General features: G+C 45.3%; 5 protein-coding genes across 9 annotated transcripts in view; 4 read left to right on the top strand and 1 right to left on the bottom strand.

Annotated features, from left to right (window-relative positions):
• Nucleotides 1-38,270: 38,270 nt before the first annotated feature.
• On the bottom strand, nt 38,271-213,069 carry LOC135912296 (venom serine carboxypeptidase-like). Of its 5 annotated transcripts, none has more exons than XM_070540686.1 (6): nt 212,868-213,069; nt 135,524-135,585; nt 51,594-51,745; nt 46,968-47,151; nt 41,980-42,310; nt 38,271-39,161 (listed from the first exon to the last, which is right to left on the bottom strand). In XM_070540686.1, exons 3-6 carry the CDS (start codon nt 51,650-51,652, stop codon nt 38,338-38,340), a joined length of 1,398 nt encoding a protein of 465 aa, XP_070396787.1. In that variant the 5' UTR covers nt 51,653-51,745; nt 135,524-135,585; nt 212,868-213,069; the 3' UTR covers nt 38,271-38,337. The 5 variants fall into 5 exon arrangements, with proteins under 5 accessions (XP_070396787.1, XP_070396786.1, XP_070396788.1 ...); XM_070540685.1 differs by lacking the exon at nt 135,524-135,585 and adding an exon at nt 62,598-62,806; XM_070540687.1 differs by lacking the exons at nt 135,524-135,585; nt 212,868-213,069 and adding exons at nt 62,598-62,806; nt 64,858-64,998.
• LOC139061119 (probable serine carboxypeptidase CPVL) lies at nt 137,597-154,905 on the top strand. The gene is made up of 4 exons (XM_070540696.1): nt 137,597-137,735; nt 141,055-141,238; nt 145,737-146,067; nt 153,478-154,905. Exons 1-4 carry the CDS (start codon nt 137,674-137,676, stop codon nt 154,278-154,280), a joined length of 1,380 nt encoding a protein of 459 aa, XP_070396797.1. The 5' UTR covers nt 137,597-137,673; the 3' UTR covers nt 154,281-154,905.
• LOC135912338 (probable serine carboxypeptidase CPVL) lies at nt 165,134-175,654 on the top strand. Its single transcript, XM_065444762.2, has 4 exons — nt 165,134-165,287; nt 167,737-167,920; nt 171,002-171,332; nt 174,450-175,654. The coding sequence occupies exons 1-4, from the start codon at nt 165,226-165,228 to the stop codon at nt 175,295-175,297; spliced, it is 1,425 nt and encodes a 474-aa protein (XP_065300834.2). The 5' UTR covers nt 165,134-165,225; the 3' UTR covers nt 175,298-175,654.
• Nucleotides 185,328-201,019, top strand: LOC135912303 (venom serine carboxypeptidase-like). Its single transcript, XM_070520969.1, has 3 exons — nt 185,328-185,528; nt 188,013-188,229; nt 200,544-201,019. Exons 1-3 carry the CDS (start codon nt 185,328-185,330, stop codon nt 201,017-201,019), a joined length of 894 nt encoding a protein of 297 aa, XP_070377070.1.
• An 11,664-nt stretch (nt 213,070-224,733) lies between the features above and the next one.
• Nucleotides 224,734-236,702, top strand: part of LOC135912341 (probable serine carboxypeptidase CPVL) — a 15,206-nt gene continuing 3,237 nt past the window's right edge. Inside the window, exons 1-4 of the mRNA XM_070540683.1 lie at nt 224,734-224,865; nt 225,941-226,128; nt 231,713-231,890; nt 235,190-235,520. Of these exons, the coding sequence (XP_070396784.1) occupies nt 226,046-226,128; nt 231,713-231,890; nt 235,190-235,520 (592 nt within the window). The 5' untranslated portion in view covers nt 224,734-224,865; nt 225,941-226,045. The remainder of the gene's footprint in view (nt 224,866-225,940; nt 226,129-231,712; nt 231,891-235,189; nt 235,521-236,702) is intronic.

Here is a 236,702-nt window from a genome sequence, read left to right as displayed (position 1 = left end):
ATTCAGTGTTTATTTTAAATATTCACGTAAAACAAGCGGAAATACATCGAAAGAATTTCTGGAGGGCTTCGACCTAGAATTTGGTTTAGGTCGCACAAGTCATAAAACCAGTACCAGTAGCCGTGCTCAAGAATGTTTCCCTAACATCACTAAGCAGTGTGTGTAACTAAAGTGTCATCAACATATGCCTTGCCGCCTTCTGTTTTTGTTGCTTTCTCTGAGTGTTGCTCTCAGTAAAAACGCTCAGTCAGGAAATGTTTCAGACTATACACATGTCCGTGGGCGTCAAATGAATCTGTATATAAAAGATTATATAAAAGATAAAAGATTGACCGTATCAATGGCTTCTGTCCTGCATACAGAAGCCATTGATACGGCCTACCATTCCTTATGATAAATATATCACGCTGCGTCTCAGCCACATTCCTTTTCTCATTCATTCTGTGATTTTCCATTCGAGTACACCACCTAAAAACGCTATTATTTATTCCGCACCTGAATCACGTATTCTCATCAATAAAAATTTGACATTGAAGAACTGGTTATTGTCCTTTTCCTGCCGATGGTGGTCATTCTTTTTGTCGTGTTGCACTGTACTGATCCTTCTGCCCCCGCATTTATTACGCATCGCTATAGTACATGATTTCTCTGTCGTCGCTAAGTGGTTTCGTAGGTACTTTGTATGCAAGACATTCATCTTGCTGCGTGCTTTCAGGAAAAAAATTTTCTATATTGAATGCGTCGAATTTTGGTTGTACAACTATAACATTGTACATTATTAGCACGGACGTTGTTTATTTTATGCCAAGTAACTATGCAAAGAAGTGCGAAGTGACAAAGCTAAGTTAACGCCAAGTTTTTATGCATTTTTTGAAAATTTTATAGGAATGTACTTGCGTGTCTGTTCATGTGCGCACGTTCAGTGAAGAAATCGGATGTTGATATTCTTGATATAGTCACAGAAATGAAAGTGGAAGAAGCGTTTGCTGACTGGTGGTGTTTGTAATTGCTTGAGCCACTAACAAATTCGCGATGTGCTTCCTAATAATACGAATTCACATTACCCGGATATCAGGTTCGATCCAATCTTCCCAAATGACGCGAAACTACTACCTTACGGCATCTTAAACGTCATGTTACAGCCACCTCAGCACTCTGGGAACAAATATTATCATTGCAACAGATGCATCACAGTGCGAGGAAGAGACTGGCATTGGAATATTTTGTCCTGCACTCGACTGGTGTTTTTCTTTAAGATTGCCTGATTGTGTGCATGTTTTTCTGGCCGGGTTTTTAGCAGTAATTCTAGCTTTACGTAAATTGGACCAAATTACTACAACCGCTGCTATTCTTACTGACTTCCTTTCCGTATGCTCTTCCCTTACCGCTACTAATGATTCACCCATGCTAAAGATCTTCGATTTGCTAGTTCCTGCCCATATGCAATGTGCTAAATCCATAGATAGTCACAAATTTATGCTCCATAATAATTTGCAATAATCCACCCATTTCTTGGCCAATCCCCCATCGTGAGTTGGAGCCACACACGTGCAGACAACAACAACAACAACAACAACAACGACGACGACGATGACGACGACGACGACAACGACAACAACAAATTAATTGGTGACGAGGTAATGACCGCAACGTCGTGACGACGGACTGACGACAATGTGGGGCAACGCTAGATTGACCACCATGGTATGACGATGGTGGAGTAACGTGGACGGCAAGACGACGAGAGTATGGTTATTCTGGAATAATGACGGTACGGCGACAGCATGAAGACGTCGGAATGACGAAGACTTGATGACGACTGCACGAACAAACTTAGGTAATCACAACATAGCGACGACGGCAGATCGAGTATGGCTAACATGATGACGATACAGTCGCTACGTTCCTGTGATGACGATGTTTGCATTCAGACGACGTGAAGCTTGATATATATATATATATATATATATATATATATATATATATATATGTCTACAGGGAGTTCCAGCGAACATTTTCAAAATTCTTCTAAAGCTGTCTGTGGCCGATATCAGAATTATAGTTCGTGAGCTGGTCTACTCGAAGCGTTGCACAATACTTGCACACATAATTGAGAAGCAAAATAGACTAATTATTAACAATTCACTAATTATGTTTTACCTAATTATATTATGGCCCATATTGCAGTTTACAAATTGAAGCCGGGGAGTGCACAAGGCGGATCCACTCGGAAGGAATTTTCAAGATGACCCCAGTTACGAGATATACATTCCAGGACTTTGCGGGTAAATGCATTGGCGTTCCAGGTAATTCGTTAACAAAACTTCGTTTCATGGACAGAAGCACACAAGGAACTGGAACGGCAATGCATTTCTCCGCAAAGTTCGGGAATTTTTATCTCGAAATTAGTGTCGTCCCGAGAATTCGTTCCAAGTGGAGCCGCCTTGCAAAGTCCATTGCTAGAATTTGTAAATTGCAATATGGGTCATAAGATAATTAGCGAAAAGTTAATAAGTGAATTGTTGTTAATTAATCGATTTTGCATTTATATTTCATGTGCAAGTAGAGTCGGTCACTTCGAGAGACCGGCTCACAAACTAGAATTGAGCTATCTGCCACAGGCAAGCTTTAAAAAGTTTTTAAAGTGTGCACTGAAACACCTTGTGTGTGTGTGTGTGTGTGTGTATATATATATATATTGTTACGGGGGTTAAAAACGGTCAGCCAAGAGGGGAGATTTCGTACGTGACGTCAGTTACTTGGCACAAGACACGGTAAGGGCCGGAGTAGCGTGAAAGTAACTTCTCCGAGAGGCCAACGCGTGGCGACGGCGACCAAAAGAGAACCAGGGCACCCGGTGTGTAATGGACCTCACGATGGCGGGCGTCATATAAGCGCCGCTGATTGTCCTACGACTCCACAAGTTGACGTCGGGCAATGTGACGTGCTTCTTGTGCTTTGAGGATGGCTTCACGGGCGTACTCGGATGTCGAATTCAGACTAGCAGGCAGAGCGGTGTCGAAAGGTAACGTAGGGTGGCGGCCAAACAAGAGGAAACAAGAGGCGAGACGAATTAAAGGCGAAAGTAACGAACGACAACGCAACGTCCCAGTTGCGATGGTCATCGAAGACATACATGGACAGCATGTCAGTGAGGGTGCGGTGAAGGCGCTAGGTTAGACCGTTCGTTTGTGGATGGTAAGCAGTAGCAAGTTTGTGTTTAGTCGCGCACGAGTGTAGAATGTCATTGACAACTTTAGAAAGTAGCGGCCTCGGTCGGTGAGGAGCTGTCGAGGGGAGCCGTGGTGAAGGATGACGTTTTCTAGGAGGAAGCTTGCGACATTGGTTGCACAGCTTGTCGGGAAGAGCCCGTGTGATTGCATATCAGGTGGCGTAGTCTGTTGCTACAGCAATACACTTGTTTCCCGAAGCAGACGTAGGAAAAGGGCCTAAAAGATGAACACCTACATGGAAGAATGGTTCTGATGGTACGTCAAGTGGTTGAAGGCGACCAGCAGGGAGTCTCGTCGGCTTTTTGCGTTGTTGACAAAGATCACAAGCAGCGACATAACGGCTGACTTCACGGTATAGACCAGGCCAAAAGATGTGCCGATGAACGCGGTCATAAGTCCGGGACACGCCAAGGTGACGTGCAGTCGGTACATCATGAAGCTGGGCGAGAGCAGTCTGACGCAGATGCTCAGGCACAACGAAGAGTGGGGCAGGGCCGTCCAGGCGCATGCTAGAGCGGTACAGTATACCATCTTGAAGTTCAAACATGTGAAGGGAAGGATCGGGCGTCGTTGAAGTGAGCCGTTGAACGAGGTGTTGCAAGGAGGCGTCCCGACGTTGTTCGGCTCCAATGTCGCGAAAAGCAGCCAGAGAGAGAACGGTGACAGGTATGCCAGCCGAAGAAATGGCAGGGGGGTCTACAGGATGGCGCGACAAGCAGTCCGCATCTTGATGTAACCAGCCGGTCTTGTGTACAACTGAATATTTGTATTCTTGGAGGCGCAGAGCCTAGCGGCCAAGGCGCCCTGAAGGATCTTTGACAGACGGAAGCGAACACAGAGCGTGGTGATCAGTGATGACTGTGAATTGGTGGCCGTAAAAATAGGGGCGGAATTTACCCGCTGCCCAAACGAGAGCCAGACACTCGCGTTCGGTGATAGAATAATTGCTATCCGCAGAGGAAAGAAGGCGGCTGGCGCAGGCAATAACACGTTCTCGCTCTTTTTGTTTCTGTGCCCAGATAGCTCCAATACAGTGGCCACTGGCATCGGTACTGACTTCTGTTGGAGCTGACACATCAAAGTGAGGGAGAATAGGCGGGACGTTAGCAGCCCAATCAGCTCGGTGAAAGCACCAGCTTGCTCAGGGCCCCAAATGAATGCAACGTCTTTCTTGAGGAGCTAATTGAGAGGGCGCGCAACGTTCGCAAAATTTCGGACAAACCAGCGGAAGTAGGAGCAAAGGCCCAAGAAGCGGCGAACCTCCTTGGCACATGTTGGCACGGGGATGTCTTTGACTGCCCGTACTTTATCGTGATTACGGCGTGCACCAGAAGAATCGACGAGATGCCCGAGTAGAGAAATTTCACGATGACCGGAGTGGCACTTGGACGAATTTAGTTGTAGCCGGAGTCGGAGTTGAGTCGGAGAAAAAACGATCACGTCGTCCAGGTAACAGAGGCAGATGGACCGCTTGGAACCGTGTAGGAGGGCGTCCATCATTCGTTCAAATGTGGCCGGGGTATTACATAAACTGAAAGGCATCACTTTGAACTGATACAGGCCATCGGGAGAAAAACCTGCCTTCTCGCGGTCCATGTCATCGACGGCAATTTGCCAGTAGCCGGAGTGAAGGTCGATAGACGAAAAATATTGTGCTCCATGCAGGCAATCTAGGGCATCGTCAATGCGTGGTAGCGGATAGACGTCTTTCTTTGTTACCTTCTTGAGGTGTCGATAATCGACGCAAAATCGCCAACTGTTGTCCTTCTGTTTGACTAGTACAACAGGGGATGCCCATGGGCTGCAAGAAGGTTCGATGATGTCTCGAGAAAGCATCTTGTCAACTTCGTGTTGGATGATATGTCTTTCAGTTGGGGAGACGCAGTAGGGTCACCGATGGATCGGGCTCTCATCACCGGTATTTATTCGGTGTCTTACGACAGATGTTTATCCTAGAGGGCGTTCTCCAAGGTCGAATATGTCCCAGTATGAGGCAAGGAGGCAACGTAGTTCTTGAGCAAGCTGGGGAGGAAGGTCGGGAACAATAATTTTTGTTAGGGCATTCAAGTCTGAAGGGACAGGGGGCGAAGCAAGAGTTGAACACAAGGAGCTGTCACAAGTTAAAGCCGAAACGTGGTAGTCTCTGGCTGGCGTTATTTGAGCCAGGGATATTCCGCGCGGGAGTACTTGTGTACAGACTCCAAAGTTCACATGCGGAAGGCAGGGCGTGTTGTAAGAAATGGTGACGACGGTGTGAGGTAAAGCGACGTTATGCGAGAACAGGACATCCGGATTAGGAGATACGATGTAGTCACCGTCAGGTACAGGTGGAACGTGGGAGACACCTACGTAGCTAACGGCACGGTGAGGGAGGCGAATATGCTCTGTGGAACATAGCCGTATCGGAGCACTATCGGGAGGGTCAATAGCAGCAGGTAGAGCGAGTTGAAAAGACCAGCAGAACAGTCTATCAAAGCAGAATGTGTAGAAAGAAAGTCAAAGCCCAGGATGAGGTTGCGAGGGCCAGTGCTCTAGTACATAACATAAAACAGAAGTATGATGTCCGGCGACACTCACGCGAGCCGGACACATGCCAGTTACGGCTAGTGGTGCACCGCCGGTGGCATGGTCCACAGGCGAAGAGGCAGGAGTGAGGACATTCTTGAGACGATTCCGAAGCTGAGCATTCATCACAGATACGTGCGCGCCAGTGTCAATCATAGCCGTAACAGGTACGCCATCCACGTTCACATTAATGAGCTTCCGATGCGCGGGCAAGATCAAAAGAGGATTCTTGCGTCGGGTCGGTTTTACAGCATCGCCTCCAGGTGCTGCACCCGTTAGTTTTCCGGAAGGGTGCGCCGGAAGGAGCTAGGGGGTGGTGATCAGCGAGATGGGGGCGATCTGGAGAAGCGGCGACGTGGCGAAGGAGAGCGGCTAGAACGGGTAGGAAGAGAAGTGTCGCCAGCATTTGCTGGCTGCATTTGCGGGGCGAACCGAGGAGCAGCATGAGGGCCGTGGGATGGGTGGTAGGACCAGGGGGTCGAATTCCACGAAGACCGGCAGTGGCGTGAAATATGGCCGATACAACCACAAGTGAAGCATATAGGCCTGCCAACTGGAGTACGCCATTCGGCCGGGTTGCGGTACCGCGTTGGGGCATTCAGGTTGCGGGTGCGTATGACAGTACTGGACGGAGTGTAGTCAGGCCGATTAAGTGAGCAGACGTTGGTCAAGCCAACGTCGGCCAATTCTTGGCGCCCGACGGACTGTATCAATGAGATGGTCGCCTGGCAATTGTCGGGGCCATGGGTTGGGGTCGTGACAGGAGATTCGGCTTCTATTTCACGTCGTTTGACATGGAGGATGTCTTCAGAAGCGGTTGGGTGTGGGCGGACTTCGGAGGTCTTTGCAGGTGGACGTAGCAGCCGTGCTGGGAAGGCGGGGAAATGGCTGGGCAATGCGGCGACTCTTGACTTCTTCAAACCGCCGGCATTCGGTAATGATGGCTTGCACAGTGGAAGAATTCTCGAAGACAAGGAGATGGAAGGCATCATCTATTATGCCCTTAATGACATGTGCAACCTTATCAGGTTCAGACATTTTCGGATCCACATTGCGGCACAGAGCGAGCACGTCCTGGGTGCACGTGAGATAGGATTCAGTGCACGTCTGGACACGGGAAGCGAGGTCTTTTTGGGCGACGCGCTCACGTCCAACAGGCTTGCCAAAGAAAACTTTGAGTTTCCGTTTACAAATGTCCCAGCTGGTAAGTTCCTCCTCGTGGGTCTGAAACCAGACGCGTGCCATGCCCACGATGTAAAATATCAGATTATCGAGCATGATGGTCCCATTGGTTGCTGGTGCTCACCCGCTCATATAGTTGAAGCCAGTCTTCAACATCAGTGTCGTCGGTGCCATAAAAGGTTCCTGGGTCGCGGGGTTGTGCTAGAATGACCATGGGCGTGGGTGCCGACGGGCCCGAAAATTCTTCGCCTTGAGCTGGCATTGTAGACGCAGCCAAGGAGCGCCCGCTGCGTAAATCCGTCTTGATAATGATCCCGCAACCTCCACCAAAAATGTTACGGGGTTAAAAACAGTCAGATGTGGATTTACAGAATATTTATAATAATTAGCGCAGGTGACAAGATGGTAGACAGCGTGCGAATACCAGAGAATCGTCTGGTCTCCAATATACAATATACAATATATATATATATATATATATATATATATATATATATATATATATATATATATATATATATATATATATATATATTGTATAATAATCTAGTTTACATGACACTGATCGGTAAAGATCGGCACAAGCCCGATACAATTTTTCAAGCCGCTGTTGCCCTATAGATCGCAAAGTACCTTTACGGCATGAATTACACATCTCATTGCGCATACCACATGAAACAGCTCATTTTGCCCGGTCCATTCTGGCACTTACTGCGGATATGTGATGGGCCACTGCGCAGGTGGCTGTCCGTAGGCAAATGTCAGCCTTGGTTTGTGTGCGACTGACGCTATCAGCGACGACAGCCCGATGTACTTAGAAAAATAGAGAAGCGTCACTCTACTGGAGCGTACCAGCGCGGACACGGATAATCTGAAATGCCGCACGAGGTGTGAATTCGCATCCAGAAAATACCAAAGTCGAATGGTCCTTGCTGTGCAAAGGGCACCATCATCGTGCACACGGCACGTATGGATGTAAATTGCACAACTGCCGGTTTACATACTGATGACACAGACCCACGATGCGTGCGACATGTGGCCGCTTGTCGTAGCTGGATTTACAATGGCAGAACGGTCGCTATACACAGCTGAACGTTGTCCCACACCATCCGATGCTGCTAAACACTAAGCTACGCATGTCGCATCATGTTGTTATTGTCTCAATTAAGGAATTCGTGCTAACTGCTGTGAAAGGTCACGACGTGGTCAATATGTAGCGAGTGGCGTCTAGGCGAAGTGAGAATGTGGTCGGTTGAAGTGCCGCGTCGATATCACGACGAACACCTCAGTCTCATTGCAAGCACCCTTTGCTGCACGCTTGTGATGTACAGGTTGACTAATCGTACGTTCTTCTTCCGTGAGCAGTGCTGCGTCAGCATTTGATACACAGGAGCTATCTTCGTTTTTGTAGAAAGTCGCGTTCTGCTATGATTCGGCCTATCTTGGTAGATAACAAATAAAATGTTTAGAAGTAGCAAAACAGCCTAAACATAAGTGTCATCCTGTTGAAATATTTGCCAGTGCCTTCCTTTCCTAGCCTGTGCCCTTTAGACTATTCTTGCGCATTATCCATTAGGAAGGTTTTGCAATCCCATGTTTCCTGCACAATAATGCACCGCCACCTTGTACTGAAATTTCAACAGTCTATACGAACAGTTGCATTTCCAGAAATAAGCATACCTATTGTTGGCATTTTGACACGTCTGAGTTCTTCGGATAAGTGACTATCTTTCCAACAAACGAAATACGCACTGTATCCCATATGTGGCAGAAAAAAATATTTGGAAAGTTTTCATTACATTTCGCCCTTGAAATACGCCAAAGATGCTACACGAGCGTCCCTTCGGAAAATAATTATTTCATAAAATTTAACACGAGAGATGTGGGTTGAATGAACGGGATATGATGCGAATACCAGTGTACGCTTGCTTCTGATGCTTACTTCTGATAAAAACTAAAGTAACATGGTTCGCTCGTTTCTTAGAACGTGTCAGGCATCAAGACTAACGTATGAAACCGTGAACACACTAAAGCAAGATTATGGGTGACGTCCACCTCAAGAACTTCAAAACAATTAAACGACAAACAGAAACCAATAGGAATGCTAAATATGAGTAATGCTTTAAGTTAGTTCGGCTTCGCTGCGGTAGCTTTTTTCACAGTGGGTTGAAGGAAAGTTCACGGAATTTATGTATTCTTTTGAACGTGACTTAAGCAGCGCATGTACGACGGGAGTAAGGTTCCCTCGCTTCGACTGAGCGTGTTTTTTTTCAAGAATTATCAGCCAAGAAAGAAGCTTTAGAACATGGCTGTATCTGGAATTGTTGGAGATACATAAAACACGTCACACGCTCAATGCAAGAGAGGAAACCCTCCCACCATTGTACGCGCGCTGCTTACGTCACGGGCTGAAGAATACATAAGCTTCCATGAACTTTCTTTCAACCCATTGTAAACAAGGCTCCCATAACGGTGTTGAAACGTCTTGAAGATTTATTCATTTTTAGCGTTTCTTTTGGTTGGCGTCGGTCGTTTTATTGTTTATGTTTCATCTCGACCAGACGGGATTCCGTCGAAGCCCCGACTTCTATGAATTTTGACAGACAAGAAAGTGCAGCCACAGCACCCTTTGATTCCTCACTTGACATTTTCATGTTCAGGACCAAACCGATATAAAGAACAAACTAACCATTTATATTCACACACACTTCATGCTATTCCGAAGGGCTGCGGATCCCTTCACGAGCGTCTTGGTGTTAACAGGTAGGCAAATATATAACGCCATTATGTGACTGTATAAAATTAAGTATACAATGCGTGGTATCATTAACCGTCTTAAACGCGGTGCTCGAGGCATATCCTGACTATCTTCAGCGTTTAAGCTGAAAATTTTGCTCACCGGAAATATTCTAATAATGGCAAATGTGCTTTATCAATTGGCTGTAACTTTTTGTGAAACAATCAGGATATTTCTTTATCTCTAAAAAGCGTACGTCTCTTTAATGACCTACCACGGAAGTGCCATTAGAATTTCGTGTTTGATAATGAGGCATGCTTAGCGTGGCAAAAACATTTTTGTTACTAGACAAGAAAAAAATATTTTTGGATGGAGGCGATGCTGCTTGCTATATTGACTTACCTTGCAAAATATTTACCTCTTCAAGATGTTCCGGATTAGCATGCACGTTATTAAGTTATAAGCATAATGCAATTTGTTTGGATAGTTGTGTTGCTGCTATAAAACCAACGGTATACGTTTTGTGGAGTAAAACTTGTCAATGGAAATGGTACAAATAATAGAAAAGAAACATATAAACAATAATAATGAAAAAGAAACTGAACTGATCTATACATGGCCTAAGTTTTAATTACGGAAAATTGATTTGTAATCCCGTACCTCAAATACAACTACAAATGCAAGGGCGAACATGACAACGAACACACATAGCGCATGCTTCCAACTATTTATTTCGAACAACGTAATTTTTTTATTTGGACCTCTTGTGCATGTCAACCAGGGTGTGACATCTTGTCAAGCATTGCGTACGCATTTTGGGGTGCACAGATAAAGGTAACACTTAAATCTGCGGCTGTCACTTTTATGGCACCTTAGCTGAAAGTGGCTGTGGAAGCATTGCCAGTTCACTGCATAGGCGTGTCAAATCGAGTCATAGCTACGAACCGCATGTCATCTGCGGCAAATATAGGTGGCTCAACTGTTGCAAGAGAGGGAAATTCGAATGTGGTTCTACAGTCAAGTGTTCCTGTTAACAGTGGGCGCCTCTCTGCACCCTCTTAAACCAACCGAGTGACCAGAGTTATTCACAATGTTGGGCCACTAGACATGTGCTCATGGTTGCGATGCCATTGTAGTCGTGCCATGGTCCTCCTTCCAGCTTGGTCATTTGGCTCTCGTCATGTAGCCATCGACCCACCTTCCATGCCGACCCAGTCGTCCAACTTCTCTAATAGCTTGTCTCTTTAGATATGAACTCGTGATGCCGACGTGGTCGTTGCATCGTCATCATTTCAGCTTTGTCATCCAATACGCGTCATGTGTTTTCGTCATGCCATCGTCTTCATTCAGTCGTCATGTATTCGCTGTCATACCTTCGTTGTGAGGCCGTCATGATCGTTCCATCGCTATCCTTTCAGCTTCGTCACTCGCCTCTCCCGATGCCGTCGGTGACGACGAAGTGACGTCGCGACGAAGATAGTTGCATGTAGTCGAAGCAAAGGAAGTCCCAAATGACTATTACTGATTTTAAATTACCTTGACTCCAGACCTACTATGTGCCACGCGGCCATTTGCATGTATTCGCGGGCTTCTTCCGCGCTCCAAAAGATACCTTTATGTAGCATGTATTGAGCAACAGAAATTTGTATCGGGAGTTTTTATGTTGCATTACAATTTTCTCGTTGACACTCATCTAATTACAATATTTGAAAAGTTGAAATATTAATGAACAATAATTATGTAATCAAACGGAATGCAAGAAATATTCGGAGTATCTCCAAGCGATGGCAAACCACATTACCTTGGTTCTGTCGAGCTACGAGACATTTGCATATGTTAAAATATTGGTGCATGATAGTTGGGACACTCTCTATATGTACTCTGAGCACATGCGCGCTTTAATATTGACCCATATTTCTGAAATGAGATTTTAAATCACAAGAATACAAAACTTTGTGAAGTTCTAAGTGGGCGCAGGACTTCCCGAGCATTACAAGAAAGATAACTCCCTATATGAGAACACTATAAACGGCTTACTTCCAGTACTCCTATTTTCTATCACCGCGGCTTTTATAAGGAATCTGGTCTGGTTACTTGAGTGTCTTGCATTTACTGTGGTGTATTCAAGAAGGGCGTATAACCAAAATTCAGAACACTGTAGCGACAAAAAAAGCTTCGTTGTCCTTCTAAATTTTCTATGGTGTTATTGAAGCTGCCCATTGAGACAGCGACAAATCTGCCCCAATTAAATATGGCCTCATTATAGGGGGACGTCATACGGTAAATTCTTACAACAGTCGACGAAAGGGTTCATGTTTCTGAATATGAAAGCTTGCTTCTCTTTATTATGTTTTACTGGACAGGTGAGCCCGCACAACTAAAAGAACTTATTCGGAGCAGTAATGTTATCAAGTGGCCAGCATATGATTCAACACAACCTTTAATAGAATTCCGATGTGATTCCTACATGATAATAGTTTGAGACAAAGAAATACTTGCATACTCGATTGTAAAAAAATTGTGATCGTATGGCTCGCGAAATAGCTTATATACAGGAGTTTCATTCCCGCAGAAGTAAAGAAACGGCACATGGGATATGTCAAAATTAGGATTTCCAAAATGCCCTGACAACCGTGGTCTACACGAATGAAAACTAAAAATGCGGTAGTGCTGCTTAGAAGTCGTTATAGTCATTACTTACCCAGAGAAATTGAATGAAGTTATAATGACAGCATTTCGCATCTTTCGTTTGATTGTATGGAAATTACAAGAGCAGCAGGAAGAAAAGTACTCTTTTACCGTTTATGTAGACTATCTCAAATGAACTTCAGCTGGGCTGCGTATCAGCCAGCTTATAATGCTTACGTACGGGTACTTAAATCACTTAAGTCAAACTTCATGTGCGCAGTACTCCCATGTCCGCTCAAAAAAAATGTTAAAAAAGGGTTAAGGACACAGGTATTGTCTTTGTGACAATTTTAACAGAAGAAGATTGTGCCATCAATAGTGGTTCTTGACCCAACTCTTGACTGAACAAGAAATAGAACTTGCTATTGACTATCTACCAATATTGAAGATCATGCGCCCTACATAAATGTCAGGCGAACATTGCATAGCCCCAAATCCCTACTTTGCCCGTATCACTCGACATTTTAAGAGCTGGATTTTGGCTGGATACCCTTTCTCCGATGCTGACTACAAGTCACACAATGTTAATTGTGGGAGATTAACGAAGGAGGATACCAAATCTCGTGGTTCGCAGCCCATCTAGATAGTTCAATTAACCTGCTATGATGTAATCCTAACTAGCAGGTCCACCGGAGAGCGCGCGATTTGCCGCACCGCGATGTCGCTGGTAGCCAGGCTTGGAACGAGGTCAGCATCCACAAATATCCATTATGTACTTTCCAGTAAATTGTTTCCAATTATCGACTAGGCAGGAGGACATTTCTACCCCCTCACCCCAAGTTGAACATACCTCAGGCTACCACACTCAGACTCCTACAAACCCATTCGTACCCCACTCCTCGGTCCCTTAACGAGTTAGATCCTGAACACTCACAGTCATGCCCCAAATGTGGTCATGACTAATGCTCTTTTGACCACATGCTCTGGCTGCGCCCAGCCCTTAACGCCTCTCTACCCATCACGAAAGAACAATGGCAGGAATCTCTCAAGAGCAGCAATCTCCACATTCAACTCCAGGCTGTCGAGAGGGCCCACGACATTGCGGCGGGACTTGATCTCCCGGTCCCATCGTGGGCGGAGCCACCGACTCGATCTTCGGGAGCCTTCGGTTTTGGCTCCCCAAGATTTCAGTCCCTCAGGACTCAAATAAATTTCTTGTCATGTCATGTCTATTACACAGACCTAATACACAGTCTAATGCTTAATATAAATGTGTAACGAAGGTATTCTGGCAGCGGTTGTGGCAACAGGAACACAGACTGACCAGCGTTCTTTGTATCCGCAGGCTTCTATCGTCGTCTTCGATTCCCCGTGACCAACGTACCGCTATCTGCTACCACGTGTGTCCACCCGGCCTACAGCAGCTGCGCCATTCAAGAATCTCCGGTGCTATCGGAACCAGCGTTGCGCTTGCGCCACCAGCCCACCGTGAGAAAAGGATATAAGGAGGCGCAGCGGTACCGGCACCTTATTCTGGCAGCGGTTGTGGCAACAGGAACACAGACTGACCAGCGTTCTTTGTATCCGCAGGCTTCTATCGTCGTCTTCGATTCCCCGTGACCAACGTACCGCTATCTGCTACCACGTGTGTCCACCCGGCCTACAGCAGCTGCGCCATTCAAGAATCTCCGGTGCTATCGGAACCAGCGTTGCGCTTGCGCCACCAGCCCACCGTGAGAAAAGGATATAAGGAGGCGCAGCGGTACCGGCACCTTATTCTGGCAGCGGTTGTGGCAACAGGAACACAGACTGACCAGCGTTCTTTGTATCCGCAGGTTAGTCATATGCGTATGTATCGTTGTCATTTGTGATTCCAATATTGCTGCAGCCGCTGCCAAACATTGCTGCTGAACTTGTGTTAACTTGTACTGCCAAGCTTGCGTCGTCTCGTGCGGCCTTCCGGGTGTGGTCGGTGAACAATGCCTACAAATGCGGAGCTTGCCAAAAGAATTGATGACATTGAATCTAAGCTTGGAAACGTAAGCGAAAAACTCTTGATGACATTTTTGGGAAATTTCTGCTGAGGGCGAGCAATTCGGGCATAGACGTCGTAGAACTTAAGCAAAGAACTGATAGTTTGGAAACTAGCGTGGAATTTCTAAGCAAACTCGTCGAAAAGCTGAGCACCGAAAACAAAGAGCTGAAATCCGAAAACAAAGCTTTACAAGCAAACAACAACACTCTCACAAAGAAGGTTGGCGAACTGGAGCAATATTCCCGATTAAACAACGTCGAGATTAAGGGCATCCCTTGTACGCAAGGAGAGGACTGTGTGACAGTCATACAAACTATTGGCAACAAAATTGGCTGCCCAGTAACCGCCAGTGACCTCGACGTTGTTCATCGTGTTCCTACTAAAACAGAACATAAGAACATCATCGCTCGCTTCTGCTCGAGAACGAAGAAAGCCGAGTTCGTCGCGAAAGCACGAAAAGCTAGACTCTGCCTGAGTGATATTGGCCTCACAACAGCAAAAGAGAACCCTGTCTTCGTTAATGAACATTTAACACTTGAAAACAAAGCTCTCTTTTCCAAAGCCTTGGGTCTGAAAAAAACGAAGAACTGGAGATTTCTGTGGACAGAAAACTGTCAAATCAAGGCCCGGAAAACAACTGAAAGCCGTGTCTTTCGCATCGCAACCGAATCCGACCTTTCAGTAATAACCTAACTCTAATCCACCTTTGCGCCACGCCTGTCCCGTAGGCAAATCTCACAATTTCGACCTATCTCACAGTTAACCAGTTAAACAATCTTCTTTCAAATCATCAGCGATCTGTCTTGCACTTGAATGCGCGCAGTCTGCGCAAGCACTTCGATGAATTCTCCGATCTCGTTTCTTCATTCACCTTCCCATTTTCAATCATCGGAGTATCTGAAACTTGGTTGAGCGACCATGATAAACACCTTTTCTGTTTTTCTAGTTTTGTTCCTGAATACTCCAATCGTCCGTTCAGCAACCATGGCGGCGCAGCGCTGTACATCTATTCAGATATTACTTACAACCGAAGAAACGATCTTAAACTTAATGTAACTAATTGCGAAGACGTTTGGATTGAACTTAAAAATGACTTCCTCAACGTAGACAACAAAGACCTAATAATTGGTTGCATATATCGTTCACCCTCGTCATCAGCAATAGACTTCTGTACTGCTCTCCATAAAGTCATGGGACTACTAGCAGATGAAAACAAAAATGTAATAATTATAGGTGACATCAACATTAACCTCGCTGATAGTACGTCTACTAATGCTTTACATTATTCTGATTGTTTTAACAGCTTTGGTTATGAATGTTTAATTAAGATACCGACACGATGTGCTAACCACCCCATAGGTACATTAATTGACCATGCATTATCAAATTTAGCATATCCACCAGACGCAGGTGTTATGATGACCGACATAACTGATCACTATCCTATATTTCTAAATTTTCACTACACTCATGGTTCCGAAAAAATCACGTACACGAAGTTTATATTAGACAAACAATCATTCCTTGACGCCGTGTCAAACCTTGACTGGTCCCCCATCTTTTCTACAAATGATCCACAAAAAGCATTTGCACTGTTTATCTCTATGCTTAAGTCATGTGTTGATCGTCATTCCGTTCAAGTTAAATGCAAGAAGAAGTACGCATCCCCTCAAAATCCATGGATAACAGATAAGCTCTTAGCTTTAATGCGCAAAAAGGATAATCTTTATAAGAAAACCAAACGACAACCATTTAACAAGAATTTAGCAATCCGGTACAAAAAGTTGTCTAACCAACTTTCTGCCACATTGAAAAAAGCTAGAAAAACATGGTACGAAAGGAAAATTTTGGAATGCGATAAAAACGTAAAAAAGAAATGGGAAATTGTTAACTCCTTCTTAAACAGGGCAAATAATCGCGAAGCTATAACAGAAATTGCATATCAGGGTATGGTATACAAGACCGCCAAAGAAATAGCTGATGCGTTTGCTGATTTCTTCTTTAGCAGCGAGCTACGGCCACCTGCGCATGACAATCCCGTGCCCCAGCGCCTGCCACATTCTTTCTTTTTATTTCCAACTACATCTCAGGAAGTTCTAAACATTATAAACAACATGAAAATAACCGGCGCCGGCATCGATAAATTACATCCTTCCCATATAAAATTAATTGCACCCCTAATAAGTGATGTCCTTGCAGACATAATCAACGTCATGTTTAAATCAGGCAGTTTCCCACAAGAGCTAAAACAAGGGAAGATCACCCCAATTTTTAAGAAAGGTGACCGCTCTTTAATTTCCAATTATCGCCCCATCTGTGTATTACCATTCTTTAGTAAGGTAATCGAAAAGCTAATAGAAAAACGTTTAACTAATTACCTTACAAAATTTAACATTCTCTCACCATTCCAATACGGCTTTCGCTCTGGTTACTCGACCGAACTGGCTCTCATTGCTCTAACCGATCAACTAAAACTAGCTATCGATGAAGGGAATTATGCAGCGTCAGTGTTTGTAGATTTAAGCAAAGCGTTTGAGAAAATAAATCACCGCATCTTATTTCGTAAGCTTGAATCATTGGGAATCACCGGCCCAGCGCTCTTGTTACTACAAGATTACCTAACAGACAGAATGCAAGTAGTAACCATTTCAGCCGTTCATTCTAAAACCATGTTCACTAATATTGGTGTGCCCCAGGGTTCCATATTGGGTCCGCTTTTGTTTTTATTATACGTGAATGATCTGCCTAACTGCCTGTCCTTTTCGAAATGTATACTTTATGCAGATGATACTACTATTATTAATTCCAATAAATGTATTACAACCTTAGTATCTAACCTTAATAGCGACTTACACAGCCTGATGGAGTGGTGCCAAACTAACCAGCTACAGATAAACCCGTCTAAAACAAAATTTGTTGTATTCACTTCCCACCAACGTACACTTCACTCCATTCCTCCTATCTTATTAGGCGGAAGTCCTATCACTGCAAGTTTTTCATGCAATTATCTTGGTATAGAAGTAGACAAACATCTTAAATTTACTGAACACATAACCAAACTAAAACAGAAGATTGCCTACGGGATTAGGGTACTTTTAAAAGCACGAAACATATTTGACCATCAAATATTACTATCATTATACTTTTCATTTATTCATTCCCACATCATTTACTGCGTTACTTGCTGGGGAAACACTTACGTAACCCATTTAAACTCATTGCAAATTCTACAGAATCAGGCTATTAGGATAATTACGTTTAGCCCATATAATAACAACGCCTCATATCTTTTACGAACTAATCACATTCTTACAGTCACACAACTCGTTAAATATAATCTAGGTACCTTTTTGTTCCGCCAAATCAATTACACACGACGCGATAGCTTGTTACCACAGTCTTCTCTATTAAATACTAATATTACCAGGTTTGCAATAAATAGGAACTTCATTTTACCTAAAATCCATACTAATTATGGCAAACAGAGCGTCCATTTTTCATCTATCGCATTTTGGAACACACTACCAATTTACATAAAAACACTTAAAATTCACGAATTCAAGAAACAACTAAAAGATTACATTATGTCGAATACTGATGCCTAGTCCATACTCATAACATTTCTTTCAGGGTCCCTTCATTTCATTTTCATTGCCATACCGTTAGGTTTCTGTTCTTGTATCACATATACATTAGAGTTAACAAATTCTACTATGTTCGTCACGTCATCTACGCAGTTACTTCATCAGTTGTCAACGAGATTGTGTTACAGAGCTTTTTTTCATGACATTTATGCATATGTAATTCTTCAATCATGGTATTCATACTAAAACCTGTAATTTTTTAACAATGTGTTGAAAACTGCTGTACTTTTGTTTTATTACGTTTACTTTGTAAAGGAGGTCCCATTGCAGTCTTTGACTCCGGGACCTCCTTCTGAATATTAACAACTTGTAATCATTCTAATGATCTCAATAAAAACCGATTCTGATTCTGATTCTGATTATGAAGCAGATTACAATTTGGAGTTTTGAAGTGAAGGTTTATTCAAAGCGTACCAGTTGTACAATAGACGTGTAAAATAGTACTGGCGTACGCACTGTCAATCCTTATTGGTTGTAAAAATACTCGTGGCCTCAAAGGCCGCTCACTACAAAGAGACATACATATCGTCCGCTCTGTAGTGGAATATTGTGCCAGTTTTTATGTCCAACTGGCAATGCTCTAAGTGGACTTAGCTAAGGCGTTTGATTAGATCTGTTCTTTTCTGTTTTCTCTTCTCGAATATGCTAACGTCGGCTTCATTATAATGAAAGGTCTTCAACTCTGCTATGATCACTGTTCAGCTCGTTTGTTGTCATTGGTCATGTTTCAATGCCTGCGTTCATTCCTCCTTCTGTGAAGCAAGGTGGCCATTGCCGCCATTACTATTTGCCCTTTACCGAAAGCTACTGTGCTATAGCGTAATTCGCTCTATCAATATTCATTAGTATTTCTGGAAGTGACATTACTGGCGTACTCGGATTACGTCATTTTTTTCGTACGGACAAGACCAGTGGGAAAACAGCGGTGTCCATAATAGAGCAATTGGTAACTCTCTTTGATGAACAAATGAATTGCAGTAAATATTTCAGACTGGTTCGCTTCAGGAATCTTTGAGCCGATACAGTTTGCTGTAATTGAATGGCCTCGTGAGCCACCAAAATACCTAGGCATTCCGTTCTATGCATACAAGTCGAGTGCGAATTACTGCAGAGAACGTGCACGAACTTTAAAGTCTTGTGCTCAAAGATTCGTTCCCTGTAAGGTCACAATCTTAGGCAGAGCTACAGCGTGCAATTTATGTCTGCCAACAAAACTCGTCTAGGTGCTGCAAGTACTTCACTGTTTCATAGTTTACACACCATGGTTTTACCAAATCTTCGAAACCTTTATTTGGTCATCAGCTTATAGACAATGAGGCGTGACAAACTTTTCAGACCAGCTAGTGCAGGGAGGATTGGACTGGTTCACCTTTATTTTAGACAATTACTGTCTTATTTATTGTTTTTTCATGACTGTTCTCAGTTACCCCAAGTTACTCCAGCTAATTTAGTAACTTCGAGAAATTCTGCTTCATGTCCCTATTCTCAGGGATTCATGCGTGAAGTGCAGCCCTCAGTGCACTTTCTGGTAGTTAGACTTTCCTATGACTACTTACCCTCTATCACATAGAAAAATGAGTAAAATATCTTATATAAAGCTTTCCTCACCTCAGTTACACCACCCAGTGTACATCGGCTTATCTGGACTTGTCGTGCTTAAACGAGTCCGTACAATACCTATTCTTGCACACCAATACATTCTTCTATAACCTGCATAATGAAGCGCTAGCTGTTAAAGCCCAGTTAACTAGGAGAGTCACCTTTGTATCTACGCGTATTTGCTGCCTCTGTGTTGTAGCAGAAGCTATAGGACCCTGATGTATTAGCTACAAGGACGCCATATTTTTTGGGACGCTCTCCAAAGTATTTTCGAAAAGGATCTTCATGTAAATCCTCATACCATGCAATAACCTTTGCCATCTAAAACAGATGAGCGTTTTGACAAGCTGCTACTTATGGTTCGGCACAGCTCATGCGGAACTTGCATGTTAGATCGGGATGCAGAACAAGTTATAGCTTCGTAATCACATTTACTTCAAGTAATTTTACGGCTGAAATACTTTTTTTTAAAGAATGCGATTTTCAACCAGACTTGCTTGCCTTTTGGATGTTATGCCTCCCGTTTACCTCCCTTTTAAATAAATGTTTACTGCAATAACTGCATTGTGAAGTGGCTGTTTAGTCCTTGTAGTAATGTAAGTATTGTTTGGACTGCTATATACGTATAGAACGCATGCACGTACATTTTATATTTGAAATAAATACCATGAAAGAGAAAAAAACCGTAACGATTGCGGCATAATGGATAGAGAATCGAGCTGTTGTTGGATGTGTCGCGGTTCTCATCAGGCCGTTGGACGCGCTTATTTTTCTGCACAAGTGAGGATAAATAGAATCGGCGATAACCCGGCCTGCGACCAACCGACCTCGGTGGAATCATAGTTGCATCACTAGGTAGCGGAAGCTTCACTAAAGAAGCACAGTATTGGCCGCAAAAGTGATCCCCCCCTTTCAGCTATGAGCCCAATGTGAAAACTCAGTTCATTGCGCCCAAGATTCTGTCAATGAGCGTGTGAGTCTTACTCAGACCACAATATTGTAACAATTGTCCTCCATGGCTAGCTTCCGGGAAGGTATTAAAGGTGCGGCAAAGCTTTACTCAAGCACACCTGAGCAACCGTCAGAATGATTTTTAGGGTCTCGATCTCAAGAAAGAGCTTCTATGAGTGCCTAACAGGCAGTCAGTGTTCTACACCATAACAATATAATAAAAGGGAATATTTCCACCCACCCGACAGCACCATTGTTTGTGCTACGTTCAGGTGGATGACAATACATTCATTCGTAAAACTTCCTCCGCATTGCTGATTTTCACCGAAAGGATTTTATATAGCAGTGACCACACCTATAAGCGACAAGAAGTGCGGACATATTTTCTTGAGGTAGCGTGGACGGTCTGGATATGTAATATTGACTCCGCCAGCGTTAGCAGCTCGATGCAAGAGCTTCCTTCCTTCTGATCAATCTTAAAACTGAACTCATGTTTACTTAACAACTGCACCATAGTATGTCTACATGTTTTAGACAAAGCCAATACTTGTTTTCGCTAAGCTCATTTTTCAGAATTCAAATTGCAAGCGGGAATCTCGTATTCACACTGGAGGAAACTGTTCGGTAATCGTTTGTGTTTGAACAAAATATGGCCGCAATATGCGATATGCAATCTGTTTTAGATTGCTTTTTAATTTCAGCGTATGTTTCAGGACTCGGCTACATGTCACTTCCGCGGATTTTGATCGACGTCAGTAACATTGACTTTGCGAACTGAGTTTCAAGAAAAACACAAGTGCTGAGCAACAAGCTATACACAAGTGCACATAATTATACTGATGCTTTCCAAAAAGTTTTTCAATATCTGACATAGAGCGATGTCCTCTATGAAGCGGCTATCCTTTAAAATCTTACTTATGAAGTTTAATAACGTCTTGAACAAAAAATGGACCTTACTAAGCACGACGTTTGGGGGCCAACCCGCTCCTAGAAGAAAACTGGGAGCTCTTGAGATAGAGAATGTGAAAGCATGCGACTTTTCAATAGCCTCATATGCACTCATCATTTGATTTTTGGCGCGACCACTCTTTCAGTTATCTTCAAAAAAGCTTCGCAAAACAGACAAGCGCAATATTAAACACGGGATAGGAGGTCACTCACAACTTTGCAATCCTATACTAGTGATAGTTGAAAAACTGACCATAGGTTGCTACCACTCCCCCCTCACTTATTACCCCGCGACAATGTCGTGGCACATTTAGTTGACTGCGGAACATAGGTTGTAACCGTCAATGAAAACGGAAATGAAACAGAGGCACAGTCCCATACGTATATTCGGTCTTATGTTTTGCTTTTATCTCCGTGGGGGTAAATGACTCCCGCGTTGGGAGTGAAGTGGGAATCCCTCGGGCTGCTAAACCAAGTGCAAGGTTCTGCGCAAGCTCCTTACTGTCGTTGACGACTGCCGGCTCACCGAGTGACTGTGGCTCCATTCTACCAAGCGCCTCTATCATGCTACTTCTGCAGAATCAAAGCATCCCCCAGTGCAGTGCGGCTTAGGGGATCTCTCTGACAGATTAGTTCACTGCACATACCGCCCTTTCCTTTCAACCAAATTTAAATATCTATAAGCCTAATGCCTAGCCTTGTGATTAGGGAAGAGCTTCTAGGCGTTACTTAGTCCTTTGACGTCGGACTGAAATTCATAAATGCCTGGAGTTACCTTTTAGAGTAACTTTGTCATTAAGGAAAGGTGACGCACTACTTGCAATATCACGTATAATGCATAGCTGTTGCAGAAACGTGTTGCACTGGTATTGTTTCGCATATCCTCTGTTACACGTATTATTGTGGCGAATCATCAGTCAATTAACGACGTCCAATAAAGCGCCCATCGAATCGACCGATCTTGACGGAACAGCCTGGCGGTTTCCGTCATGCGATCTCGTCTTTTGATTTAATATAGATTATCTATTGGAACAGGCGCTCGCTGCTTGCGATCTTCTATTGGTGAAGGATCTTTAAAATTGGAAAACATTCTGCTTCAAAGATGCTACGAATCTAGCACTCGAATTGAGCCTCATATTCAAGATACAGGCAACCGTAAATTCTGATTGTTGCAACCCATAAAACTTTATTCGATATCTGTGTGAGCGCAGCAAATATCGATGAAGCCAATTATTCGACGAGGAAACGTGTCTTCATGAAGACGACAAGTCTCCAAGAAAAATCCCCTTGTCGAAATTGCTGGCTTCAGTGATATTCCTTGTTTGTCACCTTTATTCTGTTCAATCCTTACAGCTTCTGTGAAATTCTTTCTAAAAAAGTTCCGTTAACTTACAGGCCATCATAGTACACTACATTACCGAGGTTGAAACCAGCGAATCTGCAGTACCTGTGCGTACTGCGACGAACGAACGAACTCTCTCAAATAAAAAAAAGCATCATGATATCGGCTTCTGCATTAACACGCATGGTTGTTGTAGCTGTCCTCCTATTCGTACCTGGGTAAGTAGGAGTTTCCTGTCGCGCATGAGCAACAGGGCTTCCAAATTATTGTATGCGCCATCTAACAGTGCTACTAAAGAAAATGCAAGAATTCTTATTTTAATATTTATCGATTAGATTTCTTTGTGGAAACTCGTATACACTTCAAAGCTTCTCATACGATTGTATTGAGGATATCTTTACTATGGCACCTGATCTATGTTTAGTACATTTGTGGACTAAACCTATGTTCATCTCTGAAGATGAAGTGTGAAGAAGGCACCAGTATGAAGATGAAGTGTGAAGAAGGCACCAGTAAAGGAAACACAGTCAATCAAAACGGCAACCAGTTCTCAACCTTTAATCAGAACAGTACCTGTAAGCTAGAAAACGCGTCGATCAGGTTGGTTACTTCGTGCGGATTTTCTTAAAAGAGGTCCCAGAGCAGCGTTAAATTAGTTCCGTGAAAGCCTGCAAGGTGGAGGAAAGTACATGAAAGGGAAAAATTCACATCCACCCTAATCATAGCACGAAGCTACAAAGGAAACCCACACGGGTTTCTCAGACACAAAGCCTCGCAGTTGAAGAGAAGTTCGTCCTTCTCCGGGACTCCAACCCGATACCAACGTCTTTACGGGGCGTTTCCTCTACCATCTGTGCTAACCTCTACCTTGCGGGCTTCCGCGAAAGTGATTTGCCATATTCAGTGCCCCAGTGCCTCGAATTATCAATTAATGGGGCTTCGCTCTGTGATCAGCTAGCCTTCTAGCTAGCAGAGATGGTAGAGCAACCGCCCCGGAAAGGCATTGGTCCGCGTTCGAGGCCTGGACCAGGACAAATTTTTCTTCAACTGCGAATGTTTCTTTCTGAGAAACCCATATGGGTTTCTTTTGTAGCTTCGGGCTACAATTCGGGTGGATTCCAATTGTGCTCTTTCATAGCAGCGTCAAACGAGAAAGTTACTTGTCCAGGTACAAGTAGGGTTGAACCTTTGATCAAAAAGATATCGACATGACCGCTACACTCACAATGCTAAAGCCATTCTGTGAAAGAGAAGAAATTTGGCGTTGAGAAACAACTATGAAAACGCCAACGATTCCCGAACTAGTAGAGCTCGTAGGGCGACACACTCATGTAGGGTCACACACTCAACATGTAGGGCGACACACTCTTAATTACCATAAGCGACTTCCGCATTGCGCTAGCCGTGGCTTCTGCATGTTGTCGTGTTTGCAAAAGAAATGTATAAAAGGATACTCTAAGGACCTCCCCCAGCATATGAGCACTGGTATTTGTTACTAATGGTGCCATGCAGCCAGTAATTCGATGATTGGCCAGTGATATTCATTTAGAAACCTCTTCCTGCCGTTGTAAATTTGTATTGACAAAAATACTTTTTATCTATGGAAAGATAAATATTCGGACTGGGCAGTTGCGTTGGCTGGAGAAGTTTGGGTTTACAAAAATGAACTGGTGTTTCAAAGCCACGACATTATTAAGGAGCGCGAAAAGGTTTGTTCGCATCCAAATTGAGGCTGACTGACACCTAGTGAAGCGAAAGTAACACTTAGAGTAACGATCAAAATGAAACGCAAAAAAATGAAAATGTTCCGACGTAGCGTAAAATAAGGACGTTGTTTGAACTCACCAGTATGGCGTTATAAATATATTTTACATTTCCGTTAGAGAGCAATTGTGCCCCCAACACATGAATGTCTATGGTAAGCGCTCACCACCTTTTTCTAAACATGTCGACTTCAATATTGAAATTGCGCCACCTGATCACGCATGCCTTCTTTGCAATTTTAGCCACAGAACTCACCTTCTTAGTGGACACCGTGTAAAGCAAGAGGTTCTAATTTGTTGTAGTACCGCCACAACCACACGAACATAGAAGGCATGTGAGACAAGGTGCTGACTTCCAACAGCATGTTTTCCAGTTTTCGCATACGTACTTATGCCGTAGAATATGTCACAGGGCACACTTATCATGACAGTTAAGCACAAACAAAAGCATAAACATCTCAAGCAGGGATATTTCAGGACATGCTCGTAAATAGAAAAAAGACCAGAACTAGAGTATTCAGCGGCGCAGGGCAGATTACTGACAGGCATGACACGATATTCAACCTCTTTATGTGATAATGGTATCAAGGATTTTATGACACATGCAATACCAAAAGTTACTATGTCTTTAGCTTCTCTATAACTAAGAGCGTTGTTCCACGCTAGCTATTTTCCATAATAATAGTTTTATGACAAAGAAGTCCGACGTGGCTGTGGTCGACACGAATGACGCCGAATGGAAGGCGCAACAGCATAATCTTAGCCAGTCACAAAAGGAACAACCTCTAGCCCGAGTCCCACTTGCGTAGCACTGGCGATCCGGCGGCACAGCTGTGCACGGTGTATTTCTTAATTACTGTTTGTGTTAATCTGTGCTGGCAGTATTATCTCTGGCAGCGGAAGGCAAGAATATCTTCACACGCATGTTCCTTACTGACGGGCTCTGAAAAAAAAAGTCATTTAAATTTTGAAACATTCTACCACACCTAACAGAAGGCGATGAGTGCTTGAGCACCCCGTGATGCTTTGACCGTCAACAGTTCTACTACTTCACTCAGCTACTGCTTGCAGCGCCCTTCCGAAGAGCGGTGGCGCGCATGTGAACAGGACCTCATCTCTTTTCCCGCAGCCTTCTCTCTCTTCCCACGAAACAAGTGACTGTCATATTTTGCGTAGTAATATTATCTGCTTCCTGTCATGGTATTCTTTTTAGTAAACTTTCTTTTTTTATGAGGTCACTGATTATGTCAAGAATTTGTAGTGTACAATTTGCTGCAGCTACCAGTTTAAAATTTCACGCACCACTACAAGTATCCTACGAGGACACATCTTATGCACAGGTATCAAGACCTGCAAACCCACGCCGTTACACGTCTGCTGGATGTGCCTGCCCTTAACGCATTGCGCCTTGAATTCAGTACCGGTCAAATGATCGGCACAATGCTAAAACATTTAAAAATTACGTTAGAGATAATGACCATCTCAGTAAATTTAGGCCGCACTGCGCAATGCTTGCTAACCAGGTGCGTCTGTATTGTCCTGTTCGGTCATGAATGACACTGAGCATAGCATGCACGTTATGCTGCATGCATAATGTATGACCCGTCAGTTTCTGAGGACGTTCTCTCTATTATCGAGAAGTTTTCGATTCCGCATAAGAATGCACTGAATTCATGTGAATATTTTCAAGGAGCGTTGGATGTAACATTGCGTTGCTCAGTGTGTCAAAGAGCATACGCACTGATAACCACTCTTCGGTACAGTGGAGAAAAGAGCTTCATATATTTCCTAGGTATACGCTGCTCTAGTCACTGCTGTAATGCGCATATGTATTGCAATTTTCTTGGCAGTGTGTCATGATTGATGGCGTCATTTATTGGGCTCCTCTAGGGTATTTGTAAACAAGGCATGGCCCTAAACAAAGGCACACTGTTTCCTGATGACAGCCCAGTTCAAGCATTCTAGGGCCTTTACAAAAAGATGAGGTATTGGCATTCTCTTTTGAAAACAAACTGAAGTTGAATTGTATATCCAGAGGAAAAGTTCTGGAACTACTTGTGGTGAATAGTAGGAAAAGACTGTTCTAGAATAAGTTGTTGAGATGCGAGCAAATGACATGTTTGAATATTTGACATTTAACGCGATTGAGAGAAGTAGGGCCGTAATTCGATAAAATATACGGTTTATTTCATATATAAAACGAAAGAGAAAAGACGCTACCTAATTTTCACTCTTTTAAAACGAAGCTGCCTACACGCGATTTTGAAACGCTGTAGTACATATTCTCTAGTGCTTTGTAGAAATTTATATGTGACGCTATCAATATCACTTGAGGAGGAAAGCTTGAGACTGCTAATAAGTTTTCGAGCACAAGGTAGGTCAAGAATATGGGATCCATATTAACAAGTTTAGCTTCAGAGTATGGTGCTTGAGTGCAGATCCAGTTGTGTGGGAAATCATTGCGCAAACACGTCATTCAATAATCAGGCGCAAGAAATGTTCGTTCACCTAACTTGGTGTTCAGGGTATGGTGCCTCTGCTGCACCTGGGCTTCAGAATATTCCAGTGATATTTAGGATTGTTTTTTCTTTCATATTGTAATGAAGAAGAGCACAAGAACAAGGCCAGCCAGATCGTCTCTTCCATGCCTGCTGTGCAACCAGTGGGCCAGCCGGATCGCCAGTGCTTGGCACGAGTGTGAGCCGTTCGGGCAACCAGCTGTTCCTGCTCTGCTTCACCTGGCTCCTCAGTTACGAAGAGACGTTACCCTCGGAACTGTTCAGTGGACCCATTACAATTGGTGGAAGGTGCGGGGTTCTCAAGAACCTCTACACCCTGGAACTCCGGTCTCGGACTCTGCCTCCCGTCATGCCTGACTCTCCCCAGCCGACGTCACCGCCACCCCCCGTTGCCTGCTCTGGCGCTGTTCCGCAACGCCATCCAGCGGTTTTCAGCGGTACGGATGAAAAGGACGTCAATGACTCGTTGGCTACGTACGAACGGGTGAGCTTGCACAATCGATGGGATGATACTGCCAAGTTAAATGCCGTCATATTCTACCTTGCGGGAGTGGCTCACCTGTGGTTTAAAAATCACGAAGCCAACTTTCAGTCCTGGTCAGCGTTCAAGACCAGTTTCGCTGTAGTTTTCAGTCGCCCTGCCGTCCACAAGTTGCGCGCCGAGCAGCGGTTACGAGAGCGAGCGCAACAACCCGGTGAAACATTCACCTGTTATATTGAAGAGGTTCTCGACCTATGCAAACGTGTGAATGCGTCTATGCCGGAAAATGACAAATTGAAGCATATTTTGAAGAGCATCACCGATGACATTTTCCAAATGTTGATCGCCAAGGGCCCGCGCACCGTAGCAGAGCTCATAAACTTGTGCCAAAGCTACGACGAGTTGAGGAGGCAGCGCGAATTGACTAGGCGCCCCTCAGTGGCTGACGAGGCCCTCTCTTCCATGACGGCCTTCTCCGATCGCTCCTCCTTGCTCACACAAATCCAAGCTTTCGTGCGGGAGGAAGTTGCACGTCAGCTTTCTCTGCTACCCTTCGCTAAACTACAGCAGCCGCTGCCGCAACAGCCTCCTACACAGCTCGCTCCTGCTCTCCGGCGGGTTATTGAAGACCAAGTTGCTGAGGCTCTACCAATGCAGCATCAGCAGTACCCTGCCGCCGCGCCACTTACATACGCATCCGTCGCCGCGCAGCCCCCTCGTCAACCACTCGTTGCGCTACATCCTCGGCCGCCACCACCCGTTCATAGTCCCGTTCATCGACCTGCTCCTGCCTTTACTAATCCTTGGCGCACGCAAGACAACAGGCCCATATCTTATGCCTGCGGTATTCCCGGTCATGTTGCACGACTCTGCCGCCGCCGCATGCTGCACTCTGATGAGTTTGTGCAGTCGCCTCCCTACGCCAACGTCCAGCCTTGCCACGACACTTATTTTAGTCGGTAGTCGAACAGGCCACCAGCCGAGTGCTCGGTCCTTACATGTCATTCACCTTCACCGCGTCGCCGCTCGTTATCCCACATGCGTCGGCGCCCTTCACCCACGCAAGAAGAAAACTAAGCGCCGCAGTTCAGGAGGCAAGAACTGCGTCGCCATCGATCTGTACAAGTCCCCCATTGTCGCCTTCGAATGTTGTCCATCTTACTGTTGACGGCGTCCCTACCGCTGCGCTAATTGATACTGGAGCAGCCGTGTCTGCCCTAAGCGAACGCCTCTCTTGCGCTTTACGAAAGGTTACGACGCCACTCTCTGGGTTTTCTCTTTGCACAGCAAGCGCCCAGCCAGTTCAGCCTTCAGCGGCATGCACAGCTAGAGTTGTTATTCAGGGCGTTCTCTATACTGTGGAGTTTGTGGTCCTAGCGCGTGTGGCATGATGAAATTAATAATAAGCTCCACGTACTTAAACCACAGTTCGAATTTTGGACCCCCGTAACGTAAGGACAGCGAGCTGATGCCCCATTCGGTTGGCACAGAATGGGGTACCTGTTAGGCAAATGCAATTTTCTACAGACTCGAAGTGAACCACCAATCTGTGGTAGATGAGGTGAGAGGCTGGCCCTTCTCCACGCCCTTGTGGAGTGCCGAGCGGGAATTGAGCGGAATGCGCACTTTCCTTTGGTATATCGGCAGCCTAGCCCTCTACACCTAGGGATCTTCCTCTGCATAGATTTATTGTTCGACCCAGAATTAGTGTTAACTTTTTTTATATGACATTCGCACACTGCACATTATAAGCCCAGGAGTTACGAGTACAGCTTCTTACCACGGGCTGTTGCTGCGTCAGTTAGGCGTAGTTTAGCAAGTGCCACCAGGCCCTTGCGTTCAAGAGTCCTGGTACCGCGGAAATGCTACTGTCATTTATTCCGTTAGTGTACCATTTCTTCAAAATACATGTATTATGTTCACTGTGCACTTCAAAAGTCATTGTCATATTTTGGTACCTGTAAATTTTACGCAGTTTACGGCGACTGTTCTGTGACCTTATAGAACCATGTTACATTTGCCCTTCGTCACTGACCGCATAATCGACTACTTCATGTTCGGCGCTCTTTGGCCATCATTAGCCCTTGCAATAGAATACCACTCATATCATCAGCAACCGTCGTCATTACAGCAACTCAATCCCATTGTCATGCCGTTTTTGTCGCACCCACTTCATCATTCCAAGATTGCCGTACTTTGTTACCATGCCGTTGTCGTGCTTGCGTAGTTGTCATGAGACAGGGCTCTTTCCATCACCATAATTCCAGTGCCGTCGTCCTGTTTTCGTAATGCCGTCATCGTCACCCCTTCGTTGCCATTCCAGTGTAATCATACAGTCATCGTCCCATCGTCGTCACCATTTCATTTTTGTCATTATATTGTCAGCATGCTTTCATCGTAAATTACGTATTTGCCATACATTCTTCGGCATGATCAAAAGAATGCATGAGATTAGAGTTGCTGCCTTTGTGGTGGATTACCATAAACATTGCATGACATTACATGTTGCATAGGATGAGAGTAAGCACAATTGTACTAATCGCTGTAATTTGTATAACATTTAATTAATAGCTTCTCTAAAGATTCGTTTCACATTGACTCCAGCACGTGCGTTGGATGTCCACATTTATTCTTGTCATATTTTTTCCATTAAAGTTCTTTCCCGAGGAGAAGTCACTGGTGCTGTTGACCACCAGCTTCCAATTGTGAAGTAGCAGGGTTGAAAGTCCACCGCTCTATCAAATGCAACGCAGTTTAGTAACTACAGAACTACGATACACGGTAATTTGTAGTGAATGACGGTTCACTGAAGTTGGGCTGTACAGTGAACGTACCAATGTTTTTCAGAATATGCAACGCATTCGGTGCGGTCGCAGTGAAACTTGCTGCTTAAAACACTGTAGAGGCGAGTTTATAGAAATATACGCGTAATTCTCGCCCTACTCCTGCACACACGCGCGCACGCAAGCTTACACTTACTCCGGCAGGCGCGCGCGCGCGCGCTCTCTCTCTCTCTCTCTCTCTCTCTCACACACACACACACACACACACACACACACACACACACACACACACACACACACACACACACACACACACACACACACACACACACACACACACACACACACACACACACACACACACACACACACACACACACACACACACACACACACACACACACACACACACACACACACACACACACACACACACACACACACACACACACACACACACACACACACACACACACACACACACACACACACACACACACACACACACACACACACACACACACACACACACACACACACACACACACACACACACACACACACACACACACACACACACACACACACACACACACACACACACACACACACACACACACACACACACACACACACACACACACACACACACACACACACACACACACACACACACACACACACACACACACACACACACACACACACACACACACACACACACACACACACACACACACACACACACACACACACACACACACACACACACACACACACACACACACACACACACACACACACACACACACACACACACACACACACACACACACACACACACACACACACACACACACACACACACACACACACACACACACACACACACACACACACACACACACACACACACACACACACACACACACACACACACACAAGAAATTAGTTAACCCGGCCATCTGAGGTAAATTGGTGGAGAAGCTTGTACGCGTGTCCTGTGAAGACTCAGCTAGGAATATCAGGAGCCGCAAACAATCCTTGCACTTTCATTTCGCTGTCTTTATCATTACAAGGTATACGGACGCGGCAACGTTCGTCAAAGACGGAAGACACAACAGCAGAGCAGTGGCGTCGGTGGTTAATTCGGACCTCAAGGAGATCACCAGCGCATCACTGTGGCTCTGGCAGCACTGGAGGGCTGTCGATCTGGCAGGTCCCTAACAATAATAACAGACTCTCAGGCAGCATGCCGTAATTATACAAACGGCAGAATTGGGCGCAGAGCATGCCACATACTCTGCTCATGTGACCCGGGAAACAAAGTTCAGCATACCATAATCTGGGTACCAGGGCACACTGGCTTAACAGGGAACCAAGAGGCGGATAGGATAGCTCGAGGGCATACCAACCGGGCGTCCGACACATCCAGCCTTGAGGAACCCGAGTGGAGCCTTGGACTAGGGCACCAACCCTGTGATTGCAGACAGAAGAATCCATCAGAAGATGGAAGAGGCCGTCTGAAGCCGCGAGATCTCTTTTCTAGAGCCCAATAAATGTTTTCCGATCCGATCCGATACTGTCAAGATCTCGGATTTCATCTTCACGCGAACCTTATGCATATAAGTAGACACAAGTGCGCATTCTTATAATGTTATCAGCTAATAAAGTATTATTTAGAATTATCTTAATTTTGTCACTACGCACTTATTAGCACATATATTTGGCATAAAAATACGATGTCCGCGGCCACGCTAATAAAGTACAATGTGGTGGCTGTAAAACGAAGCCGAGAGACCCTGAATATAGAAAAAATCACTCATGATAATACATAGTATGAATAACCGCATTGCTTACAAAATACGTGTAATAAATACGTGTAAAAATGTAAAATGTGTAAAATACGTGTAATAAATGTAATTGCTGAAGGGTCAGTACAGTACAATACGACGAAGACAACGATTATTCACAGCAGGAAAACGAGATTGAAAAATTTTTCAACGCGAGATCTTATTGATGAAAATAAATTATTCAGGTGCGGAACAATTGAATGTATTTTTGGATGATGTATTCAAATGAGAATTCGCACAAGTAAACGACGAGTGCTACTATATATTGGTGCGACTCAGACGCGGTGTCACAGTCTTATTGCCATGAATTGTTGCAGGCCGTTTCAATGACTTCTGTATGCAAGACTCACGTATGTTAAATACGCAATAATTTGACATCCATGGACATATATATCTTCTGCAATTATTGATGACTTAACATTTTACTGGGAGTGACGCTTCAAGACAGCAACCAAAATAGAATGCGGTAAAATATACGCTGATGACAACGTATATACACGCGTTCTTTAGCTAATTTACGGACACTCACTCTTTAGCACGAGTAATAGAACTTGTTTTCTGGCGTCTGTGACCTAAACATATTGCCGACTGATGCATTCCATAAATTATTGTTAAGCGTTTCAACGTAGTTTACGGCACTTATTCAAACGAAAATCTGAATGCTCTAGATGTTGGCAGTGGCATTTTGTTGTTCATGGCTTAATCCGTGAAAAACGGAGACATTCTGAAGAAGCGAGGACACGAGTGCCTGTCTCCGTCTTTTCGCACTGTAAGCCATTATCCTCATCCAACTCACCAAGTTTTCTAGTGTTATTCAGCATATCATTTTCTTTCCGTCTTATTTACACTTTGCCGCCACTGCTGCTTTTTTGCTTGATAGATCATGCACCGGACAACACTGCAGTCCTTGCCATGTCGTCGTTGTCATTCTAGAGCGTCATACTTTTGCTGTATGCCGTCGTCATCGCGCCATCGTCATTGTACCAATGTCATCAGTCCTCAGTCATGGCTACAATATTGCATGATTGGCCGGTACTGGGCATGCAAATAAGTGCTAGAATTAGTGCGGGGCTATAGGTGATGCACGTAAGCGCGGACGCGAGCGCCCATGCCAACACGTAGTCGCTGTGATGCCTTCGTCGTCATTTCATCGCATTAATGTCATCGCGATCATTCCTTCATTCTCATGCCACCGTCATCGTTCTCCCATATTCACTATGTCGCCGACGCTGCGTTGCCGTATTGAAGTGACACCGTCTTTGCCCTTCCGTCGTTGTTATGCCATTATCCTCATTGCATCGTCAGCATAGAGTCGAAATCATGCGGTTGTGGTCTTTCATTGTCGTAGTTCTCTGGTAGTATTACCTGTTCATCGTTCCATTGTCGTCATGCCATCTTCATACCATTGTAACCATTTTAGCGTCGTCATCCAATTGTCATGCGGTCACAGTCATTTCAGCTGTGCTACTCCATCGTTCCGTCGTCGTCCATATGACATCCTAGCCATAACATCTGCATCATTGCAGGACCGTCATCACTTTGCCTCAGGCCACCGTCGTCACACTGTCGTGGTGATGGCATCATCACCCCTCCGCCGTTTTAACGCAATGGTCCTCATGACGTCGTCGTCATGTCGTCCATGTCGTCGTTGCCAAAGGATGAATTTACACGATGGCGAACTCAACATATATGTCCAAACATTGCACACGCCATCCATGAGGAGGCACTCAACCTCGTGTCGTATGGTAGTGACAGGCTCACACGAGAGGACGCCTAGCGTACTTAGACTTTAACTGACAGAAATGCTGGGCAGTGTGAGAAAGTTCCTCGCGTGATGAACTTCGCTGGTGAGAGCGCGAACATGAAAACTTCAGGCGTTATCTAAGCATAAAAATCTTAGGTTTCCGGCGTTGCAACATGCCTCCAAGTAGGCTACGTCCATAGCCGACCTGTTCTTTACTTCATGCTTGCCGGCATCTTCAGTTCTTGCCTCTGATTTCCCCGATGTGCAAATGACACGGGCAGTGGGTATGGTGGTTGTGTGGAACTTTGTACTCGGTAGTATTGCGGTGGATAGTGTGTTTGTGCCTGCTCGGTAAGACTGAACAATTGACCATGCGTAAGGTAAGAGGCAAATGCTTTAAAATATTTTAAGACGCATTTGGTGGGTCCTAAATGACCAGAAACATCTCAAGATAGCAACAGGCAGCACCCGTCATGTTATACATTACAGAACGTGGGATTCTTAGCATATTTTTGTTTAGTGAATAAAGAAAAAGTCGCAGTTTTGCCCGAAAAGCGAAGTAATAATACCGACAGCAAATTAGTGGACAGCTACACGAAGTGAGGATCACAATATTATCGGCTGTAGGAACCTGTAAACATAGGCATACTAAATAAATTAACAAGCATGGTGTCAGACGCGCACAAGCCAACACGGACACATCTCACTAGATGACCGCAGAAACTCGCTGTCAAAACGCTGGAGTGAGGAAGCGCGGCAGCAGCAGCGAGCGAGCTGACCTTCGCGCTGCCTCTCGCATCAACGCGAAGCCGCGAAATGACAGCGCACGGTGGTCCCGTCGCAGCTTGCTTTCAAGATACAGCTGCCGGGCGGGTGGGCGCGGCCGCCCATGCCGCCTGAAGTAGAACCCCTGTTCATAATGTTAGTCAACGATATTTCTTCCGTTATCCAGATGTCATCCTTTCTTCGATTTGCCGATGACATCGTGATTTTCAAAGATATTCACACCATTGATGACTATGGGATTCTTCAGTCTGATCTTTTGCAGTTTGAAGAGTGCTGCAAATTTAACTGTTTCAGCCTCAACGCTTCTAAGACCAAAATTATGAGTCTTACTCGCGAAACCGAAAGTATTCTGTCTTATTATTATTTTTTCTTTTCGCTTAGTAGGGTTGCTGAGGTCAATGATCTCGGTGCACATCTTAATTCCTCGTTAAGCTTTTCATTTCATACTGAACGCATTGCTATGAGTCGTCGGCGCTCTCTGGGTTCTGTTTGCCGCCTCTCACGTGAATTAATATCTCCTACTCCTTTCCTAATCCTGTATCAGGCTATATGTCTTCCAAAACTCAAATACACATCGGTGGTGTGGAACGCAACTTCGAAATCTCAAAGCGAAATCCCACATTGGCCAATCTCATAGCGCTTGCACTTTAACCACACTGCCATCCTTGGGCTGCTAAGGGCGAGGTCGCGGGATTGAATCCCGGCCATCGCGGCCGTACTTCGATGGGGACGGAATGCAAAAACACCCGTGTACTCAGATTTAGGTGCACGTTAAAGAACCCCAGGTTGTCCAAATTTCCGGAGTCCCCCACTACGGCGTGCCGCGTAATCAGATCGTGGTTTTCGCACGTGAAACCCCCGCAATTCGCGTGGACCTTCTGTTTTTGTGTAGGCTCCTTCACGGAAACCTGAACTGCGGTGAGCTAGTTAGTTATGTCGTGCCTCGGGTGCCGTAGAAAGTCACAAGCGAGCAGGGATGATTATTTGTTCCTGCTTGTCACAGCGAACATCCCACTGTGTGTATAATTCAAAATTTCCCTGATACCTATTTCGCTGATAATGACATTTTTCATCAGTCGCTTTCGTTCTCTTCAGAGCTTCGTATGGTCGCGTGCAATGTTTTCTCGGTATATGTACATGCTCGCTTTGGCCATGTAATTTAGTACATTTTCCGCTTGCCTAATGAAATGTATATTGTATCGATGGCTTTTCTCTTATTTTTCTCGTACATTTATTATTCTTAGCGCGTTGCATTTAGATGTATTTTACTTGAATCAGTTCCCCATTCTTTATTCAGTTCCCCTTACGTTTGTACCTATACCTGTACAGTTCTTTTTATTGTTGCACTTAATCACTAATCTGTTCATCTTCAGTTTACCTTACATTTGTCGATAGATAAGAGCTTGTTTTATCAACTTTCCATGCTCTTTGTTGTGCGCCAATGTTATCCTCAAATGGGTTTTCTGTAGACGCATCTCTTTCTTTTGCTTTGTATATTTTTAAAGCTGTACGTTATATCTCAGTTAGATTACCTATGCGCCAATTTGGCAACGGTATGGTTTTTTTTTGCGGCCTCATAATCTTAAAGCTGGATTGATTCCTTTATATTTATTGACTCTCACGCATTGTTCGTGTTTTTTGCTTTCTGCCGTCAATTCGCCTTGTCTTTTGTTAACTGTAAACTATTCATTTTTACAATTGTCGCTTTCTACTTTATGTTTTTTTCTGTATAAGTATACAAGATAGGCTCATTTTTATTTTTATTTTCTTTATTCCTTTATTTTTTTAGCGTGCACCAGCACTCATACCTTCAAGGGCCCCTCACCAGGCCCCATAGCAAACTTCGGTTATACGCTGGAACTTGTTACGTGCCCTCTAGGGAGCGTTCCACTGCAAAAAAAAAATTCAAATCACCTCATTAATAGTCGAGATAGAAATATTTCAGTGCCGCGAACCCATCATTTCAGGACGCGAGCTTCACTGCCAAGCGAGACACTTTCTCCACATGTCCTGTCTAGCCTCCGCAAGCGAAATACCTTCCCTGCGTTCTCCCATACCGGGCCTCGAGGATCGCGTGACGCTTACGTCACGAGACCCGCCTTCATTTTAAAGAAAACCTTTCTTTCGCTGTTCGACTTTCCCGCTTCTACTGCTGTGGTCTTGCATGCCGCTTACGCAGGCCACGTCGAGAAGTGGTTGAGAAGAACGCCACAATCGTCGACCGCATCGGGACGTGGTTGAGACGTGACCATGTCACAAAAAAAACATAAAAGGCATGTGCTGTCGGCCTTTTCTCTCATGACGTCGTTCGTTTATGGGCTATCGTTCTCAGCACAAGTAATTTCCCCTATGTTGTCCTTGGTGTCAGTGTTTGTTGGCTTCTCATGATATGACTAATAAAAATCTGGGCCCCTCGGTTAACTCCCTTTCTTCTCGTTTATATGTTACCTTGAATAATTCTTGAATTCACGTGTGACCACGAGTGACGTCAAAGAACAAACACATGCACGTAGGCACCCTAGCACGTATGCGTAATCCTCCATCTTGGAGTGCGGCGGGCGCGAGGAGAAGAGAAAACAGCGTTCGGTTTGAAATTTCAGCTTTCAGTGGTGCGTATAGTGATCGAATACCTTACAGACACGATCGTTATTTCGCATTGTATGCTGTGCGCTAGTTAGCTCAAAATGGCCAGACCTGGTGAGGGGTCCTTTAAGGTTGTTTCAGAGCACGGTAAATACACATGGTTTATTTTTTTATTTATTTATTTGCTTACTTACTTACTTACGCGCCGTGGTTGCTTTATGGCTATGATGTTGGGCTGCTAAGCAGTTGGTCACGGGATCGAATCCCGGCCACGGCGGCCGCATTTCGATGGCGGCGAAATGCAAAACAGCTACGTACTTAGATTTAGCTGCACGTTAACGAGCGAAATCGGTGGTCCAAATTATTCCGCAGTCACTGACTACGGCGTGTCTCATAATCAGATGGTGGTTTTGGCACGCGAAACCCTATGTTTCTTTATTTATTTGTTTGTTTCTTTGTTCATTGATTGATTGACTGAGTGAGTGAGTGAGTGAGTGAGTGAGTGAGTGAGTGAGTGAGTGAGTGAGTGAGTGAGTGAGTGAGTGAGTGAGTGAGTGAGTGAGTGAGTGAGTGAGTGAGTGAGTGAGTGAGTGAGTGAGTGAGTGAGTGAGTGAGTGAGTGAGTGAGTGAGTGAGTGAGTGAGTGAGTGAGTGAGTGAGTGAGTGAGTGAGTGAGTGAGTGAGTGAGTGAGTGAGTGAGTGAGTGAGTGAGTGAGTGAGTATCCTTATGTGCGTCTTCGTGGTAGTTTAAAACAAGCGTTGTTTCATATTTATGTCATCGAAAGAACGAACGAACAAATGTGAAGCAGCGGCAATAAGAGAGCACTACAAATGATATTTGACTGAATCACAAATGTGACGCTCCTTTATTGAAGTTATTTTTTTCTCTATTGCTTTGTTGCATCCTCTGAAGCATCTTTAAATTGAGTCTGCAGCTCAAGCAACTTGCGCTCCAGCGAAGCCTAGTGCTGAGAAACACTTGCTTCAAGTTTGTCTGCTACAAATTGTGTAATCAAGTGGTAAGCTTCATCCGGTTTTTCTGCGGCACCGTAGTGACTCATTCCAAGCACAACAATGTCCGTAAAGTTGGCCGCTCGCTTCATGAAGCCAGCGTAACCCATGTACGGGTTCCAAGTCGGTGGTCTCCAAGGAACGCGGGACGAGCTCTGATATTTTTCTGCGTGAGCCCATTTCAGTGAAGAAAAATAAGTTCGCTGGTTGACGGCCGGGAAAAGTGCATCCAGTTGACCAGTGTAGAACAAAACCCTTGTTTCGTTCAACACACGTTGCGTGAGATTAGTAATATCTCTCAACCAGTCAGACGCAAACGCACCGATAAGGGTTCGGTTAGCGTATTGAAAACGAGCGTTCTCTCCGACGTGAATTTCCCTCCTTAGCGCCGAAGATGTGTTTAAGAAGACAAAGCACGCAAGCATATGAAATGGTCTCTCCGTATACAGAGGGCTCGCATGATCATTGTATAAGGTGACATTTTGAAAAAAAGTGGGTTGTTGTTTCGTAGGGTCAGTGAAAATTGTGCTTAGCAGTACAAGTGGAACTATAGTAATGTTTGTGATTGTCAAGTTCTTCATATACTGGAACCTCAGTTCAAACTGCATACGCCCGATGTCGTCTAGCATCGAGGTGTGGTAGAGAAATTCAGCCGAATTTGCCGTGTCCAGGACCGGGCCAAGGAATCCATTTCCCCCACTTATTCCCTTAAGTTTAAGGGGTAGCTTTTTGTTATCGGTTAGCAGCTGGTGGGCGATGGCAACAGAATACCTTGCTGTAAGAGAAAAGACAAATCAGCATTAGAGTGATCTTGTCGCTGAAAGTTGACCTTTACGCAATTCATCCCATGTCCGCTCATCTATTTGATCGTGAATATGTATAAAGTGTAAATTCCCACTAACTTTCACGTCTATTACGTGTCACCCCGAACAGAACCAAAAGCTTGCTATGGATATAATAAAATCGAGTAATAATGCTTTTATCATACGGGGAGCATACGTATAGAGTGTCTCAGTTATGAAAAAAGCGCGGAACCTGGGTAAAAAAAAAATACTTTTAGTTTTATCCAGCAGGCGTGCAAGAAGGTTTAGAAAGGGAAGGATCATTCTACGCGAAAGACAGTGTTATGTAAGGAGACCAGTTCAGAAATTGCCGACATATTTAGTCAATGACCATCAATCGGTTAATTTAAAGATCATACGCTACCCTGTAGTTGTTGCATTTGTCGAGATCTCAATTAGGTAGATGAACAACTTGCTTTCTCACTGAGACTGTTTTATGACGCTGCTGCTATCCCGTGCACGCGGGTGCTAGTCACATGGTAATTGTCAGTTGTTTCGGACTTTCTCTCTTCGCTTCAGAAAACGTAAACGCACAATGAAGACTTTGGTGGAAACTTATTTTGATATATTCTACGATTCAGCTCTCCTTCGTAACTGCAAAACCATGTATATGCTATGAGCAAGTAAATCGAACTGTTTAAGGTATAGGTTGGAGCGTCAATGCTCGCAGCTCTGAGTAATTATTGACTGTGGTGTTAGGCTTAGCTTGCTCTGTAGCGATAACATTTTGGTATTTAGAAGCACTAACATGTGGCAAGAACCAAAAGAAAGCGTTAAGGCACCGCTCTGTGAAACGTATCTTTCGAAACGTTTCTATCGTACTTTTATGTTGCCTTTTTTGTTCGAGAAGCCTGTAAACATATCTCCGAATATAAACTTTCATTTATCGGTCATGATCAGCTCTACGCCGCAACAGTATCCATTTGCTGTAAAAGAAGAATGCTGAAATAAAATGAAATGAGAATGAAATGTATTGTCACTAATGGCACAAAGGTACCGCCTCAAGATTAACAACACAAAAATTGTAATTTGGCCTGACAATTTTGCTTACAATTATGTGTGCCAACAAGCTCAGTAGCTCTGTTACCCGCACTCATTACTTGCATGATTTTTTGTCTGAAAAAACAGCGGGCTGTGAGAAATTTCATGGTAGGAAACCAAGTGCGGTACGACTATCTGCAGCTTTCTCAACGATATGAAAACCTATTTAGATTGGCGTTTTGCCGAATTATGTAATGCACGAACATCCATCAAAATATTTGTGTGCATCATCTTAACGGGGCGTATAATCATGCTCCCTCTGGCCTTAATTGGCTTTATCTCGTTAACCTGCCTCACATCCGTTTGTTCTCAAGATTATCATTCGTCAAAAGAATTACTAAAGGAAAGCTTTCTTCAATGACCTCAGTGGCGAAGCAGGATGCTCACGAGCAAAGGCAGCTTTTAATTACTTTGGAGTTTTGAAGAGCTGCAAATAATAGAATGTTTCGTTTATTTTTTTTAATGATATGATGGTGGACGTTTCGCGAACATTGAATGGGCGTCTCACAGTTAACTATTATTATGATGTCCATCACGTGCTAATATAAAGATTGCCGCGTCCCAATTTTGTTTGTATATTAAAAAAAAAGCGCGTCTTATGTATTCTCGCTCATAACCCATGCTATAGGTGCACGGTTGCCTGCTGTTTTCCGACATATTTAAGTGCATGGCGTCGCCATGTCGTTTTTAGGCTGTGAATGTCACTTTCTAGTTCAGGCGACATACATAATATTATCAGTGATATATGCTTTCCAGTTCAGCCATCCTCTGAATTTTTTTGCTAATTCCATGCTCAAGTTGCCGCTCAAGGCAGAAGCTTGGATGAATATTGAGCTAGGCTGGTCAGGAAGCGTACGGGCATATGCTTGGAATTGCGGCGCATATATATGGCTGTGGCAGTCAGCAGGTTACCAAACCATTAGGGTTTCTTGCTTATTTTCCTCGATCAATTAGTAGCAGTGTTTGCTCGCCTAGCGACAATGCTTGACTGGCACCAAGTGCCCAGCGTGTTAAATAAATTTATTAAAGTGTTGGACGTTCAACTACATGTTGGTATATCCTAAAATACATGTGCTGCGAAGTCAAGCTGCTTCTATATAGTGACAATCACCTCATATAAATCAATGTACAAATATACATATTTTTATCATGGGTAAGAAAAAATTGAATCACATCCTATTTTAAACATGTGATTGCTCTGCAGCAGTTTGTGCTATTTGGAGTTACCACGTCAAGATTGGCAATAACTGAAGCAACAAGATAATACGCAGCAATCAGAGCTTTATCAAGACATCGATCTAGTAGTACCATTCACACGCTAGCTGGATCGCGCAAGCGGTGACTTTTAGCGTAACATTTGCCTTCAGTAGTTACAGCCTGAAATTACGCGAGAAATAAACGTCATTTAAAGAAGATACGTTGGCATCGAGCGTGCGTACACGATCCCCATTTTAAAATCACGTGTTTGTGGCGGTAATGAATTGCGCAGTGTAAGCAGAATTCTGTACGCGCCTTGGGCTGCGCGTGCAAGACAAACGGGCAAACTTTTGCCTAATCAACTACAATGCCCACATGTAACAAGAGCCACAGCCAAAAAAACAGAAGGCACTGAGTTTTACGCGATATGCTGGTTAGTGGTTGCTACTATCCACACGCACTTTCTTCTCTTGGTATTTATATGCGCGGCGGAACGAAGAAAGCCGTACAAACCTCCATAGGATTCTCCGGCGAGGTAGAAGTCCCGATTTTCGAATTCACTGAAGAGCTTAAAAAACTGCCTCAGAAATTCTATCACGTGCTCAGTGATGTCTTCCAGCTTTGTCGAGAAACCGCGAAGGTCTTCCGTGATGCTGAAGCCAGTCCCAACTGGCACATCAAGGTAAATAACGCTCATGTTCTTTTGGAGCGTGTTAGACCTTAGTGAGAAGTTCGATATTGGATCATAGGCAATAGGGCCATTTTCCAGGAATTCACCAAACAGCGACGACAGCCCTGGGCCACCTTGTGTCCACAGCAGGATCGGTGCATCATTCCTGTTCCCCTAGAGCAGCATATAATAGTCATTCAGTACTATTCGACTTTTTATGCGAAGCATACTAGCCGCACAACAACGCTCTTCCTTGCTGCGCCGCGCGCGGCTGCGTAGCTACCATATGACGTCATAACAGCTGCAAAAGCGGGGGCTCAACTCGTGCGCTCGCTTGCGGCCGCGTAGCTACATAGCGGGGTCTCAGCTCGTGCGCTCGCGGGAAGGTGACCATCTGTCGCAGTCACGCGCTCGCCGGCGCGTGACCGTGACGTCACGCGCCGGCGCAGTGCCCCTAGCGGGTGGAGCGGGAGTCAGGTGGTGGCTGCGGCCGCGCGCGACCGCGCGAGTTGGGGCCCAGCTTTTCCTCAGGCTGTCGTGACGTCACGTCACGTGGTTAAATGGTGGCTACCCGGCCGCGCCCAAGGGCTGAACTGAGTGATTGCAATAGGCAACGCATAACAACTAAAATAAAGGCTAGTATGCTTCGCATCCTGGGCTTAACCTTAGCTAAGCCACAGTCATTTTTTTTTTCATTTTACGGTCATGTCAACGGTTTTCTTTCCTTGTTGAACAGATAAACAATATCTGACACATTAAAATGTTTATTACGTGAGTAACCTAACCCCTATTTATTTTAATAGCTGTGTTCGATGAAAAAAATTTTGAAAATGAGCTGGATAATAATATTCGCGAAAAATGGTTTTCGAATGTTCAGTGTAATATCAGACAGTTTCTAATTTCTGAAAAAAATAGGAGATACCAAGTTTGTATGAAGTTAGCGTTTGAAACAAATTACACTTTTTTACATTGTTTTAGAAAAGCATGTAATGCCGTTCGCTGTGATGCGTCCGCTCAACTGAGGTGTTCACGAAATAAAGAAGTAAAGGAAAACAGAAAGCTTTCCATTTCAGTTGACACATTACAGGGGTGTGCGAATAAGGATATATGAAACCGAATCGAATACGAATCGAATATTAGCAGAAGCTAATCAAATCGAATATCGAATTCTTTTCGAATAGATTGCGAATAATAAGTAGCCATTATCACAAACATTATAAAACGATGTTCACTTTCCAGTACTGTTAAATTTGGCAAGTTTCTATCATTACATAGTTCGTTAAGAAACGAAGTCTATTAAAAGCACCAATGGAGCCTTACGAGCAAACAAACAGTTGATTCATCTGCACAGGGCAGTATGACCACCATGCAGGCTGTTAAGTACGGCTATTTCTTTCATATTATATAGTTTTGGTATGCGGGCGTAAATTTAAATCGGAAAACATAAAACAAATACTCACATTTTTTCGTCGCGTTAGGGTTTACGCGATTATTTTTTTCATGTGTTTCTCATAGGACGGAAAACTACGATACGCCTGGACATCTGTCACCTTCGCTGTTCGCGAGGAGCGTCTTCGGTGCGGCTTTCGCAGTTTACGCAGTAATAACGGGCTTGCCGTTAAAGGCAATGAGCGAAGATAGTGCTCTCAAGCACTCTACGGACCAGTGGTGTCGAGGCATGCTATGACAAAGCACCTTTAGTTTGTCAGGCACTATGAGAAAAGTGCGGGAAAAGTAACTATACTGGACATAGTCGAAGGAGAATGACTGAATGGGTTGTTTTAAGACGTTTCTACTTTTTAATTTTTGTTGTTGCAAATCACGCCCTAAATGAAAAAATCAATAACTTGTTTACTTATTTTTTAATATGCGGTGAATAAGCATGAATGTTATTCTGGAATGCCACAAGGTTCACAGTGCCCACAGGGGCAATGACAGGAAAAGACGAAAGCAAGCGCTGGCTACGAACTTTGGTGTAAATGCTAGAATCCGTCGGACTAATTTAGGAACAGACGAATCACCGTCACTGTCCATCGCTCCGACGTTGCCATTTCTTGTGGTGGACGTGTTCTCCTGGAGCTGTCGAAAGGTCGGTTGCCACAAGTCTTCCACCGTGTCGTGCATAATACTGAGTTGTCGCCATCTTTTTTTTTCTGGCTGCTGACGCATGACGGTTATACGTGCACACGGACGTATAAGAAATCAGGTATCGCAGACTTTATCTCAACCTTACGGAACGCAGGACTTCGCAGACCATCAAGCCGTGCCCCCTGGACGGGTACAGCCGTCATAAAAGAGAGGACTTCCATGTGAAGCAACTGCACCCGGAAGTCTAAAGTCCATCTGGCGGCTTCAACCCGCCCACTTCAGCACGTACACAGCTGGGCGTCTTCAGCCCTCACTTGGACGTACAAGGACTCACGCTCAAGAGTCAGCAGGAAATAGAAAATATGGCGTCTGTTCACCGCACATACCGACCACACCGGTGAACACTTGTGGCAACCGGCGTTTCTACAGCACAGGCGTAACATATTCACCACAAGAAATGGCAACGTCGGGGTGGCCTACAGTGACGGTGATGCGTCTGTACGGAATTCTTTAGAACTTCAGCATTGAGACCGAAGTTCATAGTGAGCGCTTGTCTTCCTTTTTTCTATTGTTGTCCTTGTACCGGTGTAAGTTGGAATTCAGAGTTATTGCGGAGGTGGAAAGGGATCGAGGTCGATGACTGGACACACTAGGCGTCATAATGAGAAGGTAGGATTCCTGAGTTACCCGGTATAGGTTCTGAACAGGTGAGTCATTTCTGCTAAATGACTGGAAATTATTCAGCATAAGTTTCTGTCTCGTGCGCTCGCTCAGAAAGTGGTGACGCTGCACAACATCAGCGGCTCCGTACAGGACGCACACTTTACCGAACTTCCATTACTGCTGAGTTAAAATTTAGAGGGCGCTTAAGCTTCACCTTCAAGAGTGGAGCGCGATAGCATTCAAAGATCCCTGACTGCTTCTCACGAAATGCGAAAACACCCGTGTGCTTAGATTTAGGTGCACGTTAAAGAACCCCATGTGGTCAAAATTTCCGGAGCCCTCCACTACGGCGTGCCTCATAATCAGAAAGTGGTTTTGGCACGTAAAACCCCAAATATTATTATTATTATTATTATTATTATTGACTGCTTCTCACGCTTCTCGGAAACTGCAGCTGATTTAACCGTAACGTTTACCGGGAAACGCTGGAGGAGAATGCTATTCACGAAGGTCAGCTTTCAGGTAGAAACGGCACACGATGAGGCGGAGGCATTTACCATCTTGAGCTGTTGCAAGGAAACGGAAGAGCCGCTCCACAGCCCCGGAGATTGGCGTGTACAAATCTTGGAGGCCATGGCCGCCCTATGTATGGTAGCAATGCTGGAAAAGGGGCTTGTGTTTGAGTTTCCGAGTAAGAGAATTGCGTTTTCTCGTATACTCAAATTGCAATCCGACGCTATCTTGTCTGTATATCGTGTTTAGATTGTACTTGACGATATTTGTGACACATGTTACTTTGAGTAATTGTAATATTTCAGTAACGCCTGCGCGCCCCTCGGATGGCCGACGTGGTTGTTGTTCAGAATTATTTTTCGCCAGCGACATCCCATGCCGAATTCGGATTTTTTGTGACAGGGCGCCCTTAACGCAATCACGTTAACATTTTTGCGCTGTACCTACGCTATTTGGATGAAAACTTCCTACAGCTGCAACATTATCCGACACCGCGCATTAGTAAAGTACAGCGTATGCCTTACTTCCGGGATAAACCGCTCCATGACGCCGCATTTCAGATGGTTGCACCTGCTGCTAGCTTGGCGAGCCGTGAAGCGGCATCCACCAAAACATTGTAGTGATCAATGGGACAAGCAAACCCCCTAGGTAGACATCCGACTCTTCAGTGATGCGGCACTCAGGAAAGATTTTGTCGCAAAGCCCTATGTTCGTTTTACAAAAAACCAAAATAGCACAACTCTTAAAAACCTTCCTATATTTACGGTCGTCAAAATTAATCCGCTCAGAAATCAATTCCACAGAGGCGTGCCTCTACATCACATTCTGGGTTCGGGCGCGTAAGACGCCCGAAATTATTTCATTTCTATATGGAGTCTGGGAAAGCGTCTATCTATGGATCTTGCTTCTAAGCTCTTGAGCTGGGGACATCCTCTGAGGGTAATGGTAAGAACGCTTACGTTCTATAGCAGGCGCTATCTGCGTGCTGTCCGCACCCTTATTTCTGCCGAATTTCCACGGAGTAAGGATCGGAGAGGGGCTTCACGTAGCAGCCTAAAAGCGAGGTCATTCAAAACGTGATATAGGCTTGGTCATGGGCAAAATGTCATTTTCTGCAGTGATAAGCTATCCACAGTAACGGTGAGCTGATTATGGCATGGGCATGTGCAAAATACCGGGAAATCCAAGTTGCGTCGATAAATCCAGCAAACGCGCGCATGGCATATTTGCCATGAGTCACACTCTAAAAAATGTTTTACCCCCTTTAGGGATACATCTTATCCCCAAATAATAACCATAATCTAACTCGTGTGCCTTTCCTTTCTTCAGCGCACCCGGTACATTGAGGTCACGAACGTACTGTGACGTATCTGCATGACGCCGCGTTCTCGACCGGAAAATAACTAGCGCAGCGTTTTAAAGAAAGGAAACGCCACATGACAGATAACCATTATTGTTTGCGGACGGGCAAGATGTGCTCCAAAGGCGACAAAAAAATTCTTTTTTTTTGAAGCGAGCCCATTGGCATAAAGGAAACGAACAGTGGTAATAATGTGAAGATATTTACCTCTGCCACTACGAAGAGGAAGAAGAGACTGCTGTTGTACACGCTGTTCACTGTGATTAGTCCAGAGTATGCTGATACGTTCGCCAGCTTTTGGAAAATCTTTACTTGGCTCAAATTTTTTGCAGTTTCATAGTCGCTGGCATTAATGTACGGCGTCAGAAATAGAGGTGAGTTCTCGTCCGACCTACACGAGATCAAGTGTTTTTTTTCTCAGCTGGTGTTTCATTCAGAGCAAATGCACAATCACTTTTACATTCTGCGATGCAAAATAAATCAAAAGACAGGAATGTTATGTAGCGGTCACTGCAAGGCCACTGGACGCAGTAGCATCTGTGCACCGCAGCCACGTCCCTGTTGTTGCGAATTTTTGAAAGCAAACCTTCTTTTGTGAACCCTGTCGGACTTTCCGGACCCATGCTACTACCTGGGCGCTGCTGCCGCCTCGCCGAATAGCTCATACATTAAAATTTATGCAAATTCCAAGCAGATTAAAGAATCTACGTGAAGCGGGGTAATTTTATATAATCTTCGTATATAAATCCCGAAATATCTCCATCGAGATATCGACCGTACATTAGCCAGGCGGCCACGCCCCAACTACGGAAAAGCAAAAAGAAGCTTCGCTTTTAAAAGACGCGGTTTCGCTCAAAAGCCGAAGCATCGGTTGCGATATTTAGTGGACAGCTATACACAGTAAGTGTAAAATATCAAAGCAAATAACCTATTCGCCATCTTATTAACTTATTCTCGAACAACCTTGTTCCCACCATTGAGGACATCAAATTCACGAACTTTTCTTCTTAAAATACAAGGGAAAAAAGCTTTTAAAAGGAGCCCCAGGAGCTTTAAGGAGCTTTAAAAATTTTAAAAGGGAGCCCCAAGTCCTAATATTACTGTAAAGGTTCTAGAATGCTAAATCTGGGCTGTCAGGAAGAACCAGTGTACCTTTGTTTAGGATCGTATCTTGTTTAGAAATATGCTAGAGGAACCCTAAAAATCACAGCATCAATCCAAACACTTTGCCATGAAAACTGTAACGTGTGCATTACAGTAGTTAATAAGGCAGCGTAGACCAAGTAAATCAATCAGGCTCATTTGGGCGCTGTAACGCAGAGCGGTTATCAGTGCGTATGCTCCTTGATGCAATAAAGAATGCAATGTAACATCCCACGCTCCTAGAAAACGTTCAGTGGAATTCAGTACATCTTTAAGCTTTTAAGCAGAATCGAAAACAGATCCCGGCCAAAGCGATCAAGAGTCACACAAAACCCGCACGAATTGCACGCCGCACTGTTGGCAATGTCTATTGGGAATGAATAGTAAATGCGGCGCCCAAACACATGCGACACAGTTGTTTCGCGACAGGAGAGTCCTGGTAGCAGGCGAAGTCGCAAGCGAGGGTCGAGAGGGTGCAAGCGTAAGTTGGTGAAACCAGGTAAATTCCATCGTAGAAGTGTCATTTGGCGAGCACGTGCTTGAAGTTGCCGCGCAGCATTTGTTCTTCAGAGTGGCATAGGAAGCCGCTGATGTTTTTGATGATAATTGGTTATACGAGCAGGTAGCGTACCAAACAAGACACGCTTATCATCTCGCGATCGTGAAAGGACACGACTTCGTATTTCCTAGGTATTTCAACGACAGCGCGGAAGAACCAGCGCGTTCGGTTTTTAGTGAGTTTGTCATTACTCCTAGCACATATTTTACAATGCTTTAGCATTGTGCAGATCATTTGAGGGTACAGAATTCAAGGAGTAACGAGTTATGGACGGGCACTTTCAGGAGACAAGTAACGGGTTTGCAATATTGATGCCTGTGCGGAAGATGCGTCCTTGTAGAATATTTGTAGCCGCTCGTAAAATTGAAATCCGATAGCTGCAGCTATTTCGACGCTAGAAATTCATAACATTTCCGTCGACTGCACACGCACAAAAAACAAGAACTTAAAAATTAACATAACAGGAAATAACTAATTTTACTGAGCAAAATAATAAAGCCACAGGTTGTGCGGGAACAGAGAGAAGGTTCTGTTCAATTAATATGTGCGCCACCTGTCTTCACAAGTGCGCAGCACTCAGCAGCTGACTGTGGTAGTCCAACTGTTCCTGGTCAAATCATTACGCACTCATCGCCTTCTATTTGGTGCAGTAGATTAGTTCAAAATTTAAAGGCATTTTTTCCCCTAGAGGTGGTCAAGTAAAGAACATGGGTGCGAGGTTTCTTCGTCCTCCACTGTCAGAGGTCAATGCGCCAACCAAGATTAAAAGAAACTATTATAGAAAAGAGCACATCTAAAATGACGTGCTTGGTTGTATGCTATGCTGGAAGCATAGCAACTTTGGGTAATGCGTGCATTATAAATTGCTCGATAACGTTATCAAATGAAGAGCTTGAGTATGTTATCATGCGTTACATTAAATACCTTTTAGCAATTGGCCTTAAAATATACGTTATTTCTCGTTTTGCTGCTAGTTAAAGGTGTGGCCTGAAAGGTGTCCGCTCGAGGATTTTGTGCCTTTGCTTGTGCTGAACTTGCACCCCACCCCTCCTGCGACTTTCTGAACAGTATAAGTACGGCTGCGAGAACTGGAAAATGAATATGCTGTTAAAAATTCTCCTATGATATGCCTCCTATGTCCGTGTCGTTCTGGCTGCGCTACAACAAATTTGAACATGTAGTCTGACACGGTGCCTACTAAGAAGGTTTGTGCCCACCGGGAAAAGATTTAGCTTGGCAAGTCCTATGTGAGTGAATACATCTAAACGGAGAAACTGTTTCTTTCGGCAACCAATGCGCTAGTTTTGATCAGGTTTGTCGCTAAGAGAAAATTTTAAAATAAGGTAAGTATTGGAAGTCGCTTTCCTATTCGCACTCTGAATGCTTCATGAAACTTCAACATTACTAAATAAAAAAAATATATACTAGGGGCAAAATGTACAAATATACATGAGCGATAAAAAATATATCGCCATTCCGTAAGCAGCAGCTCAAACCACAACTACGATGAAAAAATTGATGTATTTTGAACGGCTTGGAAAATGTAACTATTTTCTGGTAGGGAGTTTTCAATACACTTGTAAAGACTAAAAAATCATGTGAGCTGTGGATTCATGACTAACACTTGTTCGTTTGAGATGCTTTCAAATCTGCAGTTTACAGAACTGCGATATGTATATGAAATGGAGAGTTATTTGTAAACGTCATAGCGCAATTTCCTAAACTTATCGATTTTCAGTAATTTATATAATAAATGAAGTCCTGAAATAATGTTTTGCTGTCTACAGTTGCTTGAACTCAACTTTGAACAAACTTCACTCAAAGTGGTCCAACCGTTGTCTCATCAGAGCATTTCGGCGTTTTACAAGTATTTTAATGCGAAAATTGGATTTGGTCATGAACAGTCTTGTAGTTATAGTGAGCTTGATCTTGATGCGTCCAAACCATCAATGATGAACGAAATAATAATACAGTCACATTAGTGCGAGTGTATCAATAACATTTCAATTATTTTTTAATTTTTCATCCAGGCCTAAATTATGCTGTTTTGTAGCTTTCAAACTCGCTGTTTCAGTGACCTGAAAGAAGTTTAATCGACACCTTAGATTTTTAACAAAGTTGTTTTCCCTGCGAAAGGAGGCCTCTAAATTTCGCACTCTGTAACTGAAACGTTAGATGCCCAATTCGGATCGAATTCTTCGCAACAAAAATGAGTGCCACACTCGTGCAATTTGGCGCCAGGAGTGTAGAACTTATATCCTCCAGACATTCTTAAAATAATGGCTGCTATGATAGATATAGTTTGCGCTCATCACCACTGTGACAAACTCTTGCATTCTGCGCTGCAAATTTCTGCTATTGGTGACAAGCTTTTCCTTCTAGTTTCCGACGAGAAAAATTAGAGCGGCACAAAAGAATAACTGACATGGGAAGAAAAGACAAAGCCAAGCGCTTTATTCCGATTTCTTACCATGTAAGTTGTCCTCTTGCTTTCGTCTAACTTTCCTCGTCAGCAATGCAAGACCAACTATACCAACAATTATATATTCTTTGCCTCTAAAATGGACACAGTTCGCGTTACATTTTCTGGCTGCTCTACCTGGTGCATGAAATCATCGATCGGCAGTATTGTTTTGTTTCGATTCTTATAAATTATACCCAATCAGCGTATGTCACATTAGATTTGAAAACTAATTATTGAAAAGGGACTATGCTTTTTCAAATGTGTTCGAGTAACATGAATTGAAAATTTGATTTGACGTTATCAAATGCGTTACTGGAAAACCGATATAATTTGGCAGTCCATAATATTTTTATTCTGCGGTGTACGCACGCTCTAATTTGCTGCTGAATGTAAGATAAACTTTGTTCAGTGATGATGAAATTTTATGCCTTGGTGTATACGCAATAATTTTTATTCAATAATATTTGGCGCTTAGCATTTGTATTAATATTTTGTTACAAAAAAATGTCAAATGTAAGGACACTTTGGCAGAGGCACACGTGCGTGAAGCGAAGTTTGGTGACAGTCATTATAAGAGCGGTTCCATGTCTGTGTTTAGACAGACATCCTAAACTAGTTCAGAACACGAACGCAAAACTTGCAATTATTAAGTACATTTCATACTTACCCATGGACATGTTGAAGACCAGCCGCGAGAACCACAAATATCCATACGGATGAATGCATAGCGCTTTCGTTTGACCGTTTATTGCCTAGTTAGGGCACTTATTCGTTATGGTAGCGGCCTGCAGTGTGCCACCTTCTTAATTGGGCTGGTTCCTGCATGAAACGCAAGTTATTATGAGTGTACGACTTTCAGTTTGGTGCCACTTCACTACTCTTAATGCATGCGGCGTCAAGACACTTTGATGGTACGGGAAGTAACGATAGGCGTAAGAAAGTATAGCATCACATCAGCCTTGCTTCATTTCTTCTATCTATTGCGGACACGGCATGCACTGCTACATCTAGCACCGACATCATCCTCGTGAGGTGGCTGAACAGCTGCAATGGATCTTTGGTTCTTTTTTTTTTCAGCACGCCAGAACCATGTCGACCGCTTTTTCTAAAAAAAAGACAGCTTCATACCTGGACAGAAAGAAGTTTCGCGAAAATGAAATTGAGTTCAATTTAACTTCGATTCTTTTCCTTTATCTTAAATGAAAGGAAAGAAGCACACACTAGGAGCTGCCATATTTAGTAGATTGATGAGTTGGATGTTCCCTCGACCCGACATCACAATTCATACGACACGACAATCTAACAAGCAGCCTAATAACTCGATGCTCTCCTACTACAGCACCTGCTTTTTTTTCTATGCACTTCGCGTTTACCTGTATTTACCTGTATGGGGCATGTAAATAAATTCAAAACAATTACCTCAAATAAAAAAGCAAGGCCTATCTCATGACGTTTGGCATGAAGATGGACAAATAGGAAGAGGACGGGTTGGGGTGTTCTTGCTGCAGGTAGACCTAGCCTTGCGAATGTTTCTGGCAATTGCTCCGCCTGAACGCCACTTATAAACCGTCATATGGTATGAAACACTTCGCAGTATAAATAAATCAACAACACCAAGTTCCAAAAACAAGTTGACTCGGAGCCCATTACGTTGCGCGTTTCCAGAAACATGACGACCAATACGGTTCACCGTTAATTTCAGAACTCTGTGCCATGGAGGAACGTTAGGAGGAGCCGAAGCATTTTCCTCCTATTTATTCAATTTCCCCGCGGGAACAAAATGTCGCTTGCGATTTCAGTGCGGCACCGTCTTGCGCTTGAGTCGATGTAATAGGTTATTGCGTTCTGCTTCAAATTCAGGACATTTTAGCATATACTGTTCAATGACACGAAGAGTTTGGCATTGCACACATGACGATGATGGGCCAAGTCCTGTCTCGCACCGCTAAGGTGAAGTATACGCTGACCCTGTGCGGAGGTGATAAACGAGAGCAGCATCAGTTCTGTTAAGTCTTCTAATCACACAAGGTTGATGCGGCGGAGACCACAACGAGAGGAAACGGTTTCAGACGGCCATCTTCCATGTCTGTACTTGCGTTTCGGGGAGCCTTTTTTGCGAGCTTGAATTGTAGCGCTCTGCGCGCCAGACTGTCAGCGGCCTCGTTGCCTTCTACGCTGATATGGGAAGATACCTACTGGAACACGATGGTAAATATGACTTTGTATTCCTTTAACAGCCCATAAAGCATGCTGAATGCACTTGTCGAGGGAAAGCCCTGGCAGCAATTGTTCCAACGCAGCCTTGCTGTCTGGAAAAACACCTGCAGGCTACACAAACATTCTTGAGACTATATCAAGGACGCGTGGGACGAGTTGGTTAAGTTTGGTTCTCCTTCAGTGCGAAATGGACCTAACAGAATATGTTAATGCGCGGGAGAGCCGCAAACTAGCAAGGAAGAGGAAGAAACTCACGCATACAGCACACGGCGCGTGGTGACGATGTTATCGGCCTCGGACATTCTACACAACACGGCGACGCCGATTGCGATGGCAGAAATGCGCCTGGAGTGTCCATACAATTTCTATCGCAAAAAAATATAAGAGCAGGTTAGGGAGACAAAACTGCAGCATGCGATATGAGAGAGTTACATTGCAACTAGTTCGGCCTAATTAGGATGTTTGGTTGAATACGCTTCCTCAGCAGGTTGGATATCTTTTCGCCTTTCACCAAAAAGCGAAGTGTCATGAGAGCGTAAAACACAACAATACATCCGTTAACGTTTTTTTGGCGACATGCAAGGAGGAAGCATGATGGATTACATGCAAAATATCCATGATGCTTTCACTGTAATGTTTGTGTTAATGGAAGCAGTAGTACATCCTCCAGGGGTGTGATGAACCTAAACAATTCGGGTGAGGGGTAAAGCAAGCCGCCCAGGTCATTGTGCTCGATTAATTCTGCTTCAGGCAGGCAACGCCGATCTTGTGCTGGAACCAGAAGGTGGCAAGCAGGGCCACTGCCTCGTAAGACAAACTTTGTTACACAACCAGCAATATGACATCACAGCCTTGAGTCGCTCCTTCTCAAACGATGCGGATGTTCTGAAGCAATTTCTGTAGTAGACTTGGTGGAGGGTCCCAGTTCGTTCATGTGGAACTTCATTGCCAACACTCAGTTTCTGCGCCACTGTTACTTCTTGATTTTCAAAGCTGAGGATGGAACTGGTTGTACATTCCGCTGCACTGCCATCTGTTACACTACGTGCAAAGTGATGAAATTAGGGGATGTTTACCGTAAGCAGAAACTACTGTAGCTTAGGGTGCGATTGCAGCCTGATGGCATCCTTACGTCTTGGCTTAGTGGATGTGCTAGCAAGTAGGTGTATCCCATTTTCTTTTGTAGGTAGTCAAGGAGCTCAAGTGCGCTGGTGAGGATGACTGTTATCACTTCTGCTGTGGATTGCCTTAGGAGCTGCTTTTTGTCTGCATGGTCCTCCCATTGGTCTCCTACACAAGGAGAGTTCAGATGGACAGTGTCTGTGGTATGTGTACCACTCATACCAGCAATCAGATATTTCATTATTTTAAAGAACTTCTATGTGGAATCGATGTTGCCATACCGTCTAAGCAGCTGTGTACGATAAAAAAGCACGCGATGGACCATGTCCAAATGCCTGAAAAGCACAATTCACCAGATTTTTTATTATTCGGGATCAAGTGAACAACGATGATATCTGGCATCGTTTTCTGGGTGACTTAATCGCTGTCGAGTTTGAATGCTTCTTTGACAAACTGCAGTGAAACTTGTCCCTCAGGTGTGTTGGATGTGGTGTCCAAAGGTCGGGTGGGTACATTCTAACAAATGTGAAAAATCTGAGAAAATGTAAAGTAAGCAGTTGCTGCGAACAGAGTGGACTGTCTTGCAGAAAACGTTTTTTATGAAGTCTGCGTATGCAACTTCCTGCACGTAGTCGTGTTCCATGATGCCGCATGACAGGTCAAAAAGGGGTCAAGAATTTCACAAGTAAACCTGCCTTCTCCGTCGCAACTGTGGCCTAAGGTACAATCTTGGCTAATAGGCCGCTCTTGATGTCCTCATGGCTTGAAAATCTTCCAAGTAGCTGTCAGTTCAAGTTACCATCCAATCAGTCTCAGTTACTGGAGCCTTACAAATATACAGTGCGTAGGCCCAGTTGAACATGGTTGCTGCGTCGCTCATCGTAAGAACAGTCACCTCTGTTACGAGTTTTTCTTGAAGAAATGTTTGAAATAAATTCTGGCTTATTACGTGTCAAAACTACGATCTGATTATTAGGCATTCTGTGGTGCTGAACTTCGGATTAATTTCGACCACCTGGGGTACTTTACCATGCACCCAATGCACCTATAGACAGCATACATGCGTTGTTGCATTTCACCGCCATAGAAATGGAGCCGTCGCACCCAGGACTTGATCGCACGACCTCGTGCTTGGCAGCGTAACTCAAAAAAAGTTCTCCTGGTCGTCACCTGGCGTTTGGTCGATTACAGACACCTGAACAAGATCAGTAAGAAGCATGTATACCCTTTACAACGCATCGATGATGCACTCAGCTGCCTCCATGGAGCGAGATATATTTTTAATCCATTTACCGGTGATGTGGCTATTGGCAGGTTACCGTGTATATTATGTACTTCTAGAAGGCCGCATTTGTAACGCCTGACAGGCTTTATTACCCTATTATATAACAATACCTTATTATAACTACTGGCCTATTATGCCATTCGGTCGTTGAAATGCTCCAGCCATAATTGAGCACATGATGCTTTATCTCCTTCGAGGCTTCAGGTGGTCTACTTGTTTCTGCTGCATAGATGACGTGGTTCCTTTTCAACGAAAGTGCCTGTCGGTTATTCTTCATGTGTTCCACAGCGCCGGTCTTCAATGCAACTCATCCAAGTGCCACTTTGGACACCACGATATCACAGTGGTCGGTCACCTTCTTAACAGTATAGAAATACGACCTCACTCAGAAAGAAATGGCGCCGTGAAGCATATCCCTGTGACTTCCTCTACCAAAGACGTTCGTTCCTTCGTTAAAGTAGGTTTTAATTTCGTCGCTTTGTCAAAAAACTACGCTGACGTCGTCCGTCTACTCACTGAACTTTTCAAGAAAGATGCGCTTTTTTTATAGGGTCGTAGAAAAGCCCATGCATTTTTTTAGTTTATCAGCCTTCCCACGACGTCGCCTATGTTGTCTCACTTTGACCCACTTGCCCTTACAGAAGTTTGAATGGATGCCAGCGGATAGGACATCGGAGGCGTCCTTGCACAACGCAAGCATGGTCGTGATGGCGTCATGGCGTACGCCAGCTGCCTGCTTTCGACCCCAGAGACGGCGGGCTTTGGGCTGGGTTTTATCGTTCCGTGCACAAGTATGTTGGCAGCTGCGAACTGTGCCAACGACACAACAGGCAACCGACGCTTCCCACCAGCCTTCTAAAGCATGCCGATGTCTCAGAAGAGCCGTTCTTCTGCGTCAGCCTTGATCTGCTCGGTTCTTTCAATATAGCAGCGTCAGGGAAGAAATGTGTTACTATCGCGACAGACTATACCACGCGCTGCGCTATTACACGCGCACTTCCGACCAGCTGAGCTGCTGATATTCCCGACTTTCTTCTCCAAGATGTGATTCTGCATCACGGGGCTCCTCGTCAGCTGCTCACCGATCACAATCCTTATTTTTTGTCCCGTCACACCGATGACTATTTCCGCTTATGTTCCACAAAACATAAAGTCACCACCCCTATCATCCTCAGACAAATGGCCTCAAAGAACGACTGAATCGCACCAGAATGGGATTCTATATTACTCTTTTCTTTACATTCGCCTACAACACGCCATGCCACGATACGGCAGGTTGTTCCCCATTTCATCTTGTTTTTGGCCGTGAACCGACACTACCCATGGATACATTATCACCAACCACTCCACAACCATGGGAGTACGCGCAGGATGCTATCACAAGGGAAAATGCTGCACGTCATATTGCCCGTAACCGCCTTACGATGTTGCAGGCAACGCAGAAGTTCAGTTACGATTGTCGCGATAAGTGTGCCTACTACACTCCCCGATCCTTAGTGCACCTTTGTATACCAACTCGAAGATTTGCCGTGAAGCTTTTTCCACGCAACACTGGTGCTTATCGCGTTCTGCGCCATGTCACCGATGTGACGTATCACATTGCACTGGCCAAAGCAATGCCGTCATCTACGCCCACCCAGGCTTATGCAGTTCACGTTCCTCTGCTCGTTTACTCGTTTAAGCAATTATTATAGTGTCTGTTTTGATTACTCGATCGCACATTACTTGTAGTTTCTTGAAATATGTAAAATTTCAGGTGCCCAATTGACCAATCCCTCAGGGTGGGTATGAGACATCATATGTGGTCATCATGGTCATCCCCACCATCTCAGCAGCTGTTACGCCTGTGCGTAACATTTCTTGAGCGACGTAACTTCAGACGTCTGTGCTGAACGAATAAGGCAGACATTTGTGGTCAGTTGAGATGGGGAACTTGGATCATTCCAATAAGTGGCGAAAGTCTTGAATAGTGGCGTTGGTGGCCAGCAGATGGTGACCGAAAACGCTGGGGCGTGTCAGCGAATTGCAGCTTACGAGGAAAATAACCCAAATAGTAGCATTCAGAATCAATCTATCGTTGAACTGACAACACCAATGAAAACAATGGAGGGATCTAGCATCACTATGTAGGCGCGTCAAAACGGAGGCGCACAAGAAAAGCTGCATCAGCAATGGCTTTTCTAGTAGCCTGGGAGGCAGACAGAGCCTCAGGCGACCAAGGGGTTCTGAATAGGCAGAATACGGGCTCTGTGATGCCTTCGATAGGTCCTTGATCGGGTGAAGTAAGGTAATGTAGTGACGAATATTATGGTGTGATACATTTACGAGGCCCAAGAACACGCGAAGCTTGTAGAGGTTCATCGATTCCGGGAAAGTTCTTGAAGTCCTCGATGTGGGATGGTAACGGGAGCAGGCTGAGCGCAGCAATGTGATCGGCGAAGAAGTATAACTGAGAAGCCTAACAAATCCATTTTCACGTGTTCGTGACGAGCCCATATGAAAAGCTGACGTGAGATGTGCAAGTGGCACTCAGGAGCGACGCTGGCGATTAAAACGTCGTCGATGTATACGAAGACCGTAGGGAAATCACATTTCAACCTGTGCGTAAGCTAAAACTCGTGCGTACAATCGCTAACAAACGGAAGGCGTCGTTGTGGCAGTATACGGCATGTCTTAAAAGTTAAGCCCCTGCCCCATGGGAAGCCTTATTGGCCAGATACACGTGACTAAATAGGTTGCACTAAATCAAAATTAATATGAATTTCAATATGGGCGAAAGTGGGTAGCTGTCGCGGATGGTTTAAGCATTGGTAGCAGCGGGATCTCCGCACGAGCGCCATACACCTGAATCCTTTGACACAAGGTGCAGTGTTGATACCCACGAGCTGGATGAGAAACGAATAATTCAGAGGCGCAGCAAGTGCTCGATTGTGGTATTAGTGACGGCTAGACCTTTAATGCACAAGCGGCGAGGACGGCAACATAGTGGAGGACCACATTTGAAAGTGTGGTGGGAAATCACGTGCTTAGCAAGTTGGCTCAAGAAACGTTTTGTGACCTCAGTAAACACCGACTAGGATCATCTCCTGGCTTTGTAGGCCACTTTCTTTGTGCTCTCTGTGTGGCATAAAAGCACTTTTTTCTTCCTTGTCAAGGCAGCAAAGCCGTCGCATGCCTATTGGCAATTTGCAATAGTGTTTGAACGCCCTCTGATCAAGTAAAGCAATCGCACACTAGTATTGGCATCATCATCATGATGATCATCATCATCATCATCAGCCTGGTTACGTCCACTGCAGGGCAAAGGCCTCTTCCATACTTCTCCAACTACCCCGGTCATGTACTAAATGTGGCCATGTTGTCCCTGCAAACTTCTTAATCTCATCCGCCCACGTAACTTTCTGCCGCCCTCTGTTACGCTTCCCTTCCCTTGGAATCCATTCTGTAACTCTTAAAGACCATCGGTTATCTTCCCTCCTCATTACCTGTCCTGCGCATGCCCATTTCTTTTTCTTGATTTCAACTAAGATATCATTAACTCGCGTTTGTTCCCTCACCCAATCTGCTCTTTTCTTATCCCTTAACGTTACACCTATCATTCTTCTTTCTATGGCTCGTTGCGTCGTCCTCAATTTAAGTAGAACCTTTTTCGTAAGCCACCAGGTTTCTGCCCCGTACGTGAGTACTGGCAAGACACAGCTGTTATAAACTTTTCTCTTGAGGGATAATGGCAGCCTGCTGTTCATGATCTGAGAATGCCTGCCAAACGCACCCCAGCCCAGTCTTATTCTTCTGATTATTTCAGTCTCATGATCCGGATCCGCCGTCACTACCTGCCTTATGTAGATGTATTCCCTTACCACTTCCAGTGCCTCACTCCCTATCGTAAACTGCTGTTCTCTTGCGAGACTGTTAAACATTACTTTAGTTTTCTGCAGATTAATGTTTACACCCACCCTTCGGCTTTGCCTCTCCAAGTCAGTGAGCATGCATTACAGTTGGTCCCCTGAGTTACTAAGCAAGGCAATATCATCAGCGAATCGCAAGTTACTAAGGTATTCTCCATTACCTCTTATCCCAAATTCTCCCCAATCCAGGTCTCTGAATACCTCCTGTAAACACGCTGTGAATAGCATTGGAGAGATCGTATCATCCTGCCTGACGCCTTTCTTTATTGGGATTCTGTTGCTTTCTTTATGGAGGACTACGGTGGCTGTGGAGCCGCTATAGATATCTTTCAGTATATTTACATACGGCTCGTCTACACCCTGATTCCGCAATGCCTCCATGACTGCTGAGGTTTCGACCGAATCAAACGCTTTCTCGTAATCAATGAAAGCTATACATAAAGGTTGGTTATATTCCGCACATTTTTCTATCACCTGATTGATAGTGTGAATATGGTCTATTGTAGACTAGCTTTTCCGCAATCCTGCCTGGTCCTTTGGCTGACGGAAGTCTAAGGTGTTCCTGATTCTATTTGCATTTACCTTAGTAAATACCTTGTAGGCAACGGAGAGTAAGCTGATCGGTCTATAATTTTTCAAGTCTTTGGTGTCCCCTTTCTTATGGATTGGGATTATGTTAGCGTTTTTCCAAGATTCCGGTACGCTCGAAGGCATGAGGCATTGCGTATACAGGGTGGCCAGTTTCTCTAGAACAATCTGCCCACCATCCTTCAACAAATCTGCTGTTACCTGATCCTCCCCAGCTGCCTTCCCCCTTTGCATAGCTCCCAAGGCTTTCTTTACTTCTTCCGGCGTTACCTGTGGGATTTCGAATTCATCTAGACTATTCTCTCTTTCATTATCATCGTGAGTGCCACTGCTACTATATGAATCTCTATAGAACTCCTCAGCCACTTGAACTCTCTCTTATTCTTGCCAATTCCTAGTTTCTTCTTCACTCCTTTTAGGCTTCCTCCGTTCTTGAGAGCATGTTGAATTCTATCCATATTATACTTCCTTATGTCAGCTGTCTTACGTTTGTTGATTAACTTCGAAAGTTCTGCCAGTTTTATTCTAGCTGTAGGGTTAGAGGCTTTTATACATTGGCGTTTCTTGATCAGATATTTCGTCTCCTGCGATAGCTTACTGGTGTCCTAACGGAGTTACCACCGACTTCTATTGCACACTCCCTAATGATGCCCACAAGATTGTCGTTCATTGCTTCAACACTAAGGTCCTCTTCCTGAGTTAAAGCCGAATACCTGTTCTGTAGCTTGATCTGGAATTCCTCTATTTTTTTTCTTACCGCTAACTCATTGATCGGCTTCTTATGTACGAGTTTCTTCCGTTCCCTCCTCAGGTCTAGGCTAATTCGAGTTCTTGCCATCCTATGGTCACTGCAGCGCACCTTGCAGAGCACGTCGACGTCCTGTATGATGCCAGGGTTAGCGCAGAGTATGAAGTCTATTTCATTTCTAGTCTCGCCGTTCGGGCTCCTCCACGTCCACTTTCAGCTATGCCGCTTGCGGAAGCAGGTATTGATTATCCGCATATTATTCTGTTCCTCAAACTCTACTAAATACTCTCCCCTGCTATTCCTAGTGCCTATGCCATATTCCCCCACTGCCTTGTCTACAGCCTGCTTCTTGCCTACCTTGGCATTGAAGTCGCCCATCAGTATAGTGTATTTTGTTTTGACTTTACCCATCGCCGATTCCACGTCTTCATAGAAGCTTTCGACTTCCTGGTCATCATGACTGGATGTAGGGGCGTATACCTGTACAACCTTCATGTTGTACCTCTTATTAAGTTTCACAACAAGACCTGCCACCCTCTCGTTAATGCTATAGAATTCCTGTATGTTACCAGCTATATTCTTATTAATCAGGAATCCGACTCCTAGTTCTGGCCTCTCCGCTACGCCCGGTAGCACAGGACGTGCCCGCTTTTCAGCACTGTATACGCTTCTTTTGGCCTCCTGATTTCACTGAGCCCTATTATATCCCATTTACTGCCCTCTAATTCCTCCAATGGCACTGCTAGACTCGCCTCACTAGATAACGTTCTAGCGTTAAACGTTGCCAGGTTCATATTCCAATGGCGGCCTGTCCGGAGCCAGGGATTCTTAGCACCCTCTGCTGCGTCGCAGGTCTGACCGCCGCCGTGGTCTGTTGCTTCGCAGCTGCTGGGGACTGAGGGCCGGGGTTTGATTGTTGTGTTCATATATACGTTCGATTCATTCGACCCACATCTCTCGTGTGAATGTTTATGAAAGAATTATTTTACGCAGGGACGCTCTTGTTGCATCTTCGTCGTATTTTCCAGGGCGAAATAGAAAGAAAATTTCGCAACCTTTTTTTCTGCCGCCAATGGGACTTAGTGCTTGTATTGTGGGTTGGAAAGGCAGTCATCTATCCACAGCACTCACACGTGTCAAAATGCTAACAATAGATATGCGTATTTCTGCAAATGCCACTGTTCTTATAGACTGTTGAAATTTCAGTACAAGGTGACGGTTTAATATTTTGCAGAAAACGTAGAGTTCCAATAACAATAGCATTGCGACTAGATAATGCGCAAGAATAGTCTAAAAGGCACAGAGTAGGAGAGAAAGGCACTGGCAAATAATTCAAGAGAATGACACTTATTTTTAAGCTGTTTTGCTACCTTTGCGCATTTTATTATCTACCAAGATAGACCATAATCATCATAGACCACGACTTTCTAAAGAAAAACGAAGATAGCTCCCGTGCATCAAATGCTTACACAGCACTGCTCACGGAAAAAGACCCTACGATTGATAAATTTTTATATCCCAAGCATGCAACAAAGGGTGCTTGCGAGGAGACTAAGGTGTTCGCCATTTTAGAGAATTACAGGGGCAGCAGGAAGTGGTACCTCACGCCGCACAAATCCTTTAACAGGGAACAAGCTGTTACATGGAAACAACTACAAACATGGTCGTACATTACCTTAACGTGCGAAATAAAATGCAACCCACACTATATGAGGACATATGTGCTTGGTGCAATGAAAACCTACATTAAACCACATAACATGGGCATGTCAACAAATTGTAATAGTCCCAATCATATCACACCCAAGTGCGGAGCAATGGGAGGAACTGCTGTGCAACGACCGCTGCGAAGACCAGCTAGGTCTAGTGCGATGTGCACGACGGACAACAGAAGCCAGTTTAGCGCTGGACTGACGGGAGCCGACCATTGAGTCAGAGGACGGATGAAGCAGCGGGTGAAGACCTCTGGGGAAGACACAAGGAGGAAGACTCCCCTGAAGAATCCGCCCGAGCTGCAGAAAAACACAATTACTTGAGCTCAATAATGTTTTCACTCACTCACTCACTCACTCTAGTTGCGCGTTCTACTGCAGACGTCAAAATTCTTTTGATTGATCTTTTAATGGGGTCTTAGAAGAGTGACGTCAAAAAACAAGCATATAAAATTGCGTTGGTGGAGCCTATGCAGGCTCTGATAGCGAGACTGTAAAACCCAAAAAACATCGTCCTACTTATAGTAGACGTTCTGGCATCACTGCGAAAAGCGAAGTTAACCGTCAACTAGGCTTACAAGTAGAAAAATTATACATTTGAATGAAGGGTACATAATTTAGGTGTGTTCTTGTATATCTCTTGTATAATTTATTAGTTTTTGCACATTTGGAAGCAAAATTCAATTTCTATATTCTTTAGCTTTATCCGCACAATTTATAATACTACGTAGTAGCAACAAGTTCAGAGGACAAGATCAACAATAGTAAGACGAGAAGAGGATCGATCAAATAGTTTCCTGCGTCGGCACTCGACATCGTAAAGCCAAACACGATAACAGTCGCTCCAACTCATGGCGCAACTTCACTTGCGCCATAATACACTCAATAATCTATTAATCACATCAATGCAGCAGCGCTGCGTTTGTGTCCACTTAGTGTGTTCTGTGTGACTACGCTGCCCCGTTTTCGTTAGAAACATCAACAAAAAATAAAACCAGCACACACAAGGCGTGTTCGCAAAGGGATCGATGTTCTCAAGGGGGCTTCGAAAGTTGAGGATCCATGGCTACGTCTCCTACTTAAGTCTTCGTGAGCAGCTATGGTCACACTGGTGTCTACGGTCACACTACAACGTAAACAAGTCTTGTGGTGATTGGATTGCGTTTTATTTTAAGGAGGGTGGGCGCACAGGTATGTTTTATCAGCGCAGTGTCGTGGACAAAGCCAAAGCATAGCAGATGTGTGAATATATCGACGCCGTTCATATAGAAAATAAATCAGACAGGTGCATGAGCACTGATTCAGTATCGATATCCCACAGGCAACCGGCTTGTTGAAGGAGACACGTAGAGAGGTGCCCCCTGTTAAAGGAAACACTTGAGTGTAGAACCATATTCGAATTTTCCTGTCTTGTAACAGGTCAACCGCAGTAGATTTGCAACAGAAGGCATGAGGGGGGTGAGGGGCGGTTGGCAGACGACTCGTTTCGACACGCTTATGCAGTGCATTGGCAATGCTTCCGCATCCACTTTCAGCTAGGTCACCAGGAAAGTTACAGCTGCAGATATGAGTGTTCCCATTAATAGTGAACCGCACAGCACTTGCGCCATGCTTGACCAGATGTCACACCCTGGTTGACCTGAGCAAGAGGCTTTAATAAAAAAAATTGTGCGTTGGTAAAAATAAAAAGTTGGAAGCAAGCGTTGTCGTTGTTACGTCCGTCCTTGCCATTGTAGTGTTATTTAAGGTACGAGTATCACAGACCAACTATCCGGATTATACCCTTTGGCCATGCATACATCAGTTCCGTTTATGTTTGATTGTTATTGATTATATGTTTGTTTTATATTATTTGTGCATTTTTATTGACAGATTTTACTCCACGAAACGTATGCCATTGTTTTCATGGTAAGCTACACAACTTTCCTAAAGAAATTGCAATACGCTGATAACTTATTAACGTGCATGCTAAGGCGCAACATCTCGAAGAGGTAAAATATTTTACAAGGCAAGCGAATACAGCAAAAAGCATCGCTTCCGTCCAAAGCGATTTGTTCTCGTCTAATAATATCTTTTTGCAACGCTAAACATATCTCATTATCAACCACGAATTTCCAAGAGCACTTATGGGGTAAACTCTTTTAGATACATTGCGTGCTTTTTAGAGATAAAGTGTGCTTTTTGATGAAGCACATTTGCCATCATTCGAATATCAGTGAGTCAAATTTTCAGCTTAAACACTGAAGATACGGGGATATGCCTTGGGCACCGCGTTAAAAACGGGTAATAATAACACGCACTGGTATACACAACTTTAGACGGTCACATAACGGCGTTCTATATTTGCCTACCTGTCAACACCAAGGCGCCCCTGAAGGGATCCGCAGCGTTTGAGGATAGCTTGAAGGGTGCGCGAATATAACAGACTACTTTGTTCTTTATATCGGTTTGCTCCGGAGCATAAAAAATGTCAAGTAAGGAATCAAAGGGCACGACGGTATAACTTTCGTGGGCGTTAAAGTTCTTGATGACGCAGAGGGTTCCAAGGAAGCCCGTCTTCTCTGGAAGAAACACGAAGCAACAAAACGACAGACGCCGACCAAAAGAAATGACAAAAATTAATAAATGTTTAAGACATTCCGGCTTCGCTACGGAAGCCTTTTTCACAATGGGTTGAAGGAAAGTTCGCGGAATTCATGTATTCTTTAGCACGTGACGTACGCAGCGCGTGTACGACTGGGGGAGGGTTCCCTCACTTCCATTGAGCGTGTAACGTGTTTTCTGTATCTTCAACGATTCCAGATACAGGTGCGATTTCAAGTTTCTTTCTTGGAAGATAATTCTTGAGAAAGCACCTCACGCGCTCATTCGAAGTCGTACATGCGCTGTTTACGTCACGTGCATAAGAATACATTAGCTTCTATGGATTTCCCTTCAACCAATTGTGAACAAGGCTTCCGTAGCGAAGCCGAAACGCCTGAAACATTGATTCATTTTTAGTGTTTCCTTTGGTTGGTGTCCATCGTTTTATTGCTTTAGAGTTCTTGAATTGAATGGCACAAATTATCTAGTTGTATTATGCTCAAGGCTTCAAACGTTAGTCTTAGGCCTCACACGTTCAAAGAAACTAGGCAACTATGTCATTTGTTTAATTTTTAACGCAAGTCGATGCCGAAAAGAAGAAATGTTGAAAGTTTGGTGTTCAGTTTTCATAATATTGATGTGGGGTTTCGAACCATGGACGAAACACATCAAGCAGCAGAAAGCTCGTGGCCATGATGCTTCGTAGACACGTTGTTCTGCTATTGCGTCCCCAATAACGATGTTTCGCTGTGTGGTAAAAAACAAATAAATATGCTTCCGCTCGAGTAATTCTTCATATTAACCAGGCCTCAGGTCTTATCTGGGGAATAAGACAGCCGCGACCTCGGCTTCTTGCTACGCTTGCTGCGCAAGAACCACACTGTGCGATTTCTAATCGGCACATCAATGCAAATATCCGACGTACGGGGCACTTTGTTAAAAGATAATTTTTGTATTTCTTTGGATTCTTTGTCTCGAACTTAAAGCTACCCTCCTGCAACACCTTTATACAAATTCCACAGAGACACTTAAGACTGCTTATGTTTCAGAATGGCAAAGCTTTGTACCGTTTGTAGACCTTGGAACGTCATAAACATGTTCATTTCATACACTCATAGTGCGGCACCACGTCCTCCCCATTGTCTGCGCCGTCACGTGCCCAATGACGCACGCAATAGGCACAACTTTAGCCTTCCAGAACCGTGTATCCGCAGCGACGTCGGAGAAACGAACTCCTCTCGCACCCCGGAGGCCCGGAATCGGTTACCACCCGTAGCGAAATGTACCACATTTCCTTTCATTTAATTTGTTTGCAGGAACATCCCTCAAAAATTTATCGTCAATACGTGCTTTCTTTTTCACGTGTTTTTACACTTTGCGCCATCGGCCATTTTTGGTACCATCTTTTGGTCACGCAGACTACGACGAATCTTCGCTCAATCGGCCATATAACGCTTTCGAAAAAACGAAATCACAGCATCTTGGTAGTGGCATCAAATGTGCAGGCGTAGTTTTCTTATTGTTTGCAAACGGCGCGTTAACGTGTTTTTAAAAGTCAAGATTCCCTTGTTCCTCCTGACCTTCGGCTTCTAAAAAGCAGTACAAATGTAAGTATCGTTCATTCACTTCAGCAGCATGAAGTATCGTGAACGGTGGAGCTGTAGTAGGCTCTGCTGAGATTTAGCAGACGTACGCGTCCTGCGACCTAAGAATAATTTCAATTATAGTAGTATACTGTTTAAAGAAAACAGTGATAGGATTTTGCCTCTCCTTTTTTTGTAAAATTATGTTCTCGGCATTCGACAGGTCTTTGACCCGTCAAGATACTTGCAGTGGCGAGACATTTTTTAAATACGGGTAATTTTCATGGAAAACATGGCGAATGCGGGAGATGGAAATTCAAAACGATAAACAAAGTGAGAACAAGATGAAAGCAGGAGCCAACGTTTTGACAAATGTACTTGTCTTTTGCAAGGCGACATATGCTTTCGTCGGCACAGAATACATAGGTAAAGTTCTTCTAAAGGCCAGAGAGAGAAAGGCGGATGGGTGAGGAAACAACCGACGGTGCCTCAGCGGCGGGGGCGCATAATTGGAAAGAAGGATGTGCTACTCAATGTCCTGTCATGTCATTTTCATGTGATACGGAGTAAAATATAGTATTTTTCATTTTTTCTATATTTGGCACATACATTTCTGCCATGAGCTGCAGAACAACTTGCAGCAGTTGACATCTCTTTCATGCCAACTCATATGGAAAATCGATTCACCAACGAAATCCACCAAAATTGTTTGAATAATTTCTGTAAAAACAACGTTTTTGAGAAGAAACAATTTCTATCATTTTATTATTTTATTTAATATATTGTAAGCAGTGCGCGGGCTGTTACAGGGTGCTAAAGAAAAAAAAAACATGCCAAATAAAAACACGCTACTACAGGAAGCACAATGCCATCTTTCTCATAAAAGTCTCAGCTGAACTGATGTCGTAAAACCTGTGCTGATGAAGTTTTTTGAATTCAAGAATTGTTTTTTGAAGGAACGAGTATTTAAAGTGGTCAACTCAAGGTGTGCAAGGCACAATATCGAATGAGTGGTTTGTGCGGGGAAATGTTTCTCCCGGGGCTCGATTATACAGAGTAAAGTCTAAATTAAATTTCTCTTCATGGGGCATATAAAGAAACTTGAGACGAGCTATTTTCGAGAAGGTGTCAAATATCTGTTGAGGCGAAGTCTTGACACTGATATCCGAAAACATAGGATAAACTGCAGAAGCTGACACATTGCGTTAAAGTGGTTGATCAATTTTTCACATAAGCTTCACCTTTTATGATTGTGCAGAGACCTATACTTATGATTGACGCAGTATACGTGAGAAGTAGATTCACAACAAGGTCGTTCTGCTTTCTTGAGTGTGTTCAGCCATATAACGTAGCTTGATATATTTTGGTCATGATGGCCGCTGAATAGACTCCTTTTCTACGCATGCATTAACATGAACATGTACTTTAGCCACACCATCATTTCGTGCTTGTGGAGCCCTTTACTAGACCAGGGCACATTTTACAAATTTTACAGTATTCTGTAAGGTGTTGGTGGGCTATAGGAAGTGTCACAAACAGGGGTAAGCATATGGTGCTTTTAGTAACAGTCATGGAGAGCCTTAGCAGTATTGCCCATTCTTGGATGGCCGTGTATGGCTTGAAGTCTGCCCAAGTACGCTATATTTAAAGCCGTGTCAGCAGGGTTGAAGCGACGCGAAACATGGCGACAGAGATTACGGCTGTGTGACCCGGACTTTCTGTTGAGGGCTGCGTATGTCGGAAGGTACGAGAACCATCGTTTAGAAGGTCTCAGGCGAATTTTCATTACTTTTTAAAGGATTCCTTGCAATATGTGTGCAAATTATGTTGCCACACGAAGTGTGCATGTTAACAAAACGTGGCTAATCATTGTGACCGCAATATCTGGCAGTCAATTTTCAACATTCATTCTTCTTCTTTTAGTTCCAGCTGTGCAATTCTGCTGGATTCTACCGTTGTATACTAAGCTCAGTGGGCAACTCACATTCAATTCTTCCACAATACATAAATGGTTGGAACCGTAGAACAGCTTGAGTATTGCTCAAGCGCATAATAATCAACCAGTGGCTAACGTTTATAAACGTACGCTTACTCAAGCTGACGTCTACAAGGACGGAATAGGCCTGCATGTAGCAGCAGAACGTTTTCGCATAAGCTTGACTACTTTTGTGAAAGTCGCCTTTGGCAAAACAGACTGGTAGATTACGCACATCGTACCTGTTTGAGTGTTGTTTCAATGAAATGATAGAAAAGAATAATCGAAGTGCATTTTTGCAAAGGTGGAAAGCCTCAATTTTAAGATAATCGACGCGATGGACAAGCTACATGGGAACGTTGCATAAAACAGCTTGCCATGTTCTGTGAGAATCAGTGTAAGCGACATTTAGGCATCTAGCAAGATGAAACTGTGCGCCGAAAAAAGAAACGCGCAGTGGATTTTGACGACGAACTTATACTCTGACAGTGATCAGCCACTATGATATACATTGCAGGGCTAAGGGAAGTTCTGTGCGTGGGCAATATTCTCGAGTGGTCGCTTTTGGTTATACTGTCAAGTTCAAGAGGTGGAACTTTGAACAAGCTGATCCGAAATGTTACCGCTCATCCTGTTCACTACTTCGTCTCCCGTCCCGTCTGAAGTCACAGTTTTTTTCCTCCTCAAATAAAACTCACCTTCACGAGATTTTGCGTGACTTAGCAGTGTGCGAGTCGAGAGAGGGCTGAATGTATTTCCGACACTGTGAAGCAATAAGGGGCTCGGTTTAGCAGCAGAAACACTATCGGTTTTAAGCGCTGACGCATGTACTATGCCGAGTTTTAAAAACCAAGCGAAAATGATTGTCCCCAATAGCGACAGCTTCTGCTCGGTGGAACAACTAACGACGATAATGAAGACACCCCAATTTGCAGAGAGGGAGGCAAATCTACCGTAGCTTTAAATTCGCAATACTTAGTTTCATGAAAGTATGAATGCTCCAGCAAGGTTCCAGCAATAGGCACCAATTTGCCTTGCAAATCAACTTACATACGTTGTTTCGTACTTCTCCATGTTATGAGTTTAAGTGAAAAAGTCGAGGCGTCATCTTTCGCTATGGTCAGAGGACACGTGTACATGGTGATTACGGTCTTGAAAGTACTGTTTGTGAGTGCAGGCACGAACGCAGACGGCTCGAGCTGGCATCTTAAATCATGGCGACCGATGCGCCAGCAGCAATAACAGACTTGTTGTTGTTGCTGTTGCTGTCGTTTCAATACATGCGTCACACTCAGGAGCGAGATTGGCCACACTGGATGGATTGAAACCTACACCTAACAACATACCAAAAGCGGTAGGCGCCAACATTTAAAACGAAGCATCTGGCAATTAATTGGTAACACAAATTCTGAGAGAACCTATACACAAACTAAATAACTAAAAATAAACGGAAAGAAAGAAATAACACTAAAATAAACTGTCCCACGATCGGTACCCTAGCAGCGTAACCTTCCGGATGCTTCAATAATCTCGTGCAGGGTACTAATCATCGAACCATGGCATATTCCTGATTGGAAGCCACCAAAAGACAAACTGTTTGGCGTTGGAAGTGCTAAAACCAGTTTACCAGCTGGATATATGCCGAACATTCTGCGAAAGGAGGAGAAGCAGCGGCAAGAAAGAAAAAGATAGTCAACAGTTTCTGGTTCATTACAGAAAGAGCAAAGGTTAGTTATGGATAAACCAGGTTATTAAGGTAAATATTTGGGCGGAGAACTCTGCAGTGGACGCTTGCTAACGTCACCTCTCAATGGCGTGTAAGGCTTTTGCCCGTGTTGCTCAAGTAAAACTCTTGCTTGGGCTAGTTGGTTCATGCTTAAATGAGTAAAGCATATTCCTTCTACACCGGGCCCTTTCTTTCAACGAAGCTTTCGCACCAATCCTGCCATTTTGTGCGTCAACTTGATCGCCGTCTCAGCTTGCCAACGGTGCTGGTCCTGTCGTTTGTGTTCTTCTGTCCTGGTCTATTGCACCTTGCTCTGTGCTCATTCAAGCATGAACCAACTAGCCCAAGTAAGAGTTTTACTTGAGCATATCTCTTCTACATTGGGGCCTTTCTTTCAACGAAGCTTTTATGGCCATCCTGCCATTTGGTGCGTCAACTTGATCGCCGCCTCGGCTTGTCAGTGTCGGATAGTGTAATGGCGCCGGTCCTGTCGTTTGTGTACCTCTTCTGTCCTGGTCCATGGCGCCTTGCTCTTTACTCATTTCAGCACGAAACAACCAGCCCAAGCAAGAGTTTTACTTGAAACGTACTTGGAGCACCAAGACACTTGTGTAGGGAGCTTCTCTTTATCATAAATAGTGGTTGCAACTTATATTTCGAGGAACTAGATATCAACACACAACCGAATTCGGAAGCGTGTCTTACATAAGCGCCATAATTGTAGAGTATCCCTGCGCATACAAAACTTCTGGTTTCAATTTTTCGTCAACTGGCCTAGACGGATTGCACCTTTTCTCAAAATGTTTATTTATAGCAGGGTGCCAATCTAGGTCCGGGTCGTAAGTGACTCTCAGGTACCTTGTAGTGTGTACCTGCTCAATCAGATGTACAGGCACACAATTTATAAGGAAACCGAGTGGCGCGAAAGGAATAAAAGAAGGACACTTTGTTAATGTTAACGGCCAACAGCAACTGATCCAGCGAGACCATGCGTATATAAATACATATACAACTTTTGGTAAAGCGTGTGATATCCTTAGCGCAAGCAAGAAATGCAATGTAATCTGCATGCACAGACAACATGATACGGTGCATAAGTGGAATATCGTATAGTAATGTAATGAACAGTAGTTTGAAAAGTGCTGGATCCTGCGGTACGTATCTGGTATGAGTGAACCGCACAGGATACTGCTTTGCAGCTCTGCAGAACGATGTTCAGCCGTGCAAGAAAGCCCTTATCCAAGCAATAATATACGATGGTGTGTTTAAGGCAGCCAGTTTCTTTCAGTAGAACGCTATACTCTTCCCTGTCACAAGCTCTTGCAACATCTGGAGTTACAAGGGCCGAAACATTGAACTTTCTTTCAGCTAACCGCACTTTGTTTTCTAAATCCTAAGGCGTGATTCATATAGAACAACCACTGTGAAAGCCAATCTCAGCGCTGAGTAATGCATTAATTTTAGACATCTACTCTGATAGGCGATTGTAAACGACTCTTTAAATTAATTTTGCCATATTAGAACTTGCACCACTTGAACGAATGTTCTCCAACTCAAGCACTCTCCCGTGCGGGCAATGACGATTTGAAGTTCTTCTGTTGGCCATGGACCGAAAATCTTTCCTAGAGATAGTGGCCGTCTATCCAAGCCATGTAGGTTTTTTCGAAAGGTTCTTGCAGGGAGCATCACAATTTTTGCAGTGCAACTTTTGGAGGAATTAGAAATATCAGAAACATACTAAGTCATAGAGTATAAACTTTTTTAAAACAGGGTTGAAGTGCCTCAGACAGGCTGGCCAACGTTTCGATAGGTGGACCTATCTTCGTCAAAGGCGGCCTCGTCATCCTCGGCGTGTTAATTTAAAACTAACACGCCGAGGATGACGAGGCCGCCTTTGACGAAGATAGGTCCACCTATCGAAACGTTGGCCAGCCTGTCTGAGGCACTTCAACCCTGTTTTAAAAAAGTTTATACCACAGTGTGCCATTCCATCTGCCAGCCCCTTTCTTGTTTTTGGAAGTCATAGAGTAGGTATTGCTCGCAGTTTCATTAACGGGCTGCCCTAATTACATGTTCATTGTGTCCTTGTGTTGATGTAGCAATATTATTTGTTGCATTTTAAGTGCGGCATTTAAGCACCCAACATTTTCTGGGTGAACATCTTGGTTTTGTGAGCATTTATGCTTTGTAAACTCATGTGCTGTGTGAACATTTCGGTTTTGTGAGTATTTATACTATGTGAACTCTTCTGTAGCGCAAACATTTATTTATATTGCAGTACTGAGGCTTAGTACTTGAATGTTCGTTCATGTATTTATTAGTCCAGTTTGGTGATTGTTATCTTTCTGACGATAACCATCATGTAAGAGAAGAGAAGTACCCGATGCCACACGTAGACACCAACCACTTCTTAAATACATTTAATAGTTATAATCCTTTCCGACGTTCTTAAGCAGCAAGATAATCTTGTCTATGCTTCACTCGTTAGGAAGTAATGTTTTCTCAAGGTCGTTCCAACACTCCTATTATTCTTCGTGTTTCTTCAATTCAACCTAACCACGTAGGTCCACGCTTGGAACATCACACATATATAGGGAAACTCGACCAGATGACCGTCACTTGTACTTCGCTCCTCGAAGAGGCAGGGCAGGTGTCGAGTGAGCTCCGGGACTACACTTTAAAACGTAATGAACGTGGTTGAAATCACGGATCTGGGACTTCAAACAGGTGCAAGTGTGCTAACGCATTTGTCTCGCATTTACCGCTAAATCGCCGCTGAATTTTTTCTGTGGATACAAAGCTGGTAGGTGTTAGGGTTGTGAAATTCACAGACGAAAAACAGTTTATCAGTGATTTAGCAGTGAACTGGTAGCCACGGTTGCTAAAGAGAACTTTCAGTGTACCGTTCTGAAGGACAACAGCGCGCAACAGCGCAGCCACATGGCAGGCAGAAGTACACGTTAAACAAAACGTATGGCTTCGGTGTCTACCATTTTGTTTCTATCACCTGCTCTTTTAGCGGGGGCATGACGTTGCATGCCGACAGATGAGACCTAAAACCAATCATGGTTTCGGGATACGTGAAGGGTTTTCTTACAAATAGAACGGCAAGGATAAGCTTGGGATGGCAGTCATTGGAAGGTATTAAACTGGGAAGCAAGGGTATGCCGCAGGGATTTGTTTTGTCGCCCACTTTGTTCAACGTCGCGATAATGGGTCTCCCCGGGAAGTTGGCAGGCATAGAAGGACGGTACCACACGCTCTACGCGGACGATCTCATGCTATGGACGAGCAGACGCAGTGACGGGCAGATTAATGAGACGCTGCAGAGGGCAGGGCAATCAAAACTATCAAGAAATATCTGGAGCCGATTGCACTCAGGTGCTCGGCGGAGAAGTCGGAGGCCCTTTTCCTAACATCGCAGGCGCAGCGACGGGGAAGGGGACAGGACACGAGACACGGCATCGAGCTGCGCGTAAACGGTAACATTATTCGCACTGTCGATAGTATCAGGGTCTTGGATTTGCATATTTAAGTGAATGGGGAAAATGCCGAGACGATCCAACGACTGTAAGCGAGTACCAGCCAGACGTGCCGATTACTCAAGTGAATAGCGAATAAACGCGCGGGTATGAAGGAGGCGAACCTCCTAAGGTTACTGCAATCTTTACTAATAAGCAGGGTCGTATATGCAGCCCCCTACTTGACATTCACCAAAGCAGAAAAGAACAAGGTCGTGATCATTATAGGATTAGGAAGGGGATCGAGACTGCTCTCGGCCTTCCGCTAAATACATCAACGAACAAAATCCTAAGTTTAGGGGCATTCAACCCTTTAGATGAGCTCACTGAAGCGGCGACAGTATCGCAATATGAAAGACTGCTGCGTAATCAGTGTAGTAAAAGGATCCTGGAGCGGCTGGGGTTCGAGATTCAGGCATGTTCCAAGCAGACAGCAAAGTCCCCCCCGCGAGTCAGGGAAAGGCTGACAATACTCCCGTTGCCCAAGATTATGCACCCGGTGAATCACGAGGGCAGGCGAAGGGACAGAGCTGAAGGGCTGCAGAAAAGACTGGAAGGCAGGCAGGATATGATATACACGGACGCGGCCGAAAAGAAGCAGGGCAAAACATACGCCACCGTAATTACTCGCGAAAACTGAGGCCCTGCCTCGTTCTGCAGCGTGAGACATTTAGGAGCAATGAAGGCGGAAGAAGTCACCATTGCGCTGGTTCTGACTCAAAAGAATGTGGCAGTTATTGTTAGTGATTCGAAATCTGCAATCTGAAATTTTGATGCGGGCAGGACCTCAGCCGCAGCTGTACACATATTAGCCGTCGCGCAGCCCCCGGTGGAGCAGGTTTCGCTAATCCTGACACGGCTCATCAGGGTTTGCGAGGGAACTCGACGGCGCACGTGCTGGTCCGAGGTCTCATTTTCCGGGATTCCAGCGCTGTCTCGAAAAACCACCCAAGCGAGGAACCCCTACAGACCGGTGACTAACTTAACGCTTTACAGTAAATTCTAAACCATTATAAGCTGGCGCGTAAGACTTACCCAAGAGCGGATAAAAACCTTATTAAAAGAGAGGAAGTTATGTGGAGGAAGCTGCAAGCGGGGGTATTTCGGAACCCACAACTGTTGAACAAATAGCATCCCTCGTTGTATAGCCCTCGGTGTAGGCATTGTGACGGTATAGCGGACTTAGCCCACATGGTTTGGACTTGCCCTAGCTTTGCTGAACCAGGTAGATGTAGACAATCCTGGGAGTCCTTGCTACTCAACGAAGAAGAATATGCTGAACGACAAGTTATCGGTCTCGCCCTGACCGCCGCCGCGTCCCAACGGATACCGGACGAGGTTTAGGGAGGATGAGTGTGGGTCCGGACAGGCCGCCAATGGAATATGAACCTGGCAACGTTTAACGCTAGAACGTTGTCTAGTGAGGCAAGTCTACAGTTATACATAACATTTCTTCCTCTTTAGACAAAGGCCAAGTCATTGACTGTATCTTTCTAGATTTTGCGAAAGCGTTTGACAAGGTGTGTCATCACTTACTGCTTCTTAAACTTAGTACTCTTAATATTGACCCTAATATTCTGAAATGGATAGAATGTTTTCTCAACAACCGTACCCAGTTTGTAACAGCCAACAATTCCAAATCCCCGCGCTGCGCCGTGAAGTCAGGTGTTCCTCAAGGCTCCGTCTTGGGACCGTTATTATTCCTAATTTATATAAACGACTTACCTGCCGTAGTTAACAGTTCTATTAAACTTTTTGCCGACGATTGCGTTCTATACCGTGAAATAACTAATCAGCATGATAACTTTATTCTTCAGAAAGATCTAGATAACATTTCAAGGTGGTGCTCACAATGGCTAATGTTCTTAAATCCGACTAAATGCAAAATTATGTCTGTCTCACGTCGCTCGAACTCACCAACTCCTTTCGGCTATATTATCAATGAAACTAACCTTGAGCACGTGACTTCCTATAAATATCTTGGAATCCAGCTAAACAGTAATCTTTCATGGCATGCGCACATCGAACATATCACGAACAATGCAAACAGATCTCTTGGCTACATTCGCAGGAATTTCTCAAAAGCCCCACCCCATTTGAAGTTACTGCTCTATAAAACACTAATTAGACCGAAGCTAGAATACGCGTCATCTGTGTGGGACCCTGGTCAAAAAACACTAGCAGATAACATTGAGTCAGTTCAGAACAGGTCAGCACGATTCATCCTTTCTAATTATTCCCGCACATCTAGCGTTTCTTTAATGAAGTCGAACCTTGGCCTTATTAACTTGCACATTCGAAGAAAAATTTCCCGTCTGTGCCTTTTTCAAAAAATCTTTTACCAAAACAGCTCGCTTAAACAAGACTTAATTTCAGAGCCTTCGTACATGTCGTCGCGTCTTGATCATCGGTTTAAAGTGTTCATTCCTTTCTGTCGCACAAATGTTTTCTCTTACTCATTTCTGCCGAAAACCAGTGCCGAGTGGAACCGCCTTCCCCCCTCCATCGCCTGCATCGAGGAGGCATCATCTTTCAAGACTGCAATAACTGATTATCTTTTGAATTTATCACCTTAATACTAATAATTGTTTGAGCATGTATTTTTTATTATTGTTGTACCCACCCCCCTCTGTAACGCCCTTCTGGGCCCTGAGGGTACTGTAAATAAATAAATAGCAGTGCTATTGGAGGAATTAGAGGGCACTAAATGGGATATAATAGGGCTCAGTGATGTTAGGAGGCCAAAAGAAGCATATACAGTGCTAAAAAGCAGGCACATCCTGTGCTACAGGGGCTTAGCGGAGAGAAGAGAACTAGGAGTCGGATTCCTGATTAATAAGAATACAGCTCGTAGCATACAGGAATTCTATAGCATTAACGAGAGGGTGGCAGGTCTTGTTGTGAAACTTAACAAGAGGTACAAAATGAAGATTGTACAAGTATACGCCCCTACATCCAGTCATGATGACCAGGAAGTCGAAAGCTTCTATGAAGACGTGGAATCGGCGATGGGTAGAGTCAAAACTAAATACACTATACAAATGGGCGACTTTAATGCCAAGGTAGGCAAGAAGCAGGCTGGAGACAAGGTAGTGGGGGAATATGGCATAGGCGCTATGAATAGCAGGGGAGAGTTATTAGAGTTTGCGGAACAGAATAATATGAGGAGAATGAATACCTTCTTCTGCAAGCGGGACAGCCGAAAGTGGACGTGGAGGAGCCCGAACGGTGAGACTAGAAATGAAATAGACTTCATACTTTGCGCTAACCATGGCATCATACAAGATGTAGACGTGCTCGGCAAAGTGCGCTGCAGTGACCACAGGATGGTAAGAACTCGAATTAGCATAGACCTGAGGAGGGAACGGAAGAAACTAGTACATAAGAAGCCGATTAATGAGTTAGCGGTAAGAGGGAAAATAGAAGAATTCCAGATCAAGCTACAGAACAGGTATTCAGCTTTAACTCAGGAAGAGGACCTTAGTGTAGAAACAATGAACGACAATCTTGTGGGCATCATTAAGGAGTGTGCAATGGAAGTCGGTGGTAACTCCATTAGGCAGGATAACAGCAAACTATCGCAGGAGACGAAAGATCTGATCAAGAAACGCCAATGTATGAAAGCCTCTAACCCTACAGCTAGAATAGAACTGGCAGAACTTTCGAAGTTAATCAACAAGCGTAAGACAGCTGATATAAGGACGTATAATATGGATAGAATTGAACATGCTCTCAGGAACGGAGGAAGCCTAAAAACAGTGAAGAAGAAACTAGGAATCGGCAAGAATCAGATGTATGCGTTAAGAGACAAAGCCGGCAATATCAGTACTAATATGGATGAGATAGTTCAAGTGGCTGAGGAGTTCTATAGAGATTCATACAGTACCAGTGGCACCCACGACGATAATGGAAGAGAAAATAGTCTAGAGGAATTCGAAATCCCAAAGGTAACGCCGGAAGAAGCAAAGAAAGCCTTGGGAGATATGCAAAGGGGGAAGGCAGCTGGGGAGGATCAGATAACAGCAGATTTGTTGAAGGTTGCTGGACAGATTGTTCTAGAGAAACTGGCCACCCTGTATACGCAATGCCTCATGACCTCGAGCGTACCGGAATTTTGGAAGAACGCTAACATAATCCTAATTCATAAGAAAGGAGACGCCAAAGACTTGAAAAATTATAGACCGATCAGCTTACTGTCCATTGCCTACAAACTATTTACTAAGGTAATCGCAAATAGAATCAGGAACACCTTAGACTTCTGTCAAGCAAAGGACCAGGCAGGATTCCGTAAAGGCTACTCAACAATAGATCATATTCACACTATCAATCAGGTGATAGAGAAATGTGCGGAATATAACCAACCCTTATATATAGCTTTCATTGATTACGAGAAAGCGTTTGATTCTGTCGAAACCTCAGCAGTCATGGAGGCATTACGGAATCAGGGTGTAGAGGAGCCGTATGTAAAAACACTGAAAGATATCTATAGCGGCTCCACAGCCACCGTAGTCCTCCATAAAGCAAGCAACAAAATCCCAATAAAGAAAGGCGTCAGGCAGGGAGATACGATCTCTCCAATGTTATTCACAGCATGTTTACAGGAGGTATTCAGAGACCTGGATTGGGAAGAATTGGGGATAAAAGGTAATGGAGTGTACCTCAGTAACTAGCGATTCGCTGATGATATTGCCTTGCTTAGTAACTCAGGGTACCAATTGCAATGCATGCTCACTGACCTGGAGAGCCAAAGCAGAAGAGTGGGTCTAAGAATGAATCTGCAGAAAACTGAAGTAATGTTTAACAGTCTCGGAAGAGAACAGCAATTTACAATAGGCAGTGAGGCATTGGAAGTCGTAAGGGAATACACCTACTTGGGGCAGGTAGTGACGGCGGATCCGGATCATGAGACGGAAAGAATCAGCAGAATAAAAATGGGCTGGGGTGCGTTTGGCAGGCATTCTCAGATCATGAACAGCAGGTTGCCATTATCCCTCAAGAGAAAAGTATATAATAGCTGTGTCTTACCAGTACTCACCTACGGGGCAGAAACCTGGAGGCTTACGAAAAGAGTTCTACTCAAATTGAGGACGACGCAACGAGCTATGGAAAGAAGAATGATAGGTGTAACGTTAAGGGATAAGAAAAGAGCAGATTGGGTCAGGGAACAAACGCGAGTTAATGACATCTTAGTTGAAATCAAGAAAAAGAAATGGGCTTGGGCAGGTCAAGTGATGAGGAGGGAAGATAACCGATGGTCATTAAGGCTTACGGACTGGATCCCAAGGGAAGGGAAGCGTAGCAGGGGGCGGCAGAAAGTTAGGTGGGCGGATGAGATTAAGAAGTTTGCAGGGACGGCGTGGCGACAATTAGTACATGACCGGGGTTGTTGCAGAAATATGGGAGAGGCCTTTGCCCTGCGGTGGGCGTAACCAGGCTGATGATGATGATGAGTGTGGGTTTAGGCTGAAGCCTCTACCGCGTTATCTATTTGACAGGTGCAAATAAAGTCCCTTCTTCATCTCTCTCTCTGGCTGTGCTTTCAACGTACCCTAAAATTCATAGTGAACGCGTATGATGAAGAAAATGAACTCCAGGCCTTCGTCTCACATGGCGTGCCAACGGCTCAAGTGAGCAGAAAACACAAAAGTAATCAATAAGGTACTTCGTGATTGCTTTGCTATCTCCTTGTGCATTTACTCTGGCGTTGGTACGAGTGAAAACACGGCAGAAATTTTTTTATACGGAAACAGGCCCAGACTTTCAACGCCTGTGTGCTCAGGAAGAAGGTTTGGCATTGACAAAGGCCAGCATGCCTGTAGGAGCACTTCGTCGTGTGTCACATTGATATTTGTCGATATTGGTCACAAAAATCTATAAGGGGGCCGTAACGAGAACTTTTCCGACGAAGCCTAAGTGGAGAAACTTCGGATAATCGTCCAAGGAATGCGCAGCTTATCTGCAGAGACTTTCTGGTCGAGCCCAAAAGAAAGTTCCACCACATCGAGATTCAAGCAATGTTCAAAGTGCATTCCTAATTTATTCAGTTATACAGCAACACTTCTGCTTGCGTTTCGAATGCCTTCGCTGGTGTGGTTACATAATACTAAAAAACCGCTTATATTTTCCCTTCTATGCAGTAAGAACAGAAGTATAGTGAATCGTTATACGTTTAATAAAATAGTGGTGGCTTGTTTTATAGGCGCCTATTATTTCATGTACGAACACTGCACGCTTGGTGATTGTTTCTGTCTGAAGCCTTCAAACTTTCGCTACGTTCCTCAAAGTGTCAGTTTGCCGTACTTTCCATGGTGGGCATTACTAGCTCTAAAATCATTAACACTGAACGTTGTGGACATCGGCAGTGGCCAAAGTTAGGCACATTATTACCGGCTAGTAAAAACCAAGCGTGAGGCAATGATGCAATTCTTGGTGAAACATAATGCCCAGTAAGCCGTAGACTGCTTCGTGCAGTGTTTGTTAGAGGAAATATTCACCGTTGCCAGCGAACAATCTCCTCTGAAGTTGTAAAGGAATTGTAGGTCGTATTCATCCGCGGAAGATATGCCTCCTGGTGGTGAAGTAGAAAGACTTGTTTGTTTTCCCGCGTCTTAACTGTTCGGACTAGCCCATGGTCACCACAAAAAAAATCCTTTTAGGTTATAACTGCTTCATTTGTTTAGCTTTTCTCGAACTTATATTTGGGCTACGCCATTATTACGCCTTATGTCATCCTTGAAGCAAACAAGACGACGTCAGCACCATTGACCAGGCCTGAGAAGATGCCAAGCGATAAGATTAGATAGAGGTAATAAATACAAAGCATACGATCTCAATCATTATCATTACGTCTAGAAGAAAACTTAATTGACCACCTCCAGAACAGAAGCGGCGACGAGCGACAACACCAATAAGGTGTCGATTTCAGCTATATCTAGTACACACATGCCTAGTGGGTGTAAGCAACGCATGAGAGCTTCTGTCATGATCGTGCTGTCCAAGATCAATATTCTCCACTGCTGCAGCGTGGCAGACTGTTTGAGAGGTTCAACTCTCGACAGCCAATCTGTTGGTCGTAAGTTCGACTCCCGTGGCACGATGAGAATTCTTCATCTCGCAAACGATGATGCAGCTCTAGTGATGGCCAAAATGGCGCGCTCAGCCTCATGGTGACATATTCAATGAACTTCAAGAAATAATATGCGTCAGAGGAAACCATGCGTCAAACTCGAGCGACCATATGGAATTCACACGCTGTTACACATCAACAAATGGACAATGCCGGTAAAGCTAGGCTAGAAAGGGCAAATTCAGAATTCTCGCACATACTATGGCAATTTCAATGCGCCGAGTACCTCGATCTTCTTTGAGTCAAACCTGAGCCCATCCTCGTCGACTGAATTCCTCGGAAGCTTCCCCAAGTTTCGTAAATGGGCATATACTTTAGTGATAAACAGGGCAACCTTTCACCGTGCTGCACAGGGTGCTGCATATTTCACCGCGAATGTTCGAAAGAATGTTTTGCGCTTGCTGCTGCACTGTCCTTGCTTAACTTTTGCAGAAAGACTGCATTTTGGAATCTACGTCGTTCGGTATAACACTCACCAAATTTAATTGCCTGGTTTGTAACAAAAATGGTCCTTCAATGTAGTTGTTTTATGTCACGACATCTTCTTGTTCTTGGGCTTGTAATATCACTAGATGACTGTTTTCTAAACACAAACGGAGACTGTCTGTCTGTCTGTCCTACCTACTAACAAGGAGGCTTTGCATTAATTTCACATGGTGGCTTCAAGGAAAAAGCTAATGAAGCAATAACAGCCGCGTTCAATGAACACAAGCCATTTCACTGGCAAAAGTTAAGCGCAGAGCTGTCGCGACGTGTCGAGACATAAACCCAGACAATGTATTGAAAACAATAGGAAGAAGCAATAATGACAGTCTCGATGTATTATTTAGCGCGAAAACGCACTAAATATTACATCGATACTCCGATACTACTACAGGGTAGTAGTATCGGAGAAAGGCACATGGCGGAAATCCATTGCAGCCTATTTATTATATTAGACAAACTTAACCTACTCAAGATGAAACATCCGTTCTTCCCAAAATATTCGGAGTAAGTTTTAGGTTTTGTAGAGGCCAACTGTACCGCGGGACTAAATGCCTTCTCAGCGGATGTGAAGGGCCTGTATTGTTATTTGCCGAAAAAATGAATAGTGCAGTTGTGTTCAGTCATGTATAAATAAATTTGCGGCTGTGAGGTTTAGTACGAATACAGGCAGAACCATTGAATATTTTTAGAACTTTTAGACTTGTACATCAAGTCAACATTTGTACAACGAAATGACATTCAATACCTTCAAAAACACGGAGTCTATATAGCATCCTCCTTAGCGCCTGTTTTAAGCAACCTGTACTCAGATAACCTAGACAGAGACCTGTATTCACGTCTCTGTGATAGAAAAGTTGCTAAAATATTTGGATTTGTTGATGACTTTTTAGTGTTAGGCTAGAGAACTTTGACACAGGGTGTTCAGGTGTTAGTAATATTATACGCGAGCGCCTTTGTCTACTGAAACTTACAGGTGCCCATAGAACAAAAGATCAAGTTTCTTGATCTTAAATTTACCTTCGGTGATGAACTAACATGCTGGTGCTACAGTCCCAGGACAAACAAAGCGACGTTGCCATATCATTCAGCACATTCTAAATTGGGAAAACGAGGCATTGCGAAAGTATGTTTTACTGACGCACTTACTGCATCACGCCATCATTTCACTGACGAAGCGTTCACACAAAAAATCATGCAGCTACATCAAGCAGCTTATTCCAGTTATCTTCTGGCATCATTTGCAGAGGAAATATTAAGGCAAGTGCAGCAATCTGGGACTTCTGAACGTGCGGAAGCAAATGGTAACCGTGGAAGAATAAAGACCAACACTTATACGTTATATCCACTGGTTGTCGCACCACCTATGGAAAAGTGCCTGCCGAGGTAACACTGGTGTGGTTTTTTCGTCACCTAACAAACTAATCAGATTGTGCAGGAAAACAGGACCAGAAAGGAAAGTGCTCCAAGCTGCTAAGTTAAATACCGGAAGAAGTTTACAGATTGTAAGACATCAGTTATATGTCGTATACCCTTATCGTGTGGAAATTATTACGTCGTCCAATCGGGCAGAAACATTAATGATAGACTGCGCGAACACAGAAATAAAATGGGCAAAGTTGCATCAGATGTGTTTCTCTGCCTTCATTGTAAGCAGCATAAGTGCTCCCCTCTTTTCGAATCAACAACCATTACAGGTAGAAATAAATGCGAACTGACTAAACTTATAATAGAAGCCGAGCAGATTCCTGTATCAGCAAACCATCATTGGCTCTCTCTGAAAAAGAGATGACATTTTTGCGCATGTCTTCACATAGCACTTATAACAATGTTTCGCTCTGAATGTTTATCGCTTCATGTGGCTGTGATTGGCTTTGGCTGTGATATCCCAAGCGGCAGTTATGGGGTCGTTACAATTCGAATCACGCATGATAGCGTCCAAAAAATATTCGAAAGTTGGGGAATTTTCAAATTGTAGTAGCTTTGTTTTACGGTTTCCCCACCTAAACCATGTGGTTTTATCACAGTAGTGTTTTTTTGCAGCGAGCATATTAGGTGAGTAAAGCTTTTGGTTCAGTGTTTCATTTCTCTGATCGTCCTTTGCAAAGCACTTTAAGGAAAGCCATGCGTCAATGCATATTCCACGCCCTTTACAAGACCCTGCCTTTAAGAACTAGATGTGCGCAGTATATAAATCTTTGAGAGTTAAAGCCTTAATGAGACTTTCCAGCCGAAAATTTGTGCGCTACCGTATGCGTCGTCATACTATATTCCTGAGGTATAATCCTGACCATCATTTACTGGCATCGCGATAAGAGGTTCCCTATGATTTAAACTAAATAAACGCGAGTAACTGGTGAGCATCTGCTGCTCGGCTGTAGAAACTAATGGTAGCAAGTACTACGTCATAGTTATCTTGTCTAATTTTCATGTCTTTTTCGCTGTATAATGAGAAACACTAACCACATCGCAGAAGCATATTCTACGTGGTTTAAGTGACATTTGCACCAACGTACCTAAGCTGACGGTAATTTATTAAAATAATTTCAAAGACCTTTGCAGGGTGCAAAAGCGGCGTGGCAGCAGACGAAGAAACCCCTTTGAAAAACAATATAGCAAGCATTCCGTGCCCTCTGTGAACCTGACGCGAATACCAAAGAACATCTGTGAGGAAAGTATTGTGCCCTTCAACGAAGAAAACCGGAACTGACGACAACACCACAACATGAAGGACGACCTTTATTCTTCGAGTCCGAGGTGTTTTGGCAGTGCGACGTCAACAGCTGACGTCCAATGCACTCCTTCGGGAATTAGCTCGGCTACAACGACCATCACCCACTAAATATTTCAGCATTTAAGAACATTTATCTGGCACTCGGAAATAACACCCTCAACTCTAATGAGGTCTAGTATATTTCAGTCAGTTGGGATGTTACAGGGTTACAGGGCTTGTGATGGTTACAGGGTTACAGGGATGTGATGTTACAGGGCTTGTGATCACTCCTGTGATCACCTGTGAACACTCCTGGGCTCAATACCAGATTGGAAGGGAGAACCATCGAATGAGAAAGCAATGACAACGCTAATGCCGCTGAGCGTAGTAATCGTATATTCAATTACGTGGTGCGGAGCGGTTTAGAGTTGGTGTCGTAACGTGCCGACGAACATTGATCAGTTAAAACCCACTGTGACGCACAAGGAAGAAAAAGACTGGTGCAAGAGGCCTAAGAGTTACTTCATTAGGCGCGAATAATCGAAGAGAACGGCATGAAGAACCGTGACAGAGCGATTGGTAATGTAGTCATTCAATATCGTGTAATTCATATTGCCTAAGAAAGGGCTATGAATGTTTACACAAAACATGTGTCAATGGCTTTGAAAAAAGAATTTTTTTTCGCACTGTTTTAAACACTGCAGAAGCAAAGCCAAAATAGTGTCGCAAGCATCACTCGTGCGTCCATTCGTGGAATCAGTCGATGTTTTCTTGCGAACAGGTACGCAAGCAGACGTTAACTGCCGTCAAAGGCTTTAAACTGAAACACTAAAATTCGTTTGCAACCTTTGCAGACTGTGACATTCCGGGACTGTCATTCTATGTCAGGCCGCACGGCCGTTCAATGTTCGAGGAGTGCAGAAAGTTGCAAGTTTAAATGATGCACTGCCAAAGGGTGGATACAGAAGCCGAAATTTAATCTGGGAGCTACGCGCAATAAAAAATTATGTAAACATAAAATATTTGCACGCCCCAATCAAGAAGCAAACAAAGCAAGCAAATCAAAGAAGCCCTGTTTCATTTTATTTTTCATGAACTACAGCCAAGTGATATTTTTCTCTCCATGACTTGATATCATCCGCAGAATATTTCTTGTTTCTGTCTCGAAACATTTGCAATGTTGATTCCCGCATTTTTTTCTTTTTGTGCTTGCAGTTCGCATTGACGTCACTCGTTCTTCTTCTACGTAGAAAACTTTATTAGGCTCCTAATCTTTCTCTTTTTTGTCTATACCTATATCTTCTCACGTCTGCGCAACGATACCAATTAGTGCTCTAGTTTTTGTAAATATTGAGTTATGTAGAACGTATCCCAGAAAACTGAAATGCCAGTGGCCAATCTGCAACATGCCCTGACTGTTTTAATATAAGGCTAGCGGTGATAACACCGCTGCCTTAGTTGCCAATGCGCAGCTAGCAGAATCCAACATTTCACATTTATGGTATGGCCATCTTGTATAAAAACAACGTGAGCTTATGCTTTCGATTCCTGGGGCCATTTTAGTATAAACACTCGCGTTTGTATGCCGTGCTCTCACTATTTTGGAGGGCCAGTTTTTAATTTCGACTGAGTGCATTTGATTGAAGTGCCCTGAACATTAGGTGTCAACGCACCTATCAGCACGCCGTTGCAGAGACAAAGATTCGCTCACGCCACCTCAAAATCCGATGGAGAGAACCCATCCGCTGAGTTACGTACCGCAGGGAATAATGACAGCGAAATGAAGGAAGTAATAATGACCCATGCCAGTGCACAATGATCCTTCGTTTGTGATCAGGTAAAATTGTGCAATTTAACATCTCGAGACAGAACAGTGGGTTATGAGGGACATTTCTGCATTTCTTATCAAAATATTGCGTCTTATAGAAGATTGTACATACATTTTTCATTATACATTTCATAAAAATAAGAAACGAACTGTGTGCACCCCTAATTTTTTGTATGTTGTGAATTGCATCTTTCAATGCTTTCAGGGTCGAGGTTATGGGCTCATGGCGATCTCCAGCTGCATGAACTGCCTCACAATGACCACTCCAACTCATCTGGCAACTTTGGTGCGTTCCTACAAAGACTAGTGCGCCGCGTCTTATGTTTCAATACGTCTTATTGCTGAGTAAAACTTCCGCTTGCTTTGTAAGAAGATGTCATCACTGAAATCACCAGCGCATCTCATTTCGCTATACACCGTTTTGCCTTGATGCCTCTTGAAAGCGTCGCGTGCACTTTTCTCACATTGCGTAATGTCTGCATAATAATTTGTTCTTCCTCTGAAATTCGACATAAATCTGCGGACTGTGCCCCGTGGACTTGGTTCGTGGTACATTTTAATCAGCACGCATTTCAGCAACGAATCTGGGGAACCAACCCTGCCAACTACTCTGAAATTTCTTCCCCGATCTGTTAGGGCAACTTTAGTCATTTATATTGCAAAGTATATGTTTAACGCCTATTTCCAAAGTAGGGCTGCCGAAGTCGCACCTGTTGTTTCCGAAAATGGTGAGCAGAGCACGACCCTAAAACGATAAAATTAGGCACTAAACACTAGACGCTAAAACTTACCACGACAATATCACGTATTGTGCCGACCCTTTTGGCTTCGAATGTGTTCAGCCAAGACACCGGCCTGGCTACTTCCTTCTTCCGTGCCTTATCGGCGGAACCCGCCACGGTCGTATGATATTCTGCATCACTCTAATTGCCAAATGTCCTACAATGAGCGTCCCCGGCGCCGAATGTCAACCTCGGGCACTCTAAAGATTACCATTTCTCAGAAAATCACGTATTGCCATATGTGCCTATAGTGCAAGTGTCGCCTATAGCGTCGCGTCGGTTAAAGAGCAGTCTTTTCTGCGCTCTGGGTTTCGCAGCACAGTCACCAAACTACGATTGTTATCAGAAAAATATCCGCTCCTTGTTGTCACTGATCCTTCTCAGTTTTAAATGCGAAGCATTTTTTACGAACAGTTGCCACTTTGACAGTATCTATCTAGCCGCCTACCTCTTGGTGCTCTTATGGTAGTCTGTTAACTTGGTATGTACCAAAATTGTAACAGTATGACAACGGTGTATGGCGAACATAAATGACTGTTTATGACATGAATATCATGTCGTGTGCGTCATGTAATTAATGGAACAGTCGCCTAGGTCTTGGCGCTCTGATGTTGGTATCTTTAATTTGGTATCTACCAAAATTGACATAGCATGACAAAAGTGTGTGACAAATATGAATGATAGGCCATGACATGAATATCATGACATATGTGTCATGTAGTTCATGAAACAGCCGCCTACGTCTTGGTGCTCTGGTGGTCGTTTCTTTACCATGGTATCTACCAAAACTGGCGTAGTATGACAAGTGTGTATGACGAATATAAACGATTGGTCATGACATGAATACCATAGCTTGTGTGTCAGGTAGGTTATGTAAGAGCCACCGACGTCTTGGTGCTCTCATGGTCGTTTCGTTAACTTGGTAGACAGTGCGTGGGATCGGCCGGCTTTCTTTAATCGCATTGGTTTGGTGTTATTAAAGAAAGTACAGGTATACTCTCCCTTTAATGGCGAAAGATTGATAGCGATATGCCTCACTCTCATACTCTTTCCCTAGCAACCATTGCATACAGCGCGAGAGGCGCGATCTTATCGTACTTGCACTTTATACGGAACAGCGTTTTCATCATGTTCCGTATATAGTACAAGTGCGATAAGGTCACAAGATGGGAACCACGTTAACACAAATCTGCCCCCACATTGGTAATGGGGGAGCGAGTTCTCCTTGCTCTCACATAGTTATTTCCTTATTTGACCTTGCTTTGTATGGTACAGCCAATGAAAAGTGGGAACTAAGTTCACAAGACGATGCGCTCCTTCTGCTTCGTGGAGCACAGGTGGTTTGGTGCGCTGTTAAAGGAAACATGAAGTCAGTATTTCGAGTCTGATTATGACCAGTTTTGGCAGGAAAGCATCCGCAATAACTGCTAACAATAAAATTGGTGTACTAACGTGTTGCACGAAGCACTGTTTACCCGCCCTGGGTGCATAGTGGCTTTGGTGTTTTGCTGCCAAGCACGAGGTCGCGGGATTAAATCCCGGCCACGGCGGCAGCATTCCGATGGGGGGCGCAGTTCAAAAACACCGGTGTACTTAGATGTAGGGGTACATCAAGGATCCCCAGGTGACCATAATTAATCCGGAGTCGCCCACTAGGGTGTGCCTCATAATCAGATCGTGGTTTTGCACGTACAGCACTATACCTAAATAAATTATTTAAGACTGTCTCCTTATGAAGTTGGCGCAATGTTCAAGTTACGTTGATTTCAATCCTAATGAAGCATTTCTGTTGAGATTGCACCAAACCATGCGGCTGCAGTACCGTAAAAAGTCCTTACGTAAGAAATTCGGGCAGAACCCATCTCTCAATGAATGCCGACGTTAATGCGATTAGCATTCAAGCAATTTAACGGCACGCCGGGCTGCCGCTGCAGAGACGTATTGTGTATGAGGCATGTGTGCAGCACGATTCGTCTCACGCGCTTCTCTTATAGTGCCACCACCTCAAAGACCGCAGGTATATATACTGACAAGGTTATCTGAATGTGCATGGCGGGGGCCCGATTACGCCCTGCAACGGAGAAGGCCGTTTCTTTTTTCGACGATGAAAAAGAGACGGCCTCACCTTTTAACAAGCTTGACCTATTTAACAAAAAGCTTCACCTTTTTATTTAACAAAAAGCTTCACCTATTTAACAAGCTTCAATGGTTCAAATAGTTTCTTTCACCGCTGTTAACATAGCTTCCGGAAATATCTTTCATGTGAGGCACAACTGGTTACATTTACTTATGACTTGCATGCATTTCTTGACTGCGGCTTTCTAATTGATGGCATATTTCTCTAAAACATTAATCTTCATCTACTAATACTTACATCAAGTTGTTCGAGCATTGAACCATTAGTGTTCCACTGGATAGAAATGTTCCTTACTAACAGAACGCAGTGGTTCCTGTTAACAAAGGTAATTCACCTGTGGTGCTTGCAACGTCAGATGTGCCGCAGGGATCAGTTCTGCGACCCTTGTTATTTCTCATTTATATTATTCACTTAGCTGACAAAATTTCTTCTTCTCTTTGCTTTTTGCTAACGATTCGAGATTTCCAGAAAAATTTATTTCGATACTGATACTTCTAATCTCTGGACTGACCTTAACAGCATTATTACTGCGTGTAAATTGTGAAATATGGAATTGTATATAGCCAAATGTAAATCAATTAGACTTTCTTACAGTTGATTCCCCTTGTCCTACTTATTCCCTTTGCGGTATTTACTGCCTACATATACTTCGGAGTTCACATCACTAACAATGTTACTTCAAAAATGCATGTTGAATCCATGATATCTAAAGCGAGTCCCATACTTGGTTTTCTAAAACTACAATTTTCACTTGCTTCTACAGCGCTCAAAAAAGAGCTATGCATTTATGTCCACCCTAACCTGGAATACGCCTCATCAGTGCGGGATCCCGGTCACGTTACGCTAATCAATAAGCTCCAAGCAGTGCAGAATCGCTCAGCTCGCTTCAGTATGCCTGTCATCGTGCTGCCAGCGTAACCAGCATGAAATCCAGTGTAAACCTTCCTTTACTGCATAGTCGACGAAACTGTCACACCTTTTTATTTTTCATAAAGGCATGGTAATAATCACGAATTCAAGGCACATTGGAGTAGACTATGTCCCTTCATGCCACCACGTCTAAACCACATGCTCAAAGTTAGCATCCCGCGTCATAACACTATCGCTTATACCCAGTCTTACCCAGAGAAGGGGTCGGCAGGAACGTCAAGAGATTGGAGTCGATCACGAGGGAGCACAGATGGCTTCTACCGGCGCTGACACAACACACAAACAAAGCGACATAGCTGCGGATAAATCGGTGTAACCAGGCCGGAAGAATCGGTGCCGGACACGGTCATACGTACGAAATTTCCCAAGGTGACCAGAAGTTGGTACATCGTGCAGCTGGGACAGAGCAGTGCTACACCGATATTAGGGAATGACAAGCCGCCTCTCAGGTCTACTAGGGTGCATGGTACGCCGATGTAGAATGCCGTCTTGGAGAAAGAACATGCGAAGGGAGGGATCGCTTGGCCAAGATGTGAGCTTGTCCATGATAACACGTATCTTTGTATCCCGGCGCTGTTCGGTAGTGAGGTCAGCGAAAGCAGATAGCAAAAATAGAGAAGCAGAAGCATCGGTCGCAGGAACATCAGGAGGCTCGACTGGATGGCGGGACAAGCAGTCGGCATCCTGGTGTAAATGGGTGTATTGTAGGCTAGTGTGTACCACTATTCCTGCATAGGTAGCGCCTAGTGGTCTAGGCGACTGGTATGGCGTTTCAGGGACGAAAGCCAGCGGAGCGCATGGTAGTCTGTGGTTACTGTAAAGGACCAACCATATATGTAAGGGCGAAATTTGGCGAATGCCCAGACAAGTTCAAGGCATTCGTGTTCAGTGATGGAATAATTCCGCTCAGCTGGAGAAAGCAGATGGCTGGCGTACAAGTGGCCGTGAATTCACTGAGCTTGGCATAAAATGGCACAGATTTCACGACCACCGACGTCAGCGCGGGCTTCTGTTGGACTAGCCGCGTCGAAGTGCGCCAGAATAGGGGGAGAAAGATAAGCTTTGAGAGGGTGGTTGCCTGTGGAGAGCCCCAAGAAAATGAAAGATCTGACTTCCGAAGAGCACTAAGAGGACGTAAGACTTCCACAAAATTTTGCCCCAAGCGGTGGGTAACTTATTATATGCTGGCACGGGAAACGTCTGCACGGCACAAACTTTGTCCTGATCTGGACTTACAGCCAATGAGTAAACAAGATGACAGAGGACAGTAATTTTGCGGCGGCCGAAGTGACACTTAGACAAATTATGTCAAAAGCTAACATTTCGAAAACCGGAAAGAACGAGCGAGAGGCGCTGCAGGGGCGTGGCAAATCATGACGTCACTTATGTAACAAAGACAGATGAATCGCTTGAGATCATGCAGGAGTGTGTCCCTCTTGCGTTGGAAAGTAGCTGGAGCATTACATAAGCCGAACGCCACGAATGTGAACTGGTATAACCCATCGGCCGTTATAAAGGCAGTGTTGTCACGGTCCATGGCGTCGACGGTAATTTGCCCGCTGCCAGACTGAAGGTCGATGGTGGAAAAGTACTTCGCACCGTCGAGGCAGTCGAGGGCGTCATCAAACCATGGTAGAGGTTAAGATCTTGTGGATGATGTTGATGTGCCGGTAATCCATGCATAAGCGACAGGTGTCCTCCTTTTTTTTACCTAGAATGAAAGATGATGCTCAAGGAGTGCATCGCGGCTCCACAATACCTCGAGAGAGCATTTTCTCGACCTTCGTTTGAATGACTTGTCGTTAATGAAAAGACACATGGTATGGTTGCCTGTGATAAATGTGTTCGCCACCGGTGTCAATACGGCGTGTCATGAGAGAGGTCTGGCCTCAGGGGCGACCATTCAGGTCAAAAATGGCACAGAACAAGGCATGCAGGTGGCATCGCTGGTCGGTGTGGAAAGGCGGCAAGTCGGGAGCAATCAGGTTTGTGAACTCAAGAAAGACAGCCAACAAAGTAGATGAAGAGTCAACGGGACACGGCGAAGCATGAACAGTCAAGGCTGATAAACGGCAGTCTTGAGAGGAGAATAGCGTACCTGAGGTGTGCCATTGCGCTAGGACATAGTCACCAAATCTGAAGTTAACGAGATGAAGGCTGGTGGAATTGTTGGTGATATTGACGACGTTGTGCTGAAGGGCAAAGTGATGGGCAAATCGGACGTCCGCGACATGAGAAACAACATAGTCACCGTCAGGTAAAGGTAAACGAGGAGAGAGGAGGACCCAGGTCATGGTCTGTGAGGCGGGTTGAATGAGTTTAGCAGAGCACAGTCTGTTAGGAACTTCCTCGGCAGGGTCAGGACAAGGCAAATCGAGTTTAACGAGCAAGTGGTGCAGTTTTTAACTGCGGAGTGAGCAGATGGAAACTCATGGTCTAGAATAATGTCATGGGGACACTCTTGAAAAACAGTAAACAAAACAGATGTTTGGCGGCGAGCGACACCAATGCGAGTGGCACATATTTCTGTTGTGCACAATATTCTTCCATCAACGATTCACACAACACAGGAGTCCGCAGGTGTCAGTTAATTTAGTGAGACGCTGACGAAGATAGTCGTTCATCACAGAAATATGTGCGCCGGTATCAAGCAGAGCAGTTACCGATACACCATCTATGTACACGTCAAGTAAATTCTTATCCGTCGGTAAGGTCGGTACAGCAATTGCAGTCCGGGTCGTTCTAGCTGCGTCACTCCTCGGAGCTGCACCGGTCGGTTTCCCGTAGAGCGCCAGTACATGGGGTACTGCGAATGTAGAATAGTTGGTGAGTGAGAGAGAGGATCACGGTAACGCAGGATGACTCTGCCGTGCAGATGAGAACGCCAGAGTAGAGTTTTATGGCTCTGTGGAACCTTCCGGTGGTGAACGAGTACCTGGTGAGCGGTGGTAATGTGGGAACGCAGACTGATATCGGGTAGACGTCCATCTTCTGCGGCAGTGGTGCGAAATGCGGCCAACGCGTCGGCATCTGAAACAACTCGACGGCTCATCGGATTTTCGCCATTCCACTGGGTTGTGAAAGGGCTGAGAGGGGTGCTGGCTTTGCGAAGAAGGGAGCGTAAGAAAGGCGTAGGTTTCCCATCGGTTGACGGAACAGACAGACTGAATGACAAGGTTCGCAAACTTTTCGCCTACGACAGACTGCACAATGAAATCGTTGGCCGAAATTATTAGAATAGGTCGACAAGCTAGCCGGTGCCGCTGCTTTGATCTCTCGGCGGACGATATCAATGAGGCTCTCGAAGGTTGGCGGCTGACGCGGAGAAGGAAGGTCCTCGCACGAAGACGTCCCAGCTATATTTGGAAGGCGCGTGAACTGGTGTGAGATACGACGTCTTTTTGCTTCTTCGATGCGTCGACATCCTTTAGTCAGGTCGGTTATGGTGGGAAAATTGTACACTAAAAGGTTAAAAGCGTCGTCCGCCATGCCCTTCAGGACGTGGTTCAATTTATCTGCTTCTGACACCCTCCCGTCGACCTTGTGGTAAAGGGCGAAAACGTCCTTGATTATTGCCACGTAAGTTAAGGTCGACTGCGTACGTGCGACGCCTACAATGCCCCTGGTGGCGGTCCTCATTAGGGCAGCCTACTGAGACGCCTGGGAGCTTCCGGGGCACTGTTCCTTCGCAGTTGCCAAGAGTGCTGCGTCGCGCCAACATGTCGCACCAGCTTGTGGTTAGAACACCGACCGAGCAGCTCGAGCGCGAAGCCAGACTTTGCTTTACATTTCAGTGCTTCGCCCTTCGAGCGCTACCGTCATTTTCTTCGTTAATGCCTGAGCCTTAAGCGCGTCGACGTGGAAAAAAAATGTGTATGTATGGGAAGTGTGGGAAGTCGGTCACGTGAATCGAAATGAATTCTGCGGTTTTACGTGCCACATCGATGATTTGATGATGAGGTACACCATAGTGGCAACTCCGGATTAATTTTGAGAGTAATCCTTATTGTGCCCCCAGTCACGAAGCAGGCGTTTTTGCATATATATATATATATATATATATATATATATATATATATATATATATATATATATATATATATATATATATATATATATATATATATATATGAAGAACGAGGGTGAAGAACGGCAACCTCTAAAGCCAACTTAGACTGAGATGTAGCACATCATAAACAAAATGGAAATGAAGGTGGACGAAAAGATAACGTGCCGCCGGTGGGAGCCGAACCCATTACCTCCGAATTATGCGAGCGTTGCAGTTGAAATTACGCTGCGGTGGCTACCAGTCCGTCTACTAAGTTGGGTATTTATGTTTACTAAGTCTAGCACTGGGAGTTTTAGCCAGCACCATTCAAAGCCATTGAAGACCGATGGACATCTTTATTTGCTTTTGCCCGATGACATAATGTAACACGTAAACTTAGGGGAGCAGGCACGTGGCTATCCTATGTGCGTGGCGAAAAGAATGTCGTATGCTATATACTGGATGCCAGATTCGAGATCCTTGCTATGAATGAACGAGAGAGAAGGGAAACCGATGGGCTCGATTTCAGTTGATCAGGACCATGTAAAGCCAACAGACAAGGAAGCCAAGAAAAGAACCGGGGAAATTAACTGTGGTTGAAACTGAAGTATACAAAATCGCAAGGAAAAGGGAAATGAAAGTGGACAAAACGATAACGTGTCCCTGGTGGGAATAGAACCCACTACTTCCACAGCACGCGTTAGTTGCGCAATCAACTGTGCTGCGGCAACAGTTAGGAATCCATCCACTATGTTATTTGTTTGCCAGGTTCAGCCCTCGGAGCGTTAGCCAGTAACACTGAAAGCCATGGTGGCCGGATATATATATATATATATATATATATATATATATATATATATATATATATACTGCACTGCACTATACTGAGTAACTGCACGCACGCGTGCAAAAGCTGAAGCAAAAGCTTTGTTTGTTGCTGTGGTCTTTTCGAGGTCAAAATAATATCCGGCACACACGTTCCGATTTCGGGTGGACATCCTATGCTAAACGTAGTCACAAACCTCCAAATTGTATGTACTCATCAGTGGAAAATTAGGGACAGCCGGTGAGCACTGTCGATAAACAGGTAAACATCTAACAAATCAAAGAAATAAGAAGTAATTAAGGTATGAAGTAAGAAGTACGAACAACTTTATTTGGTACCTAAATGAATCATTCCAACAACTGTACCCCTCATCAATTAACGCAGGTTCGCGTTGAAAGCAACGCCTGAGACGTTACACTCCGCGAAAATTCCACTGCGTACACCGCGAGATCTCTGGTTAACTAGCGAACACTTTGATTAAGGTACAGAATGTCAGCCATGCATTATTCCTGATTTCGCAACTGGATTGGATTGGACAAGCTTTAATAAAGGTCCTGCAGGACGCACGTCAGCGCGCAGTGGGCGTCTCCCACGCAGGGACCGACAGGGAGTACCTGGCGGCTGCTGCGCAAGCCTGCTGGACGGCCATTGCTTTTCTTGTAGGAGCGGGCTTGCAGCTGGCTTCAGTTCACAAACGCATATGTCTGTATAGGAGTATAGAATGTCAGGTATGCGTTGTCCCTGACTTTGCAGCTCGCTTCAGTTCACAAACGCATGTCTGGCCGTACGAACTCCATCACTTATTTAATCATTAAAAATTTTAAAAATAAATGTTCGTTAGCTTGATTGAGAACTGCGGTATAATGGCAGCGTTCCAGCCTGGCTGCTTTGGAGGTCATTACACCTTTGCAGCTTGAAACCGCTTGAAGCATTCTGCTTTTTAATTTCCCTCGCAGCCTTCCTATTTCAGCAGCAAAAAAAAAAGATGTTCGTCGTGTGCCATGCACTTCATTGATTTGGCTGCGTGCCAGCTCGAATCACCTGGTTCCCGTCAGCTAGGTAACCTCAGTAACGAGGGTTGCAATGTGGGCTTGTTGGTAATGCATCTTCAAGGGGAGTATGGTAGCCCGATTCAAAGACGGGACAAGAGAAGACACAAACGGACACACACAGCGCTGTGTGTGTCCGTTTGTGTCTTCTCTTGTCCCGTCTTTGAATCGCGCTACCATACTCTCCTTCTCAGTAACGTCATCGCCCACTGTACACAACAGCTGATGGCATAATTATCGTATATCTCTTAGAACTCACGCCTAGAGTCATATTCGAAACACGTAATGACCGGACACGGTGCTCTAATGTGAAGTATTATTAGGAGCAATTCCCGTAGTTTTACGTATGTTAGGTCGCGCATTATTTTTTTTTATTTTTGGCACAGAATCTTGTGGGAGTAAGCACACCTATGCTCTGCGTAGCAAAAAACAATAAGCCAGGACAAAAGGTATCCCTGCAAAATAAAATGGCAAAATAAACAAGGAGGGGGTGGGTAAGGTGAGGTACTTGTAAAACACAGGTCTGTTGCAGCTATGGGGAATGCAATCTATAACAGAATTGAATAGAATGTTCCTTCCATAAATAGGCCAACACATCCCACGTGCTCTCACGAGCAGCACTTCGCTTTCTTTTTTATTGGAGCGGGTTATGCTTCGGGCGTCGAAATTCTGCGATCTAAAATTGAACTTTTAATGGAGCCCCATTGAGGTTGACGTCAAAATAGCGGAATGTCAAACTGCGTTTGTGGCGCCTATGCGAACTCTGCCAGAGAAAGGTAGTGAAACGCGTAAACATCGTTCTACTTATTGTAGACGTCGTCGTATCAGTGCGAAAAACGAATATAATCGTTACCTAGGCTTACAAGCAGAAAAATTAGACATTTCAGGGAAGGTTACCGCATTTATTTGCTTGCATCTGTCTCAGTGAATTTATTAGCGTTCGAATATTTGGAAGTGAAACTTCAATTTTATATTCCGTAGTTTTATCCACCCTTTCCGCAATAATACGCATAAGCGACAAGTTCAGAGGCCAACATCAACAAGGAAAACACGAGAGTGGGACAAAATGAATGGTTTCCTGTCTTCGTGACTGAGGCAGCGGGGCTCGACCTCGTAAACAGCCAAACGCAATACAAGCACTGTTATTCCCCGTTAGTCGGTACTGTGTTTCCCCACAGTCCTTGGCCACTGTGCTACGCGGATATTCTGTGCACACATCCCTTCCTGCGAGAGGAATCGGAGTAGAGCCGTCATGAAATAAAGTCTTTTTCTGTTTATTTCTCCCGTTGTCACGTTACAACATTGTCTCTTGTTTCTTATACTTCTTTCCCTTTGCTATTTAGCAGGCCAGAGTATACCAGCTTAGGCCAGCATGTCTGCCTTTCCCTCTGTAGCGAGTGAAATATTGGGTTTGTCATGCTTTTGTTACGAATGAAATTTTCAAGGATGGTCGGAAATATTACACGCAATTATGGCCGTCGCTTGCGCTAACTCGATAAGAAAGTAGGCTTAATAATAGGTCAAACTGCAAATCGTTGGAGTAAATATGTGGCGGCCATGTTGTAATTAAACGCGAATGCTAAATGTGACAGGATTGAAGTAATGTCTGTTGAACCAAAATTCTGACACTGATGGGCAAATTTCTGCGAAAATTAATGCATCAGCAAAAATTAATTGCGCGTGCAGCAATATGATTCGCCTTCACATCATTGCGTACGCGTTCTATATTTGTTCAAGGAAGCTGTATTTATTTAATTCTGGGGTTTTACGTGCCGAACCTACAATTTGATCATGAGGAAAACCGTGCAAGGGGGACTCCGGATGAAATTTTGCCACCAGGGGATCTTTGACGCGCCCCCAATGCACGGGACCTCGCCCCCATCAAAATCTGGCCACCGCGGTCGGGATTCGTTGATCACGGGATCAAATCCCTGCGCGGAGGCCAGATTCTGTTAAGGAACGATTTCAGCGTGGAACGATTTCGCCGTACCTTGATGGTATGTATTCAGTCTCAAATTAATGTCCCCCGCTCGAAGACCTCTCAGCCACTTGTCTTCCATAGCGTTAGGTTCAAGAAGGGCCTGCGGTGAACAGTGATAGAGTCAGCTTTCAGTTCGACATTCCACCTCCCGGGGGATTTTTCCTCTGATTACGCCACTTTATCATGCTCCGATCCCGCTGTCTGTGTTGTTCAACTTCGCAACTTCTGCCGTCAGCTCTGTGAATCTAAATTATGTGCCCAGCAGTGCCAGTAGACTAACTTGACACCAGAGTAAACGAGCTCACCTCTTGTGTTTGTGTTGGCAGTTGTTGCTGAAAATATTCCAGATTCCCGACGATCGTCCTTAACGTGTCATCAGGCAAAGTGCCAATGCGTTCGCACTCGACATAAGCAAGCGAACCTTCATGGCTTACATCGATCGCTTGAAACCAGTTTTTCCGGATTACTCCCACTCACAACGACGAATTCCTGCTCAGCGCATCAGCCTACACCGAGGCGTTCCTTTCGCATGCTAGTACTATGCAGGCACGTGTCGTTCAGTCTCACGCCTTCAACTGAATGCCTTCCCTAGTGGAGATAATGTAGAAGACTAGTGCCAGCCAAACGCAAAAGATGAAGACCACTGTCCACGATAACCAATGACACAAATATCGACACGAAGCTCGTGCCCTTAGCCTCATGGGATGGGTTCGGCCACTGAACTCCCTGCCGCACGCTGTACGCTTGAGTTATCTTTCAGTCCAAATTTCACTGGCTGGCCCTCGGTATCTTCTGTATACTATTATCCCTTTTGCAGTGTGCCCCATGTACTTCTCTTCCCATCACATACTTACCTGCGAACAACATGGAAACACTGGAGTCTCCAGTATGGAGACACTCACAGTCAAAGAAACATGGGTGCTACAAATAGCAAGGATATAAAGGCATACTCAGCCTACACAGAAAAAGTTACATCGTCTTTAGAAAAAATGTAGCGGAGGTGGCCATTCCAATATTGCCTAAGACATCGCCGCAATGCAATCTTTCTATGGTTGGTGCTGAGTTCATAACACATTTATTTAGCTTGTTATTGCCGTAACAAGTTGATGCATTTCTGGCAAAAAAACGTCCGGCTGACTCACCTCAGTTATTCATATGTACAAAATCTTTAGGGTGGTTGCTCTAAGTAGAGAAATAATAGTTGTTTTACCAAAGAAATATAGATTTTAGTGCCCATTCTAGGTACGTTCTTGTCGTGGGTCATGCGCGAAAAAGAGCCAGCTAGAATACTTTAAAATTCAGAAAAAAGTCCATGACGCATTAACACCAAGCTGACTCAGCGAATATCGGATATTTTCCACATTGTAAAGAGTGATTGCACGCATAGGTGTCCAAGCATTCGCTAAATAATTTAGGTTAGAGCACATCATTTCACTACAGTCGTGGAAGCGCTTGAGCTTTTTCACTCAAGTCGAGAAATTCGCAGGCAAAGGTTGTATTTGGGGTGTTTTGGAATACATACAGAATATCCAGAATGAAGAAAGAAAAAGGCTGTGAGCGCGCAAAGTGCCCTAGTCAGTGTGTGTATATATAAATTACTTTAACTATCCTGAGTAAAGCACACTGCAATGCTGTTCCCAGAAGCTATACAAAAGTTCGGCACATTATTATCGGAGCTTATGACAGATGCAGAAAGAATCTCAGTGCAGCGTCTCGTATTTATTCTACCATTTTACAGCCACTACGAGAGCCAGACTTCCGATATCATCGCAGTTAATAAACAGCAACCGCGAGAACAAGAAGGTGGAGACCACAGCCCCTCACAACTTCGAAAACCTCCGCGAAAATTTCATTACCGATGGAGGGAACTCAGGGTTTCGTTTCCTGTAGGCACAACTGGAAAATTGTGGCCAAGAAAGAAATCCACACTGCTGCCGAGCAAACGCTACTGACTGTTCGCTAAGAATTGGCCCTCGCAGTAAATCGGCAGAAGAAAGATGCAGAATAGAGATTGGTGATATTGGCTACCCACACAAATTAATCAGAGAGTAATGAAACCGAGGTAGGTAACGAGTAGCACATATGTAGCCGTTGGTTGAATTACATGGAAAAAGAAATGGGCTTACGTTCAAATTAAAATATTATACGTGGCTTAAAATCCCATAACAACTCACAAGGGCTTTGAGAAGCATCATCATTCGGTGCCCCGGATTTATATCTGTCATATGGGGTATTTTGACATGCTCTAAAAGAAGCCCCAAACACAGTGTTTACATCGTTTTCTGCGCTTCGCGATGGATGCTGAGATCGGTCGATGCTCTCTGGAGTGAATAACTCATCGTATTTATTCAAGTACGGTCGACATTTCTTTTTTTCGAAAGTGTAACCCGAAATGAGATATCGACTTATATTCGTGACCAGAGAACCTAACCTCTGCCTATATTTGTGAACGAAGATAGCTAAAGTACCAAGCTTGCAGAGTCCATTTGTTGTACACGCCACAATGTCAGTCGGGAAATTCTCCACACTGGTTCTAAGAAGCAGTGGACACCCAACGCACTCGGTGGCAGGCAGAACGACATCGCTTGGGGATCCACGAACGCCTGCCAGGCGTCCTATGACGACGGCATCAATGCAGTTTCGACGGAGATGCCTCTTGTAGCATTGACAAGTGAGATTTAGTAGCGGAGCTTAAAGTATTAGCGGTGTGTCATGCTCAATTTTTTTCGTGTCTTTAGAAAGACACGTTAATCAATTCGATTCGACGTTAATCAATTCGATTAACGATGACACAATGTAGCGATCGACTGTATTGCCACCGCTGAAACCCGCGTTGTGTTGCGTGCACTGCACCCGCAATACTTTCTCGCGCCTCCCTCTGGACACTCTGCGCCATCCGCTCGTGTCACGTGCCTTAATATATATCCAGCCGAGATTATCTGAGTATTTATTTATTTATTTGTTCATGCGTTACAGATACTTCTAAGGTGCAATGGCATTGCGAGAAGTGACGACAAATATTATACAGGGCAATAAAACAATGAAAAATTGCATCGTGCATTAGACATCATGTACGGCTGTCTTAAGAAGCTTGTCGTCAATGATGGCGACGATGGAAGCGGGAAGGCTGTTCTATTGCCGGCTGGTTTGCAGAATTAAAAAGTACTTATGCAAGTTAGTTTGGCATGCTGGCACTGCTATCTCAAACACGTGATCAGAGGGAGAATAAAAATACGAAGAGATATTGTGGGCGAGGACAACCATGATGGCCATCCTACGGGAGTTCGCGTCTTACGTAGCATGAGAAATAACATGGCTCGCGCTCTTCATAATTTGGCTGCCTACGATGAAACAAAGCACCGTACGGGCTGTTCTCTTAGTGCCTTAAGAATAAGGAAAGTGCGTAACTGAAATATGACGGGTCCGGAACAGACTGTAAGCACAGCAAATAAGCGGTACCTTCGCAAAACAATACGTAAAATAGCGGGCCATTTGCTGTGGTTGTCACATTAGAGTAGGCAGAGCCGGTATTTTGTGGGATATAAGCAGTCCAATATAATTCGAGCTGAACAGTGTAAAACGGCAGCCATAGCCGCCGTCAAGTGCGTGATATACACGCACTTGACGAGTCGTCGCACGTGCGCGTATAGGTTATCATGCAATATTTCCATTTCGCTTCGAGTAGTACTGTTGTGTGCCTGACTTTTTTTATTTTCTGTATTTTCTTGTTTGTTTTTTTGGTTGAAAAATACTTTTTCAAGATCGCCTGTGAAAGACAACTCAGTTTCGGTCCTTTCAAGTAGAATATATAAAGTGGCGGACATTACTTGAACGACAGAATGAAATGACAATTTATTTAATTAAAATATAGCACTAATAAGTCTTTTAATATATCCACTAATTGTAAATGGGAAATGAGGCAGAGACGTAGTGAAGTCCATTTGCCCAGCATAAATCCTAAAACTACCCTCACATTCGAGATATCACTCCCCAATATGCGATCAATTTCAATTAGACTTACGGTTATTATGGTTCCAAACTATTAGAAGGAGGCTCTTGTGAAATTGTTAAAAGTAGCGCTAATACATTTCGTACCACATTTCGGTGACCCGGATGTCTCTACTAGTGCTAGCGCTAAAATTTAGACTAATCAGACATGACTTCACAACTGCTCAATTTCAACATCCAACAAAGTGAAGAATTGAAAAGGTATTTGGCAATTCTTTTATTTATCGTAGCGACCCGAACACTGTGGTTTACCGCGGAAAATATTGGCCACCTCTTCAGATAACCCATTTCAAGAGGCGATTTCTATAAAGAATATTCACTATGTATAAAAAACATCAACAGGAGAATAAATCACGGTGTACTGTAAACGCGTACTGTAAACTCAGCGCGCTGAGTCGCGTACCTCAGGACCTTATTAAAGTTTCGCATCCATCCATCCATCCATGTAAACGCGTCTGCATCTGTCAAGTGCCATTTCACGCTGGCCATTGACAGATGCCGATTCTTTTGGTGCAGTGAATGAATGAATGAATGAATGAATGAATGAATGAATGAATGAATGAATGAATGAATGAATGAATGAATGAATGAATGAACTTTATTCCCCTTTTAAGAAAGGGGAGGAGCTGGGGGAGGGAGAGAGGGAGGTCTACGTCCATCACCACATTATGTGGCTAGAAGTCCGTCTACAAGTCGTGGTAGGCCTCCGCTACCTCCTCAGCCCACCTCAGGACTCGGTCCTGTAGGGTGGGATTGGAGCTGCGCAGGGCAGTCTCCCACAGCTCCTCGCTACTAATTAATGGTTTGAGCTTGCGGGGGGGGGGGGGAGTTTTGATGGGGCATTGCCACATGATATGGGAGAGATCTGCTATCGGGACAGGACAAACGTGACACTTGGGTGTCGGGTATGTGGCGGGAAAGAATAAGTGCAAAGTGTGCGGGCTAAGAAAAGTGCGAGTTTGTAGTTGTCGCCACAGTATTTCTCTCTCGCGCGTTCTAGACATAGAGAGAGGTGGATACAATAGGCGTTGGTTTCTGTAATGTGTGCATATTTCATGGAATTTGACGAGTGTGTCTTTATTGGTGTGTTGTTGGGAGTCATTGGGTTTTATAGTTAGGCCCATACTTGCGGCCACTCGGTCCGTGAATCCTCGAGCCGCGGCATGAGCCATGTCGTTGCCATGGAGTGCGTTGCCCATACGAGAGCGATGTCTTTTTCTGGCGGGTGAGCTACAGGCAGAGAGTGCGCGAGGTTGTTAATGTAGCCGTTACTGAAGCTCCGGATAGCAGTCTTAGAGTCACTAATAATGACGTCGCAATCGGGTAGCCCCGATGCAAGTGCAATGGCGGCCTCTTCCGCGTCACCCGTCACCCGTCCTGACTGATGCTGAACAAACAGTGTTGCCCTGGTTGTCTACGACCGCTATAGCATAACGATGTTTAGGGGTGTAGACTGCAGCGTCCACATAGTACACTCCTTCAGCCTGTCCATAGCTGCGTTGTAGCGCCTTGGCTCGATGTTTGCGGCGTTTGACGTGAAATTCGGGGTGCATGTTTCTGGGTAGAGGCTGGATGTGATATTGGCCGTGTATGTTCGGAAGAAGTTGATGTCACCTACTCTCGTTGAATGGTGGAGCACGATGAAGTTGTCTCAGGATCTCACGCCCAGCTTCAGTGGTGGGTAGTCTATGGTATTTTGATGATAGATGGGCTTCGGTTATTTCTTGAAGGGTATTTAGTGTGGCGGTGGCCATCACCATTTGTGTGGATGCTTTAATCGGAACACCAAGAGAGACTTTGTGTATCTTGTGAATCAAGCATTTCACAGTATCCTCTTCCTGCCTAGAGAGTGAGAGATACGGTAGTGCAAAGGTGATATTGCTTAAAACAAAAGCCTTGATTAGCTGAATTAGCTCCTTCTCTCGAAGCCTTCCGTGTTTGTTGGAGATCCTCCCTGTCAGGCGGAGCGTATTATCTACCGTTGTTTGTAGTGTTTGCAAGGTATGCTGATTTGCTCGGTTGCATTGGAGCTGTAATCCTAGGACCCTTATCCTGTCTACTTGGGGTATAGGGTGCCCTTCAATCGTGAGTTGGATATTCAGAGGTGAAGTCCTGAAGCGTCTTGTGGGGCGTAGAAGGAGAAGCTGTGATTTGGTGGAGGAGCACCTGAGATTCAAATCGTGACCCACTTGTTCGACCTGATCAATTGCGGCTTGGAGCGTGTCTTGGATATGCTCGTCAGAACCTCCGGTCATCCACAGCGTAATATCGTCCGCGTACAGTGTGAATCGGAGGTCAGGAATCTTCTTGAGAGTCAAAGCTAAAGGTCGCATAGCCAAATTGAATAGGAAGGGGGAAAGTACTGCTCCTTGGGGCGTGCCAGTGCTTCCTAAACTTAATTGGCCAGATTGTTCGCTGCCTAATTGTAGCGTTGTGCAGTAAAAACACGATGCATCCAAAACAGATCACAACACGCGTGCACACACACGCGGCTGATGATGCAGGTTGCATGTGTGCGCAGTCAAGAGACGTTTCCTCATGCTGTAGCTACCGCTGCACCGAAGGGCTTCACAGTGGTTCTTCGATGGCCTTCTATGAACTGAAGTCTCATCAATTTCACGCAGAAACGTGCATCTCGAAATGGTTTCGCAACACGCAACACATTTAAGCAGCTCCACACCGGCTTGCACAAGCTAGACTCCTCGCCCAATGAAACCTTCTATGCAGGGGGGAAAGGTTGGACGATACTGGCGTCGCCATCGTGACGTATCTGACGTCGCCGGCGGCTGCGTAACACGCTGAATACGTCAGACTACAAATTCCCTTAAGTGATTCCTAACGACAACATGCCGCCGTGTCGAAAGACAGGGCTCGACGCTCAAGACAGGAAACGTAATCGCGCCGAGGCCCCGCGCAATCGACGGGCCAGTGAAGGGCCGTTTATAGTCCGGCGTAACGCGCGCGCGCGCGCACGCTACGTCACGTCGGCGAAAACGACACCTCTATAGCCGGGCGCACCGGCGTAGCCAACGTAACCGGCGGCTTCCAACGCGCCCCGACGGGCCCGGCGCCGATATGGCTCCGGAGCCATTCGCGCGTCGAAGTCGGCGGAACTCTCGCACCACAATGCATTGCACGCGAAGAAAAAGGCGCCAACACAACTCTGCAGACGGCTTTTGCGGATGGCGCGCGACTTGGCGAACCTTCTGCGCATGCTCCGAAGATAGCAGCCTACGGCGCGCGCGTTGAAGTATAGAGGGGATGGCATCTCGGCTGGCGCAGCGCAACCGACGTAACGTGTCTGACCGCGAACGACGCTCGCCCGCGCGCCGATAACGTCGGACTATAAACGGGCCTTGAGAGTGTCGACGAGCGTTGAGTACATGCGTCAGCCATGCCAAGAATACGGCCGAAGCTCGCGAGGCCGGTCTCACCTCAATGCTTGGTTGGCATTGCGCCCGCCAGAAGCCGCAGGACCTCGGGCAGCATTTGGGGGCCGAAGAGCGCCACCCACACCAATGCGCGACTACCAAAACTTCTCAACAATACGAGTGTCTACTACGTTGCAGAATGAACAAGCAGGCCTGATGGGCATGATCATAAGTGCACATCAAGCACAATACGATTAAGATACAAATTAGGCGAATATTAAACTTGAAAACGAGACAGACAGACACGTATAATCAACATTCAATCGTAGAATCAGTTGCAAAACCATATACGTTGACTTCGCCTCTGACATTTGATAGCGTCGACAATTCGTCGATGCTGTCCCTTTCATTGTAAATTTTCTTGTATCTTTTTATTTATCATAAGTCGGTAAGTAACCACATGCAGTGCTGATGAGGCTTCTATGACGTTGGTGCAGCCTTCGTTCTCGGCCCAATTCCCTAGTTCCGAAGCAGCCGACGCATCAGCTGCGTCCATGTCATCTTTCATGCCCCGCCATGCCGAATGTAGCGCCAGTCTTTCAAGTGGTGGAGCTTTCCCCAAATATGGTACGGCTTCGATTCGTCAAATTCCAAAGTATTTTTTTTTTTTACTAATCGAAGAGGCGACACATACCTAGCGGCACATACGCAGTGGCCCAACATACCACCAAAGAGATTCATTGAGGCACGACACATACCCAGTGTGCCATACCGAGTAACCCAAGTTGGTCCGACAGTTTGTTTTAAACCCGGTTGTCTCATCACAGAAGTGGCATGGTCTACTAATTAGACCGCAGACTACCCAGTGAACCAAACTGACGTGAAAGATATTGACTAAAGAATGCCCAGGGTCACAAACTCTGTGACCAAGTTAATCTCACGTTTGGTTTCGAACCCTGTTCCTTCAACCCAACATCCCGATGCGCTACCCATTGGACCAGGGACTACCGAGTGAGCCAAGCTGGCACGAAAGAGATTAACCAAGGAGGAACCTATATAGAGACACCGCAAAGTTGGTACAGCTCGCAAAGAATGCTAATGCCATGTTTAACCATTTATGACGTTTTACGTGCCGAACCCACAATTTCATCATGAGGCAAACCGCAGTTGTAGACTTCGAAATAATTTTGTCACCTGGGTTTGTTTACCGTGCACATAAATGCACGTAAGCGAGCATTGTTGCATTTCACCCCCATGAAAATGCGGCTGCCGCCAACGGGAATCGAACCTTCGACTTCGTGCTCAGCATCGCAAAGCCATATCCATTTAGACACCGCAGTGGGTTTAAAGTCCTGTAGTAGTAAACAAAAAATAATTTTGGTGGGTTTCGCCACCAAATACTTTTCCCGTTTCTTTACTTAACTATGTATACACGACGACACTTCAAGCTTTGTTTGAAATTTAGCATCTCACAAAAAAGTTTAGAAATGCTGAGCACTTTGTTTTCGTGCGCGGCTACTTTTGCGATAACTGTTTTCCGCATTGTGTTGTTTATACCCGTAAATCTTTTCGTGAAATGCTTCATACTTTTGAAGACGCACTCTTTCTTGAAGGCAAAACGGACATACTCGGGAGCGCAACGTCGCTCGAGGTGAGCAGTAGATATGTTTCGATTAGCTTTAACTCAAAAAAATTCCTTTCGTACGAGTCAACTGAAGCACTGACAAGGAACAAAATACCGCAGTCGTCCTTGGAATCGTCTCCTTGTTCCCTTTGGTAATTCTACAAACAGCTTTGCACCCATACCTTCATTTTATCGGGATACTTCTCGGCAATTTTACGAGCCTTCGCGGTCGAAGGTCATTCACAATAGTTTCGCGGCCTTAAAACGCATAAACATCAGTGACGCTTTTTGTCAACGTCAGAACTCTTCCTTGAATCTCCATTTCAACATACGCATGCTCATTTACGCAGAAAACAGACGTCATTTCGGCCAGCTCATCAAAATATGTCGTACTCATCGTGGAAAAAAAAATGCAAGCTCTAGGTTCAGAGACTGATCTTTTCGTTTACTCTAGTAATGCCAGGCGCTAACATTTCTTGAGTCATCGTCCTATGATATGCGGATATCTTGTTCTTTCTGGTTTCTCTATACCGATCACCTCACCTGTCGCTGTATATATGGTGATTGCCCTTTCCACTACCTCAGCTTGTTTGCCTGACCTGCCCTGGTGTGGTGGTGGCTTTGTCGTTGCGTTGCTAAGCCCAAGCATGTCGGATAAAATTTCGGCCGCGTAGACCGCATTGTGAAGAAACAAAATGCAAAAACGCCCTTGTACCATGCGTTGGGAGCATATTAAATAACCTCAGGTGGTTAATATTAATCAGGAGTCACCCACTAGGGCGTGCCTCATAACTATATCGTCGTATTGGCCGCGTAGAACGCTAGAATGTAATTTCAATTCAACTTGCTTTCCTGGCGAGGAACATCCTTTAAGGTTTCATCTTCTGATTGCAGTACTCAAGACACTCTACCGTCATGTAGTATTTTTGTGGTTGGAGACTCCATGCAAGATGCACAAAAATAAATCAGATGCAGGAGCAACCAAGCTCAGCGCAGCCACCGTTGTTTCCGCGTGGTACATTGAATCTTGTGACACTTCTACCATCAAGATTGTTGCTCGTAGCTGTTTCTACGGCTGCACGACGTGCTCTACAGTGAGCGCTACAATTTGTCTGGTTAATACATTTAACTATTAATATAGAATAGTTCACTATTTCTCATAGCAGATGTAGTTCCGTCATGTCACTAAGCATTATCTTGTTGCCTCTGCCACATTTACTGATCCTACAATGTTTGGTTGTTATGTCCTTACAAGATTTTCTGCTACGTTCGCTAATTTTTCCTTGTGCATAAAGTTAGACTTGTTCTTTTATCAGCCCTATAAAGCTGCGTTTTAAAAGAGAGCTCTAGCATCTTAATCTAGCATTTTAGTTAGGTTTGTTGAGTTAAAGAAAGCGTTCAAATGGGCACTCCCTACAAGAAGCAGGAACTCAATTATTAAGTTCATAAATATGTAACTCAACATAGACAACGCTATCATAATTCTGTCAATTGAACACAAAAATGCAACTAAAGCATATCGAAGTAATGTATTATATACTGTGATGAAATATGTCACTAATTTGTGGATAACTCTTTTTCATGATAAGTCACGGCTGTTGGTTCAGTGTCATGCTTTTTTCACAAATTTATCAATAGAAAGTAGAGGTGCGTGTGATGCGATCATTTGCAATGATTGTGTTTATGGAATTTCCCAGCTGGAAGTCGTGTTTCTTGCCGCCCAGAGCCGCACTCATTCTCCGGTATACCTGTCATCATCATCACCATTTGCAAAGACAGCGGAAAGCGCTGCAACATAGCTACAAAGTCCGCAAAGATAATCGAAAAGCGGACGTTGAGGCTGCTTATTGCATCTACAAACTAACAATTCAGCCAGCTGCGCCAGCACGTTTATTTTCTGTTTGGTGTACATTGAGAATGCACAAGTCATCGCATGAACATGCAGTCAACGTCACAGAAGTTGGTTCTTGCATTGACCCCCTCCCACCCGTGCGAAGACGGTGAGCTCTCCCGGTCCTCCGGTTAGTGCTCGCAGGTGGCGGATCTTGGCCGTCGCCAAAGATAACGAGGCATATCTTTGGTGATAATATATATTTGCAAGTCTATAGGCAGCAAAGCATGACGAATGCACTCAGTAAGTGCTTTCGATGTGCAGGCCTACCATTTAGGACACTACAGCGGCAAACGCCACCACCATACAGCCTTCGCACTCAGCCCGCAAGAGGCCCTTCAAGTTCGTTTGACAACAGATGCCTTCGCTACACTGTGCACCTTTCACTGTCCTCTGTGCGTCACTTGCGCGCACTCGCACTCGCCTCCCTCCCTTTCTCTCTCTCTCTCTCTCTCGCTCTCTCTCTCTCTCATTCCGTAAAGACGGCCCTCCACCCCACAAATGAGTTCGCCGACAGCCACAAAATGCCAAGGTGCTTCGTATTCGCCCAGGCCGGGCGCACATTCCCCCTTAAAGGTCACGCGGACATTGCCAGCCTCCCCGCTTTTGAAGAGTGCTCTACGCGAGCGAGCATGCAAGGAGGCCTTACGTATACCTTCGTGGTTGAATTTTAATGGCGTCAAGTGTGTATGAGTCAGTGTCACTATATTAAAAAAATGAAAAGACCTGGGCTCTGCACAGTAACTTTGACGGCGACAGCAGAAAAAATCACCTTCCATGTGTGCTACCTACAGTGAGCTGCCAAGCGTGCTAGGCCCTCTGAGGGACTTGACGCGAACTCGTAGAACTTGTCTGAAAAAGCGCGCTGCGCTCAGGGACGGAACACGATGACGACGGCAACGCGGCAAGCAAGGAGGACGACCTTTTGCGTGGTGTGTCCAAGCTGCTCTAGCAAAGCAACGTTGGCGGAGCGCTAATTGCCTCGGGATCCAGCATGCGCGAGCTTGGCCACGACGCCCGTCGCCTGCAACACATTCTAGTACTTGAAGTTCATAGGTATCATTCTTAAATTGCATGTCCCATGAAATCTAGTTTCAATTTGTAGCCCGGGTTAGGCCCCCGCAGGGTTAAGTAGTACATAATTAAAAGATCCCGAAATCCTGATAAGTAATAACTATCGTCAGGCAAAACCGGGCCATTTCAAAGCCAAAAGAGGCTATTAGCTTGACAGGATGCCCGTTGAACGACCAACCAGAAAATCAAGAAAACAAACTAACCTTATTGTAAGTGGCAAATCATTCTATAAGTACACTTGATGAAAGGCACATGCGAATACAGAACATTTACTATTAGTGAGCTTCTACGTAGTACACTGTAGAAATAAATATCAATGCACTGATAAGCGGGACACTCAACCGCACACAGACGCACGATTGCAACACCCTTTTCATTGGCCCACACACAGCACATCACACGTGGTGGCGGAATAACACGGGGTGGTAGTGCAATATATAAGCAGTGAGGACGAAGGACAGTGAAGGCTGCGTTATGAAGGGAAACACGAGCAAAAGAATGGCCGGCAACCTCAGCTTCGCTACAGCTGCAGACAACTGCATAAATGTATACCCGCCATGTAGTACATAATAAATGAGTATGATTATACAGGTACCACGAGCATTGCACCGCGAAGATTTCCAACATAATATACGTAGAGGGCTCGCTTCCAACTCGTCTTACTACAGTGGATAGAGTGTGAAACACTACTAGTTTTACAGCTCGTAATGTTTCACTAATTATTTCTCTTCACATCTTTTCGTTCCGTTGAAAGTACTTAAAAGGGAAGTATAGCTCAGAAGATTAAATCTAAATTCATCGGAACGGAGTAATCGTTCTGTTCGGCAACCATTATTTTTTTTGTCTTTTTTGTGCATTTAAAAGAAACGTTCAAATTTGGCGACTTTAGTAAGCTGGAGCCGAGTTAGCAAATATCGTTCGTGGATGATATTTGCCATTGATTGATCACTCACGCAAATAATATGTCCAGCATGAGGATTGGGTTATCTTTGCACTTAACGATTCAATTATAGCGTACGAGCTTGTTGTGAATACGGGCCCAGGTTCCTTATTTATAGGGCATCAATATTTTTGCAGATTAAGGAACCACAAGTATCAAGTTTTCAACTCTGTGCTTCGTTTGTTCACCTATTTCTTTATAATTTCAAACTGCAATAGCATCTCCATTCTGTGCACAGCACCTAATCAAACCTTAAAGCAGACAGAAATGATGCATTTTACGCACTGTTGAACTATGCGACAATCTGGGCCGCTTGAGCGAATGCAGAAATGCATCCGTCAACGCACCATCTAAATAACGAGTCATCACTAGCTCCACAACCATTGTAAGAATATAAAAGGTAGATCACAGTGACGTCGCCAATGATCTCCGTAATTTGGATGCGCTGCCATTTGTAACAGTGTCACAGGTACCAGAATGAAAACAAATGTGAAAGTACCTACCTTTGCCTATACTAGAAGGAAGAAAAAATATTGCTGTTGTTTGTGCTAATCGCAGTAATGTAGCTACAGTGAGCTCTAACTGGGGCTAGTTCTTGAAACAGTGATATTTTGACCTTCCCTCGTCCAAGTTCGCGTGTACAGTTGCTAATGGGTTGAGTTATAAATAGTGTTTCCAAGTCCTCAGAATTCGGCATCGGAAGACATTGCAGTGCGTCGGACCTGCGCTAAAAACAACGTGTGGGGTTTCTTTGCAAATTCTCGTTCTCGGTTCTTATTGGTATAGGCGAGATTAAGGGGGAAATCCAGTAGTTGCTTGAGCCTCAGCATTGTACACATACGTCACGAAAGGGAGAACTTGGTCCCTGTTTTAATGATCAGAGGTGACGTACATCGAGAGCATATGGCCAAGAGTACGGTTGAGGCGCTCGGTCATGCCGTTAGCTTGCGGATGGTATGCTGTACTGGTGCGGTGGATGATTCGGCAGTCGTCGAGCAGTCCCTTCAAAGCATCGGAAACAAAGGCGTGGCCTCTATTGCTCAGAAGTTCGCGAGGGGCACCGTAGCGAAGAAGGAAATGTAAGAGAAACGATGCAACGTCGCGAGTGGTGGCAGCCGGCAGGGAGGCTGTTTCAGCAAAGCGGGTCGAGTGATCCACTGCAACAAAAATCCAGTGGTTGCCTGGTGGGCAGCAGTCCGCGTATGTCTATACCAACACGATCAAAAGGCCGACTAGGGCAGCGAAGCGGTTGTGACAGGTAGACTTGTCCGGGAGGTAATTTTCTGCCTTGGCACTGGGCACAGGAGCGAATGAACTTTGGGCTGTAGTTATACATGCCGAGCCAATATAATCGGATGCGTAGTCAAGCACAGGTCTTGAAGAGGCCGGCATGCGCGCACTGAGGGTCTACGTGAGAAGCATCGCAGATAAGGTCACGCAGATGGCGGGATATCACAAGAAGGTACTTACGACCGTCAGAGACATAATTACCACGATAAAGAAGGCCGTCGCGAATGCGGAAGTGGGTAGCCTGGCGGCGAAGGGTGCAAGATGGTGAAGAGGTTGATGGATCAGAAAGGATGCTCCGAGCACCTCGTGGCGATTACCCCATGGACTGCACAATCCTCGATCATCGTTCCGCAAGTATGACGTCATCACTCGACACCTTATATAAGGAGCCTCGATGCGACATGCGCTTCAGAAGGCATGGCACCTGGCTGACGAACAAGATGGCTAAGCCACCGCTACTGCTTTTGCAGGCAAGTGCTATGGACAATATAGTTGTTTATCGCAGCGACAACCGCTTTTTGATACTCTTGCCGTGCCCTCGCAAGTGTTGTGATATTTTGTACGACTGCTGGTACATGCTTCTCTTGTCGTTTATGGCGGGAGCTGTTGAGAATCCCGGGCCTAAGTTAAACGAAATGCTAGAAGAAATTATTCGGAATCAGACTGCGTTCGCTCGTATGATGGATGACATTAAAAGTGAAATTGTCACACTGAGCGCAAAGAAAGACGGGATACACAGCCTCTTTGATGCAGTTGATACAATGAACAGCAACATTGGGAATTTAGAAAGTATTGTTCAAGAACAGGCTGTAAAGCTAGTCGATTACGAGAACAGCAGCTGGCGTAATAATTTGTTAGCCTTTGGCATCACTGAAACGGGGACTGACTATGGCGTAGAAACAGAGTCAAAACTAAAAGAACGTGTTCTGGACAATATATTTCAAAAAACTATGGATGTACAGGTTCATACAGTTGAGCGAATTCATCGCCTAGGTAAACCCCAACCAAAAAAATGTAGACCAGTTATTTTTAAGCTTTAGGATATCAGAGAAATGGAAAGCTTGCTGAAAAAAGGTGCAAAACTAAAGGGTACTGTTTGGCGTATTAGGTCTGACTATGCCAAAGAAACATCAGATATACGCAGAAAACTATGGGAAAGCGCAGCCGCAGACGGGGCCAAGAAAGCAAAGGTCCTACTCGTTCATGATAAACTGCGCATAGACAACGATACATATTTTTAGGATCACAACTGCAATGAGCGCTGCCTGCTCTCTAAAAGCTTATGGCATAGGACTGATAACAGAGAAACAGTACAGGTCCGATCGGCCAAGTGGCACCGATGATCCTGATACCATAGGCAACATCTCGGGCTGATCATCACAGATATAGCTATGCATTGTATGTTTGAACGCGCGAAGTATTGTAAATAAGACTACACAGTTAGAATATCTGCTCCTTTGACAAAGCCCACATGTTGTCGTCATAACAGAAACGTGCTTGCATAAAAATATATCTGACGACTGTATTGTTCCTCCCGGCTATAGAATGTTTAGGAAAGACAGGGATACACGTGGTGGGGGCGTTTGTATCATAGTAAAAAACTCTGTATCTGCTGTATTGATTGATTGCAATGTTGCTGAAACGGTTTGGTGCAAGATTGCTTTCATGGTATTGCCTACATCGTTAGAGCAGTGTATCGCGCACCTTCTGCCTCGCTTGGGTTTCTGGAAGACCTAAACACTTTTCTACGTGCAAATGTCAAAGCAGACGCGAGAATAATATTGACCGGCGATTTTAATCTTCATCACATAGGTTGGCGAAACCCATGTACTGTTCGCTCCGATTCATCCAGAGTAGAGAAGCTATTGGAACTTATGTTCATATACAATCTAAACCAAATTGTACCGGAACACACACGAGTAATGTCCACATCGCGGTCATTGTTGGATCTGGTGTCAGATAAAATAGGTGCTTAGAATGTTAACGTTGCGAATGGTATCTCTGACAACAAGATGATTATTGACACAATCACAGTGAGAACAAGTGTTTGTTTAAGGCCCTACATCCCTGTACGCGTTAAGGATTATGGACGCGCGGATGATGTTTTCATCTTTGACTACCTGGATTCTGCGTTTGCTGACTTTGAAATTGATTACTATGCTAAAACAGTAGAAGAGTTATGGCAGAACTTTAAGGAAATTGTACAACACTTCAGGGACGTCTATATCCCTAACCGCGTAAAGAAGACAAAGCACCGAAGCATGCACGAACATAATTCATATGAAAAGAAAAATAAAAGGGCTATGTAAAAGCAAAAATAAATCTACTCAGGTTTCGCGACTGCGAGGTGAGTTGAAGCAAGCCCTGCACGATTCTAAAAAATATTCTTCAGTGTCACGCTTAGCCGCTTCTTCAGAACATCACCACAAAAGTTTTGGCGATACTTCAGTGATAGAAAGGAAGAGGTACAGGAAATCATTAAAGAAGGTCAAGTTCTGATAAACAAAAAGGATATTGTAGAACACTTTAATCACTTCTTTCAGTCCGTATTCACCACGAACGATGATGACGTCGATGTTAGTTCAGAAAGCACACAGCCTAGCCAAATGGATGACATCCTAATTACGCAGGAGGGCGTATTTGAGCAGCGTACGGACCAGATGACGTAGCGACTCAATTTCTTCAAAGATATGCTGAATGGGCGCCGTGTTACTTGAATCTTATATTTCAAAAATCATTGCAAACTCATTCTGTACCCAAGATTGGAGCAGTGCAATAGTTATTCCGGTGTTTAAAGGTGGTAATCGAACAATAGTGAATAATTACCGGCCTATATCTCTTACACCCATTTCTTGTAAAATTTCGGAACACATAATAGCTAAGCACATCATTCGCCATTTAGAAAATAATTCTTTACTTTACCCATACCAGCATGGATTCAAAACATGCCTTTCCACAACCACACAACTCGTAGAAACAATTAAGGATTTCGGAATGGCGATTGATGCCAGAGAGCAGTTTGACGTAATCGCCATAGATGTTGCCAAGGCTTTCGACAAGGTGGCACCCAAAAAACTGATTTACAAACTGGAAGTAGCCGGCCTTAATGCCACTATAATAAAATGGATTTAGGTATACCTAATGAATCGCAACCAGGTAGTAAGAATGGATGGTCATGTCTCCGGCTCACTGGCAGTACTCTCAGGTGTCCCGCAGGGATCTGTCCTGGGACCGCTTTTATTTTTGGTGTATATTAATGACATTTCTGCTGTGATGGAACCAGGTGAACATCTTAAACTGTTCGTGGATGACTGTTTACTTTATTCTACAGTACGAAACACGGCAGACCGACTTAAACTGAATAACTGTTTAAAGGCGTTAAGTGGATGGTGCAACAAATGGAATATGGAAATAAATTCTAAATCAAGATACACACATATTACCACACAAAAAAGGGGCCATCTTTTGTTTTCATATACTCATATACTATTGGTGACAAGTGTCTGATGAATACTAGTCAGTTTAAATACCTGGGAATAACAATAACAGAAAACTCATCGTGGAGCATACACATAAATTATCTTTGTTCAAAAGCATACGGGAGGTTATTTTTCTTGCGAAAACAATTGGAGGGTGCTACATGCGATCTACGTGTTGCCGCTTACAAACCGTTTGTAAGGCCACTTCTTGAGTAGACGTCAGAGGTATGGAGCCCTCACCAAAGTTATTTGAAGACACAACTAGAGAAAATTCAGAGGTAGGCGGTGCGCTTTATATGCTCCCGATATCGAAGGACTGATTCAGTCACAGAAATGCTCCGCTTTTCAAAACTGGACCTGCTAGAAACACACAGACAAAAGAAAATCGATTGAAATTATTATTCACAAATACTCCAAGGCCAAATAAATATTAGGAAAGAAACACACATACTGGCACCTGGCAAACAGCGCTCCAAAACCAACCATAATCGATCTATCAAAGCTTGTACCGCTCAGACTGACACATTCAAGTGCTCCTTCTTACCCAACGTAATTGAAATGTGGAACAAGTTACCGATGTGTGTAGTGGAACATACTGATCTCTCCGAATTCAAACAAACTCTCGATGACTATCTGCGCGAGTGCGCCGCTTGATTCCGATGTATTCTGTGTTTGTGATTATTGCACATGTTCTTTTCTTTTATATTTTTTTATAAACATCTCTGTAAGGACTCTGGCAAGGGGGTTGACAGTATTGGTAAATAAATAAATTACGGCGTTATTATTTGCAAGGAAGTCCAAGCCTAATATAATGTCATGGGAGCATGAGCACAGCACGACGAATTCAATGGTATACAGCAGTCCTTGAATCAAGACGCGAGCAGTACAGGCAGCGAGAGGTGTAATATCGTGAGCGTTCTCGGTTCGAAGGGTGGAGTCGAAGAGAGGCGTCAAAACCTTTCGTAGTGTGCGGGCAGAGTTCGGAGGAAATTGCGTATATGGCGGGTCTTATAGATACAAGTGCCAGGAGGGCGATTCCTTCAACAGACACTTCAATTACATTGGCTGGAGAGGGACGAGGACTTGGGCATTGCGACGTGGACGCAGTTCGTGCCTCGGGAACTGCCACCGTCAGTGTTCCTGCTCGGTGGACACGGGATGGCGCCGCATCCGAGAAAGCGAGCAACGTCGGAGAGATGGTGAACGGTGGGTAGACGCGGTTGGGCCGTCAGGGGAAAAGGAAGAGGTAGGAAGGCTGCAAGGCGAAGAGGTAAGCGGAGCGGGGAAAGGTGGCGCTCGCCGGATGTTCCAAAGAGGACGCATGCAACGACGACAGTGGGGCTCCACATGACCAGCAGCACCACAAACAAAACATATTGGGCGGTCATCGAAGGTGCGGCACTGGTGGGGGTAAGGTCCGAGTCGCAGTTGAGGAGTCGGAAAATGCTGTCGGTCGGGTAGCAGCGTAGGAGGAAAACGCTATTAGTCGTGAAGTCATATAGATGGTCGCAAAAATGTCCGCGGTCGATGCATGGAGTGGGGCAAGAGCGTTTGTGGACGAGATCGGGAAACTGCTTAAGTGCAAGTGAGAGGTGCAGTGACTCGCAGGAGCCAGTCACTGCACGTCTCAGAGGCTGGGGGAACGGCTTGAGTTACTTGCTGTTGAATAAAGTCGCGGATCGTCGGAGGCAAAGCTGGTGGTGGTTCCGGGACAGAAGATATCAACGATAGCTGGCGGGTTACCTCTGCGCGAACGAATTCCTCAATTTTTATGAACAGAGCAGCATAGTTGTCGTCGACTCTGAAGTTCCAGGGTAGTCGAAATCCCGCACCTCCACCACTTCCTAAAAGATTTATTAGTAACGGACGCAGGCGAATGGGTAGCAGTCACAAGCGTTCGGCCAAGGACAGCAACCGCGAGCTGATACCGGTAGCGATGGTGCTGTGGCGCAGGCAGGCTACTTTTCTTCGTTACAATTTATTTATTTTTTTATTTATTTATTTATCTATTTATTTATTATTAATAACTTCACTCGGGGGTGGTGGCGATGGATAAAGCGGCTCCTCACTAGTTGCTGCCATCTAAGTTTGCAGGTTGACGCAAGCTTTATATTTTCACTGAAATTGATGCTGTTCGCATCAATTGCGAACTTGGAATTCTTTCTTATTGATGGTCATTGCAGTTGTGCTTTTTGGGTGTTTTATGCTTTTCCGATCAACGCGTCATAGTCTTAGACCTGGCTAGGTTGTTTTGAGTTAGTCCCAAAGTACGGCACCAAGTATCAAACTTCTTCTGAATGCAACTGCGTCTATCATTTGGGAACATGCTCAGAGGCGAGCAAGACGGATTCTAAGGCAAAAGGTGATACAGTGTAGCTTTTTAAAGACGAGATGCTGAAAATAAGATAGAAAAATGGTACATGTACCATAAATACGCGCTGGTCCTTCTTTGACTGTTTGGTGGAGTTGCTGTCTAAAAATTATATCCGGTCTCTATACGACGTGTGTGTCGAACTCATGATTTGTGATGGGACAGCCCACATCATATTTGTCATCTTCGGTCGCTGTGACAAATGCAATTTACAAAACTGCAATATTTATTTTTTGTGCAAAGTTGGCTGTTCCTACACTACACTTCACTTCATCTTTAACTACGCTTATCAAGTTTCGTGAATTTTTGGAAAAAAATCAACGCCATAAACATACATTTCGCTTAAGCGATGTTATAATTGAGCGTTTTCACTAAAATGCACCATTTAATTAAAATCGGCCCAGGGGTTATTTGAGAAAAGCACTTCTGCACTTTACATGTATTTGAATAGGCGGCGTTGCAGTTGTGGCCGAAGTAAAGCTTCCTCTTAACAGGAATTGCCAACTGAAATTCAGGCATTAGCATTTTATGCAGCCATGCTATTCTCCAAATTGGACGGTGACCATCATTTTACGTGCCGATAAGAGGCGGCCTAAGATATAAAATAAACGCAAATGATTGAATATAGCACATTCCCTGCCGCTTGGCTGAATCAACTGATGATAGAAAATAACATGTCAGGACTGTCTAGTTTATTTTCTCTATTCCGAAGTATAATGAGAAACACAAACAATGTCGCCCGTGCATATACCGGCATGGTTTCTATAATAATTACGCCAATTGTGCTAAAGCTGCCGATAGCTTATTAAAGGGACGCTAAAGAAAAACAATAAATCAGTTTAGAGTAATGAAGCATTGCTTGAGAACCCTGCAGGCAGTCATTTAAAAATGTTTGATTATTAGATGAGAAAATGAAGGTCCAAGTATCAGTATTTGAATTTCGCACCGAAACCCCACCGCCGGTACGTCAGCGTGACGGCAGGGATTCCAAAGTATGTTGTCGCACTTCCGCCGCGTTGGCTGAATAAGGGTTCCCGAAACTTGCCATGTTTAATATTTGGTTCCTTTAGAACACAAGGCCGTCAATCTGTGCCGCTATATATAATTAGTAGGCCATAGAAGATGCCATCAAAATCCAAAACGTCACAGCCCCCAGACGCAGGAACGAGACGCAGTAGGCGTCGCCACCAGTATTTCGTTCTTGCGCTTTTTCTGGCTTACCAAACGTCTTATCGTTGTAAGAGTGGTGCTTTTGGTGTTGTAGAACGGTAATTTACAGATGCGGAAGAAATCATCTTTCACTTCAGTGTGTTTTTAAGAAAAAGGAACTCTTCCGCAGCGCACAAATATTGCGCACCGGTAGAGGAATAATGCATCTTGACGGAGCACTATATGGAGCAGGCTGCGCCCTCTGGCAACTTGAAATGAACACGAAGTAAAAATGCAAGGAGAATGCTGCGCTCTCAGTCTAGGAAAAATATGATGACAACACGACAGCGAAAAGGACGACCAGCTGTTTTGGCTGTGCGACGTCGATCGCTGACGCGGACTGCACTGCTTCGGTAATCGGCTTGGTTACGGCTGCCAGATTTTCCGGTACTTAAGGAACATTTATTTACCTGGAGCTCAAAAATGTTACGCTCCAATCTTATGAGAAGTGGCATGCTTCAGGGAATTGCAACGTTACAGAGAATAAAGTACAAAACCATGATCATTGGAGGGCTCGATGGCAGATGAATATGAATAACCATCGAATCAAGAATTCCTACCATCACAAAGGCTATTGAGAGTAGTAATAGAATGTTGAATGACCTGGATCGTAACGGTTAAAGAATTGGTGTCATACTTGCCGAATGAACGTAAGGAAAAGGTCTAATGCAATATGCGTACGATTTCCTAATAAAGCACGCTGAATTGAACACAATATTGCTGCGAGACTAAACAAGTCTGTCGCAATAAACCAGCATCAGTGAAGAAGACGTAGAAGTGGCAATTGCAACGTTACAAAGAATAAAGTACAAAACCATGATCATCGGAGGACTCGATGCCAGATGAATATGAATAACCATCGTACCAAAAATTCCTGCCATCACAAAAGCTATCAAGAGTAGTATTAGAATGTTGAATGACCTGGATCGTAACAGTTAAAGAATTGGTGTCGTACTTGCCGAATGAACATACACGAGGTAAAATTCACTGTGGTGATTAATAAGGAAAAAATCTAATGCAATATGCGTAGGAGTTACTTCATAAAGCACGCTGAATTGAACGCAATATTGCTGCGAGACTAAAGAAGTCTATCGCATTAAACCAGCATCGTTGAAGAAGACGTAAAAGTGGCTCCTCACCATATTGGCTGCTGCGACTCCTGCGCTGCTCGCCTTATTTGTAAATATTTGTAAATATGCGTGTTTTCTGCAACACTTCTGATGGATGTGCGGGTTCTGATGGATGTGCGGGATGTGCGGATGTTCTGTTCGTCATTATCATCCCAGCACGCATCTCCCAAGTGTCCCCCATGTTGTTCCCTCGGCGACTGCCACTGAAGCACCCACCGCGTCGGAACTTACCGCGCCGCAGCCGTTCCCACCACCTGTCATCTTATCGCTTCCAAAAGATCCAGGCACCTTCTGTGGCACACATGACGTAGACATCGAAGATTGAATTTCATTGTGCGAGCGTGTAAGCAAACAGAGCAGGTGGGACGGTACCCTTATGCTGGTGGTGGTAACAATTTTATTAACAATCCGGCAAATTCGTGGCCTGGGCCTAGGCAGCCCCCGAGGAGGTCCGGAGATCCTGTCTCCTCGCCGCCTCACGGGCTTGCTGGATGGCCCATAGTTGCTTTTCGAGGTTTGAGCTGCGCAACGCGGCCGTCCATCGTGCCGCAGCTTCATCTGGGGAAACTGCATTTTCTTTGTATATAACCTCACATTCCCAGAGAATGTGTCTAAGAGATGCCTGAGCCCTGCTGCATAGTTTACAGTTATCATCTGACTAGATGTCCAGATATATTCTCCTGAGATGGACGGGGTTGGGGAAGGTCTTTGTTTGTAGCTGCCTCCAGTCTACCGCTTGGGCCCTGTAGAGTTTGGGGTTAGGGGGCGGATAAACCGGCCTTGAGTTTTGATAAAATTTTGTAATATCACAGTATCTGGTCATTCTGTACCTCTCTATCCATGCCTCCGTTTATTTCCAACCCCAAGAGAGGATCCTTCTTGGCGGGCGCGGAACGTGAGACCTCGCGCTACGCGGTGGACCTCCTCGTTGAGGTTGGGTACGGGGTTGTCGGGGGACGTGTGAGCCGGGAACCACATAATGTGTCGTTCCTCCGTCTCCTCGGAGGGGACATAGTTCGCGTTGGCTTTGAGTATAGCCTCAGCCATCGGCGAAATTCGGCCTTGTGCATAGTTTCTGACCGCCGTCTGCGAGTCACTTAGTACGTATCTACAACTGGGGTTAACGATGGCTAGGGCTGTCTCCGCCTCTTCCGCTACCTCGGGGTTTTTTACACGTATGCTACAAGAACTGATCAATTGTTTCTCGGTATTGAGGACGGCCACTGCAAAAGCACGTCGATCCTCGTATTCTGCCGTGTCTACCAACAGCGCTTCCTTGTCCCTACCGAAGGCTTGGAGTAAAGCCTTGGCTCTACTCTCTCTTCGACCCTGATTGAATTCGGGGCTCATGTTCTTGGTTATATTAGCCATCTGCAGCTTTTCCCTGATCGCGCTTGGGAGGGATGTCTTGTCGCCGTGCTGCTTGAGATAACTTATCCCGAGTTTGTTCAGGATGCTCCTGCCCGTTCGTGTCCTCGCTAGTCTTTCGAGTTGCGAGATTTGGTGTGCCTCAATTAACTCTTCAAGCCTGTTGTGGACGCCCAGCTGTAGCAGAAGTTCTGTGCTGGTGCTGTCTGGAAGGCCCAGTACCATCTTGCGTGCTCTTCTAATGAGGGTGTTCAGTTTGGCATATTAGGCCGCCTACCAGTTGTGGTAGGCGCCCACATAGGTAATGTGGCTAATAACGAAGGAGTGTATGAGTCTGACGACGTTGGCCACCGTCATACCCCGATGTCTGTTGGTGATTCTTCTGATGAGCCTCATCGTGTTCGTGATCTTAGTCTCCAAATGCCTGACCGTTTCTCCGTTGTTGCCGTTCGATTCTATGATGAGTCCGAGCACCTTAATCTGCTTCACCCTGGGTATTTCTTGTCCGTCATTGGTGCGTATGCAAATTTCTTCGTATGCAACATACTGGATGTAAGCCTTGGGGGGTCTTCTCCTAAGCGTCGGGCGGTAGAGGAGGAGTTCGGATTTTTCTGGCGAGCAGACGAGACCGGTTCCGACGAGGTACTCTTCCACCACCTCGACCGCGGTCTGTAATCACTGTTCGATTTCTCCGTCGCTTCCTTAGGACACCCAGATCGTAACGTCTTCCGCGTATATTGTGTGATGCACTCCCTCGATGGCGTTCAGGCGCTCGGGGTGGCCGATCATAATGAGATTAAAGAGCATCGGCGAGATGACCGAGCCTTGCGGGGTGCCGACGCTGCCTATGTTCCTGTCTTCGGATGCGAGTTTGCCCAGCGTTAAGGAGACTTTCCTGTTTGTGAGGAAATCCTTAAGATAGCTGCACGCTTGGTTTCCTAGATTGAGTGTGGCAATGCTGCGTAGTATGGCTGCGTGAGCTGCATTGTCGAAGGCTTTCTTGAGGTCTAATCCTAGAATGGCCCTGGTGCCTCTTGTCTTGTTGTCTAGTATCTGGTGCTTGATTTGCAACATTGCATCCTGCGTGGAGAGATGAGCTCGAAACTCGAGCATGGTGTCTGGATACGCTTCCACGTCGTCCAAGTGTGCGTTGATCCGGGTGAGGAAGGCGTGCTCCATCAACTTGCCGACGCACGACGTAAGGGATATTGGTCGAAGGTTGGCCAGATCTTGGGGTTTCCCTGGTTTGGGGATGCGCACCATTTTTGCTCTTTTCCATTGGTCGGGGATGCATCCTCGGGTCCAGCAAGCGTTCATGTACATGGTCAGTTCGGAGATGGTCTCGTTGTCCAAGTTACGAAGGGTCTTATTAGCTACGCCGTCCGGCATCAGGGCCGACTTGCTGTTGAGCTTTTGCAAAGCGGCCCGGATTTCCGCCTCGCCAAAGTTTCTGTCCAGAGAGAAATTGGGATTTCCCGTGTATTCCCCATGTTGAATATTCGGGCTGTGGGGGGCGAATCTGTCGCAGAGTTCGGAAAGGATTTCTTCCTCGTCCTTAGTGTGTGTGTGTATTAGCTTGCGCATGGTTTCCCTATGTGTTGCCTCGGTCTTGGTCGGGTCTAGTAGGTGTCGGAGCAGGCGCCATGTGTGACCGGTGCCAATCCGGCCGTCCATCCCGTTGCAGATCTAATCACATTGTTGCTTACTAAGAGCTTTGCAGTGTTCTTCTATTTGTTTGTTGAGAAACGCTATGCGTTACCTCAACTTCCTATTGTGTCTTTGTTTCTGCCACCTGGCTTGAAGCGATCGTTTGGCCTCCCACATGTGCACCAGGCGGCTTTCAATCTTCTCGATGGGAAGTTCTGGCGTTACGGTCTTTGTTACTTCATTGACGTCAGCCATCACTTTTTCGGCCCATTGTTGAATGTCTGTGATGAGCGCGTGCGTCATTCTGGCTCGATTCTTGCGAAACTGGTCCCAGTCCCTCTATTTGAAGGTTTTGTTGGATTCGACCTTTAAATTCTCCAATAATTTCGTTTCGAAAATTCTGTGGTCACTACCAAGGTCTTCGAACGTGTTGTTCCAACTAGCTCCTCTTGCGTTCTTCACTAATGTTAGATCGGGCGTGGTGTCTCTTGTCAGCCCTGTTCCCATTCTGTTGGGGGAGCTGGGGTCGGTGATCAGGGTCAGGCCCGTTTCCTGTATATCCTGCCATAAAGCCTTGCATTTTCCTCTCGTATAGGCATAGCCCCACGCTCCGTGGGGGGCGTTAAAATCTCCCCCGATTAGTAGGGGATGGGAGCCCGCAATGTCCGTGGCCCTCCTAAATAGGGTTAGAAAGCGCTGTCGTATGTGCGCTGGCTTGCTGTATAGATTGAGGATAAACGTGCTGCATTGGCTCTTGCTTTTAGGTATAATTTCTACGAATACTTGTTCAATATGCGCTACGTTAAGGTCGTGACGAACGACCACTAAGCCTTTCCTGACCAAAGTAGTTACCGCTTGCTTCTCCCCGGATGGGGGACCGATGGCTTGGTAATGAGGCAGTTTTGCTAATTCGTGTGTCTCTTGTGGCATTATTACATCAGGTTTCGATTTGCTTTTAAGGTGTTGTTGCAGCACCGCTTTTTTTCGCCGTAACTCCTGCCATTCCACAGCCATAACGTTAGCGTGCCTCTTTTACCGTGCTTGCCTATGTTGGTGTGGTCGTGGGGTGGAGGTCGGAACGACCCCAGATGCTCCTGCAGTGTTTACAGGGGGTGTCGCGAAATTGATTAGATGCGACCCCAGTTATGGGGGCCCCTGCGGTGGTAAGTGCCTGCAGCTTGGCTACCCTTAGACTTAGGTTGGCCTAGCTGCTTTCGAATTTGTCAAGTCTCGACATTATGGTCTAGACCGCCAGCGTGAGGTTGCCGACGGCTTCCGCTTGTTCTTTGAGTACATTTTGCATTTCTGATCATTTCTGCCCTAGGTCTGGCAGTTGTTATCCGGTTTGGCTGCTAACGGCTGGAGCCTTTCTCTTAGGTGGCGGAGGGTTGTCGTCCCCCTCCATGCTATTATTAGAAGTTACCGCAGCTGCACCTGCACTACAAGTACTCAGATGGGGAGTCATCTCCACCCTTCGACTATTCTTAAGCTCCTAGATATCTCTCGTGAGGTGTGAGATTAATTCTCTCAACTGTACATTCTCCCGTCTCATTTCTGCTATTTCTTTAGAAGCTGCAGTCTCCTCAGTTCCGCTGGCAAATCTGGTATTTTCTCTTAAGGAAACTGCACGTGTCTGGTACAAGGCGCCTGAGCACGATCTCACCAGCTGTGACCTATGCAAAGAAAAACTGAACGAGCTGTTCGGCAAGCCCTTGGGTCATCAACTAGACGCTACAAAAGAACTTGGCTCTCGCGAGCAGCCATCTACTCAATAATAGATTTCGTATATTCAGGATAGTCTAGCGCTCTGCCGCATTGTTGACGGTAACATGTCCGAAGCGGACGAGATCGGGCACATACCCAAAGGTATGGCCGACGACGCATTTAACCTCTTGGTATTCAGGAACTGTGCTACCGCGGATGCCATCGTGAAAGAGTGTCGGCGATTCGAACAAGTAAAATTCCGCCGCATTCCGCAGCAAATCACCCCCCCCCACACACACACACACACAATTCCGCCGCATCGTCACCATGCGAGAGAGACAGAGAAACATTTATTGACAAACGATTTACATGCTGTGGTCGGAGACCCTTTAGTCCAAGGCCCCGCTGGCCTCGGCCGCCCGCTTGACCTGTCTTATAAAGGAGTGTTGTCCCGCCAGGTCTGAGCTGGTTAGCTGTGCCTCTTATTGCTCTATTGTGCGGTGTGTTTTATAGAACGGGCATGATTCACAATTCCAAGTAATGTGCTGTAGTGTTGGTGCGCCTCCGCACCACGGGCAGTCGATTCTGTAGCGAGTGGGGAACATGGCATTCTGGGGAATACCCCAGTCTGAATTTTGCGCCAGCTGGCCGCTTCCTCTCCACTGAGTTGTGAGTGAGGGGAGGGTATTTTTTTTCTGGTTGCACGCTGATGAGCGAGAATCTCCTGGGGATTCGTTGGATTGGGGTCATTACAGTGGCTACCAGGGAGCGTCCCAGTCTAGTCGGCCCGGTTAATAATACCTCGGGCTAGCGAATCGGCCAGTTCGTTCCCCTCAAGGCCTGTATGGCCTTGAGCATCAGCGGAGAGTCATACGTATCATCATAAGCATCAGTCATAAGTCATCAGTCATCATCAGTCATCAGTCATCAGTCATAAGCATCAGCGGAGAGTCATACGCAGGTACGACATTCGCGAAAAACTACAGGCTCGAGGCTCCCTAAGCCACGCGTGTATGAGGTAACATTTGTTATCGAGGTGCCGAAGTCTGCGTGAGGGCGCATGCACGTTGCCCAAGCGTTGTGCCTCAATCATCCGACTGCGCGATGTTTGTAAGGAAATTTATTTACGGGCTTGAATAAACGGTGCAAAAAAGGCGAAAACGCCCGACATGGAACACTATAGCGAATGAGCGCGGTCGTGTACGGTGTGCTTCTCTCGTGTGTCACTTTCTCTCTATCTCTCTCTCTCTCTTTTGTGTTGTTTTGTCAACTATGAAATCACGTATACCTGACCTGCTCAACTTACCGTTCTTGTAAACGTTTCCATATAGGTTGCCTCACAGGTGCCAAGTGCAGAATGATACAGGCATGCGGTATATAATAAAGCCACGCCACTCCAAGGATTCTATTCCAGATGCCCGTCATCCGAGTAATGATTGTTTGACCAAGACAAGGGCATTTCCGATAATCTTGTTTGCTAACAACATTACCTGGCACGCGCCGACATAAGGGTACGCTGCCTCTGAAACGTGCTTTCTTTTAATAGTAAACTGGCCTCGTTTCTCCCGATGACAGCTACATGATTGTTTTATCTTTATCACTAGCCAAGCAGCTTCGCGACAGCTTCATGAAATTTAGGGCAATGAAAAAGTTTGAAGATACCGTAATTCTTTCAGCACATAGCAATCAGACTACAAGAGAGACTATTGAGGCCTACCATATCAAGAAACATAGACCACGTTGTTGTAAGTATGGCTTCATTAACTCTGCATGACAGTTAATCAGCACTTTTAAACCGCTTCATAGTATAGCATTAGAATACATGGTTTTGCTGTTTTCCTGTGCACTGCTGAGGAGATCATTGATGGGAGAGCACGTGATTGTAGGTAGCAATACTAAAGTATGTGTATGCTTTATAATAAAGCTAGCTGCGAGTCCAGCGCTGTGCTGTATCTTTAATGATTTCTGTTTTTGCCGTCTTGCGCTGCCCCTTCAAGATGTTGAGCCAGTATCAACGTGCCCAAATGAATTCTTGTACAGAAATAGTTTTGTTTCGGTTTCCCTAAATATTGTTTTACGTTGCTTGGATAGGTTTATTTTCCATTTAAGTGGCAAACAGGCGTAAAGCAATGATATGAGTGTACGTAGTTTCAAGGGCTACTTACTTGCTAAGTTTTTTTTCTTTGCTAGTGACATTATTGTACTCCCTATTTAAAGAAATGCGGCGTAATGTTAAGGTTATGGGAACTGCTTAAAAGGGTAGTGTGTTCAATAATATTTCTGAGTGGCTGTTTTATGGCTGCTGTGAGGTCCATGCTTGTTTTTGTTTATTTTGATCAGCTTTCGTAAAACCACAAATGAAGCTTTGTAGTAAGAACGAAAAACTGGGCTATACTCTGTTTTACTTAACACATTTTTTTTTCTGGCGGGTAAAGACACGGACGTAGTGAAAGTACGACAGCACATGCACTGTAGCTTTAACTGCCTTTTTTTTCTTAGCAAGTATATAGCACGAACAAGAGGCTGAACGCACAAACTGTTCCTCCTCCCTTCCTCCCATTTGCTGATTCAAACTACACGGCTTAACATGAGCTGCTGCAACCATCACGTAAAGGTAAGACCTGTTGACGCTACAGCCCTATTTCTCGTCCCATCGATTATTGCACGTAAAATTGTCATGTGGGCGTCACATCTCAAAGAACGAAGCATAAAGAACGCTGACCACTTTTCTTTTTCCTGGAGTCACTCTGCCTCTATACACATCAAAAATTGCTTTCCCGTAACAACGACCTTATAAAGCCTGGATTGCTGCCTCGGACGTTCACTTCTTAAGCATGATCTGCACTGCAGGACAATATGCCTACCGTAGCTTCTGAGAAAATTGCCTTCGCAAATGAAGCGTGCATTGCGTAGAAGGAAGGCAACTCCGCAATGGTTTCTTGTTCTCACATGAGATATTTTTCGTATGTAAAAGCTACTAATATGCTATTTGCGCAGTCCTACGTAAGTAATCATTTAAATTATGGGGTTTTACGTCCAAAATCCCCTTTTGGTTATGAGGCAAGCCGTACTGGAGGACTCCGGAAATTTTGACCACCTGGGGTTCTTTAACGTGCACATAAATCTAAGTACACGGGTGTTTTCGCATTTCGCCCCCATCGAAATGAGGCAGCCGTGGCCGGGATTCAATCCCGCGACCTCAGTCCTACGTATAAAGGCAGGGACGTTAGAGGCCGTCTTATGTTGGCGTCAGAGGTCAGATGAGTTACCCGTATTAATTGCAGGAACCGCCAAATGAGAGAACAGTTCACGGACACATAAGCTCAAGTTGTAGTCAAGAACGTTTCGAGCAGTAAACACTTCAAATAAATCTCCGCAGTTCAAAGAAAGAGAGAAATTTGTTAGAAGATAAAAACCTGACAGATTGACCTTGCTGAGAGTGCATAAATAGCACCCGGTCACCGCACATAGGTAAGTTACTATATATCCAGAAGACTGAAGTGAGTTGACATTCGCAAGTCGTCACTGCCAAACATCCCGGTCGGGCAAACGGCACACACAGAGTGCAGCCACTGTGTCTTCGTCATATTCATCGCTGAAGCTGGCGCGCATAAAGATACCCGCTACAGCCTTAACTACAGTGTTCTAGCCTGAAAACTCGGCCAAGGGAGTAAAAAGAGAAGAGTAAAACGGAAGTAGAAGGAGAAAGTGAAAATGACAGGAACATAAGAGTAGATGCTCATGAGTAAAAAAAAAACTTCGTCAAAATGCATTTTTGGAGGTTCTTTATCGTCTTTAATGCGATTAACATTTAAGGTCGCACGTACTGTGGCGGTGGGAGATTCGTTATTGAAGTAATTGGTAAAGATTCGTTTCGTCTTATGCGATCACAAATTTATAGTATTTTCTGAGAGTAGGAAGAAGTAGGTGATTCACTTGTTAAATATCTTCAAGTGAAAAGTACAAGTATAAATTGTGGTGAAAGAATTTACTTTGAATAGATTGGCAGGATTGTTAACGTTTGTAAATTATGAAACGCATATACACTTGTACAGATTTCTAAAAGATTGGATAAAATTCATTTTACATATATGCATCATAAGTCGTGTATATTGTTGCGGGATGAAAGCAGGCCCACGAGTGTAAAATAACTTATATTTACAAATGATGGATATGGCGTTCAGGCAACCGCCAGACTTCGTCTTTCTCTAGTCCAATTCAACGTCTTCCTTCACTTCACCGTAACATCACCCTCCCGGTGGGGGAGCTCCGTCCCGGTGCAAGTTAAACAGCCTCACTTATTGGGGGGACATAGGGCTTGAGCCTGGTGACGTGAACAACATCACTGGTTAAGTTGGGAGGCACGGAAGGCTGACCGAGTGGGGCGATCTCGTAGGTCACGTCGGACAGTTGGCGTAAGATCTGGTACGGACCAGAAAAACGGGACAGTAATTTTTCCGACAGGCCGACACGACGTGAAGGCGTCCAGAGAAGGACAAGGGAACCAGGTGAAAAATGGCGGTCTCGGTGCCGAAGGTCGTAGCGTCGCTTTTGAGAAGCTTGCGAGACGGTGAGGCGATGACGGGCGACATCTCGGGCCTGGGCGGCTAAGTCAATAGCATCGCGAGCGTAAGCAGTGCTGGGTGACTGTACTGCGGAAGGTAGCAACGTGTCAAAAGGCAAGGTGGGGTCGCGGCCGTACAAAAGGAAAAATGGTGAAAATCCGGCAGTGTCGTGACGGGACGAGTTGTATGCGAAAGTGACGTATGGTAAAGCGACGTCCCAGTCGCGGTGATCGTTGGAAACGTACATGGCGAGCATTTCAGTGAGTGTGCGGTTGAGTCGCTCGGTGAGGCCGTTCGTTTGAGGGTGGTACGCGGTAGCAATCCGATGTTCTGTAGAACAGGAGCGGAGCAGATCATCAACGACCTTCGATAGAAAGTAGCGGCCGCGATCCGTCAGCAACTGGCGAGGGGCGCCGTGGTGCAGGATGACGTCTTTTAGTAAGAAGTCGGCGACATCTGTAGCGCAGCTGGTTGGCAGGGCTCGTGCGATGGCATATCTAGTGGCATAATCGGTTGCTACAGCAATCCATTTGTTGCCTTTGATGGAAATTGGAAACGGACCAAGGAGGTCGAGGCCCACACGGAAGAAGGGCTCTGTAGGTATATCAATGGGTTGAAGCAAACCAGCGGGAGGCATAGCAGGCGTCTTCCGGCGCTGACACAGGTCGCAAGAAGCGACATAACGGCGCACAGAGCGATAAATGCCAGGCCAGAAGAAGCGGCGCCGCAGGTGGTCGTAAGTACGAGTGACGCCCAGATGTCCAGCAGTAGGAGCGTCATGAAGTTGCTGGAGCACGGTGAGTCGAAGGTGCTTGGGGACGACTAGGAGGAGCTCCGGGCCGTCAGGACGAACGCTACGACGGTATAAAGTTCCATCGCGCAAGGTGAACATCCGAAGGGACGGGTCATTGGGCGAGGAGCTTAGGCGTTCCATAAGTGTTCGAAGAACAGGATCCTTGCGCTGCTCGTCGCCAATGTGGAGGAAGCCGGAGAGGGACAGAATACTGATGTCCGAGTCTGCATCGGTATCGTCCGGTTGATCCACGGGATTGCGGGACAGGCAGTCAGCGTCTTTATGCAGGCGTCCTGACTTATATATAATAGAAAATGTATATTCTTGTAGGCGCAATGCCCAACGTGCAAGTCGTCCAGTTGGGTCCTTCAAAGAGGAGAGCCAGCAGAGGGCGTGATGGTCGGTGACAACGCAGAAGCTCCGACCGAAAAGGTACGGGCGAAATTTCGCGACCGCCCATACGAGCGCGAGACATTCTCTCTCAGTAATGGAGTAATTTCGCTCGGGCGTGGAAAGGCGGCGGCTAGCGTAAGCGATGACACGGTCTTGGCCCTGTTGACGCTGAGCGAGGACAGCGCCGATGCCATGACCACTCGCGTCAGTTCGTACTTCAGTGGGCGCAGAAGGGTCAAAGTGGGAGAGAATCGGGGAAGTGGTAAGCCGCTCAATCAGGGTAGAGAAGGCTTTCTCCTGTAGCGGTCCCCAAGAGAAAGAGGCGTCTTTCTTAAGAAGGTCAGTGAGAGGGTGAGCGATGTCCGCAAAATTTTTCACAAATCGCCGAAAATAAGAGCATAAGCCCAGAAAACTACGGACATCGTTCGTTGAACAAGGTACAGGAAAATTTCGCACGGCGTGAACTTTCTGTGGATCAGGTTGGATTCCGGCGGCGTTGACGAGATGACCAAGCATGTTAATTTCACGGCGACCGAAATGGCACTTGGAGGAGTTTAGCTGAAGGCCAGCCCTGCGAAACACGGAGAGTATGGTTGTGAGGCGCCGCAGGTGGCTCTCAAAGTTCGGCGAAAACACAATCACATCGTCGAGGTAACACAGGCATGTAGACCACTTCAAGCCGCGCAAGAGAGAGTCCATCATGCGCTCGAATGTAGCTGGCGCATTGCATAATCCAAAGGGCATGACTTTAAATTGGTACAGACCGTCCGGTGTGACAAAGGCGGTTTTCTCGCGGTCCATCTCATCGACGCTAATCTGCCAATAGCCGGAGCGGAGGTCAATTGATGAAAAGTATTGGGATCCGTGAAGGCAGTCAAGAGCGTCATCAATGCGAGGCAAGGGATAAACATCCTTCTTTGTTATCCGGTTGAGGTGACGGTAGTCAACGCAGAAGCGCCACGAGTTATCTTTTTTCTTTACTAAGACAACCGGTGATGCCCACGGGCTACTGGAGGGTTCAATGATGTCCTTGTCCATCATCCTGTCTACTTCTTTCTGTATGATGGCCCTTTCTGTTGCCGAGACACGATATGGCCGCCTATGAATGGGGCTGGCGTCACCGGTGTTGATGCGATGCGTGACAACAGATGTCTGGCCAAGTGGACGGTCGTCCAAATCAAAGATGTCCCGATAAGATGACAGGAGATGACGAAGAGCTGTTGTTTGCTCGGAAGAAAGGTCGGGGGCGATCATCTTAGAAACATCGTCCGCAGGCGTCGAGTACGGAGGAGTGGGTGACAAAGGTCCGTTCGTACTGAGGAAGGATTCAGAGGTCAAAAAAGAAATCTGAAATTCTTCCAAAGGAGTGATATGCGCTATGGCGATACCGTGTGGCAAAACATGTGACGAGAACCCAAAATTCAGGATGGGCACGCGAGCGCAGTTTTCGCGGATCCGAATTAAGGTGCTCGGTAGGGCAATATTACGCGACAAAACCACGTCAGTAAGCGGCGACAGGACGTACTCGCCATCAGGTACGGGAGGACAGGGCGTCAGCAGGACATTTGTAGCAGCCTGTGGAGACAGCCTTGCAAATTCAGCAGCACATAAGCGGTGTGGAGCACAAGTGGTTGCGTCGGCAGGAAGCGGCAGGTCCAACTGTACAACACCTGCGGAGCAGTCAATTTGGGCAGAGTGTTTCGAAAGGAAGTCGAGGCCGAGAATTAGGTCGTGTGGGCAGTGTTCAAGGACGATAAATAGAACAACGGTATAATGGCCCCCAATGGTCACACGTGCTGTGCACATTCCAAGGACAGGTGACGTACTCCCATCGGCGACTCGCACGGTGCACGGTACGGCGGGGGTCAGAACCTTTTTGAGCCGGCGGCGGAGAGCAGCGCTCATAACTGAAAGCTGCGCTCCTGTATCAACGAGAGATCTAACAGGAACGCCATCGACTTCAATGTCCAGCAGGTTTCCACATGTAGGCAGGGTCAATAGAGGATTTGTGGGCCGGGTCGGAGTTGCAGCTTCACCTCCGGGAGCTGCACCGCCTAGTTTCCCGAAGCGAAGCGACCGGTTGCAGAAGGGGACGAAGAGCGGTGAACGAGAGGCGAACGGGACCTACGACCTTGCGGAGACGGGGATCGGCTGGATCTTGGTGGAGCACTGTCGGCGTTGATGTTCCTAGTCGGCGTATAGGGCGAGAAAGTGCGATTGTCGGGTACTTGGCTGTAGTGACTCGGAGACGACCACCGAGGAGGCGACGACCAGTGGTTGCGGCAATGACGGGCGATGTGTCCAATACCGGAACAATTAAAACAGATGGGTTTATCATCCGCTGTGCGCCATTCAGCTGGGTTGCGACGGAGTGGTGGAAAGCTTTGCGTCCGGGAGCGAGCGGTCGGAGAAATTTGGTAGGTGTTGGTATGGCGGACTGAGCAGAGAGATGGAATGCCCAAACTTGCTATTTCCTCCCGAACGACCGCTTGTATAACGGAGATAGCGGGTACGCTTTCCCGACAGTCTGAACGAACGGGAGCCGGGGCCATGGCCTCAAGCTCACGGCGAACGATGCGCGTTATTTCTTCCGGTCCTGCGGGCTGAACGAACCGCGGCGGGTCTTCGCAAGAAGATGTCGCGGCGGTATTGGGCAACCGGTCGAAAGTTTGAGTGACGCGGCGGCCCTTCGCTTGTTCGAAGCGCCGGCACTCCTTAATAATTGCATCCACAGTGGCACAATCCTTACACATCAAGAGATTGAAGGCATCGTCTGCAATACCTTTCAATATATGGCCAATCTTGTCGGCCTCGGTCATGTTGTCATCAGCCTTGCGACAGAGGGCCAGCACATCCTGTATGTACACGACATAGGATTCTGTGGACGTCTGAGCGCGGCACGCAAGTTCTTTTTTAGCTGCCAGCTGACGACCGACAGGTCTGCCGAACAGGTCTCGCATTTTTTCTTTGCAAACATCCCAGCTCGTTAGGTCAGCTTCATGTGTGTCATACCATTGCTTCGCAGTTCCCTTCAGATAAAATATTACGTTTGCAAGCATCATTGTAGGATCCCACCTGTTGTTGTCGCACACTCGCTCGTACATCGTAAGCCAGTCATCGACGTCGACGTTGTCCGTGCCACAAAATGTTCCCGGGTCCCGTGGGTGAGTGAGGATGACCGTGGGCACGGGCTGCCGAGGCGTTGTCGCTTGTGTCGGTTGATTTGCCATTGTGGCAGCAGGTAGATGACGTCCGCTGCGAAGTTCCGTGGTGGTACCCCGCACCTTCCACCAAAATGTTGCGGGATGAAAGCAGGCCCACGAGTGTAAAATAACTTATATTTACAAATGATGGATATGGCGTTCAGGCAACCGCCAGACTTCGTCTTTCTCTAGTCCAATTCAACGTCTTCCTTCACTTCACCGTAACAATATGTATACTTTATGTACATCGCGAAGTGTGCGAGGTCTTGGCCTCCGCGTGACTGCACCATAACAGAACTGAAAGAGCCACCGCCAAGACACGTCATGTATGAGCCGTGTACTGCAGTCGGGCTTCTCACTCGCGCTGCTGTTTAGACACGCTGCGCCATCCATTTGCGTAGCCACCCAGATTGCATTCGAGGCACGCCGATGCGTGCCAACGCTGAGAATTTATCGCTCGCTACCCGCGCTCATTCGCGGCGCAGCGTTCTAGCGTTAACCTGATGTGAATGATGAAGCCGTGTAACGTGGTTTCGAATCTGCCCAGCACCACATAAATTGTAAAATATTTTTTTTTTACTGAGAAGTGCCGGCGTAAAAGTGGCTATATTTATAGATAGACACAAAGGGTTCAAGTAGGCTGTGAATACCAGTTGCGATTAAACAAATTAGAAACATTATTACACTTGCATATTATGTTCACAATTGGCTGTTGACGATAATACATAAAGCAACACTGGCGCTGATTCAATTCACGCTGTTCTTTTTTGTGTGTGTCTGTGTGCTTGTGTGTGCGTGTTGTTTCACACGTGCGGAGCCTTCATTGTTAAGTAACGAATTTATACAACAGATAAACGCTTCTCGGAGCACTTGCGTTCGTTTCTGTTCAAGCACCTGGCTTGTCACTGCCCCTGTAAACGAGTTCATTCAGTGTTATTTCCAATAGCTGCACAGCAAGTGAACGTTTATCATGTACACGCCCTTAGACAAATATGGACTGGAATTTTTAGGCAGTATTTGATACGTGAAAAAAAAACAGTAATGAATTTATCTACCTAATATTGTGCGAAGGCAAGAAACATACTTTTGTGCCCAGTGGATGTTCGCCGTCTGATTTCCACTGCACACGACGAAGTTTTTTTTTTTCATAGCCCCTCTTCTTAAATATTAACCCTGCTTTATGAAAACTAAGGCTCCCACGCTAATGGCAGCTTGGTCAATTCCAAATCTCTTGGTTATGTGCGCAAATAGTATAAGGCGTAGAAGGCGTAGAAAGTGGTGTAGAAGGCGTCAACGTGGATACTATGGTAAGTCGCATGCAAAAGCCTAGCCCAAGCACCCTCAGTCCTTATGAGGTTTTCGTTTGGACAGTTCAGTCACCATCGCAGTAGGGAACTTCAAAATGCAGAACTTGTCATACTGTACCTGTTCATCTCCAACAATATCTACGCGCGGAAATACAACATAGGCGATAAATAATTGGCAGGCAATGCAGTTGCACTAATCACTGAGAGACAAAACTAATGAGCGAATACCAGTCAAGAACTTGGATTCAACGCACGTAAGAAGCAAATGTTCGACGACGATTCGAGCACTCTAAGAGTTCGCGGACGAATCAGTCATGACACAAATCAGTCAACCATTCCTTTATAGATCAAATATTCACAAGAAAGGAGGTCATCTGACGACAGAGTCCACTACAAGGAATATTGAACCTCCAAGGCATGTCTGTGAAAAACAGAAGAAAAAAGAAAACTGCGCTTACAAATGCTTTTACAGGAGCGAAAAAAATTTGTTTTGCTACGTGGCAAAGATAATATATTGTGCACACACCTTATATTTGTTAGTTGGCGGTTCAGCATCAAATATTTTGCTGCACGTGGTTAGCCCCGCCTCGCAACTAGAGTTCAATATAGACTGGCAATGCCTAGTTCATCCACGTATGACAACGATCGGTTCACACAAAGGACCATCTTACCGCGATCAAGGCAGAAAGCTGGGCTAGTTAGTATGTCATCATTAATCAAAAGACTAGCGCATATAACAGGGAAACCGACAGAGTAGAAGACAGGACGAGCGCTCGTCCTGTCCTTCTTCTCTGTCTGTGTCCGTGTTATCACTTGTCTTTTGATTACTAATGACCATCTCACAGCTGTCAAAGCGTACTCCAGCCAAGTTCTATGGGGGTTTGTTGCGAGTATCAACTTCATGGTTGTGTCATTTCCTACAGAGAATTCAATGGAAAACTCCATTCGACCACGTTGGGGTCGAGAGAGCTGCCATGTCGTTGTCCTGCCGACGTATATATTACAGATGCAGCTATATTGCCAATGTGAAACACCGTGCAATTGATTCCGGTTTGCTGACAGGCCAGACATGGTGGAGACTGATCGTTATCATCGCCGTGCTGTGGTCGAAATCGTGCGATTAAGGCTACTGGTGTGGATGAGCCTGCTCCTGATATAGAGGTCGCTAGAAAACTTAGCGTGATTACACGACAACTCCGGTTATCCGTATGAAACGACCCAAGTTTTCGAAACAACGAAGGTATCTCTTCGCGGCCCCTCGCACTGCACCTGGACAACCTCAACTCGGCCATCGCGAGACTACCCTGCTTTTTTGGCTTTGCCAGGGGTGGCTTTTACGAAACATTTTGCCTTCTATATTAAAGTGGGCGACAACACTACATCTTATAACTGTGGTCACGAGAATACCCTTGAAGTCACTTTCAGTGACTGTAGTCAGTACACTTTACAGAGACAGTTGCTCCCGAATGATTCAGCTTGCATTTATCCCAGACCATTGTTCGACCAAACCGCACTTGTAGTACCAACCTCCTAAGCCATCAACAAACCTGCACAAGGAGCTTTAGCCTGTATCGGCATTCATAGCGCTGCACGTAATCCTGTGCTGTGAAGAGTGCCGTGATCATGACCGTATGTGATCGTGTCTGTTATCTCTCTCCCTTTCTTTCACTTATCTCTTTCTACATTCTTATCTTTCTACCTTCCCTTGCGCTAGAGTAGTGTTTCCCTCTTGTCAATCTCTGTTTCGCCTCTCTCTACTGTGGATTTCACATGATTGATTTTATTGAAACTTTTTTTTCTGGCAGGAGGTTTGCAAACGGGTTCTTTAGTACAACAGTCGTTAAACTGAGCGAGGCCTTGTAGTAGCTTTATTCGGTTACAAAGACGTGGTATTCGCAGTGTTAGCCAACTAGATGCGCAATCGTGTCCTTCGTAATGTTACCGAATGGTTAAAAAATCGCAATTATTCGCCCTTACCCATTCATACAAAAGCTCGCACCCACCTGAAACTACGGTCTTTCACAAACGTTGCAATTCGGCGCATATAAACGGAAACGGTATTTCCGTTACGGTCACCTGAAAGCAAGTTTTTCCAGAACTACGCTTTTAACATTCCTGCTTGAGAGGAATACTGGAGAGATGTACGGGCCGCGTTCACTGACCTTCTGCGTCATGGACGCCCCACACCAGTTGTTTAATGTGACTAAAGCAGTTGTTCCACACAAAAAAAGAGCGCGAGAGGCTCGCGATTTGTAAGCGGGGCAGGATTTCGATATAAAAACACAACTCGCAGTTCCTGAGACGGTACAGTCATGAGGGCCAAAGTAAGAAGAGAAAACGCAAAGGCTCTAAACGCCGAAAGCAGATGCCGCAGTTTGTCATACGGCGACGTCAGAAAGTGCTCACGGCTCGCGCGGCAGTACGGAGAAGCTCACAGCCCAGTTCCAACGTACACTGAGCTGGCAGTGCTGGGCACATCAGGCAAACGCAATTACTTCGGTCATACGGCATGAAGCCAACAAAAGTCTGCATAATCGTGGTCTTCACATCAACCCTGGAGTTCATTTATTGGTGAGCCTACTTATGTTTTCCACACAAAAATTTGCTTTTCATGGAAACCAATTGCTCAGATATAAAATACCACTTTTACAGGTCTTCTGACTATTGATTACTGAGAGTCACTCTGTTTTGACGCGTCAGTAAAGATATACGTGTCTGTTCGAATGTATCGTTTAGTGAGTATGAACCTGACGAAACATAATATGCACTCAGTGGTTCTACCTTTCGCCGAGTTGGCAGTTCATAATGGCAAGAATATGAGGCCCACTAAAACTTTGGGCTATCATAGTTTACCAACTCCATCAAAGGCTCAATTTATTCAGTCAAAGTTCTAGTACAACGAACTGCACTTGTGTGCCTTCTTGTCGTTGCAACGGCCTTTTTTTTCGCCAGCACATTGCGCAAACAACTAGCGTTTCACAACAAATACCTATTTGAAAGGTCATTTGCTCAAAGCATAAATACATTCTTTTTTCTCTCTTTGCTTTGTACGCACCGCGATGCCTTCATGACTTAGGCATTGCGACCCTAAGCGCGAGGACCAGGGATCACATCCTGGCCAGAACAGCCACATTTTGATGTGGGCGAAATGCAAAACGCCCGTGTTCCCTATTGTGGGTGCACGTTAAAGAAATCAACATAGTCAAGATTAATCAGAAGTGCCCCAGAAAAATATCATGGTTATGACACGCGAAATGGGTGAATTATTTTTATTTGTCGCAAATGAAGATCAAATTACGTTTGAAACGACTTGAATGCAAAATAGAAGCTCGAAACCAGCAAATGTAGGGATTGCGCAGTGCACCATAAAAAGTAGCGTGTTAAGCGCTATATCCCAAATTAAGAGTTCAATAAGACACGTATCAAGACAGTAGTATCATTAAAGCTCGACACAATATACGGGGCGTCCCAGCTAACTTTAGCCAGAGTTTAAATAGACACTAATGCCACTTCACTGGACAGAACCAAGCTAATGCTGTTTTCCGTCGCTTTGCGATACTCAAAGTATTTTTTCATTCAGCCTATTGAGATAATTAGTCCTAATTAATTTATGCACTTTTCAAATATTATAAGTAGATAATATGTGTCAGTGAGAAAATTCAAAGCGACATCAAAAGCTAGCAATACAGCTTTCTCTTCCTCACTGCGTGCTACATAAAAGTATTTTTCCGAGCGTGAAAGATGCCCGTGAACATACGCAAGGTGCCTCGAGCGGCCAGTCGCGCGGCCGTTTTGCATGCTATTGCAGGCTTCTTTCACGCTCGGAAAAAAACTTTTATTTAGCACTTATTTAGGAACAGAAATAATATCGGAAGTTTTTCATGCCGCTCTGCAATTTTCCCATTAACACTTTTCATTTAAATATACTTTTTGAGAATTTGATTATTTATTAAAACTAATTATCTAAGCAGGTGAAATGACAAAGATAGTTTGAGTCTCGAAGCAACGGCAAACAACATTATCTTTGTTCTGTCCAGCTACATTGCATTTGCATATTTTAAAACTCTGGCTAAAGTTAGCTGGGACAGCCTGTATATGCTATCAGGTAACATTCGATGCGGCAAAAGGCACGTGTTACTGCACCTTAAACATCATCTGAGATTTGGAAGACGTTGAAACCAGTTATATTTGTACTATAAACCATTCCTCTTACAGAAACCAAACGCAGATGCTCCGCTCTCGATGATCTAGAATATATGTTTTGTGGGCATTTTTATACAGAATCTATAGAAAAGTTCAGGCGCCATAGAAAACGCGCAACGAAGTAACCTGCGCTTGGCATCGATGAGTAACTACTTATATCCTGTTGCGGTAAAAAGCACCCCTTTTATAAAAACAAAGAAGTACTAGTTGAGCTTCAGTCACTAGCCGAGTATCGAACCGCATGATTCTAATAGTACTGGAATGTCTCCGTAAACGCCGCAGACAAATGACAGGTTAATTCAAGTAGACGAAGTGACATCTTATAGAGCCTTCAAGTGCTCTACCTGTAAAGATCACTGTAACTAGCTGAAACAGAATAAATTAATCACCTGCGCTACTGTGTGTTCTCCCATTTTTATTTATTTTTGTTGCTTTGTTTTTGTGGCCACACAAAAAGAAATATGTCGCTTCAGTACTTGCACAGTAAAACGAGAACCCGAATCTGTCAGATAACGAAGCGCACAGCGGCTTCCTTAAAACAGTCGTCCGTTCCTGAAAACAGTCGTCCGTTCCACGCATCTACCATTCAGATTTTTCTGGAAATTTATTGGCTGCTTGAGATGACACCAAACGTAGAAGTCCTCACTTTAGCACGCGCCCACCTATACGCAAACAAAAGTGATGTTTTGTTTCGTGAAATGATACCTAATAGTACACTTGCGTATTAAACCTTGTGGCATTATTCTTTGAACAAGTAAACTCGATTGGCACAGTACAAGCGAATAAATATTTTGTGGTTCTCTATTCTGCACTGTATGCTGCAACATGACGATACTTCAATCAGCATTTTGTGTCTTTTCTGTTATTGTTGGCTGCGTAAGCATGTGGAAAATACAAATGCCTTGTTTCGCGTGCATGTTGTCACATTGCTGTGAAGCTGAACTACCATAGTTGTCCAACACATGTGACAGAACTAACTGTTTATCTGGCGACCCTGTGCCCAACAAAAGAACTAACTCTCAGTACAACAATAGCGGCGAGCACATTCTTCGATCCTCGATAATCTGATCTGCAGGTCAAGCGCCTCGGTTATTATACATGCCTTGTCAAAAGTTACAGCGTAATCACTGTTGCCCGCGTACTTTCCAGAAAGTACTGTGCAAATCGTGTCACGCGCACCATCTGATTACACATGGTTCTGTGACATTAGACAACGAATAGAACCGGCGATAATATTCGAGAAACTTCAGATACAGAAAAGTGCGTCTTGCCCTGAGAGATAACATTTAGCATTTCTTAGCCGTAGTAACGTGGTCACCGCTAAAAGATAAACAAGTGCGCGTGTAAATATTACCCGTTCACCTAACATCGGGTTCACAGTAACAATAACAAATGTGCATTTTTAGCGATAAAACATTTGCACCACTCGACCAATACGCTTTTCTTCTTTAGAACCCGTTGCTGCCAAATCGCGTTACAAACTGTTTAAGCAAAAATGAATGTGAACACGTCTTTTTTATCACTTCATTCTTTCTAGTATGCTGCAGTCTTGAAGACACACAGGAATGTTCTGTTGGATTTTCTAGCAAACAAAAACAGTGTGTGCTTAAGCCACAATGTACGAGACTATAAATAAGAGTCTGACTCTTTAGTAGCTGTTGTCTCCAAAGAATTCCATCTTCGTTAGCTCCACAGGTTCCGGGCCACTGTTCTTGACACCTTTCATAGAACAGAACAACTGTAACGAGGCCAGGGCTATAAGCAGAGTGAAGCTGTTCAAAAAGGAGGTGAACGTCACTGCTCACTCGGGCTTCATCACTGTGAACAAGACACTTGGAAGTCATCTCTTCTTCCTGTACCTACGAGCCCAGGTAAACATTCGCTTCACAAGGAATTGCACCGTAAAATGAACGGACGAAAAGAAGGAAGCGCAGAGCTACAAAGTTGTAGTTGTAGATCCTTGGTATATACTGGCACGTACCCTCTCTGGGGGATTGCTTGTCACAATAAATGCCTCCTGTCTCCCTTCTCGTCTTTTACCTCACACCCGCTCGTTATTGTTTTGCAGTGAAGCAGCACTCACTTCGCTTTTTAAAGTATTGGTTACACGGATGATCAAAGCTTCCACGATGTGTACCGCGTCATTAGCTTCGACTAGAAATCCCGTACATGAGCCGAATTCTTTATGCAATGGCGATTGCTTTTGGCAATCGCCATTGCATAAATGGCACAGCTGCGGCACAGCTGCGGCACCATGATGTCTAAGCGCATTCAGGTTGAACGCAGATTTTAATGGTACTGCCAAACCAGCTACCACATATCGCGTGGAAATGCTTGACTTTTCACCAAGACTGGCACTAATAATTACGTAGCTTACTTTTTACATCGGAGCTGTCTTAAGCTAGTGTCCAGCGTTTCGTGATGTGCGTGTGCAAAGACTGTCATCATGTGGGCCGCGTTTACGGAGGTATGAGCCATTGCTTTAGAAGGATGTGGGCCCGTAGGGGTATGATCCTATAGGCGAAAGACGTAGTTTATCTTAGTTCCGTTTCACCCTTCAATGAGTAGGACACGTGTAGTCTGCGGAACTGCGGAACGAACCGCACTGCGGAACAGCAGCGCTCATACGAAGAGCAACGGCGGGAACAGACCGGGAATGTGCGAGGCGACGGCAGGCAGCAACGAACAAAGCTCGTGGATCAAACGCCAAGCGCATGCGAGCCGCCAGAGATGACGACGCATATCGCAAGGCGAAGAATGCTGCCCAGTTACTTCGGCACCATAGTGTCAACGTCGATCGCTTTAAGGGTGCGAACGCCAGGTCGCAACGAGACTGCCTGGATCGCAATTTCGGCGCCAGTTGCAAGGTGTGTTACAAATTTGTCTGACAACGATCTTACTACGATCGTTGTCGTGACGGACGGAGAGAAGCGGCAACGTGCGTTCAATTTCTTAACGCGGTGTTTCCCCGACCAGTATCTGTCCGACTATCACCGGTGTGGTACGTGTCGAAATGCTCTCTTAAAGGGTGCCGTTCCGCTTTTCACCATGACGAACGGTTGCGTGTACGCGCCCGTGCCAGCGCACCTTCCGAAGTTCAATGTTCTGGAGGAATGGCTAGTCTCACCTCGCCTTCCCTTCATGTGCATCAGACGTCTGACACACGGGGGTGGGCAGCTCGGAATCAAGGGATAGGTAATCAACGTGCCCATTGACGTGTAGGAGACAGTTCAAAGTCTTCCACGGTACATCGACGGCATGGCGGCTGAAGTACACATCAAACACCGTCTGTTGTCAAAGCCCAGTTACAGAAAGGGTCTTGTCAAGAAAGGCAACGTAAAGGCCTGGATTGCCTTTCTGGTCAAAAGGCCGTTATACAAATATTATGTGTGCGATGACCAGGAGACTACACAGGATTCCCGAGAAAGAAGATGAAAGAAATGACGTAGGACAAGACGATATGGAGAAGACGGTCGTCGTCGAGGACCCAACTGACTCAATTCAGTGCGCCGGTAGGATTAGCGCGATCAGTCACGGTGTAGTGTATGACGACATGTGCAACCACGTTGCCGAACTGGAACAGCAGATGCATTACGTGGTCATAGCACCAGGCCATAGTTGTATACAGGTCCGCTGGCCAACCACCTTCCCAGAGTGGCTCTGAATGTTTTTTGCTTCTTGCTATTGCATCAATTGTTCCACATATCTTCCTTTGTACTTATGTAACCATTACGTTCTCTCTGCTTGACTTCGGGTCCACAATAAAATATATTGGGCTTCGATCTCGATCATAGTAATAGCGTAAAGTCATCAGCTTCTTGTTTTCATAAATGTGCGCAGTCGACTCGCGCTTGAAACTTTGACTCACATTTTGCTAGTTGTCAAAATTTTAAAGGCGTAACATTTCTATACCTACTCAAATGGAAATTTGTCCGTCCGTCACGTAAGGCGAATGCAATTACTCATACCGCCTAAAAAATGGTTCATACCTCCGTAAGCAATGGTTACTGCCGTAAATGATCAAAAATGCAATGGCTGATACCCAAGTAAGGCAGAGGCTACGTGGGCTTTCTTTCAAGAGTAGCGCAGAGTATGGCACCTCTTGCAGAAAAAAACTAAGCTTGACGCTCTCTTTCAGTGCGTTTCTCATATGTATAAATCCATTTTCCGATTTTCCCACTCTTTGATCCGCTCACATTTCGGCAGTATTCTCATTAAAGATTTTTCCCAGTTTGTAAGGTAGCAAACATGACTCAGTCTAGTTATCCTCCCTGCCTTTCCTTCTTCCCTTCTCTCTCTCTCTTCCCAGTTTGCTCTACAGCTGCATGCTATTTTATTTACATAAGAATACGACAACGCTACCGTTGATATCGCGAGAAGCTTTTATACGGAATAAACAGGCTTTGATACTATTTTTATTGATATTTGCAGCGGGAGGATTCTTGCAATGCAATCAAAACGAAATGCGAATATAAGTGGCCCATGTTCCAGGCACAGTGAATACAAAAAGCTTATTTCGTGGTATAGGAAAAGAGAGAATAGCACGCAGTGACTGATCAAGAATATCTAAGATGTGCCCGTGTGCCGCTGTGTCTCGGCACAGCTGTGCCGAGACACAGCGCAACATAAGATTAATTCATTAGATAACACTGCGGAAACCCTTTGGTCCACAGTAGGGTTTCATCTAGCGATACGAAGAATATTTTTCTTAGATATTTCAGAGCTTATACAAAGCCACTTGTGCCACGGTCGTATGGAAATGGCACCTGCCAGTGACAGGGAGAAAAAGAAGAAGTAAAGATAAATAAAAGGAACATCTGGGGCGTTTTTCGGGAAATGCCTTAAGCTGAATGATGTATTTTAAAATTATATTGCAATTGCAACATTTGCGTTGCTCCTCATTTTCGCTCTTTTCCTTCCTTCATTTCTTAACATTTCACGTCTACTATGTACTTTCTACACCGATTGAACAATGGGCCAAGTACTCCTTAACAAAACCCCGTGATTTCCTTCCTTTTGTCTTAAGCGTCACGAGCTCTTTCTTGTTCATAACATAGTAAACAAGGTTACGTTTCGTCCTACTTGTATTGCAAAACAATTGTTTCAACCAATTCTTTTTTGTGCTTCGCAAACTGGTGAACTCGAAAGGTCCTTGCCTCACAAAGAAATGATGAATTTAATGAGAAGCTGTATTTGTTAGCCTGCGTCAAGACCTGGCATGCTGGAACAGGTAGTAAATCCCAAATACATTCGAAGCGCATGAGGCACGCACAATGCGCAGATGGGCTCCCCACAGGCTTAGAACCTTCCGCAGCTCCAAGCTCGTCTCCCGTTTCCGCAGCGAAGCTCGCAAACTTTCAAAAATTTCATTTCTAACTATATAGTAACCCCAGTAGTACCACGGAACAGGTTTAAAGGTTTCGCCAGCGTTACGTACAGAAGACGAGGGCGAGAACCTCTATTGAATTTTTCTCCTAACCTCTGAGTAACAGGTGAACTCATGCTTTTTTCTGGCAATGATAAGTATTTCGCCCGATTATTTCTACAATTCAGCACCTCGAGCACGAATCGTAAACTAGGGGTGATACAGCTGCTTACTATTCCACATCCACAAGCACAAAACATCTCTTATATCTAAGCTCTTCACCATAAATAAACAACACTCTACAACGTTTTACTATTGCTACCAAAAGGGTTTGCAGATAAACCTGCCGAGCGGTCTCCTCACGCAGCAGTTACGATACGCCATAAACCGCTATCCCGTCATGTTCCGCAGCCACAAATTATGAAAACACTGTGATATAGCTCTGACTACGGGGTCCAACTCCGTCGAAAAGAGAAAACTACAGTTTGTCGTGGTTTCGTCATGTCGTCGGAAGTACTGTAGTTCTTAATTACACTGTAACCCAAAAGAGAACTGAGAGCCTTTTAAGTTTATACAAGTTTTTCTAAAACGTGACAAAAATTGAAAAGTAAAAACAAAAGTAAAACAAAACATGCTTCCAGTAAATTGCATCCGCAAGCTTTACATGCAACAAATCAATTTTAGTGGCACTGCCCTCTTGAGGTAGATTCTGCCTGTGGTTCCGCTTTCTGTTAGAGTCCAAAATAATAATATAAATAATGTATATCATTTAAATAACATATAATGCGTGAGTAAATTGTGCGCTGGCTCACATTTTTCAAGTCGGTTCGTGTGCAGCCCCAACGAAGCTATGCACTCGAGTTTCCTTTTCCCGTGCGCATTGTATCACAGCAACACCGCAGTACTTCATATTCACAGTACTAGCAAATAGAGTACTATACTGCAACATAGTAATTGAAAACAAAGCTAGATATTTCCACAATTACAGCTAACTCATTTTTCAGGAGCACACGTGCACCACTCCGCTTATGCTTTGGACACAGGGAGGACCAGGACTGTCCTCCCTATTCGGCCAATTTCTCGAAATCGGACCATTGGCCATCAACAGCGACGGAAATCTGTCCAAGCGGCTCCGGACTATTCAAAAGAACGTCAGCATCATTTACCTGGACGTCCCTGTTGGGGCGGGCTACAGCTTCACGAAAGATCCTTCGGGTTACGCACACAGCCTGGAGGATATCAGTGCGGCTGTCACTGAATTTCTCGGCCAGTTCCTGATTCTCTTTCCTGAATACAAGGACAGGGATTTCTACGTTGCCGGAGAGTCGTACGGAGGTGCGCATCTTCATCGATTAGGTTTCATAAACTTGCGTAAACTCCTCGCTGCACGCATGAGCATGATGCGCAAGCACCTTGGTGTTCCTGCTCAGCAGGTGTGTGGGTATAACACGTACATACACTGGCCGGAGCGCAACGAATAGCAAACTTGGAGTTAAATTTATCCAGCCTTTTCATTACACCACCTCACCATGAAAGTGCGACACCTGGGGTGATGTTCCTCGTTGTTCCATAGTCGCAACACATCACCTTCTATGACAAGTTCAAAGTAGTGGCACGCCAAAGTTGTGGCATACAAAAGTTTTGGCAAGCCCAAGTTTTGGCACGCCAAAGTTTTGATACTTCTGGTGCTTTGATAAGTTCAAATTTGTGGTACTTCTGGTGTTATGACAACTTCAAATTCGGGGCATGCCAAGGTTGAGGGGTGCCATAGTTGTGGCACACCAAAGCTTTAGCAGGCCAAAGTTGTGGCATGCAAAAGTCGCGGCAGGCCAAAGTTGTGGCAGGCCAAAGTTGTGGCAAGCCAAAGTTGTAGCAGGCCAAAGTTTTGGAAGGCCAAATTATTGGCAGGTCAATGTTGTAGCAGGCCAATCTTGTTTCAGGCCAAAGTTGTGGCAGGCCAAAGTGTGGCAGGCCAAAGTTGTGGTAGGATGAAGTTGAGGGGTGCCATAGTTGTGTCACACCAAAGCTTTGGCAGGCCGAAGTTGTGGCACGCCGAAGTAGCGGCACGTCATAGTTCGGGCAGCCCAAAGCTGAGGCAGGCAAAAGTTAAGGCCGGAGTTGTGGCATGCAAAAGTTCTGGAAGGTCAATGTTGCGGCAGGCCAAAGTTAGGGCGAAGGTTCCGCCTGGCTAAATTTGAGGCCAATCTTGCAGCAGGCCTAAGTTGAGGTATGCCAAAGCTGTGGCATGCCAAAGTTGACCAGGACAAATTTGTGACACTTCTGGTGTGGTGACAAGTTCAAAGCTGTCACACTTCAGGTGTTGTGAGAAGTTCAACGTTGTGGCACACCAAACTTGTGACACGCCAAAGTTATTACACATCTAGTATTGTGACAAGTTGAAAGTTGTGATACTTTTGGTGTTGTGACAAGTTCAAATTTTAGCATGCCAAATTTGCAGCATGCAAAGCTGTGGCAGGCCCATATTGTGACAGGCCAAAGTTGTGAGAAGTTCAAAGTTGTGGCAGGCCAATATTATGGAAGGCCAATGTTGTGGCAGGCCAATGTTGCAGCAGGCCAAAGGTGTGGCTTGCCAAAGTAGTAGTATGCCAAATTTATGGCAAGCCAGAGGTATGGCAAGCCAAAGGTGTGGCAGGCCAGAGTGGTGGCATGACAAATTTGTGGCAGGTGAAATTAATAATATTTTGGGGTTTTACGTGCCAAAACCACTTTCTGATTATGAGGCACGCCGTAGTGGAGGACTCCGGAAATTTTGACCACCTGGGGTTCTTTAACGTGCACCTAAATCTAAGCACACGGGTGTTTTCGCATTTCGCCCCCATCGAAATGCGGCCGCCGTGGCCGGGATTCGATCCCGCGACCTCGTGCTCAACAGCCCAACACCATAGCCACTGAGCAACCACGGCGGGTGCAGGTGAAATTGGTGGTAGGTCAAAGTTCAGGCAGGTCAACATTGAGGAAGGCCAAAGCGGTGGCATAGCAAAGTTGTGGCACGCCATAGGTGTGGCAGGCCCCAACTTTGGGGCCTGCCACACCTATGTGACAAGTCATGTGACCCAAAACTGTGACAAGTCAAATTGACACATGTGACATGTGTCAATTTGACACATGTGACAAGTCAAATTTGTGAAAGTTCTGGTACTGTGACAAGTTCGAAGTAATGACACTTCTAGTGTTGTGACAACTGCAAAGTTGTGGTGCGTCAGTCATAGCATGTCAAAGTAGTGCCGTGCCAAAGTTTTGACATGCAAAAATTGTGGCAGCCCCAATTTTTGGCAGGTCAAAGTGGTATCAGGCCAAAATTGTAGCATGCAAAGTTGTTGCAGGCCAATGTTGTGGCACACCAAAGTTGCGTCACGCCAAAGTTGTGGCAGGCAAAAGTTGTGGCACGCAAAAGTATTGGTAGTTCAAATTTATGGTAGTGCAATTTGTGGCAGGCCAAAGCTGTGGCAGGTCAAAGTTGTGGCAGGCCAAAGTTGTGGCATGCCAATGTTGCGACAGGCCAGAGTTGGGGATAATGTTCTGGGCGGCCAAATTTGAGGCCAATCTCGCGGCAGGCCAATGTTGAGGGAGGCCAAAGTTGTGACATACCAAAGTTGCGCCAGAACAAAGTTGTGTCACTTGTGCTGTCACAAGTTTAAAGCTGCAACACTTCTGGTGTTGTAACAAGTTCAAAGCTGTGGCATGCCAAAGTTGTGGCAGGCCAATGTCGCGGCAGGCCAGTGTTGCGACAGGCGAAAGTTTTGACAAGTTCAATGTTGCGACATGCCAAATTATCGGAAGCCAAAGTTGTGGCAGGCCAAAGTTGTGCCAGACCATAGTTGTGGCAGGCCAAAGATCTGACAAGCCAAAGTTGTGAAACTTCTGATGCTGTGACAAGTTCGAAGATATGACACTTCTTGTGTTGTGAGACTTCAAAGTTGGGGTGTGCCAAGGTTGTACCATGCCAAAGTTATAGCATACGAATGTTGTCCCATGCAAAAGTTGTGGCAGGCCAAAGTTGTGGCAGGACAAACTTCTAGCAGGCCAAAATTGCAGCAGGCCTGCATTGTGGAAGGCCAAATGGTGGTAGGCCAAATTCGCGTCATGCCAAAGTTGAGGCAGCCAGATGTTGAGGCCAAAGTTGTGGCATACCAAAAATGTGGCAGGCGAAATTTATGGTAGTCCAAATTCGTGGCAGACCAAAGTTGGGGCCAAAGTTTTGGTCAGTCAAATTTGAGGACAATCATGCGGCACGCCAAAGTTGCCACATGCTAAAGTTGCACTAGGACAAAGTTGTGACACTTCTGGTGCTGTGGCAAATTCAAAGCTGTCACACTTCTGATTTTGTGAAAAGTACAAGCTTGTGGTAAGCCAAAGTTGTGGCAGGCCGAAGTTATCACACTTGTGGTGGGACCAGTTGAAAGTTGCGATATTTCTCGTGTTGTGACAGGTTCAAAGTTGTGGCATGCCGAAGTTGTAGAATGCGAAAGTTGTGACATGCCAAAAGTGTGGCAGGCCAATGTTGAGGCAGGCCAAGGTTAAGGCAGGCCAAGTTGAGGCCAAACTTGTGACATGCCAAATTTGTGCCAGGCCAAAATTGTGGCATGCAACAGTTGTGGCAGACGATATTTATGGTAGTCCAAACTTCTGGCAGGCCAAAGTTGTGGCAGGTCAAAGTTGTGGCATCCAATATAGCGGCCGGCCAAAGTTGGGGCCGATGTTCCGGTCGGTCCAATTTGAGGCCAATCTTGTGGCAGGCAAAAGTTGAGGCATGGCAAAGTTGTGGCATGCCAAAGTTGCACCAGGAGAAAGTTGTGACACTTATGGTACTGTGACAAGTTCAAGGCTGTCACACTTCTGATATCCTGCCAAGTTCAAAGCTGTGGCTCGCCCAAGTTGTGGCAGGCCAAGGTTATTACGCTTCTGGTACTGTGACAAGTTGAATTTGCGATACTTCTGGTGTTGTGACAAGCTCAAAGCTGTGGCATTCGAAAGTTATAGCATGCCAAAGTTGTGGCAGGCCAATGTTGCAGCAGGCAAATGTTGCGACAGGCCAAAGCTGAGGGGGGCCAAATTTGAGGCAGGCCAAGGTTGTGACATTCAAAAGTTGCGGCATGCCAAATTTGTGGTAGTCCAAATTTGCAGCAGGCCAAAGTTTTGGCAGGTCAAAGTTGGGGCAGGCCAAAGTTGTTGCAGGCCAAGGTTGAGGCAGAAGTTCCGGCAGGCCAAATTTGAGGCAAATGTTGCAGCAGGCCAAAGATATGGTGGGCCAAAGTTATGACACGTCAAGGTTGTGGCATTCCAAATTTGCGACAGGACAAAGTTGTCGCATTTCTAGTGTTGCTATACGTTAAAGGTTGTGGCACGCCAAAGTGTGGCCTGCCAAAGTTGTGGCATGCCAAATTTATGACACTTGTGGTGCTGTGTCAAGTTCAACTTTATGATACTTCCGGTCTAGTGACAAATTGAAAGTTGTGGCATGAAGATGTTGTGGCATGGCAAAGTTGTGACGTGCCAAAATTCGGGGAGTTCAATATTGTGGCAGACCAATTTTGCGGCAGGCAGAAGTTGTGGCATGCCAAAGCTGTGGCAGGCAAAATTTGTCACAGGCCAAAGTTCTGGCAGGTAACAGTTGTGCCACGCCAAATTTATAGGAGGTCAAAGCTGCAGCAGGCCAAAGTTGAAGCGATAGTTCCGGCAGGCCAGTGTATCACTGTTCTACTGCATTACAGCAGGTGTCCCGCGCGCGGCATCGCACGTGGTCACGCAGCGTATGATTGGAATGCCTTGAGAAAAGCATGAACGCTAGGCTGTTGCTTTCTATCACTTTCGATGCTTCACCTTCGGGCGAAACTGCCAATGCTCTTTGTGCTTAGAAAATTGTTTGTCTTTACAGTAGAATAGTCATCTTCAGCAAAAACCCCCTGAAAACTCCTGTCAGTGACTCCCCTAAGGTTTACTTATGGTCATCGATGGGCACTTTTATGCTCCTTGTCTGGTTGAAATTTTGGGCAGGTAATGCAGTGACAACAGCTTTTTGTGTTGTATGGGCTGGCAAGTAGAATAAAGATGCGTTAACCCGTGATAGCAATGGCCAGCCCATTACCGTTAATCAAGAAATGTTAGAGAAGTTTGTTACTTGATGCAAGCGTCTCTAAACAGCACCCCCCTTGCATTTTTCGCTGCAGATGATATCTAAGGTAAGTTAGTACAGGCGATAGGCCTGCTGCTAACGTGGGGGATGGGGAAATGTCCGATCACATCAATATACAGTGAAAGCTAGTGCAAGCATGAGCTTGCATTGGTTTGAAACAATTAGCCGTCAATATGGTACGTATTTCTTTGTTAATTTTTGTATGTATTTATAATTAATACCTCACAGATCCCGATGTGGGGTACTACATGAGGGATGGGTGATCGCTTCAGTGAAATGAGGGCTCAAAGGCAGCCTTGAAACGATGTGGATTGGAGTGGTGCACGGCGTCGGCGGAAAGGTCATTCCAGTCCCGGGCAGTATTCACAAAAAAGGAGAGAAAGTGCTAGGTGGTCCGGTCACGCGGAAGACATGGAGATTTGACGCAATCGCCAAGGTTGACGGTGCGCTGAAGTGATGACTAATGTACGAGGAGCATAACGATAAAATGGGTGATATATGCACCGTCTAAAAGCATGACACTTTATATCTAGATTAAAAATTCCTTCTTCTAAATTTTAGCTAAGACACTACTGTGGTATGAATAATCAGATTAATTAAAATGAGCTGCACGATTTTGCACTGCTTCTGGAGTATTAGAAAGGGCGTTTTGGTGTGGGTCCCAAACAGAACATGCTTATTCTAGCTTCCGTTTGACGAAACTTAGATCAGTTAGTATTTTTAAGGATGAGGGTACGAAGCGCAAGTTGTGGCGAAACTAAGAGAGCGTGCGATTGGCTTCGTTAGTGATGTGCGTAACAAGGGAAGACCAAGAAAGATGACTTGAAAGTGTAAGACCGAGGTGGCCCACGAATGATACGAATGATACGCATGACCCCACGAATGATATGTCCGAGTTGCCGATAAGGTACTTTGGAGTATGGTGAACAATCACCCAATGAAAAGGTACTAGTGAAATCCTTGTAGGGTCTCGTGACATTAGCCACATGATGAACCAAGTGGTGACATTGTCAAGATCAGTTTGCAATGTTTATACTGCCCCGAGTGCCAGCGGGATCTAACAAAAACATTCTTGACCATTCCACCCTGCGAAGGTGGATGACCAGCGCTCCAGCGACGATGTAAACATCGTCGTAAGAAAACTTGTGGGACAGGCTTTATTGCATCGCTCCTTGTCACTTAGTATCTTTGGTCACTATGGCTTTGGTGCCGCTATGATATACACTGATCGGCATACTGGCAACTGCAAACACATTCTTTGAAATTGTCAAATCGATGCACGTAAGCCGTTGGGTGGTCGGTTGGGCCGCATGTGTGATATCGTAAGCGATTTCTCTGCCACACAAAACTTGTAAACATCTCTCTTTTCCGTCCCGACACATCCACATTAATATCGCCGACAACAACCTCAGGGGTAACGTCGTCACAACTAAGCCACGAAAAGGGAGCAGCCATGAACCACACGTAGCTAGAGCCATCCCATTTTTTTTCTTGCTTACGGGGGTATGAGCCATTGATGACAATTTTCGGCATGTTGTTGTGTATTTGCTATGCGGGATTACAAAGAATGTAAGCAATGTTCACTTCACTTAGCTGAATGCTTGTAGCCTTGGCCTTACGGTGCTGAGTCATTGCATTTTTTGCTCGCTTACAGGGGTTTGAATGCTCACTTGGATATGAGGCATTGATGATGATAGTGTTGTTGACGGAGAACCAAAATGCACTGAATCCTAGCCATCACAGCTTCGCTGCAAGATCTTTTATTTTTGTTTACCAGCGAGCTTGACAAGAAAAATCACCGGCAGTCTTCGTGCCACTTTTACTTATTCTGTACAAATTCTTAACGTGTAGCACTGCCGCTTTCGTTCATATATTTCCTTTTATATAACAAGAGCACCATGACATAATATTCCACTGTAACAAAGCTTTGCGCTATCTCCCTTCTCATGTAAAGTGTAATGCAGGCAAAAATCTTAGGGTTTGTCTGAGCTAGTTTGAGAACATAAGCCGTGATTTCGCAATCTTCTTCCCATTCCTTTAACGCAGCTCTTTCTTCCTATATGTAACTCGCGCCAGAAGCACACCTTATGGTCTTTGTGGACGTATTTTCTGTTTACAAGGCCACATCCCCTTCCACCCCGGCAAACGATTGCAAGATGCTGATAGCACAGGCTCGTACTCATTGTCGGTTTGATTATATTATCAAACCTTTTATTATTATATTATTATCATTAAATTACCAGATGTGAATAAGGTTATTATTATTATTGTTATTAATATTATTATTATTAGTATTAGTAGTAGTATACGTTATTTTTCTTCTGTCATCACAACATCCTAATTTCATGTAGAAGCTTTCATTAGTGTATGCATTCATTCTCGACTTTCAGTGCATAAAACTAAAGAAGTGCTGTACTGTGCAGTCATCTGCTCACACGCAGTTATCGCAGGCAACTTGTGCTTGTTTTACCAGGTTCATGTACAACACGACACAAAACGCGTCAGTCTGAATTTGCAACGAAGATATGAAAACTCTGCAGAAGTCGCCATGTTCTCAAATCTAACTTTCAATTTATTGTTTTGTTTTTCAGGAAGATACGCAGCTGGTATCGCATTCCATCTGCTCACAAACACAGTCAAACCGGTACCTCTCAAGCTCCGAGGAACAATTGCTGGGGTCGGATTCCTGGGGCCAATCTTCGATATAGCCGACTCCAGCGAATTTCTGTACCGTGCTTCAATGCTCACTAAGGAAGGTCGCGACACTTTCACGAAGCAATTCCAGGTCATGAGAAGCCTCTTCGCGTCTCGTAAAGTGGAAGAAGCCCTTTACCTTTTGTTACAGACAATCTTCACCGATAGCACACAGCCCACCTTGTTTCAAAAGCTCACGCTGTACAACAATCAAGCGAGCGCTCTGTATTCTGAGAAGCCTGCAAACATCATAGAGTACTCCCACTACGTCAACACGACGGCTTTCAGAGAAGCCATACATGTTGGGCTTGACGTTGAGTTCGAGCCATACAGTCAAATCTTCATGGCCAACCTGGCACTGGACATCGTGACGGACATCAGCGCTCAGATAGAGCTGCTGCTCAACACCAGTCAAGTGCTGTTCTACACGGGGCAAGTGGATGCACTGTTTCCATCGACGAACCTGAGAGCTTACTTCCGTACACTGAACTGGACAGGAGCGTCGCAGTACCGAAACTCTTCTCGTGGTGTATGGAAGGCGCTGGACGGTTCTAACAGCATAAGCGGTTACATAGTTCGAGTGCACAATTTCACCGAGGCTATTATACTTGGAGCGGGCCACTACGCTGCAGTGGACAAACCAGATGAAGCCTACTATTTGATGTCAAATTTTATTGATTCAAGGAGCACGTTAGCCTAACGCTTACGCGAAAGAAACAGTTGCGTCAGCCGACAGGCTTATTCAACGTTGAGTTAAATAAAATAATTTGATAGCATCATCCTTCTTTCAAAGCTCTGAAAGACACTAGCCCAGTTCCATTATTCAGCGTATTCGTTCAACAATATACGTCACGTTGATGGCAAGCATTTGTCACACGCATTTGTTGTCGGAAGGTTGCTGAGGGTGCCATCAGAAAAGTCGTGTAGATCGTACAACTCAATGAGCCTGGCCTGAACAAAGATCATTTTGATAAAAGATTTTCTTGTGTTTTTACACGCCGCGGTAGCTCAGCAGTTTTAGAGCAGCGGTGCTGAGCTCGGGGTCAGGGGCTCGATCCTCCCGGGGCTGGCCGCATTCCTTGGAAAAGGCATGTAAAAACGGTCACGTAATGGTACTCGTTCGAGAACTCCAGCTGGTCTGAATTATTTCGGGGCCCTCTATTACAGCGTACCTCGTAAGGATATTGTGGTACAAACTTTTTTAAACAGGGTTGAAGTACCTCAGACAGGCTGGCCAACGTTTCGATAGGTGGACCTATCTTCGTCAAAGGCGGCCTCGTCATCCTCGGCGTGTTAGTTTTAAAGGGTTAGTGCAGTGACGTCACGTGCGGGTGTTGTCGCTGGCGGCTGGTTTTAAAGAGAGAGATTACAAGAGGGAACAGGCGCTGTCGTCCGACGTCTGTGAACCTCATTCTCAAGACGAAGGGACAAGAGCGTGAGAGTGGGCACGCGGGGAGGAAAGAAAAGAAATAGAAGCAGAAAAAAGGGGAAAAGAAGGAAAAAAAAAGCAGGGGGGTGCCAGGGCCGTACCAAGACACAACAAAGGGGGGGGGTGAAAGAAAAAGAAAGAGAAAAATGAAATCTTTAAGAAATACGGGGGCTTGGGAGCGTGTTGGGGATGCGAAAGGTTAGGAGGTAATCCGGGGGAGTCGTTGGCGGCATGTTTTTGAGGCATTAGAACGGCCGGTCAAGCAATAGGTCGAGTAATTTTGAAATAGTTAAGGTGGCGACGGGGAGTCTGCGGTGCAATGTGTGGGGTGATTGAAAGGCAGCGGCATGGTCTTTCAAGGGGCACTGCCCCACGCGCTTAACGTAGGTGTCGTTACGGCGGCATCCAGAAGGCGATGGTTGAGGCGCCGAAAAAGGCATATTGACTTCGGAATGTGTTGTCGAGGGGGTTTCAAAAAAAAAAAAGACTAAAAAAGGGGTGAGGGGGAAGGGGGGGGGGCGAAATCGGTATAGCAAACAGGAGGGCGACGCGTGCAGAAGCGGGCGCGGGCAAGTGTACATGGAAGAAGGGGATCGTACACTTGGTATAGACGTAAAATCCTGAAAGAGTACATTAAATTGAGTAGTAGGCAGGAAATTTTTTTTTCTTTTTCTTTTCTTCCTCTCTCCCCCTCTCCCCTTTTTTTCCTCCGAAATGAAAGAGTAGGTGAGGTTAAGAATAAAAGTTGGCTGGTGGCCTAATGTGTTTTGTGTATTGGTTGATGATATGAGAGTTTCAGATTTAAGTTACAGCTTTTAAAGATTCTAAGTTGCCGCGTGCCAAATTAATTCCTGTCTGGTGTAGGCAATTAAACTTGTGTATGAGGTATGATTCCGCGTACTTCCTTTCGCGAGGGGAACGGAAATTTGTTTGTAGTATATAGAGCCTTGCTTTGTCAAACATATGTCCATGTTCATTAAAGTGGCTGGCTACTGCTTTGGGTAAATTGTGTTTTGTGTCCGCGCGGTGACCATTGAGTATTGTATTGATTTGTTGTCCGGTCTCACCTATGTATTGTTTGCTACAAGCGGCGCATTCTAGACAGTAAAGGATATCGTGGTTTTCGCATGTAAAACCCCAGAATTACGATTATAATTAAGTTTGTCGTGTTCCTTTTTATAACATTCTCCTACCTTGCATATTCACAGCCGGAAATTTGGGACCGAACTAGGCGTGGAAGCACCGCTCACTTTGATAAAAACACGCTGCGATGTTCGTCCCCTTCAATGTATACACAGTGAGTATTTACTACGAATAAAGCAGAGTGAAGTACAAAGATGACAATGATGTTGAAAAAGATGAAGCAATATATGTGCCCAAGGCATTACTGTCCTGCTGGTACAGTGTTCGTCTTCTATTGCCAACTCTTCTGAAAGAACTGCAAAATAGTCTTTAAAATTTGGCAAACACATTGCTACCATGCGTCCGCAGTCTAAAGCTGGGTGCTTCTGAGCAAAGCGCCACAGGAACAATTTGATGTCAAAAGCCACATTTACACACGCAACAAAACATATGTGGAAGTCTCCAATGGATGGGGCCACCACACTATAGGGGCCTTCATTTTCGGGTTTTATGTTTTCTTAAATTCGGGGAAACACAGAGGAATTGAGGAGTTTTGTTGTCTGGCAGCCCGATGTCCAGGATTTTCCCGGGAACAATTATAAAGGATAAACGTAGGGAATGGTCTGCATTTGGACGCAAGCGATTTTTACACAAGTGCAATTACTGGCACAAACATATCGTAAAATAGCTACTCGTAAGTCATCTGACGAACACATCTTTACGAATCCTTGTTGTAGGCAATATTTGTCCAAAACAATTCACCGACGATTGCGATATTTCCTAATGCAATTTCCCAGCGCAGCTGTTTAGTAGTTTTGAATTCGCGATATATTGTGGCAAAGAATTTGATTCTGAACGACTGGGTCCTCTTGGCGGTGGCGCTGAGCCTCTGCTCGGGCACCTCGTTTAGCAACAGCGGCAGATGAAGCATTTTCACAGGTTGCGTCGCTTATTGTTCAGAAATAAAGAGCGAACACGGGAAAGCGTGGCTCGCGTGGAGCACATATGTATGTGTCCATCCTTGTCTGTTGTCCAGTTTTACTGCTTTGCGTCCACACACTCTCACAATAAGATTAATGGAATTTAAACTAGGCTAATTTGCCGGCCTTTTTTGAACCTTCCACAGTTGAGTAAACGCCCTCTCATCTCCCAATTTTGCAATACAGAGAAGCGTGAGCGGTACCTCAGCTTTCTAGCGCATCATAAACGTTTGCATACACTTGACGTGTGCAAAATGCAATGCAGGGTGAAACTGCCGTATTCGCGTACGCGCGGCTATTAAAAGGACTAACAAGCTTGCGTTACCTGAAGGCCGCCAGGCACTAATACACCGCATAGGTACTTCGATTCATACTTGAAAGTTAAGGGAAGAGAAATTATATATCGTATTTATGGGTGCTTCATTGTGTTATTTTGATTCATTCTGACCACTTGCTCATGCAACAAGGGCCTCGTTCGTTACTTGTGGAACGCCTTCATTTATTCTTAGCCATTACGAAAGGACGAGCGTACGGGGGAAAATCGTGTTTAATCTAATTTTTTATAAATCTTGTTCGGGGTGCACAAATCGGGAATTATCAGGTTTCACCCAACAACGGAGAATCCTATACATATAACAGGTGGCAAAGAAGACGACTGAGCGAGTTAAGTTTTCTGTGGCATACAGCTCAAAGGGAAGTAATAAAAGGATAGGACAGCACGGGTGAGAAGCGCTAACAAGAGACCTCGTTGTTGGTCAGTTCCTAGTCAGCGCCTGTTCTGCGCGTTTCTATCTGGGGATTAAATCTCTTCTGTGCTGCGAGCAAGCAAATTGAACACATAATAAAGGGTTATTAAATCGATGTATGTAGGTATACATGCGTTTACGCTATGTACGTATGTACACCCGTGAATAAATGTGTACGGACCACAGGGTCGCCGAAAAGCCTTAATTTCTTTGTAGTTAACATGCATAAACTCAAATTGACGAGTCCACTGGAAAGTACCCAATGCCAAGTTTGGATTGCAATCCTGAATTCCAAGTTGCATTCATAGGCAGAGGTATAAATTGGTTTTATCACGCAATCCCTGGTCCGTATACTTTTGCTCACGGGTGTACAGTAGGGTCCACTCTTAGAGGAAACGCGCGAGCGCGTCGCCGGTGGCCCGCGCGGCGCTGACCGGCCGCGAGATTCGGAAATGCGGCGCATGCGCATATAGTCATAAGCGCAGCGCGTGCCGCCTGCTTCGTCTGCTTTTTTGCCCCTGCACTATGCAAGCGCTGGAAAGCGCTTCCGTTCTTTCCCTATGTGCGATTTATCTAGCCGCCACTCTGCCTGCTGCTCGTCGGGTAATAAGCAAGCAAAAAAATGTCTTTTTTTTTACTCAATATGCTAGTCATATGTTTTTCACATGCTGCTCGTAGCAACTGGCCACTTTTGATAACAGACAAGGAAATTGAAGCTAGGTGCAGCGAGCATACCGAGCTTGCCCTTCCAGCCACAACATATCCGCCTATTCAACAAGCGGGAGGCACAGTACAGGTATCAGTTTCTTCACACTGCGAAAAAAAAACCGATTCAGTTGACACTTAAGACTGTTTACGTGCGGGAATGCGAAAACGTTGCAATCGCTTAGGTGAAATGTTTTCCATTGATGCTTTCGATATGCTTTAAAGTTTTTTCTGCTGAATCAGTGTGTGCGTTTGCGTATAGGTTGGTCACAGGTTGGAAACATTGGGACCATTTTGCTGCAGAACCATGAATATTATTTTATGCCTAATATGGTAGGTCTGTCGCGACTATGTCGTCTTATTTGTGTTCCTTGCTTCGTCCCCTGAGGCGTGCTTCCGTGGGCGACCACGCTTCACAGCTGCCGCTAAGGTACTTAAAACATAGAAAGAGGTGCGTTGCAATTGATGAAAATTGTTCCTCTTTGTTAGAAATACCTTCTTGAGTTTTACAGGGAAGTATACTGGGGTAACTACTATTTAATATTTACGTCAATGACATAACCAGGCTGAATAAACGTGCCGAGTGCGTCATGCATGCAGATGACGCGGCCCTCTTTTCCCAGTCTACCAACGCTCACGTACTAACTTGCTTAGTGAATAATACATTACAAACACTACTAGACCAGACTAACATAAATTGCTTAGAAATTAATGCCTGCAAAACTAGAGCTCCTTTGTTTCCACCTGTGTAAAACCTAGTAAACCGTAACCTCAGTCTATACTCAGGATAAGAAAATGTACAACTTGTGCAGGAGGTCAGAACACAGAGTAATTTTTAATGAGCACATGAACTGGAACACATATGTCGATCATGTGACAAAATGTTTGGCAAAGTCCTGTGGTATACCGTGTAAATGTCGGCAAGTACTTCCACCGAAGGTTAAATTGTTCGTCCTTGATTCTATGTTTGCCATATATATTCTTGTAACCTTGTACAGGGAAACACATCAAAAAGCAACATTAACAAACTCTTTTTATTGGAAAAGAAAGCCATTCGCCACGTTGCAGATACTTCCCATGACACTCACAAAGGCGAGCTATTTGCCACGCTGAACCTGTTTCTTCTGCAACACATTTTCCCGTTTAATCTTATGAAATATAAGCAGAATTTAAAATTTCATAATAAACTTTTCCTAATGTTATGTAATCTCAGAAAAGCTCACACATACCAATATATTATTAGCAACAGAGGCCAATGGGTAATACCTTTCTCACGTGCGAACCATGGATTAAAAAGACTAGAACACTGCATGCCCATTTACTTAATACACTTACATTGGCAAGGAATTGGCCTGTGCAGAATTACCAGGACAGACTATAAGAGATTTCTTGTTTTGAACAGAAATTGATTACGCCCATTTTTTACACCTCAAATGTCGCACTTATTAAATTGTTATGTAGTATACTAAGTTTGTTCAACTAATTATCCCATACGTTTGACTCTAACAGCCTAATATATGTTTGTTAAATAATTCCTTAAATACATTGTCTGTACGAATCTATTTAAGTTTAACGTTATTACGCGTTACACTATGTATACCCTTACAGTGGATGTGAAATAATTCTATCATGAATGTGTTCTTTTGGTATAATGTCCCTTGGGGGAATGTATATCACTGCATTTTTATGTGTTGCTCACCTGTATTCATTATGTTCATTGTATAAGTCATACGGTTTGCTTGTTATCCTCTATGCCAAGACATGGGCAGAAACCTCTTCAATGAACCTCGATAATCGAATAAAGGTTGCGGTGCCTCAGGGCATGCAACCTCGAAGCCTTCCTTCCGAAAACAAGTCAAGACTGCAATCGCCTACCCACCTCCGTCGTCTCTATCACAGGTCATGATGTGTTCAAGGCGGCTATCTGTGATCATGTGCTGCCTCATTAGCCTTCTTTTTCTTTTTTTACTATTGCCAATTCTCTCTGTAATGCCTGTACGGCCTTCAGAGTAAATAAAAAATGAAATGACAGCTACTTTGCAGTAGCTTTTTGTTCCTGTCCAAACATTTTCCCCCTGTTTTTGTAAGAGGAACAAATGGGAAATGAAGTTGATTGATTGATTGATTGATTGATTGATTGATTGATTGATTGATTGATTGATTGATTGATTGATTGATTGATTGATTGATTGATTGATTGATTGATTGATTGATTGATTGATTGATTGATTGATTGATTGATTGATTGATTGATTCTTCGAAGTGCATCGAAGTAGACACAGCACTGATGAAATTGGAAGAGCAAGTGACATACGGGAGGCAGCTACGTGACGTGTGCCATGACGCACGCCCTAGGCACATCTCATTTTGTACGCTCATGATCTGGCGTCGAGAGTGCAACGCAGTAGACACAGCCCCGGTGAAATCTGAATAGGAAGTGACGTGTGGGAGGCAATGACGGAGGCAGTGACGTGGCGTGTGCAATTACGCGAGCACTAGGCACAACTTTAGTCAACCATAACCATGCATAGACAGCGTGTTCGTCTTGCACCCCGAAGGCCCGGGTTCTATTCCCAGCCAGACCGAAATTTACCTAATTTTCTTCTAAAAGGCATTATTGCTATTTGTTTACAGAAACCTGCCTGAGAAATTTGACGCCTATCTGAGCATTTTTTGAAGTGTGTTTACTCATTGCCCCGTCGGCAATTTTCGGTATCATTTTTCGGCCGCACCGCTGACGACAACGCCGGATTTTCGCGTAGTGGGGCATATAATGCTTTTACATTAAAAAAAAAGCCGGGTGGGCCAGCGAAAGGGCAGCGAACCACCGACAACGCCCGTGTGGGTTCCCTCTAAAGGTGGACCGTACTGTGCGTATGTATGCGTGTGTGTTGCACATCTGTGCGCTGTGCGTGCGCTTGCATGTGTCTGCATGCGCGTATGCGTGGGCGTGTCTATGTAAGTGCGTGTGCGCTCGATGGTCACTCTCAAGGTCACATAAGCGGCCAAAGGCATACAAATAACGAAGTGTGGGGGAAGAGTCAATGAAAGCTATCGGTTTAAAATAACGTTTCAATAGTAAGCCGGCTAGCGATCATCCTTTTCTGTCCGTTACTATACCGAAATGATATTGAAATTTGCGGCAGAAAAGCTACCGACATGCGCAGCGCCACAAAATGGCAATGCAACGATGTAGCTACTATCAATGATGCAAAATACGTCGACAGCTGATATATAGCTATAAAGCAGGTGCCTTCTCTAAACCCTTGCTTACCCGACATTCATGAGCTTTTAAAGCGAAGGTTTCTTTGTTACTTTCACCAGCCTGTTGTCATCGTAATCATTGGCCATGAAGGCAAGCGCTGCGAAGCCGCTGTGAAGTTCGCAAGTTACTCCGGCAACCACGAAGCAAGATAAAGCAATTGACCAAAGAATAAACATGTAATTGACATTTTTCGGAAAGTGATCCCAAACCATTCTAGCCACGGGGAAGCTGTAACAGCTCTCCACCACCGTAGTCGCCATACAAGACACAGACACCAGCAGGCACGTAGCATGTTTTATTGAAATTATTTATTGAAATGGGTTCCTTCCAGACCAGCATCCCCATCTACCACGTGTCGTTTTGTCAATCAGGTAAAAAGCTATACCTAATTTGACCCCTTCTCTTACCATGAGACCGCGAGGCTGTCATTGTTCGTAACTCCTGCTGCGAACGTCGAATGGCCTTTTCTGCCATATAAACCCGCATATAATACGCCATTGTAGACCGTTTCTACTGAGCACGAAATGAAACAAACAAGCTGACGAATCCAGCGGCGGTGTCGGGCATAGAGGGCTTGAAAGTAGCGAGAAAGGTAACATTAAATTAGACATAATGAACTAGGCGCGTGATGCTTTCCGATTTTAAAGGGACACTAAAGCGAAAAATGATTTTTTTTGCATCTGTAAATTACCGTTATACAACACCAAAAGCACCACTCTTACAATGATAAGACTTTGGGTAAGCCAGAAAAAGCGCAAGAACGAAATACGGTGGCGACGCCTACCTATGTTCCCGCACCTGGGGGCTGCGGCGTCATAGATTTTGATGGAATATTCTAGGGCCTACTAATTATATGTAGTGGTACAGATTGACTGCATTGCATTCTAAAGGAACCAAATATTAAACATGGCAAGTTTCGGGAACCTTTATTCAGCCAACGCGGCCCAAATGCGGTAACATACTTTGGAATCCCTGACGTCACGCGTGCGTACCGGCGCTGGGTTTTTGTCACGAAATTCAAATACTGATGCTTGGACCTTCATTTTCTCATCTAATAATCAAACTATTTTTCTGAAATGACTACCTGCAGGGTTCTCAAAGAATGCTTCGTTAGCCTAAACTGATTTATTGTTTCGCTTTAGTGTCCCTTTAAAACGCCGGCTGATAAGCCCACTGCAGAGGTTTCTGCCGTACCAGAGCCTCTCAATGAAACTATGCAGTAACAGCTTAAGCTACGTTCAGACTATGTGCGCAATGAGGAGATGTTCTGCAACAAACGGAAGCCCGTACACGAGAAGGAAGGCTACTGTTTTGTCCATAGATACTGCAGTCATACGCAGTTTCAAGAGCATAACAGCGCCAACAACAGCATCGTATACATTGGGAGACCCACTACTTTTGAGTATTACGCAGGTACGACCATTACAATATGGTAAATGAACACCGCAGTATCGGTTTTTCTTTTATGGACGCGGAACTTCCGGCATCCCCGCTTACAACAACCGGCGGTTATAAGAGATGCATGTGGTCTTTTCAGATCACCGACATTGCGCGCTTTCGGTTGCGTCGCGTTTTACGAGCACGCGTTGCGTCGACCATTACATTTGTGTGGCCTCTCTGACGGGACAAACGTCGATTAGACACCTCGAATTTTGACTTACCGCGCATAATATGCGTAGGTTATGCGATTGCCAATATGAACGATCAACAGCGTTTACAATCCTAGCGCCACGCCTAATGTGGTAAACACTACAAATACCTGCTCTGCCAGCGTGACGACCGCAGCCTAAGCATAGCATTACAAAGCTCGAATACTATGCGCCTCTTATATGTCCACAAATAACTGTCCGTCACTGGTCTATAGTTTTGCTGCGTATCGATATCGAGCACGTCTTTTAAGCTTATTCCCTGGCGTCAGTGTTCGCTTGCCAAGATGTACAACAATCTGCATTGAGAGATGCTCTCGAAAATTTACGCAACATCTAAGTGGATCCGCACTAGTAGCAATGCTGCGCAATTGTACATCTAGCATCCGTCTAATCTGTCCTCATCATCACTCATCAGCTCTTCACCTTTCCCTTTTTCTCTTGTGCGGAGTAGGTGCAGAGTAGGTGTGCAGAGTAGACTAGCTCAGGGTGACAGCATTTCCTTCAATAATATCCAAGTCTCTATTAACCGTTGAACAAGCGTTCGGCTTTTTCTTTTTTTTTTCTGATAGACCCACATGCGATACAGTGCTTGTTTGTCTTGTATTCGCCGTATCGTGCAGTTTGTACTAATGCACGTTCATACTGTTACATGCTACATAATATTCAGATATTTACATCTTCGTTATTCTTTCCGTAATCTCTCCTCACGTTCTGAATATTTAAGCCGCGTTTTGGACACTCGGGAAAGTAGATATGACCAATAGGTTTAACTTTCAACAATCACTGCGGCAAAAAAAATGGTTACTGGGGTCGATATACAGCGCATGGTGACCCGTATCCCGTTTCTAACCTATCTCTTTCGCACACTTTCATTTATTTTACATTCTCCTTAGTCATCCAAATGTGCACAAGTGGTACCGGCAGCTGCAACACAGAATATCGCTGTAGAGATCAGCATAAGAGCACTCTCATCTAAAATACAAGTTCCAGACGGGTGTCTAATTCCGCCACCTGCGAAGTTTATTTGAGATATATGCCTCCCGTGATGTTGGAAGCGCTCAAACGTGCACGAATGGTACCGGCAGCTGCATCACATGACATCGCTGTAGAGATCAGCATAGGAACCCTCTCAGCTAAAAATCAAGCTGCAGACAGGTGTCGAGTTCCGTAACCTGCGTAGTTAACTTATTTAGGATAAATGCCTCCCGTCATACTGGAAGCGCCCACCACAGCTGTTCTGAAAACCAGCGTATGTAGCCGGGCGTTCCCAGACACTGCAAAGCTGGATATGATAAAAAAAAACTTTCGCAAGCGAAGTTGCAGGACTGCAAAGTAACGAACGAATAGAAACCTGTAAAACATAGCACAGACGACGGATTTCGCCGTTATACGCCGCATTCGCAAAACATCCGAGCGTCCAGATAAGATAAAAACTCTCTATACAAGTAGAGTTCGCGGCCATTAATCAAGCCCGTAAAGAAGAAAGGCTACTGTTTTGTCCATAGATACTGCAGTCGTATGCAGTTTTAAGAGCAGAACAGCTACAACAAACGCATCGTATCTGTTGGGAGACCCACTACTTTCGCATGCATATTGTGCAGATACTACCATTACGATATGGTCAATGTCCACCGTGGTATCGGATTTCCTTTTCTGGTCGCGGAACTTCCGCAATCCCCGTTCACAACAACAGGCCTTTATAAGAGGTCCCACACCAAGTAAGCAAGGCAGCTTATTCATCACACTGAAATGAAGCCTAGCAACGCCTGGACCCTCCTGCTCTCCGTAGCTTTTCTAGACATTGTTTGCTGGTGAGTCCGGTTGTATTCCTTACAACTAAATGATCATGTTTTCGTTTGACATCGTGAATTCACGGAACTGTAAACGCTGTAACCCCTGCACACTTTTGAAAACGCTGGTTTTACAGCGCTCCTGAAATCTGGACATGTGTTCACAAAAGTTCTTACACTGCAATTGTTCGGAAGAGTCCCTGTCAGCCACTCGGGACGGTGAGCATATTGTTGGTGATGGCGCTTTGCCAACTGCAAGCAGCACTTAAGAGCGAGAAACCTCTGAGAATCCTACCCCTAAAGTTCAGGAATATTGACTTCTTCTAATCATACTCCGTGATAAACAATTTATGTTGGCTAGTTGGTTTAGTTTTTCAGGTGACGTGGTTAGCCACGAGTGTGTTTCATCGGTCCATCTTTCATGCGCGAGTAATTGGCGCAAAATCTATACATTTTCTTATCCCTTCAGCACAACCACCTTAAATTAGGTTCTTTATGTAGACTACCCATGAAGTGTACCGCCTAACCATATACCACACAAGGAGATTCAGTTTTCTTTTTTCTCAAGATAACGAACTGTCATTCACAATACTTCAAATTCAATTTAGCGACCCTAATTCCAGTAGAACGTTATTCTAACAGAGACACCTTCGTGCACCATGACCATCGATGCATAAGATTTCATCCATTCAAATGGAGTGTGATGTTATTCTGCTATTTATTTCGGGGCAAATATATTTTATTTCGCGACGAGAAAGTATAAGTGCAGTAGGAAACGTGAAATTAACAATTCTTGCGCATTAGACAGCCACGAGTGAGGACACAGTCACACTTGGAATTACGCATTTAGTAACATGTGAAAAAAAAGGTAACATTACATTTCTCTTGTAAGCACAGAAATCATGCCATGAGCAACGCTAAAAAAATGCTCCCTCTATATCTGACCCCTGTACTTTACGATCGCCTTTGAATAAGAGAAAATAAATCGCATATACTAAAAAAGTCACACCTTCAACTTTTCTGGCACTGTAGATGATTGTGCAGTAAAGATAGTTACAAATTTTAAATATTTAGCGGTTTGGTACACTCCATAATTATCAAGGCAGTGACAAGTTATCTATGTAACTGGCGAAGCCGGAAACACGTTTTTTTTGCGCTGAAGCTTTAGAACATTTATACAGTCCGCACGAGAAATACTGTATAAAGGTTATGTGAGGCACGCTCTTGGTTGAGCCTGTAGTGTGGGACCCTCTGACAGCGCGCGGCTGCTATAAACTTCAGATGGTAGAGAGTTTAGGCGTACGGTAAGATTAAAATACGCACGGTGTCAATTTCAATGCTACGTATGCCAGAGAAAGCTCCAGATGAGGGACATTAGAAGGACGACGGAGAACGTTAGGCCAAGGCTTTCTTCATTCTATTTACCATGGTGCCGTGGCTACACAAATGAACAGCCTGGTCCCAACGCGTAGACCGCGAGGTAAAAATATGCCAAATAACCTGCAAGACAGATTTGCTTAAAATCTTTTTTTTTTAGGTAGCTATTCAAGAAAGCGATAGATTAGCTACTGAAGTCGTCGGTGTTGAGTCATATGACACACTTTTGTTTCTTGCCCTCTTGCAGAGAATGAAATTCCTGCTTTTTTCTTGGTTACACTGTCTGTGTAAAACTTACTATGGTTTGAACTGTAATAACTCCTGCTATTATTTTCTGCCTTGCACGTTATGTTTTGATGTGAAGAAACTTATCATGCATATTTGATGTTGTTTCTCATATTCACCGGCATCCTTAAAGCACACCTCTGTGTTATTAGAATAGTTAAATATATTTAACGGTTTTCTTGATTTATTTTATTTTATTTTATTTTGCCGTTGATTATGTGCCACTCCGCTCTCGCCCCATCCTCCAGAATGGGCGTGCCCTAGTATGTAAAATTTCTACATAAAACAACATTTGTCGCCTCACAAGTACCTCTGAGGCACACCAATCTGATAACAGAATGGGTAATGAAATTTTGCGGATTCTTTTACTTAGTTTATTTTCTTTAAGCCATTCGGTATGTGCCCCTAGGATTTCGCCTTATCTTGGCCAATCCTCCAGAACAGACATGTCTCACTCTGACGCAAGAGGTGCAGAATTACTAAATTACGCTTAATACGTGTTGTACTTTTCTGTGCGTCCATCTCTCCTCACCGAATTGTGCGCATCGCCGTTAGGTGCAAAGCATTTAATTAATTACTCTACTTATGTTTTGCTTCGCATAGATTTGGACAGTGCCTACGCGCTGCATGGATTATTTTCTTTTTTTTTTTCTAGTTGGTCTGCTTTCTTATGCTGTGGTTGAAATGGCATACAGTCACATTTCTTATGTGCAATGTTATCACAAAATAAGTTTAACCCCGTGTTTCTATTTCTTTCGCTTCGACAGAATAACTAGCCTATTAACCAGCGAATGCCATTTTCATTTAGTTCTACAGATTCTGGACCACTGTTCTTGACGCCCTTAATCGAGCAGAACAGGTATGACGAAGCAAGGACCAAAAGCAGAGTGGGCTTGTTCGCAAAAGAGGCAAATGCCATAGCTCATTCTGGTTTCATCACTGTGAACAAGACAGCTGGAAGCAACCTGTTCTTTCTTCACGTGCAGGCGCAGGTAATTATTTATATCAATTTATAGATGGCTCCAAGCTTTACTGGGCCGCATACCTTGGCGGTGGGCATCACGTAGCAAGAGTTACGAGATTAAATTTGCGTTGCTACTTGAGCACTGCGTTGTTAAAGGCAAACGTAAAATCACCAAAGCCAGAGATGCCTTTCATAATAGCAACGTAGTGGGCATTGTTTTTTTTTTACGCGCGATAAGATGTTCGTGCTCGCGTATGTATTACGGACCTTCACATTCGATCAACTTGTCCAACCAGGCTTTACACAGGCAGCTGAACAAATTCAACATCAAAATGTAGTTTAGCATGCGATCGAAATTCGGACGCTGCGACAGAAGTTCGCTGTGCACGATACGGCTTGGTGTCGCATTCACCGGGACCTATGCGCACCTGAACAATTGCAATAACAGACCTTATTGTCACTGCTGCCACGTACCAGAGAGGCTAACTTATAAATATAACGCTGGCCCAACCTGTAGACTGCAGCGACAGTCCTCATTCTCTTCTTTGGCGCCAAATCGGCGCTGGGTGATTTGTAGAGGACAATACTCTTTGTCCATGGCTCTGACTACGGCACTACGTAACAGTAAGGGACACGAGACAGGACTATAGCTTCAAGGCTTTGAACACGCTTAAGTGGTGACGACTAGCACCTTCGCCCCAATATTCAACCAATTACACTTTATGTCACCTAGCATTATTAGGTGTTTCGTTGTTCTATTATACTCACAAAACTTGCTGCAGCATTTCATTACGTGCTGCAAAGGAGTCTTTTCGCTAATTTGTATTACTGCCAACGCATATCGTACTGATCTCTTCCGAGACCTATTTCTGCCTCGCACGTGCATTACATTATTTCTGTTTGTAAATATGGGATAAGAAAGTGTCTGCCTCAGTTGCGCCTGGCAACAGGGTCATTTGAAGCGAACTTGTTTTTTTTTCTTTTATAGCATCATAAACTGAGAGGCAAAGTATTTCTCATTCTTATAAACTTGGGAAGATGGTCGCAAATGTTTTTCTTGGGCTTGTCTCCAAGCTGAGACAAAAAAGTCGCTAAAACTGTCAATTGAAATTAAACGGCGTAGCTGCTTTGAAATAATCTAACAAAGGCTCACCTGCCATATATGAATCTAGACGAACGTGAAGCATTTCGGTATAGTTCCTGCGCCGGTAAGGAATAAACAGTTATTTACCAGTAGGGTCTAGAGGGCTTTCAGTTTGTATTAACGTACAAACAACGTATGACCACAACGGAAACTTTTAGTTTACGTTTAGAATGTAACGCGTCGAATTCAGCACAGCTAACAAAAAAAACAGACAAGAATTTTTTTAGCACATAAAGACAGCTTATTCAAGGATATGCGTGCCAATTTTCTATTGTTCAGCATTCGTAAAACGAGAACACAATTCTGCAAAACACGCTTGGTCAGGACAATAATGTCGCACTGAAAATGGCGTGACATTATGCAAACTAATTACTGTGTTCCCATCCCTTTGACCGCTTGAAAACTCTATATTGCATTGATTTGACCGAAAGCCTGGTGAAACAGATGCGGTGCGTTCAGATTCACGAGAACTTCAGCCCAGGCGCAGTCAGACATATGCCCACCTAAAATCAAAGTAAGGAAGCTTACAAGGGAACGACAAACTACATTTGCTCTGTCTCGTTATTCACCTGTGTCATTCCAGATCTCCCCATAATCTTTACTGCAATAATTTTGGTAACCTAATTTATTTCTCCTCTTGCGAAGTCCACCAATCAAACATAATCAGTAAAACTGTACAATCCACAGTAGTGAGACGTATTCTAATGATATTTATAAAGAATAAAGAAACACGAACTTTGCGAGATTACGTGAAGCCATGTTTCTCTCAGTGCGATCAACCGCGGTTTATACCCTCGGTGACTAAAGGCCGCTGTTGTTCCTTTGTGGCACAGACCGCACGCACCACAGAGACAATTTAAGCTACCTACTAGCAATTTGTGAATAATGAAGTAGGTTCTAGAAAGCCACTATCGAAGCAACTTTCTTAAATTCGAAGTCTCTAATATGTCGCAAAATTGTAATGGTTGCCGTTTCTGGCACTTGAATTGTAGGGCGGTGTCTATCGATATAGCTTGCTGCTGGTACTCCTTTTTTGTGCTTTATGCAAAGGGAATACGTTTCCTGCATTCTTCTTATGTAAAAATAGCACGTTACCAGAAATAATGCTTTAGTTGAAAGATAGCGCTAGTTGATATCGTTTCCCCCTCTGTATCTTCTATTGTTTCCACGCCAAGAAATTTTATCATCGAATACTAACTAGCCCGATCTCTGACATTGTTACGCCAAACGGCACTGTCATGTCGCTAAAATAAATTGCTGTCCGCTAGATTAAAAAAATCGTAAAATATACATTATTCTGTATCCCTGCAGAAGTTAACAGATTACATTCTTTAATGAGATGCTAGATGGTTGTATGACCGCACGATGAGCCCGCTGCTCCTGATGATAAGGTTGCGATATCTTGTGACGCATTGATACATAATGTAATCCATCACAATGCACAAGATACCCGAGGACACTCGGTCAGAAAGCTTACAAGAAAGGAATACGAAAATTCCAATATCGCCCATACGTGCTTATCTATATGGATGTGGTACTATATCAAGCGCAAGGGGCAATTGTATTGCATTAGCGATTCTAAAACCTGTCCCTTTCAGCAATCCGTGCCATTGTGTAGCAGCAGAGGTCAGATATGTCTTAATTAACTAGCGAGTGTTTTAAGTTCAAATGGCAAGTGATGGTGTTCAAATACGTTCTCTTTCTTCATCGTAACTCCTCACAGCGGACCCTCTTTCGCGCCTTTCTTCTGTGGCTCTGAGTAGCAGGCTAGATGACCCTACCGATACTTCCTGTATGCGCCCCTAAAGATCACTTATTAGTCTCTTTCGCCCTGGCACCCGGGCAAATGTCTCACATCGCTCAACAATCACTATTATAAACATAAAACGTAAATTAAACGTAATTATCTCCCTGTACAAAATTGCGCTGCACTTTGGTGTCTTACAAAGAGCAAAACTATTGCAGGAAAACCCACTGACTGCGCCACTGATGCTATGGACACAAGGCGGTCCAGGTCTGTCCTCCTTATTCGGCGAATTTCTCGAGATCGGACCCCTTGCCATCGGCGCCGACGGAAGGCTACACAAGCGGCTTGAAACAATACAAAATCACGTGAGCGTCATCTACCTCGACGTTCCCGTCGGGGCTGGCTACAGCTTCACGAAAGACCCCTCGGGTTACTCGCGAAGCCTCGGGGACATCGGCGCAGTGGTAATAGAATTCCTGAGACAGTTCTTGGTGCTGTTCCCGGAATACAAGGAGCGAGATTTCTACGTCGCCGGAGAATCGTACGGAGGTGGGCATTGCCGTCAAGTACCGCGCTTATTATTTGCACGTTCTTTAATGTATATTCACAGTGCACTGGTTGAGAATCGCATTCCTTCATTCTTTAGCAGAAGCGAGTTTCCTTTGCAACGCGAAATCTTTTTCGCGAGCGCTGAGAGGTCTGCTGCTCGGCGTCGCTGCCTAGTCGATTAGCTTAACACAGGACGCACATAGAATAGAGAGCTTTAGATTAGGGGCGCGAGACGCTTGCGTATACCTGAGAACCCAAATTCTGCTTTGGCTTGGCTGTAGTCCATGTGGCTCACGTATGTAGTCCATGTGGCTCACGAATGGCAAGTCTCTTGCGTTCCCTAGTATAAAGCTCTCTAATCAGTCGGCGTAAGCGTATGTGCATGCCCTACACCGACGAGCCGGCCACAATCTCTGTTTTGTGGGATGAGGCAACGAAACAAGCCCTAGACCAATATTATAATGGCAAGAAGTATAAGCCTTTATGTGCATCCTCTGTCTTTTTTGGTAAACCAAATTGATTTAATTGCCTTCTCGCGCCATTTTTCATCTTTCTCCATTTCTTCATTTTTCTTCATGGCCTCCATCACGCGCATTATTCTCTTCTGACAGCACCAGATGACTTTTCCAAGCGCACGTGCCCTCACGCGAGAGCCTTCTGACCTGCGAAGGCTTAGATGTTGTGGTCGGTGATGGCGCTGTGTAGCGGACCTTCGCCGCCTTGGTTGACGGTTGCAGAGGAGCGTTCGTCGCCGAAGTCCGCTGCGTTAATAAGATGCGGCGTGTCGTTTTGCCGCCTCACCTCACGACACCTTAACTTGGACCGACTCCCAGAGCGCGTGGGATGTGCATAACTCTTCATTGCGATTGCTATTATATGGACACTCCGAGTGCATTTATTCCGTCGCAGTCATCGTCAAAATCGACGTAGGCGGAATGTTCCGTATAGGGTGCAAACACGATAACATCGTCGCCACGCACCGTACCTTGTAAGTGCGAGTAAAAGCTTGCGAGGTTCAGCCAACTATCGCGGCTAAATCTAGCGCGCGCGACGGAGGGAGGAAGGCGGGGCGGAAGCGCGCCGTCATCTACCGCGCGCGAGGCACGGGAGGGGGAGGCAGGAGAGGGGGAGGGAGTTCTACTCCTGCTTACGGCGCGGCCGCGCGAGCGCCGTATCTTCAAAGCGATCAGCGACGTGGACAAAGTACGCGGAGTGCCGCGGTAGCTTCGTAAGAGCTGTGCTTTCTACGTTTAGGTTGCGTTGCACCGAGAGGCAGCACGAAGGTCAATTCGCTCGCTGCTGCTGCTGCTGCGCTTAGACACTCCAGCGTTTTGACAGCGAGTTTCAGCAGTCATTGAGCGAGATGCGTTCATGTTTACGTGTGCGCGTGTGTCACCGTGCTTGTTAATTTAGTTTTTGAGCGAATGTTTTTAAGTTTATACGGCCCATAAAACAAATTCGCTTACTTCGTATAGCTGTCTTCTAATTTTGCTATCGTAATCGATGCTTCGCCTTTCGGGCGAAAATCCAACTGTTTTTCTTTTCTCCCCATATTTCATAAACATTCTGAAATAAGCACACGAGTTGTCGTAGTGAAGTTCAACAGTAGCTACTGATGGGATTTACGCATATTGCCTAGACGTATATCCTGTCGCAAAATCTGTGGTGTGGCACTTTGGTTTATATGAGATCAGCTGTGGTTATCTAACCTGCCGCTTAATCATAGTGAGTTGGTGTTTTCCCGTTTGAGTTTGATCAGAATGCAGCCACCGCGACGTGAAATGAAACCGAAGGTATTGTGCTCAGCGTGTAACCTCATGGTCACTCATAATTTAGGACGCAGGTCTCGAGTGCCGTCCGCAAGTAAGGCAAAGGCAGATTCTTTTATGAAGACAGCACCTTTGTAACAGCCTCTTGCTTGATGCATACATGAAAAATGCACAAGCGCGTAACAGGAAATAACTTTGAGCACCTGTTCCTGTGCTTGACAGGAGCAGCTGTGGTTATTCAATATGCATTAGAACGTCAGTAAGAAGTGAGTACACAGAGAAACAGGGCAGGAGGAAGAACTCAACAGAAACAACACTGTGTGCGCAAAGGGCGCTCCTACTGTAACTTTGCCGTGAAAGATTTTATTCCAAATGTGTATTGCAAAAATGTAGTAGAATGTGCCGGAGGCCCGTACTACAGATTAAGAGAGAGATAAATGAGATAAATCTGGCGAGGCAAGCATCGGTGACAGCTCCGTATTAACGTTCGAGATGATGTTGGAATATTACCCAACTTAGACACTATTCGTATGCCCCTTTTCTGAAACATGCACTCATAGCTGCAGCTGCTCTGAACTGGTCACTGTACCATTACACATGTGGCCCTGCATATATTATCTGTCTTCTGATTAGATAAAAACCATTGTGGTAGTACGCGTTACGGCATAATTTTATTCGAAGATACAGTAAACTGTCTTTAAATACTTGTTCTTGCTGGTATGTTAAGTTTTGTGTATCAATTTGTTGAAATTAGGTCAACAACTGAAGTTTCTTTTATTAATGGCGTCGCGCATGATCCAGTGGCCAACTGGCCCGGCGTTCGAAGAGTCAGTTAAACCCAACGCAATGCCGTGTCCTTACATTTTGCGCTGACATAGAAACATCACCATTTTACGTCGACATGCAGGCATCAGTACCGATGGTGATAACGGAATTGCACAATGATCTTTCTCTCGTGATAAACTGAGGCAACTTATTTATCAAAACGCTTCTGCGAAAATCAACAAAGCGAATGTAAATTTTGTCGACTTACTTTGGGAGAATGTTGATATCCGACGGACTAAAGCCTACTGCAACAAAATTTCTTAGAATTCTTCGGGGAGAAAGCATGAACTCACCAATGTTCGTTTATGCCAGTGAGTCAAATCCGCGTTACTTGACAGGGGCCGTCTGCTGCAAACAGAGGCCGAACAGCAGCAGCGGCTGCTCAAAGGCAGATATATGTTGCAGTTAATGAATAGAGCATAGAAAAACGATTAGTCAAGAGATTTCTGTATAATATTGCAAGGTATGATAACACTCTTGTAATGAAAGGTACAGAACTAATCATTCAATAATTCTTTTACAGCAAGATACGGCGTTGGAATCGCTTACCAGCTGCTCACTGCGCCAGTCAAGCACGTGCCTCTCAAATTTCGAGGAGCAGTTGCCGGAGACGGTTTCCTGGGACCTATCGTGGACATAGCAGACTCCAGCGAATTTCTCTACCATGCTTCGATGGTCACTCAGAAAGGCCGCGATGTTTTCGCGAAGCAGTTTTCCATCATGAGGAGCCTCTTGGCAGACCGCAAGGCGCCGGAAGCCTTGCTACTTTTGCTCCATACAATATTCACTGATGACACCAACCCTACCTTGTTTCAAAACCTCACGCTGTACAATAACCAAGCGAGCGCTCTGTACTCCGAGATGCCGGCAAACATGCGTAAATACTATCAGTACGCCAACACGACAGGATTCAGAGAAGCGATTCACGTCGGGTTGGACGTCGAGTTTCAACAGAACAACAAAGTTCTCTTGGTCAGCCTAGCCCCTGACTACGTCACAGACATTAGCGCAAAAGTAGAGCTGCTCCTGAATACGAGTAAAGTGCTGTACTACGCGGGCCAAGTGGACACGCTGTTTCCTTCAACCAATCTGCGAGCCTACATCCGTAGCTTGAACTGGACTGGTGCTTCAGAATACCGAAGTGCACCTCGAGATGTCTGGAAGACACACGGAGGTTCCGATGGAATAAGTGGCTACATAGTTCGAGTGCGCAATTTCACTGAGGCAGTGATACTCGGAGCGGGTCACTACGCTGCTGTAGACAAACCCGATGAGGCCAATTATCTTATAAAGAATTTTATAAGTTCAAATTCGGCGTTAGGACAACGCGCACGCAAGCCTAGCAGTGTAATTCGGCCATTTTTCCGATAATATGAGCTGGTCGCGGTTCTGCGAAAACTGCAGAGCACGCAAGTGGAATTTCAAACCCAAAAGGGGTTCTTTAAATAGATGCATAGCTTTTATGCGAATGGCATTTATCCAAAAAAGAGCGTTATTGCATGCTTAGTTTTTTATAAACAACAAAATGAAAAGGCCCAAAAACGCTTATGGTTTAATAAATCAGCTGCTGCTATCGTCTTCGTCTTGCTTTTTCGCCTTCGTTTTCACCAAAAAACACTGAGTATGTGTCGCTTTTCAGCAAACGTCTTTCACGTCAGCGCGTTAGTGAGCTGCGTCATAAATTCACTTGGTATGTGCAACTCTCCAATAAACATCTCGCGAACTTGGGCCCATGTGTATGTGTCACTGAGTCGCGGCAAGCGAGGGAACAAGTCTCAGCGTTCACACGCACCAGCGCATTACGGTTCGCTTCTTGGAGGCCACGCGCGCACTTTTTGTCTGCCCCACTAGACGGCGCAGCATGCCCAGAAAGAAGCGCGTCAGAGGAGCTCGGCTGTCAGATGATGCGTTGCTATAGGTGTTCGTACGCACTGGCACGCCGTGCATGTCGGAGCTCACGTGCAGGCTTCCTGGCGGCACCGCTAGATGGTGCTGGGTGTTCCTAGGGAAGCGCGAAAGGCAGGTCTGGTGGCAGAACACGTCTCATACATAACTTTTCTCGACGGTGGCGCTACGTCGTGTCACTATATTGATTCAATGCTAAACGCACTACCGTCGACCGCCATCTTGAGATGTGTTCTGGCGAATTTTTTTTTTATTCATCGAAGAAGAGGAAAAATTTTCACCATAATCTCAGCCAAGGAGTCCCAGAAGGCAGTGTGCCGGGTCTGTTTCTTTTTAAATGTGTGAAGGTCGACTTACTATGGAGGCCACTACCTGGACTACATTACTTTTTATACGCAGACGATCTCTCTAGTTCGGCTTCCGCTTCACGCACCAACCTTGTTCAGTCAACGTTACAGGAAGACAATAGCACTGTGGACTAATTTCTCAGGAAGAAGGAATGAGGCCGTTCCTTTCCTACATTAAAACAGCTGCGCTACCATTCATCAGACGACACCTGAAAGACTTTGAGCTTCGCCGCGAAGGACAGCCTTCGGTCATTGCAAAACAACACAGATTGTTTGGTGTTATACTCGACCGACAACTCTCTTCAAATCGTCGCAATAAAGCACATGAAAAAATGAATTCAATATTAAATTGCAAGTAAGAGACTGGGATGTTCAGCTTCAGCAATGCTTGTGGTACATAACAAGCTTATAAAGCAAAAATAGCACATTTCTCGCCAGTTATACACGGGCTCTCCGGCGCATCTTTGGTACAGCTTCAGCGGTTAATAGCCAGGACTATTCAAGTATGTTTGGATGTTGTTTGGGTTACTTTCATACATTTCTTTAGTAATTTGCCGAAGCACGCCCCGCTCCATCCATTATTACGAGAATGGTAGAAACACGCAGACATCTTTTTCGCATTTCGGCCCTGCCTGACAGCCATCCCCTAGCTATAGCACTTGATGACAGAGACAGGACTTCCAATAATATCGTTATTCTGACATACGAAAATCTATTGCTAAAACGCTAATTTTAGGACGCAGATGTTTCATATCCTTTACGACGACCATGGATCCAAAAATTTAGCTTTTTGATGAAAGAATAATTCGCACAAGAGGCATGTTCATGTTTGAAGCACAACAACTGGCATGCCGCCGGATGTATTTCAAATTCCCAAGCTGCACTCAAATGGATACAAATGGATACAAATGGTTCTTGTCAAGGTAATTGGCCTACTTCCGCACTTGCCCTTCTAGAATGAAACCATAAGCAGATATATAAGCTATCTCACGCGACATCGACTGCAGCCTAACTTCTTGCCTTATCAGTGCTAAGGTACAAACCGAATACAGTAAAACAATGAAGAAAGGCATTATCAGGTAGCGCTGTCATCTCTTAATAATGCCAGTGGTTCGTAGTGCTCGGGTTTCGTTTCTGAAACTCTGAAAGAGCTTACAGAAGCAGTGAAAGAACTTTACATAACAGAGTTTCTGACAATGTTGCTGCTGATGAGGCCGCACAACAAGGACATCAGGGCAATGTAAAAGCCTGACTTACTCTGTCAGAAGGCGCCTTGCTCTATATTTCCGCAAGAACTACAGCCAGTTGTTGCAGACAAACATGATTTGATCAAAGATAAAAATATTCGGTGATACTTACCATTGCTCCTTGCTTCGAAAATCATATCTCACGAATATTAAAGAATAGTGCACCTTTCTAAACACTAGTTTACCACTTAATGCTCGCTACACCACTTACAAAGAATCTTCTGCACAAAATGTATCGCACTGCTAGTCCACAAAGCTTTTCTGGTCAACCCAATGAATGGATGCATCATGTGTTACTAGAATGCCCACGTCACGGTACTAAAATGCACCATTTAATGCGCACTGTGTTGGCAATAGACCATAGGCACGTAAGCTTTAGAAGGTCATAGGCCCATGGCTTCAAATAGGCGTTAAAAAGATCATAGGCGTACAAAGACGAGTGCTAGTGGACCTCAAGATATTTCTGGAAGGGAGCAATATTGTTAGGAATTTTTAATGCAGTTTTTATTCCATCATGTGCCCGACTTATTGCGAATTTCTGAGACCTCGCTTCATGTTTTACTGTATATAGTGCAACCATGAGAGCTGACTTTCTTTCCAGTGTCTCTTCTGTGACCTCTGTTGTAAACTGTCTTTACTGCATGAATGCCAGCTGACTTTAAGCTCTGGTGCGTTGTCTGTGGCCTGTTCTACGAATTGTATTTTATATATTTACGTGACATACTTATGTTCCAGTGCAGTCTATTTTATTTCTGTTGTGAATTATTTTTAGAGAAGAAAGTAACCTGAATGTCTGGCTCACTGTTACTGTTTTCGTGGTCTTTATATTGTTCAGCATCGGCTTCCTATTTCACTTTTTTATATATTGTTGCGCCCACAAAAGGCGTTACATTGAAGCCAGGTAGAGTTAGAAGCGATGGCCTTGATCAGCTGAGCGCCTGTCGAGATTCAGCCAGCCAGCCACACGTCGTCTTCTTCGTTCACCACTCTTCGGTGCCCCCGCATACTGTTTGTTGAGGCGTGAACCCACTATGCACCTAAGAGCGTTACATTCGTGAACCCACTATGCACCTAAGAGCGTAACAATATCTACGTGAAAAGACTAGCAGGCTCGGCCTAACGATGCCAGCATCTCCTAAATATTTTGTGTTAAAACAGTTTCTAGCAATCATCACTTATCGCAGGCTCTCTGAGGTATCGAAAGGAGTCTAATAACTGCGATGGAAAAGCAATGTTATCTGCTCCAAAACAAAGCTTATTTATTAAAAGCTTTTTTCTTTTTTATTCTGTTTCTTTATCTCATCCTTATTATGTCTCAACACTATGGAACAGTACATCAGAACACCCTCATTCATAAATCCACTTTTCAAAATACACTGAGCGTTCCTGTCCTTAACGAGACAGAGTATTTATTGGGAATAAAACAAGATGCCCTGACGCGAAGGCACTGCTATCTTACTCATAGCGTTAGGGAGGAGGACAAGACGGAAGTGGAGAGTTAACGCAGTTCAAATATTTAGAATTCATTATCATTATTAGTTAGTTATAGGTAGTACAGGCCACTAAGTTAACAAGAAGTAAGGAGTTCTAATATGTTCCCATTACGAACATTACCCATTCCCCCCTCGCTGGCACGTGCCATGTGCTAAAGGAGACAGCAAAAACCACAAAAACAATGTGACGGCAATGCCGTGAACGACGACTATGCAATGTATGCGCTGTGTGTAATAAGTTTAAACCTTAGTTTTTTACAAGAACCATCCAACATCTTTCGAATTCTGCCAAGGATATCACGACTCTCTCAACGGTCCAATATTGGGCCTAGTTGGGAGAAGCCTCACAGACAACTTCAAGGTATACATGTACGGTATTTCATACCATACATACAAAAGCATAATGAGGTTACACCGCTGCAAGAAAGGATGGAAAGGGCACCCGTTTAAACAAGTCAAGCAAACAGTGCAAATCACAAGGGACAAATATTAGACTCACATAGCTCTATCAAGAACTACAACGTGAGACCTCGTGCGGCTTATAAAGGCCTATGGAAAATATTTAATTAAACAGCTGATGAATACTTATCGCGCATTAAAGTATTACACACTTTAGGATACTAATTCCTCTCATGAATGCACTCATCGTTTGTACGAACATTTCTCTTCCACGAGACCGATACGTACTGTCACACTATATGGGAAGCAATACAGCGAGAATAATAAGGGCACCCGAGGGGGTCAATTTTTCATCAGGAACCACCATGCGGCAGCCACAACTACATGCGCGCCCAGTATTCCTGGCTGTAGAGTAGCTGACAGACAACGTCAAGGAAACAAACTGCTCGCAGCAATGTATTGAACGGCATTAATTAATCTTTTACACGATTGGAAAAAAATCTTGAATCTGTACAGCGAAGAAATCTTGGTTCTCAGCAGCCGCAGGCCCGAATTTTATGAAGCTTGTGGCATTTCAAAAAAGAAGGTCGGATCTAAAGACTGTAGCCACCAGATTATTTTTATTTATGCTGTAGGTTTGTTAAAAATTATTCTAGAACTCTGCAGGATTTCAGAAACTTAACTGAGATTTGTAAGTCTTACTCAGCAATAAAATCAATATCACAGTTCTGCGAACTGCTTAGATATTTCAGTTAAAGCACATAAAACTGATTTGTTTTATACCGCTCCAAAATATGCCACTTATTTGTGAGTAGGGCTCTTGGAAACCATCCTAACCTATGTAACGATGTTACGTAAGCTGCAAATTCATACAACAAACTTGCCCGTTTTAAATATTTGACGAATCCTGTTTACAGAACTGTGATATTTGTTTGTGATCAGATTTAAAGGTTTGCGAACTTCGTACTCCGATTCACTATAACTTACCAATTTTCTGAAATGCTAGTGAATTCCACATCGTAAATCAAAATTCGGCTTCCTAGAGCCACTAGAGTTTTTCTCTCTTTCTCAAATGTATGAGATTATATTAGAATCGGTCAAGCGACTAATTCATCAAAGCATCTGAAGTTGTACGTTTTGCACATGTGAATATGAAATTCGGGGTTGGCCTCCAGCTAAGCCTACGTGTTATGGGCTTCCCGTTCTGCCAGTGGTCACTTGCCAAAATGTGCAACAATTTCGATACACGGATATCCTGGAACACGCCCAAAAAATCAGTGCGAACTCGCGCCATCAGCAGTGTTGCATGGTGGTAAATCTACCCTTTCCCAAATTTGTCTTTATCATCACTCCCCTTGCCCTCTTTCACTTCTCTTCCTCTTGTGCAGACACGCAGGCCACTTCAACCTCTCCACTTTTCCTGCAATAAAAATCTCTCTCTATTGACTGTTGAATATTATTTTTGTCGAACAAACTATGTTGTACATCAGCGCTTGTTTCTCTTTTGTATCGCCTTGCCGCGCACTTCTTACTATCACACATTCTTGCTTTTTCATGCCACCCAAATTGAAACTATTAATAACCCGATTGACCTCATCAATGAAACATTGAATGAATTCCTGGACATTTATCTCCAGAACTTTGACCTTCGAGATGTTCAAGAAAACAGGGATATGTTTACTATGAAAGTAAACTAACTCATTGACAAGTATGTACCTGCTAGAGAAGTGGTATCGCACATTATAGCACCGTGGTTTACTAATACGCCTAAACGTCTCTGTAATAAAAAGCAGCAACTGTTTCGTTTGGCGAAGCTCCGGAACGCTACTGAACGCTGGGAAGTGGACTTTAAAGCCACAGAAGATTACGTAAATTCTGTTTGCGCAACTAAGAAATACTTCTATGACTCTACTTTACCTAAGTTATTGTGTAATAACCCGAATAAATTCTGGAGCATTATTAAGGGCGATGAAAGTTACCTGACATCACTGAATAATGATTCACGTGAACCCATACCGTCAGCTGATTGCCCTCTCATATTTATTAGAGCTTTCACTAGTAATTCTTGCTCTCTTGATCAAGACGCGCTTTGCACTTTTTCTCACAGAGCTCGTCCCCCTATGTCTCCTGCTACGATAGAATATGCTGGCATAGTAAAAATAGTCAACTCTGAAATCGTGTTCTACTTGTGGCACAGATAACATCAACCCAAAACTTCTAAAACAAACAAAGATGTGCTAAGCTCTTTTTCTTACTAAGGTTTTTCAACAATCACTACATAATGGTTCCTTACCATCGGACTGGAAGATTGGAAAGGTGGTTCCTCATAAATCTGCTAGCACGCACGGTGCTCTTAACTGCTACCCAATTTCGTTAACGAGTATTCCTTGTAAAATTACAGAGCATATACTGTATTCTAACGTCTTTAACTTCTTGGACTCAAATAACTTCTTCACGGGTGCTCAAAACGGTTTCCGCCGATCCTACTCATGTGACACACAACTACTACTTTTCACACATCGCTTGCACACCATACTGAACAGAAGTTCCCAAGTTGATTGCATATATTTAGACTTCGCCAAAGCTTTCGATGAAGTATGCCACACACTACTTATGGTCAAACTTTCAGCATTGAACTTCGATCATACATTACTAACATGGCTAGAATACTTTCTTACCAATCGACTTCAGTATTCCACGGTTAACGATCACGATTCTTCAACATCATATGTTCCACCTGGCATGCCTCAGGGCTCAGCTTTAGGCTCATTGTTTTTCTTAATTGTATTAATGATCTACCAATTGTGTTTCTTGTAATATTCACATTTATGCCGATGATTGTGTTATATATCGAATTAGCAGTGAACACAACGAACACATATTACATTCCCGCTTAGATTCCATAATTGGCTGGTTCGATAAGTGGCTTATAGAATTAAACAATAATAAATTAAAATAATGCGTGTTTCTCGCTCAAATGAACGCCGCCCAATTTGTGAACTTAAAAGTAGTACGCTTGAACAAGTTTCATGCTATCGTTATTTCGGAATCAATATAACGTCTTATCTAACATGGAAAACTCACGTCACCGTAAAAATTAATAACGCCCAAATTTCAGTAAGTGTCCAACAGAACTAAAATTGCTTTCTAATAAAACACTTCTGCGCCCCAAATTAGAATACGCCACTGCTGCCCAGGATCATCACCGTTATAAATCTATTATTGCACTTGAACCAATTCAGAATAATGCCACACGTTTGATACTAGCCAATTATTTTCATACATCTAGCATAACAGTAATGAAAGTCAGTTTAGCGTTGTCTCAGTTATCGCTATGCAGAAAAGTTTTGCACTTATGTTTATGCTAGGTTATGGTTATGTTTATTTCAGAAAGTCTACCATCATCATCGTCTACATGCTAAGCTCATCCCTCCACCTACGTACCTTTCATCGCGGGTTGACCACATTAGTAAAGTAGGTTGTGCATCTTCTCGCACAAACATTTCTAAACTCTTTCATACCAAACACTTCACGTTACTGGAGCCACTTTCCTGCCAATCTTGTTTCCATCATGGATCATGCTTTGTTCAATCATTATTTGCATTTGTTTCATTGTAGCTAGCTGTGCCATATTGCAAGTCATTTTCTTTGTATCACGCTGTTTGTTTTTTTTTTGTTGTTGTTATTTCTTGTATTCTGCCTTAATTGTTTTCGTACTACCGTTCCTTTTGTATAAGTTTGTAAAACTTACCTTTGCTTTGTAACCACTACCCTCTACAATGCATTTGCGTTTGAAGGTGATTAAAATAAATGAATAAATTACTCCTGACGTGATCTCTCCAAAGATTCTGTATAATTCACTCGAGTCTCGGTCAGACCCGTACAGTGCATGCTAACAATAGGCCAGGAAACACAGCAGTAACAGAAAAAAAGTTGTTTACACGCATCGATGCCGTGAATGGTGACCCGCATCCCGCATCCGATCCTACCAGCATACGTCTTTCACGCACGATTTTTTACATACTCCCCACTCAATTTATTGCAGACCGAAGCCTGGCTTGCCTCACGATGAAAGTGCCTGCGGCACTTCAGCTGAGCACGATCGTATACTTCACCAGGCATTCGCAAAGACCGAGAAGCTAAATAGGAAAATAAATCAATCCACTTTGCGCAGGCGGTATTCCATGAGTGCAACAAACCAAACGCATAGAACATTGAAGAACACAACACCGACGTCGGAGCTGGCCTTGTGCAGTATTCGCCACATAGAAGCGTCCCCATGAAATAAAAAGCTCCCTACACGTGCAGTGCTCGAGGCCATCCAGCAGATGCCACATCAGGGAAGCCAAGTCATTTGAACGTCATAGCAAAATGAAGCCCGCCAACGCCTGGACACTCCTGCTGGTTGTAACGTCTCTAGACTTCGCTTGCTGGTGTGTACAGTTGAATTCATTACAACTAGACGGTTATATTTTTGTTTAACATGAAGATGCCTTGGTATTACAACCTTGCGCTTTCTTCAAAGCTTTAAGAACGCTTGCAGCACAACGCTGCTTAAATCTAAGTCCGTGTTCACAAAGCGTTCTTAAGCTACAATGCTCCTTCGGCAGATACCGTGCAGCTAATCGTTACGGTGTACAAATTGTCGCCGACGGCAGTTAATCAATGGCAGGCACCACTTACGAGCACAAACGCTTGTTAACCATAATCCTAAAGTTTGGCGTGTCCTGGCATTTTCTAATTATATTCTCTGAATAATAATTCATATTGGCTAGCCAGTTCGCCTTATGGTAATGTGGTTATTCAAGATTGTGTGACTAACCAGCTTTCTTGCATATCAGTAAACCCCATTTTTTTTGCATATGAGTAGTTGGCGCGAAATCTACACCTTTTCTAACCTGCCAGCACGATCATACTAAACCAGGTCCTTTGGGCAGGTTGCATGTATGAGATGTGGTGTATCATTGTAAGCAGTGCAAAAAGCTATACAGCTTTTACCGGGTTAGTACTTGTCCTTAACAACGCTCCTATTTCTATTTTATAAACTCTGATTTCAGCACTATGCCACCAGAGCTGCGACTTTTATGTCGCGCAGATCCAAGTTGATAACGTGGGTGAAGCGCTGCTTTGACCACTGATGAAATGCGAAAAGGAATAGCATCGGAAAAGCCATCGTTAACACTATCGCGCTCCTGTCAGCCCTTCCGGCCCTGAGAAATCTCGGCCCCACAGATTTAATTTTTCACTAGAGGCTAACAATTACTGTGTCCCTTATGCATGAGCAAATAAGATATACTTTGCGACGAAAAAGTGTTTGCGCACCAGGAAAACCACGAAAATAATAATGTGTATGCAACAAGCAGGCTCGAATAAAGGCACCGTCAATGGCTTAAGATCTTCCAATGTTTATAAAAAGCATTGGTATATCCCATTGGTAAACTAAGAGGCCATCAGAAGTGCTAACTGGAAGCACACTATATATTTGAGCGTCATACTTTACTACCTTGTTTCAAATGGCGAAATTAAAGTAAATTGCAGAAGACGAAGATAGCTAGAGCGGCTTGTTGGTACGGCATATCTTAGTTTGTTGTAGCGCAAGCTGAACGACAAGGACAACAGGAAGGCACAGTAGCATTGTGTGTATCAGATGTGCCCTTCTGTTGTCCTTGTCGTTCAGCTTGCGCTACACCAAATAAGATACAGTTCAGCTTGTGCTACACACACACAGGTACACTACTACAGAAGACATTACACCTGGTGATTTTTCTTCTATTTGGTCTGCTTGCTTTGTCTGCTACTTTCTATTCGATACCCAGTCAAATGTTGCCAGAGCCAGGCTACCACTAAATATATTGTGTCCCGTGTTAATAAAGGCTTTCTCTCACAATGATCTTTTTCACAAGCACAGAAGATCATTCTTCCACGTTTTTCTTTTGCAAATGAAACGGACTATTCCCCACAATACCAAGCAATGAACACAGAAAGTTTTAGCTAGCCTAGTGACCAACAAATGTCATTCTCATTTAGTTCTACAGATTCGGGACCACTGTTTCTGACGCCCTTAATCGAGCAGAAGAAGTACGACGAAGCTAGGGCCAAAAGCAGAGTAGATCTGTTCGCTAAAAAGGCAAACGCCATAGCTCACTCTGGCTTCATCACTGTGAACAAAACACTTGGAAGCAACATGTTCTTCCTGTACGTCCAGGCGCAGGTAAGTGTTTACGTTGATTTATACCTTGTTCCCAAGTTTCATGCGCAGCACGCCCAGCATATGGGCTTCACGAGCGCAATAGGGTCACGAAATAAAACTGTATTGGCTATCTCGGTACATGCTGTCGGGAAAGCCGTTTCTTGCGTGACAACTCCAAAGTTCGAATTGTTTATTCCTGATCCGCTGCAAACTCTCTATTCGCTAATGTCATACGAAAGTTTCACATTCGATAACTATGCTTAATGTGGCTCAGCAAAGGCGCCTCCCCAAAATCGACACCAAAATTAAGTTTCGCCTGCCACAAAAAGCTCGACTGCTGCGACATGGACTTGGTGTGCAAGATACGACAACTCGGTGTTACATTCACCTCAGCAGCCATGAGAGCCAATTCTAATTGCGGCTGCTCTCATGTACCCGGAGCGCTAACGAGCATATGCTGCACTCGCTCAGCGTGAAGACAGGAACGACAAGCTTTACCCTCTCATGATGCCAGACCATACCCAAAGGACTTTGTTTTGGATCCCGAGCACTAACTCAAACGTACTACTGCCACAGTAAGGGTCCACTCTACGAATTTCTCACGGGAGACGACTATAGACCGACTTTAAATACGCTGACATAGAGCACTAGCATCAAATCATGCAATATTGTTGTCATCTTCACCCTCCATCTGTCTTTCGACTTCTCTACCTTTCCGAAAATAAATTCTACTGATATTACAACCAGCGTTATTAAATGCTGTAATGCTCCACTGTAGCCTCGAAATCTGCTGCAGTAGTTGATTATGTAGTATACAGAGGCGTCTCTTCGATAATCCCTTTTGTTGTCAACGCATGTCGTACCGCTCTATCTTTCAACCTTTCTTGTACCTTCAGATAGATCACCGTTTTGCTATTTGTAAATGTGAGGTAAGACAAAGTTGCCGCTGCCAGTAGAACCACTTGAATTGACTGTTTTTCTTTTCCTTACAATGTTTTCGTGCGCCAGTTCGCTCTCGAACAGCTCTCATTACTAGCACTCCGAAAATTATTAAATGTTGCGGTTCTCCACAATAGGCAAACAATTTGCTAAGTAGGTAAAATTTTCCTACAGAAAATCCTATTCTATTTTACATTTCTTTGTCAATGTATGTCGTTCTCCTATATTCCTGTACTTTGGATTGTTGTAAGTGATTACGATTCACTGCTCGTAGGTATTTCCCTTTCTGTTCACTGACCTCATATTGACCTGCATTCTCCAGCCTCAAGCTTACTGCTTGTAAATGTGAGGTCTCCTTCATATGCGGCTGCCAAAAACAAAAAGTATCGTTCGAACTAATTTATTTTATTCTTATTTTTCCTGTCTGTCATCCGCCCTGGAGAAGTTATTATATCACAGCATCATAAACTGAGACGCAAAGTGCTTCTAAACCTGACAAGTTTACGATCACCAGAGGTGCTACGTAGCTGCCTGCGAAAACGCTTGTAACTAGCAAAGTAGCTTGCAAACTGTTCGATGAAAATTGTTCTTTTCTCGGTGGCATTCTTCACGCTGGCTGAGATTCCACACCATTTCAGGTTCGCGCACTAAGGTCGCATTTCGTACACGATTAGACCGTGCGGCTATTATGGTCCATTAAAATAGCTTCGTATCCCTAGGCATGAAGGTCAGAAAGAAACATTCCTTAATAGATGCTAGGGTCTTACCTCACCATAAGCTTACGTACACAGGCGCACTTTATCGGAGCACTTGCATGGACTGGAATCATCATCATCATCGTCAGCAGCAGCAGCAGCTTATTTTATATCCACTGCAGTACGAAGGCCTCTCCGTGCGATCTCCAATTACCTCTGTCCTGCGTGTACCGCCAAAACTGGACTAAGGGCCAGTGTTGGGCTTATGTCTCGCTAATGTGCTTAACTACAGAATCACCGTATCCCGTAACCGTAACCGAGCCCAAGAAACCAAGATGGCGCGCTACTTTGTGTAACACCATGTCCCAGCCTGCAATTTGAGCATTGCTTGTATTATTTGCGGGGCGCAGGCTTTGCTTGAATAGCGGCTGGGATAAGTTCATCCGTGGACGTGTATTCTGTGACGATCATTTTCGCCGATAGTATGGCCGTCAGGCGCGCGCTGATTTGCTGGTCTAGCAAAATCAGATGAGCTTGTTGGCTCGTATTGCCGAAGTGGTCATCGCAGAATACCTCCCCTCACTAGTCACCGCATTTATTTACCCGCACTGCCTTCCCCCTCATAACGCCCTTTCACTCCCTTTACTTTTCTACTATCGCCGAGTAGAAGGGGATGGGGGACTTCCTCTGAAGCCATGCGGTTTCTTACATAAATTACCCTCTATGCATATATTTCGCTATCGCTGTGGCATTCGCATCGCTTTCTCACTCTGCTTGGTTGTCACAAGTGCAAAAACAAAAATATAATTAAACATTATCAATTCCGTGTATGAAAATATATTACACTGCGCCACCTTATAAATGGCAACTATTTCCGGAAAACCCGTCGACCGCGCCACTGATGCTATGGATGCAAGGCGGTCCAGGAATGTCCTCCCTGTTCGGCCAGTTCCTCGAGTTCGGACCGTTGGCCCTCGACGCCGATGGAAAGCTTTACAAGCGGCTCCACACTATGCAAAGCGACGTTAGTGTCATCTACCTCGACGTTCCCGTTGGAGCTGGCTACAGCTTCACGAAAGACTCCTCTGGTTAGCCGCACAACCTCTAGGACATTGCCGCGGAGATCGCCGAATTCCTGGAACAATTTCTGGTGCTTTTCTCTGAGTACACAGATCGAGATTTTTACGTCGCCGGAGAGTCGTACGGAGGTGGGTATCGGCGTCAGATACCGTGCTCGTTTGCGCGGTCGTGAACATTTTATGCGAAGCATATTACTAGAGCTCAACCCAGCTCCTCAGGCGCGGCGGTGTCACCTTCAATACCACGTGACACCGTGACGTCACGACAGAGGAGAAACGGGGCTCCAACTCGCGCCGTCGCTCGCGGCGTCGCGGCGGTATTGGCGGCGAGGAGTTACGGAGTCGCCATCTATCGGAAGCGCCTCGCTGGCGTAGTATGAGGGATCACGTGGCACGCTCCTCATAGGTTTTGCTGTCAGCGGTCACTGAAAACACCACGCGCGAGCTCTCCCGGACATTTTTGTAAGTACTTTCGAAACGAGAGAAGTTTCTTAGTGTCTAAATAATAATCTTGGGCAAACTGAAAGCACACAATCGTTTACAGACGCTATCTCTTTACTGAATACGTACGGTGAACGCCACTGCGCGCGGTTGCCGCGATGGAGTCTCCCGAACCGGCTTCTTGCGTGAAAGGTAGGTAAACGCCGAGAGCAAACTATGTGAAATAGGTTCTTATAGTGTTTTTATAACTAAATGGAGCGTAATAGAACGAAGCCTCAATGCAGCGATCGCGCAGATTCGCAGCGACCGACTGCGCGCCTGCATGCTTGTCCGCGCACTGTTTCGATTTCTCCGCACGCGCGTTTTCTCACAGTGCCATGAGCTTTAGGCCGCAGAATATGAGCATTTGACAGTATACAAGCACCCATTGTTGCGTGGGCGCTATCAGAGCTGTTCAAAAATAATTTCATTGTAGAGACTTCGACGCCTACGGGGACGACAATCCTCGACAATCATCATACGTATGTAATGTGCCGTCGCGACGATTCAATCTTTCTTTCTTCTAAATTCTTTGACGTTTCAATATTATTCCTCGAGTTGCGCCGCACTGTATGTTTATCGGTGTTCTCGGCGTGCAATTTCCCGCTGCTCCTTTTTTGTAATCCAGTGCATTAATTCATAACACACACATGACCATATGCCATGCTTTTTTTAAATGTGCTTCTAACCGCTGCCTTTCCACTCCACTGAACTTGCCAGTATCTATAGCATCGACAAGTTCATAGACCAAACCGTCATGACATTAGTCGGGCAGCGGACTCGGGCGAGCGTCTCTGTGCGCGTTTTCAGAACATCGCAGACCGGGCGCCGTGGCAGAAATCTTCCTCGCGTCTGTGCTTGCTGCATACCCGAGTTGTAGCCGATGACTATTTGCCGGTTTTATGTTTCGCGAGCCAAGCTTCACGCAGCTTCTTGTCCTGCGGCTACGTGTGAATAAGGCTGACACCTGCCTCCGTTACGTGCGTCCGGCCCTGCGGCACCGAGCAGTAGCCGACCACGTTGCGCGCCTTCAAAGGCAGCCACTGCCTATTGTAGTGCTTTGAAGCGTTGTGAAGGAGACACTCGAAGCGGGGAAATTTCGCCACTAAATGAGGACCGCAGCGTACGAGGGAATTTAAACTCGTTTTCAGCTCGCTTCGGCGCGCCCGAAGCAGCCGACGCGGCCGCTATGATGCCAATATAAGCAGCTGCGCTTGCCTCTGCTAGAAACTCACGAGGTGAGATGCCTCCTGGAGACAGAGCTGCTCGTTGGAATGAGAAGCGAAGGTTACGGCGTGCTACAGAGACTCTTTCTAGGTGGCTTTGCTACGGCGCAGCGACTACGCGCCCCGCATCGGACGCGGTGAGCGTCGAGCAACGCAGCGTTCGGCGCGACAACGAAATGTGCGCCTGAGCAAGCGCTGCACGCCTGAGCCGACGCCGACGACACCGGCTTTTCTGCGACATGAGCTCCTTAATGCTGTCGCGGTAAAATAAAGGCTAGTATGTTTCGCATCCTGGGCTTAACCTTAGCTAAGCCACAGCCATTTTTTGAAAGAGCAGTGGCTCAGACTCGCATTTCTTTCTCTTCGAAAGACAATTGAGCCTTTTTATTTGAAGCGAAGCTTTCTTTGCCTGTTTCGGGTTTGGTGCGACGGCTTCTGCTGCTGTGTGGGTTCGTATCTGGGTGGATGTGTTTGTGGATATATGTACGAATATTATATGCGCGCCGAATTGAAGTGGCACAGAACTGGCTTATATGACCCTCGTACGGCGGATCGACAAAGTAGTTGCAGTAAGCGTGCCTAGCTTACGCGTATATTACCGCGTAAGTACCAGCAAGCATGTAAAAAAGTTAATTCCTGCAAGATAAACCTGTAAATTTCGGCCCATAGGTGTCTCTAAAGCTCATCGATATGTTGATTGAATAGCGAGTTAACTTCTGCGAATTATTAGACAAACATAGATAAAATTATGCGGTTTTACGTGCCGAAACCACTTTCTGATTATGAGGCACGCCGTAGTGGAGGACTCCGGAAACTTCGACCACCTGGGGATCTTTAAGGTGCACTTAAATCTAAGTGCACGGGTGTTTTCGATTTCGCCCCCATCAAAATCCGGGCGCTGTGGCCGGGATTCAATCCAGTGACCTCGTTCTCAGCAGCCCAACACCATAGCCACTGAGAAACCACGGCGAGTGATTACTAGAATTGCTCGATTTTCTTTCATCTGCCATTCGGTAGGGTCAACCGGCTGTGGCCATTCTTTTGTCGGATCCTCGAGAACGGGCATGTGCCAATCTGACATGAGAAGTACAGAAACACTTCGTTCCTCGACAATCATCATACGTCTCTTTCGTCCTCATAACGTGCCTGCATAGACGTCTCACACTGAGCATTCACCTGATCAGGTGTACTTATTTCGACCTAGCTTGAGAACAGCGATGTGTATATTAACATGGAACTTACTTGAGATACATGTTGCGATGTTTATGCTGGATAAGCAAAAACACTGAATTAGGTTGCAGGCTGCCTAGGATTAAAGTAATTACTATAGTACACATAGTCATCGTACGGAGCTCAATACACATTGCTTGTCTAAAGCTTTTCTTCACATAGAGTGCTTCGCATAGATTTATAGCCTAGATGTAGTTTATGTGATAATCAACGTTAAGACCATGTGTGTTAATTTCGATCAGCTGGAGTTATCTAGATTGCAGCAATGCCCCGGTCAACTGTCGTTTCCACGTCTGACTGCCAATAGGATGCTGCTGCAACAGCATGGAATCCAAACGAACGCACTGAGCTCAGTGGTGTAACTTAACGGCGGCTTTACCACTGCCGTTTATGACGTACAGGCGCCGACAAAAGTGGTATACTCCATGCAGCGGGAGCCGGAGCAGCCACAGAACACCTATACAAACTTAGAGAAGGGAAACTGCACCTTCCACAGTGCAACGGAAATAAGCGTAGCGGTGGCGTCGTGAACTAAAGTATGCGACTACAGATGGCGCTGTACAACAGAAAACGGTAGAGTTACTGTATATGCTACCACAGGTAGCAGAGTTGCGCGTAGGTCCGCCATCTTGCCTGGCAAGCAACCAAATCTATGCGGCGAAGCCGCACTCTGTTTTTGCAGGCGACTTGCCTACCATATTGTCGATCGACCGTGGGCGCTTTCGCATCGCTTGTGGACTGCTTTTCCGCCTAATCGCAAACAAAGTGCATCGAAACAGCTGTCTGAAAACGATCGTCAAGAAAAGGCGCCGAGATCGGTCCTCACCAAAGCTTATGCCAAGCGTATCCGCCGAGTCCATCTGCACGCTCTCGGCGTGTTTAGGCTCAGGAATCAAGAAGTCTAACAAGGATAAATCACCATATTTCAGCTTTCGCATCAGTGTCCTTAAATAAACACAAGTAGCATGAGCGCACAAACAGCACAAGTAGCGATGAGCGTCGATGTGACGCGTCATGAAGGATCATGAAGGTCGATGTGACGCGCCGAAGGATCACAGTTCTAGCCTGCGCTTCTCTGACGAAGATATATGAATAGACAGACGTGTCGACTGAAAGGCATCACTGAACTAAGAAAACGTTGCATATCCTTCGCATGAAGAACAACAAACGGCTATCCAAATCGGTAGTAACAGCCCATACAGCGTCCCGGGTCGGTGGTTCATTTAGGACTTTTTTCGAAGTTAAAATGCAAATCGCAAGCGAAAATCGGTGTTGTAGCACTTCCAAGCAAGCTACTGAATATGGACAGCAAAATTTTCTTTGTGGTACAGGCGTGAGCTTTAGTTGCTGGGCGATAGCGCATCTACTATGACTGAGCGAGGCTTCTTTCTGTGAAACTAAAACTGCTTCTTGGTCCTTGACGTAGAAAATTATACGCCGATGTTCGGCTTCTGGCGTGGCGTAGTGGTAAAGTACCGGGCTTAGGATTTGCAGGTCAGAAGTTCAAATCGTGGTCAGAGCTTTTCTTTTATTGCGCCAAAATGCTCTCTGTTTCTTTCTGTTCTCAAAAAATATATATATACGGTGTCCAGGCACCGCGTATTTAACGCGCTAGAGCCGATTTTCGCACCAGTACCCAGTGCCTCCCAGTACGCCGCGCCTGCCCAGCACCCCAGCGCGCAGCACTGGGCCCATAATCCGGCGCTGCACTGGACAGTGGATACTGGGTTTTGCAATAGGCATACCTGCCTATGTGCCAAAGCTCTCAACGTGTAGGCAGTCTTAAATATTACTGGTGAATAAATGACCAACCATTAGTATTTCGACTCCGGTACCCCATTAAATGTGCTGTAGAAACGTACCCACCTACTAGCAGGCATTGGATATCAGCCACACCTTCAAGTGCCACTTCATTATGTGCCTTTTCTCTGCAGGGATTCGAAAAGTAACCTTCTGTGGGAGTGTAGTGAAAGTTTTTCTCTCACAGGATTGACATAGCTACGATATGGGTAATAATGCAAAACAAAGGGCCTTACCGCATGGTAAATAACGACATTAATTCCTCTTGCATCCTGCTTCACATAAGCAGTAGTAGATGAAATATCTTTACTTAGTTGTGTAACCTCTTTTATGTTCAGAAACAGCAACCAAAGCAGTGCGTTATCCCGAAAATGTGAGCTGGTTTTTTATGACAGTTCTGTGAAAGCAGTGTGGTGCATGGGTTTGAATGGGATCGAATAAAAAGCTTTTCCGCTTTCAGAGCGATTCGTGCAGACGGGAGCAGAGCACCCGGTCATTATATCATTCCGATGGCACTGCGCGGACACTGCGATGAACCAACTGTGAGATGCGCTGCGCACGTTGTGTTGTTGCTCCGCAGCTAGCGCGCACGCGAACAGCGAACGCCAAGATCGGCCGGATTCGCTTTGAATTTGTCTGGCGATAACTTGTGTCAATCCAGTTCGTTGCAGCGGTGGCGTCGGGAAATACAAAAATTGGCCCGGGCATCTGCTTCTCCGCAATGCACGGTTGCTTGACTACCACGTGATGACGCTCTGCCAATAGGGGCGCTAGCGGCGTGATAAAACAGACGCGCAACTCTGCTACCTGCGGTAGCATATACAGTAACTCTAGAAAACGGAAACAGTATTGCCGCTTTACCAGGTGTTCTGTGGCTTTACTGGGTTTCTGGCTGCTGCGCCTCGATCGTGCTCCCGCCAGTTTGGTTGCTGTATGGCAAACGTATTGTAGGCGCTACGTTTTCCACACAGCAATTTCCTGTTGTACAGCGCTATCTGTGGTCGCATACTTTAGTTCACGACGCCACCGCTACGCTTATTGCCGTTGCACTGTGGAAGGTACAGTTTCCCTTCTCTAAGTTTTTATAGGTGTTCTGCGGCTGCTCCGGCTCCCGCTGCATGGAGTATACCACTTTTGTCGGCGCCTGTACGTTTCCAACGCCCTCCGCGAGCAACGCAAAATGCCAGTCATTATCGAAAACTATATTCTCTTTAGTTGCCTTTTGCTTTGTATATGCATAGCAAAGGCAGATGGGCGCGAGAGAACACATATACGCAGGAAGCCCCAACAATGATTTTGAATGTAACTATATAAGCAGCCAGGTGGCTATTCGTTTTATTAAAGGAATGACGCGACTGAAGACACATATATGTTGTATTGAGAACATTTAGATAGCAGTTGTTGTTTGGTAGCGTAATTCCGTAGCGAACAGAGTCGTTAACCGGCACGTTAACAGTTGCTGGAGATCTCGCCCGCAGCTGCCACATGGAGAGGAGGCGCCAAAAAGAAAAAAGGAAGGCTGACCTAACCGAGCGCTCCACCTCAGTATCCAAACTCCAGGTGCCTCCGAACTCTCGCGCGACAGTATGTGCAGGCAGATCCAGCTATTCTCTCACACGTACAATTGCAAACGATATTACGAAGGCATGTCTGCAACGCAGCCGAGTTCTACATTTGCATTGTAGCCCATCGCCTATTTCTACAAGCTCCGCGACAGCATTGAATTATTATTATTATTTGTTTTGAACTCATGTACACATATACAGAGGTAACAGGAAAGGGAAAGCGAGGAGCAGGCTGGCAACTGCCACCGGAAGAGGCACAATGCCTGCCTACTCTTCTGAAGGGAGGTGACAGCAACACAGAAATGGAAGATAGGAAGGAGGGTAGGAAAGGAGAGCAACAGGACAAATCTAAAGACCAAAGTAGAACACTGCAACAGGACCAATCTAAAGACTAAAGTAGAACTCTGCAGCCGGAATTAAAGTGACGCCGCGTCGAACAGCCTCCAAAATTATCAACCACATCCATGGCTAGTTCGCTATGCGGCTAATTGTGTTCTCCACGATGAGACGCCAAGTAAAGCTGCACGTAATCACCGTTTCACGTAATCACCTGCACGTAATCACCGGTTCACAATATACACTAAAAGGTGTTTGAACCCGCCACCTCCCATGTTCGAAGGAAGAAACGTTAGTGTACAGTACTGATCACACACAATAGGGCCGGTCACTGAAGGTCACGCTGCTACAGAATGTTGAATGTTCATGCTACAAACGTGAACCTAAGTTAGTTAGGTCTATAAAGGTTAGTAGGGCGCGATGGGCCTGATCACGTTTAGATGCACAGCCACTGGGGTATAAACATTCCTCGCGTGTCGCACACCGCAGGCCAAGGAGATGATAGTATCTCACTAGCGACATGCACTGCGCACTGAAAGCGAGACACTCAAGTATAAGGTGCTGAAGTGTCTCGTAGCAGCCACAGGAGGTTCACAATGGACTTTCCGCACGCCCTTGTCTGTATAAAAGTTCGTGCACGTTCACGCAACCAACCCTCAGCTTGAGCAGTTGTGCTCTAGCGCGACGAGGCAAGCCTCGACCACGAACACGGGGCGGGTCCATTAGCGACGCGCTGATCTGGATGCTGCTTGAGTAGGTGGCGACGAATCAGCAGACGAGCGTCATCAAGCTTGCACATAATTTCTGGGCAGTCGCAGTTGTTATGAGCGCAACTTTAAGCGAGCCGATCAGCCCCTTCATTTCCGGCGATTCCTACGTGTGAAGGTATTCATTGAGCAACGGCAGATACCCCACGTGAGGTAATTTTGTTCGCAGAGTCATTAATGCTGCGCACAAGTGGACAATCAAGCTCACTGCGTTGTAACCTGCTAAGGGCAGCACGGGAGTCCATAAAGATGACAACTTTCGATGTAATTAACTCCTCTTGCACGTATTTCTGCTAGTTATTATTATTAGTTATTAGTTCTGTTAGTTATTATTCGCTGCTAGTTCCGCAGTTGTTGACGAAGTTGGATGAGGTATTTGAAAGATACGTCGTACTTGAGTTGAAGGGCAGTAAAAAGCTGCAGAGGCGCCTTCACCGTTGTTGTGTACATATGCATCTGTGAAAACTTGAAGATAATCTGGAAACTTTTCGAACAAGTCAGACTGAGCCAATTGAAATGTTGCCGAAACAGCCCTATCAGACTTTTTGTGCATGTCAGGGATTGTGAGGAAAATGGGGAATACGTGTTTCGTGATAAAGTTTGGGGGCGGAGACGTATCTGAAGCAGCATGTTCAGAAATGGTAGTGATATCCATAAATAATACCGCCATTTTTCCCATGCAAGATAATGGGCGGTGAACCAGACGATCAAGGAGCCATTGACCATTCGATGCGCGGTGCAGACACTCAATATGATACAGAGCTCTCTGATCTGCTTGCAGCCTCAGGGGTAACTGATGCGCTTCAGTAAATAATGCAATAGATTGCGCCTCACGAGGTAATCCAAGCATTAGTCGAAGGGCAACGCGATTATCTCGCTGCAGTTGGGCCATCAAACTAGGTGGTATGTTCAAAATTGGTAATGCGTACAGCATGCCTGAGAGTACAGATGACTGATACACCTGAAGAGCCGTTGTTTGGTCGCAACCAGCACCTCGAGCAGTCAAGGCGGCCACATACTTAAGAGGGGAGTGCGATTTGCGTCGTACAGATTTAACGGCAAGACGCCAAGAGATGCGATCATCCACAATTAACCCCAAATAACGGTGTTGTCGCACCCAGTTTATAGGCGTTTCGCCAAGATACAGTTGGCTCATTTTTCGACGAGCGCGTTGTTTAGGGGGATATGCTATTGCAGCCGACTTAGCAGGTAATATGAGCAGGCCAACTTCACCCAAGTACTCCGAAGTAGCGTTGAGAGCTCGTTGCAAGCTTGCACGAAGCCGCGGACCAAGGTGCGAATGGCCGCTTATCCACAGAGCAATGTCATCTGCGTAGACAGCTATGCTCACAGGGAAGTCAGTGTCTCGAGGCAAACGACTTGGAAGCGCGGCGAGTACCGCGTTAAACAAAAGCGGTGATAATACGCTGTCCTATGGAACACCGCACTTCACATTTCGGTATTCACTAGTTACTCCTCCGACACGCACTTTCATCCGGCGCTCCGATAGAAAATTCTGCAGAAACTGGAGCAGGCGACCTGAAATTCCCGCGGTTGCAAGAGCGAAAATAATCGCCTTATGCGGAACTGAATCGAAAGCTTGCTGTATGTTTAGGAAGAGCATGTAGGCGGAATGCTTGTTTTCTTTAGCAAATTCGAGTGCTGAGACAAGGTCTGATATGCTGTCCAGAGCCGAACGGCGGCGACGAAAGCCACTCATGACATCAGGGAAAAAATTCAGCTCCACTAGCCTGACATCTAAGCGAAACAAGACCATTCGCTCCATTAACTGGATGATGTTTGAGGTTAGGGATATTGGTCGGTTGGACTTGAGGTGCCTTGCCGGACGCCCGGGCTTTAAAATTGGCATTACCACGGACGATTTCCACTCGGCAGGGATTACACCGGTTCTCCATACTTCATTATACTCGTCCAATATACGGTCATGGAAACTCTTATCAACGTTCCGCAATGCTTGGTACGTCACACCATCTGCGCCTGGAGCAGTGCAGCGTTTGGAGAGGCTCAGCGCGTGTCGCAGCTCCTCAAGAGTGAAATCTGCCTCGTCCATCTGGCAAGCTGGACCGTAGGAAGCGGTTACGGCGCTGTCACTTGTCAAACAAGGAAGGTCGCTAATTGTGGTGCCATTGGATGCAAGAGAGACGAAAATGTCTACAAATGCCTCTGCTATTACTTTTGGTGACTGGCCAGTCGCTATGCTTAATGTAGCCGTAGGATTCTTGCAGATTTCAGGAGTGCGGAGAGCCTTCAGTATGTGCCATACATTTCCAAAACCACTTCCAGTATGCAACGAACTACACAAAGCTTCCCAGCTCTTGCGACGAAGCTGTTTTGTGTGCCGCCGTATGGCTGCATCAAGGCGATTGTATGTAGTCCAGTCGGTGCGTCGTTTAGAGCGCTGTGCCCCTCTATAAGCGCGCCGTCGACATGCGCAGCGCCGCAACAGCTTTAGATCGGGATTTGGTTTGCCGATATTCCGTCTTCGTTGTACTGTAGCTTTTTGTAAGCACTCACTCATAAGTTTAAATAGGCTGTCTTGAGATGGTGCCTCTGAGATCAGCTGTCGGAACTTGTCCCAGTTAGTAACTGTATAAACGACATCCTGGCGACCCGCAGTATGTGTTGGTGTTAACCAAATGGGTAGGTGATCTGAGCCCCACGGGTCGGGTTTACATGACCAGGCTAAGCACACATCTCTCGTTGTTATCGCAAGGTCTATAGTGGAATGCTCCTTTCCTCTACCAATAAATGTAGGTGAACCGTCATTCAGTATTTGGAGATCATTCTTGATAATGAACTCATTAATCTCTGCCCCACGATTGTCTTGGGGACGGCTACACCATCGTGGATGGTGGGCATTAAAGTCCCCGCATAACACAAACGAGGCACCACACCGAGACACTAAGCACTCAAGTAGCGAGGTATCGGAAGAACGTGTAGGCCTGTTGTATATGCTTGCCACCGTCGTACACACACCTCTGAGGCTCACAGTAACAGCTACACACTCAAACTCATCGTCACAGATGCCGTCTGTGTCAATAACCGCGAAGTCCAAGTCAGCACGAACGTACACTGATGCTTTTGAAGCATTGCGCGTATGCGCCGCCTCCACACACTGGAAAGAGCCACAAGCTGGTTCCGCGCATAGAGTGTTACAGTGGACACGCACGAAGCCTGGCAATCGATATTCGTCTTTCCTTACGTTACTTTACTGAGGCGCTACAACGTGTGGTGGAGTCTTCATAGCGAGTAGGCGAAGGACTAAAGCAGCGTGCCGCGGTCGCATCAACCTGACATTCCATTGCAGCACAAAGGGGCGAGGCTGCTGACAACTGTTAGAATTGTTTCCGGTAAAACGTCTAGCGAAAGCCGTCGAGGACAGAAACGAGTGCCTCCAAAAGTTGCTTTGCTGCTGACGCTGCTGGTGTCTGGCGACCGGCGATTAGAGATCTGATGACGTTGACAAGCATCTTTTAGCATGTTTAGTGATAGTGAGGAATGATTTATTTTATCCTCGCAAATGCCATACGATTGTTAAGTTTGTGACAACAACGTTCCCATCTCAGGTGTCTTTATTTGTTGTCGCCGTTCGGAAACACACGCACAACTGCGTTGCGCCTGCGCATGCGCACTTTAGCATTGGCACCTTCGTATGCAGCAGCAGTGAAAGTCCGACCACCGAGCACATACCATGAAAACAGGTTAAAGAGCAAAAAAAAAAGAAAAACAAAGCTGTTCGCTTAAATGCGTTTCACAGGGGGTCAGAAATCAGCGCATCGTATACCCGTTGTTTCTGCTCAGCGGTGGCAGCTGTCCTAACACAATAAGCATTAGAATTATAGGGAAAATATAAAAATCCAAACCAACAGCGAGAGAAGACGCCACTACAGAGATAAATCTGTCGTGTACGTAGAGTGCGCTAGTTCTTCAACCTCATTTTTGAGGCTTCCCAAGGCTGCTTTCTTGTGTGCGACGTACTCTAATGCGTTGGAAGTCTACGCTGCAGCGAAAGCTGGCGAATCAAGCATTGTTGGCGGTCCAGAATTTCCGGATGTTCGAGACGTTGCTGGAGTATAACCGAATCTAAACAGTTAAGAACTTTTGTTTGACGTACATGTTCTGAAACATGTAAACCATGTTTTAGCTGCCCCCTATATAAAATAATCCTTTTAGCATTTTTCCTGCACCCTGCGTCTTATCTGGCTGCCTCGTGGTCAGACACGCAGATTGTATCGACACACGTTGCAACTTGATCTTTATCTCGATGATATAATCAATTGTTTTTGCATGCCCACCTGCTTTCGCGTCTATGTTGTATTTTACATGTCATTGTCTTGACAGTGTTTGCATTACTAAAGTCAGTTTTATCAATGACTGTGCATATGATTCGGTGGGCAACTTGCCAAGCGTTCGAGGAGTCATATAAGCCCGAACGCATGGTTGTGTCTTTAAATATCACATCGATGTGCACATCTCATGCGTCAACGTCGGTTCCTGTGGAGTTACGGGAATCGTACAGGAACAGCTCTGTCGTGGTATACCAAGGCATCGTATTCTGTTAAACCGATTCCGCAGAAGACCACAACCCAGTTCTAAATTAAGCCGATTCACGTAAGCAGGATCTTGCCATACGACCGATTAAAACTTACTACAGAAAAGTTCTTAAAGATTATTGGGCAAGGAATCTTCCACTTAATAATCTTCCTCATCCGCGGAAACCATGACCACAACAATAACCACAACAGCAGCAGAAGCAGCGCCAGGGCGGATGGATGAGGAAGTCGACGAATAGAAAATTCAAAACTAATTATTCAAATGATTTATATTTATTGCACAAGGTAGGGGAACAGCCTTGCAAGAGAATGTTACAAACTAATTATGTAATCGTGTTTTTACAGTGAGAAGCGCCGTTGCAATCGCTTACCGGCTGCTCACCGACCAATTCAAGCATGTGCCCCTGAAGCTTCAAGGAGCCGCTCTCGGAGACGGATTCATGGGATCTATCTTCGACGTGGCCGACTCCAGCGAATTCCTCCACCAAGTTTCAATGCTCACACGGGAAGGCGGCGATGAATTCGCGAAACAGTTCTCAACCATGAGGAGCCTCTTGACCGAAGACAAGGGCCTGGAAGCCTTGCAAATGTTGTCCCAAACCACCTTCGCTAACCCCACCCAGCCCACCTTGTTTCAAAATCTCACGTTGTACAACCAGCAAGCGAGCGCTCTGCACCCCGAGACAGCGGCAATCATGATTGAATTCTACCAATACGCTAACACTACGGGACTGAGGGAAGCAATTCACGTAGGGCTCGACGCCAATTTTCAAGCGACCAACGAAGACCTCCTGACAAGCCTGGCATTTGATTTCCTTTGAGACATCACTGCTGACGTGGAGCTGCTCCTCAGTACGATTAAGATGCTGGTCTACATGGGTCAGCTGGATACTCTGTTTCCTCCAACCAATCAGTGAGCCTACTTGCGTAGCCTGAACTGGAGTGGTGCTTCGGAATACCGAAGTGCACCTCGACATGGGTGGACGGCGAGCAGTGGTTCCGACGGCATAAGTGGATACATAGTTCGAGCGCGCAATTTGGCGGAGGCAGTCGTACGCGGAGCGGGTCACTACGCTGCGCTAGACAAATCTGATGAGGTCAACTATCTCATAAAGAATTTCATTAGTTCAAGTTCTAGGTATCATAAGCCAATATCGGCATGCCCACTCGTTCCCTAAAGTCGGGATTCCGAGTGGCGGTCATCTAGCGCTTAATAATTCCGCCGTAATTTACGTAGTTAGGTGCTCTCCATTCATCACGAATATCTGTCTCTGAAAATTTAATGCAGGCTTCCTGTCTGTACCATATTACACAGATAAATAAGCCCTACAATGAAGCACATTTAATAAAAAGCTGTTGCTTCTACCATATTAGTGTTTTCTTTTTTCCTGTTCTTTCTTTTCCTTCCCGTTCCCTTTTTTTTTTGCACGGCAATTATTGACGTATTCGATCAGAAGAGCCCGGGAGTTGGCGTACGCTTCAGAGAATGTGAGCTTGTCTGTCCAGAAAATAGCACGGAACGTTCCAAGTTCGCAGAATCACTTTATCTACAGGTTAGTGCACAGACATTAAGTGTTATTACTGATTACGAAATAAATTATGTAACCCGTAATTAATGCTGAGGCAGCTTTTATATGTCTTCTGCCTATATAAGAAAGAGGATCAGTCACATTTTCTAAACAAAGAGGTCATTACACAGTATGATATGCTACCATCGATTCATGGGTTACTATACAGACGGTAAACGCACATTTGCGGAAGTATATTCACCGATAAAGTACACTGAACTTCATTTAGATAATGACAAGTACTTTGAAATTCTAAAAGATGAAGAATAACGAAAAAGAAATCTGCAGTTTCAACCATTCAAAGAAAATAACGCTCGGAGACATTGCAAGGTGGTGCATCGTGCATGAAATGCCCTCCCGCAGACAATGGTTGCGCCAGCCTCCAGAAGTGTGGCATTTCTAATGCATTAAATGGAACTGAAGATGATTTTGTGTGGTCTGTCGGCAGCGAAAATGACACCTCGTTGGACTCCGATAGCCACTAGCCGCTAAGGTGAAGCAGTGTCCGTTTCTGTGTGCCTTAACATGTTTGATTATAACGTTTCAACACGGTACGCGTCGACTGAGGTTCCGTTACTTGATCTGCGCGGAAGAATCGACATGAAATTATTTTTTTATATATTTGGGCAGTAATATAACTGCGCGTTACAATCGGTGGCGTGGTAGAATCATGCAAATACGGTAGACAGTTTCACGCACGTGTGCAGTATAGTTGCGGGCAAATTACTGTGGCAATGATGAGCAAGCAACGCAGACAAAGCGTACGCATCTAAGCGAGCTCCTGAAGATAGTCCCACATTAATATTTTATATACCACAGCGAAATGAGATAAAGTACACCACTGAGATTAAAATTTGACTTATTAGAGGTACGAGCATCGAATGACACTCTTGTTTCTTGAGCAGCACTTCCGCTTCACCTCTGAAGAGGACCGGGGAGAAAATTGAAAATAAATCAGAAAAAAAATAGTACAGTACAAAAATCATATATTTCATTATGGACATGATATCAGAGCACAAGTGTAGTTACAAGGTGAGTTACTAAATTGCCTACAATAATTAGAATTAGAAATCCCTGAGACGACCGGGGACGAAATTCAATACAAATGAAGAAAAAAAGAAAAAAATAGCACAGTACAATATTCATGGGTTTCATTTTAGATATGATATCAGAGCATGAATTCAGTTACAAACTACGTCACTGAAGTGCCTGGAATAAAGAGCATTAATTAGAGATCACTGATTACCGCACACCAGAGCAGAGAATTGTCAACTTTAGAGAGCCGCCACATGCGCAAGACTTTGGCGAAGTTTCTGGAAACCCAGAAGTAGAAAGCGGAAGTAATGACGTCACTAATGACGTCACACACAAGAAGGTTAAAAACATTATGGGGTTTTACGTGCCAAAATCACTTTCTGATTATGAGGCATGCCGCAGTGGGGGACTCCGGAAATTTCGACCACATGGGGTTCTTTAACCCTTTACTGCACCTTGTTGCATTTACGCAACATTCTGATGAACGGCCTTAAAAACCGAAGCAAAGTCAGTTTCGAGCTTCGTGTACATGTTGTTGCATATCCGCAACATTGGTCTGTAAAACGCGGCACCTTGTGCTGAAATCTGTGCTAATTCTTTGCATCTTCTACCAAAACAAACGTGGCGGAGGCTGCGCGCGCCCAGGAGCAGTGATATAGGTAAGTTTTACAAATTGTAAATGTATTTCTCCATAAGACAAAGCGCAAAAAAAATTTTTACGCTATGCTCCACATCCTTCTGACTCTGTAGGTTCAAAAAATATTGTAATTTCGGAATAGTTTGTTCCTGGCGACAGAACGTTGCTATGTTGCACAAATGCAACAACGTGTACATGGTTTATTTTCTTCGGAATAATGAAATGGCTTCGAAACGCTGGTATGGCCTAGCAATGCCTGCTGATAGTGAAGGCAGTGACTATTCAATTAGTCACGACAGCCATGAGTGTAAGTCCGTTTCGATTCAGTATATGGACAAGATGTTCTCTGGTCAAATTTCCTTTTTTCTTTTCAAAAGTACGCTGTGCCTCCGCACGTTGCCGTGTCACGTCGTTACGGGCACAGCTTTACGTCTGTGCTTCGATGTTCTACATTTTGTCAATAACCCGAAAACACTGCATTGTTTCCTGGCTGGACGGGAATCTGCATGATGTACTGCACGAAGTGTGGGAACCACCTGTGCTGCACAAACATGTACAAGTGCTTCTTTTTGTTCCACACTAAATCATAGGTGCACCAATGATTGCCTTGTGCAAATAAGCATCTGAGTATGAATCGCACTAAATCTATCTTTTACTTTCAACTTCTTCTTTATTTGCACATTGTTGCAAATATGCAACATACCCTTTTCCTGCAAATTGAAACCACAGACATTCGCTAAAGTAACTTTCCATGGGAGTACAGGTACTATTATGCTTCCCTACAACGCCAGGAATAATATTTTGAGGAAACAAAAAATTGTGCAGTAAAGGGTTAACGTGCACCTAAATCTAAGTACACGAGTGTTTTCGCATTTCGCCCCCATCGAAATGGGGCCGCCGTGGCCGGTATTCAATCTCGCGACCTCGTGCTCAGGAACACACAAGAAGGTGGCATGATATTTAACTGGCTAATTAAGGAAAACAGTTGCTCTAAGCTGTTACCTAAGCTGGTCTAAGCTGGTACCTAAAGTTAGCCTAAAGAACACCAACGCCGAAGTTCGAGTGCCACTAAGAGACACTAAGTCGAAGATTGGGGTCACCTACTATTTTTTATTGCTTTTCTCTTCCGCCTTGAGGCAAATGTGAAACCGTCACACGTGGAAGATACGCTGATTCAGCACATATTCAAAAAAAGAAAGAAAGGCTGCTACTTCGCATAGCAACGCAGCAGCTCAGCAACCATAGCTTTCCCTTCAGTGTCACAGAGTTGTCCGGGAGTATAGGGATATGCGATGACGTCATCGAAAGTCGCCATGTTGTAGTGCAGCCCGCATGGCGGAAAGGTGCGCGTTATCTGGATCCGTTAATCTTCAGCCATCCCATGAAAGCGGTGAATATGACTACAAAATGACATACGTGACGTCATGCTAATACTCCCTCTGTCCAGAACAACGTTACATACTGTAGTACCTTTTGAACGCAAGAATTCGCAGGGAAACGTCAACGGATCTCGTATTTTCTTTTCCAGACGTTTCTTTCTATCCAATGGCTCTTTCTTCTTTTTTTACGCGTGTTTAGCATTCTACACAACACAGTAAACATTTGGAGGCAACCGAAGATCAAGCCTTGAAGATGCAGTAGGCTATGCCACTGTCGTCTCATCCTTGTGCCGCTTACACATGCTTAAACCCCTCGAAATAAAATTTTATGTGCGACGCCTTTCCGCTGTGTACACGCAGTTCAGAACACTCGCGTTAGAACATGCTGTTCGTCAAGTTGTGCGCCACGGTGAAGGAGGGGAGTTTTAAGGGCGACATGCGAAGATGAACGAAAACCCTGTTGGACTCCTTGTTCTTACTTTCGCTGCTTCTTTCTTTTTCTTTTTCTTCGCTGTGGAAACGGGAAACACGCGCTTCCTCGTGATGCACGAAATAAAACTAACCATGCGCAATAAATCCAAGCGAGCTATTCGTTTCCTTGGGGGCACGGACAGTCTATCATCCCTCGAAGAAGTGCAGACGGGGCCATTCTAGGGCCTCGTCCACTGCTCCGCCCACTCCAGACCATTCCAGGTCAAACAGGAATGCCCAAATTGGAAATCGTCAACTTTTTGAGAGGCAGCATAGGCGTCTGTGCCGCGCGGGTCCTACGGGACATTACAAATAAAAATACTGTTGAACTCGTATGGGTCCCTGCCCATTCGGGGAATCAAGGGAATAAGGAGGCGCACTGGGTAGCCCGAGGTCTAATCAACTGGGAGGTGTACCCCTCAGACTCGGATGCCATGGATGAGGCACCGGCGACATACTACGAGATAACAAACTACTACAAGCAAAAAAGGCGAATCTACCCGCCTCCAAACGCGAGCCTCACGCGAGCGCAATCCTCGATCCTGCGTCGAATCCAAACTAAGCCGTTCCCCAGCCCACACTGGCAGGCCATAATTACCAACGGAAAATGGAGCCCAATATGACAAAACTGCACAAATCAAACACTGGCTACCCAAAATCACATTCCTTGGGGGGGGCGAGGGCTTACCCCCTCCCAGGTCGCTCCTGCTAGCTCCCTCACAACATACGTGGAAGGAGCTGCTCAGAACGCCGGATGGAAAACTACAAAAAGCCCTCGTTGCCTGGGCCGAAAGGGTAGCTCCTCGTGAGGGGCCATCCTGGAACTCAGGCCTGCCAGATCATAACTGAGCAGAATCTCAATAAAGCTGTTACCGCCACCTGGCCACAGGCACTGCTGCACGCGTCCCCGAACGAAAGTGCCTTCGGCGGTCGCTTATTGACGGTATGGTAGCGTTTTCAGTTGATTATTGATTGAAGACGTAGTCGATTTTTGGCACGTAACAGGAGTAAAATCGCTCAGGAATAACTCTTATTCCCTTCTGAGAAGAGGTTGAAGGGCTACCATGTTGATCGCTTCGTAAAACATGGGCAGCATACCTGACACCTGCAGCCTTGATGTATATAACGCTGGGTCGTTGCGAACACGTGAAGTTTTCGAACGTGCTAAACGAATACGGCAGTTATGCGATTCGGTCAACAAATCAGTCGAGAGCATATTCGAAATGCTAGCCGTATATTTAGAATTTGATTGGAATAGTTCCCGGAGAACCGCAATTATCGTATGAATGATTGAAAAGCAAGAAAACTGGAACACTCAGACATTGACTCTCTCTCCGTGACAGCTCAGCTGGTGGAGCAGCAAACATAAGATGGTGCAACTTGAAGCGTTCTTGGCTTTTCTCGCTACCGCTGCAGAAGGAGCGGCAAATATGCACGCTTCTAAAGTGCTTGTCGACGGGAACCAAATTTATGTAATTACTTGCAATAGTCCCATCGCTTCACCTCCTTTGTAGAGTTTGCGAAGCAATTAAAATACATATACTTATGGTTGGCGCGTCAAAGCTGCGAAAGAACTTCAGCCCGCGCTGTTGTAACGGAAAGCGCGCGGCAAATATTTTGTTGTTATTGCTCGAACGGCTCTTTTTGAATTTTACTGCTTACGGAATCCGCCCGCACCGATACGTCGGAACGGTGCAGCCTGCGTCCAACAGGCTAGGCAAACAAGCACGAGCGCGACTGTCACAGTAAGGAAAGCGTAGGTACCAACCAGACCTCAGCGAAAATCTGCACATGCGTTAAGCTCGGGCGACTACATAATTAACACTTAAAAGGAAATTTTCACCTCCTTGTTGCCAAATCATTTCACGCATCCCAGTGCCGTTTGCGCAAACTCTAGTAAGGCAGTATGCATATTCGGGCAAACAAAGTGCATCAATATTCAGAACCCCGTTAAAAATTTCAAGACATGTCACTATGTCCGCTTGCCTAAATTAGCGCTAGTTCGTTGTTGTTGTTGTTGTTGTTGTAATCGTATTAATGAAGAAACAAGTCCTTTTGTATAAAGGTGAAAGCCGTGAGCACGCCCACGAAGGTTTATAAACGACTACAGAACGTAATGGTTGCGTCTTTCAGGTAGCGCCGTACTCTTGGACAGCCACCCGCCCCCACCATCGCGGCCCACACACACAGAATGGTATATGTAGTTCTCAATCTTGCGGGGTACATAAGTTCAGGGTGCTTATGCCACGGCCGGCACGGCCGACAGCACGTCTTTCCACAGTATAAAAGCGAAAGCGGTGAGCATGCCCCTGAAGATTTTTAAACGACTACAGAACGTAACCGCTGCGTCTTTGAGTTACCCCGTACTCTCGGACAGCACATACTGGTGTATACATTTCTCAATCCTGCGGAATACAAATGTTCAGGGTGCCTATGGTACGGCTGGCATGATCGGCAGCACGTCTTCCCACACCACGTGCTGCAAAGGGAAGTCGCGGGGAATTAAGAACCTCAATGCATTGCGCTCACATTAAAACGAGTAATAGTGCACGTGTTTCTACGGGGTGATCGTCTAAGTTTTCCATAACTTTAGGAATCGCCTGTGACAGATAGCATAATTCTTGTCCTTGAGCTGAGTTATCCGAGGAGGCGGACGTTACGAGCACAAGAAATGCAAACATATTCCACTAATTAATTTACTCTACGGCGCGTATAACAATTTACGAACTGTAGCCGGTGAGATCGCAAGATCTATCCACTTTAATCTCCAGGATGACATCACTTTCAAGATATTATTTCCAGAAGTGTAGTAAGAAATACAGGGTGATCATATTTTAAGTCTTACGTAATCTTTAAATATAGCCTGTTGCAGATAGCCTAATTCTAGTTCTTGAGCAGGATTATTCAGACAGGCGGAAATTACTTGCACAAAAAATCAAAGCTCACATGAAACTAATTCAGAACATCCACTAATAATATTTCCAATTTCTTACTTAACGGCACATATTGCAATTCACAAATTGTAGCCGGTGATACTGCATGACGTATCCACTAAGAATGAAATTCCAGATTGACGCGTTTTGAGATATGGACCATCAAACTTGCCGTCAATATGAAATGTTTTTCAACGGAACGCTCTCTTATGCATTCAAGCACAAAACTAACTGGAAGGCCCATGTATTTCGTTCCACATTTTGGGAAATTATATCTCAAAACTGGCGTCATCTTGGAATTTCATTTCAAGTGGATACGCCTTGTAAGCTCACTGGCTACAATTCGTAATTATTTCAGAAGTTAATTAGTGAATTTGTGTTCATTAATTTAATATGTGTTTCGATTTCTTGTTTAGCAATATCCGCCTCTTCGTATAATCCAGCTCAAGGACAAGAATGATGCTGTCCGCCACAGGCAATTTTTTAAAGATTCCATAAAACTTAAATATAATCACCCTGTACATGGGCGTGCCGTTTGCGTTTGCGGTTCAAAAGATAAAAGGTCATTTTGTTAAAAACGTAAATGAAACAACAGTTCATTTCTTCGGCGAGTTTGATAGCGTGTAGCTCCGAACTGGTGTCATTATGGAAATTCATTTCAAGTGCATACGCATTGCAATCTCACCGGCTACAATCCGTAAATTGCAATATATGCCGTAAAGTGAATAATTCACAATTATCGGTCTTTTTTTATTTAGTTGAATAGCTCGGATTTCTCGTGCACGTAATAAGCTGTTGTATGCTGTATGTGCGAGTGAAAGCACACGAGGGAAGCCGACGATCGCGGCTCAATCTGACGCGCACAAAAGAAGCAAGCGGCGAGCAAACGCGCCATCTTCCGTCGCGCGAAAGGCCGTGAAGGAGGGGGGGGGGGGATAAGATTAAGGGAGAGGGGGCTCCGGCAGCAACTGCGTATTTCGCGACCGGGGAGCAAGGGGAACTGACGATCGCTGCTCAACTCGCGTGCCATATATGGAGGAAAGCGGGTAGGCTGTGCGGGAGGGGTGCGGCCGGCTTCGACTCCGCCAACAAATGCGTGCCATATTGAACACGTGTGCGTACTTTGAACGGCCGCGCGCGGTGCCGTATCTTGAAAGGGATCTGCAGACGGCTCATACCTCTGTGCGCGCTGTGTATTCGCCGCTCTTCCGATGAAGCCGATAGACGGCACGAAGGTCACTTCACTCGCCGCTGTTGCCGCGCTCGCTCACACCAGCATTTTGACAGCGAGTGTAATGTGTTTATGTCTTCCTGAGCGCGCGGACACCAAGCTTGTTATTACAGTTAGTAAGCGAATGTTTCCAAGTTTATACGGCGGACAAAGCTACTATCATAACTTCGTAGAGCTGTCTAGCAATTTGCCATCGCAATCGATGCTTCGCCTGTCGGGAGAAACTGCGACTTTTTTTTTTTCTTCCTAGCCCAGCTACGCGGCTCAGAACAAATCGTGAATCCAAGCCAGCCAAGACAAAGCATGCATCGCGAGTCGGCACGTTTTTTCTGTCAAACTGAGTGTGTCACAGAAACCAGCAAGGCTCCGCGTTTTGAGCGAGCGCATTTAGATGCAGGGATGCGGAGCCTCATTGGTGAATAAGTAGAACCACGCAATCGATGTGCACATTTTGGGATACAGGTCCTGATTAGCACAATTACTGTGACCATATTCGGTACACAAGTATGTACCCCAAAATGCCGATATATATATATATATATATATATATATATATATATATATATATATATATATATATAGATCTAAGAGAGCGAAGTCAAGGAGATTAACTAGGCACACGTCCGGTTTGGTACCCTGCGCTGGGAGAGAGGGATGCAAGATACAGAAATGAAGAGAGGGGAAGAGAAAGGGCACTGGTTGCGCGCAAACGTCAACAAGCCAAGCTAGTGCATAAATACTCGCAGAGACTTGCCGACTCGAGGTTTTACAGGAAATCTCTAGTCGCTTTCTGCGCCAGCAAAGCGCACGGGCATGGTTCAACGATCTTGGATTACGAAAAGCCATGATGCCTAGTGAGTAAAGGCATGTCAGCACTAGAATCAAGGCGTACAGTACTTATAAGGCGCCTGGAACTAATGGTGACTGCAGAATAATGAAAAGCATGCGAAGAGCATGCAAAAAGCGTCACTCAGTGACTGCAGCAAAATGAAGACCTGCCGGTCTCGTGGTCTCTCCTTGGGAATTTCTCAAGAGCACACTGGGTGAAACAACATATCGAGGCTAAGTAGGCAAGTTGCAGAGGGAATCGTGAGTGGTCTCATTTCTTTCCTGGCAAGAAAGCGCACGGATATATAGCAGAATGGTGCCGCTATGTTCGCCCCTTTTTTAGGAGAGTGTTCAAAATATATACTATGCATGCCTGCTTCTACGTTTATGTCAATGAAAAAGTAAGAGTGATGTGCAGTCGAAGGGTCGTTGTTAAGGTATGCGCTGCAGCTCAAACAGATGACGTCAGACGTTAGAATATTGAATTTCCGCAAGACGGCCGCGTTGCAATTAACGCATTTGCGCACGCGCACTGCGATGACACGCCGGGTATTTGATTTCACTGCAAGCATGCCCTAAAGCCCTGCACACACTACGATTTCTTTCCGTTCTTTTGTGGCTCTGGCACGTCAAATTCGCTTCTCGGAAAACATTGGACTACGAATATCTTAAGGCTTTTGAGGGCTTTTACTAAATATGAAGTGATTTTTTGTTTGACAATATACTGATAATTTTATTATTTTCCTTTTGGAGGCCCTGAACCCGCCCATTGTATTTCAGTGAGGCCCGTACTGATACATAACAGTTACGGCAGCCAACCGAAACAACATCTGGTTAACCTCTCTGCCTTTGTGTGCATGCTTTCTTCTTTTACGGTTTGATTCAATCACTCATATATACGTCAGACACTACAGTAGCTCGACAACTCGCCCTTATTTGGTGTGCAGCTTCTGAGAATAACAGTATTATTCGACTATAGTAGTCCCTGTAGTCTCGAAAGCAGAGCCAACGTGAGTAAGACGCTTCAATGTAAACTCAATTGAAACAGACGAGACAGCATCCCTTATCTCTAGAACATAAGATAAATTTGTTCGCTAATTAATGTACCAGACGTTAATGAAAACGAAAACATAAACAATCATAAAATTCTATGTAGCGTGCTGCTTCAATCAAAGATAGCCCGCTATCATTGTCGAGCGCTATAACTAAACAAAGAGAAAAGGACGGAAAGGCAGAAAGGTTAACTATGGTCGCGCCTTGGTAGCTACCTTGCACATCGGAAAGAGAAAAGTAGCTATACAAAAATGTTAGTCAGCACATGCACATGGATGGATGGATGTATGGAATAACTTTAATGAAAGGTCCTGCGAGCTACGGAACGCAAGGTCCCATAGAGCGGGCTACTCCCACGTTGGGACCGGGAGTTGTAACTACCTGGCCGCATCGTGGGCTCACTATAACCGTTGAGGATCTCCCCGAGAGTCACAGGTGGTCGTATTGCCTAGTCGCCTTCAACAAGCGCAGTGGAGCTCTGTAGTGGCCAAACTCATGCACGGTGTCATCGGCCAACATGGCATCTTCGGCCAAAGAGCCGCCTTTCAAAAGTGGTCTGTCAAAAAAATGGATTAATATAGACTCTGACGTTTTACGCACCGGGAGTATGATCTAATTATGAGGCACAGCGCAGCAAGAGACTCGGGATTAATTCCGATCCCTTGAGGGTCGAACCAGTGACCTCGAGCTCAGCAGCGCAATGCCATAGCCACTAGGCCACCGTGGCGGGTAGCGGCTTTCACCTAAGCAATTGAGACTAGCAAGCAAAGAACCTCGTTGATCGTCGGATGACGTGCCGTGGCACAAAATGCGTCGTATAGTTTCCTGAAACCCGGAACAATTGCATGTATATTTAAGAAGAGGATGATTCGCAAAACAGACAAAGACGCTAGAACAAAGACGCGAACAAACGCTACATACCGTGCGTCTGTCGTCTCGCCCGCGTGTGCTGTGCGCATTGCCATTTCCTCGGCGTTATAAAACAACTAGCCCAACGACAAGTTTTATTGAACTACAGATATGCGTAACGCTGTTGGCCACTCGAGTGAGAAATGATTCAAATGAATGAGCTTCGTAAGGCCGACCACATGCAACGACACAAATTTTTTCGCGACCAAGGGGACCGGGTGGCAGGCGAAGTCTCAAGCGCAGATCGAGTGCATGCATGCACATATGCTGGTTAAACCCATTGACTTCCGCTGCCCAAAGGTGATGCAGCTAGCAGCTGAACAAAGCTACAGCGAAGCATCCATTCCCGACGGCGACAACCTGTTATCGAAGTTCCATGCTTCCAGCTGGCCACCACTCTTCGAATCATGGTGCGACGACGCAAGCTTAGCCGACCTACTAGCTGCTTCGCTTAGAAACGCCTTACAGCGCTGCTCAGTTACAATACGGCAGAGTGCGAAGCGTTAGGTCTTTTCACGATGGTATTTCTGTCTCACGCTAACGCCGAGCCGGCGGAGCAATGCCGGTGCAAGGTAAGGCCGGTGCTTTTACGGGACGACAAAAGAAGGCTAAAAATAATACTCACCAGTTAGGCTGCTTCTGAAGTGCTGCATAATCTCCTGGTGTGCCTGGCTCCTCGACCAGCAATGCGACCGTTCCAAGTCATAGAAACCGATGATAAAACCACAACACCAGCAAAATAACATCAGCGACCTGATAGCACACTATTTTGCATTTTGATGCCACTGAGATACATACGCCCAACGCGCACAAGGCGTTGTGCTGATGTTGATGCCCTTGTCGAAGTGACGCAATCGATTCGGTGACGTAATTCGATAGTTTTTGTTGGTCGGTCGTTCTGTCGGTCGGTCAGTCACCGCGATTTCGGTTTGGAAGCAGTCGGCTTCCGGGGGCGCCACCGCCTGTCAATCTACTTTCGGTTCGCTTAATGTTATGCGTGGGAGAATGGTCGCAATTTCGAGTGCGAATTGAATAGTTATTGCTCTTCGAATCGTACTCGAATCGAGAATTCACTATTGTAACGTGACGAATATTTATTACAGTTCGAACGTAGCTAATAACAACACTTTTAAGAGTCTCGAAGGAGAAGGTCTGATCACGAAACTGAGGACTTTTTCGAATGATTCTGCTGTAGGAGAGCAGCGATCGTTGAGCACAGGCACCCAGTTTGTGATAGAACGCACATGGCAGGTAGCTTCTCATCAATAATTTGCAGTCATGCAAAAAACATTTCTCGCTTCGAGGCAACCTATATCCTATAACAGCAGCTTGGGCTTGTTGGCTTTCCGTCCTGGTGTTAACAGCGCAGAACGTAGACGGGGACACGAGACGTGAAGGCGACAGCACTCGTGGGGCGTCTTCTCGTCTCCCGTGTGCGTTTCGCGCTGTATGCGAATTTTTTTTTTTTTGTATGCGAAATCTATATGCGAATTTCTTGCGTCTATTTAACCATTTTTCATTAATATCCTACCAGCCTCACCATATCTGCGTCTCTTTAAACGAATGTGCGGGGTTGTAGTATCCCACTTTTACACTTCAACGAACACACCACCCTATATGCGCATCACGTTGACGCGGTGCTTTCTTGTAGTTTTAGTAGAGAGTTTTAGTATAGCGTAAAACCCTTGCGTTAGCGTTAGCGTGCCACGCAACGCTAACGCATAGAAAGACTGCACTGCGCGGCACAAGGTAGTGTTTTAGAATAGCGGAACGGAGAAAAGCGTTAACGTTAACGCAAACAAATACAGCGCCATCTAGATGTAAAGACACAAAGTACTGGAAAGCCAAATCCACACGAACTGTCGAGCTTATCCAATGTCGAATCCGCAAGTGTGTCCCTAAGTCAAGCTTATCGAAAGCCACAATCGCTGCGTTAATTACGCATGTAGGTGTTTGGTTTGAGCGTTGTTTTGTCGAGAGTCGCGAAACATACCGATTAATCTTGGCATGCTGCGATCGAGTGTTCTGTGGGACCCATATTACGTGTCCTTTTTAAGTTGGGATGACATAGACACCCTCATGCTTCGGGAATGAGAGCGACCGCGCTGGTTCTACGTGTCCTAAAGATCCACTAAACGTCGAAGCTACATCGGAGGGGACGTTTCGCCGGCAATTTCTCTTCCAGAAAGCGGATTTCCCACTTCTTTGATTTTTTTGCAACGGACGCCCACCTTGACGTCCATCCGAATGGGTTCAAGGCGAAAACCTCCTTCACGAGGTTCATATCGTCGTCGTTGGTAAAACACACACGCATTGTGACCACAGCACCGACCACACTACTGTGTTTTGCCGCGGAAAACATGACATGCATCGGTTCCACATGCGGCTTCACACCAAGCGAACGAGCGAAATACACTTGGGCGCCATCTCGAGGCGGATACAGCAAACACTTTTAGCAAACCCATAGAGTTGTTCTACTAACTCTATGAGCAAACCCTCTCGTTAAGCCTACTGCGCCGCTAATCGAGAACGTATATCGTAAACAACGCCCATTTGTCACCTGTGCACCGCTGCCGAAGCATCATCACACAAATCTAAGGCGAACACGAGCATTAGTGGGGAAGGATAGAGCCTAGCAGTGCAGGCAGACGGCTCGATAGATCCGAAGCGGGCTGCTCTCACTTCGACCGGCGCCGCCATCTTGCCGTACGTAAGGCTCCCCTTGCGTGCGTTAGCGTTCAACGCTAAATCCTGAAAATAGCGTACGTACGTAAGAGCTCCAGCAGCGTTTACGTATAGCGCATGCGCAGTGTGGTGCACGCAACGCTAACGCTAACGCTAACTCTTTGCGTTTGCTGCTTTACGCTATACTAAAACTCTCTAGTATAGCGTACGCTATACCATTGCGTACGCTAAAGAATAGCGGGTCGTCACTGCGCATGCGCTGAACGCTAAACGAAATAGCGGGTATAGAGGGCGTGCGCAACGCAAACGAGTTAGCGTTAGCGTTTTTGCGGGGTTTGCGGAGTTTGCGGGAAACGTGGCGGCGGTCCCGGCTGCCCGCTTCGAATTGAATTAGGCGTTGCTTTTGTAAAATGCACTTCGTTCGTAGCAAATGACTGCGTAAACGGCTTTCGCTCAGTCTCAGGCCGCTTCGACGACAGAGTATTATGGATAACCTCGTGGTGTTTTCCAGATCGCTTCTCGTTTCGAACGGGTCGAAGCCTAACGAAAGAACCGTTCGAGATGTCAGCGCCACCTATCGCTACAGGTGCGAAATAGCCGCAACGACGGCATATGGCCTCTGAGATCCGAAATATCACCGGCCAACTAAAACTGTAGAAAACGTGCGCTGCTTAGCGTACGCTATATCATAGCGTATAGCGCCACCGTTATACTGCACGGGATAACTCAAAGCAGCTGCTATCATTTACAAGCTCCTCGCTACCCGAACGACAAGTTGTGTACTTCATTACATGTTTGAACAAAATAATGTTATTGAGCATCATTTTTAACCGAACACACTAAATACAGACTTTATATTTTACTTTGCATAGAAATGAGACAAGATATTTGTTGTTTCAATATTCGAAAGCCCATTTTTCTCAAACATTCGTGTTCAATTCTATTCGGATATCTCTGTGTTCGAAGAATCCTACTTGCAAATTATTTGTTTATTGGTTACTATCAGCTTGAGTAGCGCGCCTCAAGTAAGAGATGGCTAAGAATACATGCAAGAATAAACAGCACAGGCGGTAACTTTCAACTGTATTATTCATAGCAGCCAGTGGGCATATATAGGCAAAAGGAACATGCGCAGATCGCGGCAAACAAGAATGCACATCAGCTTAGCGTGGCAACCAATTATCAAAAAAATCCTTTTCCGCTTGAAACAACCTAATGGAGGCATCGCTAACACAATCTTGGCCTTTCTTATTTATATGGTAAGCCTCCATCAGTTCACGTGCAGTCTGGTCATGGCTTCTGCCCAGAATCTTTATCTCCTCAAAAAGAGGTGCACAGCGACAGGCATTGCAGTGCGCAGGTAAGTGCGCCAACTCATCTTTCTTTAACTTTTGCTCGTGCTCCCTGGCTCGATCATTTAGGCACCGTCCAGTCTGCCCTATGTAGGACTTGCCACAGGCCAGGGGGATTTCATACACAACTCCTACATTTCATTTGGCATACGGCTTGGTGTGGTTCTTACCACAACCTAGCCTTCCTTTAGGATCACGGGAGGTGCGGGGGCAGAGCCGCGCCAGCTTAAAAGGCGCTGAAAAGACAAGGGGGACTCCAAACCTGCCTGCCACCTTCCTTAGGTTGTGAGCGACCCTGTGGATATGCGGTACTACTTCAGGTCTTATGGCCATAGAAGTCGTCCTCACCCTTGCTTTGCCCCTAGATCCTTTTACCTTCTGCAGGAGGGTTTCCACCACTGGCGTTACCATCGAGTCAGGGAACCCTGCCGTCTTAAGACGGGAAATCTGATTGTCAAAGGCAAGCTGCATCTTGTGCACACATGATTTGCGGAGAGCCGATTCTAAGCAGAGCATCGCTACTCCTCGCTTAACTATCTTTGACTGGGAGGAATCGTATGGCACCAAGCCCTTTTGTGCCCGAGGGAAGTACTGCCAGCACGCGTGACTTTTAGCAAAGGAAATGCGTAGGTGTAAAAAGCGCAGGGAATTGTCGAGTGGAAGTTCGTGAGTAAAAGAAAGCCCTTTGCCAAGTTGTTCAAAAACGGTTAAAATGCTGTCACAAGAAGTTAGACTTCCTTGCCCGTTAAAAACAATTAAAAAGTCATCCATATACCTAAAAACTTTTAAAATGTTTAAAAAAGCCCCCCCAAACGCCTGATCAAGCGCTTTGTCAATGGTAGCTAAAAAAATGTTACACAAAAGCGGTGCAAGGCACGAGCCGATGCAGATTCCACGTTTCTGCAAATAGAACTGTTCGTCATAACTAATAAAAGTGCTATTAAGATAGGTTTCTAAAAGGGCTAAAAAATCTTCCCCCGAAATACCAACTGCGTTCTGGAAGGGAATGGTGCCATTTTCTTCAATACACATCCTCACAGCATCAAACAAATCTCTATGAGGAACGGAGTAGAAAAGATCTTCTACATCAACCGAAAAAGCCGGACCTACGTCCTGGTTAGCCCTCAGAAACTCAACAACCTCGTCAGAGCTCTTTGCTACAAAGGGGTCAGATATAACAAGCGTCTTTAAACTCCTTAAAATGAAGCGGCTAACTTGAACCTGCCACGTTCCATGCTCGCTAACTATCGTCCTGAATGGGATGCCGGGTTTATGCGTCTTCGCAGTGTTAGATATGGAGCTGTTTCTTGCGATTACTTCGAGTTCCCCAGACCACATCGGATTGCAGCACAGCTAATTGAGGAATGCCGAAGCAGGAAAGCACATTCCAGAGGAGCGGCCGAGCAAACAAGTTTAAGGACAAGTTCACGTGCCAACAAGTTCGTGCGCCGCCGGGATTAGCAGGTGGGCCTCGGACAATGGAGCATGAGCAGCCCTCCCCTTCTCCTCGTTAGAAGTGCATTGCCAGTCTGCGAGGCAAGACCGCAGAGAGCCGCCAGGTGTGACACCGCGACACGGGCGCCTACCATTGGCTGAAAGTGGCGTCATCGGAGCGGACTCTCCCATTGGTCAAACATGACGTGACTTACAGTGCTCGAAGGGTTTATAAGAAGCCTTCCAGAGAGACCTGAGGATTCTGGGACATGCCCTGATTCCCTGATTCACCTCTCTCGAACTTCTTGCCGCGGGCCGCAGCGTCCGAGTTGCTGCCGGCCAGTAATGTCAGTACGAATGTTACTTGTCGCTCACCTCCCTGTATAGAATATAGAATAAATACTCCCAAGTTTGTGGTTTTCATCCCGGAGTCCGTCCATCAACCCCAACATCTGGTTGGCAGCGGTAGGATCGCCTCCGAATGCATCAGCTGGTGGCAGCGCTACGGATAATCCTTCGTCGAGAGAGATCCTAAGGAACCGGGCAGAGCGAAGAAGAGAGAGCCTTCGTCGAAAGAGGTCCGAAGAAACTGGGAGTAGCGAAGAAGGAGCGAGCCTTCGACCCAGGGAGTCCGGAGGAACCGGGAACAGCGGACAAATGAGCCGGATGGCAGGGTGCTGCAACCGTAAGGGAGCGCGTGGTTTTTTTCCTTATGATTCGCCAGACTCAAAGGTTGTGTGTTCAATTTTGATAGTTCTGGGAATCGGGAATTTGTTGCATTGTGTGTTTGCACAAATAAATAAGGAAAACAGTTTTAACCACCTGTCGGGGCAGCTGCCATGGATCTTAGAAGGTTGACGAGGTTAGACTTATTGTTGGTGTGCGACGATTTGGGAGTTGAGGCGGACGAACGGATGGAAACGCCAGCTATCATAAAGGCGATTCAAGATAGTGGCAATGATGATGAAAGCATTAAGCTTGCTTGGGAGGTGATACAGGAGCCACGGCAGCGTGAGCGTCGTGTATGTTTGCGACAGCGTCGTGAACTTAGGAGTGAGCTTAAGCGTGAAGAACGCGAGAATGAACGGAAGCAGGAGCTTCAAGAACTTACTCTTAGGTGTCAGCGTCACGAACGTGAGAATGAACGCGAACGTGAGTATCAGGAACATAAGCTTGAGCGTGAGGAAAAGTATGAGAGAGAGAAGGCAGCACTGATCAAAGAGATACAGCATTGTGATCAGTTATTGGCACAGAGACAACGGCTGTCTGAGAATTCTGCAGGTAGTAGAGAGCGAAAGAATGAGGAAGTGTCTAGCAGAGTTTCGCCAGAAGCCGACGAGAAGAGTAGTGCCTGTGAGATTGGCTGCCGATTCATAAGTGAAGGGAAAAGGCTAGCTGCTAACGATGCCTTAGTGGCAATAGAGGCCGTTAAAGGCCAGAGTGAGAGCGACGAGGTGCTGTGCCAACAGATGACTGTGGAGACAGCTAGGCCAGCTGCGAACAAATTGGCACAGTTACCGCGTGTGTGCGTCGCTAGTAAGGTTAGCGAGGTTGCTAGTGAGGAAAAGGGTACTGTTGACGCGACAGACGCGAGCACCCATGTAGAGCCAGATCTGCGTGCAGAAGTGAAGTGCGAGCTGGACGATGCAGTTGAGAATAGCTCTCGGGGTGGCGAGCTCCGTAGCTCACGAGAGAACAACTGCATTGTTCAGGGATCGGTGCGGCTCTCCGCCAGTCTAGATAGCCTAGATAGGGATGGTTCAGTTATTAATCATTCGGACTGTGTGCGTGAGACAGCGATCGATACCGACGGGCTGTGTGTCGATGCATAGCGTGCGCTGGGCAATGTAGTAGAGGGCAGTTCGCAAGAGTGCGAGTTGTCTAACTCGAGTAAAGCCTGCTGCATTGTGCCAGAGTCGGTTGAGCTGTCCGCCAGTCGAGGCAGAAAGAGTGTTGATTTAAAGGTAAATCACTCAGACTGTGCGGGCAAGAGACCGATCCGGGCCGACGAAATGTGTACCGGCCAGCACGAGGCACGAGAAGGCGACATGAAAACGAGTGCAAAGAGAAAGCGCCATAAAAAGAAGCGCGGTAAAGACCGAAAGTCGGTAAATAATGTAGCGCCGCCAAAAATGGCGAGAAACCCAAAAGGGCAGGGCGCGAGGAGAAGAAAGGTGCGGTCGTCACTGACGATGTTGACGCATCCTAAACGTTCGAGCCACAGGTCAAAGGGGGACCGCGAAGAATGTTCTGCACGGACGCGGACAAAGGGCACGAGGCAGTTAAGCTCCTCGTCGTTCCGTAGTTCTTTTCACAGCTCAGCGTGCAGTTCGAAGAAACGCAAGGTGGCAGGACGAGACCAGGTGGGCAGTAGCGACGCGGTCAATCGAGTTTGTGTTGAAAGCGGGGCGCGAGGACGCAAATTGGCAGGAGACCGTAACGTCTTGGGGGAGCTGATAGTGAATCAGCCATTTTGTTGTCTCTCGGCAGACAGAGTAGCTTTCAAACCACGCCCACCGCGGGTTCGACTCAAAGTATGAGTCAGACGGAAGCGTTTGGAAAGGGAGGCCAGGAGCGCTTCCGTAGAAATGAAGTGTGTTGTTTTTTATTTTGAGCATCGGAAAATTTCGCGATTTGAGACTAGAGTTTCTTTCAGTGTGTAAAGTTTGAGCTTTGTTTATGTTTTCGTTCGAGAAGCTCGAGATTTGAAAGATGCGTTTTAGGTAAACCTGTAGTCTCGCGAGATGTTCATTAATAAGTAGATAGGCTTTTTTATTTGTGTGTGTGAGTAACCTGAGGGTCAAGGTTATTGTTGAGAGGCCTATCGTAACGCGCGTGTGTTTTATTTAACCTTCTTTCTTTTTAAGTGTTGAATTTTCTAAGGTTAAGCGCGTAGATTTTCAGTGAGTGCATGATTTGCACGGAGAAGCGTTCTTAGTTCCATTAGCGCGTGTCCTGTGTGGACGGAAGGAAGCAGACTTTATGACTGGGTTGCTGGTGTGTGTTGAGGGCAGCCGTATTCTGACTTTTTTTAGTGAACGTGCGTGGAAAGAGTTAGTAGAAGACGCATCATTTTAAGAGTTCTGCGGAGTGTGTAAGTCCCGCGAGTTTAATTGTTCGTTTAAGTCACCTGTCCTAGAGGGACTAAAGGAAGAAACGTGAGTAAGCGTAATGAAGAGTTTGCCTACAACGCAAGTACGCGTTCTGTTTAATGACCACAAGGCTAGTGCGCTTGTGATTACGTACTTGTGAGGTTGACCAGATTGTTCAGTGGCACCATTACGTGCGATAAGTACGCCACTGCGACAGAATTGGAAACATGCCATTCGTGTAGTTAGACCACTTAAGTTATGTTCGTCTATTTTCACTTGTTGTTTGCATCGTCAACGACCCTTTTGTTTTGCAACAACAATAGTAGTCTGGTCTTGTCGGCAATCGAGGAGAAATGGATAGCTGTTTGGAAGGGTGGTTGGAACTGTTTTGTCAAAATTGGGGAAATAAGAGATCAGGGTTGATTTTGACTCAGTAATAGCCTGGCGAGTCAGGGGTGAAGAGCCTGCGCTTACACGTGGGGCAGCGCTGTGTTGTTTGGTTTGTTTGACGTCTGTTCTCCAGGGCCAAGGATCCCGAAGTTCGTCAAACGAGGCTCGACCCCAGTACCCTGCAGCTTCTATCAGCGTTCCTCATGGCCAGCGAATTGAGTTCACCGGCCATTCAGAACAACCGGGGCGAGGACGAGCTGTGAGATATGGAGCTGTTTCTTGCGATTACTTCGAGTTCCCCAGACCACATCGGATTGCAGCACAGCTAATTGAGGAATGCCGAAGCAGGCAAGCGCATTCCAGAGGAGCGGCCGAGCAAACAAGTTTAAGGACAAGTTCACGTGCCAACAAGTTCGTGCGCCGCCGGGATTAGCAGGTGGGCCTCGGACAATGGAGCATGAGCAGCCCTCCCCTTCTCCTCGTTAGAAGTGCATTGCCAGTCTGCGAGGCAAGACCGCAGAGAGCCGCCAGGTGTGACACCGCGACACGGGCGCCTACCATTGGCTGAAAATGGCGTCATCGGAGCGGACTCTCCCATTGGTCAAACATGACGTGACTTACAGTGCTCGAAGGGTTTATAAGAAGCCTTCCAGAGAGACCTGAGGATTCTGGGACATGCCCTGATTCCCTGATTCACCTCTCTCGAACTTCTTGCCGCGGGCCGCAGCGTCCGAGTTGCTGCCGGCCCGTAATGTCAGTACGAATGTTACTTGTCGCTCACCTCCCTGTATAGAATATAGAATAAATACTCCCAAGTGTGGTATTTCATCCCGGAGTCCGTCCCTCAACCCCTACAGCAGTAAAGAAAACATTTAGCGCGGCACCTGAAGCGCTACTGATGTCCCAAGCGAGTTTATCGAGATTAAGAGACTTGCACATTCTTATAACCCTGCTTTTTACTCTAGTTTCAGAGTTCTTAATAGGTTTAAAATTCTTCATGAGTGTCTCAGAGGCTTTAGCACCAAACATGCCCTTCGGGAGCACAACAAATCCCCCTTCTTTGTCTGCTTCCAAAAGAACAAGCTCGTTGTCTTTACAAAACGTCAAAGTCCTATGAATGGCGGATACAGTTCGATTAGAAGCCGGTTGCGAGACACTTCTGCTAAGACAGGCAACACCTCAGTAGCGCTTCAGGTACCGCGCTAAATGTTTTCTTTACTGCGAAGACGCATAAACCCGGCATCCCATTCAGGACGATAGTTAGCGAGCGTGGAACGTGGCAGGTTCTAGTTAGCCGCTTCATTTTAAGGAGTTTAAAGACGCTTGTTATATCTGACCCCTTTGTAGCAAAAAGCTCTGAGGAGGTTGTTGAGTTTCTAAGGGCTAACCACGACATAGGTCCGGCTTTTTCGGTTGATGTGTAAGATCTTTTCTACTCCGTTCCTCATAGAGATTTGTTTGATGCTGTGAGGATGTGTATTGAAGAAAATGGCACCATTCCCTTCCAGAACGCAGTTGGTATTTCGGTGGAAGATTTTTTAGCCCTTTTAGAAACCTATCTTAATAGCACTTTTATTAGTTATGACGAACAGTTCTATTTGCAGAAACGTGGAATCTGCATCGGCTCGTGCCTTGCACCGCTTTTGTGTAACATTTTTTTAGCTACCATTGACAAAGCGCTTGATCAGGCGTTTGGGGGGCTTTTTTAAACATTTTAAAAGTTTTTAGGTGTATGGATGACTTTTTAATTGTTTTTAACGGGCAAGGAAGTCTAACTTCTTGTGACAGCATTTTAGCCGTTTTTAAACCACTTGGCAAAGGGCTTTCTTTTACTCACGAACTTCCACTCGACAATTCCCTGCGCTTTTTACACCTACGCATTTCCTTTGCTAAAGGTCACGCGTGCTGGCAGTACTTCCCTCGGGCACAAAAGGGCTTGGTGCCATACGATTCCTCCCAGTCAAAGATTGTTAAGCGAGGAGTAGCGGTGCTCTGCTTCGAATCGGCTATCCGCAAATCATGTGTGCACAAGATGCAGCTTGCCTTTGACAATCAGATTTCCCGTCTTAAGACGGCAGGGTTCCCTGACTCGATGGTAACGCCAGTGGTGGAAACCCTCCTGCAGAAGGTAAAAGGATCTAGGGGCAAAGCAAGGGTGAGGACGACTTCTATGGCCATAAGACCTGAAGTAGTACCGTATATCCACAGGGTCGCTCACAACCTAAGGAAGGTGGCAGGCAGGTTTGGAGTCCCCCTTGTCTTTTCAGCCCCTTTTAAGCTGGCGCGGCTCTGCCCCCGCACCTCCCGTGATCCTAAAGGAAGGCTAGGTTGTGGTAAGAACCACACCAAGCCGTATGCCAAATGCAATGTAGGAGTTATGTATGAAATCCCCCTGGCCTCTGGCAAGTCCTACATAGGGCAGACTGGACGGTGCCTAAATGATCGAGCCAGGGAGCACGAGCAAAAGTTAAAGAAAGATGAGTTGGCGCACTTACCTGCGCACTGCAATGCCTGTCGCTGTGCACCTCTTTTTGAGGAGATAAAGATTCTGGGCAGAAGCCATGACCAGACTGCACGTGAACTGATGGAGCCTTACCATATAAATAAGAAAGGGCAAGATTGTGTTAGCGATACCTCCATTAGGTTGTTTCAAGCGGAAATAGATTTTTTTGATAATTGGTTGCCACGCTAAGCTGATGTGCATTCTTGTTTGCCGCGATCTGCGCATGTTCCTTTTGCCTATATATGCCCACTGGCTGCTATGAATAAAACAGTTGAAAGTTACCGCCTGTGCTGTTTATGTATTTTCTTCCTCTGTCCCCGTCTTTTTTGCGGTCAATATGATTTGCAGTAAATACCAACTAGGCCAAACTGAAGTTCTTCTGAAGCTTATATAAGCCGATTTGTTAATCAAATGCTGCCCTGTGTGTGAGTGCTTCCGCAAGACAGCATAATCCGCCTCAGCAGCCATGGTCTCCAAAATCTGGGAAGGTTTATATAAGCACAAATTTATATAATGCACAAACTTTTGCAACTCCGTAATTATGCGCCACAAAGATACCAATTCCGTAAGCTGTATCTGTTACATGGCCTAAAGAAAAGACTAATTGAGAGGCAAGGTCAAACTATAAATGGCTTATATAAGTTCTGGAAAAGTCGTATCCGCAAGCTATTGTTATAATTAGGAGCTATGTGTTATATACCAATTACGTCCGCTTTACATCTGCCAGAAGCAGCATTTCCAGAATTGTAACGCTAGTTATTTTTCTCAGTTAGAAAGTTGGAAAAGTGAAACTTCGCTCATTTTTATTTCCCGAAACGTACCACGCGTGCGTGCGATTGCTGCGTGCTAAACATTACCAAAAAAAGCGTCTGTGACGACAGCGAAAGAAATAACTTTATAGGCGGGGCAAATCACCTTTTTTTTTCTTTTACGTTCGCTGCTATACAACCGTTTCATAAAATGCGCGTCACTGGCAGATGAAAGTAGAACCGGGGACCTTCTACTCTCCTCTTATTGAGGGGCCATGGTAAAACTGCATTTTTTAGCAACATAAGAAAGCAAGTAAAAAAATGCCGCTGTTTTTCCGAGAAGTTTCAGCTACTAGGAAGTCCCGTAGCCCCCTAAACGAAACGAACGGCAACAGAACTGGCGATCCTTTGGTGTACGGTAAGACTGTATTGCTTGCTTGCTTCCTTGCTTGCTTGCTTGCTTGCTTGCTTGCTTTGCCTTGCTTGCTTTGCTTTGCCTTGCTTGCTTTGCTTTGCCTTGCTTTGCTTTGCTTTGCCTTGCTTGCTTTGCTTTGCCTTGCTTTGCCTTGCTTGCTTGCTTGTTTGCTTGCATGCTTGCTTGGTTGCTTCCCTGTCTGTCTGTCTGTCTGTTTCAACTTGCGTAGCTTCTAGTACGTATTTTAAGAAAACTGACCACGTGCCACAGGTGGAGGCACGAGTAACAATCTCAGAAAGTTGCGAACGCTTCATCACCAGTCGAGCTACGTTAGAGCCAACTTATTTTTCTTTCACTCCTCTTATTCTGTTCTTTTTTCTCGGATATAAAACAATATAAAAAGCAAGGTTCCCCCGCTATCAGAATCCATATATTCACTGAATGCTAGCCCTCTTCATTGCTCCCCATTATTATAGGAAAAGATCTAACAGCGCTTTCTGATAAGTCAATCACAAGTGGAAATGTTCTGGCAATCATAACTGCCAGAACGCATCCCAACAACAATGCTTCCGCACTGGCGTCCTTGATAAATATGCGATGAAAAGTTGACTAACCAGCACAAAGTTCTGACCTTCCGAAGAGCGAATCATGCGCCTTATTAGCATCTTGCCTAAGTAGCTGTCAAGCTAAACTTATGTGGGTAGTAGGAAATGTTCCCCCGCGCAGCTCCAGAAGCTTACTCGGGCGAACACCATCCCATTCATCACAGCCACGAGCTGACACACAACGGCGTTACAAGAACGACCTAATGGGCCCCTTCGTTGGCTACAGACTCAGGCACGCTGTTCAGCCGTGATAAACTTCCCTCTCTTTCACTCTCACTTCTGCAAATCGCACGCTACTGTTTCTTGCATAAACGTGCGCTTGATGCCAACTGCCTGCGAGCGAGCGTACACTTGTCAGCGTTCCATCAATCAAAGACAATGCGGTCGCTCGAGAAAAACAGCGGGTGTGGGCTCTGGCGAGTTCCGTTCGAGCTCCTAACAGGTGCTTCTGTCATCTGGTCTTCATGTTTCAGTGCAACCACCGCATCCTGTCCGAAAGAAATCGTCGAGAACGGGTGCTCCGAATGAGCTGACTACACGGAGGAAGCGGGTCCGTTGCTGCCTTCTCGGAAGCAGCGATGCGGTTTCACGTCCTTGCGACCGTAGGCCTTGCGGCCATTTTGATTTCGAGGGCAGACAGCGGAAGGAACACAAATGACGAGTAAGTATTCGCACTGCGCAAATTCGACTTCTCGGGTGGGAACGTCATGGGTGACATGTGTATGTTCGAATGTGTATGTGTATGTATGTGAATGTGTATGTTCGACTTCCTTAGGTGGGCTTTCTTTTACTTTTCTTAATGGGATTCTTTTTTCCATAGCACAATACAATTTACTTTCTTCAACGATGTGAACAGGTCTCTGATTTACCTCCTCTAGAAATATTTAAGGCTAAACTTATGTCAATGATGATAAGCAGTTGCACAAGCCTGGAACAAAGAAAGGTCTGGAAAAGCCTTTCTCAGCACCACGGCAAAGCGATTGCCAATCGTTAAGCCTTTGTACAAATATGGATCCCCCTTCGTTACCGTCAACTCATGCCGTAGAGTTTCTTAGAATATGACCTACATGGAAATATAACGTCAATTTCTATGCGCACTATCTAACGGACCATATGCCACCCTAAAATGCCAGTATAGGCAGGGTTCGGACAGTCTTGAACTTGACCTAAGATATGTTAATAACAGAGCGAATAAATCTCGCATAGAATGAAGTCTTCATAAAAACTTCTGAATCTCACACAATATATTTTGCATTATGGTTTTCTGTGGTTACATGTACGCTGCCTAAAAAGTGGGAGTATTGTGTAGGATTTTATAAAATCGACAATTTCACAACAGTTTTAAGAAGACCAATTTTATCCAGAGAGAAAAAAAAGCCTTGCAATCGATCCCGCTATCCTTGCAATAACGAGCAACAGTTTACCGCGAGACAAGTTCAGGCAGGCGACAGGCTCCTCGAGTCTCGCAATAGCTGTCGTTCGTCAACGTGTTGCAGCTGGCTTTCTGATACAAAATGTGGCAGGCCGTAGCACGCATGCAACAATGGTGGCGAAGAATCTATGAGCGTAATTTATATGCCGGCACAAGGACTGTCAGAATTTGCAATGATCAGCTCATTAACACAGTATACAATCTCGAGCGATGATGCTGACAGACGTGGTCGTCGGCGCACAAATTTACCATTCCGACAGTGCCCCCAAGGTACAAACAAAAAAACGAATTCATGATTTTTTCATCAATTAATATCCTGAAGCTTACGTTATCAGTGGCAAAGTATTTCCACCTTGCCTTGGGATTCCTACGTTAAAACACCGCGTTCACTGCACTCATAGCTTCTTTTATAAAATAAATCTATGCTGAAAGAAAAGACACCCTGTATCAATGTATCGTGACTCAGTTCGTCGATCGATTTCTTACAAGTGGTGACCACGGACGCTTGCAGAACTACAACCTTCCACACCTCAGTTACACCCATCTCGATTCAGCTGCAACACCCACCTATTCCTGCCGGCAAGTCATGCCACAGACACAGGACGACGCCACCTCCTCCTCAGCACTACCACCTTGTGATGTCGCCACCATGAAGCTCTCGGATTTCTGGTCTCCAGAACCTGGTCCTTGGGCCATCACCATCGAATTCCTTGTTCCGGCAAAATCGCGTCGCCTCACAGGAAGCCAAGTTTGACTGCGTTGTCCGCATCCTCAACCACTCGAACCACATCATTCGCGACATGCCTCTGTTTCATGCCAGACGACGATATCTCTCGACGCCTTGAAGACAACGCTTCTTCGCCGCACGGCTGAATCTTACTAGCGCAGGACGCAACTTCTGCTAACCATGGAAAAAAAGTATTTTCGGCACCCCACACCGTGTACTCGGTGAATTGTTCGACTGTTCGACGCGAAATCATCAGCCGCATGAATTGACATCACTGACTAGACAAGTCGGCTTCGAGCAATCGTTCGAGCAATGAACGCCATCGTTCGGTCAGCTTGCAGAACCCCTCGCACCCGTATACGACGCGTGTTTTATTCCGCCAAGCAGCACAAAGATGTTCAAGGATTGTTTTTCTGTTGCCATTGAAAAGCGGCACATAACTACTGACACGAGTTGCTGTGAAGGCAATTCATTGAAGAACGACACCTATCCGCTGACCCAAGTTGACATCAAAGAAGTTGACTGAACAGTGGTACATGCCCAGTGATCTTAATCGGCATGAAAAAGGTTCATTGAAGACCAGCTCTTATTTAGTGTCACGTACTCATTGACCCAAGTTAGTCCATCGATCGGTTTTGTACACGGTTCCCTCAGCACAGCAGCCCGATGCTCTACCCATTGGACCATTGACTGCCCAGAGACCCAAGCTGGGCAGGAAATTTGCTAGAAAAGCGAAACAAACCGGAAAGTACGTGAAGCATCCTAAAAATGCTACTCGCATCAGTGATGTAAACTTCTGTTGCTAATCTCGACCGCCATCTCGTTAACGCTCCGTTCAGCTTTAAGCCCCAGCACTGCTAAAAAGTGAACATTCCCTACGGTACTAGACTGAGCAGTACTGGATCATTACCCTATGGTACGAGTCGAGACAGGTTTTCGAGTGAAGGGACGTTCTAGGATATCACGCGCTTTCTCCCCTTCCGTACTGCCAAATTAGTTCGAAGTACCCTTAAGGTGCTGATGAGGTGCATAGCTTGTTGTCATTTGCCTTGTACTCTTCCAATAAATCAATAGCACACTTCCTCAACAAATTTGTCAAAGAACTAGTATTGCCGAATATTCGCTAGCGTGGTACTTTTAACGGAGGGTTTTTCTCAGCCGCCTACTCTCTCCGAGTGTTGTATCACGTGCATTGAGAATGTTGCCCCTTTTAGAACACGGCAATGTCGCGGCTAAACCACTATTCTGCTTCTGTCATCTCGTGCCTGGAGCACATTTCTCGAGTCGCCCACTCTCAACGGGACAGCTGGAAAGCCCTTCGCTCAACTGAGTTTTTTTGAGCACACAGATTATTTCTTTCGCGGTATTCTGTAAGCAGCTCTAACCGATTCCGTCACTTGACATTCTCCCCACAGTGCCGCATTATTTCTTTGAAGGTACCCCGTTTCAGTTGTCTACATGGCTTGGTTATGCTGAAAGCGCTATTTCCTCAGCCAGTTCACGTCATACGTAGTATGACGTGAACACGGCATACGTAGCAAAACTTAATATTGAGTGATTTGTTAATTTTACTGATTTATGACTGTTTAAGGCATGATTGATGCTATTTGTATTACTTTTGCAATAGTATGGCACTCTTAGGCTTCAACGAAACCCCTGCATTTATGCCTTAGGGGTGACGTAGGCTTGTATATATATTACGCAAAACAATATTGATTAATTAATTAATTAATTGATTGATTGATGAATGCTTGATTGATTGCTTGACTAAACGCGCAATTAAAGCAATTAAAAAATGTAAATAAATACTAGCCACATGTAAAACGCTGAAGGAAGTTACATTGCCTGTTATATTATTTATTTCGGGTAGATCTATAAAAAGAAACCCATGTAGCATATAGCTTCGTTTCGTCTTTCAGATTAACGTTCTTGAAAAGGCGGATGCATTTCCCGAAAAAAAATCGAAATTCAATTGGGTAATTACCTAAGTTTGCCTCATTAAATATGTTGCTCATTACCTCATAGCACATCACAATTGCGGTGCTGAAATGAAACAATGACGTAGTCATGTCTACGTATGGCCTGAAATCCTCACACTAAAATCCTGAAATCCCGAAACTACCAAGTTTCCAGACATTCACGCCCAATATGTGGAACGATATGCATCCGCTTTCCGCTTAATTTCCTCTCTCAATCCTCGTGAGCTTTTAAAAAAAAAAGAAATGAAGAGAGTGTGAACTTTGTAAATTTCGAGCAGTTACTGCCATCTCGAATCGAAGCATTCGATTCAGACATTCGATATTTAAGTCCTTCGAATATTGGATCACGGCAGCACATAAAAGATTTCTCCGCGTGCACATAACACGCGTTTCCCTTTGTGTCAAGGTGACCTAATTGTGACTGGGCTGATGCAAAGAAGAGAATATCTATATATGTATGTACTCATGCATTCATGTGTTTATATCTGTTTATATATCTGGGGAGGCAAGGAATAATTGGGGCGCTGGAATAGTGAAGTTTTCGAATAGAATCAAACAAGAATATTGGAGGAAAATTATCTGCTAATATCCAGTGGAGTGTGAAATATTTGCCATTTTTAATCAAAATTAAATATAAAAAATTTAAATCCCTTTCGCAGAAAGATGTTAGTTAACGTTATTTGATACATTGAATGCCGTTAACACGGGAATGTCACGTCAATTGCGAAGCTCGTAGTTAAAAACAAAGGAACAGAGATTGTACCTCGTGCACGATTGCAATGACAGTAATGAAATAAATGAACAGCGCATCACGAAATGCACGTTGTAGATAGCAGTGCTCATTGAAGGGAAGTAAGCGCAATATGCATTGTTTGAAAAGAATGCAGTGCCTAGCGCAGCGTTTAAGAGAAATCCAAACGTGGTGAAAGTGGCGAAATAACAAAATGTTGTGCCTAAATCAATATGCCAGGTTCGCAGCCTGCCTCAGGCGAGTTATGCTTATTTAACGACTGGAAGCTGTTGTGCCGAAGTGAGCGTTCACTCAAGAATCCATTCATCTGCGCTACCGCATTTCTCCCGCAGCAGAATCAGTCGAAAAATTGTCATCACGCACTTGTATTTCTCCCTGTAGACTGCAACAAGTGCTCTTGCCACTTCTAGTATGAACAAAATGAATACTCGACAAGTTGGATTGTGAACTCTCGAATCCGGTGCAAATTGATTGGTACAAACGATTCGATTTCCCAAAGTAATATTGTTCGAGCACACGCCCGTAAATTCAAAAGTACGCAGAGGCAACGAACATGTTGCAATCTGTGTGAAGCGAGGCTTTTGTGAAGCGGGCAAGCAAATGCTTTACAACTAACGGCGATGTGTCCGATTTTATTTATTTTCATGATACGCAGCGAGTAATCTCTTCAAATGTTTCAGATGTTGTTTACAAATGACGAAACAACATTGTTATGCCATGTTTGTATCTGTGCACCAAATAGCTCGCGAAATGTGCGGAAACGCATGCAACAAATCAGGCGGATACACAGTGTGAGGCGCATGAGGAGCGATATCACAAGGACGACGAAGGCGTATGACGCTTGTCGAGTGAAGAATGGTGATGACAGGTGTACGGACAGAAAAACATGACACGTATCAAGTAACATTTAGAGATTCTGCACCTGTTGTGTCACAGTGGGACATGCCTATTCTGGAGGATCGCGCGACTACCCCGTGACACACACCGAGCGGTTAAATCAAACAAAATCAAGTAATTCGAGGAATGCGGTAACTATTCACAATTATTTAACAGATTGGTGTGTAATAGAGATGCATGTACGCCGACATGATGTGTTCAAGTTCTACGTAAAAAGTAATTTTCTTGTTATGCAAAAAACCGAGGTGGCCATACTTGGTCAGCCTACAATTTGGCCTGGAAAAGCCATTTCGCGGGTAGTTTCATATAACCTTTGTATATACGTCCAAAATTTATATCTGGCGAGACAGCGACCAACGCAACAACCAGACAGCCTGCGAAAGCCGCGAGAAAAGATAAAGAAAGCTTCGCATTAAATATGTTATGAGTTGATCATGAGGCCTGTTGATCATATTTCAGGAACTATGAGTCACTCTATCTGACGCCATACATCGAAGCGGGCCAGATCGACATAGCCAGGAACTTGAGCCGAGTGAAGCTGTTCGAGCACTACATCGGGGCAGAGACACACTCTGGCTACATCACCATCGACAGGTGGAAGAAAAGCAACCTCTTCTTTCTCCACATCCGCGCCCTGGTGCGTATGTTGATGCGGTAATCACCTGTGCTCCGTTATCCTTTCCTCGCGACCGCACGTATACTTGAATAACTTTTATTCGACCCGCAACAATGACAAATATACTTCAACTCTGAAGCCAGTCGCTTGGAGTTTTCATGTTTCTATACTTCGTATGGGCATACAAACAAAGGCAAAGCAACAGAAGCTGCGCCAAAAGATGTGGCTGGACCATCGTAACGCCCACGAACGCGCGTGAACATCGGATTTAAACGAGGCCACCTTTCTGCAAGTGCCTTTACTGATAAGGCAACAGCAAAGCAGAGGAAGTTTGGAGAACACAAAACTCACCGATTCTTACGATACTCCCTAATGCCAAATTTTGAGCGCAGCTGTTTAGATGCTTTGAATTCGCAATATATCCTAGCAAAGAATTTCAATCTGAACGGCAGGGTCCTCTCGGCGGCGGCGCTGAGTCTCTGCTCGGGCAGCTCGTTTATCAGTAGCGGCAGACAAAGGGCCTCCACCGGTTGCGTCGCTCATTGTTCAGGAAGAAAGCCTGAACCCGAGAACGCGTGGCTCACGCAGAGTGCATTCTCTAGCGGTGGTGGAGCAGGCGAAGTAGCGCATGCGCAGTAAGTCCGAAGCCCACTCCAGCGTTCTGTTTCCATATATGGTTTCCATATAATGACGTCATCGGCGACCGGGTGACGTGCAAGCTACTATGGCACCTTGTCGTACCGGGTCGCCGCCGTGGAGCACATCTGGTGCGGCGCTCTGATTTCCTCCTCACGCTTTCGCCATCCACTCCTCCTCCTCCTCCGCTTTCCTTCTCATGCTTCCGCTGTACCATCCTGCCCCGCTTTCCTCCTCACCCGTGTACCGTGCATTGGGTGTGCGTTATAGAAACCCAGGTGGTTGAAATTAATGCGGGGTCTACCACTATGGCTTGCCTCGTAACCATATCGTGGTTTCGTCACATGAATCCCTCGCCTTTAATTGCGGCAGCAATTATACGCAAACACAAGGCGAATTTCTGCTATCGCAGTCGCCGTAAGGTTCCGTATTAAGTCCAAGGCCAATAATAGCGTCGCCTTGCGCCGTATGCAGTATGTGTGAGTGAAAACTTGCGAAGGTGAGCCGGTGATAGAGGCTTAATCTTGTGTGCGCAGGGGAGGAAAGTTGGGAGAAACGGCGCCGTCTTCCGTCCCGCGCGAGGCTCCGGGGAGAGGGTAGGGAGTTGGGGGGGGAAGGGGGGAGGCACGCTCTACTGTGGGCCACCCGGGGCGCGTATTTAGAAATGCTCTTAGATACAGCGGGGCGTGCCACTTTTGACGGAGCTCGACGTTTCTGCGCAGGCGCGAGTAAGAGCGGGCGCGAGAGAGAAAATATGGGGGCTTTTGCTCCTTGAATATATGGCTCAGCCTAGGCACTACGGAGGAGGTTTCTTAGAGCGCGTTGTATTCGTTTACCCCCTAGATATGCCGGCATTGCGGAGTTCGGTCGAGTTGGTTTATACGCTCCGCCGCTGGCTGCCCGCGCGGTGAGGCAGTGGGCGCGGACGCCGCTTGGTGATCGCTGTGTCTGAAGGGACAATGTTCTGACTGGTGTTTTAGAAGCCGCGGGTCGCTTTTTTCGTCGCGACGATAGATCGGATTTTTTACAAGCACTGCTCCAGGAGGGCACATGTAACTGGCAAACGGACGCCTCAGGAGAGCACCTGAGGTTATAATAAAGCAGGCGGCGCAGGATCTCCGGGGCAGCCAAGCGGTAGCGGGGGGATCAAAGCTAGAAGCCGGGCGGCCCGTGGGTTGGGGCCGCAGAGGCCGAAGCGTGCCTGGGGGTGTTCGCATAAAACATTGGCAGTCCGCGATAGCAGACAGCCGATCTTATACTCCCCTGGCACGCGCAGGCCTCTGCGAGCCCCAACCCACGGACCAGTCCGGCTTCTAGCTTTGATATCCCCGTTGCCGCTTTGGTGTCCCGGAGGCGCCGCCAATATTGCGAAATAATGACACGTTGTTTTCATCAGTAAAAACGTGATCGATTAAATACGATTGCGTCGAGCCGCCAACTTGCGATGCTAAGTTCAGCACAACCGCGCCCCGCGACTTCTGCCGGCACGCCTAGGGGCAAGCGCATACACCGCGCACCAAGAAACTACTCCGTAGTACCTAGGCAGAGTCGTATTTTCAAGGAGCAAAACTCCCCACATTTCCTCTTTCGCACCCGCTCTCACTCGCGCATGCGCGCAAACGTCCGTCGTCTCCGCAAGTTCCACGCCCCGCTGTACCTACGAGCAGTCGGAAATACGCACCCGGGGCAGCACTATCTTGAAAGCCATCTGCGACGGGGACAGAGCCCACCGTGCGCTGTGTTTTCGCGGCTTAGACCGCGTTGATGCGACACGCAGCACGAAGGTAAATTCTCTCGCAGCCGCGATTCCTCACTGCTGTGTTTTGACAGCGAGTTTCCACGGTCATCGAGTGAGATGTGTTCTTGTGTGCTTCTGCGCGCGTGGCACCATTCTTGTTAATTCGGTTAGTATGCCTATGTTCACAAGTTTCTACAGCCGATAAAACTGCTATCCTCAGTTGATATAGCTGTCCACTAATTTGCCATCGCAATCGACGCTTCGCCTTTCGGGCGGAACTGCGACTTTCTTTAAAGCTTCGCTTTACAACAGGTGGGTTCGGCGCTCAGTGACATCTCGGCGTGCGCAGGACTTAACTGTAACGCTCGTGCGGACCATCGTTACTGCGTCAGCAATTTGCTTCTGTATTCCTCGCGTTTGATTCTACCCCGCAGCATTGTTGGAAGAGTGCAGTGCCTGGAAGCTGCTACCCTGTCACGCAGAAATTGGTACTTTGACATTAAGCAATAACATTTCGTAATATATTGATTGACCGCTTCATTGGATAATTGAATGATCAATGTACATAGGTAATAATTTCATGCAATGATTCATTCATTCTTGTTCCCATGATGCCACAAATAAACACAACCTATACAAGGAAACACGGCTAGGACGAGCGTTAACTACCGAATCAATCGTGCAATCACGGTAAGGAAAATGCACCAACTATTCCCCCAAAACGTCTTACTGAAATATCTCTATTCACAGCTCGTCACGCAAGCTTCATGTGTAATGGCTACATGGCATTACCTACATCTTGCGGGTTTCAGCACAGCGTCATCCACTGATCGGGGTGTTTGACCTCTCCCTTTTATAAATCTATCGGCTAGAAATGCATTTGCTGATTCGTTGTTCATTCGTTCTTTATGCAGGCGCCAAGCTACTTTTTTTCTTTGTGTTACAGAAAAACCCGGATGCCTATCCGCTTCTTCTATGGCTCCAAGGAGGCCCGGGACTGTCGTCCCTATTCGGCGAGTTCCTCGAGATCGGACCCCTCGGCATCGACGACAACGGGCGCCTTTTCCAAAGACGGAGCTCCCTCCAGAGGCACGTGAACGTCGTCTACCTCGACCAGCCGCCGGGCGCCGGCTACAGCTTCACCAAGCTGTCGCTGGGATACGCCAATAATCTGGACGATGTCGCCAGCGGTGTGCTCAAGTTCCTCGACCAGTTCATCATGATGTTTCCTGAGTACAAGAACCGAACGTTCTACGTGGGAGGAGAGTCTTACGGCGGTGAGGGATTCATCTATATCTACTCTAAAAGCCGTCCTACAACGCTAAACATGTCGCGGTACCTCAGCAGCTATGGTGTTGCGCTGCTGAGTTTAAGGTTTGAATTCAGAGGTTTTACGAGCCAAAACCACGAGGTTGATGGTGAGGCAAGCCGTAGTGTGGGGCCCCGGATTAATATCGGTGACCAGGGGATGTTTAACGGGCCCCCAATGCACAAGACGCAGGCATCTTTTTTGTTTTTTTTACAGCGAAGCTGTATATCTCGACCAACCAAGGAAATTTTCGCGTCGTTGTTGGCGTGGTAAGCAAAAAACTCCCCATACGTGGGCCCATCCCGGAGATAGTGCAATGCCAGGCCGTCCTGCGGCGGAGGTGAAGCATCGAACTGCGATGTTGCTTTCAATATTTTTCCCTCGGGGGAAACTGTATATTTTTAATGAGTGCTGTGAAACACCGACAGCCTTCCGTCGTTCTCATCTTGTGCACCACTGAGATGCGACGCTTGAAACTCGGCTGACGGTGCTCCTCGTCGTGCCAGTGTCCTGAGAACCCTTCAACGCAACCCTAAACATTGATACAGCTTCAGTGCTCCGACTTCAGGCGAAACTGCCAAATTTCTTTGGTATAGTCTTGTATTCTTATGCTGTAGGCATTTCTTTTTTATTATTTTAAGTGAGAGCAGGGGTGGGGGGGTAGGGGGGCAGCGGATCGTCACGCAGTTCGCGTTAATATGTTTCTATGTATCGAACCCCTTTCACGCCAATTTGGGCCGCTAGGTATGTTTCAGCGGGTGTGTGCCGCTCTTCCATGAAGCTCTTTTACTCCAGCCTGAATCACTGGGCGTATGCCACACTGACTATGTGCCGCTCCTCAAATGAAAACAAAATGCAACTAATGACGATTAGAGCAGTTTCATTTATGCTTATGACCAACAAGGCTAACGAGTTATGCGGGAATGTAAACTCCAAATCATGCGGATGCAGAGTGTCAGACGCGTGCGCAGCGATGTCGCAAGGGCCAAGGCGAGCCATGGCGTTCGTTCAAGGAAGAATGATGGCAGGTTCATGCAACGAAAAGCACGACACGCATCGGGTGACGTTTAGGGATTCTGTACCTCTTGTGCGACAGTAGGACATATCCATTCTGGAGGATTGGTAAATAAACGACGCAGTCCCAATGACA

This window comes from Dermacentor albipictus, chromosome 6 (assembly GCF_038994185.2).
Source record: "Dermacentor albipictus isolate Rhodes 1998 colony chromosome 6, USDA_Dalb.pri_finalv2, whole genome shotgun sequence".
NCBI lineage: Eukaryota > Metazoa > Arthropoda > Arachnida > Ixodida > Ixodidae > Dermacentor > Dermacentor albipictus.
The sequence above is the reverse complement of the archived record's forward strand: the minus strand, read 5'-3'. Positions and strand labels throughout refer to the sequence as shown.

Coding starts and splice junctions, on each gene's coding strand:
- LOC139061119 (XM_070540696.1), top strand. CDS start 137,674: ATGAAGCCAACAAAAGTCTGCATAATCGTGGTCTTCACATCAACCCTG. Junction 137,736..141,054: donor ACCCTGGAGTTCATTTATTG/GTGAGCCTACTT, acceptor CATCTTCGTTAG/CTCCACAGGTTCCGGGCCAC. Junction 141,239..145,736: donor TCCTGTACCTACGAGCCCAG/GTAAACATTCGC, acceptor CTCATTTTTCAG/GAGCACACGTGCACCACTCC.
- LOC135912338 (XM_065444762.2), top strand. CDS start 165,226: ATGAAGCCTAGCAACGCCTGGACCCTCCTGCTCTCCGTAGCTTTTCTA. Junction 165,288..167,736: donor TTTCTAGACATTGTTTGCTG/GTGAGTCCGGTT, acceptor ATTTTCATTTAG/TTCTACAGATTCTGGACCAC. Junction 167,921..171,001: donor TTCTTCACGTGCAGGCGCAG/GTAATTATTTAT, acceptor AAACTATTGCAG/GAAAACCCACTGACTGCGCC.
- LOC135912296 (XM_070540686.1), bottom strand. CDS start 51,652: ATGCATTCATCCGTATGGATATTTGTGGTTCTCGCGGCTGGTCTTCAA. Junction 42,311..46,967: donor TCCTCTTCGTAGTGGCAGAG/GTAAATATCTTC, acceptor ATGCTGCTCTAG/GGGAACAGGAATGATGCACC. Junction 39,162..41,979: donor CGCCGGAGAATCCTATGGAG/GTTTGTACGGCT, acceptor TTTCTCTTACAG/CAAGGTATTCTGTTGCCATC.
- LOC135912303 (XM_070520969.1), top strand. CDS start 185,328: ATGTCATTCTCATTTAGTTCTACAGATTCGGGACCACTGTTTCTGACG. Junction 185,529..188,012: donor TCCTGTACGTCCAGGCGCAG/GTAAGTGTTTAC, acceptor AAATGGCAACTA/TTTCCGGAAAACCCGTCGAC. Junction 188,230..200,543: donor CTTCACGAAAGACTCCTCTG/GTTAGCCGCACA, acceptor GTGTTTTTACAG/TGAGAAGCGCCGTTGCAATC.